This window comes from Chiloscyllium punctatum, chromosome 10 (genome assembly GCF_047496795.1).
Source record: "Chiloscyllium punctatum isolate Juve2018m chromosome 10, sChiPun1.3, whole genome shotgun sequence".
NCBI classification, from domain to species: Eukaryota; Metazoa; Chordata; class Chondrichthyes; order Orectolobiformes; family Hemiscylliidae; genus Chiloscyllium; species Chiloscyllium punctatum.
Window position 1 is genome coordinate 83,471,215 of NC_092748.1, and position 288,358 is coordinate 83,759,572.

Consider the following 288,358-nt stretch of genomic DNA (forward strand, 5'->3'; position numbering starts at 1 on the left):
TCAAGTAAAACATTCATGGCATGTTAACCCTCAAACACACAGGTACACACAGGAAAGTTAAGCTGAATGTGGCAACATTCGAGTTTCATCGAGTGCTTTTCTCCTCAAGGCCTATTGGGTTTTCTTCCCATGTCTTACCAAACAATTGTGCGTGGACTATTGCAGTTAATGCAGTTACAAAATCTGATTCCCATCCTATTCCATGGCTGGAAGATTGTATTGAGAAATGGGACAAACAACTTATATTTCAAAGCTTGATTTATACAAAGGGTACTGTACCTTTATCCAAAAGAGTGAGGCTATTTCAGCTTTCATGACACGAAAGGACTGTACCAGTTTAAAGTTATGCCATTTGCTATGAAAAATGCACCAGCTACATTTCAAGGACTAACCAATAAAGTCATTTCGCGATTACCCAATTGCATGGTGTACATTGACGATCTGATGATTTTAGTGACATATGGAAGGAATATTTTCAGCATCCACTGCAATCATTCAATTGACTTCAGGAGACAGGCTAAGTGGCTAATAAACTTGGCTAAGAGTGAGTTCACAAAAGCACAAGTCACGTTATTGGGTCATTTTATTGGACATGGACAAATAGCCCCACAGAATGTGAAAACAAAGGTGTTATGACACAGAAGTGAACCCCTGTGTTAATTAAACCAAACACCCAGAAAAGCTCACCTTGCCTCATTAGCTGTTAAAATATGGGTGACAGATAACTCACAATTCCACTATTTAAAGAAAATAACATCAATTTATCTTTTCTAGCTCTAAATGTGAACATTAAACAACTATTCACAATTCTAAGCCTCCTTTTCACTTGACTGCTTATTACCTGCATCCAACTTCATAACAGGTATGTTGTTCAATAAGACACTTATTAAAATTGCATCATTAATTTAAAAACCACACAGCTGCTGTCGTCTTCTTTGTTTTCCTTTTTCCATCTGAAGATCTCCCTGGGTCATCTTCTTTTTACTGCGAATATGTTTCAGATGAAAAGGTGCTTTTGATAGAGAGTGTTTCCTAATTTGTTGGAGACCAAGTTGTTAGCTCTCCATGCATTTCTGTCTTGATGGCAGTTGGTGTCAGACCAATGTTCAAAAGGTCTGCATTTTATATCCCCCCAACATCAGATCGTCTCATTGGTTTAATGTTGGCAAAACGATAAATTCAAACTTGATTGTGTTTCGTATCCTCAGGCATAATTTAAACTGATTGGTTAAATTCAAATTGTTGTCAAAACAGCAATCAAAACTCACATATCCATTTCACAGCCAAATGTTGCATGTTTTCAATTTTCCTGTGCACTCTGGGACTGCTATCTACTCATATACGCAGCTTGTAATGTCTCAGTTCAGAACATCATTCACTCTCTTTTACACACCTTCACCTTTTAATAAAGGTAATTGAGGAGTTTTCCATACCATCAACAAAGAGGGAAGCACTATCATTCTTGATACTGAGTAGTTTTTATTGTAAGTTCATGCCAAATTTTAGCAGTGTGATTGCTCCACTGACTCACTTGTTGAAAAAGTGCAGAAAATTTCAGCGAGTGGAGGAATGTCAGAAGGCATTCGACAGTCTGAAAGCTGTGTTAATCACTGTGCTAGTCACACCTAATTACACTTTCTTTATTACTGTTTCAACTTGCCTGGGCACCTTCAGAGGATTATGCACTTGAACCCCAAGGTCCCTTTGCTCCTGTACACCCCTTAAAGCTGTGCCATTGAGCCTTTGTCTCTCCGCATTTCTTCTACCAATATGCATTACCTCACATTTCTCTGAAGTTTGAAACTTACCTGTCAAGTCTCTGCCCATTATGCCAACTTGTCAATGTCTGTCTGAAACTGATCAGCATCATCCTCACAATCCATTGCAGCTTAGTATCATCTGCAAATTTAGAGATTATGCCTTCAACACCCATTTTCAAATCATTTATATAAATCAGGAAAAGTAAATGTCCCAATGCTCATTCCCAGGGAACACAATTTTCAACTCATCTCCAGTCTGAGAAATGTCCATCTCCACCTACCCTCTGTTTCCTCTCTTTTAGTCAACTTCTAATCCATGCTGCCTCATTCATCTCTCTTTAGAATTCATCATCCATTGCTTATTTCCACCAAACATGTTTCCAGTCAATCTGCTCCAGTTCAACTTTTAGACCAGGTCACTGCTTCCTCCCTGTTTCTCACCTCCAACCATATAGATTCCAATTTGGCAACTACATTCAAGGACAACGATGCCATCTTTGACCAAGACTGCTACACCTACCCTGTTTCTACTAAAACCTTGATCATCCACAACACTATGTATCCAGTCCTGTTCTGGCTGGAGCTACATTTCTGTATATGCTACTATGCCATATCCCCCAGAGCAATTTTTGATTCCAGATCCCCAATTTTGCTCCCAATACTCCGTGCATTTACGTATGTACAATTTAATTCCGGCCATACCTCTTCTTTGTCCATTGGAAGGCGACCATTTTTTTGTTCACTGTCAACATTTACACCTTCTCCCATTTCCTTTTCCCTGTTCTCCATCTTCTCCCTTTTGCCCTCACTGGGACTACCAAACCAAGGCCCCTTGGTCAACCCAACCCCTGCTTTACGAGTTTAAATCTATTTCCACTACACTATTTAGTTTCTCAGACATGAGATTAATTCTATTTCTGCTCAGGTGAAGCCCATCTCTTCTGAACAGCTTTCTCCTTTCCCAAAATGGATCCTAATTTCCCAAGTCTACACTTGTCACTTCTACACCATGTATTTACCACCCTGACCTGTCTTTGCTTAAATAATGAAGCTAGTGGCACAGATAGTATTTCTGAGATTACTAGCCTGGAGGTCTTGCATTTCAGTCTACTCCCTAACTCCTGAAATTGATCCTATGAGACCACTAAACTGTTCCTCTCAATGTCTTTGGTTCTCACATGAACAATAACAACCAGTTGTTCACTCTCCTTTTCTAGAAATTAATCCAACCACCACATTATGTCCTGAACTCTTACATCTGGGAGGCAACAGACCATGTTGACCCACAATCTTGTCTGCAAATTAGAAAGTCTATTCCTCAAACAATTGAGTCACCAATTATCACCACCTTGCTAATCTGTGTACCAGCCTCCCTCTTTTCCCAGTTTAGTCTCCGGCACCATGGTACTATGGTTTTCCCTCGAGTCATCCACCCCAACTCCATTGTGTTGCTCACTAAATAGGCATCCAAAATTTCATACCTGTTAGACAGTTCCAAGCAGTCCTGGTGTTCTCTGGATCAGTTTTTTTGTTCTTCTATTGACAAATGATCACGCTTCTGCCCTATCTAGACTTATGTTTGCCTACCTATCACAATGAGGAACTATCTTCTTGGGGATAACTGTTCCAGAAACCTCTCTCCTTGTATGGTGCACAGTGAAGAGAATCATTGTTCCAAATCAGCCATATGTTGTACAAGGACTGCTACCTTCTGCCACTTCATGCGGATGACACTGTTCGGGATGTCTTCTGGATCCAAAACCTCTCATGTTTTGCATGCCACAAACAAGCTTTCCCAGATTCCCTATCATCTTTACTGATTAAAACACAACACTTCTGAGGCTCTGCTGTTTCTACGCCAGAAACAACTTTTCGAACAGACCCATTATTTTTTGGGAAGGCAACACTATAGTAATGCAATGCTTGGGGCTTCACTGTTCTTTGACACTGTGTCCCTCAAGATTCCCATCTCAAATGTAGCCAACAAGCCAAATGTTTCCAGAATCCTCCTCACTCACTTCTCATTATCACCCTGTGTTCCTCCGGTTCTGGGAGGAAAGGATCCACAACAGAAGGGATCATTAATTAACCTTATGATTAACTGAAGGGGGAGGCTAAATACAGAACAGGAGCCAATTCATCCCACCTCACCCAACAGCTTAACCATTTGGAATATCCTGTACAGAACCACTATAAATTGGAGAACCTTGTTGAGATTGTGTGCCTGACACTGGCCATATTGGATGGCTGGTGACCCCTGAATTTGTGTTTATAATGCAACTTAGAGGGAACATTGCTACCAGATGAATAATCTACTTCCATTATAAGTTCCTCTTGCACATCCTATTTGTTTTGACCTTAATTTGTTTTATGACACATGTTCAATTTCTGTGCAAAACTGTTCAATTCTACCATAGATTAAAATGTATGTGGTGCTGGCTGCATGCTGTGTACTGTAAAAATTAACAGAGAAAATATGAGCAATCTATAATGTGGCCTCTCTTTCAGGTTGGATCTGATATTAATAACCGCGGATTCAATATTATGTATAAACTTAAGCAATACCCGTACCTCACTTTGAAGTGGTTTAAATTACAAAGTATCCAATTGTACAAGGGAATATTATTCCCACATGATATGAACTTGATATGTATCCCTTCCAGCTCTGCTCAGTCAATGACAGAACAAATAGCTGAGATAAGGCTCACTGAATTGATAAACCCTTATGTTTCAGAGATGAACACAACACAATTTTGAGATCATTTTCCAACAATCTTAAGTTCTAGTTCTTTATTTCAAATAATAAAATGTTTTAATGCACTTGCACAATAAACTAGCAAGGGCAAATCAGCATTTCATTTCAAACTTAATAGATATTCAAATGGAGTTTTACATCGTTTCGTTCACAGATTGAAAGGGAAGAACTTGAACGTAGGAATTGGCATGTCATGTTGCGGCTGTACAAGACATTGGCAAGGCCACTTTTAGGATACTGCATTCAATTCTGGTCTCTCAGCTATAGGAAAGATGTTGTTAAACTTGAAAGGGTTCAGAAAAGATTTACAAGGATGTTGTCAGGATTGGAGGATTTGAGCTATAGGGTCAGGCTGAATAGGCTGGGACTGTTTTCCCTGGAGTGTTGGAAGCTGAGGGGTGACCTAATAGAGGTTTATAAGATCATGAGGGGCATGGGTCGGGGAGTCCGGAACTAGAGGGCATAGGTTTAGGGTGAGAGGGGAAAGATATAAGAGGCCTAAGGGGCAACTTTTTAATGCAGAGAGTGGTACTTGCATGGAACGAGCTGCCAGAGGGAGTGGTGGATGCTGGTACAATTGCAACATTTAAGAGGCATTTGAATGGGTATATGAATAGACAGGGTTTGGAGGGATATAGGCCAGGTGCTGGCAGATGGGACTAGATTGGGTTGGAATATCTGGTCAGCATGGACCGAAGGGTCTGTTTCCGTGCTGTACATCTCTATGACTCTATCCCACGATGGCAATGCTTTTCTACAACCTCTACCATTGGGGAGAAGGTACAGGAGCCTGAACATACACACCAGTCGGTTTTGTAACAGTTTCTACCCTACTGCTGTAAGAATACTTCGCCTGCACCTATGTTTTTGTTTTTACCGCTGTTTACCTATTATTTACTTATCTATTATACTTATCTCTGTTATCTGCCTGTATTGCTCACAAGACAAAGCTTTTCACGGTGCCTCGGTACACGTGACAATAAACTCAATTCAATTCTGACCCAAGCAGAACTTGTTTCAGGCACCAGAAAGGGGAAAGTAAAACTGGACCCGTCATAACACGTACTGTCGCTACAAAAGCAGGTAAAAGGTTTGGAAGTCTACATTAAATAAACTACCTTATGACTCTGTGAAGCCCCTCCACCATTTATAAGGCAGAAGGTGTCTGTTATGATCAAGTTTGCATCAGAGGACGATGCTCTGCCCATTCTTCCTCTCATTTATTCCTCTTAGTGTTTTTTCCTCCTCCTCACACAGCTTCCAATCATTCCCAGCCTCTGATGACTGGCAAACCTCCAATGTGGTGCAGTAATCTCCCAACGTCGTGGCTTTCCCACATGATGTGACAGACCTACTGGCTTAGCATTGTGGCCTCCCCACCTATTGTAGCAGCTTCCTGCCATGGCAATCCCAGCCTCATGATCCTAAAAAGGAAGCCTGGTGTGAAGAGTAGGTGCACTTCAGACTTCTGAATTTACTCCCCATTTAGAAAATAGTCAATGTTTCTATTCTTCTTATCAAAGTTCATGACCTCACACTTAACCACATTGTTAGCCATCTGCCACTTCTTTGCCCACGTGTCCAAATCCTTCTGCAGCCTCCCCACTCCCTCAACGTCACCTGTCCATCGACCTATCTTCATATCATCTGCCCTCAGTTCCATCATCTTAATTGTTAATGTAAACAGTGAAACGTGGTGGTCCTAACACTGACCCTGAGAACACCATGGTCACCAGCTGCCATCCTGAGAAATAACCATTTATCCTCACTTTGCTTTCTGCCAAAAGCCAATCTTCCATTCATGCTAGCACCTTGCTTCTAACACCTTATTCAGCAGCCTCCTGTGCAGCACCTTGTCAAAGGCCTTCTTGAAGTCTGGGTAGACAACATCCATTGCTCTCCTTGGTCTGTTAGTTCCTTCCCTAAAGAATTCTAGCAGATTTGTCAGACATGACCTCCCCTTGATGAAACCATGCTGACATAGCCCTATTTTTCCACATACTCAATGAATATAATTAGCCTTCCAATATCCAAATTGTGATACAATACTCCCAATTGCTGAGAATCCAGTTCCAAAGTTCATTACCCAGCAAAGCATACTCCTTGTTTAGCACTTCTATCATCATATCCCGGTATCACCAATGTAGATTAGCAGCATTTGCTCCATGTACAAGTTTCATTGCAGCTGCTTGTCAAACCCTTAGCAACCCCACCCAAACCAGAGCCATTGCCTATCTAGAATGTACCATATATTAGAACACCATTAGCTACATGTTCTCCACATTCCTCATTATCCTGATTTTGAATTATATTGCTGTTCCTTCACCATTTGTGCAACCATTCAATGTGGGTGTGATGCTTGGTCCTGTGTTCATTACCCATCCCTGGTTACCTGTGAAGTGGTGGCAAATTGTCTTCTTGAACCGCATTCATTTGCTGTGTATACTCTCACTAGTCCCAGGATTTTAATCCAACAGAGGGAACAGCAATATATTGCTAAGTCTGGATGGTGAGTGACTTGAAAGGAGACTGATCTTTCCACGTATCTGCATTTGTCCTTCTAGATGGTAGCGATCATAGGCTTTGAAAGTTTTGTGAATCAACAGTATTATATTTTTAGCATGTTTGAGAATCTTTAGATGTGTGCTAAGTAGTTTGGTTTATCCTATTTGACCTTCACTTATCTTGCTGAATAAACAATTTTATTGTTAAAACCAAGTTTGTGATTTTGTATGCTTGTATTTCAGTGAGACCACCTTGTTAAAACATCGAAAAAAAACCCATCAAGATTTCAGGCCAGGATCTGATATAATCAGTAATTACTTCAAGTTGGGATGACAACAATGAACCATAAACTTGAACCTCATCAGTAATACTCAAAATAAAGTTAAAAATGCCATAGACTAAACTGAATTGAAGGGAAATACTAAAAGACTCAAGTGATTTAACTGGCTTTTATTCTCCTGGCTAAATGTTCCATTTTGTCCTGCCTACCAATTCTTGTTTGGAACAACCTCAGATGTTTTCTCCCAAAATATCTTTTCCTCTTTTCAGAAATCTGCAGAAAACTAAAACTCTTCAATCAGGTTTTTCACTTTTTTCCCTCCAATCCTTCCTTCCTTATGTCCATGTGTGAAATCCTTGCTCATTAGTATGCTTGTTGTTGAAATATTATTCATCAAGTACAGCATTTAACAAAAGCACAACACACACTCCACAAATAACAATTTGATGTATAATGACTGCATGCTAAATTCCATTCTTGTACCTTAACTTGCAGTGGAAATTATATAGTAAATTGCAGAGAACAACTAGATACAAACACTTCCTCTCAACTTCAAACCATTGCCCTGGAGCACCTTTGGAGAAAAGGAAGTTGTTAAAAAAGAACCTGATTTTTACAATCTGTTATGTGAAATTTCACAAGAGCTTATCATCCCATACAAGTCAAATAGTTTGTAATGTGCCTGTGCCTGGTACTAATCTAATTAACCTAGATTCATCTGGAGATAGATCCCATTCTGATGTTATGGTAGGTGTCCAATTGAACATATTTTCTTTTACAACTTTCAAAAACATTGTAACTCATATTTATGCCCTCACTTAATGTAGTTGAGCTAATAATTAATATCTGTACAAGGATTCAATTGATTAAACACCATTTCACTCTCCAGCAATAGTATGTGTGTTAGGATCGAACATACACAGTGACAGCTGAAACAGAAACATATATAGACAGAAATCCAAAGTTAGTATGACGACACTGGGAAAACATAATTTCCTTATATTTTAATGAAGCCATTACAACAGTTTCAGGGTAATAATCTACATGAAATATATTTACAACATTGCCTCAGACACATAGCTATCTTCAAGTTAGTCTCATGGTCAACAGATTTTGCTCAGTCTTGCAAATACCTCCAAAATAAATTCCCATAAAATCTTTAACTCAAGCTGGGATTAAATTACAACTTTCTCCAGCTGTAGCATTTTAAAAAGAACATAATGCAACCATTGTAATCTAGTTGTAATGCATGCAAATTATCCACCCATATCCAAAATACCTTTGTTTCTTATTAATTTTGAATCATAAATTGTAACTGGTAACATGTAGAAAGACATGGTTAGGAAACACCTGTGCATTTTAAACTATTTAAAAAAACTTTAAAGTACATATTATAATTTCCTTACATCATTCAAGCCAAAATACCTTTGGACTTAAAAACAAACAAAAAAGGTCCTTAACATATTTTTCAAAAGTTTCAGGTACCATTGCTTTATCCTTGATTAGCACGTCAGTAACCTGTTCAGAGCTAAAACCTAAAACAATTCCATTCTGGAAGAGAGTTAAATGATATCAAAACTCTTTCCATGCTTGTATTTTAGAGAGTTGCCTATTTTAGCAATATTTTTATAAGTAACAGACTCCACATTGATCTAGCGTAGATTGCGACACTCAATCTTCCAAAGCATAATTGGGATTAACAACCAAGTAGGGATCCTGCTCCAAAACTTCATCACCTTCTCCTTTTCGGCTTTTCAGACCAATCTGTTTCAGTTCAATCAAGATATGGTCCTATCAAGAAATTACAATATAAAGTTACCTCAAAAGAGCATTGTGCAGTATTTACTCGAAATAATTAATTCTTCATTGTTGCTATATTTATGGATTGTACTGTTTCCATGATTTTCAGCAGCATTTGCAAAACCATGCCTGGTAAACAAATATATCACCTCACTTGGAATAAAATGAATCTGGCCTGCCTCTGTTGACTTGGTTTCCCATGACCAGCATTTTGCAGAGGTTTATTGCTGATACTTAATTGACAGATACTTAACTAGCAATTTTTACTTCAACAGAAAGAATATTTCAATAGACGTTCAAGTCAAGACAGCAAACAAACAAGAAAGAATGGTAACCCAGAAACATAAGAAATAAACTAAATGAGTAATACCTGGCAAGAAGTTCAATTACAAGTTTGTAACCATTTTCAAGCAGTAGTTATCACTCACAGAATGGGTTTAATAAACACATTAAGTTATTTGAACATATGCAGTTGAGAGGTCATGTTGCGGCTGTACAGGACATTGGTTAGGCCACATTTTGGAATATTGCATGCAATTCTGGTTTCCTTCCTATTGGAAAGAGGTTGTGAAATGTGAAAGGGTTCAGAAAGACTTATAAGGATGTTGCCAGGGTTGCAGGATTTGAGCTATAGAGAGATGTTGAATAGGCTGGAGCTGTTTTCCCTGGAGTGTTGGAGGCTGAGGGGTGACTTTATTAGGTTAGATTAGATTCCCTACAGTGTGGAAACAGGCCCTTCGGCCCAGACCTTCTGAAGAGCAACCTATCCCCCCTCTGACTAATGCACCTAACACTATGGGCAATTTAACATGGTCAATTCACCTGGCCTACACATCTTTAGATTGTGGGAGGAATAAAGGTTTATAAAATCATGAGGGGCATGGATAGGATAAATAGACAAAAGTCTCTAACCTGGCATGGGGGTATCCAGAACTAGAGGGCATAGGTTTAGGGTGAGAGGGGAAAGACATAAAAGAGGCCTAAGTCGCAACATTTTCATGCAGAAAGTGGTACAAGTATGGAATGGGCTGCCAGAGGAAGTGGTGGAGACTAGTACAATTGCAACATTTAAAAGGCATCTGAATGGGTATAAGAATAGGAAAGGTTTGGAGGGATTTGGGGCAGGTGGGACTAGATTGGGTTGGATATCTGGTCGGCATGAACAAGTTGGACCGAAGGGTCTGTTTCCATGCTGTTCATCTCTGACTCTATATCAGAATGGAGACATAGTTTCTACTTACGTAATGAATAAGCCTGTAAATAACTTTCTCAATTAATTTCTTTTTGTTAATTAGTTCTTCTTCCGATTCAATTTCAGACTCAATTTCTTTTAAATACCAGTTAACGAGTTCACTCTTCTTTGGGGAAGCATCTTCATCTTCTGCAGGTAAGAACAGACAAACCAAGTTCATGATTTACAAACAGAATTTACTTAAAATGTTTTATTTTTCTGGAGTTAATTCCCCACTCATTTGTCATCCAAGGTGAACTGAAGTCAAAACATTTAATAGCACAGATAATATGCAAATGCTAGAAAGTGAGGTATTTCAGCCCATTTGACTCAATCTTTCCAATGAACCCAATAAATCTATCGTGTAAAACTTGCTTTTGAATGATTTTCTATCCTCACTATAATATCTAGAAGATCATATTCCAATCTTTGTAAATTTCAGTCTTGGAGCTATTATTTATTTGAACTATATTACACTTACCTGCTGTGCTTATTCAAATATCTGAAATATTGCACTCATTTGTACTAAATCACATATATCATAGTATTGTTCACTTAAATATTATCTGGCTTTAGCAAGTTATCTGCTTTGCGCTACGTTTTATTAGTTATGCTGAGGAGACTCCTCTAATCTAGGGAACATCCAGATTAGGTCTGTAACAACTGAGGAGGAATGAACAAATTCCTTGACTAGTTCCACTTCTCCACTAGTTATGACATATTTGTTTAACCAGAGTATATGGCCAATTATATAGGACTCAGACTGCATTAGAAACAAATCAGGCAGGTTGCTTTCGCCAAACATAAAACTTACTCAAAGATGCAAAAAGAATGACAGGTTGGACTATTCATATATCCACATTTCCAACAAAAAAACTGACACACATATAAGCAACTGCAGACAGGTTCTCAGACAGAATCACAATAGTGCAGGGGGCCACATGGCCCTTTGTGTTGACACCACCTCTGAACATCTGACTCAATGCCAAATCCCTAACTCCTGCTGCATAGTCCGGCATGGTATTTCTATTTTTAGAAATCTAATGCCCTCCTGAATCCCTCAAGTGAATTTGCCTCTACAATACCTCCAGACTATGCATATCAAATCCAGATCACTGACTGCTTGAAAGTGTTGTTCTCACTTACTTCTTCTGCAAAACCACACCCTCTGGTTCTCAACCCTTTCATACGAAGGGCCAGTTTCTGCCATCTACTGGCCCGATGTCTCATGATTATGAAAACTATTAAATCACCCTTGGCTTTCTGCCCTCTGATAGTTTTTAAGCTCACACTTTTCTGAAGGGGTTACAAAGACAGAGGGAGCAAAATGTGATGGATGTGGATCAAAGTTTTACTTGCACATCCACTAATATCATTTATTGTATCCGTTGCTCCCGATGTGGTCTCCTCTACATTGGGGAGACTGGGCGCCTCCTCCTAGCAGAGCGCTTTAGGGAACATCTCCGGGACACCCGCACCAATCAACGACACTGCCCCATGGCCCAACATTTCAACTCCCCCTCCCACTCTGCTGAGGACATGGAGGTCCTGGGCCTCCTTCACCGCCACTCCCTCACCACCAGACGCCTGGAGGAAGAATGCCTCATCTTCCGCCTCGGAACACTTCAACCCCAGGGCATCAACGTGGACTTCAACAGTTTCTTCATTTCCCCTTCCCCCACCTCACCCTAGTTCTAAACTTCCAGCTCAGCACTGTCCCCATGACTTGTCCGGACTTGTCCTACCTGCCTATCTCCTTTTCCACCTATCCACTACACCCTCTCCTCCCTGACCTATCACCTTCATCCCCTCCCCCACTCACCCAATTGACTCCATGCTACTTTCTCCCCACCCCCACCCTCCTCTAGCTTATCTCTCCACGCTTCAGGCTCACTGCCTTGATTCCTGATGAAGGGCTTTTGCCCAAAACATCGATTTCGAAGCTCCTTGGATGCTGCCTGAACTGCTGTGCTCTTCCAGCACCACTAATCCAGAATCTGGTTTCCAGCATCTGTAGTCATTGTTTTTACCTTATTTGCACAAATGCTCAGGGTTTCATGCATTTGTAAAGTTTTGTGGTTTCTCAGGCGACATTAGACTTTTGTTAGCTGCTCTTAAAACAATGATAGCTAATTTCTCAAAGATTTGTCCTTTTGTTTAAAGAACCCTTCCTTAATTAGTTAAGAGGAACTCTTACCTCAGTGCCTATAAGCTAACTCAAATGGATTGAAACTAATGGACTCATTGGGTGACAAGAGAAATTTCAGCTCCTTGCCTCAGTTATTGGCAATATTCTTTCTAAACTGTGTGGCTTGATTCCAGAAGCTGCAGTCGTGCATGGACCTCAGAGACCCGCACAGCCAGAAGTAAAATTAAGAGAGTACGATAGTTGCAGGAATACTCATTGCAGCAGAACTTGGTCATCTCGACAACATGATGGTACAGTTCTTTAAAATCCCATTGAGATTCCACATGGCAAGCAGAGGACTTTGGTTGTTATTATATCCAGACTACTCAACTTCGTGATAAATATTTGATCCATAGGTATGGGAACTTAGTAGGCTACCTTCAATTTCTTCCAGTGATAATTAAGTGGTACAATATCTGATAAATCACTGTCCACTCTTTATCTACAGGTCTGTGAAGACAGTCCCATTTTCTCACGGAGGGTTCATTTTTAAATACACAAGCGTTGTAAAACTACTTCTGCTTCAGCTTGTACAGTTTGTGGTGATGAATAAAACTCAGGTTTACCATGTTTAGACTCATTATTTGTTTTAGACCAACTAATCATTAAAAGTCAAATGGTAGAGTCATCAGTCTGTGTTGCGAACTCAAGCTCTGCCAAAGGGACTGGTTTGGCTATTGACTACACAGTAAGGACAAGACCAGGGTACTTTGCAGTAACCTCTTGGACCTTAAGTCATTGTCTTCACCCCATCAAATAATTTCCAAGGAGAAGGTTAATCCTGCACAACGGTAAACAATGGCTGTCCCAACCACTACCTTTCTAAAATTAGGTCGCAATCCAGATGCACTAGATATAAAGGAGAAAGTAAATATCCTCTGCTGATAGCACACTAAAACCTTGGCATTCATTGCACTCTCCTGGACAGATGTTACAGTTAACAGAAGCTTAGAATTGGCTTACATTTCTGACTCTTTTCAACTATAAACATAAAAAGGAGAAAAATGTTGTTTGAACCTTCAGCTGGTTCTTTTATACTCGCGCAAGATTGACAACATTGGCACCTCAAAGTAACTATGATACCTTAGATATTGGAGATTCTGAGTGGCAGGTAGCATACATCGCAAACTTTTACCTATTCTAAATTGTATTAGACAATGAAACAATTGAACAACTTGCATTGTTACCTTCCTCTAGCTTCCGGAGATGGATGACAATAAGATTGGAAATCTTGCGATATTCCACAAAAGACAGCCTCATTGCATGTTTTGGTACTTCTTCCTTGATACTGTCTTCAGAATGGCCATTGACACCATTAATGCCATTTGGTATATCAGACGTCCCTGGCAGAAAGACCATTTATTAGAACAATGGGATCTAATATGATGTGTACTAAGTAAGCATTCAGCAATGATAAAACAGAACAAAGTCAGGAATAAATGGCAGACATGATCATTACTCATTCAAATAATTAAAAGGTTAATTATTTAAAGGCCCATGCAGCAATTCATCAAATCTTACACCAAAGACGAGGAAAAGGACTTCACAGTTTGTGCCTGTTATGACTATCTCAAAATTAAAAATCACACAACACCAGGTTATAGTCCAACAGGTTTAATTGGAAGCACACTAGCTTTCGGAGCAACGCTCCTTCATCAGGTGATACTGCAGGGTTCGATCGTAACACAGCATTTATAGCAAAAATTTACAGTGTGATGTAACTGAAATTATACATTGAAAAATTGATTGTCTGTTAAGCCTTTCATCTTTAGAATATAGTGATAGTTTCACTTCTTTCATATATAAATCACAAAACCTTTTTTTAAATATTGCATTCTCGGGTTAGCTGTTAACAATGGCGATAGCTAGACAATATGTTGAAGGTGTTGGCCCCGTGTTCTCTGTCTATGCCATGATGTTTAGATTGATTCTAATCTAAAAAGTGAGATAACAGAGTTTTACATAAATTCATGCAGTTTTTGAGCAAAGTACAATGTAACTCTGCAAGTACAAATTCACCCCACAAAATATGTGTGCATGTGGGTCTTTGTCTGTGTGTGTGTCTGTCTGGGGTGGGGGGTTGAGAGTGTGAAAAAGTGTGCGCGTAGTGAGTGCAGAGTGTCTTAAGTCTGAGAGGGGGTGCATGTGTGAGTGTCTGTGTGCACATCTGTGTGTACCTGTGCCCGTGTGTATTGAGAGAGTGTGTGTGTAGGAATATGTGTGTGTGTGTGTGTAGTGCAATGGTGATCACCTGTAATGTGACATGAACCCAAGGTCCCGGTTGAGGCCCTCCCTATCGTTACCGAACTTAGGTATCAGCCTCTGCTCAGCCACTTTTCTCTGCTGCCTGTCCTGGACCACTGAAGTGTTCCCCAACTGGAAGGGAACCCTCCTGTCTATTGATTGTTGTGCAGTGCCCATTCATCCGTTGTTGTAGCCTTTGTTTGGTTTCCCAACTTGATGAATTTGATTAGTGGTGCTGCAGAGCCACTCATGATGATGCAAACTGAAACCCCCCCACCCAGATTTAATTCTTGCCGATCCCACCTTCAGTACTTTCTCCAAGTGTTGTTCAATCAAGGGGGAATAATATGTGACAATCAGCAGGATGTTTCCCTGTCAATCTTTGACATGGTACTACAAGACCTCATGGTGTCCAGTGTGAATGTTGAGGACTCCCAGGGCAACTCCCCGAGGCCCACATACCAGTGCACAGCCAGCTCTTCTGGGCCTGTCTGCCAGTGGGACAGTCAATGTGTAGGTCAGAGAAGGTTTGGATTGCAGTTTCCTTCCCTAAAAGAATACAAGTGAACCACATTGGCTTCAAAATCATTATCAGACTCTTAGTCCCATTTTTATTGAATTCAAATTGCACCATTTGTGATGGCAGGATTCAAACCCAGGTCACCAAAACATTACCTGATTAATAACTCAGTGCTAACACCACTTGTTCATCGTATGTGTATGAAAAGACAAACTTCAAAAGGAAAATAATATCAATATTGTATTTAACTTAGTTGAAAATTAGGGACAGCATTTGAATAGGTCACTTACCACACCAACATAATAGAAGGCAGAAGCCCAAATCGATTCTTACAGACCAAAGTAGATGCTAGAATATCAACATGTACAGTCTACTTAAACACGTGAAATTAAAGTCATTTTACCATCAATTCCTTCATGAACTTCCTGCTCCATCTCTTCCCTTCCTTCATCATCTTGGTCAAAATTTACATCTGGAGTTTCCACTCTAATGATTGATTTGTTCAGTAACCGGAAAGCTTCCTTTACATGCTTAGGTTGCACCTATAAAGCCACAAGTAAAAATTTGGCACGCGTTCCTTTTTTGGTAGCAGTTTCCGTTAATGTTGCTTAAAGAATACCTTCAACAATCTTTAAACATAATCAAAAATAATCATTTAAAAAAATGTTCACGTATTTTGATATAATGCAGCAAATTATTACATTGGACAATTTTATAAATCATTCACCTATAGCAGCAGATAACTGCCAAAAGAAGCATTAAGAGATTTCCCCACGTTTCAAGTGGACTATTAGACAGGAAGCACAAGTAGCGCAGTTCTCAAAAAAAAACTGGTAGTTGAAAAAATGTAGGCAAGTACATCATTTGAACATCAATTTTGTAGTTAACTATTATTATTTTGGCCGCATAATTGATCAGAGAAAGGTATCTGCTTAGCTCTGTAGAAGACTTGAACTGGTAGTCTGCGTTATTTAAAAAGGTAGTCAGGCTGTATGACCATGATAGCTCACGATAATAGTGCTGGCCACAATTACTTACAATATATTGTAATCACTTGGATGAGGAAAGTGAATGCGCTATAGCTAAGATTGCAGATGACCAAAATAGATGGGAGGGCAAGTAGTGAGGATTACACAGAATATACAGAGGGATATAGTCAGGTAAATTGAGGATGCAATTTACAAAGGAACATAAAAATAAGGAAGTCTTGTTAAAGCCGTAAACTGCACGAGGCAGTTCACAGATGGAAAGACTGTCCAATTTTGTAGTTCTTATCGAAGGAAAGAAATTCAAGCTTTGGAGGCAGTTCAGGGGAAGTTCACTAGGCTGATTCTGGGCTCAGAGGGACTGTCTTATGAGGAGAGGTTCAGTAGATTGTGCCTGTACTGACTGGAATATACAAGAATGAGAGGCAACCTTATGAAACATACAAGATTATTAGGGGACTTGACAGGATGGATGCAAAAAAGTTGCTTCCCCTTGTGGGAGAGAGCGTAGGACCGGGGGTATAATCTCAAACTAAAGGGTCGCACATTGAAGACACAGATAAGGAATTTTTTCACTGAAGAAGTAGTGAATCCATGGATTTTTTTTTATTGCAGAAGGCAGAGTTAAGTATGTTTAAAGATAAACTGATTTTTAAACAGTAAGAGAAGAATCGAAGATTACAGGGAAAAGGGAGTTGAAGATTATCAATGAATGATGGAATAGGATCAGTTGGCTGAATGGCCTTCTCCTAAGACGTATGGTCCTACAGCAGGAAGTTTTAGTCTGATGAATAGTAACTAGAGAACAGAAATTTAAGGATATGGACAAGAATGATATATATACCTCTCCGATACGATCAAATAATGGTCACTTGAGACTTGGAAAGTAGGGAGGTTAGAATTAGCACCAATGCACAGTCCAAAGCAAAAGGACAAATCTCTTAATAGTTACCTCGTCACAGCAATGCATTCTGGCCATAGATTCAGAGAGTCGAATCATACTCTCCAGCTGACGCACTGTAATTCTCCATGCTGACTTCGTCACCCCAGAGCCATCCCTTTGGCGAAGTCGTCTGTACTGTTCCACTATGAAGTCTTCAGATTCATTTGAAATCTAGAAAATTAAATCCTCAGAAAGTTATGTTGATAATTACAATTTATACAATCGACAGTCCAATAAACTTCACATCGCATCAACTGACTGACCTTTGGTTTGAACTGCCTTGCAAATAACAGGTACCTCCTGATATCATCCAAAGAGTAGATTCGGTCAACAGATTCTTGGATTCGAGAATGCAAGTCTACAATGCGCCTAGCAATGGCATAATCTGTTACCTAGTTTACAAAAATTACATAACATTAATTTCCTTCAATTGATTAAGAATCAAAATAAAAATTAACACATGAAAATGTGATATTCCCACCTCATTGCACTCATCAACCAGAATGAAAAACAAATCGAATCGAGACATAATTGGTGCTGAGAGATTTACATTCTGTTTGAGAGACTTTGAACGATCATACCGTCCAGCAACTGGGTTTGCTGCAGCCAAGATAGAAGTCCTGGCATTTAAAGTAGCCTAAAAATAATAAAACAAAGATTTTGTTTTACACTTTAACCCACAGAATTTAGTTTTTAATCCATTTAAAAGGTAATGCACAACCAACACAATTAAACACTTAACACACTTCACTAATTTCATCTGCTAAATTATTCACTATAAACGACCCCAAAAGAAATTAATTTCTATTTACTAATAACCGAGAGAAAGAATAAAGATCTTCCCCAGCAAGACATGAAGTATCTCATCACGTGCATTTAAAGTTTTATTATCTGTCTTGTACCTAGATGTCCCATTCACCACCTTTGATAAATTTTCATTGTACATAAAACAAAATGTTAAATATAGTTAACTATGTCGTAACTAGCTTTACTAACTAAACAACCGTTGGATGGTCTCTATCAACCTATCCAAATATTGTAGCATAACACTGCAGAATGAAAATGAAAATTAGAGTAGGATGGCAGTGTTGTTGGCAGGGGAAATAACTGGTTATGATTCAATGAGATCAGATCTTAGACATCGTGTCAAGTAAAGTTTATTAATGTGCTGAATAAATATTTAACACGCACACCAGTATCAAGTATGTGGATGTGTGCTAGCAGCAGATACAAGCTAGACAAAAGGGAAAAAAATAGAAAATATTGAAAGGAAGATCAGCAGTTATCCTCCATTTAGAAGACAAGGAAAAGAATGCCAAGCAATGACTAAAGCAAAGATTCCAGGAAGTTGTCATTAGCAGATCAGAGCAGCATGGTGGCTAGCATTTTAGCCACACAGCACCAGGAACCTGGGCTCAATTCCACCCTTGGGCAACTGTCTGTGTGGAGTTTACATATTCTCCCCATGTCCATGTGGGTTTCCTCTAGGTACTCCTACTTTATCCCATAGTCCAAAGATGAGCAGGTTAGGTGGCTTGGCCGTACTACGTTGCCCATAATGTCCAGGGGTGTGCAAGCTAAGCCATGGTAAATGCAGGGTGATAGGGTAGGGGTTGACTCTGGTGGGATGCTCCTTGGAAGGTCAGTTTGTACTCGATGGGCCGAATGGCCGGCTTCCACACTGATGGGATTCTATGATCTGTCAGAGAATATTTAAAAATTATAAAAATGTTTGCTCATGCTTAAAATTTCACAAAGTTTCACTCTGCGTTTTAACTTTTACTTCCCAAAGAAGCCAACTATAATTCATTCTCTTCAGAATAAGTCCACAGTAAGTAACCAAAAAGACTTTGAAATAATTTAAACAAGTTACTTTGACTCCAGCTTTTGTGATGGAAATGGTTTGTTGTTCCATTGCTTCATGTATAGCGACTTGATCTCTTGAATCCATTTTATCAAATTCATCGATACAGCAAACACCCTATAAGAAAGGAGGAATACTTAAAGACATTGTGGATATTTTGTCAGCATAGAAACCCACAATAATTTGCATCCATGAAGTCATAGTAATAACAAGAAAATTCCACAAGTCCAAAGCTTAGGATACATAAATATGTATCAGGAAAACGTTGAGTTTAGTTAATTATATCACAACTGGCTTTATCAATTGGACAACTTTGGGATGGTCTCGAGTGGCTTATCCAAATACTGCAGCATGACACTGCAGAATGCATGCCACAGGACTCCCAATTCAGAGGTTATCACATACACCATGACTGAAATGCTTTCAAAAATCTGTAATCATAAACTTTTACATTCAGCCACAAACTTTAAAATTAGCAATTTCAAATTCAATATACTTGGGAACACGAGTGGGCCCTTTGAGCCCTTAAACTTGCACTGCCCATTAAATAGATGAAGTGCAACACCACTCATAATATCCAGCTTTACGGCAATAATAGGAAAATTGAGACACCATAATATAGGTTGATGTAAATAGAGTAAAACAAGTTAATACTGGACAGTCAATATAGCTTCGTCAAAGACAGGTCACGTCTGACAAATCTAAATGGAGTTCTTTAATGAAATGACACAGGCAGTGAATGAGGGCAGTGCTGTGGAAATTGTAATTTTGCACTTTCAGAAAATATGTGACATAGTGTCACATGGCAGACTGGCTAGCAAATTAGAAATATTTGAGATTGACGGGTCCTCAGCAACATGGATTAGAAGTTCACTAAAAGATAGGAAACAGGGGGTTTCTAGATGAGCATTTCTCAATTGGTGTTCTCCAATGATTGGCACTGGGACCCTTGCCTTTTCTGATTTACCAAAATGATTTGAAGCTATACGTTGATGGCACAATCTTGAAATCTGCAGACAATACTGAGCTGGGGAGAACAGTAAATTGTGAGGATGATGCTGAGTGACTTCAGAGGGACACTGCTCATTTGGCCAAATGAGCAGATACCTAGCAGATGAAATTCGATGCAGAGAAACAAGGTCATGCATTTTGCTAGAAGAAACACAGAGTCAATGCAGTTTCTTGTTACAACATTTGAGTGTACAGCAGAGGGACCTTGGGATGCATGCAAATAACGCTCTGAAGGTGGCCAGGCTAGTTGAAACAATTGTTAAGATTGTTTATAGGATTATAAATAGAGGCAATAAAGCAAGGAAGTTATGCTACACCTTTTCAAATCACTGGTCAGACTACATCTGGAGAACAGTGTAAAGTTCCGGACACCTTATTTAAGGAAGGAGGTTAATGCCCTGGAGAAACAATGCAAAAGGGGATTCACTAGAATGATAATCAGGAATGAGGGATTTAGATGCAAGGAATGATTAGCAAAATTGGGAAATTCCCCTTGGAAGAGAAGATTAAGAAATTACCTTACTAAGGTGCTCAAAATTATAAACACTTGTGGCACTACAAAGAAGCATATTATGTTTCCAATAGTTAGTATGTCAGTAATGAGGGTCACAATTTCAAGACTGTCAGCAAGAAAACTGGGAGTGATAATAAGGAGAAACATCTTTACTGGAGTTGTTAGGGTTTGGAAGATGCTGCCTGGGAGAGTGGGCACAGGTAAATTGCATAGGTGGTTTCAAAGGAGGGCTGGATATATACTTTAAAGTGATGAAATTAGAGGGCTATGGAAATAGAGCTGATGAATGGCACGAACTGGTTAGCTTTTTCAGGAGCTGGTACAGACAGGATAGGTTGAGTGACCTCCTCCTGTACCGTAAAATTCTATGATTCTATCTTTTCCCAATATCTCTCCACAAAAATCAACTTAGTTGGTGCAGTATCGACTTAGAGTAGGCGTGTTCCTAACTTCACTTCTTATAAATCTGGCTTTTTTTTACTACTCCCTGTTCTAGATTCCCCAACCAGCCAAGAGAGCTTTTCCTCAATATTTTGAAAGCTCTAACTAAATCGCCTCTTAACTGTCAAAATGCAATGCAACCCTATGATCAAGAATAAATTGTGCAGAATGCCCTTACGTTATCAGCAAGCATCAATGCTCCGGCTTCGATGACAAATTCATGTGATTCTTCATCCCTCACAACTGCAGCTGTGAGACCTGCAGCAGTACTAGCTTTGCCACTTGTGTACACTGCTCGAGGACTGAATTCCTCCACATGCCTGTTTTATATTTAAAAAAATCTTTAATTTGTAAATATTAAACTGAACAAAGCTATACAACCTTTGCATATTGAACACAAAAATGTTCTTTTACTTTACTTATCCATATGGTCATGCTGTGCTTAGCTCAGAGGCTAGATAACTGACCTGCATCAAGGACTAGGTTTATATCCACTGGAGAATTAAGTCAATATAACCTATGGTGAATTCTCTGATATGGCAAAGGATTTCAGCTCCAAGATATACATGTAATTATTACTGTTGGATAAAGAATTAAAGCAATGCAACACTATCCAACTGTGCAGCACTGAACATTCACACCCACGGCATTTTTCATTACAAAGGAACCTCGATTATCCGAATACCAATTATTCGAAAATCGAAGGAGATGTCAAGGTCCTGATAGAAACATTACAAAGACATGTTTCCAACAGTGATTACGTCTTTTGTTTATAGTGATTAAACAGGCACAGTCTCCAAATGACTGCCCTCCCACATTTCCCCCTGCACCCTCCCTGCCACCTCCCCCCACCACCCCCCCCCCAGACTTTCCCTGGAGTTCTACAAACCCCCCTCCCCACGCTTTCCCAGATAATCTCTCCAAAATTGTCCTGTACCGCTTTGAGCTGCTGCAGTCTCCTGAACAGAGAGCAGACTTTAAAAATTCCCATCCCCAGAGGAAAGGCATTTAATCAATTAAACAAAATACTGCCCGCACAACTTGTTCGGATAATCGAGGTTCCCCTGTAAACTTTACTAAGTTTAAAACCCATTGGATTGCTTCTCTCTCCGTTTCCCTTTCCCAGGTATATAATTATGAAAACAATTATTTAATCATAGCAGTTTGAATATGTAAAACATGAATTATGATAAACAATTAAACATTTTGATAAGTATTAGCAGATCTAATTATAATAGTATGACTGAAATAATTGGACCACAACTGGTTTTTAAAAAAATACTGATTTTAAAGAGTATTTGTGATGTCAAAGATTAATAGCGCAGTTTGGAATGACTTACTTAAGGAATTGGCTTTTGGCTGTGCTTGGGTCGCCAACAATACAAACATTAATATCACCACGTAAAGAGGTACCCTCCAAGGTAGCTTTAGGAACTCCTCCAAACAGCATCAGTAAAACTCCACGTTTTACTTCATCATTACCTGTAAAAGAGAAAATTTTACGATTTCCAAGTATGGCACCACAAAAATAATGGAGCAATTGTTTTTTTCTTGAAGAAAATACCTCCAATTAAGCATCTTAAAAATAGACAGCAACAATATTTAAAGATGCTTATTAAATATCAATAAATATTATTGCGCTTTTTATGCAACAATTAATTTTGGCATTTTAAAAATTAACTTAGAATCATCGTTCAGGATGAAAGAAATTTCAATACCAGTTAATCAGAATTACGTTCACATCAAAAGAAAATGCTTTAAAAAAAAACAAAATACATTCACAAAATGTTACTTCTTACCATGAATGGTAGGGAAAAGACTTGTACAGAGATTATGATACAGATTCTTATCCTGACTCATTTCAAACACTTTCTCCCATTCCTGAACGGTCATCTGATTTTTTATACTTTCTGCAGTCTGTTCTTCTTCTCTCATTTCTTTACCACCAAACTATATATTTTTAGAAACAGAAAGCAAACAGTTTTAATGCAACAAGCTAGACAAAATCTCCAAAGATGTACAGATAAACTCAGTGCTATTTGAAACATTATAAATAAGATTCAGAATTTCTAAATACAGGAATAAATTTGATGAATACTAATCAACAAAGGGAAAATCAATTATATCTGCAGTGATCTTAACTGCAAACCTAGAACTTGCAACAGTATGAGATAACTCTTAAAATATTCTCGATTTGTCTTTGTTCATTCTGCATGCCACAAGAGACAGGAGCAGCAGAGGCAACATGCAAATGAGTTTAGTCAACAATCATAAATTAGCCAAGTTACAAATCTGAACATCTTGTTATATATGCATACAGACAAGTTCAGAATCATTTCCCAATGTTGTGATCTTGAAATATTGACAACAAACAAAAAGACTGACAGATTTTCAATATGCAAAAAGTAGAACAATTGGGAAATAATATAATTAATTGATATTGAAACCAAATTGTACCTTAGATAAAAGGAAAAAAACATTTTTCAGGTTATTAAATTCTCATGCTCTCCAATTCAACATTTCATACAATAAAATACATACCCGTGGATTTGTCTGTGCCACATGGCATGCCAAAAAGGCTAGTTTGTAGGACAGATCACGCACACCTAAAGCACGAAGACCCCTTACTCCTTCAGTTTCATACCCTTCAGCACCACTGACACGAGCTCCAGTTTCAGCACGGATGCCTGAAGAAAACACAAAAAACTTTTAATCGATAATGGTTCTTCAATCAAAAAAATCACATTCCTTTATACTACATAAAGTTTCTAACAGTGGTAATAAATAACTTTTGTTGTTACCAGTTTGATGCTAGAAAGTAATTAGTGCACTGTTACCCAATATGGTGAGAGAGAGCAGACAGAGTAAAACAGAACACGAGAGTGTGCGCAAGAGACTGGAGAGAGGATGATATTGCAAGGACAAAATGTAGTCACAAAACCTGCCAAAGACAAAACTTCAGTATTTAGTTATCAATTGCTGACTGATCATTAGTGATAGATTACAGGCTTTTTTTTAAGGTAAACGTTTCAATTCTAGAATAACATACCATTGAAAATACAGCAATACTACAATATGCTTCTAAAAATAATACAACAAAGCATTAAGGCCCAAAATACTGGAGTCCACGGAGATTAGATATGCAAGTTAGGTGATGTCAATTTGAGTGTTTCTCTAAAAGAAAATGTAACATCCAAATAGATTAAACAACAATTTTTGGAAGATTATTGACTATTTGGCTAGTTGATACAACCTCTTTACAGAATTTTCTTTATCAGTATGACATTTATAACATAAGAAATATTTCCAATCAAATTACACTGATCCTCATTTGTTAATAAATCTTACCTGCATACATTAAAAATAGCAAACTTAGTTTAAAGTGACTAATTTATAGCATACCCGGTGTAGTCAGTTGAGATACATCAGGAACCACAATAAGCATTCCTGTGAAGTCACATTTATCACCAGCTTGTGCTGATTCTACAGCTTCTGCACGCAAAATAACTTCCACGCTGCGGGGAATGCTACCTCTTGGTAACTCAGCTTGAGTTTCCTGAATACGAACCTGAAAAGATAAGCCAATACAAATTAATCAAATGACAGGGGATATGAAAGACAGTCATTAAGAACTGAAATGTTTATGGTTTGCTCCTTTGAACTCATAATTCAGAAACAATTCCCATGAAATTTGTATTTAAAATGGTTTTGAATGTTGCACCTAAATATTAAGAGAATATCCAAAAAGCAGAAGACAAAGTAAACATTTTATTATTCAAAATCACATTATAAATTTTATTTTATTGATTTATCTTCACTATTCTGCACACTTTTATTTTAGAATAACATAAATTTTCCCAAAATTAAAACTACAGCTAAGAGGTCAGCAGCTTGCATTATGAGCAGGTAAAATATTGAATGCAAGCAAAGACTCAGATTATAAGTATACATTATTTAATCCTTTCACCATTGTGTTTGAGAATAAACAAGGTAGAAATGTGTACTATTTAGTCTATCCAATGGAACAACAGCATTTTAATATTGCTAACTTTGAGAATATTCTCTAATCACAGGATTTTGAAATAAAATTGATCCAATTATTTCTGTATCACTAGTAATGGAGTATTATTTCAGATGTGTAGTTGTGCAGTCAACAAGAAAAAGGCAATTTGCTCCCCTATCTTTGACTTAACCGTGATTAAACCACAAAAAGTAAAAATAATCATTCCACTGTTTTATGCCTCTCGCCCTATTTTGGGGATGACGTTGGTGAAAGAGAAAGTCAATGAAGAAAAAAAAAATCATGTCCTGCCACCCTTGGAGTTTTGGTTACCATTTTGACATGTACAAGATCTTCATTGTGCAAGTCAGTTTAATAATGGCAGATTCAAAACACGAATTGAAATTGTAAGTATAAGTTTTGCTTTGGACCCTAGATACTGAAATTTGATGCACAAACTCAAACACCACCAAATAAAATTTCATTTTTAAAAAAAGTATGTATTTCCATATAAATTTGAACATATTCTTCCCGAAAAAAACCCCAAAATGTTCTCAGAGTACAAGAACATGGTAAACTTTCAATCGCAGTTGTACACTCACCTTCTGAAAGTCAACAAATCGTGATTTATTAGTGTCCAGCATAAATCGTCTCCTGTTGGCACACACTGGATTTCTGCAGATATTTGGCTGGGTGTATTTGAACTGTTGCTCTACGTCCTTGACCACCGTCTGACAATCGAGACACATAAATGTTCCACTGACCAATTCTGGGTGAACAGGATGGGTTCGAACAACTTGCCCGCTGATGCGTAGCAGGGTTCCAATTCGTGCTGCTGTCAGTTCTCGGATTCTGGTTTAAAACAAAAAGGCATTGGTCTTCGATCATTTTTTGTGGTTGGTTAAGAATGATTAAACATAAACAGATTTAAACCTTCAATTATATATTGCTTTCTTCCCATAAATGTACTTGATAACTTTGCAAACTTAATTAAACCTGCTAGACGAGACTGTAAAAAGATCAAGACAAATATTTAAATTTTACAACTTTGATGAATTTGTATTCTCAAATAGAAGCAGAGAGCAGATTTATAAACAAGAAATCATGATTTGATACATGACAGTTTGAAGATTAGTGCAGTTTAACTTCAAATTTGTAGCTGAATGGTCAAACATGAATGAACTCCTCTTCCGCATTTCAGTGCAAATTGAAGACAGTTAAATCCAGTCCTCTAGTCCAACATTGGTAAAGAAAACTTATGAGAAATGAATGGGAATAAATTGAATTTACAGGTTTCAAAAAAGTCTACAGAGCTGGATTATGGTGATATTGCTCTCTTGACCTCGATACAACAGACACCTGAAAAGAATCTTGAACTCATTCTTCACTCAATTAGAATTTCATTTGACGGACAATGCAAAACAGAGAAAAAAAATCAAATTTTCTCTTACTTGTGTCTGGCTGGTAAGTCCTGAATTGCAACATAAAACTCCTTATTTGGTGGAATAGTCCCATGGTCTCTGGCAAAATTCCGAACAGCACGGCAGAGATATGGGTACACTCTGAAAAAGATTCAACAAGCAACTGTAGCAGATCAGATTGTTAATTGCTCGTCTTAATATTTGATGTATGTTTGTTTCAATAGTTCGAAAATTAAGTGCATCTTCTCCATGACTAATTAAAAGATTTCTCCCTTGGACTACAACCAGTTAGACCAACTGATGCTTCCTCCCCAATTATTGTTTCTTCCTAAAATCTTAAGTTTGTATATGCTGTTTTAAGACTAAGTTCCCACTACTTAATTTGCCTATTGACACGCTATATGGCACCCTGTAGCCAAAAACATGTAATTCAAGTTTCAATGTGGATTAGCAGCATTCATTTCACCTGTAAAATTCCTCTTGAATAGTGGTTGCCAGTTGCTGATTATACTGTTCCAGATCCACAAAGCTTACAGCAAGAGTGTTCCTTTCAGGACGGATTAGCTCTTCAGCATCATGCAAATATTTAACTTCACCATCACTGTTCTGGAATCTGTTAAACAAAAGATCTTATTATAAAATCCAAAAGATGTTTTTTATACTCTGGTCTGCGATAGAAAGGAATGACATTTCTGTTATAAGAGTGAGTGGAGTTTTAAAATGCCACTTGCATCATCACTACAGATATTACCAAACCAAAATGTAATCACAACAGGTTTTGAATATATTTGAGATTATCTGACAACGTAACTTATTGATGGACCAACTGCCCACAAGTAAATTAGGACTAATCTAACATGATCTTGCACACCATAATATCACCAAACTAAAACAGGTGACAAATAGTATAAAGCCTCCATCAAACAATCTATGGCAGCCTGGTGCATGGATAGCTAAGAACATTGGAAATAAGAGTGTGAGTAGGCAATTCAAACTTTCAAGCCCACTCTGCCATTTAACACTATCATGGCTGATCATATCCTGGTCTCCACTCCACTTTCCTGCCTGCTCCCCTTAGCCCTTTATCCTGTTTTTCATCAGAAACATATCTATTTCTCTCTTGAATCTGTTGATTAATTCCGCCTTCACTGCACTCTGTGACAGTGAGCTGCACAAATTCATAACACTCCAAGAGACGTAGTTTCCAATCTTAGTTTAGAACCTACCTCCTCTCATTCGATATCTATGCAGTCTTGTTCGAGGCTGTCCCAAAAAGGGGGAAACATCTGTTCAATGTACTTTAGCATTTTATATACCTCAAAGCAGATCCCACCTCATTCTCCCGAACGCCAGCGAGTGCAAACCCAAGCTATTCAACTGCTCCTCGTACAATAGGCCTTTCATCCCTGGAATCAATCTTGCAAACCTCCTGTGAACTGCCTCTAGTGTCATCACATCCTTCCTCAAGTCAGGACAGCAAAACAGGACAATATTCCAGATCTGGTCTCACTAACGTCTTCTTACAATTGTAACAATATTTCTTTACATTTCTAACCCAGTCCTTTTGTAATAAATGTCAGGATTCCATTTGTCATCCTTATTATATGCGGCACCTGCACATCCATGTCTGCAATTCGTGCACAGACACCCAGATCCCTCTGCCCTAATGTACTTTGAACATACAGTACATGTACACTAAATGAGATTAATATTTTTGCTTGGATAGTCTGAATGGGGTACACAATGTTAGATTATGAGACAGAGAAGCAGAAGTAGGCCAGTCCAATGGTTCTGTTCCACCAATCAATGGGATCCATGGCTAATATGACAAACTACTTTCCCACAAAGAGAAACAACCTCTCCACATCTACCCTATCAAGCTCCTTATGAATTTCGTTTTTCAGATGCCTCTCATTCTTCTAAATTCCAATAAAAGAAACACAAATTACTCAACCCTTTCTTCTAAGAAAATCCTTCCAAATTTAGGATCAACTTGGTGAACCATCTCTGGAATGCCTTCAATGCCAGTATATCTTTCCTTAATTAATGGGACCAAAACTATTCAAGGTATTTAAGATGATGCAGTCAAACTAGAATCTTGTATACTTTTAGCAGACTTTCAAATTTTATAAAAATACTGTGGATGCTAGAAATCTGAAACAAACGGAAGTGCTGGAGAAGCTCCATTCTGGTAGCATCTGCAAACAGAGAAAGTTAACATTTTGAGTCTGGTTTGACTCATTAAAACAGTTTAGTACCAGGTCATGCCTGACATTCTGAACAGTCATATCAGACTTGAAATGTTAACTGTTTCTCTCTTCGTCGATGTATACAGGCTTGCTGAGTTTCTCCAGAATTTTGTGTTTGTTCCCTATTTGTCCATTTCAATGAAAAGTATTATACTTTTCAATGACTTTTATCGAAGGCCAACACACCATTTACCTAAGTATGGAAGATAGCTCACTGAGCTTAAAGGTTTGTTTTCAGACATTTCGTCACCATACTAGGTATCATCATCAATGAGAGTCTCTGGTGAAGCGCTGGTGCTATGTCCCGCTTCTCTACTTATAGGTCTAGTGATAATGGATTGTGTCTTTTGGTGGCCAACTGATGTTCATGTATTCGGGTGGCAAGATTCATGGTAGTTTGTCCAATGCAGTGTTTTGTTTTCCAGTTTTGCAAACGGAGCTGCATCAAAATATTACTTCAACAAGCTACATCACACTGCAGCATCCAAAAACTAAAGAAAAAGCAGAACAGAAATACCTTTCCAACATTTTCAGGAAAAATGGGTACTCAAACACAATCCGCTGAAATAAACCCAAACAAGCAGACACAACGCAACCAAAAACAACAGCCACATTACCTTACATCAAAGACATATCAGAAATGACTCCCAGACTACTCAGACCCATTGGCACCATGGTAGCTCACAAACCTACTACCACACTTAAAGAGCATCTAAATGAACCTAAAGGATCCATTAATTTACAAGATACCTTGCAAGAACTGTAAAAAAAACCCCACTACATCAGACAAACTATGAGGGAATTTGCCACCAGGATATATAAACACTAACTAGCCACCAAAAGACACAATCCAATATCACTAGTTTCTATACACAGACAAAGAAGGACACCACTGACTGGGACAACACATATATCCTCAGACAGGCGAAACAAAGACATGCATGAGAATTCTTACAGGCATGGCATTCTAACCGGAACTCCATCAATAAACACATCTATTTAGACCCTATCTTCCTTCCCTTGAAAAAAAGAACTGGAAATGACATCACCCACCAGAAGAAACCAAGACCTATAATAAGAGAAACGGGATATAGCACCAGCACTTCACGAGAAACTCACTGATGATGTTACTTATTATGGTGATGAAACGTCTGAAAACAAATCTTCAAGCTCAGTTAGCTAACTTATATAGTTATCATCAACCGGAGCTACAAAGCTTCTCAAAAATTGTTAACACCATTTACCTGCCTCATTACTCTAAACTATGTGCAAAAATCACAAAAAAAAACAAAGTCTCCCAAATCCTTTTGCTGCAGTAGCATTCTGCAGACTTAATTCTAGTTAAATAGCATACAATTCTATGCTTCCTGCCTCAATGCATCTCATATTGTCCCACATTATATTTCAGCAGCCAAGATTTTTGCCCATTCACTTAACCTGCCCAAATCTTACTGCAGACTGTTTGCCACCTTCACCACCTATTTTCTGACATTTGCAAAATGCAGCTTTAATACTCTTGTTGTGTCCGAGAACTGTTGAATCTGAAGTTTGTGCAACGAGGCACGTAAGAGGCCACCAGGAAAAGTCATTTTTAAACCTAATTGGTCAAACACTGAATATTGTACCTACAGTCAGTCAATTTCTACTGCTTCCAACTGTCTGCACTGCCCCAACTTGGCCAGGGCTTGTATTCTCCCAATTCTATACTCACTCTTAGTACCTTTACTCTCCTCCAATCACCTAACTCAAACACTGGAGTGACTGCCATCTTGATTAGATTACTTACAGATTAGATTAGGTTACTTACAGTGTGGAAACAGGCCCTTCGACCCAACAAGTCCACATTGACCCGCCGAAGCGTAACCCACCCAGACCCATTCCCTTAAATTTACCCCTTCATCTAACACCATGGGCAATCTAGCATGGCCAATTCACCTAACTTGCACATTTTTGGGCTGTGGGAGGAAACCCACGCAGACACGGGGAGAATGTGCAAACTCCACACAGAGAGTCGCCTGAGGCAGGAAGTGAAGCCAGGTCTCTGGCGCTGTGAGGCAGCAGTGCTAAACACTGTGTCACCGTGCCGCCCATCTTAGTGGTCAGCTCCTGTTCTTTCTAGAATCTTGCATCTGTTATGAGGATAGGGAAACGGGACAACAATATCAGTCAAAGCAAGTGCTCAGAGACAGTATAGTTTTACCTCCTTCATCTTTATTCTGGTCCCTGGAAGGAGAGAGCGTGATCGCACATGTGCTGTCCCACTCTGACTTCAGTCGAAGCAAAATACCGAGAGACACAGTATAGATTTATCTCCTTCATCTTTATTCCGGGCCCTGGAGGGAGAGAGAACGATCGCCCACGTACACAGAGACATGAGTTCTCGGTCTTCTCTCTCGAATAGCAGTTTCTTCATGAATTATACAATAATTTTACAGGGAGAAGCATCCAGATAAAGCAATATATATATTTATTGGGTGACCATTACAATCAGCGAGTGTCAATAGTAAAGATTAAGCCATCTGCTGTTCCACAATGAATATTCTTAACCTTGTAAACTGGCTTCACAAAATGAATACATTTCACCTCGTTAACTGACTTCACACACTGAATGCTTCTTTATCTTGTTAAATGGCTCTACATAATGAATGACTTTTAAACTCATTACCTTTACCTCCAGCAAGTTCTTATCTGATGTGAGTCATACTCAGCTGAACCTCTTGTTTCACAAAACCCCTAAAAACCTAACTTTCTCTATCTACCCATACCTTAAACACTTTTTCATGTTGGTTTTCTACACGTGCACAGTCTTTTACTCCCTCGTAGCATCCCCCCCATTACTCAACAAACACCCTCCATTTTCCAATCAAGTAATATGTACAACATAAATTCTGCTGCAGATATTTTGTCTTAAACCTAGCTGTTTTAAACATAATCAAGCTTCCTCCCAGACATTCTCTCATCTAAGTCATCCACATTTATTGTTAATAATTATGATGGATCCAAGTTACAGGACGGCAGTGTGAATATTCCTCTTTATCCCAACAATGCCATCTATTAGGTGCACAATTTCCCCTTAATGAAACCATCCTGACTTTGCTTGATTATTTCATACATTTCTAAATGCTCTACTCTTATATATCCTTTAGAACTGATTCTACATTTTCTAGCTCAGAGACAGATAGCTGCCAGTGGAAGCAACGCATTGAACAGTGTCAATGAGAACATATCATATTACACTCTACGAAACTGCAAAGAACAGTGTCTTTCATCACTTCAGAGCATCCCAAAGCCTTTCAATAATCAATATATGTGAAGCGATAGGGCCCAGTTCTAGATATTTTGTCTTCCTTCTCTTTTTGAATATGGCAGTTTTCCAATTCTCTTGGAGCTGAGGCTAGTTCTTTCAATACCTGTCCCATCGATTGGTTTTTAGTCTCAATATTTTCCTTTGCTTGTACTTTTCTCTAATGATAATTACTGTATGTATTTCTTCTCCCTCCCTTTGCCATTTGATTAATGACATTTCATAATTAAATAATGTCTTCTACCATGAACAGTGGTGCAAAGTAATTATTCAATCTGCCATTTCCTCTTTTCCCTTTTTTAAATGTCAAAATCCCAATCTCAAAAAGTATCTCACTTTACAAAAAGATCAAAAGATCAATTTCGTGGGTAAACTCCCTCAGACAGAGAACATGGAGTGGAGGTAGCCACAGAGCTGCAGTTTTTTTTAAAAAAATGGACAGCAGTTGATTTTTAACACTCTTCTGATCTTTCTGCTGCTGTTCAGTTAGTTGATATTTCTCTTTCTCAGTATGAAAGATCTTGCCTTCCTGCGCTCTTGGCCTATGCAACATCTCCTCGAAATGGAATTAGTCAGCTTTTGGGAATTTTTACAGCTGACAGGTCAATCCTTGCAATGATAAACTTCTGGTGGACTCCATGTAGTTGAGAGCCAGAGGACCATCTATCCTCTTCGTAGGATATGCGGAACAGTCCATCTTCCGCAGCTACACTGGCACCACCCCCCCACCTTTTCCTCCGCTACATCGATGACTGTATCGGCACTGCCTCGTGCTCCCACGAGGAGGTTGAACAGTTCATCCACTTTACCAACACCTTCCACCCCGACCTCAAATTCACCTGGACCGTCTCAGACTCCTCCCTCCCCTTCCTAGACCTTTCCATTTCTATCTCAGGCGACCGAATCAACACCGACATTTACTATAAACCGACCGACTTCTATAGCTACCCAGACTACACCTCCTCCCCCACTGGTCCTCACCTATCACCCCACCAACCTTCATGTACAGCGTATCAGCCGCCGTCATTTCCGCCACGGACTCCAAACGGACCCCACCACCAGGGATATATTTCCCTTCCGTCCCCTATCAGCATTCCGAAAAGACCACGCCCTCTGTGACTCCCTCATCAGGTCCACACCCCCCACCAACCCAACCTCCACTCCCGGCACTTTCCCCTGCAACCACAAGAAATGCAAAACTTGCGTCCACACCTCTCCCCTTACTTTCCTCCAAGGCCCCAAGAGATCTTTCCATATCCGCCACAAATTCACCTGCACCTCCACACCACATCATCTATTGCATCCGCTGCACCCGATGTGGCCTCCTCTATATTGGGGAGACAGGCCGCCTACTTGCGGAACATTTCAGAGAACACCTCTGGGACACCCAGACCAACCAACCCAACCACCCCATAGCTCAACACTTCAACTCCCCCTCCCACTCCACCAAGGACATGCAGGTCCTTGGATTCCTCCATTGCCAGACCATAGCAACACGACGGTTGGAGGAAGAGCGCCTCATCTTCTGCCTAGGAACCCTCCAACCACAAGGGATGAACTCAGATTTCTCCAGTTTCCTCATTTCCCCTCATCCCACCTTGTCTCAGTCAAATTCCTAGAACTCAGCACTGCCTTCCTAACCTGCAATCTTCTTCCTGACATCTCCGCCCCCACCCCACTCCGGCCTATCACCCTCACCTTGACCTCCTTCCACCTATTGCATTTCCAACGCCTCTCCCCCCTACCTTTTATCTTAGCCTGCTAGACACACTTTCCTCATTCCTGAAGAAGGGCTTATGCCCGAAATGTCGATTCTCCTGTTCCTTGGATGCTGCCTGACCTGCTGCGCTTTTCCAGCAACACATTTTCAGCTCTGATCTCCAGCATCTGCAGTCCTCACTTTCTCCTCAATCTTCAGTGGGGCAATATTGCAGCTTTCTGTAGATTTTGATGATATGGGTAAAAGTTTTGAGTCCATAGAGTCATGGAGATGTACAGCATGGAAACAGACCCTTCAGTCCAACCCGTCCATGCCGACCAGATATCCCAACCCAATCTAGTCCCACCAGCCAGCACGCAGTCCATACCACTCCAAACTATTCCTGTTCACATACCCATCCAAATGCCTTTTAAATGTTGCAATTGTACCAGCCTCCACCACTTTCTCTGGCAGCTCATTCCATACACGTACCACTCTCTGCGTGAAAAAGTTGCCCCATAGGTCTCTTTTATATCTTTCTCCTCTCACCCTAAACCTATGCTCTCTAGTTCTGGACTCCCCGACCCCAGGGAAAAGACTTGGCCTATTTATCCTATCCAGGCCCCTCAATTTTGTAAACCTCTATAAAGGTCACCCCTCAGCCTCTGATGCTCCAGGGAAAGCAGACCCAGCCTTTTCAGCCTCTCCCTGTAGCTCAGATCCTCCAACCCTGGCAACATCCTTGTAAATCTTTTCTGAACCCTTTCAAGTTTTACAACATCTTTCCGATAGGAAGGAGACCAGAATTGCATGCAATATTCCAACAGTGGCCTAACCAATGTCCTGTACAGCCGCATCATGACCTCCCAACTCCTGTACTCAATACTCTGACCAATAAAGGAAAGCATACCAAACACCTTCTTCATTATCCTGTCTACCTGCGACTCCACTTTCAAGGAGCTATGAACCTGCACTCCAAGGTCTCTTTGTTTGACAACACTCCCTAGGACCTTAACAGTTAGTGTATAAGTCCTGCTAAGATTTGCTTTCCCAAAATGCAGCACCTCACATTTATCTGAATTAAACACCATCTGCCACTTCTCAGCCCATTGGCCCATCTGGTCAAGACCCTGTTGTAATCTGAGGTAAGCCTCTTCGCTGTCCACTACACCTCCAATTTTGGTGTCATCTGCAAACTTACTAATTGTACCTCTTATGCTCGCATCCAAATCATTTATGTGAATGACAAAAAGTAGAGGGCCCAGCACTGATCCTTGTGGCACTCCCACTGGTCACAGGCCTCCAGTCTGAAAAACAACCCTCCACCACCACCCTCTGTCTTCTACCTTTGAGCCAGTTCTTTCTGTACCCAAATGGCTAGTTTTCCCTGTATTCCAGGAGATCTAACCTTGCTAATCAGCCTCCCAAGGGAAACCTTGTTGAATGCTTTACTGAAGTCCATATAGATCACATCCACTGCTCCGCCCTCAATCGTCTGTGTTACTTTTTCAAAAAACTCAATCAAGTTTGAGAGACATGATTTCCCACGCACAAAGCCATGTTGACTATCCCGAATCAATCCTTGCCTTTCCAAATACATGTACATCCTGTCCCTCAGGATTCCCTCCAACAACTCGCCCACCACCGAGGTCAGGCTAACTGGTCTATAGTTCCCTGGCTTGTCTTTACCACCCTTCTTAAACAGTGGCACCACATTTGGCAACCTCCAGTCTTCCGGCACCTCACCTGTGACTATCGATGATACAAATATCTCAGCAAGAGGCCCAGCAATCACTTCTCTAGTTTCCCACAGAGTTCTCAGGTACACCTGATCAGGTCCTGGGGATTTATCCACCTTTTCAAGACATCCAGCACTTCCTCCTCTGTAGTCTGGACATTTTGCAAGCTGTCACCATCTATTTCCCTACAGTCTATATCTTCCATATCCTTTTACACAGTAAATACTGATGCAAAATATTCATTTAGTATCCCCCCCATTTTCTGTGGCTCCGTACAAAGGCCGCCTTGCTGATCTTTGAGGGGCCCTATTCTCTCCCTAGTTACCCTTTTGTCCTTAGTATATTTGTAAAAACCCTTTGGATTCTCCTTAATTCTATTTGCCAAAGCTATCTCATGTCCCTGTTTTGCCCTCCTGATTTCCTTCTAAAGTACACTCCTACTTTCTTTATACTCTTCTAAGGATTCACTCGATCTATCCTGCTGATACCTGACATATGCTTCCTTTTTTTCCTCAACCAAACCCTCAATTTCTTTAGTCATCCAGCATTCCCTATACCTACCAGCCTTCCCTTTCACCCTGACAGGAATACACTTTCTCTGAATTCTAGTTATCTCATTTCAGAAGGCTTCCCATTTTCCAGCCGTCCCTTTACCTGTGAACAATCAACTTTTGAAAGTTCTTGCCTAATACCGTCAAAATTTTTTCCTTCAACAACAACCTCTCATTCTTCATCTCAGGAGCTCCATTCTCTAAAGGCCAAAGTTCACTTTGGCTTCTGTCTTCCTTGTTACATACATCTTACTAAAAAGTGTGTTTAAACCCTAATATCAACTTGAACTGATGCATTCTGGCCACTGAACAAAGCTACAATGTAGCCTAGGAATAATCTTAATAACCTTAAGTTTTAAGAAACAAACAATGAATATGTTGAATTTTCAAATATGAGCATCAAGGGAAAGAGATAGTGATTTGCAGGGCTTTATTTGAGAGACTGGAGATACGTTTGTTTACATGCATTCTAATGAAGTTTTACAATCTTGACTTGGAGTCTAACGGTATAATTTTTATTAAACATTGACCTGAATTTACTAACAGGGATCCAATGAGAGGGAAAGTCAAAACAAACCAGAAATTGTATGCACATGCCAAAAAGGATTCCCAAGAAGCTTACTTCAACACTATTACAACAAAATTTAAATTGAATGATTATTCGTAACTCGAAAATGGCCACTGTGCATATGCAGTCTGCGATGCAGCTAACCACGAATCTGTAGCAAGTATGTGTATGCACCAAAACATAAAAGTAAAATACTGCCGATACTGGAAATCTGAAAAAAAGCAATACTGAAGCAACTGAGCAGGATTGACAGCACACATGAATAGAAAAACATACGTTTCGAGTCCAGTATCTTCAGAACTGAATTTTTGTTTACATTTTTGTGCAGCTTTCTGTATTTGAAACAGTAACACTTCATCTCTGCATAGATGCTGCCAGAGCTGCTGAGTTGCTTCTGCATTCTCTGAAACAAAAACAGAAATTGCTGGAGGAACTCAGTAGATTTGGCGGCACCAGTGGGCAAACAGAGTTAACATTAGAGCCCGGTGACTCCTTATCAGAAATGTTGATCAGAAGTTTTCATGAAGAGCCACCAGACTCAAAACATTAACTCTACTTTCCCGCAGAAGCTGCAGAGTTTCTCCAGTAATTTCTGTTTTTATTTCAGATCTCAATTTCAGTAATCTGTGCTTGTTTCATAACCTGTTGATGCACATCTGACACCAAGTAGGAGCTTGCTCTATTTTCTACTGGTTGATCACAAGAAGAAAACATGGCATTTTACTATCCTGTGGGTACCTACAGGGCAGTGCTCCAACCGCATTGTAACCCGGTGCCCAAAAATAGTTGCTATGTACCTGGAACTGGTCAAGGTGAGTCACTGGGTGACATAAACAGGTGCAGCAGCACCCTTAGGCACAGCCTCCTGGCTCCCTGGGCAATGTAATGGCAGAAGACAGATAGGCGGCAATAGAGTCCAACATTGCACAGAACTTCTGGTTAGTGTATATTTGATATGAGGTAAAAACAATGACTGCAGATGCTGGAAACCAGATTCTGGATTAGTGGTGCTGGAAGAGCACAGCAGTTCAGGCAGCATCCAAGTAGCTTCGAAATCGACGTTTCGGGCAAAAGCCCTTCATCAGGAAAGTATATTTGATATGAGGTAAAAACAATGACTGCAGATGCTGGAAAGCAAATACTGGATTAGTGTTGCTGGAAGAGCACAGCAGTTCAGACAGCATCCTGATATGTTCTAAACAGACATTATAGTACACCTGAGATGTAAGGTAAAAACAATGACTGCAGATGCTGAAAATCAAATACTGGATTAGTGGTGCTGGAAGAGCACAGCAGTTCAGGCAGCATCCAACGAGCAGCGAAATCAACGTTTCGGGCAAAAGCCCTTCATCAGGAATACAGGCAGTGAGCCTGCAGCATGGAGAGATAAGCTAGAGGAGGGTGGGGGTGGGGAGAGAGTAGCATAGAGTACAATGGGTGAGTGGGGGAGGAGATGAAGGTGATAGGTCAAAGAGAAGAGGGTGGAGTGGGTAGGTGGAAAAGAAGATAGGCAGGTCGGACAAGTCAAGGAGACAGTAAGTGAGCTGGAAGTTTGAAACTAGGATGAGGTGGGGGAAGGGGAAATGAGGAAGCTGTTGAAGTCCACATTGATGCCCTGGGGTTGAAGTGTTCCGAGGCGGAAGATGAGGCGTTCTTCCTCCAGGCGTCTGGTGGTGAGGGAGCGGCGGTGAAGGAGGCCCAGGACCTCCATGTCCTCGGCAGAGTGGGAGGGGGAGTTGAAATGTTGGGCCACGGGGCGGTTTGGTTGATTGGTGCGGGTGTCTCGGAGATGTTGCCTAAAGCGCTCTGCTAGGAGGCGCCCAGTCTCCCCAATGTAGAGGAGACCACATCGGGAGCAACGGATACAATAAATGATATTGGTGGATGTGCAGGTGAAACTTTGATGGATGTGGAAGGCTCCTTTAGGGCCTTGGATAGAGGTGAGGGAGGAGGTGTGGGCACAGGTTTTACAGAAGTTTTCCTCCTCTCTCTACAAGAATCTCAGGGAGTCCCTCTCCCACTGCAACTCCCAGGTCATTTCCTCTGCTCTGAAGCTCTTCAACCATGTTGTGAAACAAACTCGGTACCACAGCCACATTTGCTTCCTCAGTGCCTGCCTCCGTAACCAACTCATCCCACACGGACTCCAGACCACCTTTAAACCAACAGAGTTCGGACCCGAACAGGACAAACAGTACAGACTACAGATTCAAAAACACCAGCAACAGTTCTCCTTCAAGATCCTCCGCTCCACGCTTGCAGCAATGCGCCGGCACCTAACCTCTCTACAGTCAGCCCTGCCTCAGCTGAGGGCCACACTCTCTCAGAATTGCAAAGGACCCACTCTGTCCTACATCCTCAGGAGAATTCATACTCTCAACAAACAGTATTTCAATTCCATCTCAAACATCAAAAACTGTAAGTACAACAAACTTTTATCCACCCACCTCCATAACCAGCGCTCCTCAAACATTCCAGAAGATTCCCCTGGCCTCGGAAACGCCATTAGCCATGCGGCTGACGCAGCTACCACTCCCACAGCCACTTCCGGCCCTCACATCATCGCTGATGCCACACGCTCAGTGACTCCCGCCACCCCTACTGCCATGATCACCACCACTTCCGCCTCCACCAGCGCCACTCACCTGCATTCTGCTGACACGCCCCCCACAGACCCCACTGTCACTATCCCCACACCCCAGAACCCCGAGGGCAACATCACCCCAGCTCATGCCTCCACCCCCATTCCCCCCACCATCACACCCACTCCAGGTACTGGCTCCGATCCCACTCCCAGCTCCACACCCACACCAGATCCCAGCTCCCGGCCCTGCCGAGTTTTCACCATCCCTCCCACTCACTGAGGACGAACGATCAGTCCTCAGCAAAGGACTCACCTTCATCCCCCTCCGTCCACGCATCAATGAATTTAATACACGACGTGACATTGAACAATTCTTCCGTCGCCTCCGCCTCCAAGCTTACTTTCACAATCAGGACTCCCGCCCACCTTCCGAGGACCCCTTCGCCCACCTCCAACACACTGCATCCACCTGGACACCCCGCGCTGGCCTATTACCTGCCCTCGACCTCTTCATTTCCAACTGCTGCCGGGACATTAACCGCCTCAACCTGTCGTCCCCCCTCCCCCACTCCAACCTCTCACCCTCACAACGCGCAGCCCTCCAATCCCTACCTCACCATCAAGCCAGCGGATAAAGGGGGCGCAGTGGTAGTCTGGCGCACTGGCCTCTACACCGCTGAAGCCAAACGCCAACTCGAGGACACCTCTTCCTACTGCTCCCTCGACCATGACCCCACCCCCCATCACCAAACCATCATCTCCCAGACCATACAGAACCTCATCACCTCAGGAGATCTCCCACCCACAGCTTCCAACCTCATAGTCCGGGAACCCCGCACTGCCCGGTTCTACCTCCTTCCCAAAATCCACAAGCCTGACCACCCTGGCCGACCCATTGTCTCAGCATGCTCCTGCCCCACTGAACTCATCTCTACCTACCTCGACACTGTCCTATCCCCCCTAGTCCAGGAACTCCCCACATACGTTCGAGACACCACCCACGCCCTCCACCTCCTCCAAGACTTCCGTTTCCCCGGCCCCCAACGCCTTATCTTCACCATGGATATCCAATCCCTCTACACCTCCATCCACCATGACCAGGGCCTCCAAGCCCTCCGTTTTTTCCTCTCCAAACGTCCCCAACAGTACCCTTCCACTGACACTCTCATTCGTTTGGCCGAACTGGTCCTCACACTTAACAATTTCTCCTTTGAATCCTCCCACTTCCTCCAGACCAAAGGCGTAGCCATGGGCACACGTATGGGCCCCAGCTATGCCTGTCTCTTTGTTGGCTATGTAGAACAGTTGATCTTCCGTAATTACACCAGCACCACTCCCCACCTCTTCCTCCGCTACATTGATGACTGCATTGGCGCCACTTCGTGCTCCCGCGAGGAGGTTGAGCAATTCATCAACTTCACCAACACATTCCACCCTGACCTTAAATTTACCTGGACCATCTCTGACACCTCGCTCCCCTTCCTGGACCTCTCCATCTCCATTAGTGACGACCGACTTGACACTGACATTTTTTACAAACCCACTGACTCCCATAGCTACCTGGATTACATCTCTTCCCACCCTATCTCTTGCAAAAATGCCATCCCGTATTCCCAATTTCTCCGCCTCCGCCGTATCTGCTCCCAGGAGGACCAGTTCCACCATAGGACACACCAGATGGCCTCCTTCTTTAGAGACCGCAATTTCCCTTCCCATGTGGTTAAAGATGCCCTCCAACGCATCTCGTCCACATCCCGCACCTCCGCCCTCAGACCCCACCCCTCCAACCGTAACAAGGACAGAACGCCCCTGGTGCTCACCTTCCACCCTACAAACCTTCGCATCAACCAAATCATCCACCGATATTTCCGCCACCTCCAAAAAGACCCCACCACCAGGGATATATTTCCCTCCCCACCCCTTTCCGCCTTCCGCAAAGACCGTTCCCTCCGTGACTACCTGGTCAGGTCCACACACCCCTACGACCCACCCTCCCATTCTGGCACTTTCCCCTGCCACCGCAGGAACTGTAAAACCTGTGCCCACACCTCCTCCCTCACCTCTATCCAAGGCCCTAAAGGAGCCTTCCACATCCATCAAAGTTTCACCTGCACATCCACCAATATCATTTATTGTATCCGTTGCTCCCGATGTGGTCTCCTCTACATTGGGGAGACTGGGCGCCTCCTAGCAGAGCGCTTTAGGCAACATCTCCGAGACACCCGCACCAATCAACCAAACCGCCCCGTGGCCCAACATTTCAACTCCCCCTCCCACTCTGCCGAGGACATGGAGGTCCTGGGCCTCCTTCACCGCCGCTCCCTCACCACCAGACGCCTGGAGGAAGAACGCCTCATCTTCCGCCTCGGAACACTTCAACCCCAGGGCATCAATGTGGACTTCAACAGCTTCCTCATTTCCCCTTCCCCCACCTCATCCTAGTTTCAAACTTCCAGCTCACTTACTGTCTCCTTGACTTGTCCGACCTGCCTATCTTCTTTTCCACCTATCCACTCCACCCTCTTCTCTTTGACCTATCACCTTCATCTCCTCCCCCACTCACCCATTGTACTCTATGCTACTCTCTCCCCACCCTCCTCTAGCTTATCTCTCCATGCTGCAGGCTCACTGCCTTTATTCCTGATGAAGGGCTTTTGCCCGAAACGTTGATTTCGCTGCTCGTTGGATGCTGCCTGAACTGCTGTGCTCTTCCAGCACCACTAATCCACCACCTGAGATGTAAGCGAGTGACAGGGGCTGTTTTGAGTACTCGCGCATGCGCGCTCTTTGCGCCCTCTACAGGTTGTACATGCAACCGAATGAGAGAGATCTAGGAGACTTCTGAAAACTTCAGTAAAGATCAACGAGGCGGGAAAGGTTGATATAGCTGTATCGGATTTTTGTCGGGGGCAAAGAACAAGAAAAAGATACAATGGGCTGTATAACTCAGTGCTGTTGAGGGGGGATAATCAGGTGCAGCTGGAGCGAGCAGTTTTTTGCTCACTGTGCCGCTGCGGACTGTACCGTTGCCGTCTACCGCGGGCCCGGGCTGACTAAAACAAAAATCACGTCGCGGAGTGAGTGCTGCTCGAGGTTCAGACACCAACCCACCCCAAGGCCGGGGCGACATGCCCGGACTGAAGACAGTCTACGGCCACTGACAGACAAAGTTCGGGATTGATCTCCCCACCCCCCGATACTTAGAAGTTACCGCTAACTCCACTTACTCCTCTAAGAAATCCTGGAACAGTTTCTGGCATTTCTCCGCCAGCTCATCCTTCACCTGCTGCCCGGCAGCTCCTAACGCGGTCTCCGCCAGATCCATTTCGGAAGAAAGGAATGGCCCTCACAATCAAACGGGAGAATTAACAACCGTCTCCGCGCGCGGTGAGGTCCTCGCGGCCGCAATTTCGCGCCACTCCAGATCACGTGGCCGGGAAGGGCCAATCAGCCAGCCTCTTCTCCGACCACATGGCCTGCCCGTCTGTGAGGTCGCCTGCCCCTCGGAGGAGGGGCCATGGGTATTCGTTCAATGCTCAGCGTGTCCGTGTTTGGGCTGAGCAAAATAAGCAGTGCATCAGGTATTTCCGCGGTATTTGCCCACTTTCACCGACTCCAGTTGGGTACCTCTTAGTGATTCGCATCATGGTTGATTTTATTTCCAAACGTCTTGTTATACACCGAGCATGGACGTTTGGAGACAAACTCAGTTTAATTCAGGTGCTTGTTGCATTTAAAGAGCTTCCAGAATTAAAAATCACACACTAGGTTATAGTTCAACAGGTTTATTTGGAAGTACAAGCTTTCGGAGCTTGTCACTTGAAAGATGTTCTGGGATTTGCATATTAAATAGTCGAAACCTGCAATCCATTCTAAAAGACTTAACAGTAATCTAGGATTTTTAAAATAAATTGCATCAGTTATATATGTTCTATGATCCTGCTCCACTAGCAGCACTCTGAAAGTTTGTACTTCCAAAGAAATTTGTTGGACCATAACCTGGTGTGTGATTTTTAACTTCCCACCTCAGTCCAACATTAGAGTCATGGAGATGCACAGCATGGAGACAACCCTTCGGTCCAACCCGTCCATGCCAACCAGATATCCCAACTCAATCTAGTCCCACATTTCAGTACCCGGCCCATATCCCTCCAAACCCTTGCTATTCATATATCTATCCAAATGCCTTTTAAATGTTGCAATTGTACCAGCCTCCACCACTTCCTCTGGCAGCTCATTCCACATATGTACCACCCTCTGCAGGAAAAAGTTGCCCCTTAAGTCTCTTTTATATCTTTCCTCTCTCACCCTAAACCTATGTCCTCTAGTTCTGGACTCCCTAACCCCAAGGAAACATATTTGTCTATTTATCCTATCCATGCCCCTCATGATTTTGTAAACCTCTATAAAGTCACCCCTCAGCCTCCAACGCTTCAGATTCCTGAAGAAGGGCTTATGCCCAAAACATCGATTCTCCTGCTCCTTGGATGCTGCCTGACCTGTTGCGCTTTTCCAGCAACACATTTTTCAGCTCTGATCTCCAGCATCTGCAGTCCTCACTTTCTCTTATCCCTAATCAGTTCTTGACTTTCCAAATGCATGTACATCCTGTCCCTCCAACAATTTGCCCACCACTGACGTCAGGCTAACTGGTCTACAGTTCCTGGCTTGTCCTGACCACCCTTCTTAAACAGTGGCACCACGTTAGCCAACCTTCAGTTTTTTTGCACTTCACCTGTGACTATCGATGATATCTCAGCAAGAGGCCCAGCAATCACTTCTCTAGATCTATCCTGTCTATACCTTACATATGCTTCCTTCTTTTTCTTAACCAAACCCTCAATTTCTTTAGTCATCCAGCATTCCCTATACCTACCAGCCTTTCCTTTCACCCTAACAGGAATATACTTTCTCTGGATTCTTGTTATGTCATTCCTGAGGGCTTCCCATTTTCCAGCCATCCCTTGACCTGCGAACAATCAATGCCCCCAATCAGCTTTTGAAAGTTCTTGCCTAATGCTGTCAAAATTGGCCTTTCTCCAATTTAGAACTTCAACTTTTAGATCTGGTTTGTCCTTTTCCATCACTAATCTAATAGAATTATGGTTGCTGGCCCCAAAGTGCTCCCCCACTGACACTTCAGTCACCTGCCCTGCCTTGTTTCCCAAGAGTAGGTCTAGTTTTGCACCTTCTCTAGTAGGTACATCCACATACTGAATCAGAAAGTTTTCTTGTACGCACTTAACAAATTCCTCTCCATCTAAACTCTTAACACTATGGCAGACCCAGTCTATGTTTGGAAAGTTAAAATCCCCTACCATAACCACCCTGTTATTCTTACAGATAGCTGAGATCTCGTTACAAGTTTGTTTCTCAATTTTCCTCTGACTATTAGGGGGCTTATAATACAATCCCAATAAGGTGATCATCCCTTTCTTATTTCTCTGAGTTCATCTGTCTTCCCGTTAGGCCCCTTGCATTGAAATAAATGCAGTTTAATTTATTAGTCCTACCTTGTCCCTGCCTGTCCTGACTGTTTGACTCTCTTCTGTTCTCAACTGTACCAGTCTCAGATTGATCTCTTTCCTCACTATCTTCCTGGATCCCACCCCCACATTATAGCATAAATCCAGTCATTTTTGCTGACTACTTTCATAGTACTTTGTTTAATTTTATAGTTGCTCTTCTGACAAGTGCAACATTAAATGAAACGATGTTAAGCAGATCAGATTTTCATATTACATCAAGTAAATGTATAGTTAGAACAGGTCCTATGAATCTATTAAAAAAATTAAGATTTAAAAATATTCTTAAATTCCCATATTTGCAATTTGAAATGAATGTTTTAAGTTCAGAAATATGCCTTTTCTTCTCTACTACTCTTCACTTACTGCTTCCTTCTTCCTAATCCTTGAGATGAGACAGGTGGCATGAGGGAAGCGATCATGAAGAGTTGACAGTAGGAAGGTCAGTTAACGAAGTGTGAGCCAGAGGATCAGAGATCTGTAGGAGCAAATTATTGCAGATGCTGAAATCTGTACTGAAAACAACAAATGCTGGAGATCACAGTGGGTCAGACAGCATCCATGAAGAGGGAGAGGAAGCAACTGACCATATCAAGTGTACATAATCAAGTGTGGAGGGGGCAACATTTCTTCTATAGTTGGGGAGGGGGGAGGGATGTAAGAGTGCTGGTGAATGAAAGATGTTGATAATTCAGGTTGATGTTTGGAATGTGCGAAAGGCAGAACAAAGTCATGTGCTCATTCCCCACACTGACTACCAGAGATCCTAGATGCAGTCAGAGAGGTCACAAGGTTTCCAAGAGTTCCTAGACGCAGTTGGAGAGGTCACAAGATTTCCAGGGAGTAGCAGAGCTTGTCAGGATGTGTTCGTATACGGTTTAAATTTCTTTTAGTTCTGGTTTTACTTCAGCTCCTGGTCACAGTTGGAGAGGTCATGAAGTCTCCAGGGAGCAGGGGAGCCTGTTGGGATACATGAGTATACATTTAAAATTTTCTTTTAGTTCCAGTTTTATTTCAGTTCCTGAATGCAGTTGGAGAGGTCATGAGGTCACATATTTAGGTGGTTGCTTTACCCGAAACACTACTTGGATAGTCCACTCATCCTCCTCCTCTCACCAAAAACAATTTCAGTGCGTCGGTTGGTAAGGTGGCAAGTGTTTTCTTTTGTGTTTTTTTCTCAGCAGTCTGTTTGGAAATTTAGAATAGCAGGAATGGAGGTTAGGGCAGTTGAATGTTCCTTCTGCAGTATGTGGAAGGTAGGGGTCCACCCAACTCCAGCTCTTTGAGAACCATGTTACGGAACAGGAGCTGGAGCTGGATGAACTTCGGATCATTCAGGAGGCAGAGGGGGTTATTGAGAGAAGTTACATTGAGGTAGTTACTTCATAGCCAAATAAGAAGGTCGGTGGGTTACCGTCAGGGCTAGGAAAGGGAACTGGCAGGCAGTGCAGGGGTCTCCTATGGTGGTTCCCCTCAACAACAAGTATGCTGTTTTGGATACTGTTGGGGGGTACAACTGAGGGGTAAGCAATGGGGCACAGGTCTCTGGCGCAGAGTCTGTCCCTGTGGTTCAGACGGGAAGGAGGAAGAGGACCGAACTTGAATCTTGGGGACTCCGTAGTTAGGGAGACAGATAGGAGGTTTTGTGGGAACAAGAGAGACTCAGAATTGGTGTGTTGCCTCCCAGGTGCCAGGGTTCGTGATGTCTCTGATTGTGTTTTCAGGATCCTTGAAGTGGAGGGGGAGCAGCCCTAAGTCATGGTCCACATAGGCACCAACGACACAGGTAGGAAGAAAGGTGGGGATCTAAGGCGGAAATTCAGGGAGCTAGGGTGGAAGCTTAGAGCTAGAACCATCAGAGTTGTTATTTCTAGTTTGTTGCCCATACCACGTGCTAGTGAAGTGAGGAGAGAGTGGAGAGCAGAGCTGAACACGTGGCTGTAGGGCTGATGCAGGAGGGAGTGTTTTGGATTCTTGGATAATTGGAGCTGTTTATGGGAATGTAGTTCCATTTTACAGAAGGATGAGGGTACTGAGGTCAGGGAGAGGTTTACAAGGACGTGAGAGGGCACCGGCAATCAGGATGTTGGTTTGAAATGTGTGTACTTCAATGAAAGGAGCATCTGGAATAAGGTGGATGAACTTGCAGCATGAGTTGGTTCCTGGGATTTGAATGTTTTGGCCATTTCAGAGACATGGCGAAAGGAGGGACAGAAATGGTTATTGCAGATTCTGGGATTTAGATGTTTTAGCAAGAACAGAGAAGATGGTAAAAGGTAAAAACAATGACTGCAGATGCTGGAGACCAGATTCTGGATTAGAGTGGTGCTGGAAAAGCATAGCAGTTCAGACAGCATCCAAGGAGCAGGAAAATTTTCCTGCTTCTTGGATGCTGTCTGAACTGCTGTGCTTTTCCAGCACCACTCTAATCCAGAAGATGGTAAAAGGGGCAGGGGTGTGGCATTGTTAATCAAGGGTAGTACTACAGCAGCTGAAATAACATTGAGGATTCATCCACTGAGGTAGTTTGGGATGAAGTTAGAAACAGGAAAGGAGAGGTCACCCTGTTGGGAATTTTCTATGAGCCTCTGAATTGTTCCAGAGATGTAGAAGAAAGGGTGGCAAAGATGATTCTCGATAGGAGCGAGAGTAACAGGGTCGTTGTTATGGGGGCTTTAAATTCCCCAATATTGACTGGGAATACAGTAGTTCAAGTACTTTAGGTTGGTCCGTGTTTGTTCAGGATGGTTTTCTGACACAGTATGTACACAGGCCAACAAGGGGCAATGCCATATTGGATTTGGTACTGGGGAATGAACCCTGCCATATTGGATTTGGTGGAAAGTGAGCACTTTGGCGATATTAACCATAATTTGGTTATATTTACAATAGCAATGGGCAGGGATAGGTTCTTGTTGTCTAGAGGAATTAAGGGCTACGGGGAGAACGCTGGCAAGTGGAGCTGAAATGCGCATCAGCCATGATTGAATGGCGGAGTGGACTCGATGGGCCGAATGGCCTTACTTCCACTCCTATGTCTTATGGTCTTATACCACAGGGAAAGAGGTAGAACTGGGGGAAAGGCAATTATGATGTGATTAGGCAAGATTTAGGATGCATAGGATGGGAAGGAAACTGCAGGGGATGGATACTCTTGAAATGAGGTTATTCAAGGAACAGCTACTGCAGGTCCCTGATAAATATATACCTATCAGGCAGGGAGGTAGTTGTCGAGAGTAGGGAGCCATGGTTTACTAAAGAAGTTGAAGCTCTTGTCAAGAGGAACAGGAAGGCTGATGTGAGGATGAGGCGTGAAGGCTCAGTTAAGGGGCTTGAGAGTTATAAGTTAGCCAGAAAAGATCTCAAGAGAGGGCTAAGAAGAGCCAGGAAGGGACATGAGAAATTGTTGGTGAATAGGATCAAGGAAAACCCTAAGGCCTTCTAAAGGTATATCAGGAATAAAAGAATGACTAGAGTAAGATTAGGGCCAATCAAAGGTAGTGGAAGGTTGTGTGTGGAATCTGAGGACATAGGAGAAGCGATTATAATGAATACTTTTCATCAGTATTCATGGGAAAAGGGCAATGTTAGTGAGAATACGGAGATACAGACTACAAGATTAGATGGTTTTGAGGTTGCCAAAGAGGAGATTTTAGCAATTTTGGAAGATCTGAAAATAGATAAGACCCGGGGCTGGATGAGATTTATCCACGGATTCTCTGGGAAGTCAGGGAGGAGATTGCAGAGCCTTTGGCTTCGATCTTTATGTCATCATTGTTGACAGGAATAGTGCCAGAAGACTGGAGGATAGCAAATATTGTTCCCTTGTTTAAGAAGGGGAGTCGGGACAACCCTGGTAATTATAGGCCAGTGAGTCTTACTTCGGTTGTGGGAAAGGTGTTGAAAAAGGTTATAAAAGATAATCATCTGGAAAGGAATAATTTGATTAGGGATAGTCAACACTGTTTTGTGAAGGGTAGGTTGAACCTCACTAACTTTATTGAGTTATTCGAGAAGGTGACAAAACAGGTGGTCACCTTTAATCGAGACATATCAGATAATCAGAAGGTTAGATGGGGTGGACAGTGAGAGCCTTTTTCCTTGGATAATGAAGGCTAACACGAGGGGACATAGCTTTAAGTTGAGTGGTGATAGATTTAGGACAGATTTCAGAGGTAGTTTTTTTATTCAGAGTGGTAGGGACGTGGAATGGCCTGCCTGCAATAATAGTAGACTCGCCAATATTAGGGGCATTGGACAAATGGATAATAATGGAATGGTGTAGGTTAGATGGGCATCAGGTTAACTTCACAGGTTGGCACATCAGGGCCGAAGGATCTGTACTGGACTGTAACGTTCTATGTTTAAGATTAACTACAGAATGGAAATAGGCCCTTTGGCCCAACAAGTCCATACCAACTCTCCGAAGAGTAACCCACCCAGACCCATTCCCCACATATACCCCTGACTAATGCACCTAACACTGGGCAATTTAGCATGGCCAATTCACCTAACCTGCACATCTTTGGATTGTGGGAGGAAACCAGAGCACCCAGAGGAAACCCACACAGAAAAGGGGAGAATGTGCAAACTCCACACAGACAGTTGCCTGAGGCTGGCACTGTGAGGCAGCAGTGCTAACCACTGAGCCACCGTGCCACACTTGTTGCATTTGAGCACAGACTGCTTCAGTATCTGAGGAGTCGCAAATGGCGCTGGACACTGTGCAATCAAAGGCAAACATCCCCACTTTTAACCCTTATGACGGAGGGAAAGTCATTGATGAAGCAGCTGAAAATTGTTGGTCCTAAGACACTATCCTGAGGGACTCCTACAGAGATGTCCTGGAGCTGAGATGACTGACCCTCCACAACCATTTTCCTTTGTGCCAGATATGACTCTAACCAGAAGAGTGTTTGCCCCCGATTCCCATTTACTCCATTTTTGCTTGGGCTCCTTGATGCCATACTCGGTCAAATGTAATTGCATCAGCCTCTACCATCTCCTTTAGCAGTTCATTCCATACACACATAAACCTCTATGAAAATGTTGCCCCTTAGATCCCTTTCAAATCTTTTCCCTCTCACCTTTATTATGGACCAAGCCAGACCCTCTCAAAACATTTCAGGAAAGTAGTCTGGACCCCAATGTTGCTAGTGGAGAGTGGATATTCCTAGAACATAGAACATAGAACATAGAACATAGAACAATACAGCACAGAACAGGCCCTTCGGCCCACGATGTTGTGCCGAACTTCTATCCTAGATTAAGCACCCATCCATGTATCTATCCAAATGCCGCTTAAAGGTCACCAATGAATCTGACTCTACCACTCCCACGGGCAGCGCATTCCATGCCCCCACCACTCTCTGGGTAAAGAACCCACCCCTGACATCTCCCCTTTACCTTCCACCCTTCACCTTAAATTTATGTCCCCTTGTAACACTCTGTTGTACCCGGGGAAAAAGTTTCTGATTGTCTACTCTATCTATTCCACTGATCATCTTATAAACCTCTATCAAGTCACCCCTCATCCTTCGCCATTCCAACGAGAAAAGGCCGAGAACTCTCAACCTATCCTCGTACGACCTACTCTCCATTCCAGGCAACATCCTGGTAAATCTTCTCTGCACCCTCTCCAAAGCTTCCACATCTTTCCTAAAGTGAGGCGACCAGAACTGCACACAGTACTCCAAATGTGGCCTAACCAAAGTCCTGTACAGCTGCAACATCACTTCACGACTCTTGAATTCAATCCCTCTGCTAATGAACGATAATACTCCATAGGCCTTCTTACAAACTCTATCCACCTGAGTGGCAACCTTCAAAGATCTATGTACATAGACCCCAAGATCCCTCTGTTCCTCCACCTGACCAAGAACCCTACCATTAACCCTGTATTCCGCATTCTTATTTGTTCTTCCAAAATGGACAACCTCACACTTGGCAGGGTTGAACTCCATCTGCCACTCCTCAGCCCAGCTCTGCATCATATCTAAGTCCTTCTGCAGCCGACAACAGCCCTCCTCACTGTCCACAACTCCACCTATCTTTGTATCATCTGCAAATTTACTGACCCACCCTTCGACTCCCTCATCTAAGTCATTAATAAAAATTACAAACAGCAGAGGACCCAGAACTGATCCCTGCGGAACTCCACTTGTAACTGGACTCCATGCTGAATATTTACCATCTACCACCACTCTCTGACTTCGACCGGTTAGCCAGTTTTCTATCCAATTGGCCAAATTTCCCTCTATCCCATGCCTCCTGACTTTCCGCATAAGCCTACCATGGGGAACCTTATCAAATGCCTTACTAAAATCCATGTACACTACATCCACTGCTCTACCCTCATCCACATGCTTGGTCACCTCCTCGAAGAATTCAATAAGACTTGTAAGGCAAGACCTACCCTTCACAAATCCGTGCTGGCTGTCCCTAATCAAGCAGTGTCTTTCCAGATACTCGTAAATCCTATCCCTCAGTACCCTTTCCATTACTTTGCCTACCACCGAAGTAAGACTAACTGGCCTGTAATTCCCGGGGTTATCCCTATTCCCTTTTTTGAACAGGGGCACAACATTCGCTACTCTCCAGTCCCCTGGTACCACCCCAGTTGCCAGTGAAGACGAGAAGATCATTGCCAACGGTACTGCAATTTCCTCTCTTGCTTCCCACATAATCCTAGGATATATCCCGTCAGGCCCGGGGGACTTGTCTATCCTCAAGTTGTTCAAAATGTCCAACACATCTTCCTTCCTAACAGGTATCTCTTCTAGCTTATCAGTCCGTTTCACACTCTCCTCTTCAACAATACGGTCCCTCTCGTTCGTAAATACTGAAGAGAAGTACTTGTTCAAGACCTCTCCTATCTCTTCCGACTCAATACACAGTCTCCCACCACTGTCCTTGATCGGACCTACCCTCGTTCTCGTCATTCTCAGGTTTCTCACATACGCATAAAAGGCCTTGGGGTTATCCTTGATCCTATCCGCCAGGGATTTTTCATGCCCTCTCTTAGCTCTCCTAATCCCTTTCTTCAGGTCCCTTCTGGCTATCCTGTATCCCTCCACTGCTCTGTCTGAACCTTGTTTCCTCAACCTTATGTAAGCCTCCTTCTTCCTCTTTACTAGACATTCAACCTCCCTCGTCAACCAAGGCTCCCTCACACGACCATTTCTTTCCTGCCTGATCGGTACATACATATCAAGGACACGTCGTATCTGCTCCTTGAAAAAGTTCCACATTTCCACCACATCCTTCCCTGACAGCCTATGCTCCCAACGTATGCTCCTCAAATCCTGTCTTACAGCATCGTAATTTCCCTTCCCCCAATTGTAAAAACTTCCTTGTTGTGCGCACCTATCTCTCTCCATAACCAAGGTGAAAGTCACAGAATTGTGGTCGCCATCACCAAAATGTTCACCCACTAATAAGCCCACCACTTGTCCCGGTTCATTACCGAGTACCAAATCCAATATGGCCTCCTCTCTGGTTGGACAATCTACATACTGCGTTAGAAAAGCTTCCTGGACACACTGCACAAACACCGTCCCATCCAATCTACTTGATCTAAAGAGCTTCCAATCAATATTTGGGAAGTTGAAGTCGCCCATGACTACGACCCTGTGGCTTCTGCACCTTTCCAAAATCTGTTTCCCAATCTGTTTCTCCACATCTCTGCTGCTATTGGGGGGCCTATAATAAACACCCAACAAGGTGACTGCACCTTTCCTATTTCTGACTTCAGCCCATACTACCTCCAGAGGCAGATCCCCCTCAAACTTCCTTTCTGCAGCCGTTATACCATTTCTAATTAGCAATGCCACCCCCCCTCCTTTTTTACCACCCTCCCTAATCTTACTGAAACATCTGTAACCAGGAACCTCCAACAGCCATTCCTGTCCCTCATCTATCCATGTTTCCGTGATGGCCACAACATCGTAGTCCCAGGTACCGATCCACGCCTTAAGTTCACCCACCTTATTTCTGATACTCCTTGCATTGAAGTATACGCACTTGAGCCCATCTCTGTGTCCGCAAGTAGTCCCTGTCAGTGCTACCTTCTCCACAGCCTCCCTACAGTCTTGGACATCCTGACACACAGCTAGCTTACTTGCTGGACTACAAGTCCGGATCCCATCCCCCTGCCAAATTAGTTTAAACCCCCCCGAAGAGTGCTAGCAAACCTACCCCCCAGGATATTGGTGCCCTTCTGGTTCAGGTGCAACCCGTCCTGTTTATACAGGTCCCACCTTCCCCAGAATGCAGTCCAATTGTCCAAATATCTGAAGCCCTCCCTCCTACACCATCCTTGCAGCCATGTGTTCAACTGCACTCTCTCCCTATTCTTTGCCTCTCTGTCACGTGGCACCGGCAACAGTGATGCAGCTCACCCAATGACTTAGTTTTAAACAAAACAGAATTTATTTGCAAGATTATCGAATGAAATACAAACTAAAGAGAACAGAATATAGAATAACTATTTAAAAATCCTGACTCTATTGCAACTTAATGATGCCATTTCAAATTTTTGCAACATCCCCATAAACACTCCCTTTGCATAAAAAAGATAAAATCAAACACAGTGTCTTCCAGGAGAGAGATGCAGCATGGAACAACTTCTTCCATGTGTTTTCATCAGCAGCTCGAAACAGCCAGACTGCTAAAACCAAAACAAATCAGAGAAAAGCTGAGCTGAGATAACTGGCCACTCCCCTTTCAATGTACAAGTTTTATTTTAACTTGAAAGCCTTTTTCCTGAGGCAGTATTTGTTAGCTCAAATCAAATTGGCCCTAAAACCCATCCAGACCAGATATATCAGAGGTTTTGTACATTTACAACCCTGAGGGAAAAAAATATCAAGGATAGAATAACCTTGTCAACGGAGCAGGGTCGTCACACCTTACACCTATGCTCTCTAGTTTGGACTCACCTATCCTGTGACTATTCACTCTATCCATGCTGCTGATTTTCTAAACCTCTATAAGGTCACCCCTCAGCCTCTGACACTCCAGAGAAAACAGTCGCAGCCTATTCAGCCTCTCCCTATAGCTCAGACCCTCTAACCCTGGCAACATCCTTGTAAATCTTTTCTGAATCCTTTCAGCTTCACACAGCTTTCCTATGGCAGGAAGACCAGAATTAAATGCAGTATTCCAAAAGTGGCCTAACCAATGTCCTGTACACACGCAACATGACCTCCCAACTTCTGTATGAGAAAGTAAGGATTGCAGATACTGGAGATCAGTCGAAGAGTGTGGTGCTGGAAAAGCACAGCTGGTCATACAGCATCCGAGAAGCACGAGAGTCGACATTTCAAGCATAAGCTCTTCATCAATGCACTACAATGTCTACTACACCACCAATTTTGGTATCATCAGCATCATAGTCAGAGTTCAGGATTGTGTCTTTGTGTGATGGAGACAGTTTAGACTGAGATTAACTCTGCATCTCTGCTTGGCTTATGTCTATCCTTCAAGTATATGACTGCAACATCATTGAGAGAGCACCCTATGCTGGCACTATCCTGGGAGTTTTTGATACATTACATTTATAACTATATTTATTATATAGATATATTGGTTTAAATTAAATGATGGAGCAAGCTTGAAGGGCTGAATTGCCTACACTTACTCCTCTTTCAATACTTAAGTAATCACTTATTGTAAAGCATTCTGGTCTAATCACACTCTGTTCAAGAACAACCCTAAAAGGTCCTCTTGTGGTGGAGTGGCACTGGCACTGTCCCTGGTCTGGGAGGCCTGAGTTCAAGTCCCAACTGCTGCAATGGTTTGTAATAACATCTCTGAGCAAGTTGATTAGAAAAATAATAGGTTAAATAAAAACCCTTTCTCTTTGGTTCTTATTTGGTCTCCGTCCACTTTGTTTTCATTAACTTACCCCTGAAAAGTTTTCCACTTTACCAATGGTAAAATCTCCAGGTTTTAGTCATCCTTTGTCACTTACCACATTGGGAATGGAAGTGGGCATAGACTCAACCTCTCCCTCTCCATCTCCCAGCTCATAGCATCCTACAATTGGTCTCCTCTTTGTGTGGGGTTCATTTGTAGAAAGATAGATAGTTGATGTCACAAATTTGAAAGTCTTGGAAACAGGTTCCAACTGCTCAGGTTGCAAGATTAAATTCAAGAGATCAATAAAATTTGTATCATTCTATCTATTCATATAGGAAAATCTAAAGTACATTTATATACAATAAATATGTTGTGGAGGTGACGGTGTTGGACTGGGGTAGACGATGTTAAAAATCATACAACACCAGGTTATATTCCTGAAGAAGGGCTTATGCCTGAAACATCGATTCACCTGCTCCTTTGATGCTGCCTGACCTGCTGCACTTTTCCAGCAACACATTTTTCAACACCAGGCTATAGTCCAACAGGTTTATTTAAAACCACAAGCTTTCAGAGTCCCTGCTCCTTAGGCAGCTAGGGAGAGAGAATGCATTGGACACAGAATTTATGAGTAAAAAATCAAAGAGTAATACTACTTATGCAAATGTATTGAATCAACCTAGATTGCTATTAAGTTTTTAATCAGTTAGAATGGAGGTGGAAGTTTTGATTGATATAACTAGATAAGAATTTGAACACAAAAGAAATTCTTTGACTCTCAAATCAATTGTTTCTGAATGACTACTGAAATTATATACCTCAAATACCAGCAAGTTTACTGTATTTTTCTATCCAATTATTATAGTTTTTTAATTTATCTATCTCAATGTAAATATACTTATTCAGTCAAATGGCCCCATAAAATATTTACAATTGATTGAACTTCGAGTTAATTTCTCCTCAAGTACCATAATCCACTGTTCTGTTGAGGGTGCGAGTGAGAAGACTCTCTACTGGTAAGTTTTATTTAAGGTTAAATTGTATTATTAATGAAGGGATTTATGTTGTAAATCAAGTGTAACACTGACAGGTATACCCCTTACATTAAATTTCTATTAGTGTATGTTTTTATATTGATTATATTGATCTCTTGATCAAGCGGAATATTTGTTTAAATATAGGTGCTGGTTAATACAAAGTTTGATGTATTTAAATTTTGCAGTTGGTTAACATGGTGGTTATTCACTGAAACATATTCACAAGATGGCAGCTGTTCTTAATCAAGAGAATATAAGTTTGTTACACAAAAGAAAAAAAATAAACCTAGTGATATAGATGTCTAGAAGAAATAAAAACTTAAAATAAACATTAAAAGGAAGTCTTAACCAGTTTCTTCATCAGAGCTGGAGTTCCTGGATTTGAAATGCTGCCAGATCTGTTGAGTTTCTTCAGCAATTTGTTTTTGTTTCAGATCTCCAGCATCCACAGTTCTTTGTTTTGTATTAGTAAAAGAAAGTTAACGTTCTCATATTTTTACTGGATCATACAGCTGCATGATGTTTCCATTACTTAGTGTGTGTTTTTACATTGTAAACCTCTTGACTATATGGAATATTTGATCAACGGCATACATCTGGCCTCGTAAGTGCCAGTTAATAAAACATTTGGTGTATTATATTCTAATACCTCTCTAAATATTTGCATGTATTGTTGGATTCGTTACAATTGTTGGGTGGATCTTCAAATGAGTTGATAAGCAGTGCAAATATATTCAGACTATTGGGTCTAAATCTGTTAGGATACAGGGTAGGCCATTCAGGATTCGAATGAGGAGAACTTACTTTCACCCAGAGTGGTAAGTCTTTAGAATTCTCTACCACAGAGCTGTTCAGGCCAGGACATTGAATGTTTTCAAGACCTTATGTACAGTTCTTTGGGCTAAAGGATCAGGATACTGAGTTGGGTGATCATATTGAATGGTGGAGCAGGCTTGAAGGGCCAACTCAAAAATCCATGAAAATACTAACCTGTTCACACATTTCATGTCAAATTGCTTGTTTTACTATTAGCTTTGTCACGCTATTAGTACTCCAGGATTCTACTGTCCTAGCCTTGCATCATACTATTTTAGGATATATCTGGGACCACAATGTCTTGGGTGCAAGATGACCAGCGATGTTGAACTCAAGTGAATATCGAGTGCAGATCCAAAATCTGTGTCAGGATAAGTAAAATGCAGCAAGCTAAAGGTTGAATCCATCCCGTCGAAGTAAATATTCAGTTGAAGTAGATATAATGTTCTATAACGTTCTATAGCAGAGACAATGGTAAGAATAGTAAGGGGGTTGGAGGAGAATCATTGACATTTGTTCGATAATGCTGGAAATGTATCAACTGCAAATTAGTAAAGTAATACACAAGACTAAGAGAAGTTCCCTCATTTTTAAGCAATTAATCCATTTATTAGAATTTGGTGAGTCGAGAATTAATTTAAAATTGGAAACCTTCTACCACAAAGTTATTACTTCACCACCTATACCTTGTAATTTTCTTTGATCTACCATATCAAGTTAAGGCTTTTAATGCAAAACAACTTGCAGCTCTCACAAGCGAACAGTCGCAGAATGTACAATGTACACAGTTCTCTGAATTACAGTAAATTTCCTTTGTTCTTCAAACATTATCTTGAAAATAATTACATTAGAAATGTTCATCTGATGCTGTTTTATTATGTTTACATAATTTCAGTGCTCAAAAGTTTAAGCAGTTTGAAACCTTTAAAAATTCTTATCAAATGTGAATTTAGCAGTCAGTGCAGTGGTAGAGCTGTTGTTTTGGCACTTTTATGTTTATTACTGATCATTTTTTGCAAAAACATACACCAGGTTGTAATGGTAGATAGAGTCTTTCTAGATCTTAGACACATTCATGGAGTTAGCCGCTTGGGGTCACGAGGGAACATGGATGTTTGACGTATATTGTGCAAACCCAGGTACAGCATTGTGACCCGTTCCAGACCTAAATGGTGACAGAATGAGAAAAGGATAAATACAATTACATTTTAAAAATCTACTTGCAATCTTGTATTACTTGCCAGGAGCAGAAACAAAACATTACCTATGCCACCACCTGCATGTGGAGGAGCACCAAAGCGGAAGGAGTCAATGTAGGATTTTATCTTTTCCACATCTGTATAAACCAGAATTATTTCTCAATTACAAAACAGCAAAAGAGATTATTTTCATTCTATTTAAATGTTTTACAGGTAATCAAATCTATACTGTCAACATGTTCAGAAAGGAAAGCAGTTCCTATATCCTGGATCAACTAGATTCGTTTGTTTTCTGTTCTTGGGAATATCAGTTGAAGCCTACGATAGCTGAATTTGTTGCCCTCACAATTTGCATGTTGGACACTGTATCTGAGGCAACAACTGATGCATACAGTTCGCCACTATTTCAAAATAAAGAGGCAGGATTGAAGGAATTAGTAGTGATCTCATCAAACACAATTCTACTTCTAAGTCATTGTGTATGTTTACATTTTTGATCCAGACAATACCAAAATCTGAAATCTTGAAGATGTTTAAATTTAAAATAAGATGTATACACTACCTATCCCAAGTTGGAGGGCTCGGTCAGTTATAAGTTGAGGGTCATGGATTCTCTGGGCACCAGATAAAATCTCCTCTCCTCTCATAAACATGTCATATGAGTTGGAGTATTTCTGTATTGTTTCAAAACATGTCAGTACAGTATTAAAATAATTGTATTTGTTTGAGTTATGTTTTATTACATAATTTCAAAAATACACAATTTACTTACAGGATCATGTGGATCTGGCATTGTATAGAAAGGTCTCACAGCAAGGGGATACTTGTCAAGGATATAGAAGTCTGTATCATACTGTGACAAAAAAGCAGTAAAGTTGATTAGATCTTATGTACAGTATCAACTCAGATTTTTGTGTGCACAAGTGGTTGTTTTTGAAACAATTATTTGAATTGAAGTCATATTGCCTAATCTTGAAGAGTTAGCATGGATTTCTTCAGGGAAAATAGTATGTCATGAACTTGATGGAATTTTTTAAAAAGGTAACAGAAAGTGTTCATGTCAATTTTGCTTTGAAGTGGTGTATGTGGACTTTCAAAAGGTATTTGCTACAGTGCCACTTGAAAGAGTGCAACTGACTTGAAAGAGGTTATTGCTCATGGAATAAACAACACAGTAGCAATATGAATACAAGATTAGCTGAAAGATAGGAAACAAAGTAATAAGCCATTTTTCGGGCTGGTGGAAGGTTTGTGGAAGGGTTCCCCAGAAATCAGCTTTGGGACCTTGTTTCTCCTGATGTATTTTATTGATTTAGATGATACAAAACTTGGGAAGCATTGTAAATTGAGAGAGGGGGCAGTATAAAACTACGAAAGGATATTAACAAGTTGATGGAGCAGGCAGATGATGTTCAATGTGGAGAACTGAGAGATGATACATTCTAGTAGGAAGAACACGGAGATACAGGAGAAAATAGTGTTTACGGGAGCAGAGACAGCTATAGAATAAGCAGTTACAAAGCATACAGCATTCTAGGTTTTATTAATAGCAGTATAAAGTACCTGTACAGGAGCAAGGTAGTTATGCTGAACTTGCACAAGACACTAATTAGACCTCATGTGAAATACTGTGTCCAGTTCTGGCTGTCACACTTAAGGAAGGATATGAATGTATTGAAGGTTTACTTGAATGGTTCCAGGTATGAGGTAGTTATAAAGATGAGATTGGAGAAGTTGGGACAGTTCTCCTTAAAGGGAAGGCTGAAAGGAGATTTGATGTAAATCTTCAAATCATGAACAGGCGGGACAGAGTAGATAAAGAGAAGCAGTACCCTCTCAAAGAGTTCATGAATGAGAGGGTACAGTATAAGATAACTGGAAAAGAAGCGCTGATGTATTCAACAGAGCATAAAATGATTATTTAAATAGAAACAATATTCAGTGTTATGGGGAAAAGGTAGGAAGAGAAGATTGGGATATTGTTCATTGAGAGATCCAGTGCAGATATAAGGGGTTGAACAACCTCCTTCTACACCATAATATTTTTGATCAATTAAAGTGTTGAATATAGCTCGAGAGCTAAACAACTTTTTAAAATATTCTATAATCTTAACATTTTAAACAAATACATTAACAGTGCCCTAAAACTTGCATAAAACCAGTCAGTTTTCATGAACAAAATCATTCTTAGTTCAAAAGTAAAAAGGCGAATCACTAAATAACTTCTGCAGTATATCTGGGGCACAACGGTTAATTACTGATCTAACAGTTTGGCACAGATTTATAGGAAATGCTGGCTGCACAACAAAAGTCTTTTCCCTGGGGTCGGGGAGTCCAGAACTAGAGGGCATAGGTTTAGGATGAGAGGGGAAAGATATAAGAGTCCTAATGGGCAACTTTTTCACGCAGAGGGTGGTACATGTATGGAATGAGCTGCCAGAGGAAGTGGTGGAGGCTGGTATAATTGCAACATTTAAAAGGCATTTGGATGGGTATATGAATAGGAAGTGTTTGGAGAGATATGGGCTGGGTACTAGCAGGTGGGACTAGATTGGGTTGGGATATCTGGTCGGCATGGACAGGTTGGACCTAAGGGTCTGTTTCCATGCTGTACATCTCTATGACTCTATAAATGTGCTGTGTTCCTAACGAGTCATACTTTATTTGAAACGTTAAGTCTGTTCCTCGCTCCATAGATGTTCACAGGCCTGCCGAATGTCTCTCGAACTTTGTTTTATTTCCAATTTCCAGCATCCACAGTTTTATGTGTGTGTCTAATTCGCTGCCACTTCTAGGTATACTCACTTTAAAGTTCTTATTTTTCCTACACTAGGATACTGTTTTAGAGTCATAGAGATGTATAGCATGGAAACAGACCCTTTGGTCCAACCCGTCCATGCCGACCAGATATCCCAACCCAATCTAGTCCCACTTGCCAGCACCCAGCCCAAATCCCTCCAAACCCTTCCTATTCATATACCCATCCAAATGCCTCTGAACTGTTGCAATTGTACCAGCCTCCACCACATCCTCTGGCAGCTCATTGCATACACGTACCACCCTCGGCGTGAAAAAGTTGCCCCTTAGGTCTCTTTTATATCTTTCCCCTCTCACCCTAAACCTATGCCCTCTAGTTCTAGACTCCCCAACCCTAGGGAAAAGACTTTGTGTATTTATCCTACCCATGCCCCTCATAATTTTGTAAACCTCTATAAGGTCACCCCTCAGCCTCCAACTCTCCAGGGAAAGCAGACCCAGCCTGTTCAGCATCTCCCTGTAGCTCAAATCCTCCAACCCTGGCAACATCCTTGTAAATCTTTTCTGAACCCTTGCAAGTTTCACAACATCTTTTCGATAGGAAGGAGACCAGAATTGCACGCAATATTCTAACAGTGGCCTAACCAATGTCCTGTACTCAATACTCTGACCAATAAAGGAAAGCATACCAAACGCCTTCTTCACTATCCTATCTACCTGCGACTCCACTTTCAAGGAGCTATGAACCTGCACTCCAAGGTCTCTTTGTTCAGCAACACTCCCTAGGACCTTACCATTAGGTGTATAAGTCCTGCTAAGATTTGCTTTCCCAAAATGGAACATCTCGCACTTATCTGAATTAAACTCCATCTGCCACTTCTTAGCCCATTGTCCCAACTGGTCCAGATCCTGTTGTAATCTGAGGTAACCCTCTTCGCTGTCCACACCTCCAATTTTGGTGTCATCTGCAAACTTACTAACTGTACCTCTTATGCTCGCATCCAAATCATTTATGTAAATGACAAAAAGTAGAGGGCTCAGCACCGATCCTTGTGGCACTCCACTGGTCTTGTACAAATATAGAAAGTAGAAGTATGCCATTTGGCCCTTTGAGCCTACTCTGCCATTCAATGTGATCACGACTGATCATCCAACTCAGTATTCCATTCCTGCTTTTTCCCCAGACTGTATGATCTCTTTAGACCTAAGAACTACCTCTAAATCCTTCCTGAGAATATTTAATGTTATGGAAGCAACCACTTTCTATGGCAGAGAATTCTGGGTGAAAAGAATTTATCTTAGTACTAAATTGACTATCCTTACATTGTAAGCCCTCATTATGGACTCCCTAGTCATTGGGAACATCCATCCTGCATTCATCCTAGTACTGTGGGAATTTTATATGTTTCTAGGAGATCTCTACCTTCATTCTTCTGAACTCCAGTGAATGTATTTCCTGCCATTCCTAGGAATGAATGTCTTAGACCTTTTTTGAGCTCCCTCCATAGCCAGAACATCCTCTAGTAAGGAGACCAAAACTGCCTATAATATTCCAGATGCGGTACCAAGGCCCTATACATTTGCAGTAAGACATCTGTTGTACTCCAATCCTTTTGCTATGAAGGCCCACATACCAATTGCTGCCTTCACCGTCTGCTGCACCTGTATACTTATTTATTCCCTCCTAGTGTTTGCCAAAACTTGTTTTCACAACAAAATTCCTTCTTCAGTGACTGACTCTGTCTTAACCCAGAGATGCAAACTAAAGTTCCATCTTTGTTTTGAATCCACATTAAAATTACAGCATCTCCACAGACATAGTGTTCCTCAGACAACTGCTCCTGTTATATCCTGAGGTCTATATTGTAATATGCATCACCACATGCATATTCCCAACCTCTCTGCATTACCATTGCCTCATACTATCTCAAAGCTGTCCCTGTAATCATTTCCATTTCATTCTTTGCTTCATTCGACAGTGTCTAGAAACATTTTCTCGTCCTTTTAGGTGTTAAGGAATGCAGGGTCTAAAAAATCAGGTACTGATACCCCTCTAGTTTCTTCCACCATTTCCCTTTTCTGATTCTCTCTCTCTACTCCAACAACTTACAGTGTGGGGTGAAGAGTTCTGATGAGGAGTCATAAATGTTTCAATGTTAACCTTATTTCTCTGTCCACTGATAATGCACGATCTGTTAAGTTTCTTCAACACTTTGGTTTTTAACCATAAATGCTGGCATCACTAGATAACCCACAGTTCAGCGTTTTCTGGTAGAGACTGGCTTCATTCTGCCTTAAGTTATGATATATTTCTCTTTCATAACGATTCATATAAAATTCTAATAAGGCAAAGTATGGTAAATTTGCCCAATTTCTGTAAACAGCTTTCTGATAGAAAAGTACACTTATACAACCTATCTCTCACAGTTGCTTTTCAGTGAATACCTTAAACTGAATCCATGCCTGCTCCTACGTTTTATGGCACTTTTTCATTCAAACCAAATGTCTTGACATACATGTGCCTCAGTTAACATCTGATTATTATTGCATGGCTATTCACAGTGTGGGAGTGAGCTCCTGACATTGCCTTTACATGCTTTGCAAGGTCACAAAAAGTGATCTAAATGCAAGTCTGTTTTTCTTGGACACGATTAATGTCTTAAGTTACTCTATGCTTCCAGTAAAGATGATGGCAGAGTAAGATGCTCCACCCGAAGCTCCTCTGCTTGCCTCTGTCTGCAGTTTCACCCCTCTCCCCCTCAACAACCTTTAACTTCTTAAAGTATCCTGCTCGGAGGGAAAGAAGAATGGAGTCAGAGACCAGCCTAATGCGGAAGACGAGTTGTGGCGAGAGCGGAAGCGGAACGATTGTGGGCCGAGTCACAGCTGGACCTCAAAGTGGCAGCAGAGCATGTGTGGGTTGGGTCGTGAAACAGAGCAAGTGCAGACTGAGCTGGGAGCCAAGTCGCAGCTGGAATACAGCGAGCCCAGGCAGCCAGGGGGGGCAAGTCCTGGAGGCGAGACTGGGATGGAAGTTAGCATATGAAGGCAGCGAGGCATGTTCTGAAGCACAGCGGCACAGACTCAGTGAAAAAAGGACGATAACTTGAGTACCCTGAATCTAAGATGGCACCGAGAGGCGACATTAAACTTTTCACTGCACTCATTCAAGTGAACATGATAATAAAGGTTATTCTCTCCTGAAAGTTGGAACAGAAATTTTTTCAATAATAGTATAAATAATTTTTGTTTTTTTAAAAGAAATTAACTACAGAATCAGAGAGTCATGCAGCACAAAAACGAACCCTTTGGTCTAACTCATCCAACGTCTCAATCTGAACTCGTCCCAATTGTCAGTATTTGACCCTATAAACCTTTCCTATTGACATACCCATCCAGATGCCTTCTAAATGCTGTGATTATACCAGCCTCTACCACTTCTTCTGGCAGCTGGTTTCATATATATATATATATCACTCTCCATGTTACCCCTCAGGTCATTTTTAAAACCTTTCCCTTCTCAACTTAAACTTATGTCATCTAGTTTTGGACTGCCCTAACCTGTGAAAAAGATCTTGGCTATTTGCCCTATCCATGCCCCCTAATGATTTTATAAATAAACCTCTATAAGGTCACCTGAGACAGTTGGGCAAAAACACCCCAGCCTATTCAATCTCTCCCTATAGTTAAAATCCTTCAACCCTGGAAACATCCTTATAAATTTTTTCTGCATCCTCTCAAGTTTAGCAACATGCTTTCTATAGAAGGGTAACCAGATCTGTAAGCAGTATTCCAAAAGTGGCCTTACAGTTGCTTCACGACATCCCAACTCCTTTACTCAAAGCACTGACTACTAAAGGCAAGCATGCCAAATGCCTTCTTCACCACCTTGTCTACCTATGACTCCACCTTCAAGGAACTATGTACCTGCACTCCTAGGTCTCCTTGTTTGGCAGAGCCCCACCATTATCTGTATAAATCCTGCCCTGGTTTGCCTTACAAAAATGCACCACCTCTCATTTATCTAAATCAAACTCCATCTACCACTCCTCAGCATACTGGCCCATCTGACCAAGGTCCCATTGTACTCTGAGATAACCTACTTCACTGTCCACTCCCCCAACTATTGAACTGTTATTTGCAAACTTACTAACCACACCTTCTATACTCACATCCAAATCATTTATATATAATGATGAAAAGCAGTGGACCCAGCACTGATGCTTGTAGTACACCACTGGGCACTGGCGTCTGAAAACCAACCCTCCACTACCACCTTCTGTCTTCTAACTTCAAGTCAATTTTGTAACCAATGTGATCTAACTTTTCTAATCAGTCTACCGTGAGGAATCTTGTTGAATGCTTTACCGAAGTCCATACAGACAACATCTACTGCTCTACCTTCATGAATCTTCTTTGTCAGCTCTTCAAAAAACTCAAGTTAGTGAGAAACAATTTCCAACCACAAAGCCATGCTGACTAACCCGAAATAGTCCTTGCCTTTCCAAATGCATATAAATACTGTCCTTCAGAATCCCCTCCAACAATTGGCTCACCGGTCTATTGTTCCCTGGCTTTTCCTTGCAGTCTTTCTTCAATAATGGCACCACATTAGCCAACCTCCAGACTTCAAGCACCTCAGCTGTTGCTATCGATGATACAAATATCTCAGCAAGGGTCCAGCAATCTCTTTCCTAGTTCCCACAAAGTTCTGGGAAACATATGAACAACTCCCAGGACTTTATCTACCTTCATGCATTTTAAGATCTCTAGCATCTCCATTTCTTTAATTCTTTTCAATACTTCAGTATTTATTTTCCAGAGTTCCCTAGCTTCCATGTCCTCCTTCTGCAGTAAATACTAATGCAAAATATTCATTTAGTATGTCATCCACTGAAACCTAAACATAAATGGCCACTATGATCTTTAAGTATTCTCTCTAGAGTTTCTTTTTTGCCCTTAATGTTTTTACAGAATCTCTTTGGTTTCTTAACTGTATTCGCCAAAGCAATCTCAGGTCTTATTTTTTCCCTCCTGATTTCCCTCTTAAGTATACTCTTCTAGGGATTCATTCATTCCCAGCTGCCTCTCCCTGATATATGTCTCCTTTTTCTCAACCAGAGCCTCAATTTCTCTAGTCATCCAGCATTCCCCACACCTATGTGCCATGCCCTTCACTCTAACAGGAATATAGTCTCTGAACTCTCATTATCTCGTTCCTATCTCATAAGGCTTCCGGCTTTTCAATCGTCCCTTTGCCTACAAATAGTTTTCCTTAATCATCTTTTGAAATTTCCTGTCCATTATGGTCAAAATTGGCTTTACTCCAATTTAGAGCTTTAACTTTTTGATCAGTTCTGTCTTCTTCCATAACTATTTTAAAACTAATAGCATTATGATCACTTGCCCCAAAGTGCTCTCCCACTGACATCTCAGTCATCTGCCCTGTCTTCTTCCCAACAGTGGTGGGCTAGTTGTTGGAGGGAATCCTGAGGGACAGGATTTACATGTATTTGGAAAGGCAAGGACTGATTAGAGATAGTCAATATGGCTTTGTGTGTGGGAAATCATGTCTCACTAATTTTATTGAGTTTTTTGATGAAGTAACAAAGAGAACGGATGAGGCCAGAGTGGATGTGAACTATATGAACTTAGTAAGGCATCCAACAAGGTTCCTCATGGCTAGCAAGATTAGATCATATGGAATACAGGGAGAACTCGCCATGTGGATACAGAACTGGCTTCAAAGTAGAAGACAGAGGGTGGTGGTGAAGGGTTGCCTTTCAGACTGGAAGCCTGTGACCAGCAGTGTGCCACAAGGATTAGTGCTGAGTCCACTGCTTTTCATCATTTAGAGAAATGATTTGGATGTGAACATAGGAGGTATAGTTAGTAAGTTTGTAGATGACACCAAAATTGGAGGTGTAGGGGACAGCGAAGGAGGTTACCAGACAGTACAATGGGATCTTGATCAGATGGGTCAATGGGCTGAGGATTGGCAGATGGAGTTTAATTTAGATAAATGTGAGGTGCATTTTGGAAAGGTAAATCAGGCAGGACTTATAACCTTAAATAATAAGGTCCTGGTGAGTGTTCCTGAACAAAGAGACCTTGGCGTGCAGGTTCATAGTTCTTTGAAACTGGAGTTGCAGGTAGATAGGATATTGAAGAAGGCATTTGATATGCTTTCCTTTATTGGTCAGTGCATGGAGTACAGGAGTTGGGAGGTCACTTTGAGGCTGTACAGTACATTGTTTAGGCCACGAGTGGAATACTGCATGCAATTCTAGTCTCCCTGCTATAGGAAGGATGTTATGAAACTTGAAAGGGTTCAAAAAAGATTTACAAGGATGTTGACATGGTTGGAGGGTTTGAGCTATAGGGAGAGGCTAAATAAGCTGGGGTTGTTTTCCCTAGAGCATTGGAGGCTGAGAGGTGATCTGATAGAGATTTATAAAATTATGAGGGGCGTGGATAGGGTAAACAGACAAGGTCTTTTGCTTGGGGTGTGGGGAGTCCAGAATTAAAAGGTGAGAAGGTTTAGGGTGAGAAGGGAAAAATTCACAAGGGACCCAACAGGCAACCTCTGCATGCTGCGGGTCGTTCGTGTATGGAATGAACTGCCAGAGGAGGTGATAGACGTTGGTATAATTACAACATTTAAAAGGCACCTGGATGGATATATGAATAGGAAGGGTTTAGAGCAAGAGGGCCAGTTGTTGGCAAATGAGACTAGATTAATTTAGAATACCTGGTCAGCAAGGACAAGTGGGACTGAAGGTTCTGTTTCTGTGCTGTAGATCTCTATGACAAGGTTGAATTTTGCTCCTTCTCTAATGGGTACATCCACAAAAGGGTAGATTTTACAATTAACAACAAAATGAAATAGCAGAAGTATGAATCAAGGACAGCCTTAGTGCTACAATTTTATTTCTGTTTGCCTCATTGGTTACTGGGTTCATCAAAACAGTTTAAAATACTCTGACTTAGCAAAGTTAAAAATCACACAACACCAGGTTATAGTCCAACAGGTTTAATTGGAAGCACTAGCTTTCGGAGCGCTGCTACTTCATCAGGATGAAGGAACGGCACTCCGAAAGCTATTGCTTCCAATTAAACCTGTTGGACTATAACCTGGTGTTGTGTGATTTTTAACCTTGTGTACCCCAGTCCAACACCGGCATCTCCAAATCTTGATTTAGCAGAATCTTTAATATTATTTGAATATATTGTAGTTTTCTTCTTAAAGAATAAAGTGATAATTATATCTGTTACCTTTTCCTTCACCAGGCGACCCAAAAGCTTTTCATTTGGAGTGCTAAAAAGTAAATAAAGTAAAACGACGTATGAATATTCAGCATAAAATGCTTGCATTTATGAATGCAATCCCACGTCGGGTATTAATTTAAGATCCAAATTACTTCCTGCGGAAGTAGAAGATGTGGGTATAGTTACAACATTTAAAAGACATTTGGATAAGTACATGAATAGGAACGGTTTAGAAGGATATGAGCCAGGAGCAGGTCGGTGGGACTAGTTTAATTTGGGATTGTGTTCAGCATGGACTGGTTGGACCAAAGGATCTGCTTCCATGTTGTATGCTTCTAGACAAACACTTTCTCCTAATTGTGAGCAGCTATTTTATGTTGTCTTGCATTGTGAGCTGATTTGTGTACAAATTAACTCACGAGTGAACTCAGAACAGAATGCATTCATAATCCAGCGAGTAATATCTTATAATATCTTGTACCATTTCAAATACTGGCTACCTTTAAGACTGCATTAATTTTGGAATAAAACTGAAAAATTGAACTCGTGACTAAAATCACTAATATCTTGTTTCCCTAATAATTTCTTAGTAGATGCAATTAGTTTATTTATGAACTGATTAATTAACTTGGTAGTTTGTTGAAAAGACCGATGATCAGGCTAAGAATTGCCCATTGACAAATATGCAAAAAAAAAGTTTTATTTTATTTTCTGAGGTTAGGATGCGAAAAGTGGTAGGTGCAGGCACAGTTACAATATTTAAAAAATATTTGGATAGGTATATGAATAGGAAAGGTTGAGGGGGATATGAGCCAAATGCAGGCATGTGGGGCCAGTTTAATTTGGGAAACTTGGTTGCATGGGCGAATTGGACTGACGGGTCTGATTCTTTGCTGTATGACTCTGACAGTAGCTATAGTGCCATGACGACAAGAAATCACGTTAACTTTTTATTGTGAACCAACCTAAGTGGAAGAAAGAGTTTTTAATCAATACCTCAAATCTTCTTCATCGCCCATCTCCACACCAGCTTCCTTAAGCATGGCCACAGCTTCAGGAAATTCCAGCCTCAAGGTTGGTTCCAAGAACTTAAAAGGTTCACAGGGATATTGTTTACATATTGTTTGAATTTCAGTCTGATATCTGTAACAATAATGCAATGAATATTTGGATGAGTGTTGTCATACCTCACTGGTGTCAGATGTTAGAAATCAAGTTCCAATATTCCCAGACTGTCTTGACTCTTGGACAGGGTTTTTGTGCTTTACAAGAATCACTATTTAATACGGATAAGTGCAGTCTGTCTACATATAAACAATTATGTACTACTGACAAACAACTCTATGCCTCTCATTAAAATGTTCCCAACACTGGTATTATGGACAGAAAATCTAGAAAGGACTTCAATGACCACTACTCAGAATGCCTGCTGAGATTATCTTTTTTGGTTGCCACAATTTGCTATCTTCAACCTCTCATCTCCAGGTACTTTCACTTCCTTGTAGGAGACACAGACTGACAGTTCTCAAGTTATGAAGTCTCTGATGTTATTGGTTAAAAACCACACTTTACAGCAAATGATGAGGGAAATTAACTGGTCTTCTTTGGGTATTTTTTTAAAACTGGAGAGAAAGAAAGAGCCACCATCTCCTCTTTTGGAGGACCGAAGGCTGCTGGCCATTTTGTTCACCTCCACAAGTTGTTTAGCTATTTAGAAGCCAAACAGAGTTGTTGGCAGACAGAAGGCCTCTGTTATTGACAGCTAATCACCAATATGCAGACAAGTAGCTACTTTTTGCCAGCTGACTTCACCTAGGCATGAGCAGCAGATACAAGGGAACACCTACATGTTCCCCTCCAAGCCATTCATACCATCCTGTCTTGAAAATATATCCCTGTTCCTTCAGTGTTGGTGGCCAAGTGGAGTTCAGATCAGGTAAAATCTTCTTTAATGGCGGACCAGAATGGTGGACCTATCTGGTCCATATCAACCTCTTATTCTGGGGTTCTTAAGGGATTAAATGCAAGTTATTATTGGTTGAAACAAACATTAACCAACAAACTTGGAAAATTATCTCAGTTTTTCAAATAGTAACATGCTAAACAGGCAGAAGACATCTTGATTTAACGTCTCATCTTGTACAACAATATTTCAACACTGAAGGATTCCCTCGACACTGGATAGAAATTTTAGCATAAATTATATGCACAGATGCTTGACTTCACCAATGGTTCACTAATGTCCTTCAGTGAAGGAAATCTGCCATCCTTACCTTGCCTGGCCTACATGTGATTCCAGACCCACAGCAATCTTGTTGACTCTGTGCAATTAGGAATAAGCCTAACCAGTGATGCCCTCATTCCATAACTGAATTTTAAAAAAAACTTGGGACTTGAAGCTATTGACTCAGATGCAAATGCTGCCATAAGAATTTGTTAAGTTGGAACTTAACATTATATTCAAGTATACTGCACCACATAAGTGTGGTAAACATGCTAATTATCACATTTTCCATGCTCCACCTCCCACACAACCTCAAAGGAAGGGGGAAAATAACCATAAGAAATAAGAACATAAACAAAAATTATGTTACCTATCTCTCAAACCCTTGAAAATCTGAACCAGAGTGTCAGCAATTTCTGTCACCACCTCATGATAGTGGTAATTGAATGCCATCTCTATATCTAGCCCAACAAACTCAGTAAGGTGACGATGTGTGTTAGAATCCTCAGCTCGGAACACTATGAAAATAAAGACAAGCTTAGTTACTTCATTTTCTAAAATTCAATATCAATTATGGTACATTATCCTACAGCAGTAGTTAGTATTACAACATGAACATTATAGTTTTGTATTAAAAATAAGAATTTAAATGAATACAAAGTGGTAACATTAAAAATGGTCAGGATGACAAAGATGACAATACAGTCCAACAGCATCCATTTAACAATTGGGAATGATTGCATCAGCGCACTTCTAAATTCAAATTAAGCTCGGTTTCAAGGTACTGGGCTAATTCAATAATTTTCATAAAAATCTGTCATGAAACATCTACTAATTATATATTGTAAAATGAATAAGATCCTAGTTTCAAAATGGATATCCTTCCTAATAGATATTCAACTGAAAATGCTGCATCAATGGCTAATATTCAAAGATGGAAGCCATTTTCTGACAGCAGAGCAGAATGGTTTTTAAACTATTTTAAAGCAATCTGGCTTGATTGTAGCACAGAATGACCTTAACAGGGCAGATTCAATCTCAATACTGGATGTGGTAGTTCATAAAGGCTTGCAATGCTTCATGCCCTCAAGGTATACAGTGAGTTCTGACATAACACAATAGGTCTGGTCTTGTGTGATCTCACATTGTAAGAAAATTATGTAACAGCCATGCCATTTAAGCTAATGGGGCTGGAGTTACATTATAGCCAATACTGGTAAGGAAAGTTCGCGTTCCACAAATAAGACCATAAGACATAGGAGTGGAAGTAAGGCCATTCGGCCCATCGAGTCCACTCCGCCATTCATTCATGGCTGATGGGCATTTCAACTCTACTTACCCGCATTCTCCCCGTAGTCCTTAATTCCTTGTGACATCAAGAATTTATCAATTTCTGCCTTGAAGACATTTTGCGTCCCGGCCTCCACTGCACTCTGCAGCAATGAATTCCACAGGCCCACCACTCTCTGGCTGAAGAAATGTCTCCGCATTTCTGTTCTGAATTTACCACCTCTAATTCTAAGGCTGTGTCCACGGGTCCTAGTCTCCTCGCCTAACGGAAACAATTTCCTAGCGTCCATCCTTTCCAAGCCATGTATTATCTTGTAAGTTTCTATTAGATCTCCCCTTAATCTTCTAAACTCCAATGAAATAACTGTCTAAGTTCTTCAATTGTGTTAAAGCCAATTCGCATTGAAGAAACAGGTATTATAGCAGAAATCAATGCTTAACTAATTACCTGTCTAATTGAAGAAAGATATCCATGGTCCTTCATAGATTACAGTTGCTTACCCTTATTACTTTCAATGCCATTTACAAAGGTGCAGGATCAGTGAAAAAACTACCAAAATCAAATCCTCCATTGTAGCATTTAAATTACAGAAAATACAAAACAATGAAAACTTACCAGGTCCAATGCAAAAGACTTTGTCAAAATCAGCGCAAATACACATTTGCTTGTAGAGCTGTGGTGATTGAGCCAGGTAAGCACTGGTTTTAAAATAGGACACAGTAAATACATTGGCTCCTCCTTCACTTGCAGCTGCAAGAAAATCAGAACTTTTTAAGTTCCCACAATTGATCATTTACATTTCTAAAAACGTGATATCAATATTTTTAGTCCTAAAAATCTCCTTAGGAATTCACTCTACATTTTGTTTGAAAGTACTTGTCATCTAACATTGACAGAGCTACCTGTAGATGTCGTGGTACCTTTGGAATTCAGAAATCACCTATTGTTCCTTTAAAATTAGAGATTTTTATATATAAACAGGAAGATATTTAAATAGCTCACACACCACAAATGTAAATATATTTAACCATATTAAAATAATGAAACACTTCATAGTTGCTCAGGTTAGACAAAAACACCTAAGAGATGATTTTTCTGGTGGTAAACAAACATCACTAGCATGTTGAAGGAGTGGGACTGGCATAATCAAGTTGCAAAAGAACACTTCAAGTCTACTTGTGTTGCCCTAGTCATGTTCTTGTTTCTCCTATTATATTAAATTTTCAAAAGATTTAAAATATTGTAAATGTGACACACCTTACCTTTCTTGCAAATTCTTGTGATGATACTATGGCTTTAAGAGGTATATTTTGACCTCATTTCTTTTAATGGAGAAAGGTTGTGACAGTGTTGCCAGGCAGTCTGCTCCAAAGTCAATAAGTAAATAGTTGGGAGGCCTTATTTTTTTAAACTTGGAGCAATAGAAGCAGCCTAAATGGGCTGTAATTAAGCTCCCAGAGAACGAGGACTTATGATTTTATTTTTTCAACAGCGACTGCCGGACTCTCGAGGCTGGGTTTGGAAGCTGCAGTACATCTCTCCTTGCTACTCTCTCTTTGTCAGAGTTTTCTCTTGATGTTTTTCCTCCTGGACTTGTGAATTGAATGTTAGACAATCTATTTTTACTGAGTTTGCCTTTGCCAAGTGTGTGTTTATGGGATGTCACTGTATTGGAACAGTTACTGTTGAGTAGTAATATAATCCGTTATTCTGTTACGTTTTCCAACAGAGATGTTATTCCAAGTTCTTCTTTCTTTTGTTGTATTTTAACTATGTTCGAATAAAGTGTGTTTTGCTTCAAGAGTGGTAGTTTGACAAATTAAATTGTCAACATCTGGAATGCAACAGCTGGCAGTTGCCTTTAAGATGTGAAAAAGTTATGGTCTAGGCTATTTTCTTAATATATTTCATCTTCTTAATATATTTTGAGGGGGGTTGGTCTGGTCCATACCATTCTAAAATACAGACATATGAAGTGCACGGGAGTTGATGACCTCATGATATTGTCAATGGACAAGTCATCCAGAAAACCAGGTTATTAATCTAAGGACATGAATATAGCATGTGGTGGAAGCAACTGGTGGAATTTAAATGCAATTAATATCTGGAGCCAAACAGTAGTCTCAGTAATGATCATCAAGACAACGCGCTTCACAAACGTCCTTTAGGGGAAAAAATCTGCCTGTTTTACCTGCTATCTGACTCCAGACCAATGACAATATAGTTGATTCTTACTAGCCCCTCTGATATGTCCTTGCAAAACATTCAGTTCAAGGGCAATTCCCATGAAAGAATTAAAACAAAAATCACTGGTTGTGAAGAGATAGCAAAGGTACATGTTTATTCTGATACTTTTGAAAATTTGTTCAAATTGTGTTCAACAGATTTGAAGGTGTGAGCAGTTACTAATTTTTAATTGGTTTTGTTTAATTTTCTTCCCTTTTAACCTTTTTCGAAGCAGTTTTGATCTTTAGTTCTACGTTCCGATTTCCTTAAAATTATTGACATTTTACAAATTTCAACACTTGAGGAATTATTCGAAGAGACCATACTGACGAAGAGGACACTTCTCTTCCACTCAAGGAGTCTGAAGAGGGATGCAAAGACATGAATAAATGTGTAGTCTGCAGTCATTGTTTTTACCATGAATAAATGTGTATCAGGGTGTTCTGCACTGACCTAATCTTTTGGATAGGACATGAAACTTTGGCCTTTTCTGTTTTACAGATGTAAAGTTCCAATGGCACTATTTTGCAGATAATGATTCAGGAAGTTATACCTGGTTCCCCAACCCAAATTTATTCCTCAATGAAAAGTTTAAGAACAGATTATCTAGTTGTTATCATATTACTGTTCTGGAAACCTTGCAATGCAGAAACTGGCTGCTAAGTGGCCTCTGTTATAATAGAGACCAAGTTTCAAAGACTGCTTCACTGAGTGTAAATTGCTTTGAGACATCTTGTGGTCATTAAAGATGCTACATAAATGCAAGACTTTTTTTTAATAAAAAGGAGATGGATCATTGGAGTCCATAATACACAGTTAGTTAGGATAACCGAGGAACTCTGCTTCCTCTTCATTCGCAAGCCTTATGATCTTTAAGCTTTATCTACAACTGGAACTGCCAATGGTGGCTGGCACTGCCAGCAACTTCAACACTATTGCTTACTTTCAAGGCACCTCAATAATTATTAATTTATCTGCAATAAATTGTTGCATACACTGGATAATTGATGCCCTTTTTGATAAACCAATGGACGTTTCCAAAGAAAAGCAACATAAAATAGAAATCCTGAGCATAATGCATAATCTCTGGAATGGGATGAGACAACAGAGGGCAGTGTTGTATAAGCCAAAATAAACATTTGGCAGAACATAAGTGCAAAACTAAATGTAAGCAACAGGTAACTGAATGTTTTGCCAAAGATTTTATGATTCATTCTGGATGAAAAATTAGTAATATCATAATATAATGTTATTAAACACTGTTAATGGCTGTGATCACTATAAATTTGGTACATCAATTAAATGGCTCGGTGGAAATTAAAAATTCATTTACGCTCAGTCAGATACCAAGCCATTGATTCAGTCATATGGTCATCTAGGCCTGCTCCAATTGTAGGACTTTTGATTTTCAATACGCAATTTCTTACAGATTGAGGAAAGTTTAGTTAACTTAACCAAAGTTAGTACTAAATTGAATATTTGGTAAATTATAAACAATTTTTCAGTACTAATAATGGTACAAGTTTGTAAAATTAAATATAACAATGACAGTTACTTTTAATCCTGCAGAATTCAAGGTTTTGACGTGAATACCATTTTTGTCAATACATTTTTAAATTTGCTATTTTTCAACTGAAACGTAAATTATTATATTGCATACATTTTCATTTTCTGTTAATAGATAATCATAATGAACACATTAAACAGAACCCAATAGCCTTGCCAGAAAGAACCACAACCCATGAACAAATTTTAAAAAGTAAATATTCAATGTGCATGATATCATAATGGCAATGCAAGTGGATTAGTAAATCAGATGCTCAAACTAATGGTGGATTTAAATTCAATTGATCAAGCTGAAATTGAGATCTAGTATCAGTAATGCTAACCATGAAACAACTGTTAATTGTTTTTAAAAAAAAACCATCTGGTTGGCAAATGTCCTTTGAAAAGGAAATCTGTCATTTTCATCTGGTCTGGACCACAGCAATGTGAAACTCTTAAATCCCCTAACAAGCCACTCAGGTCAAAGGTTGTTAGGAATGGGCAACATGCGGCCAAGCCCACATCTCTTGAAAGAATAAATAAAAACTATCTCAAACTATTTATTGTCAAGAGGGCAAGTAAGCAACTCAATTCATCTCAGTGTCAACCATGAACTTGGTGAAAATTTGTGCTATGCTTTGTTCCTTAAATGTGTTGGCATAACAAAACATCCTAAAAAAATGATAAATATTTGAATATTACTTTCGTGAAGTAGTTTGTAATTCCTTGCTTTCTCAATGTAAGGCCACCAATTTATACAATTTAAAAAGTAATTTGAAATGGCAGTTTCAATTTTGCAAATTTATTTACAATATTTTTTTTCAAAAATATCAGTGGGTGCTATCCAGGATTAAATATATTGTAAAAGTTGTATTGATATTTAGACAAATTGAGAATCTAGCTAATATGATTCATGGCTCCTGATAATACTTTAGGCAATTCACAAAAACTGGTGAAAATTACAAGTCAACCGCAGCTAATGATTAGAGCTATGTGCAACATTGCTTGGTATTTAAATTTTCTAACAATGTTCTATCAACACAATTTTAAAGTTATATCAGGGCTTGCATACATAGGAAATGCATGCCCAGCAAACTGGTGTGATGTCTCTTGGTGTGGATGAAGAGAGTTGGCATGCCTTCCATTTTTGGGTGCTAGTATACTTCTCATTTTAGCTCAAACTGCTGGCTATCAGCAATGTGAAACAGGTAGCCAGTGTGGAAATTTCTTCTTGTCAGTTCACTGGCTTTTTGTAGACAAGTCTTCAGGTGTATCCCCTTGTGGAACACATGGATCTGGATCCCTCATGGTCCCAGGCTAAAAAGCTGCAGATGCACTCAGAGCAGATTTAGCTGCCAGATACACCCACTAGCATTCGGATATGCCCTTGTACTCATGTGCCAAACTTGCCTTGTTAGTGAAGCAGTTCTGTAGTGCAAGATACCCAAGAGTTTAACAGGTTCTGCATAAATTGAGAGGCAGATGGCAAGAAGGTGCTCTGTTTTCTTCATTCAGGGAATGTGGGTATTTCTGGCTGGACCCCAACCCTACTTGTCCTCAAAAAGGAGAGCTGTCTTCTTGAACTGTGTAGTCATTTGATCCAATTTTTACAAGACTTTGACCCAAAGACAGTGAAGGAACAGATAAGCATTTCTAAGTCAGGATTTTCAGTATCTTGGAAGGGAACATGGGTTTGAAAGGTGCTGGCCAAGGAGCCTTGGTAAATTTCTGCAATGCACCATGTCGATGGCTTACACCATGTTACTTTATTTTGGTGGTGGGAGAGAGTGAACCATTGAGAACATAGAGCTGCTTTTTATTTTGGATGATATCTTGTGTATTGTTGGAACTGGTCCCATTCAGGCAGGTGAGGCATATTCCATCACATTCCTGACTCGTGTTTGGTAGATGGTGGGCGTGCTTCGGAGAATTAGAAAGTGAGTTACTTGATACAGGATTTCTAACCTCTGACCTTCTCTTATAGCCACAGCATTTATTTGGTTAGTCCAGTTTACTTTCTGGTCAATGGCAACTGTCTGGATGTTGGTAGTAGGAGGTTCAGTGATAATAATACTAAGGGGTGATGGTTAGATTTGCACTTTGTCTAGCACTTACATGGCATGAATTATACTTATTAGCAATGTTCCCACCAAGTTGCATGGCTATGCACTTCACAGCCTCTCCCAAGTATGCGCGCATGGTGACTGGTGTCAAGGATACTCCCTTGAGGAACTCTTGTGACGATGTTTAGCAGTTCAGAGGTCTGACATCCAAAAAAAATGAAGAAGTAGGCCATTCAGCCCATTGAGTCTCTTTCATCTTTCAGTGAGATCATGGCTGATCTGATATTCATTAAATCCACATTTCTGCTTTTCCCCCATAACCCTTATTTTTCTTACAGATTAAACATCTATCTCAGCTTTGATTATACTTAATGACTCAACTTCAACAGCTCTCTATAGAGAATTTCACAGATTCAGTACTCTCAGAGAAGAAATTCTTCCTCATCTCTGACTGACCAACAACTACAACCATCATGCTAGGTGTGACATCAACCAAAAGAGTTATCCCTGATTCCCATTAATTTCATTTTGCTAGGGCGTCTTGCTGCCAAGTCCAGTGAAGTGTGGATTGATACCAAAGATGGTCACTATAGAGTGCAGCTCTTTAGTCCATGCTTGTAATGTAATGTGGTCAGAAGCTGAGTAGCCCCGTCAGAACCCAAACTGAGTGTCAGTGAGCAGGTTTTTACTAAGCAAGTGCTGCTTGATAGCACTGTTTATATTCCCTTCCATCAACTTACTGGTAGTTGGGTGAGTTGAATTTGGTATACTTCTTGTGTGCAGGACATATGTAGGCAATTTTCCACATTGTCCAGATACCAGTGTTGTAAATGTACTGGAATAGTTTGGTAAGAGCTGCAACAGATTGAAACAGCTGTAGGATTCCATTCCAGTGAGGAGGAAGCAGTCTAGGAAGTTGACAAGCCAACCATAGTTAACCAGGAAAGTTAAGCATTGTATCAGATTTAACAATACACAATGTAGCAAAGATTGGTGGTAAGCCAGAGGATTGGGAAAGATCTAAAAGCCAACAAAAGAGAACAAAGAAATATAAAGAGGAAAGAATAAACTTTGAGGGTTAACTTGCAAGTAATTTCAAGACAGACAGCAAGAGTTTCTTTAAATGTATGAAAAGGAAGAGAGCAGAAAGTGATCATTGGCCCCTTGAGAATGAAGCTGGGGACATAATAACAGGGAATCCAGGAAACTGCAGAGAAGTTGAATAAATACTTTGCATCAGTCTCCAAGCACAAAACAATAACAGCATTCCAAAATTACTAAACATTCAAGCGGCAAAAGGAGCAGAGGAAATAAATAGAATAGCTATCACAAGAGAAATTAATAGGGTTAAAGACTCAAGTCCCCTCAACCTGATTAGAAGCAAGCTAGAATATTAAAGAAAGTCGCTACTGAGACATGGATGCTCTGGTAGAAATCTTCTAGGAATTCTTGGAGGTCCTGGAGGATTGGAAAAATGCCAACATACTTATTTAAAAGGAAGATGACAAAAGGTGAATTTAGGCCATCTAAGTTTACCTTCATCTAGTTTTTGGGAAAATATTGCAGTCTATTATAAAGGATGTAATAGCAGAGCATTTAGAAATCTGTAATATCACCAATCAGAGTAAGCATGGTTTCATGAAGAGAAAATCATGCATAACTCTTTGAGGAGGTAACAAACAGAATAGATAAAGGGGAAAGAGTGGGGAGAATGTATTTGGATTTTCAGAAGGCATTTGATAAGGTACCATACATTACATCTAATCTTAATAGAGCCCATGGTATTGAAGATTGCATAAAATCTGTTCTTTTAGAACGCGATGGCTGGGTTCTTCTGCAACCTCATGTTGTAGAAAAATCATGCTTTAGAAACAGTGCTTAAAGTGTTGGCACTGAAACCGTGTTACAGCCATCATACATTTTACAAGTTTGCACTGTAGAAAGTGTCCCCAATTCGACAATCATGTTACAACAAATTCACATTGATGAGACGTGCATTATGACAGAATGACCTGTGTTAGCATTGATAAAGATTCAGCTAATTAATAGAAGACAGAATGTAAGTTTGCTCGCTGAGCTGGAAGGTTCATTTCCAGACGTTTCATAGATAACATCTTCACTGGGCCTCAGACGAAGCACTGCTGATAATTCCTGCTTTCTATTTATATGTTTGGGTTTCTTTGGGTTGGTGGTGTCATCTCCTATGGTGATGTGGGACACTAAAACAGCAGCTAATGAACTTGAAAGACCCAATACAGACAACAAGCAAAACGAATGTCATTTACAAAATACCGTGCAAGCGCTGTAACAAACACTACATTGGACAAACAGGCAGAAAACTAGCCACCAGGATATATGAACACCAACTAGCTGCAAAAAGACATGACCCTCTCTCACTAGTATCCTTACAAATGGATGAGGAAGGACACCACTTTGACTGGGACAACACATCCATCCTAGGACAAGCCAACCAAAGACACGCATGAGGATTCCTAGAAACATGGCATTCTAACCGGAACTCTATCAACAAAGACATCGAGTTAGACTCCATCTACCACCCCTTGAAAAAAATAACAGGAAGTGCCTTCACCACAGGAAATGACATCACCAACCCAAAGAAACCCAAACATATAAATAGAAAGCAGAAATTATCAGCAGTGCTTCGCCTGAGGCCCACTGAAGATGTTACCTAGTAGGGTGACAAAACATCTGGAAATTAACTTTCCAGCTCAGTGAGCAAACCTACATCCAGAACCTCAACCTGAGCTACAAATCTTCTCAAAACTTGCTAATACAAGACAGAGTTGGGAGTAGGGGGCACTTTCAAGAAGTAACTAGTAGAATGCCACAACATTTTATGAAGGGATGCAGACAGGTTAAGCATGTGGGCAAAAACTTGGCACATAGAATATAATGGGGGAAAATGTGAGGTTATACACTTTGGCAGGAAGCATAGAGGAGTTGAATATTTTTTAAATGGAGAGAGAGTGCCAAAAGCTGCCTAACAGAAGGATTTTGGAGTCTTTGTTCATGAATCACAAAAAGCTGCAACCAAGTCAGTGGGTAATAGGGAAGGCAAATGGAAAGTTTGTCTTCATTTCAAAGTGAATGGAACATAAACATAGGGAGGTTTTATTGAAACTATATAAGGCGCTAGTCAGACTACAGCTGGAAAACTGTGAACAGTTTTGTGCTCTTTATCTAAGACATTGGAGGCAGTTCAGAGAGGGTTCACTTTTGGAGAGACTGCCTTATGAGGAGAGATTGAGTAGATTGGGCCCGTACTCACTGGAATGTAGCAGAATGAAAGGCAACTTTCTTGAAACATAGAAGATTTTTTAGGGGACATGACATGGTAGGTATGGAAAGGGCCTATCCGCGTGGAGGAGATAGTCTGAGACCAGACAGCATAATCTCAGACTAAGGGGTAAAACATTTAAAAAAAGAGATGCAGAGGAATTTCCTCTTGCAGAGGGTAGTGAATCTTTGAATCGAGGCTGGGTCACTAAGTACATTCAAGACTGAATAGGCAGATTTTTAATCAATTTAGGGAAATAAAGTATAGGAAAAAGTTAGTAAAGTGGATCAGCAAGATTTCATTGAATGGCACAGCATATTTAATGGCATCTGTTCTTATTTGTTATGGTACAACAATAAAGGTAACTGTAGCAACTGCATCACCTATCATTGCACTTCCCTGTTAAGCATTGTGGAAAAATTATTTAACCATGTTGCCCTTGCCAGACTGTAGAATTGAACAATCTTATTCTGAATCTCAGTGTGGTTTTAGAACTGGAGACTCTGCTACTGATATGATTTTTTTTCAGTGTCACACTTTTGGCAAGCCTGATCTCTCGTAAATATGCTATGTTGATTTTTGGCCTATCAAGGACCATGTGGATGGCAGCTTCCTTCTTTGCACGTCACTGGGGAAGCTCTAGACACCACAGAAAGCCTGCCTGTCATGACAGACTTGAACATGGAACTCTCAGTATAGGAGCTTAGCAAAACTATTGACTTGCTTGCCATGGGCAAAACTCCAATTGTTGATGCAATGTCACCTCAATTTGCCAACCACCTTGCCAATACAAGAACCCCAATTCAGAGGATCTGGACATGCTAATTCCATTAGTATCCAACTACTATTTAGCCAATGATATCTGAACTGGCCAATATCTGGATGGATGACAGCTATATACTCAAAGATGACAGGACTGATGTATGAGGAAGGATTGACTGGGTTAGGATTGTTTTTGCTGGAGTTGAGATGAATAACGGGGGAATTCTCATAGAGACTTATAAAATTCTAACAGGTCTAGACAGGGTAGATGCAGGGAGGATGTTCCTATTGGTAGGTACACCCAGAATCAGGGATCACAGTCTGAGGATTCATGGTGGACCATTTAGGACAGAGATAAAGAGACATTTCTTCACCCAAAGAGTGGTAAGCCCGTGGAATTCATTATCACAGGATGTAGTTGATGCTAAAATATTGAATATATTCAAGAGGTGGCTAGATATAGCACTTGTGGCAAATGGGATCAAAGCTTACGTAGAGAAAGCAGGATTAGGCTATTAAGTTGCATGGTAAAAACAAGGATTGCAGATGCTGGAAACCAGAGTCTAGATTAGAGTGGTGCTGGAAAAGCACAGCAGGTCATTGGATGATTAGCCAAGATCATGATGAAAGCAGGCTTAAAGGGCTGAATGGCCACCTCCTGCTTCTATCCCCTATATTTCTATGACCTTCTGCATGGTGAATTAGCCATGACATCACGAACTGTGTGTCCTCATTTCTTCTACAAGGACACCTTCAATTGAATACGAAGGTGGTGAATATTAACACTGACAATGGGAGACAATCGCTGACAGGTATAACAAAAACAAAAACAGTGACCTTTCTTCAGAAAAGGGTGATGATTCTCTAACTTTGGACGACTGACTGTTTGGAAGTCATTGGAAGAGGGGAGTAGAAATGTTCAGCTGTCCAAGAAAAGGTCCAAAGAGAGACCAACAAACCATGTCAGTCTCTGTCCACTGTCTGCCTCTGTAACAAATCTGGTAGCACCTGTAAAGTTGAGAGACAGGCTTCTAAGCCATACCAGGTGATGCAACCACCAGAAAGCATTCCGCTATCTTAGGAGACTGAGACTGCCACAGATTAATGCATGCATAAGGGGAGCTAAGCATATTAAATATGGTAACGTATGGGCTCAGGAAGTCTGACATTGTTATAGAACTCAAGGATATTTACTTGTATCTTGGGATTATGCTCCAAACTTCCTGAAGAAGGGCTTATGCCCGAAACGTCGATTCTCCTGCTCCTTTGATGCTGCCTGACCTGCTGCGCTTTTCCAGCAACACATTTTTCAGCTCGATTATGCTCCAAACCTGTCAATCCTTCCATAAAAAGCACTTACTTTATCTATACATTATGACAATGTATGGATATGATATCTGCAATTACTATTTATTTGATATAGCAAATTTTACATTTTGCACTATATAGCACATGCTGCTGAGACATTTCTGACCAGATCAAAAAGAAATGAAATGTCCACGTACCTGAGATAATTTTGGGAGTCTGGACTTCAACAAATTCCTTTTTGATTAGTGTTTCCCGGAACAATTGGCATACACCAGCTTGCAATCGAAAGATAGATTGACTTGTCATCGTCTGCAATACAGTCAATAAATTAACTAAATTTGCTGTATGGCTACTGAATTTAATAGTTGCTGCAGATTTTAAAAGTAAATCCTATGATTAGTAATATAAACATTTATTTTCATATACAAGTTAATTTTCCATTGGCCCTCACATAACCACAAAAATATTTTATCGGAAGTTTTACAACGTTAATGAGTGTAATAACTTGTCTATAAGATTACCATCTGATGGGATCTTCAAAATTGGGTGGAGTATATTTTTGAAAACAAAAGTAGCTAATCTAACAGTTTCTGTCCATGTAGGAAATGCAGAATCCATTAAACTACATTAAAAAAATTAAAACCCTTAGCTCCAACTGCAATTGTAATATGAACAAATTAATGTCAATAGAGTTATGCAAACTTGATGATTTAATTTGTTTGAACATTTTTATGTCTTCCATCACATTCAGATGCAAAAACGATCCCCAACCAAGGAGTTAGATTAAGGTTATCAAATGTATTGTATACGGGTGAGAATCTTGTCCACAATGACATTAATACAGCCTGTGGACTCTCTGCTGAAAGTACAGTTAGGTGGAAGCTACAGATCTGCAAGGAGCTGCTCTTCCAATGACAGACCTTTTTTCTCCCACCTCTTAGCAACAATTGAGGGATAGAACAAATTTGTGACTGAAGGAGCAGCGAGAATTGTGAAGGTGGCTGGCTTTCCGAAAAGTTTCATTCTTTCTCTGCACTTAGAATGCTTTAGCCTGTTTTTGCAGGGGATGACACTCTATAATAGGATGGGGGTATCAAAATGACAGAGCCGGGAAGGCACAGAGTCACTGAGTCAGAGATGTATTGCACGGAAACAGACCCTTCGGTCAAACTCGTCCATGCCGACCAGATATCCCAACCCAATCTAGTCCCACTTGCCAGCATCTGACCCATATCCCTCCAAATCCTTTCTATTCTTATACCCATCCAAATGCCTTTTAAATGTTGCAATTGGACTAGCCTCCATCACTTCCTCTGGCAGCCCATTCCACTCACTCTTTGTGCGGAAGAAGTTGCCCCTTAGGTCTCTTTTATATCTTTCCCCTCTCATCCTCAACTTATGCCCTCTAGTTCTGGACTCCCCCACCCCAGGGGAAAGACCTTGTCTATTTACCCTATCCATGCCCCTCATGATTTTATAAACCTCTATGAGGCCCCCCCTCAGCCTCCAATGCTCCAGGGAAAACATACACGCACCCCTTTCCCTACTCATCTTTCTTCTACAAATGTCTAGTCACTCAGTGGGTCAGGATAAGAAGAAATCCCAGACTGAAAGACAACCTGCTTCTGACCCCCATGTTTGTATGAATCCAGTTGAAGTCGGCCTGGGATGCACATTGCAAGAGTTTGGTTACACCATAGTTTGGCCCTGATCCCCCTGCTCCTGCCTTGTTAATCAGGGGTTGGAGCCTAGTTTGTTTCTCTCTCCAGCTCTGTTTCTTGAGAGAATAGACAAGGAAGATCTTATTGGTAGGTTTTGCTGCTCGGCACTTGTAAATGGTGTTGTGTATTATTTACTCATTTTTAAAAATGATCAGCTTGTTACTTTGATATTTAGATTCATGTTCAATGTTGTGTTGTATCTCATCTGTCCAAAATTGGCAAAAGTTAGAAAAAAAACTGAAACGGGCCCCTTGTGCAAGAAGGTTAAACATCACTGCATTAGCTAGATAATTTTATTTTTCTCTCAGTGCCTAGTAGTTCAGTTTGTGACAGCAAAACAGTTTGAGTCAGTCATAGTTTCTTTTCCTATATTCAGACAGAACAAACTTGGCTGCACTCAGTGCCTTCGCAACGTGCCAAAATATTTGACCGGTTTTGTCTTACAGTTACATGATTTAGTGAAAGGTGTCTAAATAAAAAGTATAAATGGCATAAAACATAATATAGTTATATAGTGGTATAAATATGAAAGACTCACATGTCTAATCATTGATAAATAGGGTTAATATGCAGTACTTCCATTTGTAACCACACTAACCCCAATTGTCATTAAGTTAATGAAAACCTATAATTTTACTGTTCAGCACTTCAGCATAACAAATAAACAAAATGAATGCCTTACTGCACACAACATATTTTGGATTATTCCATCCATAACGTCACAGTGTGATCCCATACTTAATCTTAGCTATTTCATTTACAGAATTAACTCTTGATTTTCTTTTTCCAATTCATTTATTTCTGGTAAATAGTAAACTTCAGCTAGACAGGGAGAGATTTGTCCCAAATTAACTGTGTAGAGAAGTCAGCAAACAATACTGGAATCTTCAAATTGGAGATGGATACAGCCAAAATGGATATATTCATTATAAATGAGAAAACACTATTTAAATTAGAGTTCGATAAAAGAGTTAAATTCAAAACGTAAAAAAAGGGAATCATCTTTTAAAACCAGGGTTATCAACACTAAAGAAAACTGTAAATAGTAATATTGTAGTTTGCTGATGACAATGGTCAAAAGCAATTATAAAATAGAATAAGGACATTTTTGGATATTTAAAAGTTAATGAATTACTAAACAGTAGCAGAACTACTCAGTGAGGAGACAGGCAGTATATTTGTGGAGGATGAATTATATTAGAACATATTTATAAGTTGTAATGTAGGTCCACTAGAGAAATATACAGAACAGTGTTAATGATATCATTTCTAAGGAACTGGTTCTCAAAATAAAGTATAACAGGTTGTCGAAATAGCAGCCATGTGCATGTGCTTGGCTGGTGAAGAAAGTTGGAGAGGTTGTGTAAAAATACTCACCACAATGTTACAAAGCTCTTGAAACATGCAAATTATAACCAGAAAATTAATGCTAGCCATCATAATGCCTTTCAAAAAGGAAGAGAAGGATAATCAAGGTGACCATGGACTGTGACAGTGATATATAATGCAAGTTGTGGGCAAATTATTAGATTCATGAATTTGAGATAAAGTTATTCAATAGACTTATGCAGAACACCATGAGAGATTTATTAAGTGCCCCAGATATAGGTGGCAAATTTAATAGAACTATTCTGGAGGAGAGCTTCATTGGATAGATAAAAGGACTGTAGACCATATGGATTTTTGATAAGGTTTTTCACAGAAAGCTCGATATAAAAAATTCCATTACATGATGCAAGAAAAATACAGGCAGAAAGTTGGATAGTAGACCAGAGGTAATAGATGTTGTAAGTGGTATAATTCAACTGCTCTTTCCACTCAAAACCTTCCAACCTCATCCTTAACGAGTGCAAAGAATTAATTTAATTTATTGATAAGACAGAACCTTCTTCACCATCTTGCCACCCATTAAGGTAAACTCAACTCTCTCTCTCTAGACTCAAAACCCCCAATCCTATTTAGTTTCTCAATAATTTCCCTCTGACTTTTCCAAGTTTACCTTGTCCATACATCCTAATTCCTGCATTCCTAATAAACAAATAATCAACCAATGTCATTATTTGTCTTCTATACTAATTAAATAAACTCAATGGTCTGAATGGCTTACTTCTACTCCTATTTTTTAATATTACAAATGGTTTCTTCTCTTCAGGTACTTTCTACTTCCCTTTCAAAATCATTTCAATCTCCTACTACTTCAAAAAATCCAACCCCAACCTCTCTGTCCTTGCTAGCCATGGACCCCAGCTCCAAAGTCCCTTTTTCTCCCTTTTATCCCATGTTGCAATTTACCTCCTGGAATATTCCAATCAGGCTGCTACCCTTCCAACAGCACAAAAGCAGTTTGAACCAAAGTCATGAAAAACTGTCTTAATGATAATGACTATGATCCATTATGCCTTCTCATCTTCTCTACTGCTTTCAGCATGACTAACATATCATCCTTATTTATCCCTCTCATCCACTTTCAATCTACATGTCACAGTCATTTTTTGCTCTCATTCTAATCCAATGCTCATAAGGGCATCATTGCCAGCAATGGATAATCAATCCAGAATTGTCCAAGACTGACCTCCCCGTCATATCATCGACATGCTGTCTTTGGCAGTTAATGGATAAACTTCACAATTTCAGCCATATCTGATAAGCACCTTGATAGCTCCATTGATTCTGTGCAACATTACAGATCCGGCATCTGCAGTCCTCACTTTCTCCAACATTACAGATCATCTGGATCCTATAATTTCCTTCAGGTGAATACTGGGAACACTAAAATTAACTTCTTTGGTTCTGTTACAAATTACATTCCCTTACTACTGATTCTATTGCCTGAACAGATTCAAGATGAATTACACATAAATCTCAGTTGCCATCAAACCTAAATTGACTGTCGACTGAATTGTCACAAAAAATCCTTCTTCCACCTCCACAAGATTACTGCTTGCCTTCCCCTCCACCTCAGTCAACTGTGACGATGCTGCCCCTTTAACAAGAGGTGTTGTAAAGGCAGAGAAACCAATATGTCTGTGGCTACTTTCAATCATGGCAGGGGAGTGGCCAGTTCTTGTTTTTTCTAGTTTGGTTTAGTTTTAGCAGGCAGTTATGAAACTTCTGGTAACAGAGAAGCAGCTATAGTGAAAACAGGCTCCATTCTTCAACAGATGTTTCTTGCCCAATTTCTCTCTGAAATCTCTCCTGCCTATAAGAACCAGAGTTTAAATTTGCCTTTTGCTAAGGGGTGTGTTTATGGGATGTTGAAACTGGAACAGCTTTGTGAATTTCTGGTAGAGTCAGTTGGGTTTTCAAATAAGTTATTCTAAATTCTGTTTTCTTTTGTTTGTGTTTCATCCATAGTGATTAAGTAAATTGTTTTGTTTAAAGCTGAGTGGAATATCACTTTTCATCGGCCTTAAAATAAAGTTAGGGTCTGAGCTACCTTCTTAAAGCATTTTGAGGGGGTCTGCTCTGGTCCATAACACAACATTTTGAAACCCTCAGATTTTGTTCTCATCATCAACATCAATTCCGCTGATCAATCCCCACCTATTGCAATATTCACCTCAATCAACACTCTACTGCACATATTTTACAATGCACCTATTTCCAATGGCCCATCATCCTTCTCCCCCCAATCCACTGAGTCATCAAAGAGGCAGAAGGCATAATTTAAAATGTTTATACTTGCCATTAAACCACCCGGGCCTTTCCCTGTGAGATCACCTAGCTCACCTTCTGAAATTCCCCTTCTAAAATCACTGTTGCTCCAACCCCGCCTTTAAAAGTCTCCTTATGATGTACCAATTCAACAAGTTCTTACCATAATATCCAATCCTATCTTCCTTGACTTAGTATTGATTTTTATTGACACCATTAATAAAATACCCTAATGCATTTCACTATGTTAAAGTAATTTTAAAATAAGAGTCAGTGTTATGATAAATCCTAGTTAATTGAGAGAAATTTTTTCCATTGTGCAGAAAAGGCCAACATGATTTGCTAGAATGTTTACAATTACAGAAGATTTGAGGAGAATTGTGATAGGTTTATTTTCTTTGACTCGAAACTAAACTGGTTATCAATTTAAAATTTGAGTCTTGAGATAAATTTCTGTTTTCAGAATGTTGGAGTTCAGACCACTTTGCAATGATAATTTGCTGTTGTAGAGATCATTACTTTTTTGAAATGATGTGCTGTTAAACATGTAGAACTAAATAAAAAGAGGGCTGAGGGGAAACAAAGCAATAGAATTGTATTTTGGGCTAGTTTAGCAAAGAATTGTCAAAGCACGATAGGCCAAATTATCTCAATAAGTACTTTAACCATGGCTATATTAACTATGCTTCACATTTGGGGAAGCACCTGGTTTCTTCTCCTGCTTATAAACAGCCATTCAGGTGAAGCCAAGTATACCAAGTGATTTCAGCTCATTTACTGTTATGATTTTCTTCACTGATAAAAGGGTGTCATGATTCTAATATTTAGAACAGTGGCAGGTTGTACTGGGAAAAGTTGCTGTTGTGGGGCCAGAGTGCGTCGGAGAATCTAGGCAAATTACAGGAACTAATATCCTTCACAGTCCTACTTAGAAACTCCTTCTTCCCATTAAACAACACATGTCAGATCATAACATTACAAATGTTATTTGATTTGCTTCATAAATGTAGAGTAGGACCCTCGTAGATGAAAAGACTTCTTTATGATTTTACGCTAGCATTGCATGAAAAGTTGCAAGAATCCCAGAGGTCAGGCATGAGCAATTGAAGAAGGACAACAGAGAGTACTGAGGGGAGGGGAAAACCATGACGCTGTTTGAAGAAAATCAGATCTTCGCTCCACCAGTGATCGTGCCAGTATTTATATCCTCAATTTGCATCTCTAAAACAGATAATCCGGTCATTATCTCATTGTCGTGCATCGGATCTTGTCTGCAAATTTATTGCTATGTTTTCCTACACGGCAACACTTCAATGAAAATTAATCAGCTGTAAGATGCTTTGTGACATCCATAACTTGTGAAAGTTATTATATAAATGCACGTTTTTTTCTTGCTTTCCATCTTTCCCATGGGGGCCCTATTTCACACCTGCCTCAATGGGTTCACGTCAAATCACTGTCCATACCCACAATTTCAGAATTCTTGATTCCAGGCACCATAAACCTATTTGGGAATTTTTTGCCTTCAGTAATAGCTGTGAAAACATTCATTCCCAGAGACACAGCTGCTGCTGTGCATGCTGGATACAGAACACTCCGTTACAGCTGCTTTTCTGAACTGCTGCTGCCTTGCACTAATAGAGTCATTGAGATGTACAACACGAAACAGACCCTTCGGTCCAACACATCCATGAGACATCCTAAATTAATCTATTCCCATTTGCCAGCACTTGGCCCATATCCCTCTAAACTCCTCCTAATCATATACCCATCCAGATGCCTTTTAAATGTTGTAATTATACCAGCCTCCACCATTCCTCTAGCAGCTTATCCCATACACGCACTACCCTTTTTGTGACCTTAAACCTATGCCCTCTAGTTTAGTTTTATGTCTAACACTTTTAAGTCATTAACAGACTGTGAGAACTGGCTGTTTGTTTGCTCATAACTTTAAAATGTCATGGGTTTATCGGACCATTTGTATCTGTGCTGACCTAGGATTTTTGGGACTTAGAGAAGATCCAATTTTTGGGAAAGTCCATTTACAAATAATTCACTGCATAGTAAATGTCACAATATTATTCATGTAAAATACTGCTCAACAGAAAATGAATATCAGAAAATTTCAGAATACCGCAATCCAAATTGATAAAATTAAACAAATAATTTTGTCAGTAACCAAACATGTTTGTGCTTCAAGCCAAAAGTATTGTTTTTCGCATTCACTTTAGATGGTAAAATGAGAAATACTGAATATGTCACCTAAAAGTAAAACCATTTTTTTTAAGATTAGATTCCCAGTGTTTTTAAGTAAGAACAAGTAGAGAACACTGATATGAACTTTCTAAACTATCTTAAACTTCCTCACACAATTAATTACTTGTTGGACTGAAGCAGTTGCTCAGCAAGCAAATTCTATGCACCTATTACATCCCACATACAATGGAGTGAAGAAATGCTCAATGTGTTTTCATTTTAGAAGCGTTGGTTTAATTTTGATGTTGGCCAGAAAAATTAGGAAAAAAGTTCCTATGTCACGCCAACTGATCTTTAGCATCCACTTGAACAGAAAGTAGGGATCTTTGTTTAACCCAGCCCAGACAATCACAAAGGCCAATCCCCCGTCTATACAATCCATCTACCAGGCTTGCTGTCAAGGAAAGGCTGCCAGCATTCTCAAAAATCCATCACATCCTGGCAATGTTTTTCTATAACCTCGACCACTGGGGAGAAGGTACAGAAGCCTGAACACAGGCATCAGCCAGTTTCGAAATAGTTTCTACCCTACTATTGTTAGAATACTGAATGGACTCATAAACGCTTAACATTCATCTGTACCTGTGTTTTTGTTTATGCCACTGTTTATCTATTACTTACTTATCTATGCTACTTAACTCTGTGATCTGCCTGTATCGCTCAGAAGTCAAAGCTTTTCACTGTGCCTTGGTACATGTGACAATAAATTCAATTCAAATTCAAATTAACACCTTATATGAAGATAATGCTGAAGCCCTACATATCTACACTGAAGTAGATTCAAATGTACTCTCAAGTCCTTTTAATAGGATACTTAGGCTCAATTTCCTATAGGGAAACTCACTGACAGGAAATGAAACATATTTCTTACTGGCTTTCAATGACTGTTCCAGCCAAATGTTCAAATGTAATGAGGGTGCCTACACTGAGAATCAATTCTAGATAATGGTTAAATCTGTTTGATTTGGATTACTTTTTAAAGGAGCAATTTTGATTGAATAATTTCAAGTTATGGACCTAGAGATGTCTCTGTATTCAATCTCATTACTGTATAGTAAACATTCAAGATTCAAGTGGGCGGCGCGGTGGCACAATGGTTAGCACTGCTGCCTCACAGCGTCAGAGACCCGGGTTCAATTCCTGCCTCAGGCGACTCTCTGTGTGGAGTTTGCACATTCTCCCCGTGTCTGCGTGGGTTTCCTCCGGGTGCTCTGGTTTCCTCCCACATTCCAAAGATGTGCAGGTCAGATGAATTGGCCATGCTAAATTGCCCGTAGTGTTAGGTAAAGGGGTAGATGTATGGGTATGGGTGGGTTGCGCTTCGGCGGGGCGGTGTGGACTTGTTGGGCCGAAGGGCCTGTTTCCACACTGTAAGTAATCTAATCTAATCTAATCTAAATTTATATGAATTGTATACATATAATGTCTGGGAAGAACATAACTGAATCAACAAGCTTGTTCATGCTTTGATTCCATGGATCCTATATTGAATTACAGGAAAAATAAATGAACAGAAATTAAATTCCAGACAGTAAACATTTGAAATCTATACAATATAGTTGCCATTAAATACACAAATTTAAACCATTTAAGGTACAAGGTCTAATAACAAGTTATTTTTCCATGACACTAGTCAACTAATTTGGGAATATTTATATATAAGCATACTATTGAGGTAAGTATCTGCTAAAATTCATTAATGATACCAGTAATAGGACACTAGTTACCAGTTAAGCACACTAGATGGTTTCAGAACTGTCTAGGTAAAATAGGCATGAAGTGAGTCACTTCAGTCAACCCAAATCAACCAAATACACATGCATGAAAAACTGAAGTTATCAACATAACCATCATGGGTGAAGATTGTTAACTTGTGCCATTTTGTGATAGAAGTGAGAAAAGCTCAATTCGGTCATGAACATTTTGTTGCAGAATGAAATTCAAGCTGATGATAAAGAAAAAGCCTAAACAATCAACATTGGTAAATTACACAATTCAACATTAAATATATTAGTGAAGAATATCTACAATTACTGCTGCTGGGTACCACAAAGGATATTAAATCATATACAATTTAGACAAAAGTAAGAGTGTAGATGTTGGAAATCTGAAGAAAGAAAAGAAAATGACAGATGTAATTAGGAGATCTGGAGGGGAAATGACTTAACACTTCAGATCAACCAACAATACATTGTCAGAATGCCATACATTATTTATCTTACCCTTAGGTCAATTATTCGATTATCAAGTCTTGTATCTTGGTTGACAGTAGCCCTTCCTTCCTAAGTAGGAAACAAATATTAAGAATATGAATGAGGGGTTAAATAACGATAGTCATTGCACCTTGACTGCAAATATTTGTACTTGTTACTTATTGATCTATTAAACACATTCTGACCTGACTGCAGAGATTAAGGATTGCAAAGTATTTCTTCATTTTCCTACCCTCCCCAATCCTAGTGCTTGTTCTAACTCAACAAACTAACTAATTAAAAATAAAATGTGAAAAACTGGCTTGTGATAATTTGTCAAATTACATTGGAAGACGCTGACCTAATGGAACCCTTTTAATGGGAACCTTATTCATTAAAATAAATAAGTTATCAGCCTGTTACAATCAGTAAACTCAAATGGTTGTCTGAAGGTGCGTTAAAACATTAACGATTACAGATGAGGAACCACAAGTGGAGGAAGCAGTTACCACTATAAAAACACAATACACTGATAGGTTTTTAAAAATGTACAACTCCAACATAAAGTGCAACTATATACTATTTTTAGCTACTTCTAATGTTGACCTCACAAGACTGTAACCATCTGCTAACAGTTTGATCAAGTTTCCCCCTTTAACCACCTGCATCGTTAGACATGTTGTCCCAAAGGATTTTATTTTTGACTTTTGTAAATCATCATGTCACTTAGCCATCACAGATAGTAGAATTAAGTCTTAACGTCTACCACAGTTTATTTGTTTATGCACAGTATTATTGCTTATTTTTATTACCTAACACAGAAATGTTCTATACTATGTAACAGTCAAAAATAATGATCAAAAATAATTCAAAAAATTACAAATAAAAACAAATCAATTTTTAATTATTGTATTTTGATTAGCAACAATTGATTCCTTCATCAATTCATAATTTTTGGACTTTTTAAATTGCATTTTGATTAGCAGTACTTAATTCATTATTTATTAATTTGCAATTTAAGCATTGCTTGTCAAAATATTTTTACATTAATATGTAACAGTTGACTCTTCAATTGATTTTCATCTATTAAGTTCGCAATGTGAAGCATCATCACATTGAAGTATTCCTGCAATTGTCACTTTAACATCAACAGAAATTTCACAAAATAAAAGCCAACATTTCATTAGATAAGGAATAATGGTCACAAACTATTATGACTTTGCTCACAGCAAATTTAGTGGTGAAATTTATGTTGTTCCAAATGGCCAGTTGTGGATTCCACATATTTTAATTTGGTTCACAAGCATCTACTATTAGAAAACCACAGTTAATAAAATAACTGTTAATCTAGATAAGAACAGGCAGTTAAATCACCAGAGTGCAACCTTCAAATGTGATTATTGCGTTACATAATTTATTGGATGTGGATGGCAAATTTAGATTAAACCATTCATAACTATTGGCTGACATACAATTTTTAGAAATGCTTCTAAAAGAGCGAGTTTGTGGGTTTCCGACAATTCCCCTAAGCCTCACACATAGTTACTTTCATAGATTCATGCGCAATAACAGTTTTTGCTTAAACAATCAACATTTCAATGACTACACAAACGATAGAAAAAGACAACTGCTATAATGTCCATTCAAGCTGATATCCTTACATATATTATTCTAAAATAAAAATTATATTACAGACAAAAGTACATGGTTGAGTGAAATATATTGTGGGAAGTACTTTCTTCTATTGTAATTTATTTGCAAATTATCAAGGATCTCTGATCCATTTAGGAGGAATTATAGTTCACATTTTCACAGGCTGCAACAAGAAGATTTTACATTTTAGGTAGAGTTGGAATCTGATACACATTCAGCTGATTTGATCCATGGGCTCAGGTTGAGATTTCGTGCTACAAAAGGTTGAGGGATACGGAGAAAATCAAAATCATTCCATCACAAGATATCCAATTAAGTTCCTAATTTAGTTGCACTTCTGTATTGCTAATATACTAGGTTCAGAATATATATGTACTTCCACTATTCCACTGGTCTACTAGCGGACCCCAACCAATCCCATCTCAGGATCTGTACTAGATGTGACATGTTGTATTCCTGCAAATGGGTAAAAAAAAAACAGAATGGAATGCTTCTCCTTTCAGGTCATTTGGAACAAGATCAAACTTTACTTGAAGTAAACACTGCCAATACTGGGGATGGTTCTTAGACTGACTATTATTAGAAATGCAACCATTGTTTCTATAAGGGTACAAAACACATCAAGTCTTTCATATATGTAGAAATAACTACATGATACTTTAAATACAATGGAATTATAAAATAAAACCTAGGCTGTCTCTCTAAATGTTTAGAGAAGGATTATCCACATAAAAGCAGTTTGCTGCTCATGTAAGGTTTCATCAAGAGACATTTCTGTAATTTCTAACATTCTTAATTCAAACACAAATTATGGCCAAATTTTTTTCTGTCCATTCAGCACTATATCTGAAACAGTAATGCTGCAGATACCAAAACATAATGCAAATAAATTTTACTGCACTTATTTAGATTATCTATAATGAATTTATCAATTGTTAGTCTACTAAGCAAAAGTATATGCTTTCGAGATTTGAACTTATAAAACTAAAACTGCAATATGATGTTGAGCCAATACGTCAGCACAATTTCAGATTTTCCAGACAATACAACAGAATCAGTTCCAATTAGGGAAAGGCTCAGTGGAAGTCAAATCTGAGCCTAAGTTTATTCATAGGAAAAACCAGACTCATGATTAAGAGTGCCACAAAACTCTTGTGGCATTAATGACCAATCGACTGATCATGGATATGAATGGAATTAAATAGAAAAACACCTGAAAATTAAGTCAGTAAACAGTCATCTGTCAAGAGAAAGCAATGGCAACATGTCCATCCATAATCTGACATCAGTAACACTTTTACATCTATTTATTAGAGATTCATTTGTATAGGTGTTTACTTCATTTAGGCGAAAGTGGGTACTGCAGATACTGGCGATTAGAGTCAAGATTAGAGTAGAACAGGTGAGGCAGCATTCGAGGAGCAGGAAAATTGACGTTTGGGGCAAAAACCCTTCATCAGCCCTTCATTTGTTTAATCAAATATGCCCTCTGTACAGGTTAATTGAGATCAAATATATTTGGAAGTGATAATCGACTGCTTATAGAAATCATGAGGGGGGGGGGGTGGTTTAACCTGATAGCATCCAAATAAGGAAAGAAATAAAAATAATTAAGCTTGGACAATTACACAAAAGTCAGGGTGTGCAAAAGTAGTAAAATATAGCACTGAAATGCTCAATGAAATTTGGATTATGTTATTTACCTCATCACCTGCTTCAGGACGCATTGCATCCTCGAGCTGCAAAGGCAGCCGTGGTTCAGCTGCACTGATAACATAGATCTGAAAACAAATGACAGCATAAATAGTAAGATAGTAACAACATAACAACAGAAAGTACAGAAATATCTTTAAGGACACGGTTTACATCTAAAAAAGTTTCCTCACATACTGAAACTGATTTTGCATAATAAATATGTATATTAGCCTCTAACTGAATATTGCTGAATGCAAATTACTTAGTGCTGAACAATGCTAAGGTTTAAAAGAAAGCACAGAAAATAAAACTGAGAACGTTGGCTTTATGTGAAGCATGCTAGCCAGAAGTTGAGTTAAAATCTCATATGTATAAAACATAAGAGGCAGAGAAATATAATGTAGTAATTCAGGGTTTCATGGCAACCAACTTGCAAAAGGTCCTGTTTATGCACAGCTAAAAGTCAAAGTTGAAATGGTACGCTCCAAAAATGCGAATTTATTTTACTCCTTTAGGGATATGTAGCTGAATGGAATTGTTAGATTTTATTCTACTTTCAGCGCATATTTTCCAACTTAAACACACAGACTTACTCTTTCGATGTGGAGTTCAACATCTTGTTGGGAACAGCTCTCTATCTTTTGCTCCACCTTCCTCACTATACCTTCCACGTCCACTATACTCTCTTTACTGATGCTACGTAAAAAAAAAGTTAGCATTTATGATCCATTATTCCACACCATGTATCTAAGTATAACCTTACTGTGCAATAGCAAAACATTTAAGTTAATTTCGATGAGGCACAACACATGCCACAAGAAATCTAACAATATGGTTCAAATCTTTCTGTCATTTATGGTGTGCTCAACCTGTGGAAAGGCACTGATTGAACTGCTCCACTTGTACCAGCTCTTACAAAACTGGATCTTATTTCCTGGGCTTTCTGAAAATGTTGGAGCTTATTACGTTGTTTACAAATACTAATGGCATAATACATGCACACAGAAGAGTTAGTTATGTTTCCAAATAAAAAGCTTTTCTTTTGTATTATCAAAATGCTGACTTCCACTTTCTCAGGTTTGTTTTGTTTAGATTTCAATAGTTTTTACCTTGCTGATATAATTTCAGATGTGTCTTGTTCAACTATGCATTTCTGAATCGGAATTACAAGATCACATTTGCACTGCACCTGAAACGTTAAGTTCAAAATCTGAACTCCTTTGGGCTTTATTGTCTGTTGTGATCCAATGAGATTACTGGATTTACTCTGAATTTATTTATCAGTGTCACAGTGCAGTGAAATAGATACATCGAGTGCATCCTTAGAATGGTCAAGGCAAAAATGCAAATTCCATCATGGCAATTGAAATAATCTAAAACAATCAACAACATTCTAAACGTAGTCAATTTGTCCCATCTCCCAAGGTTAACAGATTCCTAAAGAAAATATATCCAAATATTAATCAGTTTTAGCTTGGATCATATCCCATTGTGCACCGAATTCCAATGAAACTTTTGAGATATACTGCTTAGTCATAGAGTCATAGAGATGTACAGCATGGAAATAGACCCTTCGGTCCAACCCGTCCACGCTGATCAGATATCCCAACCCAATCTAGTCCCACCTGACAGCACCCGCCCCATATCCCTGCAAACCTTTCCTATTCATATACCCATCCAAATGCCTTTTAAATGTTGTAATTTTACTAGCCTCCACCACTTTCTCTGGCAGCTCGAGTTGCCCCTTAGGTCTCTTTTATATCTTTCCCCTCTCACCCTAAACCTATGCCCTCTAGTTTTGGATAAGAAGGAGACCAGAACTGCACACAATACTTCAAAAGTGGCCTAACCAACGTCCTGTACATTCGCATCATGACCTCCCAACTCCTATACTCAATGCTCTGACCAATGAAGGAAAGCATTCTAAACACCTTCTTTACTATCCTATCTATCTACCTGTGACTTCACTTTCAAGGAGTTATGAACCTGCACTCCAAGATCTCTTTGTTCAGCAACACACCCTAGGATCTTACCAGTAAGTGTATAAAGTCTGCTAAGATTTGCTGTCCCAAAATGCATTTATCTGAATTAAACTCCATCTGCCACTTCTCAGCCCATTGGCCCATCTGAACAATATCCTGCTGTAATCTGAGATAACCTTCTTTACTGATCCACTACACCTCCAATTTTGGTGTCATCTGCAAACTTACTAACTGTACCTCTTATGCTCACATCCAAATCATTTATATAAATGACAAAAAGTTGTGGACCCAGCACCGATCCTGGTGGCACTCCACTGGTCACAGGCCTCCAGTCTGAAAATCAACCCTCCACCACCACCCTCTGTCTTCTACCTTTGAGCCAGTTCTGTATCCAAATGGCTAGTTCTTCCTGTATTCCATGAGATCTAACCTTGCTCACCAGTCTCCCACGGGGAACCTTGTCGAACGCCTTACTGAAATAATATGGATTATGTCCACCACTTTGCCCTCATCAATCCTCTTTGTTACTTTTTTCAAAAAACTCAATCAAGTGAGACATAATTTCCCACGCGGAAAGCCAATGTTGTTGACTATCCCTAATCAGTCCTAGCCTTTCCAAATACGTGCAAAACGTGTCCCTCTAAAAACTTGCCCACCACCAACATCAGGCTCACCGGTCTATAGTTTTCTGGCTTGTCCTTACTACCTTTCTTGAATAATGGTACCACGTTAGTCAAACTCCAGTCTTCTGGCACCTCACCTGTGACTATTGATGATACAAATATCTCAGCTAGAGGCCCAGCATTCACCTCCCCAGCTTCCCACAGAATTCTAGGTTACACATGATCTGGTCCTGGGGATTTATCCACCTTTATGCATTTCAAGACATCCAGCACTTCCTATTCTGTAATAAAGATATTTTTCAAGATGTCACCATCTATTTCCCCACACTCTATATTTTCCACATCCTTATCCACAGTAAACACTGATGCAAAATACTCAATTAGTATTATCCCCATTTCCTGCGGCTCTATGCAAAGGCTGCCTAGTTACCCTTTTGTCTTTAATGTATTTGTAAAAACCCTTTGGATTCTCTTTAACCATATTTGCAAAAGCTATCTCATGTCCTCTTTTGCCCTCCTGATTTCCCCCTTAAGTATACTTTTCCTGCCTCACTGAATAAATTTAACTACATTTGAGAAAAAAAATACCATGTGCTAATAACCATCTTTCGGGACAAGAAGGAATTTCTTTTCTCATACAGTAGTGAATCAAGAATACGGAAGTCTTGCCCACATGTGCTATTCAGGTTGGGTTGTTAAGTATATTCAAGGCTGAGATAGAGAGATTTTTAATCAATAACAGAATCAAGGATTGTGATGGTAAGGGTGGAAAGTGGAATTCAAGATTATCAGTTCAGTCATGAATAGTGGAATAGATTTGATGGACTGAATGATCTATTTCTGTGCCCATGCCTTATGGTATCCTCAAGAAAACATTTCTGTCCATCTGTCTTAAAAGTCATGTTCGCTATTTTTATTCCAAACAAAAACATAACCATATCTGTTACAATAAGATCACCTTTCATTCTTCTTGGGTACTCTCTTGATTATAATATCATCAGGTTCCATTTAAAAAGACAAAAAAACCAAGAACTTTATGTTGAATTTGGAACAGTTTAACATCATTTGCCACACTTTTCTGCCTTTGGCTATTTACCCTAAGGTAAATAAATATTACTATTAAGCAAAATATTGTGGTCTGACCTATTTGCTGACATTTAAATTGGACAGGAAACAGTGAGCTACTCAAATGAATGTATAATAGTATTAAGGCAAAAGGAAAATTTCAAGTTCTATAGGATGTGACTTCTTTCACGTTGTGCATAATGTAACAAATTTCAGGTCATGGAGACGTTGGCACACTAACGGACTGTCTTTTTAATTACGAAGTTGAAGTTATTGGGAGGAGACACAAATTATAACAATCTGAATTATCACATAGAAACTGTGCACTTTGCAGATGGTGCCCAGTAAAACTAAATTAAACTTAAAACCAGGCACCATTAATTGCCAGGTGTTTGATTTCTACCTTATTGAAAATGGCTTCTAAGCACACAGAACATTGTGACTAAAATCTGTGCATGCTTCAATTACTATTCAGAAATCACACACATTTAGAAAATAAACTAACAAAATTTTAAACTTGATGTTGCCCCAGCTCTGTGATTACACTCTGTCTTCCCATTCTTTTTATGACCACTGAGGAGAACAATTATTACTGATGTGCTATTTTCCTTCGAGAGAAACATGCTAAAATGATTCCTAGGAACAGATAAAGTTTTTACAATTAGAAAACACTGATTTTCTTTACATCTGACATACACACTAAATTGGAAAATAGGGGAAGCAAGGAAAAGCTTACAAACCGAGAACACAAGCTGGCTACATTCATGGCTGAGATATGGATTTATAATTAAAATTTGCTTCATTTACTGACAGGAACCAATTAAATTACAGTATTACAAATGTTCTATTGCTTTAACAGTGCCACTGGTGCAAGTACACTCATGTAGCTGCAAAACAGAGTAGTTTTAAGTAAAACATAACTGATCCTATTTCAGTTGATTTCGCAGTAAAGGCTGAAGGTAGCAACCTTCATTTGTGCTTGCCTATTAAAAAAAATATAGCTTTTGATTATCCACGGACAATGAATAGATCAAATACGAGCTTTGTCCATGTACAATTTTGTTTCTTATAAAAAAAATCAAAGAGTTTCACCAATTCACAATATGTTTTAGCAGAATACATGCTTATAAGAAAATGAAACTAGCCATTAAATGATATGATCACAGGTGATGACAATACTGGATCCAAAAATAAAACCTGACTTGATAGCCCATACACAGCAAACTTGGTTTAACAGGCACCTGATGAACCAGCACTCTTGATAAACTGGGAAAAATTAAATACCTGAAATCCCCAATGTTTAGTATATTATTGCGATCGCCGAGTAGCCAGTTGATGATGCCAGTGAGAGAAGGCTCTCTGCTGATTCGTTTTATTTAAGGCAAAGTTACATTGTTATTTTGGTGATTTCTGCTGTAAATAAGGATGTTGCCATGTTTGGAGGATTTGAGCTACAGGGAGAGGTTGAATAGGCTGGGGCAGTTTTCCTGGAGCGTCGGAGGCTGAGGGGTTACCTTACAGAGGTTTATAAAATCATGAGGGGCATGGATAGGACAAATAGACAAAATCTTTTCCCTGGGGTGGGGGAGTCCAGAACTAGATGGCATAGGTTTAGGGTGAGAAGGGAAGATATAGAAGAGACCTAAGGGGCAATTTTTTCACACAGAGGGTGGTACGTGTATGGAATGAGCTGCCAGAGTAAGCGGTGGAGGCTAGTACAATTGCAATATTTAAAAGGCATTTGGATGAGTATATGAATAAGAAGGGTTTGGAGGGATATGGGCCAGATGCTAGTAGGTAGGACTAGATTGGGTTGAGATATCTGGTCGGCATGGTCGAGTTGGATCAAAGGGTCTGTTCTCGTGCTGTACAACTCTTTGACTCTAAAGTAGAACAGCAGTGTGTATATCCCTGCATTATGTTTCTATTAATTATTGTGTGTTCTTATAGTGGTAATGTGGACCTCTTGAAAAACCAGAATACTTGATTAACTGCCACACTCCTGGTCCCATAGGGGTCAGTCAATAATAACTTTGCTGTATTTAATTTTTAAATGGGTAACGTGGTGGTCATTCACTGAAACATATTTAAGAGATGGCAACTGATTTTAAACAAAAAAACACAACTTTGTTACACAAAAGAAAAACAAGTCAGATGATATAGATGTAGAAGATGGTCTAGAAATAAAAACTTAACATAAACACTAAAACAACATTTCAACCTGTTAAGTCACAGCACCCAATTCAAAAACTCAATCCCACCAGAAAGTAAATTCTGCCCATCTAAACTCTGAGGTTCTAGAAACATAGAAGACAGAAATAGGAGGCCATTCAGCCTGATGAGCCTGCTCTGCCATTCATCTTGACCACGATTAATCGTCTAACTCAATAGCCTAATTATGCTTTCCCCCCATAACCTTTTAACCCATTCGTCCCAAGTGCTATATCTCGCCACCTCTTGAAAACATTCAATGTTTTGGCATCAACTACCTCCTGTGGTAATGAATTCCACAGGCTCACCACTCTTTGGGTGAAGAAATGTCTCCTTATATCTGTCTTGAATGGTCCAGTCCGAATGCTCAGACTGGTTCTGGACGCACCTACTATTGGGAACATCCTCCCTGCATCTATCCTGTCTAGTCCTGTTAGAATTTTGCAAGTCTCTATGGGATCCCCCCTGACTCCTCTGAACTCCAGCGAAAACAATCCGTCTCTAGTCAATCTCTCCTCATTCGTCAAACTAGCAACCCCTGAAATCAGTCTGGTAAACGTTCACTGCACACTCTCAAGAGCAAGAGCATTCCTCCTCAGAAAGGAAGACCAAGACTGCACACAAGCTTCTAGGTGCAGCCTCACTAACACCCTATATTACTGCAGCAACACATCCCTACTCCTGCACTTGAAACCTCTCACGAGAACAGAACCCTGTGGCACTCCATTAGTTACTACCTGCCAATTTGAAAAGGACCCATTAATTCCTCCTATTTCTTTCCTCTCTGCCAACCAGTTTTTTGTCTATCTCAATATACACCCCTCAATCCCATGATCTTGAATCTTACACAATAATCTCTTATGCGGGACTTTGTCAAACACTTTCTGAAAGTCCAAAAATACCACATTGATTGGCTTCCCTTCGTCAATTCTACTAGTTATACCTTCATAAGATTCCAATAGATTTGTCAAGCATGATTTCCCCTCCATAAATCCATTCTGACTTTGTCTGATCCTGCCACTGCTTTCTAAATGCTCTCTAAATGCTCCGCTTTAAAGTCTTTGATAATGGATTCAAGAATTTTGCCAGTACAGATGTTAGGCTTATTGGTCTATAATTTTCTATAATGGACATGATAGACATCTAGAAGGACAGTCCTTCCTTAGATGGTGTGGGAATTGAACCCATGCTGCTCTTCATTACAAATCAGCCGTCCAGCCAACTGGGCTAACCAACCCTATAGTATAAACATCCTATCCATTAACACTACACAGACCAGGTAGGAGTCTGCTCTGCCATTCAATGAGATTCTGGCTGATCTGATCACCCTGAACTCCACTTTCCTGCCTTTTCCCTGAAACACTTGATTTCCTTACTGATTAGAAAATCAGTCTATCCCAGCTTTGAATATACTTAATGAGCCAGCCTGAGCAGCCCTCTGTGGTAAAGATTCAGGTGGCTCAAGTCACAAGCTTTCATAAGCAAATTATGGATCTGGGTCACTGTTCCAGAATGACATTCTGATATTTGAAGAAACCCTCACAGATCTGATTAAAATCTCTCTGTCTCCATTTGAAAATTCAACTTCCAAAAATAACAAGTATATATAACTTTCATCACACCTCCCCACCAAAGAAAGAAAAGGTATGAAGAAATGTATCTATTTTCTATCAAATAGTTCTTTTAGCACGACTTTTATGTTAACAGTAGCAATATACTAAACACAATAATTTTCACAAAAAACCAGATACACAAGTACATTTTGATCACAGCATTTGGTATCTTTCAGATTTGCTTTTGACAACATCCACTATTACATTGTTCTTGCCTGTCACACAAATGATTTTTAAACGGTGTGGCTGCAATATTAAACATTAACAAAACATTCCAAGTTCTTGTCCCAAAATGTCTCCAAAAAAATTAACAAACTTCAGAGATCTCTTCCGAGTTATTGGATTTGTAAATTATGAATTGATGTAAAGCTAACTAAAGGCTCAACTGGTCTTTCTCCAGTAATGAGTATTCCTGTTGACAAGAATGCAGTTTAAGCAACTCCATAATATCCAATCTGGTTACTGGAAGATCAACTCTTCAATTTCTAATTCATATTTGTTCTCCATTTGTACTGATATTTTTATTTTACTTCTGATTTATTTTGTTTTACTAAGCACGTTTTTCCTATCATAATTGCCATATCTCTTAAACATGACACCGCCACCGCCACCCCCCCCCCCCCCTCTCATTTTCCACCGGCCTGGAGTACTTGCTACATAATTTAGTCACTGAGTTTCATTTTGATTTAACAATGTCCAATGAACCTTGATGATAATGGTTCGCAATTATCACCAATAACAACAAAATTTTAAGCTTTGGCCTTTCTCCTGCTCCAGTTTAATTGTTTGTTAAGCTTAGTTGAAACATGTTTTAGCCAACTCTCACAATTTCTGAAACATCAGCTGTAAATGTGATCACTGAGCTTTGGTTCTTAAATTTATCCTTAGTTTATTTAACGTGCTTCCTCACCTCATGTCCATATATCAGTTCAAGAGGACTGAATCTGGTGGACCCATTAAGAAAATCACTAATAATAAACATCAATGAGAGTACTTCTTTATGCCAATCTTTAGTCTGCTCCTGACAATAAGCTCTAATCATGGCCTTTAAACTCTGATTCAATGTTTCCCTTGGTCCTTGAGGACAAAAGTGAGTTTAATGAAGAAAATAACATGATAGATGCTAACACAGCACTTTTGCATCATACTTATTATAAACATTGTCAAAAACTTAAGTATTGGAAATGATGCACATCCATTCCTCCATATTACAGTTTATTAAGTCTTGCCTATCATGCATTTCTCCTCATCACTGCAGTTATAGAGTTGCTTGGCATTAGAGAATCTGTCCGTTTCTGAAAAGACAGATGTTGCTGAAGCTTTTCATCTTGCAGTCAACAAGACAAGCATTTGAATGCCAAATTTCAAAATATTACAAGAATAATTTATTGGCAAGGCCCCAGGTCATTGAGTCATTAAGATGTACAGCATGCCAACACATCCTTCGGTAAAACTCGTTCATGATGACCAGATATCTCAACTCAATCTAGTGCCACCTGCCAGCACCTGGCTCATATCCTTGCAATCCTTTTCAATTCATATACCAACCCTTTTAAATGTTGCAACTGTACCAGCCTCCACCATTTCCTCTGGCAGCTCATTCCATACATGTACCACCATCTGCATGAAAAAGTTGCCTCTTAGGTCCCTTTCATATCTTTCCCCTCTCACCCTAAACCTATGCCCTCTAGTTCTGGACTCCCCAGGGAAAAGACTTTGTCTGTTTATCCTATCCATACCCCTCATGATTTTATAAACCTCTATAAGGTCACCCCTCAGCCTCTGATGCTCCAGGGAAAACAACCCCAGCCTATTCAACCTCTCCCTGTAGCTCAAACCCTCCAATCCTGGCAACATCCTTGTAAATCTTTTCTGAACCCTTTCAAGTTTCATAACATCTTTCTGATCAGAAAGAGACCAGAATTGCACGCAATATTCCAACAGTGGCCTAACCAATGTCCTGTACAGTCGCAGCATGACCTCCCAACTCCTGTATTCAATACTCTGACCAATAAAAGAAAGCATACTAAACGCCTTCTTCACTATCCTATCTAACTGTGATTCCACTTTCAAGGAGCTATGAACCTGCACTCCAAGGTCTCTGTGATCAGCAACACTCCCTCGGACCTTACCATTAAGTGTATAAGTCCTGCTAAGATTTGCAACCCCAAAATGCAGCACCTTGCATTTATCTAAATTAAACTCCACCTGCCATTTCTTAGTCCATTGGCCCATCTGATCAAGATCCTGTTGTAATCTGAGGTAACCTTCTTTACTGCCCACTACACCTCCAATTTTGGTGTCATCTGCAAACTTACTAACTATAACTCTTATGCTTGCATCCAAATCATTTATATAAATGACAAAAAGTAGTGGACCTAGCACCGATCCTTGTGGCATTCCACTGGTTACAGGCCTCCAGTCTGAAAAACAACCCTCTACCACCACCCTCTGTCTTCTACCTTTGAGGCAGTTCTGTATCCAAACAGCTAGTTGTCCCTGTATTCCATAATGCCATGTTGACTATCCCTAATCAGTCCTTGCCTTTCCAAATACATGTACATCCTGTCCCTCAGGATTCCCTCCAACGACTTGCTCACCACCAACATCAGGCTCACTCGTCTATAGTTCTCTTGTTTGTCCTTACCACCCTTCTTAAACAGTGGCACCATGTTAACCAACCTCCAGTCTTCCGGTACCTCACCTGCGACTATCGATAATACAAATATCTCAGTAAGAGGCTAGGCAGTCACTTCTCTAGCTTCCCACAGAGTTATAGGGTTCACCTGATCAGGTCCTGAGGATTTATCCACTGTTATGTGTTTCAAGACATCCAGCACTTCTTCCTCTGTAATATGTCTCCTCTTCAAGATGTCTCCATCTGTTTCCCCACATTCTACATCTTCCATGTCCTTTTCCACAGTAAATACTGATTCAAAATACTCATTCTAATATCTTCCCCATCTCCTGCCGCTTCTCACAAAGGCTGCCTTGCTGATCTTTGAGTGACCCTATTCTCTCTCTGGTTACCCTTTTGTCCTTAATGTATTTGTCAAAACCCTTTGGATTCTCTTTAACTCTGTTTGCCAAAGCCATCTCATGTCCCTTTTTTGCCCTCCTGATTTCTCTCTTAAGTATACCCGTACTGCCTTTATACTCTTCTTATGATTCACTCGATCTATCCTGTCTATACCTGACATATGCTTCCTTCTTTTTCTTAACCAAACCCTCAATTTCTTTAGTCATCTAGCATTCCCTATACCTACCAGCCTTTCCTTTCACCCTAACAGGAATATAGTTTCTCTGGACTCTTGTTCTCTCATTCCTGAAGGCGTTCCATTTGCAGCTGTCCCTTTACCTGTGAACATCTGTGTCCAATCAGCTTTTGAAAGTCCTTGCCTAATACCATCAAAATTGGCCTTCCACCAATTTACAACTTCAATTTTTAGATCTGGTCTATCCTTTTCCATCACTGTTTTAAAACTAATAGAATTATGGTTGCTGGCCCCAAAGTGCTTCCCCACTGAATCCTCAGTCACCTGCCCTCTTTATTTCCCAAGAGTTGGTCAAGTTTTGTATATTCTCTATTAGGTACATCCACAAACTGAATCAGAAAATTTTCTTGTACACACTTAACAAATTCCTCTCCATCTAAACCCTTAACATGATGGCAGTCCCAGTCTATGTTTGGAAAGTAAACATCCCCTACCAGAACCACCGTATTATTCTTACAGATAGCTGAGGTCTCCTTACAAATTTGTTTCTCAATTTCCCAATAAGGTCATCATCCTTTTCTTATTTCTCAGTTCTACCCAAATAACTCCCTTGGATGTATTTCCGGGAATATCCTCCCTCAGTACAGCTGTAATGCTATCGCTTATCAAAAACGCCACTCCCCACCCTCTCTTGCCTCCCTTTCTGTCCTTCCTGTAGCATCTGTATCCTGGAACATTAAGCTGCCAGTCCTGCCCATCCCTGAACCATGTTTCTGTAATTACTATGATATCCCGGTCCCATGTTCCTAATCATGCCCTGAGTTCATCTGCCTTCCCTCTTAGGCCTCTTGCATTGAAATAAATGCAGTTTAATTTATCAGTCCTACCTTATTCTCTGCTTTGTCCCTGCCCGTTTGACTTGCCTTTGTTCTCAACTGTACTTGTCTCAGATTGAAATATTTCCTCACTATCTCCATGGGTCCCACCCCCCCACCTTACTTGTTTAAATCCTCCCGAGCAACTCTAGCAAATCCCTCTGCCAGTATATTAGTCTCCTTCCAATTTACATGCAATCCACCCTTCTTGTGCAGGTCACTTCTACCCTAAAACAGCTTCCAATGATCTAAATATGTGAATCCTTCTCCCATACACCAGCTCTTCAGCCATGCATTCATCTGCTCTATCCTCCTATTCCTGCCCTCACTAGCTCATAGCACCGGGAGTAATCCAGATATTACTACTCTCGAAGACTTCCTTTTTAAATTCCTGCCCAACTCTCTGTAATCTCCCTTCAGAATTTTCCCTTCCTATATTGTTGGTTCCAACGTGTACAATGACCTCCTGCTGGCCCCTCTCCCCCTTCGGAACATTCTGCGCCCTCTCCGAGACATCATTGATCCTGGCACCAGGAAAGCAACACGCCATTCTGATTTTTCGCTGCTGGCCACAGAAACTTCTGTAAGTACCTTAGACTAGAGAATCCCTGAACACAATCGATCTCTTAGAACCCGACATACCTCTCATTAATTAGAGCCAGTCTCAATACCATAAACTTGGCTGTTTGTGCTACGTTCCCCTGAGAATCCATCACCCCCTACATTTTCCAAAACAGCATACTTGTTTGAAATGGGGATAGCCACAGAAGAATCCTGCACTACCTACCTACCTCTCTTACCTTTCCTGGAATTAACCCATCTATGTGACTATATCTGAGACTTTCCTCCCCTTCCTGTAACTGCCATTCATCTCATTCCCTTGTCTTGTAAATTCCTCATTGCCTCTAACTGCCTCTCCAACTGCTCCATTCGATCTGTTCGGATTCGCAACCAATGGCATTTATTGCAGATGTAATCCTCAGTAACCCGTACTCTCCCTAAACTCCCACATCCAACAAGAGGAGCATATCACTCTACTAAGGGCCATTTTTGCTTCTTTCAATCTCTAACTTCTCACTATTTAAGAAATATTCTATATACCTGTTCTTCCTATCAAAGTGGATAACTTCACATTTTTTCTCATAACACTATCTTTCATATTCTTACCAAATCACTAAGCCTGTTCAAATCCTGAAAACGTTTTTAATCTTCCTTATAAATTACAACGTCCATGCTCAGCTTTGTGTCATCTCCAAATGTAGAAATATTATGTTTGTTCTATACCTCCAAACCACTGATATGTAATGTGAAAAGCTGAGGCTCAAGTACTGATCCTTGCACTCTCTCACTAGACACCAGTCACCTAAGAGTCTGCAATGCAAAAATGACCCATTTATTCTTACTCTGTTTTCTGTCTGTTAACAAATCCATAATCTATACTAGTACATTTATTAAATTATAGAACGTACGGAATATTGGAAGATGATTACCACTGCACTAAACACAGTAACAAGGGTCATAATTTTAAAGTAAAAGATAGGAAGTCTAGAGTGAATTTGAGGAAAAACCATTTCACCACAGAGAGTGATGGGCAGCTGGAATGTGCTACCTGGGAGGGTAGTTGAGACAGGAAACCTCAGCAGCAGTAGATTATTGACAGTACAGACTTAATGGGCCAAAGAGTCTCTCCTATACTGTATGATTCTAAAATTCTATGTGATCTCCACAGCCAACGCTTTCAACATTCTGAGATATCAGGTTCAATGGTTTTATCAACTTTCATCCCCTTAATTTCTGCAGTACAACTTTCTTACCACTACTAATTATTTTCAATTCCTTATTCTCCCTTATGAGTTGGACCTCTCAATCTGGGAGATTTCTCATTCAAAATAGACAGAAAGTAATCATTTAGTTTCTCTGCCATTTCTCTTCTTCATTATAATTCTCCTGACTCTGCATTTAATAGACCCATATTCATCTTAGTCAAACCTTTCCTTTTAAGGTACTTAAAAAAGACTTTACACTCAATTCTTATGTTTTTTGCTAGATTGTAGCCATATTTTATTCTTTCTTTCCTCATCAGTTCTTTGCTCCTCCTTTGTTTTATTCTTAAAACATTGCCAATCCTCAAATTTATTATGATTACTCAAAACATTAATATTGTTTATCTGTCCACAGATGCTGCCAGACCTGCAACGCTTCTGACGACTTTCTGCTTTTGTTTCAGAAATCCAGCATCTTGCACATAATCCCTGGTATGGCTTATATTAGGAAAGCAAATCTTAGCAGGACTTATACACTTAATGGTAAGGTCCTAGAGAGTGTTGCTGAACAAACAGACCTTGGAGTGCAGGTTCATAACTCCTTGAAAGTGGAGTCGTAGGTAGATAGGATAGTGAAGGCGACGTTCGGTATGTTTTCTTTTATTGGTCAGAATATTGAGTACAGGAGTTGGGAGGTCATGTTTCAGCTGTACAGGACATTGGTTAGGCCACTGTTGGAATATTGCATGCAATTTTGGTCTCCTTCCTATCGGAAAGATGTTGTGAAAGTTGAAGGGTTCAGAAAAGATTTACAAGGATGTTGCCAGGGTTGGAGGATTTGAGCTACGGGGAGAGGCTGAACAGGCTGGGGCTGTTTTCCCTGGAGGTCGGAGGCTGAGGGGTGACCTTATAGAGGTTTACAAAATTATGAGGGGCATGGATAGGATAAACAGACAAAGTCTTTTCCCTGGGATGGGGAAGATCAGAACTAGAGGGCATAGGTTTAGGGTGAGAGGGGAAAGATATAAAAGGGACCTAAGGGGCAACTTTTTCACGCAGATGGTGGTATATGTATGGAATAAGCTGCCAGAGGAAGTGGTGGAGGCTGGTACAATTGCAACATTTAAGAGGCATTTGGATGGGCATATGAATAGGAAGGGTTTGGAGGGATATGGGCTGGGTACTGGCAGGTGGGACTAGATTGGATATCTGGTCAGCATAGACGGGTTGGACCAAAGGGTCTGTTTCCATGCTGTACATCTCTATGACTCTAAGTATCCTATGAGATAGATTAAAGAGACTGGACCTATATTCTCTTGAGTTTAGAAGGAACAGGAGTGATCTTGTTGAAGCACATATTCTTCATTCAGGGCTCAACAGGATAAAGGTGGGAAGGATGTTCGTGCTGGCAGGGGGTGGTGTGGGGTGGGTGGGCATTGGGGAACTACTAGAATTTTTAGTTGCTAAATATCACAGGATTGGTGTTGTTGAAGAAAAATGCTGTTTGAGTTGAATGGCAAAGCAGGCTTGAGGAACCAAATGCCCTGCTCCTGTTTCTATTTCCTGTATGTATTAATAGACACAACATGCATATTTGTCCAATGGCACCTTCCATTTGAAACTGTAATCAGACACCCATACATTAAACATATATTGTAGACTAGCAGGGAACGCTATGAACTGAAACAGGTGCAAATGAATTTCCTGTCTCAGTCTGTTAAGCCAGACTTATCAGCTTAACAAAACAAACTGAGCCATCTGTGAAAAAGCCACACGAGAATTACAGTGAAATAATCACACATACAAGAAGTTCACAATACCCTTTAATGATCAGTGACCTATAGTCACCCTTACAAAAACATCCAACAGGATATCTAATTAAAACTCTATAACTATGCAATTGCACAATAGCTGTACATTTTTTACAGAAATCTCTAAAATCTATCTAGGAAAAGTATAAACCCACAAATAAAATTCATTAAGCTTTGAATACTTTATTTACAAGTTATTTTGAAAATTATTTTTGATTTTAACACAATATTTTTAAAAAGTCGAGAATGTTTCATTATTTGATTAATCAAATTTTCTCCACAAGTCACCTAATCTAATACCGTTATCCCAAAACTTTCCACATTCGATTTATGAAGAAATAAATTTCCTTTTAAAATGTTATTTATTTATTCACAGGATGAGGGTGTTGCCACCAGGCCCAGCATTTATTGCCTATCTCTAATTATTCAGAGGGCAGTTAAGAGTCAACTACATCACTGTGGATCTGGAGTCACATGTAGGCCAGACCTGGTAATGATGGCAATTTTCTTCCCTAAAGGAACTTAGTGAACCAGCTGGTTTTTTCCAACACTCCACAATGGATTCACAGTCATCATTAGACTCTTAATTCCAGATTTTACTGATTGCAGATTACACCATCTGCCGTGGCAGGATTCGAACCAAGGTTCCCAGAACATGACCTGGATCTCCGGATTAATAGTCTAGTGATACTACCACTCGGCCATTGCCTCCCGAGTATACCTAAAGAATCATGAACTCACACCGCACAGAAGGGGGCGATTAAGACTATCATGCCTGAGCCAATTCTTTGACAGTATTGTTTAATTTTGACCCACATGATAACTTATTCAAATAAATTTCTTTATGAAGCTTCTGACTGAATCTGATTTCATGACCCTTTACACAAGTGTGTTATGGATTTTGCTTCTGTGGAAGAAATTTCTCCTTATAATAGGCGTAAAATTGATGTGGTTAGTGGTAAGGTCTCACATGCTGGGTGAAACAACAAGGAGGGGCATTCTGGAGTTAGATTTTCATAAATCCTTGAAGGTGGCAGGGCAAGTTGCTAAGGAACTTAAAGTGAATGGGATGCTTAGATTTGTAAATAAGGAGACTGAATGCAAAAACAAGGAAGTCAAGTTAAACCTTCATAAATCACTTGTTAGATCTCAGCTAGAGCTCCATACATAATTCTCAGTGCCACTCTTCAGGAAGGATATTAATGTTTCGTAGAATAGGTTTACCAAGATAATGTCAAGAATGAGGGACTTCACATTATATGGAGAGATTTTGGGAATTTGTAATTTTCTCTTTAGGGAAAAAAAAGGTAAAGAGATGGAGAACTAAAGTTTTGATAGTCGCTCCCTTCTTCTTCTGTTTCATTTGATTGCTATAAATTACTTGGCAGAACTTTTCAAAGTTACAAAGAGTCTAATACTTCTTTCCCATTTTTCCCAAGAATCCTGGAGTACAAACTGTGATGATGTTTCTACATTAAATCAAATGATATCCTTTCTTTTGAGTACTGACCTCTAATATCAGTTCTACTGTTTCTGAAATCCTCAAACTCACTTCAGATTTGCAATACCAACAACGTACTTCTTGACTTTCTTTCTTGTTCTCTCACTCTGCACCACAAACTTTCTCTCCCACTAAGCAGCTCCAACCTCAAATTAAGTTGCTTCTAATTATATATACTGAAACAAAGGGTTTTTCAGTGCCCCTTAAGTTTCTTGTTTTCACAATTAGCCTTTCCAAACATGTTTTTTTGTCAACTCTTAATATTTCCTGAATCTCCTCTTTGTTAATTGAAGTATAAATAATAAATGTGCTTCTGAGTCTTTTCTCACTGTTTCAAAACCACAGGTTGCTTATTTAAAACTGTGATTAAGCTAAAACAATTTCTCTTTGGGTCATGAGTCTTTGCATGTCACTTCCTGAAAAGGTGGTGGAAACAGAGTCTTTGAATACTTTTAATGCTAAATGCTAATCTCATAAATAGATTCATGTTAAGAAAAAGGTTGAAAAAGTTGTCAAAGGTAGGCAGAAATGTGGATTTGAGATTGCAATCAGATCAGATATGATATTATTGAATGGCAGAGCAGGATCAAGAGGCTCAGTGGCCTACAGCTGAATTCTAGAATTCCCATGGTGCAGAAAGAGACTATTCAGCCCATCGAATCTTCACCAGTCCTCTGAAGAGAATCGCACACATCCCCATAACCCTGCATTTACCATGGCTAATCAACCTAATTTACACATCTTTGGAGTATGGGAGGAAACCAGAGTACCTGGCAGAAACTCATGCAGACCTGGGGAAAACATGCAAATACCACACAGACAATCAACTATGGCTGGAATCGAACCCAGATTCTTGGCACTGTGAGGCAGCAGTCTAACCACTTCATTTGATCATATATTTGAAATTTCATATTTTCTTCGCATTTATTTATGCATGCTTTATAGATATGATTTTACTAATTGAGATAGAACAGGAGTTGTTTACACCAAAACACAAAGTTTCCATATTTACTCTGCTTACATATCAAAACATTACAAGATTTAAGCAAAGGATGCTAACAATGGTACTTATGTGAACTATGGAATGTAAAGGGACCTAATGGAAAACATCTCATTTCTCATAATTGTACTTCAGACAAAAGGAAGTAATTCCAAACTTACTTCGCAGCAAATTTGACCATCTGTTTGCTAACATGGTCTCCTACAGCCACAAGTCCTTGGACATTAAACTGTTGCTGACGTAGGACTAAAAAACACTGCTTCCCTGTTGAGATAAAAATAGTCCACATTGAGTGCTATATACGTCAGATCCCCTGATACACTGTTTTGCTTCTTACAACTTAGTCACACTTTTTGCTACTCATACATTTTTTCTTTAAAGATGAAGGAAGCTTGTATAAATTGGAAAAGTACATTAATCCAGAGGTTAAAGAGGAATATTAACCCACAAAATTTTACAGCATGAAACAACCATTTAAATTAATTTTCAACAATTCTGTATCTTGTTATTCCTTGAAAGGTTATTTCTTGCTTTTCGGTCGCTAAAATATTTTCACTGCTAAATGAATTCACCATTTGCTGAATACACTCTCCTAAAACCACATTAAGATAAGCATTTATTAAATATGTTTACTTGAAACAATAACTCTCACTATCTGTAATTTGCTATTCAAACTATGGCTAACCAATGAAATGATGTGGAGCAGCTGATATTGGACTGAGTGGACAAAGTTAAAAATCACACAACACCAGGTTATAGTCCAACAGGTTATTTGGAACCACTAGCTTTCAGAGCGCTCCAAACGCTAGTGCTTCAAAATAAACTTGTCGGACCATAACCTGGTGTTGTGTGATTTTTAACTTTATCCAATGAAAATGATCATAAGTGAAACTAATTAATTTTTCAGCACTGAGAATTAAAGGAAATGGAAATATGACAGGAAACTAGGGTTGATGCAGGAATCCAGCCATGATCTTGCTCTATGATGGCTAAAGGGCTCTACACTGTTGCTATTTCTTAAGGACTTAATTGCGACTTACAGGAAATACACAATATAAAATGACTGATAATCTTCAGATTTACAATCATGCTTAGAACCTTTATATTTGACGAGCATCACTGTACACGAAACACTAGATTTACTGCCATTCTCCAAATGGAGCCAATGGACTTGAGTTTAAACTCTTCTCTAAAAGTCAGCAGCTTTAACAATACAGCATAACCAATGCAATGAAGTATCACCCGAATTCTTAATGGACTTTCATTATATCTGGATTAAATCACTTACTTCAGTTCTCTTATATAAAATATTTCTTAAGTAGTTAATGCTGCACCACCTTTCATCTCTGCTATAAAACATACAGCAGCTTTAGTGCCTATTTTGCAAAATGATTGCACTTCAAAGGTTAAAAGAAATTGTTCTTTTTCAAAAAAAAATTGGGAGCAGATAGATTTAAGAACTGTATTCCTTTTCTCTATTGTGTAGCTAGCACCTAAATAAGCCATATTCTTAATGAAAAAAATATTTAGTGGAAACATTTACAATGGGAAACTTCTGCTTCCTGTTGACCAAGTATAAAGTGAAAGATGACCACATGCTGTAGACCATTGCTCTTACCTTTGGCTCTACTGGTGTGGACTCGGGAACGGAGCCAGACCACCTGGTCAGCTTTTTCTTCTGTCAGATTTTTCACATGAACCAACACACGGTCTTTACATAAAGAATATTCTTCTGTTTAGGGTTAGCTCAGAAAATTCAACATCACTACAATAATCAAAACATGTGCAATTTAAAACATCAACTAAAATACCCAATCTAGTTATGCTACTGATTTCAGTTTTCAAGATCAATAGATTTTCAATGCAGTAATTTAAGGGTGAACCTCCTCATTCCAACAAAATGAGCCAAACCTCTACCAATTAGATCAACGAATTAGGCCATGAATTGTTTCTTATTTTCTTCTTTCCTGAACTAGGCACATGCTGAATCTAATACAATTTTCTTTCACACACCACCTAATTTCAGTGCCATAGATATATAACCAACCTAGGGCATTTTTGCTCTGTATGGCTCAGTACATTACAAAGTGTGATTATTTGTTCCTTTTTTGTCAATTTTGGTAATAAATTGGATCTATTTGCTTGAAGAGAGCATTGGAATGTAAACTCTGTTTGGAAAATATTTAATCAAACTTTTCTCACATATAGAAGTAGGGAAAACTTGCTAATGCGGCGCAGGGCTTTTAAGTGAGGTGGCATCTGGAGGACAGTTCGTCTTCCTACTTAAGAACAAATATCATTGCATGGGAAGCAGCACAGGCTGATTAATCATATGAAATGCTTATCTCTTGAGTCAAAGTTGAACAGATGGCCTATAGCACCTGGAGTTTAGAGGTGACCTTATGAACTCAACAGATCCTGAGGGGACTTGACAGGTTGGATGCTAAGAAGATGTTTTCCTTTGTGGGAGAGGCTAGAATTGGATGATAGTTTGAAAATTCGAGGAGACTTTCTTTTCTGGAGGTTCATGTTGCTAGAAGTGGATGAAACTTCATACTCTAGCACCATAAAAATCACATGAAGTGTATGGGATAATAACGGTGATTACAATTCCTCTGGAATTCTCTTCCCTGAAGAGCAGTGGAGGTTGGGTCTTCAAATATATTCAGGACTCAGCCTCTTCATCACCAAGAGTCAAGTGTTATGGGCACAAGCAGGAGAGTGGGGTAAAGGCTATAATCAGGTCAGCCATGATTTTATTGAATGGTGGAGTAGGTTTGAGGAGGCAGAGCACACTCTTGTTCCCAATTCTTAATGTTCTTTTGTGCAGATCCTCAGGGCTTCGAGTTTGTTTTTACATATGTCATATTGACATTCTGACTTGCTGTCTCTTCTAATGAAATCATGTCAACATTTGCAAGAACAAAATCGTAATTAACAAAAATTATATTTTTCTCCCGAAACATTGTTCACAAAGCAAAACGTAGGTATTGCAATTGGTCAACAGACCATCACTTTTCAAGGGTTTTGGAGGAAAGGAAATGTTAATCATAACTAAACTCACCCAGTTTTTCCTGTGACTGAATCAATGGAAGAATTCCATATCTGTCTTTCGCAACGTCCTAAAAGGGAAACCACACTTTGTTCACTGGAGACTTATATGTGATTAATACATTTTATTACAAGATTGCAATTTAATGCCAAAACTTCATATTTTACCACCATAAAAATCACATGAAGTGTATGAGATAATAATGGTGATTATAATTCCAAAATAATTCACAGTAAGACATGTTATAGAGTCAGAGTTATACAGCGCGGAAACAGACCCTCCGGTCCAACTCACCTATGCCGACCAGAAATCCTAAACTGATATAGTCCCATTTTCCAGTTTTAAAAGGGGCTTGAGGGGAAACTTTTTCACATAGAGGATGTTGCGTGTGTGGAACATGCTGCCAGAGGATGCGGTGGAAGCAAGCTCAATTACAAAATTTAAAAGGAATTTGAATGGGTACATGAATAGGAAGGGTTTCCAGAGGTATAGGTCAAATGCTGGCAAATGGGTCTAAATCAGTTTAGGATTTCTGGTCAGCAAGTACAAGTTGGACCTAAAGGTTTGTTTCTACACTGTATAACTCTCTGACTTTAAATCTTTACCCTCTCATCTCAAAACCTATACACTCTAGTTCCGGACTCCCCTATCCTGGGTAAAAGATCTTGGCTATTCCCTCTATCCATGTCCCTCATGATTTTATAAACCTCTATAAGGTCACCCCTCAGTCTCTGACACTCCACAGAAAATAGTCCCAGCCTATTCAGTCTTTCCCTCTCGGTCAAACTCTCCAATTCTGGCATCATGCTTGTAAATTTTTTCTGAACTTTCCAAGTGGACCAACATCTTTCCTGTAGCATGGAGACCAGAATTGAACACAGTATTCTAAATGTGGCCTAACCAATGTCCTGTACAGCCGCAACATGACCTCCCAACTCCTATACTAAATGCACTGACCAATGATGGCAAGCATACCAAATGCCTTCTTCATTACTTTGTCTAGTCATGATTCCACATTCAAGGAGTTATGTATCTGTACCCCTAGGTCTCCTTGTTCTGCAACTCTTCCCAGGACCCTACCAATAACTGAATAAGTCCTGCCTTGATTTGCCTTACCAAAATGCAACACCTCACATTTATCTAAATTAAACTCCATCTGCCACTCCTCAGCCCACTGGCCCATCTGATCAAGGTTCCGTTTTACTCTGATATAACCTTCTTCACTGTCCACTATGCCAGCACTTTTGGTGTTACCTGCAAACTTACTAACCAAACCTCCTATATTCTAAATGCTTTTGTGATAAACTTTACAAGTGCAAATACTATTTCCTGAACAGAATTTTCTGTAGAGTAACAAGTTTGTACATTCAAGAGAACAAATCTCTTGTTTGAAAATTAAATACTGGATCGACCTTTAATCACTACTATAGACATTAACTAGCAAGTTATTATCGACAACAGAATCATAAACATTGCAAATCTCCTGACTAAGTGAAACACTAAGGTTGCAACTGGTTCACATTTATTGGTCGTAATATTGCACTCAAACACATTCTCATGCCTGTTCCGTCACCATAATATCATGAGCTTTAAGTATCAAGACAGTAATTCATCTAACACAGCTTAAAATTAGATCATAACCTATTAATAGTTTTAACCCCACAACAGATGTGTTAGCTTAAAATAAAACATTTAAATCTTCGCCCCTGATCAGCACCACTAAAATAATTTAGGTTTCTTTCTGATGGCATTCTGGCAGAGCTTGCAGTAGTAACAACCTGAAAGATACTTGGGATATGCTTGAATACATTTCTAAGTCCCTTCCCTTCTCATGAAAAGCAGGCCTACTTATAAAGTGTGTCCCTGTTTTCTAGATTAGCAAATCAAAATAGATAAGAATTAGAGTTTCTTGTCTTTCTCTAATGATGTTAATTACGTTGATTTCATAACATTTATTATCCCTGAGGTAATCTTATATTATACTATAAACCACTTGCACCAGAGTTTTTAGACCCCTACTGAATTTTGGCATTTGAATGCTGCATATCAAGGTCGCTCAGGACTGGTTCTCTAGACATGCACAGCAACATATATATAAATCAAACATTATTTGAAGTTACACTGAGACTAACTGTAACAAATAATCACTCTTTGTAGAGAGATATTAGTTTGGAAATCAGTGTTTTTTTCATCTCTACAGAGGCTTGGAGAGGTGTTTTATAAATCAGAAGAGACACCAAATGGAAACGTAAACAGAAAAAGGTCATGAAAGGAGTGAACTTTTTTTTTAAAAGTGAGAAATTATGGAATTATAGACCAGTTAATCTTATATCTGTTGTCAGGAGATTTAAGTGTCTATAATTAAATAAATGAATGATGACTGATCATCTTGAAAATGTGCAGCTGGTTAGAGAAATTCACCATGGGTAGATCAATGATGAAAACAAAAATTACAAAACGATAATAGATTAGCAAGCTTTGAGAAGTTTTATAACTCAGATTGAGGTTCTGGATGCAAGCTTGCTCGCTAAGCTGGAAGGTTCGTTTTCATGTGCTCGCTGAGCTAGAAGGTTTGTTTACACGAACGTTTCATGAAAACAAACCTTCCAGCTCAGCGAGCAAACTTACATCCATAATAATAGATGAATAATAGTCAAAACTGTGGCAAATAGATTTCAGATTTCAATGTAAGCAATAGTTCACTTGATTCACTTGGACATAAAAAAGATAGGTCAGAATAGATTTGATATGGTAAAAATCTAGAAACGAGAATCCAAAGAGATGATAAAATAGCACACACAAATTTAAACAGTTGTGATACAAATTAGAGATAAATGTTTTAGATCTAATTACCACTACAGAATCATGGTTACAAGGTAACAAAAACTGGGAAATAAATAATCTATGGTACACAGCATTTAAAAAGACAGACAGAATGGAAAAGATAAGGGCTAATTCAGATAATAAAGAATGACAGTAGTGAGAAAACATTTGGCTCAGTCAATCAAGAATTGGTGGAGATTCAGTAGGGGTCTAAAAACTCTGGTGCAAGTGGTTTATAGTATATATATATATATTATATATAGATATATGTAATATAAGATTACCTCAGGGATAATTAAAGTTATGAAATCAACGTAATTAACATCATTAGAGAAAGACAAGAAACTCATACAGTTCAAAAAGAGACAGTTGCAAAGATACGGATGCACTGGCTACAATTTTTTCAAAATTCTCTAGATTCTGAAATCCCAGTAGAAGGGAAGTTAGTAAATGCAAAGTTGCTATTCAAAAAAGTGGGGGTGGGGGTGGTGGGGAAGGGGAAAGAGTGGGGATCAGGGCAGTTGAGAGAAAAAGCAAGAGAGAATGAGAAAAAGGTGGCCAATTAGCCTGACAGCCGCAATTGGGATAACAATGGAATCTATTAAGGCAGTTTTAATAATAAACTGACATAATACTTTGATTAGAACAAGTCGACATGGATGTAAAACAGGGAACTCTTGTATGCCAAATCTCTAGTATTTTTAAGGATATAACTATAAGGATAGACAAAGGAAACCAGTACATTTGGTATACTTGGATTTCCAAAAGGCACTTGATTAGGTGCCATACAAAAGGTTAATACAGAAGAGGAGGGCTGTGGAGGTGAGGGTGATATATTAGCATAGTTGCAGGATTGGTTAATGAACAGAAAGCAAGAAAGGTGGGGGCATTTTCAAATTTTTGGGCTGTTGCTAATGGAGTGCTGTGGATATTGAAGTATTGCTTCCCTGGTTGGCGAGTCAAGGGGCAAGGTTTCAGAATAATGACTGAGATGTAGAGAAATCGTTTTACTCAAAGGATTGCAAATCTTTCAAATTCTCTATCTGAAAGAACCGTGGATGCTTCAGTGTCCACTATATTTAAATTTTGAATTTCAGGGAATCGAAATGTATGGGCAACGGGTGGGAAAATAAGTTCATGCCCCAGATCAATTATGGTCACAGTGAATGCCAAAATAGGCTCAATTAAAAGGCTGATGGAATACCAGCAGTACTACATTCAATTCTGAGCACCAAACCTTCAGAAAGATATATTAACAGAATAATTTCAGGTTGGGAAACTTTAGTTATGCAGATAATTTGGGAAGTTGGGACTACTTTCTTTGGACAGGAGAACTTTTCAAAATTATGAAGGTGCTGGATAGCTTGGTTGGGAGAAACTGCTCTCTCTGACAAAAGGGATTGAGAATGAGGGGGCATGGTCAAGTTAATTTGCAGAATGTAACATAAAGATGTCACCTTTTTACACAGACAGTAGTTAGGGTCTAGAAAAAAACAAATTGCTGTGAAAACTCAGTAGGGCTTGCAGCATCTGTGGACATGTTCTGAAGAAAGATCATATATTCGAAACATTAACTCTGCTTTCTCTCCAGATACTGCAAGCCCTGCTGAGTTTTTCCAGCAATTTCTGTTTTTGTTTCTGGTTTCCAGCATCCGCACTGCTTTGGTTTTCTTTTTGTTCAGGGTATGGAGCACGTTGCTGAGGCTGTATAATGCTTTGGTCAGACATTTGGAGTATTAAGAGCAGTGTACCTAAACGACGATGTGCTGGGCACTGTATGTGGTCCAGAGGAGGTTTACACGAATGATCCCAGGATGAAGAATCTGTGATATGAGGAGCGATTGAAGACTTTGGGTCTGCACTCAATGGAGTTTAGAAAGATGAGGGGGGGATTGCATTGAACCTTACAAAATACAGAGAGGCCTGGAATTGAGTGGATGTGGAGAAGATGTTTCCATTTGTATGATAGATTAAGACATGAGGGCACACCCTCAGAGTGATCGCACGATCCTTTAGAACTGAGATGAGGAAGAAGTTCTTTAGCCAGAGGGTGGTTATCCATGGAACTCCTTGGTGCAGAAAGCTGTGGTGGCCAAGTCAAGGGGTGCTTTCAAGACAGATATAGCTAGGTCGTGATTAGGAAGGGGATTAAAGTTATGAGGAGAAGATAGAAGAATAGGCTTAAGAAATAGATCAGCCATTATCAAGTGACAAAGCAGACTCGATAGTTTGAACAGTCTAATTCTGCTCCTATATCAGTTGTCTTATGGCCTGGTCATGTGGTGGAGGCAGATTCAATTGAGACATTCAGAAGGATGTGAGATAATTATTTAAATAGAAAATTATTCAGGGTTATGGGGAAAAGGCAGGAGAATGGCACTAAATCACAATAGAGAACTGATGCAGATAACATGGATGAATTTACCAGAATGACTCTAAAGGTTAAATTGAGTAGAAAGATTAGATACCAGAATTGCAATCTTTGGAACTTGGATTAAAGGGTTATGAATCAAAGTTTGCAAGATAGTAAGAGAAACCAAAAGAATGAATAGAGAAATCCAAATCCACTGTTGGGTTGCAGACTCTAGTAGAGTCATAGAGATGACTACTAAGGATGTAGTGTAACATTTAGAGTCAGGCTTCCCAGAGTGATTTATGAGTATAAGAAACTTCTATTTAAAGCCAAATTGCAGTTGCTAAATCAATTTAGAAAAACATCTACACTTAAAGGAAGAGTTCAAGCTTCAAACTGTCTTCTAAAAGCTTCAGCTAATGGTGGATCAATTGTTAACTTTAACTCAACAGAAGAGTTTTAAGCAGTAGAATTATTAGGTGACAATGTAACAAAGGAAGATCTCTTGGTGCTAGGTCAGAGATCAGTCAAAATCTGATATGTAATCTGTTTAACTAAAAATATGCAGTAAAATGGATTAAGAAATGGTCACAGAATTCCTACATGGTCCATTAATAAAACAAATCTTGCAACAATTGTACATTTAAATTTAACTGCCTCCAGACAGGAGTCAACCAGGCAAACATACGTTCACTGCATTTATGCCAGTTTCTGAATCCCCGAGAAATCTGTCGATCATTACTTAAACATTACATGAAAATGCTGCACGAATACAAATGCAATAACACAGAATCATAGAATTGCGGCATAGAAAGCGGGCAAATAGCTCTTCATGGACATGGCAGCTCTTTGGAAGAGAAACCGCTGCTTTGCTGAATGCACCAGCATTACTGCCCATCCCTAGTTGCCCTTGAGAAATGGTGGTGAGCTGCCTTCTTGAACTCCCGAGGTCCATTTGCTATTTGTAAACCCACTATACTGCTAGGGAGAGAGTTCTAGGTTTTTGACCCAATGACACTTAAGGAATGGTGACTCAGTCGACTTTTCAAGTCAGGATGGTGAGCAGTTTGGAAGGGAATTTGCATGTACCTACATCCCGTGTCCTTCTAGGTGCAAGAGGTCATGGGTTTGGAAGAAGCCTTGATAAATTTTTGTATTACATGTGGTAGATACTACACAATGCTGCTCCTGAGCATAAATATTGGAGGATATGGGTGTTTTTGGATGTCATGCCAATCAAACTGGCTGCCTTGTCCTGGATGGTTCAGTTTCATTGGAACTTGACTCATCCAGACAAGTGGGGAGTATTCCATCACACTTTGCCTTGTAGATGGTTTACAGGCTTTGGAGAGTCAGGTGGTGAGTTGCTTGCTCTAGGGTGCGTTGTATCCGATATGCTCTTATAAACAGAGTAATTTATATGGTTGGCCCAGTTCAGTCTGTGGTCAATAATAACTCTGAGGATGTTTATAGTGGGGTGATTCAGTGTTGGTAATGTCAACAGGTGATGGTTAAATTCTCTTTTGTTGGTGATTGTCAGTGCCTGGAATGTTCCTTACCACTCGAATGCTTTGGTATTTGAGTGTATCCTGCACACATTGATTTTCTGCACTCTTTGAATCAAAATTTATTTTCACATTTCTCTACATTAAATTTCACTTGCCATGCTTTTGCACATTCCACGAGCCTCTTTATGTCCTCTCAATGTCTATCAATATCTACCTCCTAGTTTCCAAGTACTTTGAAAATCCAAGTTGACGCCATTTATACAGATCAAGAAAAGTAGCAGTTTTTGTACTGGCCCTTGGGGAAACTATTGTATACCTTTTGCTAGTTGGAAAACACTAAATGTAAAATGAGTTCTCCAAATCTTGAAACTCTAACTGAAAAATCAAACGCTGTAATATTCAAAGCAGATTTCCAAAGATTTGAATGATTAATTGCCAAATGTAGAAAATAGACAAAGCAATCCTTAGCATTAAATACTACAGATGCTGAAAATCTCAAATAAAAACAAAAAAGTTCTGGAAATATTTATTAAATTTAGCAATATCCTTGGAATATGTTCTAATAAAAGGCATTGATTTGAAATGATAACCTTGCTCATCTCTGCCAGGCCTGAATATTTCCAACATGTTGGACATTTTTTGAGAAATTGAAGAAATGCCGATCCAGGAATCAACACAGATGAGCGAATATAGTGGTGCTGAATAAGCATACTTGGTGCACGTTAAGACCAAGTATCATATATTTCTAATGGCAACCAAGATGTGGAGGTGCCAGTGTTGAACTGAGGTTGACAAGGCACCAGGTTATTGTCTAACAGTTTCATTTCAATTCACAAGCTTTCGAAGCGCTGTTCCTTCGTCAGGTGAAGTGAAGTGAAGTGGAGCACACAGGCACAAAATTACAGGCAGACAGATCAAATATTGTACAAATGGTACCTATAAATTCTGTGCTGTGTGGTTCTTTTCACATCACCTGACAAAACAGCAGTGCTCTGAAAGCTTGTGATTTCAAATAAACTTGTCAGGCTATAAAATGATCTTGTGGGACTTCTGATCATATACTTTTAAGTAGCAAACGGTGTTTCAAAATGGATAGGCAGCTGCATTTGGAAAACATCTGACTCCACCTTTGTGCTATTACAGGGAGTAAGAAGAAAAAGGTTTTATATGGTATGGACAACTTACATATGGGGAGTTCAGTTTTTTAGAAAGCATTTCTGACTACACAGAGCAGTCTTAAGAAATCCTGACAAAACTAGTGTAAATCTTAATTAGAATTTGAAGACATTTTTTACAAGTGACTCATTTAAGCTACCATAAAGATTAGTTATATTCAAGTTTGTTTTAAAAATTAAAAACTTTCAATTTGATAACCACATACCTCTTCAGTTGCTGCTTGATTTTCTGCTGCCTGTAATACATAACATTAATTCAAGAGAAAAGTTAACAACCTTTGAGCTATAACAACCAAATTCATATCAACTGGAAATGTTGGAACAATATGTTCCCAAACATCTGGATCAAAGGCAGATGTACTGTGTGTCGTGATTGTCAAATAGTAAGAAAAATCACAGTTTTCACGTAGCCAGTATCTCTGTTACTTTGCAAATTTGAAGCAATTCTGTCAAAACAGAGTTTGAATAGCTTGTCTGATGATTTAGTTGGCATATGCTGAACAAATCAGGCTAACCAGTCCCAATTAAATCCAAGATCTCTAATTTGTTAGTTGATCTCAAGTACAATAATCGAGAACTATAGGTTTCTTGGTTTAAGACAGGACGAGAAGTGCAAGGTATGATGGATAAAGCAGATAGCCAAACAAAAATCGTCTCATTGTTATCCAGTGACATACTGTAAAATATCCATCTCTGAGAGTATGACATTAAGTTGGGTTGAAGTACTCCCCATGGTCAAACAATCAGCAAGCACTCAGTAACAAGAAATTTTGTTTATTAAACAGGACACCAAAGGGCGCTGACATCCATCAGCATGAGTATGCAGCATTAACCAAATCTGGAAAGGAGTGGAAAGAACTGGCAAAGAACAAAAGAAAACATACTTCGTATAAATTAACTTACAAATATGTTTCCTGCCCTTACTGATAAAGCTGATAAATCGACAGTGTTAACTTCCCACCTCTCAAGTGAGCAGAAGATTGCAGTTTATAGCAAAGGCTCATGTTCCAGTAACATCTTTAAAATTAAATCTGCAAAGCTTTTGCTTTTCATTTTGCAAATTAAATGTATTTAAAACTGCACAAACTCTACCTACAAATTTGAATTTTCTTGTCATCCATCAATCAAATTTGAATTGAACCATAAACATTCAAGAATATTTCAAACTGACCAATTTGGCCTGTTTTTCTGCCTTCTTTGCAGCCTTTTCTGCTTCTTTTTGCAGCTTCTTTGCTGCCTTCTTTGACTGTGCTGGCTCCTCTGGGACACTGTAGAGAAAAAAAAATGAACAAAATATGGTCACTGCAATGTCTGTTTTGTAGGAACAATTTTTATCATCAGTTTTGTTGCCATCTGTTGTATATTTCATACACGTTTGCGAAGACGTTAAAGAATTCTTAGAAAGGATACTTTCAATTCGACTCAATGTAAAAATGGTTTAATAATTCTGAGATGAATTGTTTTTGTTTGCACTTCAGAAGCTGCATATTTTATCATATTGAGAATTGCTGATGCTTTATTTTACAACCTCCTCAATCAAACAAGTATAATAGACAACAGTAGGCAAATGTGATTACATTCAATTTTCAGGAAACAAACCTAAGAAAATGTTGCTCATGGGATACCAGCTGCAAGGAAAAGAGACAAAAGGAGCAGGTGGTTTAAGTTCAAAATTGCTTTGTTCTTGTTAGTTACCTTGTCATTTCCACCTAATGAATAAGCTGAAATTAGAATGCCCAAGCAGGGGATAACGAAATACAATGTATTGGACCCAGTAGGAGTTGGCACAAAATCTCATTGGACAGGAATAAAGATGACTATTTATTGCCAAGTGACTTTGACACACAAAAACTTGTTTTACAATACCATAAATGCAACTCATTTCTAAAGAACACTTATGTCGTGCAAAGATATCAACAGACCTAATTTCATAGCTCAACTCCCACTCTCATTGTATAAACATTTTTCATATTAAAATTTGCTAACATCCATTCAATATCATGCTAACAATTGACAGAATTCCAGGACCATGTCTCCACACACACGCTATTTGTTCCATTTCCTGTCCTGTTTCAAAAATTATAATTCTAACTTCTTTCAATCAGTCGTATCAAGATAGTAGCAACAAGTTATTTTTTATGGGCACTGGTTACCATTTTGTTTTTGCTGGCCAGACCAAGAAGCATCCTCTTACTCTTCCCCAAATTCTGTAAAACCCAATATATTTTCCACTTTCAATGATGCATCAGCAAGAAATCAAAGCATAAAACATTTCCAGACAACTGCATATGCACAATTCATTACTTATTCTATAATGCTATGGATACTGTTCCAAAATAAAAAAAAATGCTGCTTTTCACAGTACAACCAAACAAAGCTACTAAGGACAACATCTATCTTGTATCCCCTCAAATGACCCAGCACATACTACCTTCCTCAATGAAAATAAACATTTCCAAGCACAGAGCATATTGACTTAAAACCAAGTATTTTCTTAACTTAAGCATATTTCATTACAGGTCATAGTAATTTTTAAAAAAATAATGCTTCCAATTCTGTGTGCTTACCCAGTATCATCCTATGGTATTTTCGCCACCTCCAGCAAGATGCCACCACCAACACATGTTCCCCTCCCCTCCACCGGCAGCATTTCATAGGGACCATTTCGTCCATGACACCGTAATGCACTCCTTCATCACTCCTAACACTTCCTCACTCTATGAAACTTCATCATAGGAGGTATAAGCTTTGCCCATTTACCTCCTTCCTCCTCACTGCCCAAGGCCCCAAACACGTTTCAGGTGACGCAACATTTTACGTGTATTTCTTTCAACCTAGGAGAAAGTGAGGACTGTAGATGCTGGAGATCAGAGTCGAAGACTGTCGTGCTGGAAAAGCACAGGCAGCATCTGAGGAGCAGGAAAATCGACATTTCAGGCATAAGCCCTTCATCAGGAATGAGGCTTGTGGGCCAAGAGGACTGAGAGATAAATGGGAGGGAAGTGGGTTTGGTGAGAAGGTAACTGGGAACATGATAGATAGGTGAAAGTGATAAGTCAGAGAAGAGGGTGGAGCAGATAGGTGGGAATGAAGATGGGCAAGTAGGACCGTTCAAGAGGGTGGTGCCAAGTTGGAAGGTTGGTACTAGGATAAGGTGGGGGGAGGGGAAATGAGGAAACTGGTGACATTCACATTGATCTCGCATGGTTGGAGGGTCCCAAGGTGGAAGATGAGGCATTCTTCCTCCAGGCATTGAGTGGTTAGGGTTTGGCAATTGAAGAGGCCCATGACCTGTATGTCTTTGGGGAGTAGGAAGGGAGTTAAAGTGTTCAGCCACAGGGTAGAGGGGTTGGTCAGAACGGGTGTCCCACAGATGTTCTCTGAAACAATCCGCAAGTTGGCGGAGATTTCTTTCAATCTAGTGTCCTGCGATCACTGCTCATAATGTGGATTCCTTTACACTGGCAAGATTAAACACAGACTGGGTGACTACATTGCAGAACACCACCCTGTCTGTAGGAATGACTCTGACTTTCGAGTTGTTTGCCCTTTGAATAAACATCTTGCTTTCATGGTAAAATTTCTGTCCTGGACTTGCTGCAATTTTCCAATGAAGCACACTCCAAGATCATGGAATAATACCTAATTTTTTTGCTTAGGCACTTTACAGTCTTGAGGTCCCAATACTGAATTCAATAACTGCAGAAACTAACATTATGTCTGTTCACCATTCGTCTTATGCTTTCTCCCTCCCTTCAACAGCCTCATGCTGTCTGGATCTTTATTTGGCTCTCAGTAATCAGGACCCTTTCCCTCCCTTTCACACTTTAACTTATATCCATTTTATATCTCATTTTCTCTATCACCACAATCAACTATCCCTTTGTCTTTTGCACTAATCATTTGTTCACTTTGTTCTTCCTCCACCTGTGAAAAGTATTAAAAAGATCATACCCTTTTCAGGGAGGAAGAGAAGTCACACTGGACTCAAAGTTTTAACTCAATTTCTCTGCACAAATGTCAGACCTGTTGCGCTTATTCAGCTTTGCTCGCTTCTGATTTCCAGCATCGACATTTATGCTTTTAACATCGAAAATTGTTTATTGAACTCATTGCACCAAATTAGTCTAATGACCGACCAGACCAGATATCCTAACCTAATCTAGTCCCACTTGTCAGCACTTGGCCCATATCCCTTGAAACCCTTTTATTCATCTATCCATTCAGATACCTTTTAAATGTTGCAATTGTACCAGCCTCCACTAGTACAATTGTACAAGCTTCCTCTGGCAGCTCATTCCGTACACATACCACCCTCTGTGAGAATAAGTTGCCCCTTAGGTTCCTTTTAAATCTTTCTTCTCCCACCCAAAACTTATGCCCTCTAGTTATGGACTCCCCCGCCCTATCCATGCCCCTCATTATTTTATAAACCTCTGTAAGATCACCCCTCAGCCTCTGACAATCCAATCTATTCAGCATCTCCCTATATATCAAGTTCTCCAATCCTGGCAATGTTCTTGTAAATCTTTTCTGAACCATTTTAAGTTTTACAAAATCCTTCCTAAATGAGGGAAACCAGAATTGCATGTAGTATTCCACAAATGGCCTAACCAATGTCCTATACAGCCACAAAATGACCTCACAACTCCACTACTCAATGCACTGACCAATAAAGGAAATCATACCAAACTCCTCCTTCACGATCTTTTCAGCAGACTTGATTTTAACAAAATAAACTTTGTTCAAGCATTGTATTGCTTGTAGGTTTTCAGAACAGATTGAGAATAAGATTAGAGAAAATTAATTGAATTGCCAGAATGTCAGCATACATTCCAAAAAACAGGACCTAAACTGAAGACAAGTTGGACAATGAGAAACATAGATGATAGAAGCAGGAGGAGACCATTTGGCCCTTCGAGTCTGCTCTGCCATTCATCACAATCATGGCTGATTGTCCAACTCAACAGCCTAATCGTGCTTTCTTCCCATAACCTTTGATCCCATTTGCCCCAAGTGCTACACCTAGCCGCATTCAATGTTTTGCCACTAGCTCCTTCCTGTGGTAATGAATTCCACGGGCTTACCACTCTTTGGGTGAAGAAGTGTCTCCTCATTTCCATTCTAAATGGTCTACCCCGAATCCTCAGACTGTGACCCCTAGTTCTGGACACATCTACCAGCTGGAACATCCCCTCTGCATCTATCCTGTCTGGTCTTGTTAGACTTTTAGAAGTCTCTATGAGATTCCCCCCCGACCATTCATTGAACTCCAGCGAAAATAATCTTAACCTTGTCAATCTCTCCTCATACATCAATACTGGCATCCCCAGAATTAGAGTTGAGTGTGTGGTGCTGGAAAAGCACAGAGTCAGGCAGCTTCCGAAGTGCAGGAGAATCGACATTTCAGGCTTCAGCCCTGAAGTGTTTCCTGATGAAGGGTTTATGCCAAAACATCGATTCCCCTGGTCCTCTGACGCTGCCTGACCTGCTGTGCTTTTACAGCACCATACTCCTGACTCTAATCTCCAGCATCTGCAGTCCTCACTTTCTCCCATCTCCAGTATCAGCCTCGTAAATCTTTGCTGCACTCCCTCGAGAATGAGAGCATCCTTCTTCAGAAAAGAACACCAAACCTGCACACAATCTTCTAGGTGTGGCCTCACCAAGGCCCTGTATAACTGCAACAACACATCCCTGCTCCTGTACTCGAAATCTCTGACAATGAAAGCCAAAAAACCATTTGCCTTCTTTACCACCTGTTGCACTTGCTTGCCTACCTTCAGCCACTGCTGCACACTCCTCTCTCCCAATTCACAGTCATTCAGGTAGTCATCTGCCTTCTTGTTTTTGCTTCCAAAGTGAATAACCTCACATTTATCCAAATTATACTGCATCTGCCATTGATTTGCCCTCTCACCCAACCTGTCCAGGTCATGCTGAAAGGACCTCGGCATCCTCGTCACAGTTCACCCTCCCACCCAACTTGATATCATTTGCAAACTTTGAGATGCTACATTTTGTTCCTTTATCCAAATCATTATTATACATTGTGAATAGCTGGGGTCCCAGCACTGATCCCTGTGGCACCCACTAGTTACTGCCTGCCAGCTTGAAAAGGAACCATTAATTCCTCCTCTTTGTTTCCAGTTTTCTACCCATCTCAATATATTTTCCCCAATCCCATGATCTTTAATCACAAAATAATCTCTTATGCAGGACTTTGTCAAACGCTTTCTGATAGTCCGAATGTACAACATCGCCTGGCTCATCCTTGTCAACTCTACTAGTTACGTCTTCATAGAATTCCAACAGATTTGTCGAGCATGATTTCCCCTTCATAAATCCATTCTGACTGTCTGATCCTGCCACTGCTTTCTAAATGCTCTGTTATGAAGTTCGTGGTAATGGATTCAAGAATTTTCCCCACTACCGAAGTTCGGCTTACTGGTCTATAGTTCCCTGTTTTCATGAAAGAGTGATGAGGATTCACAAAACCAGACAAATGAAGGAAAACCATTTGATGGTGGTTGGTGTTGGATGTGATTATGCAATACGGATACTGAGGCTTTGAAGACATCTAACTATAATTTTAAAACACAGGTGCTGAGGAACCCAAAGCTATATTATGTGTGCAAAGATAACAAGTAATTGGTGAACAGGATTCAATACAGGATTGAATAACAGCAACAGAGCTTTCAGATGAGCAAAAATCTATGGAGAGTGGAGGATTGGAGGCCAGCCAAGAGGTTAGATTAGATTCCCTACCATGTGGAAACAGGCCCTTCAGTCCAACAAGTTCACACCGACCCTCCGAAGAGTAACCCACCCAGGCCCATTTCCCTCTGATTAATGCACCTAACACTATAGGCAATTTAGCCTGGCCAATTCACCTGGCCTGCACATCTTTGAACTGTGGGAGGATACCAAAGCACCCGGAGGAAACCCACGCAGACACGGGGAGAATGTGCAAACTCCACACAGACAACTGCCCGAGGCTGGAATCGAACCTGGGACCCTGTGCTAACCACTGAGCCACCATGCCACCCCAAAGAGGGCATTAAAAGAGCTGAATATTGTAGAAACAAAGGTATGAACTGAATGTTTCAGTTGTGGATGGGTTGAGGTATGGGAGTTGGATAATATTATGGACAGCATGAATCCATGCTACAGTGAAGATATGTGGACTGAAGTTCAGCTCTGGATCTAGTTACATGCTGAGATCGCTTGCAATCTGATCAGAGAGGGAGATGAAATTTATGCCAACGTCAAATGCCCAGCTCATTTGACAAGGCTGAAGAGAATGAATGGCTTAAGTTTTCAATGGCTAATTCAAAGAAACTGTGTATCATTGATGAACCAATACCAGACAAGGTGTATGACAACAGAAGCAATGGAGAGATCAAGATTAATGGCAGAGAGGTGGAGCTGGATCTGAATGTCCACCCCCATCCCAAATGATATTCTAAGGACATCAAGCAGGTAAGTAATAGCAATGAGTCAAAGATAAATCATCAGAGATACAAAAGCTGACAGTATTCGACAGAAGAGAAGCTGTTCATGGAGATGCTGGCTATAAGTTGATTGGGAACAGCTTAACTAATGAAGGCAGTTCCACAAAGTGTAACATGAGGTGAGTAACTGGTAGGAAGATGATGTGAATGTTAAAGTTGGCAAATTTGAGGAGCAAATGCAAAATGCACATTCCCTCTTTTGTACAAAATGCAGCTTTTTCTTGTACGTCAAATTGCTTTTCTAAATTAGGGATAAACATAATCTTTATGAATTTGTTAACAGCTTAAATAACAGAGTTAAAAATCACACAATGCCAGGTTATAGTCCAACAGGTTTATTCCTGTTGGACTAAAACCTAGTGTTGAGAGATTTTTAATTTTGCCCACGCCAGTCCAACATCACCACCTCCAAATTTTAAATAACAGGAATAGATTATTGAAATCCTGGAATCTTTTTCACTGTCACTCCTTGACATTGTTGAATTATAGCATATAATTGAAGATGTAATTGTATGTACTCACTTTTATCTCATATCTCTTTACCACAATCGTGCAGCTGAAACATGACCTTCTACCCCCCCCTTGTTGTCACGTATAAAAGCCTTTACATTTGCCTTTAGGATTATTTTCCATCTTTGGTCCCAACAGATTTCAATTATCTTAAACATTACTGGCTTCATAAATGAACCACAAAATATTCTAACATTCTTTATTTTGAAAATAAACCACTATAATATGAGAGGACATTTACCTTTATTTCATTCAGTTATTAGACCTCAGTATCTGACCATGCTGCATATATTAGCTTTGATACAATCTTGTCAAATTTATGACTAGGCATAACAATTAAATTGTTTTCTTTAAAATCCAGCTGCTCAAAGTTGTGAATTGCTACACCTGCAAGTTTTATGAATGGTGAGACCATAACAGAAATTTCATGTTCAAGCTTCCTCCGATAAACAGGAAAATCCTAGCAGTGATTTCCTTCACGTAACACTTACAGAAATGCCTGAAAAAAATCTTGCTAGCAATAAAATCCAGTATTAGAATCTGGCAAAATGCCAATCAGGACTCCACTCCAAAATTAATATGACAATGTTCAGTTCTGCTGTTTATAACAGTGACCCTTCACACTCTTTTAAAGAAACACAAATATAAAAACACAATCACCCAGATGGGTCACTGAGAGATCACACCAAATGGAGAGAGACCAGATTGAGCATGCAGATTTTACTCAATTTATCTGATTCAATTATTCTATCTATTTTGTTATTCCATCAATTAATCTAGGTAACTTGAACACCCTCAGTCAAACAAGTTAGATGAGCAAGAGGTCCAATGACCCAAATGCAAAAACTACAGTTCTGAATTCAGTGTTATCTAATTTAAATTACTAAACCCCATTTGTCTTATTTTAAATCACATCATCTATCTTTTGGAAAATGTACTTAACGTACAGTCATTCGGAATTTGCTATAAACTGATGTGGTTTCTTTCTTATAGATAAATGTTTTATGATGAAGCACCTTAGGTTGGGCAAATGAGACGAGATAAATCCAGAATACTTCTCCAGAATCCCAGATATTAGGAACAGAAGAGATGCATTTAAATTAATGAAAAGTCAGTACATCATAAAGATTTTCTTTATGTAATAAGTGATTTTAAAATGTCGGGATTACCTGCTGGGTGAGTAAGAAGCAAAACAAAAGATACTTTAAATGGAGGTGGACATGTTAATGTGAAAGTGTACCAGGCCAGTAACTTTTACTTGTCTCTGTCGTGGCCTGTGCGATTCAATCATACAAGTAGTTATTTAGAGACTGCTAAATTTTTATCTTAGCAAAACAGAACAGTTCGATTTTGTAGATTCTTCTTCTGGTAGAAAAGACAGCACCTTTCTAATATTTTCCTCTAACCTAATTCCGTGGGAAATCAGTTCTACACTCAATTCATAATGCAACTCAGAATAATAACCACTCAAGGTATTATATCCATTAGAAAAGCTCAGATTAGACAAAATAATTATCATGACAAGTGTTTAAAATGGACTAATTCTATCCAAACAGGAACCGAAGATTTTTTGTGTGTACTGTATCGGAGATCAAGCATTTACCAATATGTGCCAAGAATTTACCAAAATAAACAGAAAATCATTTTGAAATATGAACTGCATAGAAAAATGCTCCTCCTGTTCCTGCTTCCATCAATCATTTGACAACAGACTTGGAGTTTGCCTCACAATGGTTGAAACGATAAAATAGACTTTATAGCATTTTGTTGTCTTTTATAAGATTTGTTAGGTTGGATTCACTCTAATACTTAACACTTCTATAAAAATGTTGCTGAGAGGTGCTGGAAGACTGGAGGTGGGCAAACATGGTGCCACTATTTAGGAACAGTGGTAAGGAAAAGCCAGGGAACTACAGACTGGTGAGCCTGACATCGGTGATGGGCAAGTTGTTGGAGGGAATCCTGAGGTAAAGCATTTAATGCATTTGGAAAGGCAAGGACTGATTAGGGATAGTCATCATGGCTTTGTGCGTGGGAAATTGTGTCTCACAAACTTGATTGAGTTTTTTGAAGAAGTAATAAGATTGATGAAGGCAGAGTAGTGGATGTGACCTTTCTGGATTTCAGGAAGGCATTCAACAAGGTTTCACATGGTAGACTGGTTAGCAAGGTGAGATCTCATGGAATACAGGGAGAACTAGCCATTTGGATATAGAAATAGCTCAAAGGTAGAAGATAGAAGATAGAAGCTGATGGTGGAGGGTTGCCTTTCAGACTGGAGGCCTGGGACCAGTGGTGTGCCACAAGCATCGGTGCACCACAAGGATTGGTGCTGGGTCCACTGCTGTTTGTCATTTATATAAATGATTCGGATGTGACATAGCAGGTATAGTTAGTAACTTTGCAGATGACATCAAAATTGGAGGTGCAGTGAATGGTGAAGAAGGTTACCTCAGAGTACAACGGGATCTTGATCAAATGGGCTAATGGGCCAATAGGCAAAGGAGTGGCAGATGTAGTTTCATTTAGATAAATGTGAGGAGCTGCATTTTGGAAAGGCAAATCAGAGCAGGATTAGAGGGTCAGAATTAGAGGGCATAAGTTTAGAGTAAGAAAGGAAAGATTTAAAAGGGACCTAAGGGGCAACCTTCTCGTGCGCAGTGTGATGCATTTATGAAATGAGCTGCCAGAGGAAGTGGTGGAGGCTGGTACAATTACAGCATTTAAAAGGCTTCTGGAGGGGCATATGAAGATGGAGGATTTAGAGGGATATGGATCAAATGCTGGCAAATGGGACTAGATTAGGTTAGGACATCGGGTCGAAGTGGACGGGTTGGACTGAAAGGCCTGTTTCCATGCTCTACCTCTCTATGAGTCCATGCTTTAAATGTTTGGGTTATTGTTTTCTGTTCTAAAATTCAAGTTTCTTAAGACATTGATTACTGGTGGGTAATTGTTCCCCTCATGGAACTAATCTTAATTTCTGAAGATGCACACAGCTGCTCTGCGCAGGGTGATCAACATCAGCACACCAGCTGTGGCATTGACTTCCAGTTCAGGGAGTCATTGCCATGCACTGACTTTGGAGGCCCCTGAAGCTGGGAAGGAATTTAGAGGAAATACTGCCTACCAACTTGAAAAAGACTAATTTACATCTATTCTCTGATTTCTGTTTGCTAATCAATCCTTCATCCACGTTAATACGTTATCTCTTATGACATAAGCTTTTAATTTCTGTAATTAACCCTTGATATTCCACCTCATCAAATCCTTTTAAAAATTCAACTGATCATACATCCATTGGTTCCCTTTTGTCCACAGTACTTGTTATGTTCTACATTCATTCAGAGAGAGCCTTTAGCGTTATTCTTTTATTCTCTTTGTAAATCTTAATCTTACCTGTTAGATGACTCTTAGAAATGGGAGGACATGATAAATACTTTCTATTCCTGTCATAGTCTGTTTATTATTTCCCATAGTAATACCTTTCTCTTTGAACCTGAGCTTATTTTTTGATTTACTGCATTATTCCAAATTTGAAGCCTTGTTTCAGTTTAAAATCTTCTCTATTTCACCTGCTACGCAATTGGCAAAGACACAGGCCCCAGCACAATTCAGGTGGAGGCAATCCCATCAGTGCAGATTCCACTTTCTTTAATAATGGTGCACATACTGGAACTCATTTCTGCCAGAACATTCTTTTAGCCACAAACTAATTTCTCTGATCTGATTTGTCAATGCGAATTCACACGTAGCTCAAATAATAATGCAAAGATTATGACCTTTAGGTTCTCTTTATTAATTTGTTATCTAGCTCCTCATTCTGATAACGCACAACTACCTTCTTTGTCCTGCCTACATTGTTAGTATCTACACAGCCAACAACCACTGGATCCTCTCCCTCACATTGCAAGTTCCTTTCCAGCTGTTAGCAGATGCCCTGAGCCCTAGCACCAGGTGGGCAACAGACACTTTTGGACTCATGCACTTTGCTGCAAAGAACAGTGTCATTCTCCCTCGCCATATGTCTTCTTAATCACCTCTTGAGTGGTTTAATGTAACATGGTCAGCTAGTTTATCCTGCTGTCACTCCCACTCTCACCCAGCTAAGTTGACGGATTGCACATCTACAAAGTATAAGATCTGTCATCTGGGTCACCTTCCCTCCCTCACTCAGTGTCACACTGTCCTGTCCCTGAACACTGATTATCAGAATAATCCAACCCAAAAATTCTGACTGTCATCAAATATAACTAGTCTGGTAATTCTCCCACTCTTTACTTGTACATATATTCCCCTAGGTCTGTCTGTTCCCAGAGCTCTATCTGAATTGTACCCTTTAGATCTTTGTTTGTAAACCAAATGCTTTCTACCTGTGTTAAATTTTTATCATGCGTCCACCATTCCACCAGCTCTTTCACAATTCATAATACTTCCAAGATTTGTCCTCTACATAGCTTGATTGTGCCCTGTACACCCAAGTCTAAACCATAAATAAGGATCAGGAAGAGCAACGTGCTAATACTGTGCGATGGGGAATTCCACTGTATATGGTCTAGTCCAAACAAAGACATTCATTATTTTCTGTTTCTTGTTCACTAATCATTGTTGCATTCATACGCTTTTTATTTCACCAGTTTCAATTTTGCTGATGGGTTTACTGTATAGCATTTTATCAAACGCCCTTTGGAAATCGAACCCCCTATCTTCCTTTAAAACCTACCCAAAAAAGTACTGCTTTGGTAAAGCTTTTGACGATATTCCATAATGCATAGCGGAGCGTCAAATATTGTTCGATAACACATTTGGGAAATGCTTTCAGGCATTTTACTATACTAATAACCCTATATAAATGCATGTCAAAAGACTTAAGACACAGCAGTGGTGTTCCTACAAATAAGCCAGGTGAGTTGGACCGAAGGGTCTGTTTCCATGCTGTACATCTCTATGACTCTATATCGCCTCTACCAGTGGTGTATTGTAACATATTTTTAAAAAGTTGATTTAAAATAATTACAAATACAAGTTATTGGTGCTCATAGGGGTCAGTGAGTAGGAGGGGATTCCCATGGAATCATAATAATTTGGGTGGGGACCAGGGGAATTCCCCAGGATCCTAGTGTGTTTTGGTGCTCAGCTTGGGGGAAATTCCAATAACTCTTGGAGAAACAGTGAGAAGTTTGTTCATGTGGTGGGGTAGTTGAGGGTGAGGAGGAATGCGGGATATGGGGTGGGGGAGAATGTGGCAAGGGAAGTGGGTTGTGATATGGGATGTGGGGGAGGGAGTGGTGTGGTGTGGGGATGATGTGTTGTTGGCGGAATGTGGTGGAGGGGGTGAGGGGGGCAATGTGGTGGAGGGGGTGAGGGGGGCAATGTGGTGGAGGGGGTGAGGGGGGCAATGTGGTGGAGGGGGTGAGGGGGGCAATGTGGTGGAGGGGGTGAGGGGGGCAATGTGGTGGAGGGGGTGAGGGGGGCAATGTGGTGGAGGGGGTGAGGGGGGCAATGTGGTGGAGGGGGTGAGGGGGGCAATGTGGTGGAGGGGGTGAGGGGGGCAATGTGGTGGAGGGGGTGAGGGGGGCAATGTGGTGGAGGGGGTGAGGGGGGCAATGTGGTGGAGGGGGTGAGGGGGGCAATGTGGTGGAGGGGGTGAGGGGGGCAATGTGGTGGAGGGGGTGAGGGGGGCAATGTGGTGGAGGGGGTGAGGGGGGCAATGTGGTGGAGGGGGTGAGGGGGGCAATGTGGTGTGGTGTGACGGGGAATGTGATGTGGGTGGATGTGGTGTGGGATGGGGGGATGTGGAGTGGGTGGATGTGGTGTGGGACATGGGGAACGTGGTGTGGGATGGGGGGAAATGTGAAGTTGGGGGGGGATGTGGAGTGGGATGAGGGAACATGGAGTGGGTGGATGTGGTGTGGGGGGGGGAAATGTGGAGTTGGAGGATGTGGAATGGGATGGGGCGGATGTGGAATGTGATGGGGGGGATGTGGAATGGGATGGGGAGGGATGTGGAATGGGATGGGGAGGGATATGGAATGGGATGGGGGGGAATATGGAATGGGATGGGGGGGGATATGGAGTTGGGGGATGTGGTGTGGGACATGGGGAATGTGGAGTGGGGGGGGGATGTCGTGTGGGATGGGGGGGCACTGTGAAGTGGGGGGGACATGGAGTGGGATGAGGGAACATGGAGTAGGTGGATGTGGTGTGGAGGGGAAATGTGGAGTTGGAGGTTGTGGAATGAGATGGGGGAATGTGGAGTTGGGGGATGTGGTGCAGTGTGGGTGGGTATTGTGGTGCAAGGTGGGTGGGGGAAAGTGTTGCAGGGTGGGGGGGGGGTTGTGCTGTGGGGTGGGGGAATTTGGTGCAGTGTGGGGGGATGTGGTGGGGGGAAAATAGTGCGGGATGGGGGGGATGTGGCGCGGGATGGGGGGGATGTGGCGCGGGATGGGGGGGATGTGGCGCGGGATGGGGGAATTGGGGGGATGTGGTGCGGGTTGAGGGAGGTGGTGCGGGGATGGTGTGCGGAGATGTGGTGCGGGTGCGGGGTGGGGGGGAATATTGTGGGGGGTGGGGGGAATGTGGTGCAGGGAGGGGGGGTGTGGTGCAGGGTGGGGGGGGAAGTGGTGCGGGGTGGGGGGGGGAAGTGGTGCGGGGTGGGGGGGGATGTGGTGCAGGGTGGGGGGGGATGTGGTGCAGGGTGGGGGGGGATGTGGTGTGGGGATGTAGTGCGGATGGGGGGGGAATGTAGAGTGGGGTGGGGGGAATGTAGAGTGGGGTGGGGGGATGTGGTGCGGGGTTGGGGGGGATGTGGTGCGGGGATGTAGTGCGGATGGGGGGATGTGGTGGGCAGTGGGAGGGGGGATGTGGTGGGGGGTGGGGGGGGATGGGGATGGGGTGTGGGGATGGGGTGGGGTGTGGGGATGGGGTGTGGGGATGGGAGTGGGATGGGGTGTGGGGTGGGGTGGGATGGGGTGTGGGGTGGGGTGGGATGGGGTGTGGGGATGGGGTGGGGGGTGGATGTGGTGCGGGGTGGGGAGATGTGGTGCGGGAAGATGTGGTGCGGGAAGATGTGGTGCGGGATGGGGGGGATGTGGTGCGGGGTGGGGGGGGGGATGTGGTGCGGGGTGGGGGGGGGGATGTGGTGCGGGGTGGGGGGGGGGATGTGGTGCGGGGTGGGGGTGGGATGGGGTGCGGGGTGGGGGGGTGGGATGGGGTGCGGGGTGGGGGGGTGGGATGGGGTGCGGGGTGGGGGGGTGGGATGGGGTGCGGGGTGGGGGGGTGGGATGGGGTGCGGGGTGGGGGGGTGGGATGGGGTGCGGGGTGGGGGGGTGGGATGGGGTGCGGGGTGGGGGGGTGGGATGGGGTGCGGGGTGGGGGGGTGGGATGGGGTGTGGGGATGGGGGGTGGGGTGGGAATGGGTGGGGTGGATGGGGTGGGAATGGGTGGGGTGGATGGGGTGGGAATGGGTGGGGTGGATGTGGTGCGGGGTGGGGAGATGTGGTGCGGGATGGGGGGTATGTGGTGCGGGGTTGGGGGGGGTATGTGGTGCGGGGTTGGGGGGGGTATGTGGTGCGGGGTTGGGGGGGGTATGTGGTGCGGGGTTGGGGGGGGTATGTGGTGCGGGGTAGGGGGGGGTATGTGGTGCGGGGTAGGGGGGGGGGGTATGTGGTGCAGGGTGGGGGGGGGGGGATGTGGTGCAGGGTGGGGGGGGGGGATGTGGTGCAGGGTAGGGGGGGGATGTGGTGCAGGGTGGGGGGGGGGATGTGGTGCGGGGTGGGGGGGGGGAATGTGGTGCGGGGGGGATGTGGTGCGGGGTGGGGGGGGGGGATGTGGTGCGGGGTGGGGGGGGGATGTGGTGCGGGGTGGGGGGGGGATGTGGTGCGGGGTGGGGGGGGATGTGGTGCGGGGTGGGGGGGGATGTGGTGCGGGGTGGGGGGGGGGGATGTGGTGCGGGGTGGGGGGTGGGGATGGGGTGCGGGGTGGGGGGGGGATGGGGGGAGATGGGGTGCGGGGTGGGGGGGAGATGGGGTGCGGGGTGGGGGGGAGATGGGTTGCGGGGTGGGGGGGAGATGGGTTGCGGGGTGGGGGGGAGATGGGGTGCGGGGTGGGGGGGAGATGGGGTGCGGGGTGGGGGGGAGATGGGGTGCGGGGTGGGGGGGAGATGGGGTGCGGGGGAGATGGGGTGCGGGGTGGGGGGGAGATGGGGTGCGGGGTGGGGGGGAGATGGGGTGCGGGGTGGGGGGGAGATGGGGTGCGGGGTGGGGGGGAGATGGGGTGCGGGGTGGGGGGGAGATGGGGTGCGGGGTGGGGGGGGGATGGGGTGCGGGGTGGGGGGGGGATGGGGTGCGGGGTGGGGGGGGGATGGGGTGCGGGGTGGGGGGGGGATGGGGTGCGGGGTGGGGGGGGGATGGGGTGCGGGGTGGGGGGGGGATGGGGTGCGGGGTGGGGGGAGATGTGGTGCGGGATGGGGGGAGATGTGGTGCGGGGTGGGGGGGGGGGGGGGATGTGGTGCAGGGTGGGGGGGGATGGGGTGCGGGGGGGATGGGGTGCGGGGTGGGGGGAGATGTGGTGCGGGATGGGGGGAGATGTGGTGCGGGGTGGGGGGAGATGTGGTGCGGGGTGGGGGGGGGGGGGATGTGGTGCAGGGTGGGGGGGGATGGGGTGCGGGGGGGATGGGGTGCGGGGTGGGGGGAGATGTGGTGCGGGATGGGGGGAGATGTGGTGCGGGGTGGGGGGAGATGTGGTGCGGGGTGGGGGGAGATGTGGTGCGGGGTGGGGGGGGGATGGGGTGCGGGGTGGGGGGGGGATGGGGTGCGGGGTGGGGGGGGGATGGGGTGCGGGGTGGGGGGGGGATGGGGTGCGGGGTGGGGGGGGATGGGGTGCGGGGTGGGAGGGGATGGGGTGCGGGGTGGGGGGGGGATGGGGTGCGGGGTGGGGGGGGGATGGGGTGCGGGGTGGGGGGGGATGGGGTGCGGGGTGGGGGGGGATGGGGTGCGGGGTGGGGGGGGATGGGGTGCGGGGTGGGAGGGGATGGGGTGCGGGGTGGGGATGGGGTGCGGGGTGGGAGGGGATGGGGTGCGGGGTGGGGATGGGGTGCGGGGTGGGGGGGGATGGGGTGCGGGGTGGGGGGAGATGGGGTGCGGGGGGGGAGGGGATGGGGTGCGGGGTGGGGGGAGATGGGGTGCGGGGGGGGAGGGGATGGGGTGCGGGGGGGGATGGGGTGCGGGATGGGGTGCGGGGTGGGGGGGGGGGATGGGGTGCGGGGGGGGATGGGTTGCGGGGTGGGCAGGGGATGTGGTGCGGGGTGGGATGGGGGGAGATGGGGTGCGGGATGGGGGGGGGGGATGTGCAATGCGGTGGCTCAATGGGAATCCCCGGGGGTGGCTGATGCAATGTCGCTCTGATTCGTGCCGATCGCCTCCCTTCTTTCTGACCACGATTCCATGTGCCCCAGCGCTTACCCTCCGGTCTCTCCTTTTGTCATCGTCTCGATTTCGTGTATTTTTGTTTTGGGAGAAGGAGTAAGTCAAACAACAGTGTTAAGGACAAATCTGTGCAATGTATTCGCCGCGGTTCACCAGCCTCCCCTTCCGGTCTGCACTAACCGGAAGTGAGCGAGGGCCACACCAACTGCCGCTCCGGGTGCAACGGACGCTTCCAAGGATCGATCCGGCGGCGGGACAGAGTCTCCCAGTCACTCGGCGCGGGGGGGGAACGGACTCAGAAACGTTTCAATGTTTGAGCCTGAACTCATGGAAGCAAGAAAAAAATGTATGGTTTCGAAGAGGATTCTCTAGTGCCGGTGACTGTGCAAAAAAAACTCGCCCGGCTCAGAACAAACTTTCATCCTCTAACCATAGACCTAAGCCTGGGGAAAAGATTGTGACTATTCCACTCTGTCCGTGCCTCTCATGGATATATTTCTTCCAGGTGGTTCCTTAGCCTTGATGCTCTCGTGCAATCAACCTATCCTTAATATTAAAACACTCCAATCTCGGCAATATCCTAGTGAACTTCGTTTGCACCCTTTTTAAATCCTCCAAAACCTTCATATAGTGCCGGACCAGAATTGCACACCGTACTCCAAATGTGGCCCTATACAGTCTTAAGTCTTATACCGTTGCAATATGACTTGCCAACTTTTATAATCAATGATGAAGGCAAGCATGCTGTACGCCTTCTTTACCAATTTGTCCTGCCATTTTCAGGGAGTTATAGACTTACACACAAGATCCTTCAGTATATCAATGTTTTTAAGGATCCTATTTACCAAATACGTGCCTCTTGCATTTGACCTCCCAAAGTGCATCACCTCACAGTTGTCCAGATTAAACTCCACTCAAATTTCCAACTGATCTATACCCTTTCACAGTTTTCCTCACTAACCACAACTCCACCAATTTTTGCAAGCCTATAAACGTACAAATCAGTCCACCTGCATTTTCATCCAAATCATTTATATATATTACATTGATTCAACATTGCAGCATTGATTCATGAAGAGCACCATTGGTCCAAGACTTCCAGTCAGAAAAATAACCTTCTACAATTATCCTTCTATGACCTAGGCAATTTTGTCTTCAAGTTACCAACTCACAATGGATTGCTTATGACTTAATCTTCTGGATCAGCTTACCATGAGAGATCTTATCAATTAGTAAAGTCGATGTAGACAACATCTACTGATTAACATTTCGGGCAAAAGCCCTTCATCATGAATGGGCTTTTGCCCGAAACGTCAATTTTTCTGCTCTTTGGATGCTGCCTGACCTGCTGTGCTTTTCTAGCACCACTCTAATCTAGACTCTGATCTCCAACATTTGCAGTCCTCACTTTCGCCTAACATCTACTGATCTTCTCCCATAGCTCTTTGTGGTAAGGAGTTCCAAAGACTTTCAAACCTCTGAGAGAAGAAATTCCTTCTCATCTCAATCTTAAATTGGTACCCCTTTATTCTCAGACCATGACTTCTGGTTCTAGACTGTCCGTGAGGTTCTAGTTCTAGACATCCTCTCAGCATTTACCCTGTCAAACCCCTTAAGAATCCTATATGTTTCAATGAGATCACCTCTTGTTCAAGGATATACATCCCTTCGAAAAGATAGGCAGGTGGGCAGTGGGGACAACTTATATAGAATCTGTGTGGGTAGAATTGAGCAACTGCAAAGGTAAAAAAAAATGGTTGGAGGTAAATATAGGCTTCCAAATAATAGTCATGATCTGGAGCGCAAAATACACCAGTAGATAGAAAAGATGTGTAGGAAAAGCAGAGTTACGGTGATCATGGGGAATTTCACTGAGACTGGGAAAATCAGATTGGTACTGGATTGCAAGAAAATGAATTTGTGCAATGTCTACGAGATGGCTTTTTGGATCAGCATGTGGTGGAGCCCACAAGGGAACAGGCAATAATGAACTTAGTGTTGTGCAATGAGGTGGACTTGATAAGGAAGCTTAAGGTGAGGGAATCCTTAGGAGGCAATGATCATAATATGATTGAATTTACTCTGCAATTTGGGAGGGAAAAGATAGAATCAGAAGTAACAGCTGAATAAAGGCAACAACAAAGGCATGAGGGAAGAACTGGAAAGAATTGACTGGGCGAGAAGCCTCGTTGGAAAGACAGTAGAAGAGCAATAGCAGGAGTTTCTGGGAGTAATTCAAGAGATATAGCAGAGATTCATCCGGAAGGAAAATAAACATGGTACAGGGAGGGTGAGGCAACCATGCCTGACTAGGGAAGTCAGGGATAGCATAAAAGCAAAAGAGAAAGCATATAATGTAGCGAAGGGCAGTGTAAAACCAAAGGATTGGGAAGCTTATAAAGACCAACAGAGGGCAACAAAAAAAAGGAGGGAGAAGATTAACTATGAGGTGAGCTAGCCAGTAATATAAAGGAAGATGGTAAGAGTTTCTTAAAATATATAAAAGGCAAAAGTGGCCACTGAGCCGTTGGAAAATGACACTGGAGAGATAATATTGGGGAGCAAGGAAATGGCTGAGGAACTGAATAATTACTTTGTGTCAGTCTTCACAGAAATTCAAGAGAGTGAGGGGGCAGAGATGTGTATGGTGGCCATCACCAAGGAGAAGGTGCTAGAAGAACTGAATGGCCTGAAGGTGGATAAGTCACCTGGACCAGGTGGATTACATTCCAGAGTTCTAAGGGAGATAGCTGAAGAGATAGCAGAGGTGTTAGTGGTGACCTCTTAGGAATTGCTAGAATCAGGGAGGGTCCCAGAGGACTGGAAAATCACTAACATGACACCCCTGTTTAAAAAGGGAGTAAGGTAAAAGACAGAAAATTACAGACTGAGTAACCTAACCTTGGTTGTGGGTAAGATCCTGGAATCCTTTGTGAAGGATGAGATTTCTTAATACTTGAAAGTGTATGGTAAAATAGGGTAAAGTCAGTATGGTTTCATCAAAAGAGGTCATGCCTGACAAATCTTCCAGAATTCTTTGAGGAAATAACAAGCAGTTTAGACTAAGGAGATCACAGCAGGTCAGGCAGCATGCATGCAGAGAGAGCAAACTAACATTTCAAGTCGAAATGACACTTCATCAGAGCTGATGTGAAGTGTGGAGGGGACAGCATTTATGTTGTAGTTGAGGGTGGTAGTGGAGCATAGAGTGCTGAGAGAGAAAGGACATTGATAGTTCAGATTAAGTAATTGGAAGTTTGTGAATGGCAGAACAATGATGTGTCTAAGTGCCAGATTTGAAAGAATAGACAGTCCCACTGGGATGTGGGGAGGGGACAGAGAATGTAATAAGGAAAGCTAAAAGAAAAGGAAGCAATGGGAGTTGGTTCATCATTTGAAGATGTTGAACTCTTGTGTAAAGTCCCTAGTCTGAATATGAGATGCTGTTCCTCCAGTTTGCGTTGTGATTCACTGGAGGGCATGCAATCAGGACACTGTGTTAAAATGACCAGCTAAGGGAAGTGTTGAGGACCATTTCCAGCCTCTGCTCAGCAACCTCCCATTCACTTCTTCTGTTCTACACAAAGGCCGTTGTCAATTATGCAGCAAATTGAAATGAAATCCTCTTCAGCAGCAAGCTTCTTGGAGCAGTCAAAAGACGCCAGCTAGTCATAGGTCGCTTATAACTGAAACTGAAGGCCTGGTGTAATTCAGAGACACCAATTCCAATACAAGGTCAATTTCCCGCATCGAGTTTGTGGTCCCTCAATTCTTAGTATATCATTTGGAGCCTGTTTCCAATTTGGTCTTGTTATTGGGCAAGTTCACACTTGACATGCAGAGTTGTTTATAGACCTGCTGATCAGAGTTCAGGACTACCATGTTCCAGTATGGAGGAAGGACAAGGATAGCAAGGTAAGGGATTTTTAGATAACGAGGGAGGTTGTGAACTTAGTCAAAAGTAAAAAGATGTATGATGCAATAGCTGATTGAACAAATATTTCATATGACTATTGTGGCATTGTCTTTTTAGTTGCATTTCCTCACTTAATATTTGCCTCATACATAATATTTCATTTACTTTGTCAAAATAAAAATCTCTTAACTCTCCCAAAGTGTTGCTCACAGTATCTGAGCCATGTTATTTTGCATTCTTTGCATATAAGCTCTGTTGATCTGATGTCTGCTGTTTTGGTTTCTCAGTGAATTCTATTTATTAGAGTTTTATTTATATATTCATAGGAGAGTATGGAGACTTCCTGTGTTCAACACTGAGCATTAGGCCTAGAAAAGAGCCTATTGTACTCTATGCTACTTCCCCCACCCTCCTCTCACTTATCTCTCCACTCTGCAGGCACCCTGCCTCTATTCCTGATGAAGGGCTTTTGCCCGAAATGTCGATTTTTCTGCTCCTTGGATGCTGCCTGACCTGCTGTGCTTTTCCAGCACCACTCAAATCTAGACTCTGGTTTCCAGCATCTGCAGTCCTTGTTTTTACCTATTAGGCCTAGAAGTCATACCTCAATCTTGGAGGTATTGGTATGCAAAATCATGTCGATAGTTGTATAGCCTTTCAGGAAGCAATGACTGTGGACCCCTATATCTGTGCTATTTTCTAATCTTTGGTTTTTGTATATTGTTTTGTTACTCCCTTACTATGTCTATTATAGTTGATATTTCTCTTAAATCACTACTTTATGTTACTTGTTTTCTGTGCTCTGATTCTCTCCTTGTGTGTTTGCCTCATGTTCTTTCAGTGTTGTGTCAGCTGCATTTTTGTGGTTGTTGGTGCTTTCTCTAAGTTCTGTAAATTTCTGCCATGGTAGTCATAGTGTTGTTAAATTATCCCCCAAAATGTCACATAGGCCAACGTTTAACTCTTTCACCCAAGGCACCATCTATAGCATATGGTTTGATGCTATTTTCAGTGCCTTCACCAAAAATTGACGCATTATTCTTGAAAACACAGCAACACTAGTTGTTTCTGTTCATTTGTTACTATTAGACATCATGCAATCACTTGCACTCTGAAGTACTCTCAGAATCCCTGGAATGGATCTCTCTGAAGGAGTTAAAAAGATAGAATCTGTAAAAGTACATCTACCTGATTTTGCCAGATTCTAAAGACCCTGTGCTTTCTCACTGCAGCACCATACAGAAGAGGAAAACAAACAGATTAGAATGTTCCATCAAGAGAGAAGCTCGCACGTCACCTTTTGTCGAAAGATTGATATTGAGGGATTCGGAAATGGCTAATGGAAATTGAATGCAAGATACATTTGAAAGAGAAGGAACTAAAGCAGAGTTCTATAATAAATACTGGTGAGTTGCCAGTCAGCTGGCTAATGTTGTGCCTTTATTTAAAGGCTATAAGGAGAAGCCGAGAAACTTTAGGCCGGTGAGGATTCTGAGGTAGAATTTATATGCGTTGAGCATAAAACATAAAACAGTACAGCACAGTACAAGTCCTTCAGCCCTCAATGTTGTGTCAACCTTTGATCCTACTCTAAAATCAAACTAACCTACATACCCTTCATTTTACTATCATCCATGGGCATATCCAAGAGTTGCTTAAATGTCCCTAAGGTATCTGACTCTACTACATTCCACTCACCCACCACTCTTCGTATGTAAAGAACCTACCTTTGACCTCTCCCTAAAGCCTCCTCCAATTATCCTTTCGTGATAACCGTTTCCACCCTGGGAAAAAGTCTCTGGCTATGCACTCTATGTTTCTCATCATCTTGTATACTTCTATCAAGTCACTTCTCATCCTTCTTCGCTTCAATGAGAAAAACTCTAGCTCTCTTAACCTTACTTCATAAGACTTACCCTCCAGTCCAGGCACCCTCTCTAAAGCTTCCACATCTTTCTTATAATGAGGCGACCAGAACTGAATACAGTATTCCAAGTGTGGGCTTTATAGAGCTGAAGCATAGACTCGCAGCTCTTAAACTCAATCCGTCTGCTAATGAAAGCCAACACAGTATATGCCTTCTTAACAACCCTATCAACTTGGGTGGTGACTTTGAGGGATCTATGGACATGGACCCCAAGATCCCTCTGTTTTTCCACACTGTTAAGAATCCTGACTTTAACCCTGTAATCTGCATTCAAATTTGATCATCTAAAATGAATCACTTCACATTTTTCCAGGTTGAACTCCATCTGTCACTTCTCAGTCCAGCTCTGCATCCAGGAGGAGAAAGTGAGAACTGCATTCCTGATTCCTGATGAAGGACTTACATCTGAAATGTTGATTCTCCTCCTCCTCGGATGCTGCCTGACCTGCTGTGCTTTTCCAGCACCACACTCTCAGCTCTGCATCCAGTCAATGTCCCGTTGCAATCTACAACAGCCCTCCACACTATCCACAACTCCACCAACCTTCATGTCATCAATAAACCTACTATCCCACCTTTCCACTTTCTCATCCAAGTCATTTATAAAACTCATAAAGAGCAGAGGTCCCAGAACAGATCCCTGCGGAACACCACTGGTCATCAAACTCCAAGCCAAATACTTTCCATCTACCACCAGCCTCTGTCATCTATGGGCCAGCCAATTCTGTATCCAGACAGCCAAATTTCCCTGTAACCCCTGCCTCCTGGCTTTCTGAATGAGCCAACTTGGGGAACCTTACCAAACACCTTGCTAAAATCCACATACACCACATCCACTACTCACCTTCACCAATGTGTTTTGTCACATACTCAAAACCATGCTGACTATCTCTAATCAAGCTATGCTTTTCCAAATAATCATAAATCCTGTCTGTCAGAATCCTCTCCAATAATTTGCCCACCACCGATGTAAGACTGACTGGTCTGTAATTCCCAGGGTTATCCCTATTCCTTTTCTTGAACAAGGGAATAACATTTACCACTTCCAATCATCTGGTACTACTCCAATGCACAGTGAGGATGCAAAGATCATCACTAAAGGCGCAACAATCTCTTCCCTCGCTTCCTGTAGTAACCTTGAGTATATCCGTCTGGCCCAGGGAACATATCTATTCTCATGTTTTTCAAAATTTCCATCACCTCCTCCTTCTTAACATCAAACTGTTTGAGCATATCAGCCTGCTTCATGCTGTCCTCACAAACGACAAGATCCCTCTCTCGAGTGAATACTGAAGCAAAGTATTCATTAAGGACCTCCCTTACCTCCTCTAACTCGAGGCACAAGTTCCCTCCACTATCCTTGATTAGCCCTTGATCACTCTGGTCAACCTGTTGTTCTTCACATAAGTGCAGAAAGTCTTGGGGTTTTCCTTAATCCTACCCACCAAGGCATGTTCATGCCCTTTCTAGCTCTCCTAAATCCATTCTTCAGTTCCTCCCTGGCTGCCTTGCAACCCTCTAGAGCCTTGTCTGATCCTTGCTTCCTCAACTTTAAATAAACGTCCTATTGACTAGATGTTCCTTCACTTTACCATCCCTTCCTTGCCTCAGTGGGACAAACCTGTCCAGCACTTGCAGCAATGCTCCCTAAACAACCTCCACATTTCTGTCATCCATTTCCCTAATAATATCTGCTCCCAATTTATGCTCCAATGTTCTTGTCTAATAGCATTGTAATTTCCCCTCCCCCAGTTAAATACTTTCCCAAACCTCTGCTCCTGTCCCTCTCCATGACTATAGTAAAGGTCAGGAAGTTGTGATTCCTGTCACCAAAATGATGTCCCACTGAGAGATCTTTGATCTGACCTGGTTCTTTGCCAAGCACCAAAACCAACAATGCCTCCCCTCTAGTCGGCCTATCTACATATTGAGTCAGGAATCCTTCCTGGACACTCCTGACAAAATCTGCTCCATCCGAACTATTTGCACTAAGGAGGCTATGGACATTGAAATCACCCATGGGAACAACCCTGTTACTTCTGCACCTCTCCAAAATCTGTCTCCCAATTTGCTCCTTTCATATCTCTGTTGCGATGGGGTGGGTGGTGGTGGGGGGGGGGGAGGGGGGGTCTATAGAAGCGATTCCCAATGAAGCAATTGCTCCTTTCCTGTTTCTGACTTCCAACCATAATGATTCTGTAGACAAAACCTCCTCGACGACCTCCCTTTCTGCAGCTGTGATACTATCCCTGGGTGGCAATGCTATTCTCCCACCTCTTTTTATCTCCATTTCTATTCCTTTTGAAACATCTTAACTCTGGAACATCCAACAGCCATTCCTACCCCTGTAGTTTCTAAATCTCCATAATGGTCACAACATCGTAACTCCAAGTACTGATCCATGCTGTAAGTTCATCAGCCTTATTCCTGACATTTATTGTGTTAAAATACATACACTTCAACCCATTGTACTGACTACAACTTTGTCCTATCAATTGTCTATCCTTCTTCACAGACTCTCTGCATGTTCTGCTTGTTCACCAGCTACCCCATCCTCTGACCCGTAGTTCCGGTTCCCACCCCCTGCCAAATTAGTTTAAACTCTCCTGAAGAGCTATGGCAAACCTGCTGCCCAGGATTTTGGTACCCCTCCAGTCCAGGTAAACCAGTCCTCCTTCTGCAGGTCCTACTTTCCCAATGACCCACATATCTGAAGACCCCCTCCTACACCATCTTTGCGGCCACATGTTCAGATGTTGTCTATGTGGATGTTAGTAAAGCCTTTGACTATGTTTCCCATGATGGACTAATTAGGAAAATTAGATCACATGGTATTCAGAGAGAGCTTGCCAATTGGATACAAAGAAAATAAAAGATGGTGGTGGAGGGTTGATCTTTGGATTAGAAGCCTATGACCAACAGTGTTCCATGTGGATCCACTTTCATTTGTCATTTATCCAAATTGTTGGGATGAGAATTTAGGAGATATGGTTAGTACGTTGGCAGATGACTCCAAAATTGATGATGTAGTTGACAGTGAAGAAGGTTATCTAAGATTACAAATGAATCTTGACCAATGGGGCTAATGGTCTGAGGAGTGGCAGATGGAGTTTCATTTGGATAAATATGAGGTATTGCAGTTTCATAAAACAAACAATGGCAGGACTTATACAGTTAATGATAGAGCCCTGAGCAGTGTTGTTGGACAGAGACAATTAGGGGCTCAGGTACATAGCTTTTTGAAAGTTGCATCGCATGTAAACAAGGTGGTTAAGAAAGTTTACGTCCGCTTGCCTTCATGTGTCAGAGCATGAGTACAGGAGTTGGGACGTCATGTTGAGGTTGTACAGGACGTTGTTGAGGCCATCTTTAGAGTACTGTGTACAATTCAGGTTGCCCTGCTGTAGGAAGGATCCTATTAAGTTGTAGAGCGTTCAGAAAACATTTACCAGGATGTTGCTGAGACTAGAGGGTTTGAGTTATAAGGTTAGGCTGGGATTTTTTTTCACTGGAGCATAGGAGGTTTGAAGAAATCATGAGGGTCGTAGAAAAGATGACTAGCAAAGGACTTTTCCCTGGGGTTGGCGAGTTCGAAACTAGGGGGCATATTCTTAAACTGAGAAGTGAAATATTCAAAAGGGACCTAAGGGGTGACTTTTTCACACAGAGGGTGGTGCATTTGTGGAATGAACTGCCCGAGGAATTGGTAGATACAGGTACAGTTGCAACATTTAAAAGACATCTAGTTAGATAAATGAATAGGAAAGGTTTAGAGGAATATAGGTCAAATACAGGCCAGTGGGACTAGTTTAGTTTGGGAAACATTTTTGGCATCAATGATTTGGACTGAAGAATCTGTTTCCATGCTGTATGACTCTATGACCTGCAACTGGCACAGTTCCTCCATGGAAAAATGTTGTGCCAAATATATACATAGACCTCATCTGGCAGTATTTTTTCTCTCATAGTATCATCTTCAAAATCTCACCAATAATGAAAGTTAATTCTCACTTATTGGTTTTTTTCAATTGGAAAACAGCCCATATTGCAGGAGGTAAAGTTTCCCGAAGCTTAAAACTCTGAAACTCAGTTAGGAGGAATTTTACAAATCTTGTCATTTTTAGATTTTAAAATGAAACTAGAAAATCAATTTTAAACATCAGAAACTAGTATGTTGCTCTCTGGTCAGACCTTAGAAATCTGCAGCAAAATACTTCTTGTTTGTCCCCAACACTTCTCAACAGGAACTCTTCGAATGTGAGGTGTTTATCACAGTGAGACTTTGCAATTAACTGTAAAACTTGCACGTCTTTTCTATTTTCTGGGTCTGTAGATTGTGAAGGAGCAAAACTGGCGTTTAGTAGGTGATATGTGCTTCTTATCAGATGGGTGAGTTTAAAGACAGTTTAAGGGTTACTGCGGATTATATCTGCAATAAATGCTGTTGGTTGCTAATCTTATCAGATCGAATGGATCGGTTGGAGAGACAGTTAGGAGGAATGAGGAATTTGCAACAGCAACAGTATGTGATGGATGGCAGTTATAGGAAGGGGAGAAAGTCACATAGATGGGTTCACTCCAGGAAAGGTAAGAGAGGTAGGCAGCTAGTTCAGGAGTCTTCTGTAGCTATCCCCATTTCAAACAAGTATGCTGTTTTGGAAAATGTAGGGGGTGATGGATTCTCAAGGGAACGTAGCACGAACAGCCAAGTTTCTGGTATTGAGACTGGCTCTAACGCAACGAGGGGTATGTCGGGTTCCAAGAGATCAGTTGTGTTAGCGGATTCTCTAGTCCAAGGTACAGACAGACATTTCTGTCGCCAGCAGAGAAAAGGCAGAATGGTGTGTTGCTTCCCTGGTGCCAGGACCAAGGATGTCTCAGAGAGGGTGCAGAATGTTCTCAAGGGGGAGAGGCGCTAGCAAGAGGTCATTGTCCATATTAGAACCAACAACATAGGAAGGGAAAAGGTTGAGATTCTGAAGGGAGATTACAGAGAGTTAGGCAGGAATTTAAAAAGGAGGTCCTTGAGAGTAGTAATATCTGGATTACTCCCGGTGCTATGAGCTAGTGATGGCAGGAATAGGAGGATAGAGCAGATGAATGCATGGCTGAGGAGCTGGTGTATAGGAGAAGGATTCACATTTTTGGATCATTGGAATCTTTTTTGGGGTAGAAGTAACCGCTACAAGAAGGCGGATTGCACCTAAATTGGAAGGGGACTAATATACTAGCAGGGAAATTTGCTAGAGCTGCTCGGGAGGATTTAAACTCGTAAGGTGGGAGGGTGGGACCCAGGGAGATAGTGAGGAAAGAGACCCAGGGAGATAGTGAGGAAAGAGATCAATTTGAGACTGGTACAGTTGACAGCAGAAGAGAGTCAAACAGTCAGTGCAGGCAGGGACAAGGTAGGACTAATAAATTAAACTGCATTTATTTCAATGGAAGGGACCTAATGGAGAAGACAGATGAACTCAGGGCATGGTTAGGAACATGGGACTGGGATATCATAGCAATTACAGAAACATGGCTCAGGGATGGGCAGGACTGGCAGCTTAATGTTGCAGGATACAAATGCTACAGGAAGGATAGAAAAGGAGGCAAGAGAGGAGAAGCAGTGGCGTTTTTGATAAGGGATAGCATTAGAGCTGTGCTGAGGGAGGATATTCCTGGAAATACATCCAGGGATGTTATTTGGGTGGAACTGAGAAATAAGAAAGGGATGATCACCTTATTGGGATTGTATTATAGATCCCCCAATAGTCAGAGGGAAATTGAGAAACAAACTTGTAAGGAGATCTCAGCTATCTGTAAGAATAATAGAGTGGTTATGGCAGGGGATTTTAACTTTCTAAACGTAGGCAGGGACTGCCATTGTGTTCAGGGTTTAGATGGAGTGGAATTTGTTAAGTGCGCACAAGAAAATTTTCTGATTCAGTACCTGGATGCATCTACTAGAGAAGATGCAAAACTTGACCTACTCTTGGGAAATAAAGCAGGGCAGGTGACTGAGGTGTCAGTGGGGGAGCACTTTGGGGCCAGCGACCATACTTCTATTAGATTGAAAATAGTGATGGAAAAGGATAGACCAGATCTAAAAGTTGAAGTTCTAAATTGGAGAAAAGTCAATTTTGATGGTATTAGGCAAGAACTTTCAAAAGCTGATTGGGGGCAGATGTTCGCAGGTAAAGGGACGGCTAGAAAATGGGAAGCCTTCAGGAATGAGATAACGAGATTCCAGAGAAAGTATATTCCTGTTAGGTTGCAAGGAAAGGCTGGTAGGTATAGGGAATGCTGGATCACTAAAGAAATTGAGGTATTGGTTAAGAAAAAGAAGGAAGCATATATAAGGTATAGACAGGATAGATCGAGTGAATCCTTAGAAGAGTATAAAGACAGTAGGAGTATACTTAGAGAAATCAGGAGGGCAAAAAGGGGACATGAGATATCTTTGGCAAATAGAATCAAGGAGAATCCAAAGGGTATTGACAAATACATTAAGGACAAATGGGTAACTACGGAGAGAATAGGGCCTGTCAAAGATCAACAAGCCGGCCTTTGTGTGGAGCCGCAGAAAATGGGGGAGACATGAAATGAATATTTTGCATCAGTATTTACTGTGGAAAAGGATAAGGAAGGTATAGAATGTAGGGAAATAGATGGTGACACCTTGCAAAATTGCAAAGTGCTGGATGTCTTGGAACACCTAAAAGTGGATAAATCCACAGGACCTGATCAGGTGTACCCTAGTACTCTGTGGGAGGCTAGAGAAGTGATTGCTGGGCCTCTTGCTGAGATACTTGTATCATCGATAGTCAGTTGAGGTGCCGGAAACTGGAGATTGGCTAACGTGGTGCCACTGTTTAAGAAGGGAGTTAAGGACAAGCCAGGGAACTATAGACCAGTGAGCCTGACGTCTGTGGTGGGCAAGTTGTTGGAGGGTATCTGGAGGGTCAGGATGTACATGTATTTGGAAAATCAAGGACTGATTAGGGATAGTCAACATGGCTTTGTGCATGGGAAATCATGTCTCACAAACTTGATTGAGTTTTTTGAAGAAGTAACAAAGAAGATTGATGAGGGCAAAGCAGTAGATGTGATCTATATGGACTTCAGTAAGGCGTTCATCAAGGTTCTCCATGGGAGACTGATTAGCAAAGTTAGATTCCACCGAACACAGGGAGAACTAGCCATTTGGATACAGAACTGGCTCAAAGGTAGAAGACAGAGGATGGTGGTGGAGGGTTGTTTTTCAGTCTGGAGGCCTGTGACAAGTGGAGTGACCAGTGGAGTGCCACAAGTGCTAGGTCCTCTACTTTTTGTCATTTACATAAATGATTTGGATGTGAGCCTAAGAGGTGTTGTTAGTAAGTTTGTAGATGACACCAAAATTGGAGGTGTAGTGGACAGCGAAGAGGGTTACCTCAGATTACAACAGGATCTTGACCAGATGGGCCAATGGGCTGAGATATGGCAAATGGAGTTTAATTCAGATAAATGTGAGGTGCTGCATTTTGGGAAAGCAAATCTTAGCAGGACTTATATACGCTTAATGGTAAGGTCCTCGGGAGTGTTGCTGAACAAAGAAACCTTGGAGTGCAGGTTCGTAGCTCCTTGAAAGTGGAGTTGTAGTTAGGTAGGATAGTGAAGAAGGCGTTTGGTATGCTTTCTTTTATTGGTCAGGGTATTGAGTACAGGAGTTGGAAGGTCATGTTGCGGCTGTTTCAGACTTTGGTTAGGCCACTGTTGGAATATTGCGTGCAATTCTGGTCTCCTTCCTATCGGAAAGATGTTGTGAAACTTGAAAGGGTTCAGAAAAGATTTACATGGATGTTGCCAAGTTGGAGAATCTGAACTATAGGGAGAGGCTGAACAGGCTGGGTTGTTTTCCCTGGAGCGTCGGAGGCTGAGGGGTGACCTTATAGAGGTTTACAAAATCATGAGGGGCATGGATAGGATAAATAGACAAAGTCTTTTTCCTAGAGTGGGGGAGTCCAGAACTAGAGGGCATAGGTTTAGGGTGAGAGGGGAAAGATATGAAAGGGCAACGTTTTCACACAGATGGTTGTACGTGTATGGAATGAGCTTCCAGAGGAAGTGGTGGAGGCTGGTACAATTGCAACATTTAAGAGGCATTTGAGTAAGGGTTTGGAGGGATATGGGCTGGGTGCTGACATGTGGGACTAGATTGAGTTGGGATATCTGGTTGGCATGGACGGGTTGGACCGAAGGGTCTGTTTCCATGCTATACATCTCTATGACTCTATGACCATGAATGCTGCTTTTTTATTTCTCAGATAACCTGAAATGAAAGATTTTCTAATTCACAGTAGTTTGTTTCCTATTCATTTGCGGGATGAGGGCAGTTAAGAGTCAACCACATTGCAGTGGGTCTGGAGTCACACGTAAGCCAGACTGCGCAGTTTCTGTCTGTAAAGGACATTAGTCACCCAGATGGGTATTTCCCAACTTTTAATTCCAGATTTTTATTGAAGTCAAATTCCACCATCTGCTTTGGCAGGATTTGAACCCAGGTTCCCAGAACGTTACCTGTGTCCGAGATTAACAGTTCAGTGATAATATTACAAGGCTATTGCCTCCCCCGTTGGAAATGTACATGTGAGATGTTACATCATTTATGTCGTCTGAGGGAATCTGTGTCTTTAAAATTAAGTTGTATATTTTTAGGAAGAGTTTAACTCAAACAGCATTACTAAAGGAAACAAAAAGGGAACTGGGGGAGTCATTGACATCATAGAAATGACGCTGGACTAATCATTAACCCAAGACTGATGTCCTGAGGACATGGGTTCAAATCGGGCCATAATGAAATTTGAATTCAATGAAAAAAAAAGACTGAATGAAAAGCTGTCCTCACAGCAAACACTGTAACCACTGTTGACTGTCAGTTCACTAATATCGTCCTTATCTGGTTCAGTTTATATGTAACTCCAGACCCACACTCGTGTGGCTGATTCATTACTGCATTGTGAACAATTAGAATCATAGAATCCCTACAGCGCGTAAGCAGACTATTTGGTCTGTTAGGTATGCATTGACCTTCCAAAGAGTATACCACCCAGACCGAGCCCCCTCTACCCTATCCCCTTAACCCTGCATTAATCCACCTTGCCCACACATCCCTGGATATTATGGGGTAATTTACCATGGCCAATCCACCTAATCTGCACATCTCCCTTTGGATTGTGGGAGGAAACTGGAGCACCAGGAGGAAACAAAAGCAGACATGGGGGAAAACACAAACGCAACATAGATATTTGCCAGAGGATGGAATTGAATCTGGGTTCCTGGCGCTGTGAGGCAGCAGTGCTAACCGCTGAGTAACTGTGCCGCTCCAAATTAGGGATGGGTAATTAATACTGGTCTGGCCAGTGATGCCCACATTCCATGAATGGCTTTTAAAAAAAAACAGGGCAATATTAAAAAAAGTTAACCTTCCAGGTGACAAAACCAAATTGACATCTGGAAACCAAAACCTCCAACATACTGAAATTGGCTGAAAGATGTATAAAGACACACATCAGTCCAATATGGACAGTGTAAATAGATGAGTCCACTGGTGTGGTACAATCAATTGATGATGACTGGAGAAGGCAGTAACCTGATCAAGCAGCTAAGAATGAGGTGCTGCAGCTGTTCCTGTTACTGAAAGATAACATTGCTGGTTCTATGTTATCCAGACAGAGTTGAGAAGGTTATGCAGATTTGTGTCAGATGTGGTGAAAACCATGGCTGTAGATCTTGGTGGACAGTGCTATTGGCTAGGCATGAGGTTGGCACCTAGAAGGAAGAAGCTGAAATTCTTTTGGAATGAAGACTGATTTAGAGATACTTTGTGACTGAGAGTGATCACATTTGGAATGGACTGAATCTGAATCGGTTCATAAGATCTGTTTATGTTTGCACTTGTCATTTAATGTGTAACTTATACCTTCTGTTCTACCACATTTTTTTGTAAATTCACTCGTGGGATATGGATGCCTTTGGCTGGCCAGAATTTATTGGCTATCCTCAGTTGCCCTTGAGAAGGTGGTAGTGTGCTGTCTTCTTGACCTGCTAGTGTCCGTGAGCTGTAGGTAGACTCACAATGTCCTTGGGAAGGGAATTCTAAGAATTTGACCCAGCGACAGTGAAGGAACAGTGATATTTTTCCAAGTCAGGATGGTAAGTGGCTTGGAGAGGAACTTACCGATGCTCCCATGCATGTATTGCTCTTGTCCTTCTAGATGGAAGTTGTTGTGGATTTGGAACCTGGTGTCTAAGGAGCTCTGGCAAATTTCTTCACTGTACCTTGGAGACAGTACACACTGCTACTACTGACCACTGGTGGTGAAGGGAGTCGATGGTTGTGTTGTTGGTGCCTGTCAAGTGGGCTGCATTGTTCTGGATAGTGTCAAACTTCTTGAGTGTTGCTGAAGCTGCATCCATCCAGGCAGGTGGGAGTACTCCATCATGCGCTTTGTAGATGGTGGACAGGCTTTTGGGAACCAGAGGTGAGTTCATTGCTGCAGAATTCCTGGCCTCTGACCTATTCTTGCAGCCACTGTATTTCCAGTATTTCACGTCCAGATGAGTTTCTGGCCAATGGTAACCCCCCCCCCAGCATATTGGTAGTTGGGAGTCAGTGATGATAACACTATTGAGTGTCAAGTTGTGGTAGTTAGATTGTCTCTTACTGGAGATGGTCATTGCCTGGCATTTGTGTGGTACAAATGTTATATCCCACTTGTGAGCCCAACCCTAGATATTGTCCAGATTTTGTTATACTTGAACATGAATTGGTTCAATATCTGAGGAATTGCAAATGATGCTGAACATCATGCAATCAGCAAACATACCCACTTCTGACCTTATGATAGAGGGAAGGTAATTGATGAAGCTGCTAAAGATGGTTGGGCCTGGGACATGACCCTGAGGAACCCTTGCAGAGAGGATCTGAAGCTGAGATGGCTCAACTTCAACTGTCACAGTCATCTTTCCATGTGCCAGGTAAGACCAGCAGAGAGTTTGCCAATCTGTGAATTAATTCTGCCTAACTCATGTCAATTCTGAATGTTAAGAGTATAGGATAGATAATATTTTGTGTGATGCAGTCGGGAGCAATGTGAGGCCCTTCAGGTTGCAGTCATCTTAATCATTTCGTTTTACACGTCGCATGCAATGTCCAACTGTGCAGGGTTCAAATGGTCATTGCAGGTTGAAGAAAGTCATCTCCATGAAGTCAAATAAATTACAGGAAACCTTAAAAAGTGACATCTGCAAGTCACTAAACACAAAAATACTGTAACGTCTCATAGGCTGCACAGAGCATGGAACTGCTTCCCTCTCACGTTAAACTATGGGAATTCCCCATCATGCTCTTATATGTAATGTGACCTATTTCGTGTGATATAGGGCTGGGGGAACCTGATCTCTGTACTCATTCAGAATTTACAATCTCTCAGTGTCCCTTTGTGAAAGGACTGGAACTGCATTCATCAGAATGACATCCTTTATTAAAGTTCCATGTAGAAACTTTTCACAGATCTATTCCAAGTGTTGGAGTGAGACTTATGACATGAAGGAGTTGGTGGTGATTCTTGTCCAGTGGCAGTCAAAGTGACAACTGCATAGAGACTTTATGGAACTGACTCCTTCTAAGGATTCACTGGAATCTATCAGTCCTCAACTCACATATGTATTAATGGTGTTACCGATGTAATTTATGCCAGATCATGCTGATTCATCTCGTTTCCCAATGCTGCAGCTCAGGCAGTAGGTATTGGCAACATCGCTGGCTTCCCTAACGTGCAAGATGTGGTTAAATGTACGCACATTTATTGAAAGGTCCATATTATAATGCAGCTGTGCTCATTAATAGAAAAGAGTTCCATTCCATCAACGTACGAGATAGCTGTGAACATTAGAACTGTAAAGGCCGCGTCTTCTAAAAAATGTTCCTGTATTTTGCATTGTGGACGAAAATGTGAAAAGGACTGTTTTTAAAATCAAGGAATGTGGAAAAGATTACTGCACTTCTTAAAAGCAAGTTACCTGAAACTCATTGTAAGCATTGACTTATTGTAGTACGATGGGAAATGGCTAAGGATGGGTAAGCTGTGTGGCTTGGTGCTTGAACAGTTATGGTTGCAGAAAATGTGCACATGCTTGTGTGATGAAATGTCAGGCATGCCAACAATGTACCCTGAGCAGCATTGGTCTGTGATTGCTGCCCCACTCGGTGCACAGCGAAGATCAATTCTGGACTCCCAACAATTGACTGGCTGCAAATCTGGCTTCAAAGATGGCTGTGGCACCAGGGATCCTGGAATATTTTGGCAGAGGTGAGAACATCTGCCTGAAATGAGTTGGAGAATAGAATGAATAGAGCACCATAGGGCTGTGATGTAGAGTTAGTGAGATAAATTTGGATTGATTGCAGAATAAAACTCACTAATCCTCCTAGAGAGAAACCTTCCATGGAACTCACCAAAGCATAACATTTTTTCCAGTAAGATTCAGCTCTATGTGTCTTAAAATCCCCTCATCATGATGTTCTTGACAAATGGTACATATCCAAAAGACCAAACAACATTGCAGACTCTGAATCAGTCCTCACTAATATAATAATCTTCAAATAAAGGAAGCAAACATACATAAATTAAGAATGAGAGAATTGTTTAATGATGGAACTCCATTGAGTAACAGCATATAAACTCCAGTTTGTCCAAATTAAATGACAGAAGTACAATATCAAATAACACTTATTGACGTTGATTTTAACAGTTTAAAGTCCAGTGAGAATGAAGTGTGGGGAGGTTAAGATAAAGGACAGTCCAATCATCTAGCCTGATGCTACATTTCTCCCACTCAACATCTTATCCAACCAACTTTGAAGTCAGAATAGGCTCTTCCTCTCGGTAAATGAGGGCCTAATTTGAATTTAAAAACATTTATTATTAATCTCTTTGATGCTGCAACATGATTTTCGAGGCAACTTATGATGAAATCCAGGCACATGGTGGGACAAACCTGAAAGGAAGTGTCAAGAAAGGTGGGGGTCGAGGATGTGGTGCTGGAAAAGTGCAGCAGGTCAGGCAGCACCCGAGAAGCAGGAGAATTGACGTTTCTGGCATAAGTCCTTCATCAGGACACTCCAAAATATGTTTAAAAAATAAAGTTTTCTATTAATTACTTGTGACAAGGTGAGTAGAGATACACTGCTGGAATCCCTCAAGGATTCTTCATCCACATCTCTAACAGTTTTTTCTTTACCTCCAGGAAATGGTATCAGTTGTTAAAGCGTTTTCTCAGTGCAAATGTTATGGTGATGCTCTCCATTTAGTCCCGAAACTTCCGACTTGATGTCTGTTCCCACCTGCTATTACTAATGTCAGTCCTGTCAGAATCAGAGAGAGGTTATCCTGGATTCTTTTAAAAAGACGCAAGTTAAATTTTTCCTGTTGCTTGTTCCCGTCCTGTTCAAAATGCATCTTGCAGAAAACAATAGCCATTGGAGGGGATTTGAACTACCCAAAAGAAGCATGCCTTGGATTGTTTGGAATTAAAAACATTAGAATTTTGTCCTATTGGATTAATTAAAATTAGATTTCCATTATTGGAGCATGTGGAAAAGGATTATCTTCAAAACTTTTCTTTTATAACCAGTAAATGGCAGAAATTTCTACCAATCGTACTTTAGCAACATTATTATTGAGTCAATTTCATTGTTAGCAAATTAATTTCCTCTGCTTGAAGTGTTGCTATTTAGAGTGAGTGTTCTTTGACATTTGGAGAGAGAGTAAACATGTAAAGAAATCCAGCAAATAAAGTTTTAACTTCCTTGCAAATGAATCTGGTTTACTGGCAACAGCAACAATAATGACTTCTATTTATGTAGCAGCTTTAACATAAGATAACCTTCCATGGCATTTAACAGGAATATTTTGAAGATTCCTGCAGAATTTACTTCTACTGCTCTTTCAGGTTGTATTTGCCAGATCATAACAAGCCGTAAGTGGAAAAAAAATTCTTGCTAGTTCTTTTACCAATCACTTTAAATTTGCAATCTCTGCTTAACAAACCCACTTGCTACAGGAAACATTTGCACCGTTCAAGCATTCCTAATTTTGAAATATTGTATTAGATTTCTGCTTAAATTCCTCTACTATCAGATGAAAAATCCTAGAATTTGGGAGTAATCAGCTGTGGCCCTACCATATCATCCTTCTCAGCAATCTCGGATGCAGTCGATAACACACTACCATCACCATCTGATGTCTCCATGGACACCTCTAGATCTGCCATCATTTAATTCCCTCCTGATAGTTTAAACATAAACATTCAGTTTCACTTATCTCCACATCTGATCCACAACTGGTTATTGTGAGGGTGGAAGACCAAGTACAGTAGTTGGCTAGCCAACAAGCTTTTCCAAATACTCCAGGCCAGCTTTGCTGAAAGTAAGAACTGAAAATGTGAAAAACAAACTTGTTGCAGATCTTGTTGTGTTGTCTTGTGACAAATTTTAAAACTATAGGAGACAGCTTGCAAGGTGTACTCAGTGGGAGTATTTAGGTGGGTAGAAAAGTGTTTTCAGATAATATTCATTTCAAAATGGGAACCACCTCCAAACCAATTGCATTTTATGACACCTTATAAAATTAGTAATCAAGATCTCATGACCTTAACTTTCAGTTCAATCACTAGCATTTTAAGTTTAACAGTGTAACCTTTTGACCCACTGCATCATCTCTGACATTGTTCCACAGTATCTGACAATTACTATTCGCACTCACTACCTCTGCCACTTCCTTTGTGGCTAAGGAGACTGTTTTGCTGGATGGTTTCGATTTTCCATCTTTTAGGATGACATGGTAATGCTTGCGCATATTTCAGTGGGCTACACTCAGAGTCGTTAGAGCATTCAATACTTAAAAGTATTTTAGCAAATATTTAAATAATTGTAACACTTTGAAATGGGGGAAAAGTTTAAATTACTTACCTTAAAGCAAGCTGCTGTCTGACCTAATAGGCATTCCCAGCTCTTCAAGTATCATAGGGACCACAAACCCACATCACTAGGCTGCACAAGAGGGTCGCCTGGCTTGCTGCACTGGAGGCAAGTAGGGGATGTTTGAGCAAAGTGAGAAGATCAGTGGCTATTTTTCTTTCCTGACATTGACCTGAAGGTATGTATTTGGACACTACGTTTAACGTAATGAAGCATCCCAAGCATTTCACAAGAGTATTATAAATCAAATTTTTGCTAGACTTAATATTGGACCAAGCATTATAAAGAGAAGTGAGTCGGTGAGCAAAAGTTTGGTCAAAGAGATAAAATATATGGAGCATCTTAAAGGAGGAAAGTGAGATGATAACTCACTCAGAGGATAACTTTATGGAGGGAATTCCAAAGCTGCATGCCCAGGCAGTTGCAAGTTTGCCTTTCAGTGTGCAGGTGATCAAAATTAGAAGAGGCCAGAGTTTGAGGAACTTAGCTATCTTGGAGGATTGTGGGACTGCAAGATATTGCAAAGGTAGCAAGGGATGCAACCATACAAAAATTTGAACACAGCAATGAGAGTATTAAAATTCAGGCATTGTTAAAGCTAATGTTGTAGTCAGGTACGTTAGTGATGGGTAGAAGGCAATGACCTATTACCTTTCATCAGTGCCTTAGCTGTGGCCTCCATCTGTGTCCTGTGGCCATCACTACTCAGTTTGCCAATCTGAAAATGTCCTACTGATTCTGACTCTCAGACCTCTACCCATGCTTATATTTTGCTTCCAACACATAAGCACTTATCTTCTGTCGTCACCTTTTACATGGCACCTTTTCAAATGTCCTTTGGAAATTTACATGCATTACATCTGCCACTTTCACTTTGTACACCCAGTTTACTACATCCTCAAAGACCTCTTAAGAAATTTATCAATACTGATTACACTTACACACAACTATGATGATGTTACTTGATTGTATTATGATTTTCTAAATGTCCTGCTCCTATCAATTTAATAATCAGTACTCTTTAGATAACCATTATTTTGTTTCGTGCACACACCGAGTATTTGAGTATGAGACAAATTGGTTGAGGAGAAGGCAAGGTCAAGAAATGTCTTCAGGCTTAGACTTCTTTAGAATGCTGTTTAGATCAGAATGGTGCTGAAAAAGCACAGCAGGTCAGGCAGCATCCGAGGAGCAGGAATATCGACGTTTCGGGCAAAAGCCCTTCTATTCCTGATGAAGGGCTTTTGCCTGGAATGTCGATTTTCCTGCTCTCGGATGCTGCCTGACCTGCTGTGTTTTTCCAGCACCACTCTGATCTAAACTCTGGTTTTCATCACCTGCAGTCCTCACTTTTGCCTTCTTTAGAATGCTGTTTATTGCTTAGTATTACTAAAAGGAACTAAACATGACCATCTGAGATATACAGGGCTCTTTTCTTGCTGTCGCATTGTTAAGACTTTATTTCTTGACTTCTATAGTTCTTTCATCATTATTGAACCATATTTATGTCCTGGAGACAACTCAATTCCATCATCATAAAGTTGCTGCAGGCTCCTAAACACAACAAATGATTCCGAAAATGGCATGCTTCCTGTGCCTTATCAAAGCAATTGTGAATTTTGCTTATGCTGATTATTGCTGTTAGGATGTATATAATCAGATATGCGGGAAGACGTGTTTCGCATATCTCCTTATATCTTACAGGAAATTGTAACCTTACACAACGTGGTACTGCCATTTTAAATTATTTGTAACCCCTTTGTTACCCAAAGAAAATCTAAAAGAGAAAGAAGAAATGGAATTGTATTTGTATAGTACCTTTCACGAGCTAAGGCCATCCCAAAGTACGTTAAATACTTTTAGCCACAGGGCAATCGCCGTATCCGCGGGTCATGTTACCACAGTTTCAGTTACTGATGGTTTTCCTCGGCCCAAACGTGTTACAGAGAACATTCTAGAACCAGGGACCAGTGGGCTGCTTGCAAGGCAAATTTCCCATTTAAATGAATGGGTTTGCTACTGTCCGTGGTTTCAGGCTTGGGCGGTAGGTCTTGGAATATTTTCACCACTGCCCTGGGGGGACTACTGTGCTTTTTTAGTCTTGTTGTCATTGTTGCAAATAGGAAATATAGGCATTGACAAGCTTCCACAAACGGTAATGTGTTAATTAAATCACCATTTTTTCACCATATTGTTTGAGTGATTAGTATCGATCAAGATACCAAGGATAACTCCCAACTTCCTCTTCAAAATTATATTAAAATTATCTTAATTCTGCACTGGAGTGTCAGTTTAGAATTCTGTACTCAGGAGGGAGACTTAAACCCCTAATCTTCTAAATTAACAAGAGTTACCCATAAGGTGACATGCAACTTTTAAGATATAATGTACATGTCAGACAAGAAGTATTACTTTAACCCGAAGATCAAATAACATCCCGAATCTTTCAACTTGTTTGCAGCTTTTTTAGAAACATGTTCTCTTTTATTTTCTTTCCATTTCTTTATGGTGTTCTCTCTGTACTTTTTGCATTGTTTACAGATGACATCTGACAGGAAGTACATCATGTTCTTAATGGATCATGAATTTCAAAAAAAAGTTTATCTTGTAATAAATTCATCATTGCACAGTGCTCAGTGGTTAGCACTGCTGCCACATAGCACCAGGGACTCAGGTTTGGTTCCACTCTTGGGTGACTGTGTGTGAAGTATACACGTTCTCCCTGTGGCTGCGTGGGTTTCCTCTGGGTGCTTCAGTTTCCTCCCACAGTACAAAGATGTGCAGATTAGGTGGATTTGCCATGCTAAATTGCCCATGGTGTTCAGGGATGTGTAGGCTAGGTAGATTAACTATGGAAAATGCAGGGTAACAGGGATAGTGTGAGTGGATCTAGCCGGGATACTCTTTGGAGGGTTGGTGTGGACTTAATGGGCCAAATGGCCTGCTTTCACACTGTAGGAATGCTATGAAATTAAGTCTCTTGTGCTAACTAAATATGCTAACTGAAATCTAGATGTAGGGTGTAGGTTGGAGTGCTTTAAAATCTGAACAAAAGTAAATGTAGTTGAAAGGGTATATTGTTTTAGAAAGTGGGAATACTGTAGATTTAGTGTATTTTTGCTGTACAGACTTGATGGGTCAAAGAGCTTCTTCTTTACTGTATGATTCTACATTCTTCACAATTAAGCTGATTGCAAATTGTTATCCACAACAGGTTTCAAAAACACAGATAGGGCCGTCTGACAAAATGCTCACACAGTCAACAGCTTTTCAAGGTATAGCAAAGCTGTGTGACATTTTGTGTGGAAGTCCTGCTGAAGCCCCATGTACTTGCTCCTTTCCCTCAGCCTCTGTTTAAACAAAATAGCCTGCCTTTGGGTTAAGTCTGGGTATTTCCTTAACCTGGATCCCTTGTAGGAAACAACATTTGCCTCTATGGTGCCAAATATGATCAGACCTTGACCTAAAGCTTGCTTGAAATAGAGCACCTTCAATTCTGCAGCAGGTGCAGTACAGTCTCAGTTCTGCAGAACAAGTGTCAGTCTAGAATTATGTACCCTGGACTGAGGTTTAAACACACAATCTTTAAGCATAACAGCAAGTGTGTCACCCACAGAGCCCATTGGTGACATATGACATTTAAGGTATAATATAAGTGGCAGACAAGAAATATCAATTTAACCCCAAGACCAAATAACACCCTAATCTTGCTACTTATTTATAGCTTCTTTAAAACAACATTTCTTTCAATTCTTTATGGTGTTTTCTCCATATTTTTGCATTGTTTACAGATGATCCATTTTCAACTGAACACCAACAGACCACAGTACTTTTGAGATGGTATGCAGTTAAATACAATAACTATCCAAAGAGAATTGAAGATTCAGGTGCATGGATATTTAAAATGCCACAAACAGGTGCAGAAAATAATCAAGAAGGCTAACAGAATGCTAGCTTTTATATCTTTCGGTTCAAGGGGCTGAATGGTCTATGTCCGTGTTCCTATACATCACAGATTGCAACTTCCTCCAATATTATGTCATATAAGATAAGTAGGAAGAATAGGCGACAACAGCTCCACAGCTCTTCCACAATAATCTTCAACACTGGTGCCCAGCAAGGCTGCAGACTCAGCCCTTTACTGTACTCTTCTTACACTCATAACTATGTGGCCATGTTCAGCTCTAACTCCATTTATAAATTTGCCGATGATGTAGATGGTCAGATCATAAACAACAAAGAGTCAGAGTACAGGAAAGAGATAACGAGCTTAGTAGCATGGTGTAAATACTTTTCCTGGTGCAATCTTTCCCTCAATGTCAGCAAAATGAAGGAGCTGGTCATTGACTTCAAGAAGTGGAGTAGAGGACATAGCGCTGTCTGTTTCAATGATGCTGAGGTGGAGGTGGTTGAAAACTCCAAGTTTGTAGGAGTAGATTTCATCAACAGTCTGTCTGGTCCATTCACATTGACAGTACAAACAAGAAAGCACACCAATGCCCCTACTTCTTCAGAAGGCTAAGGAAAATCAGCATGTTTACAATGACTGATTGTTATAGATGAACCATAGAAAGTATTCTCTCTGGATGGTATGGCATGGCACTGCTCTGCCCAAGACAGCCAGAAATTACTGAGGGTTGTGAACGCAACTCACTCTATCACAAAAACCAGCCTTCCTTCCATTGATTTCGTCTATACTTCTTGCTGCCTCGAGGAAGCAGCCAATATAATCAAAGAATCCTCCCATCATGGTTATACTCTATTATACTGTCTTTCATTGGGCAGGAAAATTAGGAAAGCTTGAAAACAAGTATTAACAGATTCACAAACAGCTTCTTCCCCACTATTATCAGACTTATGAACTGACCTCTCGTATATTAGAGTTGATCTTTCTCTGGACTTTTACACTATATTCTACATTCTGTTCCATTACACTGATGTACTTGTATCAGGTATGACTTGTTTGGGTAGCACGCAAAACAATACTTTTCACTATCTCATTTTGTGTGATTATAATAAATCAAATCAAAACATATAAGTTTTTCTGCAGCTATACAAATCCTGATTGGACCCTCCTTGGAGTTCTGTGAGCATATCTGGGCACCTCACCTTAGGATGTATTCACCTGGGAGGGAGTAAAATGTAGGTTTGCAAGACTGATATATGGACTGCTTGAGTAATGAGGAGAGATTAAACAAATTAGGTCTTTTTTTTTACAATTTAGAAGGTTAAGGTGTGATCTAATCAAAGTCTTCAAGATCTTAAAGACATAGTGTATTTCCACTGGTTAAGGACTCGAAACTTAGGGAGCATAGACCGAGAATTAAGGCCAGACCATCCATGGGAAGCACTTCTTCACAAAAAGTGGGAGAGGCTTCGAACTTTTTCACAAATGGCAGTAGATGCAGGATCAGTTGTTAATTTTAAATCTGAAAAAAAAAGATTTTTTGTTAAGCAAAGATATTAAAGGATATGGGCCCAATAAAGGTATATGGAGTTAAGCTACAGATCAGCCGTGATCTTGTTACATGGCAGAACAGGTTCAAGGGGCTGAATAGTCTACGTCCGTGTTCCTATACATCACAAATTGCAACTTCCTCGAATATTATGTTAGGCAAATAGGAACTCACCGTGTAGAAAAAAAATGGCCCTGCTCCCTGTGGCATAGTTGACTTGGTAACATTGCCACTTGATGCCACATAACATTCTCAATTTGTCTTCAAATTATTGGATAATAGGAAATATTGAAAAATTTATAAATGTCAGAACAAATAATCCTAATTATTATAAAATATAGAACCGCGGGTATTAGAAATCTGAAAAACAGAACTTGCTAGAGAAACTCAGCAGGTCTGGCAACATCTATGGGAAGAAATCAGAGTTACTGTTTCTAGTCCAGTGACTCTTTGTAAGAGAGATAAGTCTTCATAGAGTCAAAGAGCCCTACAGCACAGGGACTGGCTTTTCAGCCGAAACTGGTCCAAACCGACTAAAATGTCCCACCCATGCTAACCCCATTTCCTTGCACTTGGCCCATAATCCTTCTAAACCTTTTCCATCCATTTACTTGTCCAAATGCCTTCTAAATGTTGTTAATGTATCGGCTTCAGCCACTTCTGCTAGCAGCTCAGTCCATATGCATTTCACCCTCTGTGTAATCAAGTTGCCCCTCAGATTCCCATTTATTCTTTCCCCTCTTCCCTTGAACTGATGCCCTCTCATCCTCAATTCCCCAACCGTGGAAAAAGCCATTCATCCTATCAATGCCTCTCATGATCTTCTATGAAATACCCCCTCAGTCTCCTACGCTTGATAGAAAAAAGTCCTAGCTTGTCCAACGTCTCCCTATAACTCTTTCCTGTGAGTCCTAGCAATATCCTTGTAAGTTTCTTCTGCACTCCTTCCACTTTAATAATATCCTTCCTATAGCAAGGTGACCAAAATACTCCAAGTGCAGCCTCTCCAATATCCTGGACTGCTGCAACATAACATCACAACATCTATACACAATGCTCTGACTGATGAATGCCAGTGTGAAAAAGCCTTTTTCACTGCTATGTCTATCTGTGACTCCACGTTCAGAGAACCATGCACCTGAACTCCAAGATCCCTCTGTTCCACTACACTCCTTAAGGCCTGACCATTCACCATGAAACTCCCACCTTGATCTGACTTTCTCACACCTCACACTTATCTATATTAAACTCCATTTGCCATTTCTTGCCCTAATTGGCCAGCTGATCAAAATTCTGCTACAGTTTCTGATAACCTTCTTCATTGTCCACAATACTGCTTATTTTAATGAGTTAAAAATCACACAACACCAGGTTATAGTCCAACAGGTCTAATTGGAAGCACTAGTTTTGGAGCACTGCACCTTCATCAGATGATTGTGTAGTACACAATTGTAAGACACAGAATTTATAGCAAATGTTTACAGTGGATAAATCCTGTGTTTTATAATTGTGTACTCCATAACCACCTGTTGAAGGAGCAGCGCTCTGAAGGCTAGTGCTTCCAATTAAATCTGTTGGACTATAACCTGATGTTGTGTGATTTTTAACTTTGTACACCGGCATCTCCAAATCATGACTATTTTAGTGAGCTCTGCAAACTTAGTAATCATGCCTTGTACATTCTCATCCAAATCATTGATATTGATAAGAAATAGTAATAGACCCAATTCTGACCCCTGAGGCATACTACTAGTCACAGGTCTCCAGTCCAACAAGCATCATTCCACTATTACCATCTCTTCTTGCCATCAAGCCAATTGTGTATCCAACTTGCCGGCTCTCCCTGGTTTCCATGTGATCTAATCTTCCAGAACAGCCTACTATGTACCTATCAAAGGCCTTACAGAAATTCATATGGACCATATCTGCCACCCTGCCCATGTCAACCTTCTTAGTCCCTTCATCAAACAACCCTAACAAATTTGTGAGGCATGATCTTCCACACACGACTATTCCTAATCAAACCTTGTCTTTCCAAATGTGTGTATATCTTATTCCTTAGAATCTTCTCAAGTAACTTACCTACCACAGATGTTAAGCTTATTGTTCCAAGGTTTTTCTTTGCAGCCCTTTTTGAAATAGGGCACAATGTTTGCTACCCTCCTGTCTTCCGGGACTTCACGTGGCTAACAATGATGCCAATATATCAGTCAGGGCCCTTGCAATTTCGTCTCTAGCCTCTTGTCGTGTTCTTGGATATATCTGGTCAGGATGAGGAGATTTATCCACCTTCATACATTCTATTACATCCAACAACTCCTCAACCATGATATGGACTGTCCCCAAGATAATGCCACTAAATTCCTAAGTCCCCAAGTCTTCATGTCTTTCTTTATGGTAAACACAAAGGAGAAATATTAATTGAGGAGCTCACCCATCTCCTGTGGTTTCACACATGCACTACCTCTTTGGTCCTTGAGGTGTCCTATTCTGTCTCGAGTTATTCTTTTAATATAACTAAAGAATCTATTTGGATCTGCTATAATCTTCACAGCCAAAGCTGTCTCATGCCCCCTTTGTTGCCCTCCTGATTTCCTTCTTTAGTAAACACATCTATCGCCTATATAACTCCAGGGATTCCCTTGATCACAACTGCATGTTCTTGAGCTATGCCTCCTCTTTCCTGGTTAAAGCCTCAATATCTCTCATCATACATGGTTCCCTATTCCTATCCTTTACCCATTCACAGGAACATATAGACCTTGAATTCTAGCTATCACACTTTTAAAGGCCTCCCACCTGCCAGAGGTCCCTTTGCCTGCAAACAAACTACTCCAATCAACTCCTGCAAGCAGCTGCCTAATTCCATCAAAATTCACCTTGTCCCAATTTTGAACTTGAATCTGTAATCTCTGATTACTGCTGTCATACTCCCCTTAATCAAAAATGCAACCCTCCCTCCCCTCTTTACTCCATCTCTGTCCCACATAAAGTACCCTGGCATGCTAAGTTGCCAGTGCTGTCCGTTCCTTAGCCATGATTCTGTAATGGCTATAATATTCCAGTCCTATGTACTTATCCACACCCTGGGTTCATCAGCCTAACTTGACAGCCCTCTCGCACTGAAGTATTGCAATTTAATCCAACAGGCATTCCTTGTTCTCTGTCGTGTTCCACCCTGACCTTTATCTAAACTCGCTATTTCTGATTACTATATCTCCTTCCAGCTTGCACTTGCCTCTCTGCTGTTGAGGATCCAGCAATTTCTGTTTTTGTCACTTTTGTCACTTAAATAAAATGATCGAAATAACAATTTTGGATATTTCTCAGATAATTTATGGATTTCCAATATAAATAAATGCTACTTCCTGTGTTATGCCTTTTAAGTAATTTATTTTATGATTATTTATGTTATTAACAATTTTGTCACTTTTCCAATGTTATACTGTATATTGCCATTTGACTAATACACTTGTGTTGCATTCAATCTTAGCCATGTTAGCTGTGCCATTTTTTTTTAACACATTTGCCTCTGACTCATAAAGGTTATATTCAAATCCCATTCAGGGCTTGAGCACAAATATCAAGGCTAACACTGCAGTGTAATACAGAAGGAGTGTTCGTGAGTCAAGGTGATCCCTTTTGGTCAAGATATTAAGTCAAAGCTATGCATATCATTTGGATGGATGTAAAAGACTACTTCAAAGAAGTGCAGAAGAGTTTCTGCATTGAACTAAAAACAAAAACAGTGAATGCTAGACATCTGAAATAAAAACAGAAACTTTGAGAAAATTTCAGCCGGTCTGGCAACATATGTGAAGAGAGAAACAGTTAATACTTTAAGTCAGATATAAAGAAAAGTCATTTTGGTCTCAAAATGTATCTCTTTCCACAAATGTTTCCAAATCTGTTGAGTTTCTCCAACATTTTGTTTTCATTACGAGCAATCCCCACGGTCTCTGCCAATATTTATCCCTCAATCAACATCCCAAAAGTAGATTATTTGGTCATTATCATATTGCTGTTTGTGAATGTATAATACATGTAACATTGCTATATTTCTCAGTTTACGGCACTAACTACAATTTTAAGGAGACATTTTGTTGTGTGTAGAGTACTTTAATGTGTCCAGAGATTGTGAAATAAATGCTTTAAAAATACACACACTTCTCTAAGATGACCGGAAGTTCTGTCTGAAACTTGTTGGTCTTCCAGAATGTTGTAGACTGGCATATACCAAGTCCAAGAATGCGTGCTGAGTGACACTCTAAAGCATGGGACAGCTGTGGCAAAGTGCAGAGCGGAAAGCCCACTATCTAACAGTCAGTTAAATGGGGGTCTGTTTGTTTATTGGATTCTCCCGATGCCTCAAATATATGTAAGTGAAATCTTGTACAAGTAAGAAATCCCCTTGGTTTGTTTCTTGGATAGAGTCCAACTATCTTTTTTCACATTTCTTCAGATGCTACTGAACAGAACCAAACTGCTTTAGTGACTATGTACATAAAATATTTTTATGAGTAAAGTATATCTTTGAAATATAAAAAAAAAGAAATTATGTGGTACAGTTGTCATACCCAGATTTGACTGTCATTTTCTTTTTAAATTTTATTTTCAGGTTTTCAGCTCTCCTCTGACCTTTTTTTTTGAGTTTCGTTATATGGTGGCAAGGTTTCACTCCTAACCTGCTAGATTCTACTTTCAGGCCATGACCTCAGCGCTGCCCGCCTGCGTAAATTCTTTTTTCAGTATACTCATATTACCTCACTTGCAGCTATTTGATTGTTATTTCAAACTTGTTTCACAGCCACCCAATTGTGTGTTGCCAGTAAAGATTTTGTCTTGTGCCTTATGCATCTCTTGACTCTTGAACCTCTGATGATACATCCCCTTGGCCAAAGATTGCTTGATTCCTTGACCAACTTGAAATTGCAAGGTACCTTCATCCTTCTTTAGCCATTGTCCTTGATTAACTGTCCCTTTTGCTTGCTGCAATTCTAATGCTGAAAATTCTAATACTCTTTATAAGTTCTTAAAATACTCACAATGTACTAGTATTTTAGATGGAAGCTTTAAATGCCTTTACAAATTAAAAGCCCAACTCTCATCATGCTAATTTGTTCAACAAATGCTCTGCAGGCTGCTTTGTTCGTGGATAATGCAAAGAGCTAAAAACTGACTCATCTTGAGAGTCAATCACCAAAATCAGCAATAAGTTACAACAGAACAGCTGGTCAAGCTGCGAACGCAATAGCAGAATTCTGGACTCAGCAGACAATAATCAACAACAATCAGCTAAAAAGAAAAAGGAACAAATTAAGAACATAATAAACATAAGAAATAGGAGCAGAAATAGGCCATCGGATCCTTTGATGCTGCTCCACCATTCAATCAAATCAAGAGATTTTCTGACGGGTAGCATAGCTTGGTGTCTGCGAAGTATCCCTGTGTGATTTTAGACAGTAAAAACAGCGAGAGGGAGAGGTTGAGTAGGCTGGGGCCGTCTTCCCTGGAGCATCAGAGGCTGAGGGGTGACCTTTTGGAGGTTAATAAAATCATGAGGGGCATGGATAGGGTAAATAGACAAGGCCTTTTCCCAGGGTGGGGGAGTCCAGAACTCGACAGTATAGGTTTAAGGTGAAAGAGGAAATATTTACACGGGAATGGATCGTTTGGAGAGACAGTTAGAAGCAATAGGAATTTGCAACAGCAACTGTATGTGATGGATGGCAGGTATCGGAAGGGGAGAAAGTCTCAGATACAGTCACATAGATTAACTCCAGGAAAGGTAAGAGAGGTAGGCAGCTTGTGCAGGAGTCTTTTGTGGATATTCCCATTTCAAACAGGTATGCTGTTTTGGAAAATGTAGGGGGCGATGGATTCTCAGGGGAACGTAGCATGAATAGCCAAGTTTCTGGTATTGAGACTGGCTGTAATGTAACGAGGGGTACGTCGGTTTCCAAGTGATCAATTGTGTTAGGGTATTCTGTAGTCCGAGGAACAGGCAGACATTTCTGTGTCCAGCAGAGAAAAAGCAGAATGGTGTGTTGTTTCCCTGGTGCCAGGATCCAGGATGTGTCAGAGAGAGTGCAGAATGTTCTCACGGGGGAGAGGGGCCAGCAGGAGGTCATTGTCCACATTGGAACCAACGATATAGGAAGGGAAAGGTTGAGATTCTGAAGGGAGATTACAGAGAGTTAGGCAGAAATTTAAAAAGGATGTCCTCAAGGGTAGTAATATCTGGATTACTCCCAGTGCTACAAGCTAGTGAGGGCAGGAATAGGAGGATGGAGCAGATGATGCATGGCTGAGGAGCTGGTGCATGGGAGAAGGATTCACATTTTTGAATCATTGGAATCTCTTTTGGGGTAGAAGTGACCTGTATAAGAAGGACGGATTGCACCTAAATTGGAATGGGACTAATATACTGGCAGGGAAATTTGCTGGAACTGCTCGGGTGGGGGTGGGGGGCGTTTGTGGGGGGGTGGGACCCAGGGAGATAGTGAGGAAAGAGATCAATCTGAGACTGGTACAGTTGAGAACAGAAATGAGTCAAACAGGGCAGGCAGGGACAAGGTAGGACTAATAAATTAAACTGCATTTATTTCAATGGAAGGGACCAAATGGAGAAGACAGATGAACTCAGGGCATGGTTAGGAACATGGGACTGGGATATCATAGCAATTACAGAAACATGGCTCAGGGATGGGCAGGACTGGCAGCTTAATGTTGCAGGATTTAAATGCTACAGGAAGGATAGAAAGGGAGGCAAAAGAGGAAGGGGAGCCGCATTTTTGATAAGGGATAGCATTAGAGCTGTGCTGAGGGAGGATATTCCTGGAAATACATCCAGGGAAGTTATTTGGGTGGAACTGAGAAATAAGAAAGGGATGATCACCTTATTGGGATTGTATTATAGATCCCCCAATAGTCAGAGGGAAATTGAGAAACAAACTTGTAAGGAGATCTCAGCTATCTGTAAGAACAATCAGGTAGTTATGGTAGGGGATTTTAACTTTCCAAACATAGACTGCCATAGTGTTAAAAGTTTGGATGGAGAGGAATTTCTTAAGTGCGTACAAGACAATTTTCTGATTCAGTATGTGGATGTACCAACTAGAGAAGGTGCAAAACTTGACCTACTCTTGGGAAATAAGGCAGGGCAGGTGACTGAGGTGTCAGTGGGGGAGCACTTTGGGGCCAGCGACCATAATTCTATTAGATTTTAAATCGTGATGTAAAAGGATAGACCAGATCTAAAAGTTAAAGTTCTAAATTGGAGAAAGGTATTAGGCAAGAATTTTGAAAGCTGATAGGGTGAAAGGAAAGGCTGGTAGGGAAAGGGAATGCTGGATGACTAAAGAAATTGAGGGTTTGGTTAAGGAAAAGAAGGAAGCATATGTCAAGTATAGACAGGATGAATCGAGTGAATCCTTAGAAGAGTATAAAGGAAGTCGGAGTATACTTAAGAGGGAAGTCAGGAGGGCAAAATGGGGGCATGAGCTAGCTTTGGCAAACAGAATTAAGGAGAATCCAAAGGGTTTTTACAGATACATTAAGGACAAAAGGGCAACTAGGGAGAGAACAGGGCCCCGCAAAGATCAGCAAGGCAGCCTTTGTGTGGAGCCACAGAAAATGGGGGAGATACTAAATGAATATTTTGCATCAGTATTTACTGTGGAAAAGGATATGGAAGATATAGACTGTAGGGAAATAGATGGTGACAGCTTGCAAAATGTCCAGATTACAAAAGAGGAGGTGCTGGATGTCTTGAAAAGGGTAAAGGTGGATAAATCCCCAGGACCTGATCAGGTGTACCCTAGAACTCTGTGGGAAGCCAGAGAAGTAATTGCTGGGCCTCTTGCTGAGATATTTGTATCATCGATAGTCACAGGTGAGGTGCCAGAAGACTGGAGATTGGTAAACATGGTGCCACTGTTTAAGAAGGGCAGTAAAGAGAAGCCAGGGAACTATAGACCGGCGAGCCAGACCTCGGCGGTGGGCAAATTGTTGGAGGGAATCCTGAGGGACAGGATGTACATGTATTTGGAAAGTCAACATGGCTTTGTGCGTGGGAAATCATGTCTAACAAACTTGATTGAGTTTTTTGAAGAAGTAACAAAGAGGATTGATGAGGGCAAAGCAGTAGATGTGATCTATATGGACTTCAGTAAAGCGCTCAGCAAGGTTCCCCATGGAAGACTGATTAGCAAGGTTAGATCTCCTGGCATACAGTGAGAACTAGCCATTTGGATACAGACCTGGCTCAAAGGTAGAAGACAGAGGGTGGTGGTGGAGGGTTGTTTTTCAGACTGGAGACCTGTGACCAGTGGAGTGCCTCAAGGATCGGTGCTGGGTCCTCTATTTTTGTCATTCACATAAATGATTTGGATGTGAGCATAAGAGATACAGTTAGTAAGTTTGCAGATGACACAAAAATTGGAGGTGTAGTGGACAGAGAAGAGGCTTACCTCAGATTACAACAGGGTCTTGACCAGATGGGCCAATGGGCTGAGAAGTGGCAGATGGAGTTTAATTCAGATAAATGTGAGGTGCTGCATTTTGGGAAAGCAAATCTTAGCAGGACTTATACACTTAATGTAAGGTCCTAGGGAGTATTGCTGAACAAAGAGACCTTGGAGTGCAGGTTCATAGCTCCTTGAAAGTGGAGTCACAGGTAGACAGGATAATGAAGAAGGCATTTGGTATGCTTTCCTTTATTGGTCAGAGTATTGAGTACAGGAGTTGGGAGGTCATGTTGCGGCTGTACAGGACATTGGTTAGGCCATTGTTGGAATATTGCATGCAATTCTGGTGTCCTTCCTATCGGAAAGATATTGTGAAACTTGAAAGGATTGAGAAAAGATTTACAAGGATGTTGTCTCGGTTGGAGGATTTGAGCTATAGGGAGAGGCTGAACAGGCTGGGGCTGTTTTCCCTGGAGCGTCGGATGCTGAGGAGTGACCTTATGGAGGCTTACAAAATTATGTGGGGTATGGGTAGGATAAATATGCAAAGTCTTTTCCCTGGGGTCGGAGAGTCCGGAATTAGAGGGCATAGGTTTAGGGTGAGAGGGGAAAGACATAAAAGAGACCTATGGGGCAACATTTTCACGCAGAGGGTGGTACATGTATGGAATGAGTTGCCAGAGGAAGTGGTGGAGGCTGGTACAATTGCAACATTTAAGAGGCATTGGATGGGTATATGAATAGGAAGGGTTTGGGAGGGATATGGGCCGGGTGCTGGCAGATGGGACTAGATTGGGTTGGGATATCTGGTTGGCATGGACAAGTTGGACTGAAGGGTCTGTTTCCATGCTGTACATCTCTATGACTCTATGACTTTGACCTAATGGGCAACGTTTTCACACAGAGTGTGGTGCCTGAATGGAATGAGCTGCCAGAAGAAATGGAAGAACCAGATACAATTACAACGTTTAAAAGGCACCTGGATGAGTATATGAATAAAAAAGAGTTTAGAGGGATATGGGCCAAGTGCTGGCAAATGAGACCAGATTAGTTTAGGATATGTGGTTGGCATGGACGAGTTGGACCAAAGGGTCTGTTTCCATGTTGGACATCTCTATGACTCTAATAAGATCTTTTCATGGATTCAGCCCCATTTAGCTGCCCACTCACCAAAACCCTTAATTCCTTTACTATTCAGAATGTATCTAACTTTGCTTTAAAAGGTAGCCTCAACTGCTTCACTGGGCAGAGAATTCTACAGATTCACAACCCCCTGGGTGAAGAACTTCCCCTCAATTCAGTTCTGAATCTGCTCCCCCTTATTTTGAGGCTATGCCCCTCGTTCTAGTTTCATTTACCAGTGGAAACAACTTCCCGCTTCTATCTTATTTATTCCCTTCATAATTTAAGATGTTTCTGTAAGATCCTTGAGTATAGTACCAGTCTACTCAATTTTTCCACATAAGCCAACACTTTCAATCTCTGGAATCTATCTCCTTTGCACAGCCTCCGATACACCCTTTCTCAAGTAAGAAGACCAAAACTGTATACAATGCTCTATGTGTGACCTCATCATTCCTCTAGCAATGAATGATAATATTCCATTTGCCTTCTTAATTACCTGCTGCACCTGCAAACCAACATTTTGTGATTTATGCATTAGGGCACCGAGGTCCTTCTGCACAGCAGCTTGCTGCTATTTTTCACCATTTAATTAATAGTTCATTTTGCTGTTATTTCTACAGGAATCGATGACTTCACATTTACCAACATTGTACTTCATCTGCCAGATCTTTGCCCACTCACTTAACCTATCTAATCCCTATGCAGACTTTCAGTGTCTCTACACTCTTTGCTATATCACTCATCTTAGAGTCATTTGTAAACTTTGACGCACTACACTTGGTCCACAACTCCAAATCATCTATGTAATTTATAAAGAATTGCTGTGTCAGCACTGACTCCTGAGGCATCCCACTAGCCACTGATCACGAACTAGAAAAACATGTATTTATCCCCAATCTTCACTTTCTGTTAGTTAATCAATCTTCTATCCATGCTAATACATTACCCGTGAGCCTTTATCTTATGTAGCAGCCTTTTGTGTGGTACCTTGTCAAATGTCTTCTGAAAATCCAGATATAGCACTTCCACCGGATCCCCATTGTCCACTGCACTCATAAAGTCCTCAAAGAATTCAAGTAAATTAATTAAATGTGACCTGCCCTTCATGAACCCATGCTGCATCTGCCCAATGAGATAATTTCTATCTTTTTTGTGGATAGGGCACTGGACCATTTTCCCCATTGTCAGGCAGGTGTCAGTGCTGTAGCCGTACTGAAACAACTTGGTTTGGGACATGGTTAGTTCTAGATCAGTAATCTTCAGTACTACTGCTGGAATTCGGATCCCATAGCCTTTCAGTCCCCAATGCCTTCAGCTGTTTCTTTGTCTCACATTGACACAAATGTATAAACAATTATGTTTTTATTTTATTGTGAACCTGCCCTCACAGAATAAATAACTTCTATGTTTTGTTTTGTGACTTATTCTTATGGTTAATAACGAAACCCCATGAGAAACTTTCTGAATAATACATTGCTATTTATTGATGTGGATCATTAATGTATAAACTTCTTTGTTTTTTTGACATATTTGAAGTTTATATTTTGATGTGCTCCAACTTTAGAACTTTATATATGTTAAACTGCAAGGCTTTATGATATTTTTGTTTGTGAATAAATATTAATGTTTAACTGTACAAACACACTGAATTGTATTAAAGCAGGAACTTGTTAACCCCAGCCCTTTTTTGTCCATTCATTTTGTGAAGCAGGAAGTGTTTTAACACAGGAACATAAAAACAGGAACTGGCTGACAATGACTGAAGTGGTGCAGGAGTTTCTAAGGACGCAAAATTGGAAAGAAAATCTGGAGAAATTCCTCTTCTTTGCCTTTATGTGATGATTGAAGATGGTCTGGGGGCCACTCTAGTTCTGAATACTGTCATATGATACCTCTTGTGAGATGATCTGCACCAGAATGTATTCAGTAAATCAAATTAATTTGATGGACTGACAATGTGTTGCACAGGGTTAATGTTTTCTAAGCAGAAAACCACTTTCTGACATCTGACTACTTCTGGTCTAAAATAGTCTTAAATGGAGATCCCTATTCCTCCTTAAGTTTCTTAGTTCTAACAATACGTCTGGAGAAATACGGTTTAATTACTTTACATAAATCTTGATAAAATCACCCTAAGTAATTACCTGTCTAAAGTGCAGGATCCAGCACTTTTATCCCATTTTGGTAACAAAGCTGTTTTCAACTGGACATAAATCTCGTGACTCTCCTTTACACACTTTCAGTAACATGCAGCCTATGAAGAGAGCAAAACTATGCACAATGTTCTGACTAACCTTAACCAAGACAATGTACAAAGACAAAATAGTATGCTTTGTTTTGTAATGTGTTGCCTTTCCACAAGGTTGGTTAGCTTAGTTGGCTAGATGGTTGGTTTACACTGTAATGTGACCGTGTTGGTTCACTTCTCACATCAGTTGAGGTTACCATGATAGCCTTGCCCCTTGCGTGAGGTGTGGTCAATCTCAGGTTAAACCACCATCATTTGTCCATCTCTAATGCCAGAGAACCTCTATGGTCTGGTAAAATTTCACCTTTACTTGTTTTAAATACACCTTCACACATTTTTGTGAAGGAAGCTTTAGTCTTTATTGCTTTATTTCTCCCTCAGCTTTATTTTCTTTGAAGTGTGTGTATAGATCCATATACAACATTTGCCCTTCCCATGTACACAAAGACACACTTAAACATAAATCAGAGTCATGACACTAATACCACAGTACAATTAGATCTACCTGTGGTAGTCAAATATTGTATATAGTCCTGGTGAAATAAAGATGTAATTGTTTTAAGATTTTATTAATTAGTAATATTAATGAACATCACTGATAATCAAATAAATGGATCCTCACACATCATGATCTTGGACTGTCATAAGCATATCAAAGTGAAAGCATTATTAATAACTGACAATCTAAATAATATGTATGTGTATTTATTTGAAATGTAGAGGTTTTAAACATATGATCAGTTTGATTTGTTTTATTCACTCATGGGACATTGACGTCACCAGCTAGTTAGAATTTATTGCCCATCCCTAGTTGTCTTTGAGCAGTTGGTAGTGAGCTGCCTTCTTATACCATTGAAGTCCACATGCTGTAGTTTGACCCAGAGTGCCCTTGTGCAGGGAATTCTGGATTTTGTCCCAGTGACAGTGAAGGAACTGTGATATATTTCTAAGTCATGATGGTGAGTGGCTTGGAGGAGATCTTGCAGGTAGTGGTGTTCCCAATATATCTGCTTCCCTTGTCCTTCTAGATGGAAGTGATGTGGGTTTGGAAGTTAATCATTTACATATTTTGTTCTCTAATTGTTTCTTGAAATCAGTGTTACAGCACTGAGCTTTATGTTACAGGAGCATATATTTGAAGTTTGGCTGAACATGCCAGCAGTATGATGGAAACACCAGCAGTTTATTTTGCTTCAATGGAAATAAAAATTAGGAGGAATATGAAATTTCTGTTTCCTGTTTAATACAGTTCAATAAAATCAAGACTACTACACTGTTCCTGGAATTTAATTGTCTAGAACATGAGAGAATGGCTATAAAATTAAGTGTTGATGCCTTAGGACAAAGAATAGCAGAATTTGTTTAAATGAAGGAATGTGAGTCCATGGAATGCAATAGAAAGAATAGCTTTTGTATAGAAAATGTGACAACCAAAACTCAAAATATTTTACAGCTACCTCAGAAAAGTTGATGTGTAGTCACGTCCATTGTTGGAAAGTATGAAAACAACATATTGCAAGTTCTTGCTGTTATTATTGCAGGGCTGTTAACCTAGAGACACCGCTAATATTCTGGGAACCTGCATTTGAATCCTGCCACAGCACATAGTGGAATTTGAATTCAATAAAAAAAAAGGAATTAAGAGTCTAATGATGACCATGAATCCATTGCTAATTGTCAAAAAATTGCATCTAATTCACTAATGCCCTTTAGGGAAGGTAATTGCCATCCTTTCCTGGATTGGCCTACAAGTGATTCCAGACCCACTGGTTGACTATTAACTGCCCTTTTCACAATTAATGATAGCTAATAAATGCTGGCCTAACTAGCAATGTCCTCATTCCGTAAATGAAAAAAAGCAATTTGTACTGAATGAAATGTGCAGAGGAAGCAGACCAAAGTAGTGCTAGCAGGAAAGATTGGTCAAGATTGGTCACCGTTTTCCATGGTTATTTTTAATCTCTATCATAATTTCAACAGAAATCACTATCATTTGCTGAAGAGTGAAATTTACCTCTATGTTCAAAAGAAAAATGTGATTCAAGCGCACTGCCAAAAAGGTGGAGCGGATAGGTGGGAAGGAAGGTTAACAAGTGGGGCAGGTCATGAGGACGGTGCTGAGCTGGAAGTTTGGAACTGGGGTAGGGTGGGGGGAGGGGAAATGAGGAAACTGGTGAAGTCCACATTGATGCCCTGGGGTTGGAGTGTCCTGAGGCAGAAGATAAGGCGTTTTTCCTCCAGGCATCAGGTGGTGAGGGAGTGGCGATGGAGGAGGCCCAGGAGCTGCATGTCCTCAGCAAAGTGGGCGAGGGAGTTGAAATGTTTGGCGATGGGGTGGTGGGGTTGATTGGTGAGGGTGTCCCAAAGATGTTTTCTGAAGCGATCTGCGAGAAGGCGTCCGGTCTCCCCAATGTAGAGGAGACCGCATCGGGAACAACAGATACAATAAATGACATGTGTGGAAGTTTCTCTGTAGATAGTTAAGGTCTGGTAAGCAGCACAGACACATTTAGGATCAAGATGGTCAAAGTGTAGGAACAGCAATGTAGACAACAAAAATGATAGTAAACAAAATTAAATGGCTTTGTGCTAAAAATGGTGGATTGTATTTTTTCAACTGGAACTGTATATCTTATATATCATATCTTGAAATTTAACAGCTTGCATAATATGCCAGATATTAGAGAGAAGAAAAAAACTAGTTTTATAGTTAAGTGAAGAAATGTTGACCTTATATTGACACAAACTCAGGTATGCAATTGTTTGAAGAGCATTTAGTTTTGACATTACCACATAATATACCTGTGCGCTGCTTTCCTTTGCACTTGCTGAAATGTTTTCAAGTGGTCCTTTTAACTGCTTGAGATATTTGATATCTATTTTAAAACTTTTAATTATGTATGGAGAGCCAACTATTTTTAGAGATCCTTAACACTAGCATTCAATCAACAATTAGAGTCCAGTGACTAAGACTTAATTTTGTCATTCCAGAACTTGGCATAAAATGACAGAACAATTTGAATTGAGCAGCCCCCTATATAGCTGCAGCATTGCCATTTACCTCACCCTGATTTTTGCTGCCTGTTTGACATTTAAACATGCTATGCTCTAATTATTATATTACTTGTAATTTGTATATCTTTTTGCAAGTTCTACTGGTTAATAATTAGATTAGATTAGATTACTTACAGTGTGGAAACAGGCCCTTCGGCCCAACAAGTCCACACCACCCCGCCGAAGCGCAACCCACCCATACCCCTACATCTACCCCTTACCTAACACTACGGGCAATTTAGCATGGCCAATTCACCTGACCTGCACATCTTTGGAGTGTGGGAGGAAACCGGAGCACCCGGAGGAAACCCACGCAGACACGGGGAGAATGTGCAAACTCCACACAGAGAGTCGCCTGAGGCGGGAATTGAACCCGGGTCTCTGGCACTGTGAGGCAGCAGTGCTAACCACTGTGCCGCCATGCCGTATCCTAATATATAGGATAAATAATACCAGAAATATTTTAATGCAAATACCTCACTTAAAAACCTCCTTCTGAAGAATGTTGTCCTTTATTGACTATTTACATTTGGGAATCAGCTTTGACTCTGTGTTGAATGAAATTAAGAGAAAGAAAATAAAGGTTTACATTTTGGCCTTTCATGACCTCAGGACTTCCAAAGCACAGCACGGTGGCTCAGTGGTTAGCATGGCTGCCTCACACCGCCAGGGACCCGGGTTCAATTCCTGCCTTGGGCAACTGTCTGTGTAGAGTTTGCACACTCTCCTCGTGTCTGCATGGGTTTCCTCACGGTGCTCTGGTTTCCTCCCACAATCCAAAGATGTGCAGGTTAGGTGAATTGGCCATGCTAAATTGCCCATAGTGTGAGGTACGTTAGTCAGGAGTAAATGTAGGGGAATGTGTCTGGGTGCATTGCTCTTTGGGGGGTTGGTGTGGACTTGTTGGGTCGAAAGGCCTGTTTCCATGCTGTAGGTAATCTAATCTAATCACTTTACAACTAATGAGCTACTTTTTTTTAGATGGAAAACCCATTGCCAAATTGAAGTAATATAACAATGACCAGACCAAACATGGTGGCTCAGTGGTTAGCACTGCTGCCTCACAGCGCCAGGGTCCCAGGTTTGATTCCAGCCTTGGGCTACTGTCTGTGTGGAGTTTGCACATTCTCCCCGTGTTTGTGTGGGTTCCTTCCCACAGTCACAAAGATGTGCAGGTCAGGTGAGTTGGCCATGCTAAACTGCCCATAGTGTTAGGTGCATTAGTCAGAGAGAAATGGGTCTGGGTGGGTTACTCTTCGGAGAGTCAGTGTGAACTGGTTGGGCTGAAGGGCCTGCTTCCACACTGTAGGTAACCTAAACTGTTGTTTTCATGATGCTGTTTGAGGAGTAAACATTAACTAGAACCCTGGAGAATTCCCCGTTGTTTTTCTTTCAAAGGCTATCATGACATTCCTTGCACCCTTGTGAGAGTCGCACTTTAAACATCGAAGAACGAACAAATCTAAGTACACAGATATGGAATTGGCAATACTTTCATGCTTTCTGGACCAGCCTATCAATACTTACCTGTACCAGATGATGGTCAATGAAGCATTTCCCTCCATATTAGAACCTCGAATAACCACAAATGAAAGGCTGCATCTCCCTTCAGTCCTTTGTGGGTCTTGTTACAGTAACCTAAAAGTAGATATTATGATATTGGTGTGTGTGTATAGACATAACCATATGACATGGTGGAAATAAAAACGCTATAACATTTCATATGAGAAATAATGCATTTATTTACATAATCTATAGCAAGACAAGTTCGTAAATTCGTTTCTAGGAAACTGATACAAGCAAAAGCCAGTTATAATGACACACTTATGCGAAGTAAATATTATTTATTCTTCAAACACATACTTTATTTACATCATTGCAAATGACAAAGGAAAGTCCTCTCAAAAACTAAATGAAGCCCAGTTACATGCATTTCCCTGCCACTATTTTCTCTGAGTTTTACAACCATTTACAAAACCGAATACACAATAGTATTTATAAGGTGACAAAGATTTGGAGACATAAATAACTCATTATATAAATAGCAAACGCAACATTAAACAACACTTAGAATTGGACGCAGTAGTGAAAACATTGATAGGTATTAATGCAGATTTTATACAAAAGTGGAGTGGGGAATAAGTTAGCAAGTTGACTGAAGACTGGAAGACTCAGACTCGGTAGAAACTGACGGATGGGCTCCTCGCCTGTCTTTGCTTTTGAGTTTCTTAAGAGAGGAGCATCTGGTGTCAGAGTGGCTGAAAACTCTTCGAGTGTAAGTTTTGAAGTTAACCCCAACAAAAGCGTACAGAATGGGATTGAGGCAACAGTGGAAGAAGGCAATGGCTTCAGTGATGCCCATCGAGGTGATCACAATCTGCTCGAGGTCGCAGGAATAGGCGCTGCCTTTCATGAGCATCACCGTGTCAATGGAGATGACGATGTAATAGGGCAGCCAGCAGCAGAAGAAGGTGAAGATCAGGATGATGGTGATTTTCAGGGCTTTGCGCTTTTGCAAGCCGGTGGAACGGGACAGCCGGGAGATGATGATACAGTAACAGATGAGGATGACCAGAGCGGGCAGGACAAAGCCCACCGCGATGCCTTGGATTCGGAAAGTCACCATCCAGAACTGGTACGTGTCTTCGGGGTAAATGCGCTCACACACCACCCGCTCGGCGAGATTTCTGGTTTTAGCAAACACCATGTCGGGCACAGTGAGCAGCATGGCAGGTAACCAGACTCCCACATACACTAACCGATCAGCCAGCAGTTTCCGCGGTCCCGTGCTGTTGGTTGCGTGCACGACCGCATAGTAGCGGTCCAAGCTGATGAAGGCGAGAATCAACACGCTGCTGTACAAATTGACGGTGTAGATGATGTGCACGATTTTGCACATCGCGTCTCCAAAGTACCAGTTGTGACTCGCATCGATAGACCAGAATGGGAGGGTCAAGACAAAGAGCAAATCCGCCACCGACAAGTGCAGCCTGTATTTGTCCGTCATGGTGCGCACTCTTCCATGGTAGCCCATGATGACCACCACCAGGCCATTGCCCACCACCCCCAGAACAAATACCAGCGAATAAACACACGGTAAGAAGATACTTTTAAAGTAGGCACTTTCTCCATCGCATAAGGCACCCTCTGGGTATGTGTAATTGTACACGTCAGTGTCATTGGGATAACTGGCATCATAAGCCAGGCGATAATACTGTAAAATAAACAAGAAGCTTTATTAACAAACACCAAAACCGTTAGTTTAATCGATGCATTTCAAGCCCCGGCTCTCCATTCCCACCCAGAGCCATGCGGTTACCACCCACACCCTAAAGCTCCAACACGAAACAGACTTTTGGGTTGTTTGGGTTAGAATTTGTAACAATCACAACTGTTGAACTTGTTAACGGTTAAGGTTATTGTTGCAGGAATGAGTTACGACTGTTAAAAGTAAACTCTGAATTGCTGGAGAAACGCAGCAGGTCTGGCAGCATCCGGACAGAGAGACAAGAGTTAACGTTCCCAGTCCCATTCTGCCAGATCCGCGGAGTTTCTTCACGGTGCAGATTTCCAGCACCACTCTCGGCAATCCGCGTGTGAGGAGAGAGACCGGTCCCCGAACTGAAGCAAGCGTCTTTCGCTTCTTAATGAAGCAGCGGGGATTTTTTTTTAAATAAGGGAAGTCGCAGTGAAGATCACTGTTCACAACGCGGGACTGAGAGGCTCACTCTCATGTGGGACTCGTCCTTGTAGTAATTCCATACAACCAGTGTTTAGCACGATGCCATTCTGCTCCTTGCTACTTTACACTGCAACTTCACTGCTTAGAAAGCACTTGAGCGTTTTTGTTTGATTCAGATAGCTCACTGGCATTTCATCCCCCCCCCCCCCCCGCCATAAAGTTTCACTGAGTCATAAGTAAAGTCCAGCAGGAGTTTGGGGAAATTTGATTGTCATTGCTGGGTTAACTGTCCCCCATGCATGACAGTTGGAGCGTTCGTGACCTCTTTCAACACTAGCGGCATGTACATAACCTAGCTGTCCCGGGTTAACTATACCTGCGGGACCAGGTATCCACCTGCAGCTTCCTCTGTGTGGAAGAGATGAATGCAAACCTATCTATTCATTGGCATCGATGAAACTTGCCTTTATAACTTTGAAAAAATGTGGTTGAACGCTATTATTTTAAACTTTCTACCTCATGTGATTTCTTAGCTCGAAAGCTAAAGAGGCTTAACCGCGCTGGTTTCAAATAGCAAATCGGAACACAAGGCGCGGTAAAATAAAAAAAACCCCTAACCAGACACATGAAATCAAAGAATCAGATCAACAACGTAAAATGCCTTTTCAAACCTCTTTCGCCTGCAATCGGTTTCACTAAATAATCTGGAGAGGTTAATTTCGAATTGGAAGCATTAAAAAAACATAAAACGCCTACTGACATTTCAGTAACATCTTCAATATCTGACGTGCTAAAATAACTGATCATCCCTACTTTGCATAGAACTGCTGTAGTTAAATTTTTACCTTGGACAGTTTATTAATATAACCTCATTTACAAACTATACATAAATGCATTTGCAACATTGAAAATTATGTTTTACAAATAAAACATTATATTTTTAAGGGCATATTATTTTAAATATTGTTTTCATAATGTACAGTTATTTACAGATATAAAAATATTTAAAATGACACTTAAACCTTCTCTTACCAGTTCATCGTACTCTGAATCTTCACCCATTCTGTACGATTCCCAAAAGCCCTGACCGTTAGATTGGCGGAAGTTCAGTTCTTGCAGAGTTCTCGAAGTATGAAGATATTGTCTGAAATGTTCAAACTTAAGTCAAATTCCCACTTCGGACCGCGCATGCGCACAGCGAGAACGTAATTTCTCAGCTCCACCGAAGTAAACAAGTTTGAATAATAAATTCAAAAACAAACCCAATGAACAAGGGGGCATTTATAACCGTTGCTTAACTGCTGCGGGAGCATTGGAAGCAACTGTCATTGTATAGCATTGGTTATAGAAAATATACATTCGGTGATAGTACTCATTGAATTTAATGAACATTTGCATTTGTTAAATTGACAATTAGACAATAAGACCATCAGGAACAGGAACAGGAGTACATTGTTCAGTCCCTGGTGCCTGCTCCTCCATTTAATTGCATCGTGGTTAACCCCAAATATCTCACCTCCCCCCTCCCCCCAGTAATCCTTGATTTCCCGACTGATCAACAATCAATCTACCTTAGCCTTAAGTGCACAAAGGCTTCTGACCCCACTTCTCGCTGTGGCAAGGAATTCCCCACTGATCAAGAATCTATCTCAGTCTTAAATATACACAAGGATTCTGCCTCCACATTTCTCTGTGGCAAGGAGTTCCCCACTAATCAAGAATCTATCTCAGTATTAAATAAATGTACACAAGGACTCTACTGCCACACCTCTCTCTGTGTCAAGGAATCCTAAACACCCCCAAACCTTTTGAAATGAGAAATTCCTCCTCATCTTAGTCTTAAATTGCACTTCCCTTTTATTCTGGGACAGTGCCCTCTGGTATTGACTTTTCCATGAGGGGAAACATCCTCTAAGCATTTGCCCCATCACACCCCTTAAGAATCCATAGGCTTCAATACAATTATCTCTCATTGTTCTAAACTCCAGTGAGTAGAGCCACAACCTGTTTAATCTTTGCTTATTAGACAATCTCTCCAAACCATCGATCATTCTCGTGAACTTTCTCTGAACAATTGATTGTATATCTGGCTCAACTCATGCTCTTCATGGGGCAGCTGTCTGACCCACTGAACATCGTCTCTGGAAAGAGAAAATGGGGAAATCTTGTCTGCATGAACCATTTGTCCATCACTTAATCCTTCTTATACTTTGCTTTTGCATTTTTGTTTTGTAATTTTATCTTTCGTTTTTCTGTTGGCTAATGTGGTTTTCTTTATCTTCCCCCCCCCCCCCCATCTCCATCATTTCTTCATTAGTTTTGGCTTTAAGATACTTGAGGTACATCAGTAACCTCAAGATGGCCCCAACATGTTCTCAACATAACTAAGAATGGGCCATAAATGTGGCCACGCTGGCAGCACTTACATAGAACATAGAAGAGTACAGCATAGGAACAAGCCCTTCAAACCATCATGCCTGTGTCAACCATGATGCCATTCTACATCCCAAGAGCCAACAAAATCCAGCCAAATTTTGCTGCAGTCAGGTGGTCTAACTATGCCAGTTGACTTTGCCTCTCATGTTGAAATTTCCACATTTCTTTTCAGGGCTGCACTAAGTTGCTAAAATTGCAATGTAATTGCAGCACAAGAGGAACCACATTTTGTGTCCTGTCCAGTCAGGTTGTGGGATTGTGAAATCACAAATGCAAGCATTGCAAGGAAGCGTAGAGTTGTGAGTTCAACACAAACCAGGTACAAAAAGAGGAATAAAGAGGGGGGAAAGTGATTGGACCAGTAAAGAGGTTAATTGAGAGAGAAAATCAAAACAAAACATTAAAAAAGTTTCCTTTTGAAGTTTGATGTTTTAAACACATCCAACAGCAATTAAAACCTGAATAAAAAGAGACAACATGGATATAATAGTTAATTTTGCCAAAGTGTTTGATTGAGTAATTAACACATCATATTATTTAACCTTTGACAGGAATATCCAGCTCATAATGTTTTAATTTCTCCAGTTAGGCTTTGTATTCCTTCAAGATATTAAGTTGAACATTGCTCTGGTTAGTTATTGCAAGTACTTTTAGCATTTTTAATGCCTTTATTATAGAAAACAATTCAATTGAAATGAGTGTGTGCTTCCAATGCATAGCTTATTCATTGAAAATTGCTTCAAGGTACTGTTGGGAAATAAGTTGGTCAGTGAGATGGATCTTTGCTCTGTTTCTACTTCAGAAGGTCACCATGTTACTATACAACACAAAAGGATCTTCTGACAGTGCATTCATTCCAAGTAATTAGCTATAGTGCATTTGCTGTCTCTGGCCTCTTCCATAAATTCTTGTAAACAATTTTAGAGTTTTCCAGTGTTTTCTTGGTGTACTGTGAACTTAGATCAGAGTGGTGCTGGAAAAGCACAGCAGGTCAGGCAGCATCTGATTTTTTTCCCGAAACACGATTTTCCAGCCCCTCGGATGCTGCCAGACTGCTGTGCTTTTCCAGCACCACTCTGATCTAAACTCTGGTTTCCAGCATCTGCAGTCCTCACTTTTGCCCTGTACTCTGAATTTAATTCACTGGTACTGCTTTCAATTTCTTTGGCTGTATCTTTTCAACTTTGATACTTATCATTGGTATTGTTTATTTATAGATATATTTTTAAAATCTTTTAGAATAAATTTTAATGAACGTTACTTCTATTGCTTTGCATTCTTAAAGCATAATTTATGACAACACATTAATAATTCTTGGAACTTTGAACTTTGTTGAATACTAAGAAGCCACTAATCCTATTCAATGGTATAATTCTTGCTCTGTTCTTTCAATGCTGCTGCCTATGGTCTTTTGTTGTCATCTATGAATTATATTCATCAATTCTTCCAACTGTGTAGTCATATGTTATGTTGATAATTTCCTGTATAATATGATTAGGTCTCCTGTGATATCACTGACTTATTTGACCAGCTTCAATTATTTGTGGTTATGTCTGTTTAGAAGCCAAGCAGATGTTTTGATCCTAAAATGGCAAGCACATTTAGTCTGTTACTCCAACTAACCTGTAGGGGGAGAAACTAGTCCTTAAGTAAAAGCTGTCTGAAATGGATTGTAAAGAGTTTTGAATTCATATCATGTATATATGTTGTAATGATTCAAAATGATGATTGTGATGAATCAAACATTTATGTTGAAATTTTAAAGGTAGTGTTGCATTAATTATTTTAACATGTTTCAATTATAAAAAAAACTTTACAGAAGACAGAACAGCAATATGGAGAATTAAAAAAAATTGTTGAACCCTGTTAGAAATTAACGTAAATTTACATTTTCCTGCCTTTACACTTAAAGGTGTTGCTTTATTCAATAGAAGGTGCAGGCCTCAGCCAATGCTGTACAACAACAATGGCTTGCATTTATGAAGTTCCTCTAAAGTATTAAAACACCCAAGGTTAATACAGTTTTGAAAAAAGTTAAAAAGAAAGAAATCAATGATGTTGCAGGACATCTGACTCTGAAAGATTGAAAAAGAGTCTTTCCAGAACATCTCTAACCTTAAAACATGACTCATGACATGACATGAGAAGCTTTCTTTCCTCTTTCAGATGCGATATTCTGGTTTGCCCTTTACAGGATCACAACACTGGGGCCTTTTTACATTATGTCATTATCAAACTCAGGGACATAATATCACATTCAGAAACAACACAATCAAAATGTGAAGTTAGAAAATATATTTTACACAGAAGATTATTTGAAATCTAGATCATTAAAAAATGCATAATTACTGAGGTAGAGGTTTTAACATAATGAATGCAATAAGCATTTGAATATGAAAAAAAGTTTTATATAAGAAATAGGATTGCAATTGCAGTCCCAATTGAAGATATATTATTGATGCAGCTAAATTTCTACAGCCTTATAGATGCTGTACACATCAAACCCAAAATTCCTAGGGCTGGAGACAGCACACTACCGGCTAAGGGAATATGGCCCAGAATATTTTCAGGATCCCAGATCTGCCAATTAAGGAGAATCCAAAGAGTTTTTACAAATACATTAAGGACAAAAGAGTAACTAGGGAGAGAATAGGGCCCCTCCAAGATCAGCAAGGCAGCCTTTGTGTGGAGCCGCAGAAGGTGGGGAGATAGTATTTTGCATCAGTATTTACTGTGGAAAAGGATATGGAAGATATAGACTGTAGGGAAATAGATGGTGACAGCTTGCAAAATGTCCAGACTACAGAGGAGGAAGTGCTGGATGTCTTGAAAAGGTGGATAAATCCCCAGGACCTGATCAGGTGTACCTGAGAACTCTGTGGGAAACTAGAGAAGTGATTGCTGGGCCTCTTGCTGAGATATTTGTATCATCGATAGTCACAGGTGAGGTGCCGGAAGACTGGAGGTTGCCAAATGTGGTGCCACTGTTTAAGAAGGGTGGTAAAGACAAGCCAGGGAACTATAGACCAGTTAGCCTGACCTCGGTGGTGGCCAAGTTGTTGGAGGGAATCCTGAGGGACAGGATGTACATGTATTTGGAAAGGCAAGGTCTGATTAGGTACAGTCAACATGGTTTGGTGGGTGGGAAATCACAAACTTGATTGAGTTTTTTGAAGAAGTAACAAAGAGGATCAATGAGGGCAGAGTGGTAGATGTGCTAAATATGGACTTCAGTAAGGCGTTCGACAAGGTTCCCCATGGGAGACTGATTAGCAAAGTTAGCACAGAATACGGGGAGAACTAGCCATTTGGATACAGAACTGGCTCAAAGGTAGAAGACAGAAGGTGGTGGTGGCGGGTTGTTTTTCAGACTGGAGGCCTGTGACCAGTGGGAGTGCCACAAGGATCTGTGCTGGGTCCTCTACTTTTTGTCATTTACATAAATGATTTGTGGATGCAAGCATAAGAAGTACGGTTTGTAAGTTTGCAGATGACACCAAAATTCGAGGTGTAGTGGACAGCGAAGAGGGTTACCTCAGATTACAACACGGTCTGGACCAGATGGGCCAATGGGCTGAGAAGTGGCAGATGGAGTTTAATTCAGTTAAATGCGAGGTGCTGCATTTTGGGAAAGCATATCTTAGCAGGATTTATACACTTAATGGTAAGGTCCTAGGGAGTGTTGCTGAACAAAGAGACCTTGGAGTGCAGGTTTGTAGCTCCTTGAAAGTGGAGTCGCAGGTAGATAGGATAGTGAAGAAGGCATTTGGTATGCTTTCCTTTATTGGTCAGAATACTGAGTACAGGAGTTGGGAGGTCATGTTGCGGCTGTACAGGACATTGGTTAGGCCACTATTGGAATATTGCGTGCAATTCTGGTGTCCTTCCTATTGGAAAGATGTTGTGAAACTTGAAAGGGTTGAGAAAAGATTTACAAGGATTTTGCCTGGGTTGGAGGATTTGAGCTATAGAGAGAGGCGGAATAGACTAGGGCTGCTTTCCCTGGAGTGAGGGAGGCTGAGGGGTGACCTTATAGAGGTCTAAAAAATTATGAGGGGCATGGATAGAGTAAATTGGCAAAGTCTTTTCCCTGGAGTTGGGGAGTCCAGAACTAGAGGGCATGGGTTTAGGGTGTGGGGGGAAAGACATAAAAGAGACCTATGGAGCAACATTTTCACACAGATGGTGGTACCTGTATGGAATGAGCTGCCAGAGGAAGTGGTGGAGGCTGATACAATTGCAACATTTGAAAGGCACTTGGATGAGTATATGATAGGAAGGGTTTGGAGGGACATGGGCTGGGTGCTGGCAGGTGGGACTAGATTGGGCGGATATCTGGTCGGCATGGATGGATTGGACCGAAGGGTCTGTTTCCATGCTGTACATCTCTATAACTCTATGACTCTATAAGCAATTTGGGCCACATTAAATGTGTTTAGATTAACTGAAAATATAGCCAAAATTGCCTTGTAATATAAGTTGCAAATTTTATTTTGTGATGCCAGGTATAGCAGGTGCGCTTTTTCAGGCTGCAGAAGAATGTCTAGGACAAAGTCAAACTGGTTTCCTTCTCTGTGACCAAACATCATGGGCCAGAAGATCATAAGAGGTAGGAGCAGGAAGAAACAATTTTACAAGATTGTGTTGGTCTGATTGTGGCTTAATTCAACTTTTCTGCCTGTCTCCCATAATGCTTAACCACTACCTGTTAAACAAAAATCTGACTAACTCAGCTTTGAACATACTCAGTAACATAGTCCACGTTGCTCTATGCTGCAGAGAATTCAAAAGGCTGATCACTCTCAGAGAAGGAATTCATCTCCCTCTCCATTTAAATGGAAACCTTTGCTTATACTGTAACTCTGAGTACCAGATTCTCAAAGAAAATGAAACATTTCATTATTATGTAGGAAGTCAAGCCGCTTAAGAATCCTTTATATTGTAATAATCATTTCTCATTCTTCTAAATTGCAATGACTTTAAGCCCAACCTGTTTGATGCTCCCTCATAAAACAACACTTACATCCAGGAATTGACTCAGTGAACTGAACTGGCTCTGTTGCAAATACTCTGCTCCTTAACAAAATCAAAAATACGCTCAGTACTCCAGGTGCAGTCTCACTAATGTGCTGTGCAGCTGTAGCAAGACTCCCCTTCTTCTAAATGTCAATCCATGCAAGATGGATAAAGTCATACATCCAAATTTGCTGAGGACACAAAGGTAGGCAGCATTGTAAACAGTATAGATTAAATTACAAAGGGATACTGATAGACTAAGTGAATGGACAAAGCTTTGGCAAATGGAAATCAATGTAAGCAAGTGTGAGGTCAACCATTTTGGACCAATAAGGGAAAAATCAGGGTATTTTCTAGATGGCATGAATTTAAATATAGTGAATGCCCCAATAGACTTGTGGTTCAGATTCGTAGATCTTTAAAATGTCACGCACAGATGCGAATGATATTCAAGAAAGGTAATGGAATGCTGGCCTTTATATCTAAAGGACTGGAATACAAAGACACAAAATTTATACTGCACTTGTGCCAAACATAGGTTAGACTGCACCTGAAGCACTATGAGGACATTCAAGTACCACACCTTAGGAAGGATATATTGGCCTTGGAGGGAGTACAATGTGGTTTTACAAGAATGATACCTGGATTTAAGGAGTTAAGTTATGAGGAGAGATTACACAAGAAAGAGATTACAGAAGGGACTGACACCAGAAGTGAGAGCTGGAGGGCTGAGAGTGGCAGGAAATAGGAGAGAAAAGAGCAGCATGGTGGCTTGGTGGTTAGCACTGCTGCCTTACAACACCAGGGATCTGGGTTTGATTCCACCCTTGGGTGGCTAACTGTATGGAGTTTGCATGTTCTCCCTGTGTCTGTGTGGGTTTCCTCCCACAGTACAAAGATGAGCAGGTTAGGTGGACTGACCATGCTAAATTGTCCATGGTATCCAGGGATGTGCAGGCTAAGTGGATTAGCCAGGGTTAAAGGGGATAGAGTATGGTGGTGGATATGGCTCAGCTGTTCTTCACTGGGCTGATATGGACTTGATAGGTCACATGGCCTACTACACACTGTAGGAATTCTATGAAACCAGGCCTGTTTTTCTCAAAGTTAGAAGGTTATGGGATAATCTGATCAAAAGCTTTAAGGTGTTAACACAAAAAGACAGGGCAGGTAAACTATTTCCACTGTTTGGGATTCTAGAACTAGGGGCATAGCATAAGAATTAAGGCCAGACCGTTCAGGACAGATGTTAGGAAGCACTTCCACACACAAAGGGTGATAGATGTTTGCAAGACTCTTCCACAAATGGCAGTGGATACAGGATCAGTTGTTAATTTTAAATATGAGATACACAAATCATTTGTTAAACAAAGGTATTCAAGAGTAAGTCACCATAGCCTTACCAAACCGTACAGCTGCTTTCTCATTAGAAGAAGATGACTGGTGGTGATTTAACCTGAGGCTCACTATTGCTTGGGAGAAGAGAGAGTTGGGAAGGAGAATCCATCATGGTAGCATCAGTCAGCGGAGGTCGGTTTAGCTCAGTTGGTGGATGAATGGTTTGCAAGTCAGAGTGACACCAACAATGTAGGTTCCAACATGGGAGTGCAGTGGAGGTTCTGCAGACTAATTACTAAGATGGTGGGATAGTCCTCTGAGGGGCATGATAGAGATAATTTCTAATCAACCTGTTCAGACATTCTATACCTCTAGTATAGGTAGTATTTAATTTAGGATATCTGGTCAGCAAGGATGAGCTGGATGCTGTGCTGTATGACTCTATAACTCCACTGGAACCTGGGCCATCTAGCTATGAGGCAGGGACACTATCAATGCACCACAACAGCAGGATAGAATGCTAGGCTATGAAGGCCACTCTCCACTGACTTAATTGGAGACTAACAACAGACAGGTAATAACAGGAACACTGCACCCAATCACATCAGTTGGCTAATGGGCATTTCAGGTTAAAACTGTCATCCCAGAGCGCTGGTTGTATGGCCTTTTCTTAAAGGGAAATAAGTACACATTTGTTTAGCAATGATTTTGTTGCAATCCAAAAATGCTCAGTAGCATAATAGGTCACTAACATCATTTTCATTTGTATTTATTTATACAAGGACAAAGCAATATACTTGGAAATATACACAATAATGTGCACCTACGCATGTGCAAACACCTTTCGTCTCTCCAACAACTCATAATATTAAAGCCTTAATAGATGACATACATTTGCACGCCAAGCAGTGCCACAAACAGAAGTTTACAGAGAAAGGAACAGATGTTATAGCAGGCAACGCCCTTTTTAAAAAAGAAATTTCCTGTCAAAACAAGGCGACAGTTAGTTGTGTTGAGAACAGTATGATGCCATGCCCCTTTTGACGTCTTCTGCGGTTGATAAGATTTTGAACCACAGAAATCTCACTGGTGGGGCAAGAGACCTGACAACCACAGTGACATGCAAAGTAGACTGGCGTCTCAATTCACCAATAAACTCTCAAGTTAAGGAACATCAGATATATTGGGGGCCCACCACTGTCTGAGGACATGCTCCAGACGTCTGAAAACAAGTGCAAGTTATATTTTGTAATGCGGTTTAATAGATTAACAGTTTGCCAATCGAGACATTATGTTCATCAAGGAGAGGAACAACAGAGTTATGATGAATTCAGGGCTTTGAAATTAAATGAACTTATTTGATTGGATTTATTAAAACCCATTGACCCTCAATATAATGTGCTCTGCTCTAAAGGTTCGAAACATTCCTGTAAACTGACAGCATGCAGAAATCCTGCTGTGTAGAGCTGTTGATTCAAAGTTAAAAATCACACGGCACCAGGTTATAGTCCAACAGGTTTAATTGGAAGCACTAGCTTTCGGAGCGCTACTCCTTCATCACCTGATGAAGGAGCAGCGCTCCGAAAGCTAGTGCTTCCAATTAAACCTGCTGGATTATAACCAGGTATTGTGTGATTTTTAACTTTGTATATACACTAGCATCTCTAAATCATGATTCAGACAAATTCCCTGTTAAAAATTACTGCCACGGATATTTTGAACAATGCTTGACATTAAAATTGTGAACTTTTCCTATCATGAATCCTTCAGAAATCTGTAATATCAAAATGCCAGTTCTATTGAATATTGGAATTTATATAATGCATTTTGCAGCATGAAAACATCCAAAGTGTTTCACATGTACTTGTTGAAATGCGGCCACTCCAGTTATGTGGGAAAAGCAGCAACGACTTTACATCCAAACTTCCAGAACCACCGATGTGATAATGATCAGGTATTGCTTTAGTGCAATAAAACAAAAAAACTGCTGAAGATATGAAACAAAAAAAAAGAAATTCTTGAAGAAACTTAGAACTGTTCTGAAAAACGGGTCAGTGGAGTCAGAAAGTTAACTCTGCTTTCTATCCACAGATGTTGCCACACATGAAGATTTTCTCGAGAAATTTCTGATTTTGTTTTATTTGCTTCTAGTGATATATATTGAGAGATAAACATTGTCCAGATCACCAAAGATCTTTTCTTCAATATAACATCATGGGATCTTTTACAATAACTCGCCTGTGACAGCAGGTGGAGCCTTGGTTTAACATCTTGTCCAAAAACAGCAGCACCAGCAGTGCAACACTGCCTCAGCATTGTACTGAAGTGCACTCAGTCTATGAAGCAGATTTTGAACTTTGTGACTTGGAGGTAATAGTGTTACAAACTGTGCAATGACTAACAGCTCTAAACTATTTAGATAGTTTATGTGCTTCCATTGAATAGCAACTGGACACAAACAGTTTGTACATTAAATCCTATGAGGAGTTTGTTCCCAAGATAACCTTTACCAAATCTTCATAACTTAATGCTTATTATTACAGGTCTTAGATTCATAATAATTAAGGAATGGATAAGAGAGGTGACAGAAACTGCTGAGTTTAGGTCTTGAGACATTCACCAAATGAACGGTTATACAACGGTTATCAATTATCGAGTGACACAGGTAGAAAATGCTTATAATTTCTAAACCAAAAATAAAAATTGCTGAAAAAGCTCAACAAGTCTGGCAGCATCCATGGACAGAAAGCAGAGTTAACATTTCAGGTCCAGCGAATCTTCCTCAGAACTAGTAATAGCTTGGTGAAGGTGGTACATATGCTGAAGTGGTTGGGTGTGGTGTGGGGGTGTGGGGTGTTGGATAAGGCAGTGAGAGAATAAATGGAAACAGAGCCTAGAGGGAGAAAAGACAGGCAGACAAAGGGTGATTGATAGTAAGCCAGGAAGGAGCAAAGCTGTTAATGGAGATCATTAATAGGTGAAAATGAGTTGGCTGTGTTGAAAACAGCTCATGTGATGACAAGATCTGGGGTATGGGGTTGTGTAAAGGACATGGACGGCCCTAAAATTTTGAACTCAATATTGAGTCCTGAAGGCTGCAGAGTGCCCAAGTGGGAAATGAGATGCTGTGTTTCCAGCTTGCTCTGAGCTTTGCAGAGCATTATAGGAAGCCTGAGACAGTGATGTTAGTCAGGGAACACAGTGATATGTTGAAGTTGCATGCAACAGGAAACTCAGAGTTATTCTTGCAGACAAATTGTAAGTATTCTGCAAAGCAGTCCTCTAGTCTGTCTTTTGTCTTCCCAGTGCAGAAGAGACCACATTGTGAGCAGTGAATACAGTAGACTAGATTGAGTGAACAAACTGGGAATAGGTGTTCAGGGGCTGCTCCAGTGTTGAACTGCTACAAGCCTGTAAAATCATTAAAGCCGTAACCAGTTACCCATCTCAAGCCTCTAACCTCACCACCACTGGGATGAAGCTTAAACCTTTTCATTGGATTCAAGATGAGTTTGCTAGAAATTGCAATTGCTAGAAATATAGAGTCTTGCAACATTTAAGAATAGATTAATATTTTGGCTATTTCAGTACCGGAGTCTCAGAATGACGTTCATAAACATGCCAATATTGATAGGAATTCAGAGCTGTTTTCTTATCTGTCTGGTAGTGAGTAATTTAAGCATAGTTTCTGGAACATTTGATAAACATTGTTTTATTTTGGAACAGATGATAATTCACTAAAAGTATTTGAAAATTAATTTGTCTCTAGAAACAGAGCAGCACCCTCATTTTCATAGAAGCCCACTGATTTCAGGCAGGCATGTCACATGGTTTAGTTCTTGAGACGTGTGTCTCGCTGGTTGGGCCAGTATTTATTGCCTGTCCCTAGTTCCCTTGAGGAGGTAGTGGTGATCTGCCTTCTTGAACCACTGCAGTGCATATGTGCTATGGGTAGAGTGCAAAATATGTTTGTGTATTGAAAATACAGTAGCAGAGATGAGGGAAACAATGTAAGGCACTGCTTGAGATGCGGCAGTGTTGTAAATATTTCTATATTCTAAGGTTATTTCACGTTACAATTATTGGTAAATGGGGGCTAAATTTTTAAAAATTCTCTCATGTGGTGTGAGTGTCACTGGCTGGACCTGACAATTTAATTTGAGGCTCTGGGTATAAGAGCTCTGAAACTTTTGTTGTAGTCTCATTCATCCATTCCACTTTGAGGTATGGCTGACACTGTTTTGTATTAGTTGAGTGACATGCCTGCCTGAAATGAGGGTATTGCTCTGTTTCAAGAGACAAATTAAATTTAAAATACTTTTAGTGAATTATCATCTGTTCCAAAATCGTTCAACAAACCATAGGCAAGAACAGGTCAGAAATTCATCATTTTATTCATTATTTAATGGGTTCCAGCGTCTGTCAGACAATTCAACTGACAGTGTTCTGCTGCATTTGCTGCTGTCACTGATACTAATCTTTGCAAAATGATGTCTGGCTGAGTTTACATTGGTGTTTCAGCAAACCTCTGATGGATTTAGTGATAGGATTATTACTGTGACCGAAAGAGATTGTGAAGGAGGAAAGTAGGCAAGAATCCATAGATTTGAAGTGGCAGCGAGAAGAAGCAGGCTTTCAAGAGGCCTGATTGCTTTTGAGTGTACGGACCTTCAGTTCAGTGATGCACTTTGTATGAGAGGTCCCTATTATATCAGATAGTTCATCACCAGGTCACACTCAGCCTTACCTTTGGCTCTGAAAGAGACTGTAGCTCCGAGTGTCTGTGCCTTGGTTTCATTCCAGGTTGCAGTAGGTGACAGCAGCAATGTGAATCAATTAGTTTTGTGTTCCTCCATTGAATAGCGAACAGATGTGCTTCCAGTCAGAGTGATTTCATCTCCTTCCTTATGGAGCCTATGAAAGAGGAAGTCAGAGAGATCAGAGGCCTGTTTATCTCTTGCCAGCTGCAAAAAGTCTTTGATAACAATTAATCTCAGTCGGTTCCTGCTGATCATCCCAAATTCACTGTCACCAAAATCCCCATCAGCACCATTCATAGGACCCAACTATCGATCTGATTGCACTTCTCCTGTTACAATTTCTGTCAAATTGCATCATCAAGTCAATGCATGTTTACCAAGCAATCTCAACACATCACCAATTTCATGAAGAAAACGTTGATATTGAACAAAATATAATCTAGAAACTAAGGGCCATTTTGTTGCAAGTTTGTGCTTTTCATGATCCCCTACATATTTTGGTTCTTCTACACAATGCACTCCAGTAAACTCACCATGGGAGGTGGAAGCTGTTTTGATCCTCCTTTAAGATATTTTAGGTAAACTTGAGAGGCAGCCTGACTGCATACTGTGCCATCTTGGATACTGATATGACAGCCCCTAACTGTCACTAGAGTAGTTAATTAGGGAATGTTAAAGGGGTTCAAAGCCTCTGGGTTAACGATATAACTGATGCTCCAGCCAAACACACTGACCCTGCCTAATATTTGAACTATTTCCTCCACACACCCAATATCCCATCCAACACCCAACTGCCCAACATCTGAACGCCATCCCCCTGAACACCTGACATCCTAATTTTGGCCCTACAAATTCCATTTACTTACTGGAATATAGCAGTTATTGCTGTAAAAAGAGGAAGGGGATGGGGTGTTGGTTGCTACAGAAATTCAGTCTGATGCTGCCTGTATGGTTTGCTACGTCGCATCTGTTGGAACATAGAAGATGGAACAGTACAGACCCTTCAGCCCTTTATATTGTGCCGGCTTTTATCCCACTATAAGATCAGACTAACCTACATACCCTTTATTGTACCATCTTCCATATGCCAATTGAAGAGTCACTTAAATGTCCATAATGTATCTGACTCGACTACCACTGCTGGCAGTGCATTCCGTGCACCCACCACTCTGTTGGGATGGATATTGCATCAGAAATCAGACTCATAAAATCATGCAAAGTGAGGAAGATAACTTTTCATTTGATCTGGGTTGGAAATAGAAATTCTGATACACATGGGAATGTTTAGAACAATTTGTCCTTGTCATGACATTACTTTCACTTGCATAGTGACTCTAATAATCTGCAGTGCAGCAGACTGCAAGAGGATAGTACTGAATTGCTTATCCATATTTTCATGTAAATTTTGAAACATGAGTTTGTGAAGACCATCACCTGATTGGCATTAGTCTGAGGTTCATTCAAAGCTGTCAGAAACTTTCACCACAGGCACTTACACTTCAAAGCAGGACAAGGACAACAATGCCTGTGACCACGAATGTGATATGAACTTTTGTGATTTTGCCCTCTTTCTAGGCTGGAGCTGAATATGTTTGCACATCGTACAATTAGCTATGCAATGTTGCCTAAGGGCCTCTGAAGTTCTTTATTCAAAGGGGCTAACTCCATTTCATGCTCTCTTATCAAAAGGAAGCAGGCAGAACAAACAAGATTGCCAGCTTTCCCATGGTGCAACATGCCATTGGCTGCATGTGCTTTGGATTGTGGGAACCATATGACAACAGTTCCTGTGCAGCAATTGAAAAGGATTCTAGTCTGTCAACATCCAGCCGGAGTGTGATTCACTGGAAATGAATCATGCAGATCAATGCTGTGTATCCTGGCAGCACTCATGATGTTTTCACTATGCAGCTATCTTATGCAGCACTGTACCAGCTGCATTTTTGACAACATAACAAATCAAAAGATGGCTATTGAGGTCAAGAGCTATCTGCTGACTACTGAGCTGATAGTTTCACTCTGTAACACATAAAACATGTATAGCATGCATACTGAAAGCTATTTTGCTACATTTGATGTAATAGAGTGGGCCATTAGTGTTCAGAAATAGCACTTTTGCCACTTAGACTGCTCTAGAGGAGGCTTTCAGTACCTGACGGTGTGGTATCAAGATTTGTGTTGATTTATTGCATGTTGCACAATCTAACCATCATGATGGTACAGCACATGGTAGCAACTAAGTGGGGAGTAGCTTAACAGTAGATGTTTGAGGAGGAGGAGGAGAACAATGAGGCTAAGGAAAGGAGAGGCAAATTAAAAATTCCATCTAAGGTGAACTGGACATGAAGAATTAATGACAGTATTCACAACTCTTGACAACAAGGCCTTATTCAACTGCATATGGCATCACGAAGCCCTAGATAAACTTGAGTCAATGGAAATCGGGGGAAATCTCTCCACTGAGAGAAGCTATACTTGGAGCTTAGGAAGATGATTGTGTTTTTTTGGAGGTCAGTCATCTCAGCTCTAGGACATCTCTGCAGGAGTTCCTCAGGATAGTATCCTAGGCCCAACCATCTTCAGCTGCTTCACCAATGACCTTCCCTCTGCCATATGTTCAAAATGGAGATGTTTACCAGTGGTTGATTGCACAATGTTCAGTACCATTTGTGACTCCTCAGATATTGAAGCAGTTCAGGTTCACATGCAACAAGATCTGGACAATATCCAGGCTTGGGCAGACAAGTAGGAATTATAATTTGTGCCACTTCCTCAAGCTCTGAGATTCAGTAGCAGCAATGTGTACCGTCTATAAGATGCACTACAGAAATTCATGAAAAATCCTTAATCAGCACCTTCCAAACCCATGACCACTACCATTCTTGAAGAACATTAGTGCCACTAAACAGTGCTAAGTTGTGGCTCCAGAATATTTGGTGGAAGCTTGTTGACTTTAATTGAAGGACATTGCAGATGGTCTTTCAGGATGACCTGAAGCATTTTGTTATTTGGCCCATGTCATAGTCATGGTTGAGTCATTGGTAGTATGTGAACCAGTTAAGTATGGCTATGAGGCTGGTAGCAGTGCTAAGCCTATACATTTGAGGTGTAGTATCTGAGATGAATGATACAAAGCGTGTTTAGTATAGATCGTTTACAGGTGATCAGAGGAGATACTATGAGGAGATACAGTGGCTGAACCTTTTGATACAGTTGGTAGGATATGGCATTTGAAAATGCACTCACTGGCCTAAATCACTTGGGAGTTATTGTATTTAATTGCACTAGTTAATGGGAGCTATCCGATTTAACCCTCTCACTTGGACAAATTTGCATATCGACCCTCATGGCCCAGAAGGTCATGATTTCCTGTCCAACCCTTTATTGTCAGTGATCTCCTTCTCCCCCATCTCCATTCACTGGGAGAGATCCCGTCAGGTGTCCAACCACACCTGCTCGGTCTGAAGGACCCCACCCTGAAACACGTCTACTTCCGGTGCCAGGTGTTCATTTGCTTGGCCTGGGAGAACGTGATAGAGAGTTCCTTCACCGTGAACCATGAGAGAGAGGCCTACTGTGTTTTTTTGGATGGTGTGTGGCATGTGGTGCCACCTCTGTTGTGAGGTGGGCATATTAGGAAGAACTGCCCATCCTTGATGGCTGCCAATTTCCAACAACACCCTGTTCCCCCTTCCCCCAAGGCAACCCCAGGAGTCCAACAAGCTGAACCTGAGCCAGGGGTCACCATCCCTGGGGTCTCTGGCAAGGAGGAGGGAGGACATCCAGCTGGAAAGAAGCTGGTGGCTACCCCCATGGCCGCTTCCCCTTGTCCCCCTCCTGACTCGGTTTTCCCCTCACCCTTCCCAGATTTGAGACCACGGCACGCCCAAATTCAGCATGAAGATGCCTCTGTGGTTGTGCCAGTGTCCTGGCGTTGGAATCCCAGCCCCTGACCCCCTGACTTGTGCCTGATCCCCTCACTCTGACCTGCTGGCTCATGATAGTCCTGAGCCCGACCCTGCCCTGCGACACCATGACACTGGGCCCAATCCTCACCCTGTGTTGCCTAAAGAAAAAAAATGAAAAAGAAGTTTAACTCTCTCCCTCCAAAAGCAGGTAGATCTTTCTTTACACATGCAAAAATCAGTATCTGCATATTTGATTTGCATGTGTCCATGCGTACGCACACATTTTTTTTTGACAGTGTTGAACTGCTTCTTTGACAGATAATTGTACAATCCAGCACAATTATTTCCTCCACAATATTGGGAACCATTGTAAAAGCAGCAGTAGCCAACTGCTGTAAACTTAACACTGATTACACTTCAGTGATAAGTACAGATGACTTCCCAAGCAAGAATGGGAAATAAGACAGATTTGTTTATTAGGCCCACTTCCATTTTTTGTTTGAGTCATATTTTGTCGGAAGTGATGAAGGATAAGTCTCTTTTGTTTATTCGTTGATGGATAATGACTACAAAGGTTTCAAAACAACACTAGGTGCGACATAGATTTATTTCAATGGATGGTTTACAGTCTTTTTAAAATGTAAAGAACCCAAAAAAGTTACCTAAATAATCGAGGCTATCAATTCTATTTTCCTAAGTACCTTAAAAACAACGGTCCAGCTAATCTGATGGCCAGAGAGTTGTTGGAGTACTGCGGACTGGAACTTGGTGTGGAATCTCCAATGCACCTGACTCTGTGGGGATTACCCTGGGAAACTGACATATTCTGTGGGCAGTTCCTCTGCGATTGGAACCTTATCACTGGGCTGTATCTTAGTTAAGCTAAATAGTTACCCTGGAAAAGTTAGAGAATTGAAAAGCAACTCTCACTCCTGGGTAATTATTGAATTGACTGCCCCCAGTCACACTCACCATTGACAACTCCAACCTGATTTGATTTCTCCCCAGCCCTGACTTGATTCTGCTGGATCTAACAACCACTTTTGATGCAACATATCACCAACTGCACTGCCACATGCCCTCCCTCCACCCCCACCAAACTGGCCTGACCCCTTCCCAGAAATGACAACCCCTTGTATTCACTGGATCCAATAATCTCCTTCCTAACGAGACTCTGGCAAGACTTGACATTCTATTCCAAGCGATCATTGCCAGAGCCGACAACCCTCCAGCCTGTACTAACATTCACGCCCATATATCACACCCCCACCACCGCCGACCTGATCTCACCCTCATCTGACACAACAAAACCATTGCTGGACCCAACACACCCCAACATTCAATCTACCCTGAAACATTGATTCTCCTACTCCTCAGATGCTGTCTGACACTTCTCTTGTCCCCTAGCTACCTGATCCCCAACCCACCTCATTCACCTGGCATCCTATCTACACAGCACCTCCTTACCTTGTACACTATCAACCTAAAACTCAACTAACTTTGCCCACTTGACATTCCACCACTTAACACCTACTAATCTCACTCACTGTCTGAAGAGTAACCCACCTAGACCCATTCCCCTAAATTTATGCCTGACTAATGCACCTATCATTATGGGCAATTTAACATAGCCATTTCAACTAAACTGCACATCATTTTTTGGACTGCTGGAGGAAACCACAGGTCCCAGAGGAAGCCCATGCATACACTGGGAGAATGTGCAAACTCCACACAGACAGTCGCTCGAGGTGGGAATTGAACCCGGCCCCCTGGCGTTGTGAGGCAGCAGTGCAAATACTGAGCCACTGTGCCTCCTGGGAGTTGCCAGAATGGTCGTTTGTGCTCCTAGACATTTAAGTTATAGAACATGGCTGTGGGAAAAAAGGCATGGCTTCAGCAAGCATTTTCCTCATGGCTGGATTCATGGATTCCCTGTCAGATTTGTGACAAGAAGCCCCCGTTCAGGAATTGGCAAGTCAGAGGTCATCTAAAGAAAGGTAAGTGGATAATTTTGAATCCGATCAGAGTTTGAAATAGGGTCTGACCCTAATCAGAATACTGAGGCCAATCTGTTTTTCAACCACTGGCACAAAGGATATCAATCATTGCAATGGGTCTGGTGTATCTGTAATTGTCTCTGCTTCCCTTCACTGGTGGGATCACTCTAAGATGCTGGGAAATTCATCAAAATTATTCAAAAGCTGTTAATCTCAGAAAATTGGCCAGAGTCAATGGTACATCTTTGGGGAAGTCCTTCTCCGTCATAGAACAGAAGATCAAGATGTTTTGGCGATAATTGGAAGCTATCCAACCTGATCCAGATACATATAGCAGCAATCTATTCTTATACATGGGGAGAAAAATACTGCAAGGACTGCAGAAAACACTACATCGGACAAACAGGAAGACAGTTAACGATCCATATACACGAACACCAACTAGCCACGAAACGACACGACCAGCTATCCTTAGTAGCCACACACACAGACGACAAGCAACATGAATTCGACTGGGACAACACTACCATTATAGGGCAAGCCAAACAGAGAACAGCCAGGGAATTCCTAGAGGCATGGCACTCATCCACAGACTCTATCAACAAACACATCGACCTGGACCCAATATACCGGCCACTACAGTGGACAGCTCGAACTGACAACTGGAAGCGGCAGAGACAGGCCACTATAAATGCCAGAGGAAACAGCACAGAAGCGCTTCACAGGAGGCTCCCAAGCACTGAGGATGTCACCTAGACAAGGGACGAAACGTTTGCAAGACAAATTCCCAGCTCGGCGAACAGAACCACAACAACGGAGAAAAATACTGTCAAAACCTCAACAATTGATAACCTTAATTGTTAAAGGTATTTTCAGTAAGAAGTAATTTTGTTTGTTTTCTTTCAGTATGATGAAGCAGCCTTTTGATGCCGTTAGAAACCTCGTTATCTTGTAAAAACAAATCTACACCATCAACTATTGACACATCATACTGCTACAGTGAGGAAAGCTGAGTCACACAAAACCTTAGCTTCCGTGTGGGTTTAGTGCAGTTTATATATTTACTGCATACAGAAACCAGCATTACTAAGTAGCAGAATTCGACCGTTGGATTGCAAGCTGATAAAATTTGTTTTGATTCTTTGAATCGTCCTTATTCCAGAATGTGTTCCACTCTCTTTATACTGAGAACCCAGGGCATTATCAAGGCTACAGCTTAAATTCATGATGTGAAATGAATAGAATTATCCTTTTCACACAGCTGGCTCCCATCAGATTAAGTCCACAGTTAAAATATTTCTACATGTTCTTAGTTATTTATGATCAGGTTACAGTTCAAGTTGCTGATCCCAAAATTGTATCTGTTAGCTGTTGGGCAGCATTGTGCCTCAGTATTAGGGATCCAGGTTCAATTCCAGCCTTCAGTGACTGTGTGAGTTTCTTCTGGATGTTCTGGTTTCCTCCGACAATCCAAAGACATGCGGGTTAGGTGGATTGGCTGTGCTAAATTGCCCATAGTGTTCAGGGATGTGTAGATTAGGTGAATTAGTCTTAGGAAATACAGGGATTGGGTAGCGAGATGGGTCTGGGTGGGATGCTCTTCAGAGGGTTGGTGTGGCCTTGATGAGCTGAATGGTCTGCCCCTGTACTGTAGGGGTTGTATGGTTCTGTTATACTATAAACATTATGGGAGGCACGGTGGCTCAGTGGTTAGCACTGCAGTCTTGCAGCACCAGGGGCCTGGGTTCGAATCCAGCCTCAGGTGACTGTCTGCGTGGAGTTTGCACATTCTCCCTGTGTCTGCACAGGTTTCCTCTGGGTGGGTGCTCTGGTTTCCTCCCACAGTTGAAAGATGTGCAGGTTAGGTGAATTGGCCATGCTATATTCCCCATAGTGATGGGTCTGGGTGGGGTTACTCTTCGGATGGTTGGTGTGGACTTGTTCTGCTGAAGGGCCTGTTTCCGCACTGTAGGGAATCTAATCTAATCTAATCTAAACTGATGTTTGTCAAGAATGTGATGCTGGAAAAGCACAGCAGGTCAGACAGTATCTGAGGAGTTGGAGAATCGATGTTTCATCATGAATGAGGTTTGTGGGCTGGGGGGCTGAGAGATGAGTGGGTGAGTGGGTGAGTGAGTGGGTGAGTGGGTGAGTGGGTGAGTGGGTGGGAGGGAGGGAGGGAGGGAGGTGGGGCTGGAGAGAAGGTAGCTGGGAATATGATAGGTAAGTGAAGGTGGGGGAGAAGGTAATAGATCGGAAAGGAGGGTGGAGCAGATAGATGGGGGAGATGGGGTGCAGATTTTGCATTTCTTGCGTTGGCAGGGGAAGATGCCAGAATGGGGTGTGGGCTGGTGTGGGGCGTGGATCTGACAAAGGAATCATGGAGGGAATGGTCTCTCTGAATGTGGGGAGGGAAATATATCCTGTGGTGGGGTGTATTTGCAGGTGGCAGAAGTGGCGGAGGATGATGTGATTTAGGTTGGTGGGGTGGAAGGTGAGAATCGGGGGGGTGGGTTGGGGGGGAGGATCTGTCCTTGTTGCGACTGGAGGGGTGGGGTACAAGGGCAGAGGTGCAGGAAGTGGAGGAGATGCGCTGGAGGGCATCGTCGATTATGTGGGCGGGGTAATTGGTCTTTGAAGAAGGAGGCTGGGATGTTAAATGATGGAATTGGTCATCCTTGGAGCAGATGCAGCAGAGGCAGAGGAATTGGGAATAAGGGATAGCATTTCTACAGGAGGAGTTGTAGGCCAGGTAGCTGTGGGAGTCAGTGTGTTTGTAGTAGATGTCCATGGTTAATCGGTCGCTGGAGATGGAGATGTCGGGAAGGGGAGGGAGGTGTTCGAGATGGTCCAGGTGAATTTGAGGTCGGGGTAGAAGATGTTGGTGAAGTTGATGAACTGTTCAACATCCTCATGGGAGCACGAGGTAGCACCAATGCAGTCATCAATGTAGCAGAAGAAAAGGTTGGTATTAGTGCTGGTGTAGCTGTGGAAGATGGACTGTTTCACATATCCGACAAAGACGCAAGCATAGCTGAGGCCCATGTGGGTTCCCATGCCGACCCCTTTGGTTTGGAGGAAGTGGGAGGATTGGAAGGAGAAATTGTTGAGGGTGAGGACCAGTTTAGCCAGGCAGATGAGAGTGGAAGTGGAAGGGTACTGGTTGGGTCAGTGTGAGAGGAAGAAACAAAAGGCTTGGAGGCTCCTCCAGACCTGCAAACTTTGCTGTTTTACATCCTCAGAAGAATTCACACACTCATAAACGCGTCTTCTCCACCATATCGGACATAAAAAAATGTAGGTTAAACAACTTTCCTGTACTTACCTCAATACTTGGGTTTCGTCGACCATTCCAGACCCTTCTCCTGGCCTCTGGAACTGCTCGGACAGCACTTGCCATAAAGCCGCTCCACAGACCACGGCCATGGCCGAGTATGCTGCCTCTGTGATCACTGTCTAGACATACACCTCCACGATTGCCAGGAATATGATTGCCTCTGCGACCACCGCAGGATCCACTACTGCTGCTACTGCCACTGACGCAATATCTACCCTGCATGTCACTTCCACCCCTACAGTTGCCACTGCCGCGGCCACTTCTGCCCCCAGAAACATCACTCACTGAACTTCAGCTGGCAACGTGGCAGGCGCCACGTATTAGGTCACTTCTGCCCTGTGGGTACCACTGTAGGGCCTACTTCCACACTCATGGTGAGTGTAACTTTCATTGGTGATGTTACTCTCGACCCTATAATCATGCCCACTCTGATGGCAGTCTCTGCTCCCAATTGCAACTCCAACCCCACACCAGGTCCTAGCTCCCCTCCCTGCAGTGCTTTTCCATTCCCCCAGACCTATCCCTTACTGAGGATGAACGATCAGCAAAGGCCTCAACTTTATCCCACTACATTCTCAGATTAATGATTTTGACCGGCTTTACGACCTTGCACATTTCTTCCTTTGCCTCCGCCTCCTCTCGTCTCCACATACCCCATATGTCTGGACACCTTGTGCTGGTCTGTTATCTGCTCTTGATCTCTTCAATTCCAACTGCCACCATGACATAGACAGCCTCAACCTTTCCACCCTCCCCACCCATTCTAACCTTTCACCTTCATAATGCACAGCCCTCCACACCCTCCGCTCCAACCCCAACCTCACCATCAAACCTGCAGACAATGGTGGGGGGGTTGCAGAGGTAGTTTGGCACACCGATCTCTACACTGCTGAAGCCAGGCGCCAACTCATAGACACTTCCTCCTACTGCCCCCTTGACTACAACCTCACCTCCCATCACCAAACCAACATCTCCCAGACCATCCTCAACCTCATCACCTCTGGGGATCTCCCATCCACAACCTCCAACTTTATCATCCGAGAATCCTGCACCGCCCATTTCTACCTTTTATGAAAGATTCACAAACCTGACATCCCCAGTTGATCCATTGTCTCAGGGCAAGAGTGAGGACTGCAGATACTGGAGATCAGAGTTAAGATTAGAGTGGTACTGGAAAAGCACAGCAGGTCAGGCAGCGTCCGAGGAGCAGGAAAATCAATGTTTTGGGCAAAAGCCCTTCATCGGGAATGAGACATCGATTTTCCTGCTCCTCGGATGCTGCCTCACCTGCTGACTCATTGTCTTAATCTGCACCTGTCCAACTGAACTCATCTCTGCATACCTTGACACTGTCCTGTTCCCTTAGTCCAGGAACTCCCCATCTAAGTTCAGGACACCGGCCACATTCTTCACCTCTTTCAAAAGTGCTGTTTCCCTGGCTACCTATGCCTTATCTTCACCATGGACATCCAGTCCCTGTACACATCTATCAGCCACTACACAGGCCTCCCGGCCCTCTGTTTCTTCCTTTCCCGCTGACCCAACCAGTATCCTTCCACTGACACTCTCAAATCGTCCGGCTGAACTGGTCCTCACCCTCAAAATTTCTCCTTCGAATCCTCCCACTTCCCCCAAACCAAAGGGGTACCCATGGAAACCTGCATGGGCCCCAGCTATGCCTGCCACTTTGTTAGGTACATAGAACAGGCCATCTTCCACAACTACACCAGCACCATTCCCATCTTCTCCTCCGCCACATTGATGACATGTATAGGCGTTACCGCGTACTTCCACAAGGAGGTTGACGTTCATCAACTTCACAAGCACCATTCACCTTATTCTCAAATTCAGCTGGACCATCTCAGACACCTCCCTCCCCTTCCTGGACCTCTCCATTTCCATCTCCGGCAACCAAATAACCACAGACATCTACTACAAACACACTGACTCTCTCAGCTACCTAGATGACACCTTTTCCCACCCTACCTCCTGTAAAAATGCTATCCCTTATTCACAATTCTTCCTCCTCTGCCGCATCTGCTCCCAGGATGACCAATCCCATCATAGAACATTCCAGATGGCCTCCTTCTTCAAAGACCACAATTTCCCCTCCCACGTGGTTGACAATGCCCTCCAGCGCATCTCCTCCACTTCTTGCACCTCTGCCCTTGAGCACCATCCCTCCAATTGCAACAAGGACAGAACACCCCCTAACCCAACCCCTGGTCCATACTTTCACCCCACCAATCTCTGAATACATTGCACCATTCTCTGCCACTTTCGCCATCTACAAACAGACACCACCACGAGGGGTATATTTCCCTCCTGACCTCTATCTGTGTTTCAGAGAGACCATTCCATCCACGACTCCCTTGTCAGATAAATGCCACACACACACACACACACCACTCCTGTCACCTTCCCCTGCCAAAGCAAGAAGTGCAAAGCCTGCACCCACACCTGTCCTCCTAACCTCCACCCAAGGGCCCAAAGGATCCTTCCACATCCAACAAAAATTTACCTGTACTTCTACACACATCATCTACTGTATCCATTACACCTAATGTGGTCTCCTCTACATCGGAAAGACAGGACGCCAACATGCGGTTATTTCAGAGAACATCTCTGGGACACCCACACCATCCAGCGCCACCGCCATGTGACTGAACACTTCACCCCCCTCCCCCACTCAGCCAAGGACATGCAGGTCCTAGGCCTCCTCTATCGCCAAACCCTAGCCAACCACAACCTGGAGGAGGACACCTCAACTTCCACCTTGGAACCCTGCAACCACACGGGATCAATGTGGATTTCACTAGTTTCCTCATTTCCCCTCCCTCTACCTTATCCAATTCCCAAGCCTCTGACTCAGCACTGTCCTCTTGACCTGTTCATCTTCCTTCCCACCTATCCACTCCACTCTCCTTTTTGACCTATCACCTTCCACCACCCCCCCACCTTTATTTACCTAGCACATTCCCAGCTACCTTCCCAGTTCCACCCCCTCCCATTTATCTCTCAACCCTCGGCCCACATGCCTCATTCTTGATGAAGGGCTTATGCCTGAAATATCCTTGCTCCTTGGATGCTGTCTGACCTGCTGTGCTTCCCAGTGCCACACTCTCGATTCTGATCTCCAGCATCTGCAGTCCTCACTTTCTCCTGATGTTTATCTGACTAGTACGAAGGTTTAACAGCTCACTATTTGAGTTTATTTGGGTGTATCTTGGATTTCCTCTTGTTAAAATATTTATTAAAGTATTCTATAATAAGCTTTAACATTTCTGAGACAGTCCATTTTTAAAATTAAATATTTTATGATGTGAGTATGATATGAGCATGTGGTGTGCTTCTTGGATTGAGATTACCATTTACGTACGTAATTGAGTGCAGTTGAATGAAGATCAGGATATGATACTGGTGTTGAACCAGCAATTCTCATGTTCATCATTACCCAAAACTATCTTAGGCAGACCCTGAGCCAGAATGTTGTGTGCAATCATGAGAAATTGGGAAGAATCATGTGAGAAGTAGAGCAAGACCTTTCTTCACCTTGGGAGGAAGTAGTTTTAATTCTCCAGCAACATTCTGGACTTTGATTCAAGATTCTCGCTGGGAGCTGCAAGATGACCATTAACCAGGATTGTTGACTATTATCATCCTAATTAAGAGCAAATCTCACCTTTTTAAGACTCAACCTCCTACCCAGTTGAGGAAATGCCAGGAGGTTTTGTGATGAATATATTCAAGAGGGAGATGGATGTTGCCTTTGCGGTTAAAGGGATCAAAGGGCATGGAGAGAAAGTGGGAATGCGATACTGAGATTGTATGTTCAGCAATGATCATATTAAATGGTGGTGTAGGCTCGAAGGGCTGATTAGCCTACTTCTGCACCTATTTTCAACATTTCTATGTTTAAGACACACAAGTATGCTAAAGGTCAGTAGGACCATATATGCACCACCCTCTGTGTGAAAAATAATTGCCCTTCAAATCTTTTTTAAATCTTTCCCCTCTCACCTTAACTCTCTGTTTCCTGGTTCTGGACTCCCCCTACCCTTAGGGAAAAGAGCTTTGCTATTCACCTTACCTACACCCCTTATGATTTTATAAACCTCTATAAGGTCACTCCTCAACCTCCATGCTCCAGGGAAAAAAGGCCCCAGCCTATTTTTATAACTCAAATGCTCCATTGCCGGAAACATCCTGGTAAATCTCTTCTGAACCCTCTCCAATTTAATAATATGCTTCCTGTAGCAGGGTGACGAGAACTCTACACAGTACTCTAAAAGTAGCCTCACTCATGTCCTGTACAACCTCAACGTAATGTCCAACTCAATGGTCTGAGCAATGAAGGCAACTCTGTTAAATGCCTAACCACCAGGTCTAATTGTGATGCAACTTTCAAAGAACCTGAGACCCTCGGTCTCTTTGTTTGACAACACTACCCAGGGCCCTACCTTTAACTGTGTAAGTCCTGTCCTTGTTTGTTTTACCAAAGTGTAATACTTTCTCATTACATGGCTGTAGGTATCCAATCTCCCCTTCAGCACAGACACATTCCTCCTGTCAACTCTGTGGCCTGCTTCTGGAATAGGGTGAGCAACCTTGTGTCAAACACATCCCCCCTATCAGTGAATGCCAATGTCTATAGTACACATTCTTCTCCTGCTGAAGGAGAGTAGTATTAAGAGACATTAGCATGCATGCACCAATAGGTGCAAGTAGAGAGGTCACTCCCTAGAGTTGTGGTTGTTGGTGTACTTAACATCATTGATGGAAATCAAAGAAGCTTCATATGATCTGTCTGCTGATATTTCTGGGAGGTGTTTATCCCAAGACAACTTCTGCGGTGAGTGACTTTAACTCATACAAGCCTTTGGTGGAAAACCATCAAGTGTGCATGCTCTCCTGGGAGTATTGAGGAAAAAGATTCAGTCAGCCGGTCATGCTGCTGAATGATGAAGCTATGTTTGGGTTTTGTCAGATGCATGAGAGACAGTATGACTGGTGCAAGCAACGCAACATTGGTATCTGCAATGAAGTGACAGATACTGAGTGCACATGGTGTCTGATGCAGAATCTTCTGTGGGACAGTCCTTTGGAGTGGCAACCTTATAATGCTAATTCACACTCATTGAGTATGAAGCATTGAGTGTGGACAGGTATGCATCTTGATGGGGTGCAGCAGATCATTCATCCTGCTGTGTACCCAGTCTCTCCCGACATCCCATGGTCCTGTCCTCCACAACCACCTTGGTCCATACTGCCTCAGTTGCTCAGATGGCCTGTTGTTGCCTCAGTCACTCAGATGGCTTAATTCTCTGGAAAATAGGATATCCCTTTTTTCCTGGACAGCCTGCAGGCTAATCTCTAGGGAGGCATCACTGAAAGGTTTTCAGACATCTCTGGGGATTGGCTATATTGATGAGCAAAGATTGAGTCATGCTGTTAGTGAATTGCTGTCCAATTGTCTTTTAAATATGGCAACTAGACATTGGATAACACATTCTGGTAGGCACTAGAATCATAACATTTGATATATTACTTGTGCATGAATATGAGAAGAACATAATCACATTGGGAAATCTTTCCTGCCCCTGGGCAGAAGTTACAAAGTCCCCACACTTAGGATGGAGTTTTCTTTTTGTGTGGCTAAGTGTCAGTGACAGAATGAAAGAGGCCTCACAGGCACAAACAGTCCCCAATTGTTAAAAAAAAGAATTGTTTATCAATAACATAATTGTTTACTTTATTCAAAAAGAGACCAAAATAGGTAACTATAGCTGTCAGTGTAACATTTGGCTTTGCAAAAACATTAGAGTCCAGTACATAGAATGTAATAACAGAACATTCATAAATATTTAATACAATCAAACAGCATCAACATGGTTTCATGAAGGGAAATCGTGCCTGATAAATATTAGAATTCTTTGAGTAGGTAACGAGCAGGACAGGTAAAGGAGAAATAGTAGGTGTAACATATTTGGACTTCTAAAAGGCATTTGATAAGGTACCATAAGTTAAGCTACATAACAAGATCAGAGCCTGTGGTGTTGAGGTAAAAAGGAATGACTATTTAATACAGGATAAAGATTTGGTATGGGAGAACATTTTCAAGAAAGAGTCATAGAGTAAGACAGCATGGAAACAGGCCTTTTGGCCCAAACTGGTCCATGCTGACCATGGTGCCCACTCAGCTAGTTCCAATTGCCTGCATTTGGTCCATATCCCTTTAAACCCACCCCATCCATGAACCTATTCAAATGTTTTTAAATCACAGAATACAGGGAGAACTAGCCAGTTGGATACAGAACTGGCTCAAAGGTAGAAGACAGAGGGTGGTGGTGGAGGGTTGTTTTTCAGACTGGAGGCCTGTGACCAGTGGAGTGCCACAAGGATCGGTGCTGGGTCCTCTACTTTTTGTCATTTACATGAATGATTTGGATGCGAGCATAAGAGATGTAGTTAATAAGTTTGCAGTTGACATCAAAATTGGAGGTGTTGTGGACAGCGAAGAGGGTTGCCTCAGATTACAACAGGATCTTGACCAGATGGGCCAATGGGCTGAGAAATGGCAGATGGAGTTTAATTCAGACAAATGCAAGGTGCTGCATTTTGGGAAAGCAAATCTTAGCAGGACTTATGCACTTAATGGTAAGGTCCTAGGGAGTGTTGCTGAACAAAGAGACCTTGGAGTGCAGGTTCATAGCTCCTTGAAAGTGGAGTCACAGGTAGATAGGATAGTGAAGAAGGTGTTTGGTATACTTTCCTTTATTGGTCAGAGTATTGAGTACAGGAGTTGGGAGGTCATGTTGCGGCTGTACAGGACATTGGTTAGGCCACTTTTGGAATATTGCATGCAATTCTGGTCTCCTTCCTATCAGAAAGATATTATGAAACTTGAAAGGGTTGAGAAAAGATTTACAAGGATGTTGCCAGGGTTGGAGGATTTGAGCTATAGGGAGGGGCTGAACAGGCTGGGGCTGTTTTCCCGGGAGTATCGGAGGCTGAGGGATGACCTTATAGTGGTCTAAAAAATTATGAGGGGCATGGATAGGGTAAATTGGCAAAGTCTTTTCCCTGGAGTTGGGGAGTCCGGAACTAGAGGGCATAGGTTTAGGGTGAGAGGCAAAAGATATGAAAGAGACCTAAGGGGCAACGTTTTCACACAGAGGGTGGTATGTGTATGGAATAAGCTGCCAGAGGAAGTAGCATTTGTATCCTGCAACATTAAGCTGCCAGTCCTGCCCATCCCTGAGGTATGTTTCCGTAATTGCTATGATATCCCAGTCCCATGTTCCTAACCATGCCCTGAGTTCATCTGTCTTCCCTGTTAGGCCCCTTGCATTGAAATAAATGCAGTTTAATTTCTTAGTCCTACCTTGTCCCTGCCTGCCCTGACTGTTTGACTCACTTCTGTTCTCAGCTGTACCCGTTTCAGATCGATCTCTTTCCTCACTATCTCCCTGGGTTCCCCCCCCCCACCACCACCTTACTAGGTTAAATCCTCCCAAGCAGTTCTAGCAAATTTCCCTGTCAGTATATTAGTCCCTTTCCAATTTAGGTGCAATCCGTCCTTCTCGTACAGGTCACTTCTACCCCAAAAGCGATTCCAATGAACCAAAAATGTGAATCCTATTGCGAGCATCTCTATGACTCTATGACTTTAAATGATGCTATTGTACGTGACTCAACCACTTTTTCTGGTAGCCCATTCCATATATGTACCAGTGGCATGAAGGAATTGTCCCTCAGGTCCTTCTTAAATCCTTCCCCCTCATTTTAAACCTGTTTTCAATTCCTCACCCTGGGAGAAAGATTATATGCATTCATCATATCTCTTTCTCCAATGATTTTATGCACCTCAATAAGGTCATCCGTCTTTCTCCTATGTTCCAAGGAATAAAGTCCCAGGCTATCTAACCTCTCCTGAAACACAAACCTTCCATTGCTGGCAACATACTGGTAAATCTCTTTTGAACCCTCTCCAGTTTCAAAATATACTTCCTATTACAATTTGTTATAGAATCATAGAGATGTACAGCACGGAAACAGACCCTTTGATCCAACTCGTCCATGCTGACCAGATATCCCAACCAAATCTAGCCCCATTTGTCAGCACCCAGCCCATATCCCTCCAAACCCTTCCTTTTCATATACCCATCCAAATGCCTTTTAAATGTTGCAATTGTACCAGCATCCACCACTCCCTCTGGCAGCTCATTCCATACACGTACCACCCTCTGCGTGAAAAAGTTGCCCCTTAGGTCTCTCTTATATCTTTCCCCTCTCACCCTAAACCTATGCCCTCTAATTCTGGACTCCCCCACCCCAGGGAAAAGACTTTATCTATTTATTCTATGCATGCTCCTCATGATTTTGTAAACCTCTATAAGGTTACCCCACAGCCTCCGATGCTCCAGGGAAAAGAGCCCCAGCCTATTCAACCTCTTCCTAAAGCTCAAACCCTCCAAACCTGGCAACATCCTTGTAAACCTTTTCTGAGCCGTTTCAAGTTTCAGAACATCTTTCCGATAAGAGGGAGACCAGAATTGCACGCAATATTCCAAAAGTGGCCTAATCAATGTCCTGTACAGTCGCAACACAACCTCTCAACTCCTGTACTCAATACTCTGACCAATAAAGGAAGGCATACCAAACACCTTCTTCACTATCCTATCTATCTGCGACTCCACTTTCAAGGAGCTATGAACATGCACTCCAAGGTCTTTTTGTTCAGCAACACTCCTTCGGATCTAACCATAAAGTGTATAAGTCTTTCTTGAAATATATTGTTGACAAGCATGGAATAATGCTAGATCTAGAGAAAACTAAAACTTTAGAGGAGTTTCCCACTCCAAATATCAGTTCATGGCCTCCAAAATTGAAATGCATCGATTTCCTGTCCCACTAGAATCCATCCTTTCCAACTAATATCGCTGTACGTGCTTGACCTCCAGGCATAGGAACCATACTGTTTCAGGACCAACTAAATGGCTGTCAGAAAATGGTGCATTATGTCTCTGGGGCATTGTCAGATATGGAGACATGTTGCACAGTTTCAGAGAAGGAAGCTTTTGGTCACTTGTGTGAGTGAGATATTTTATCCTGAAGGTGTTCATAGAGACAGACATTAAACAATTGGTCTCTGCTGGATAAAAAGGAGTGGGTAAGGAAGCCTCCATGTATACAGAGGTTCCACCTCTGCCTCCTGTATGTGATGAAGTATGTGCAGCAGAAGTTGTAGACATGAATCAATAAACTCTTTGGAGAAACAGTAGATAGCCTCCTAATAAACAATGAGCAATTTGTTTGTAGAGTTAAGTTGTATACACGAGCCAAAACAGGTCAATCAAACATGACAGAAACAAAAGAAAAACAGCATGTGTTGCTATTTATCGTATTGTGACAACTTTTGCCAGCCAACCTATTTCGAGCATTGAAAACAATTTATGATTGTGGACATCTCACTCATATCTGACAAAAGACTGATTATTCCAGCTTCCCTGCAAAAAGCATCCTTGACAAAATATGCCAGGGACATTGGGGCCTCACCAAGTTCAGAGCCAAGGTTCAACAGGGATTGGAAAGGAGATTGAAGACCCTGTAGCTGACTAAGGTGAAACACGTGCTATTCATAGGTCTGAGTAATGAGAACAATGATACCCATGACTTTCCCCAACAAATTGTGACCTGTTTGGTGGATGGATGATCTTACTTTGCTGATAACTATTTTTCATATTGGATAAGGATGAAAAGGTACCACCACAAATGCACTTGTTAGGGCCTTTGTGAAATATTTTCCACAAATAGCAGTCTTGATGTGTCAGACAATAAACCACAATTTGGTACAGAGTCTTTCAGCCAATTTATAGCCATGTCTGGATTTGAAAAAGTAACCAGCTTGCTGAGTTATTTGCAATTGAATGACAAAGCTGAATATCCAGACTGTTAAATTCTTTCTGATGAACAAAGCTGACTTTTGTACAACATTGTTACATTACCAGTCCACCAGACTGTGGTGTAATTGACCAAACACCCATCATTAAAAACTGAGAGAATTAGTTAGATCTAGAATTAAATGATCTCAGAGTTTGAATTAAGGCTTCCTTTCATTTACAGCACAGATTAATATCTGAAAATGTGCACAGTTAAATTAATTTGCTACTGTGTTAGGTATTCCTTTAATAGGGTGACTGAAAAGAAAGGTATTTTTATATACATCATAGCCTTGAGCAAATGCTGTTTGCAATTATGATAGGCCAACTTAATAACATAATAGAACTTCCCCTGAATATAAATATGCATGTTGTTTGGGGTTTTTCCATATACGACACTCAAACTGTTAATACATTTTTAAAGATGTGGCATAGTGGCTCAGTGGTTAGCACTGCTGCCTCACAGGGATTCCTGCCTTGGGTAACTGTCTGTGTGGAGTTTGCACGTTTTCCCTATGCCTGTGTAGGTTTCCTCCCACAATCCAAAGATGTGCAGGTTAGGTGAATTGGCCATGATATATTGCCCATAGTCAGGGGTAAATATTGGGTAGGGGAGTGCGGCTGGATGGGTTACTCTTCGGAGGGTCAGTGTGGACTTGTTGGGCCAAAGGGCCTGTTTCCGTACTATAGGGAATCTAATCAAGATGAAGAACTGACTCTGATAAAAGGAAATGCTTTCCTTGTTCTGCACCAAGGCACAGTGGGTCACCTGGGCAGTGAAATATTTGGTAGATCTGAGGGCAAGCTGCTGGATTTTCAATCTGAAGTTTTTATCTTGTGCTAGACCACGAATCACCCACAATTATTGAATTCAATCTCCACATTTACTAGATTAGGTGCTGGATAACTTCTATGTTAGTAACAAAGTACCTTAGACACAAGGCTACCATGTCCATTGATGAACTTCTGTTAGCATTTCATGTTTGTGATCATCGAAATGGCAATCAGAAGATAATTTCACATTAACATGGAAAATGGGTAATTATAATACCAGATTGGCTCAGTAATAGTACGCGTCTCTAAATCTGCAGGAAGATGACAACAGATTCATCAGGTAGGCAGAAAAATGGCAAATGGAGTTCAATCCAGAAAGTTAAGAGGTAATGCATTTGTGAAATGCAACAAAGGCAAGGACTACACAATGAGGGTAAGATTTTGAGAGTTTGTTAGAGGAACAGAGGAACTTTGGAGTTGAATGTTCAGTGATGTCTAAAAGTAGCAATATTGGTTGCTAACATGCAGGAAATTGTAAATGGATCATTTTCATTTTATCAGTTGAAGTGCAGAATACAAAAGAAGGCTGGGGGGTGGGGTGAATGGTAGAATGGTCTCAAATACCAGTTAGATTGCAGCTAAAGTAAGTTTATATTTCCAGGCCTATCCTTTATAGGAAGGATATGAATGCACCTGAAATTGAGAGTAAAAGGATATTTTCCAGAACATTACTAGGAATTTTGAGGATTTTTAGTTATGATGAAAAATTGGATATGTTAGAGTTATGATCTTTAATTTTGTGAAGCACTTTGTAATATTCTGAATAAATTTATAAATGGAAGTCTTTGTTTTGAATAGAATGTATACATGAAGGAATTGTGTAATGCCTTGAGAACAGATCAAAGGTGTTGGAAGGCATTGTCCTGTATAACGTTAATCTTACCCTTTAACTTACCAGGACTTATCAAAATATTAAAAAGATCTCTTCTGCAACTTGAAATACTAAAACAAACCTGCCTATTTGTTAAGTAGTTGGCTCACCACCAAAATCTGAAATAATGCAAGTAACAAATTTTATAATTTTAATTAATTGTGGTATGAATACTACAGAAAATGACTGCTAATGATTAAAATGTTGAAATATATTAATTTTTAGTAGCTTGTTTGGTTATTAAGCAGCTTTGGCCAGGATGTTAGGTTTTACTTTGATGACTCTGCAATATAATCTATTTGGGAAAAGGAAAATCAAATTATCTCAATAGGAACATGCCTTACCCACCCCTATATCCACAGCATCCCACCCCACCCCTCCCACTGATGCACTAGAGAAGATTGAGCACAGTTTGGAACAATAAATGTTATCACGAGAAATACTGTCTTTTATCTGGTTGCAAAACCATTATGTGGAAATGCAACTGTGAAGCACATCAGGAGTTATGCAAGTCAATTACAACACTTATCGATTTGCCCATTCATCAAAAATATCTCATTTTACATTCTGTCTGATCAGTCCTTAAGCAGTAATGTTGGTCAAGTAAATGGCTATCCAGCAGATATGTGAATATCTTTGAACACTACTAGCACAAAGGGAAGATATAAATTTTGTTTAGTGGCAGTAACATCTATTATTACAACAGGTCGTAATGAGCCCATGATGCAGTCTTTGCACAGTGATGCTGGGGCTGCTGTTCCTGAGTGTTGTGCATGCCTATAATACCAAGTGTTACGACACGGGGTAAACCCCTCTGTTAATTTAAACAAACCACAAAGAAAATGTTCACCTCATGCCGTAATCTGTTAAAATCTGTTAGGAGGCGGCATGTTGGCTCAGTGATTAGCACTGTTGCCTCACAGCACCAGGTACCTGGGTTCGATTCCAGCCTTGGGCAACTGTCTGTGTGGAGTTTGCACATTGTCCTTATGTCTGCGTGGGTTTTCTTCAGCTTCCTTCCACAATTCAAAGATGTGCAGGTCAGGTGAATTAGCCATGCTAACTTGCCCATAGTGTTAGGTACATTAGTCAGAGGGAAATGGGTCTGGGTGGGTTACTCTTCGGAGGGGTTGTGTGGACTTGTTGGGCTGAAGGGCCTGTTTCCACACTGTAGGGAATCTAAAATTCGATAGGCAAAGAACTACCCTGGAGGTCCCTATTTAAAGTAAAAATTAACAATTTTATTCTTTAAGTCCAACAGAGAACATTAAAACTAACAACTATTTACAATTCCTTTCTCTTAAACCTATATTTTACCACCCACTCTACAATACTAGTCTGATAAAAATCCCAATTAAGATTTACAAAAAAAAATCACATTTCAAAAAAACCAGTCAGCTTTGTCATCACTTCTTTGTAGATTTTCCTCTGTAGATTTTCTCAAGGTTGGTTTCTATGTTCTGCTGTGTAAACGTCTTATAGGCAGGCACCTTTCAGAGAGCTCTTCAGCTAACAGTCTATATGTGTGGATGTCCTTGGTAGTTCTCCTTCTAATAGTTAAAATGCCCAGTTTTATACCCCAAAACATCAAATCATGTTATTGGTTTTCATGTTGTCAAAATGCTAAATTCAAATTTGATTGAATTTTGGTATCTTGGGGCATATGATTGGCTGAATTTGAATTTGTTTTTATTTCATGGCAACTCAGTTGCAGCTATTTGTTTTCCAGGTATTATATTCTTACTTTGTTCCGGATTCTCTACGCTTTGTCAGTCCTTGTTAGCTTTTCAAGGTATAGTATATCTCTACACCTTCGTAAAACAAATACAACTTTACGTTATATGTTATAGAAACAGTTACATAATTTGCACAACGTTGAATTATGAGCACATCAGTGTTAAAGATTCAGTATTTAATGGAGTTGAATTAAAAAAAAGTCGCTCCCTGAGCATTGCAGAATTTAGTCAACTATTAAGATTCTAGCTGGTGCTATTATTGGAATGTCAGACCCATACTCAAATCTGGTTTGATGGATTTTCTTTGGTTTTAATGGGTAGCTTTCTTTGAAATACAAAAATTGCAATGCTTCAGATTTAGTTTTAATAATAAAAAATAAATTTATTATGTAAAAGTAATTAAGATAAAATAGAACAAATCAAACTATTTACATATAACATAAATTTAATGATTCTGCAAGATGGAAAATTACAATCTCATTCATTTCAAAACATTCCTTTACAGTACTCACATCAGAGGGAAGTTTCCATTCTTTCTCATCCATAAGTATTAATTAACTTACAAAAATGATGCATGGCCAGATCAGAAAGTCATTGTGCACTTCTGACATCTATTCCCTAACCAGCTTCTGAGTGAGAAAAGTGCAGAGACGAATGGGCAGTGATGTTTTACTGACCTAAATCTGTCATGTGTTAGAATTTGCCTTCTGACTTATGTTATGCAATCGATTCCTGATCTAACCAATCCTTCTATCTCCTTCATCCTCTGCTGATTGCTGGTTGAATTTTCCTATCTAGCTCATTGTAAGACTATTCCTTAGCACAGTGCTAGACAGGATACAGCAGACAACAAAACTTTGGATACTTAGGTCTGCATTTATGCAGCACTTTATCAATCCAGTGATCTGAACTCTTGATTTAGGAAATGATGGTCTCCTCCAACAATATCTCATATCCCATTGTTCTTGGTTGTCTGAGTACAGCAGAGTAAACAGTATGAATCTATTGGATAGCCTAGATTTTCTAACAGATGTGCATTCACTCTCCTGGATTCTTGAATTAGTGGCAACACTCATGTAAAACTGAAGGAATAAACTGAATATGACTTTTCAACTACATTCACAGACTGAGTACATGATTGTGGAGTGAAAACATTTTATGAAGTGGACTTTCCTGGACCAGGCCAGACCCCCTCAAAACATTTCAGGAAAGTAGCCTGGACCCTAATGTTGCTAGTTGTTTTAAGCAGGTTTAAAATGGATATTCTAGGAGTGATACAGCAAGCCCAATCACTTAGTTTTCAACAAAACAGAATTTATTTGCAAGATTACTGAATGAAACACAAACAAAAGAGACCCAAATATAGAATAACTTAACCTATCCAAAAACCAACAGATTATCCCAACTTAATGATGCGGTTCCAAATACTTGCAGCAATCCCCATCAACACCGGTTTGCAAAAAAAGGAAAAATCCAACACGGGGGAGATGTCAGACAGAGGGAAGATCAGCATGGACCTGCTTCTTTGAGTCCAGCACTTTCACAACTGACTGCTTGTTAAAACCAAACCACACCAGGGAAAAGCTGAGCTGGGAGAACTAGCCACTACCCTTTCATTGTACAGGTGTTGTTTTTTGTTTAAACTTAAAAGCTTCTTCAAGTAAATCAACCCCAGACATTTCAGAACCTATGTCTTTATCACCTCCTCAATAAAAATCCAAGGACAACACAACCTGATTAAAGGTGCAGTATCATCACAGGGGCAGGATCTGGCATAGTGGGCTGATGTGGCCAATGGCTTGTCTGTAATAATTTCTTGCATTTTGGAGAATGTAAACAAATGGTGGAAGTGGATTTTAGGTTGGGCAATTCAGCAGATATCTGCAGTTGTTGCTTGGAAAAACTCAGTAACAGAGAGATTCAGACGTAGTGATGTTGATAGCTACTGACAGAGCTGTCCCTGTCTTGGAAGTGATTGCTGGGTCTGGCAGCACAAGTGTGCAAATTTCTGGCTCAGCCTCCACAGGGAATTGTGTCTTCATTTACAGTTTCCTTCCTTATCAAGATACATTAAGAGAGGTGTTTCAGGATTGTTTCCAGTGTGTCTCTGTCTGTCAGCCCTTCAAGGAGCTGGAATTTCTTCCTCCAGAATTGCATACAGAGAGGAAGTTTCTGATTAGGTCGCACACACAACAGTTCTCAAGAAAAATACATTCCTGGAAAACAGATAGAATGCAGCTTTTAGAAATTTTCAATAAGATTAGTTCTGATTAAATGAGAAAAAAGCTAGAAACAAATACAGCAGGTACTGATGAGATGAGATGCCCCAAACAAAATCAACATTAAGAAGAAAGAAGTAACACAAAGGATGAGGTCTCCCAAGTGCTCTGCCTATTAAGTGTAATTCATGAACTCAGACTATGTCATTGTGTTCAGCCTGAATCTAGACATATTTGGGATCTTAATATGTTAAGTCATTCCAAGCATATTTGCTAAACAAAGCTGAAAGCTCTGTGGATGCTGTAAGTCAGAAACAGTTTCTGAGGAAGGATCACTGGACCCAAAACGTTAACTCTGATTTCCATCTACAGATGCTGCCAGACCTACTGAACTTTTCCTGCAATTTCTGTTTTTGTCGCCATGTGTGGTGGGCTCTTGGCACCCAATGGTACTTATGGGCTACGCTATTGAATTCTATTTTGCCCAGTAATAATCAGTTACATAATGTGAGTTGCCAACATTGATTACACAACTATATCACTGGCACTTAGCATCACTTCACTGAACTGTAACTTTGTCCCATTAAAGTGACTGAGTTTGTTGCATTCTTCTCTGAGACAGAAGGATATGGGTGAACTTGTATTCCAAGCATAAGAACAAAACAAAAAATCTTCCTCCAGTGCAGTAATGAGAAAGTGTTGCAATGGTGGAGGTGCTGTCTTTTGGATCAGATTTTACACTGAGGTCCTGTTTACTTTCTTTGATTAGATTACATTCCCTACAGTGTGGAAACAGGCCCTTCGGTCCAACAAGTCCACACCAACCCTCCGAAGAGTAACCCACCCAGACCCATTTCCTTCTGACTAACACACCTAATATTATGGGCAATTTCCCATGGCCAATTCACCTGACCTGCACGTCTTTGGACTGTGGGAGGAAACCGGAGCACCTGGAGGAAACCCACACAGACACCGTGAGAATGTGCAAACTCCACACAGACAGTTGCCCAAGGCTGGAATCGAAGCTGGGACCCTGGTTCTATGAGGCAGCAGTACTAACCAATGAGCCACTGTGCCATCCAATTAGGAAGCATAATTTTAAAACAGAGTAGAGGACTTATACTTACAGCCAATGAAGGTCTTTTGAACTGTAATGACAGTTATGATGTAGGAAATGCAGCAACCAATGAGGCAAAGTGATGATAACCAGGTAATTTGCCTCATTGGTTGCTGCATTTCCTACATCATAACTGTCATTACAGTTCAAAAGACCTTCATTGGCTGTAAATTGCTTTTGGAGGTGGTGCTGAAAGGGAAATATAAGACCATATCTCACATTGTATTTTGACAAAATAGATATGAAGTGCTTGAATGATTAAATAATATTATAGAGTAAGGAATCTTTTGGGAAGTCAGTTACAGGGTTTATGGAAACTCATTGTGAAATCTGTTCATAACTAATAAGTCATAACTAATCAGTTCATAACTAATGTTCTTGTAACTTTTCGCAGCGTTATGTTCCAAAGAACAAATAAAATTTAAATTAAATTCTCCTGCTACAGTGCATTTCAACTCAGTTACAATGAAAATAGTTTTGATATGGTTAGTATCTCCTACCCACTTTTCACCAATTAGATAATTTTAAATGCAAAATGTATAGGATAAAAAATTCACTAAAATTGGTACTATTCCTGAACATTTCAATTTTAGCTTGTGCTTTTGTGATCAGCCACTAGGTGGCACTTGTTTACTGCTGTTCTTCAGTCAGTGCCTTCTGATTACAGTTTCTTGTACAAAATAGATTCACACTAATTTAACTATGATTTGGAGATGCCGATGTTGGACTGGGGTGTACAAAGTTAAAAATCACACAACACCCGGTTATAGTCCAACAGGTGTGATTGGAAGCACACTAGCTTTCAGAGCGACTCTCCTTCATTAGGTGGTAGTGGAGGGCTCAATCCTAACACATAGAATTTATAGCAAAAATTTACAGTGTGATGTAACTGAAATTATACATTGAAAAATTGATTGTCTGTTAAGCCTTTCATCTGTTCGAATACAGTGATAGTTTCACTTCTTTCATGTGCAAATCACAAAACCTTTTTCTTAAAAAGTTGCATTCTTGGGTTAGCTGTTAACAATGGTGATAGCTCGACAATATGTTGAAGGTGATAGCCCACACCTTCAACATATTGTCGAGCTATCACCATTGTTAACACCAAACCCAAGAATGCAACTTTTTTAAAAAAAGGTTTTGTGATTTGCACATGAAAGAAGTGAAACTATCACTGTATTCGAACAGATGAAAGGCTTAACAGACAATCAATTTTTCAATGTATAATTTCAGTTACATCACACTGTAAATTTTTGCTATAAATTCTGTGTGTTAGGATTGAGCCCTCCACTACCACCTGATGAAGGAGCGACGTTCCGAAAGCTAGTGTGCTTCCAATCACACCTGTTGGACTATAACCTGGTGTTTTGTGATTTTTAATTTAAGTATAGTTATGTAATAATTTCACTTCATGTTTTTATTTTATACACATATATATTTAAAATTTTAAACCATTTAGTAGAAAGTTCTTGAAAACCAAGATCTGCAAAAAGCATCAAGTTTTATTGAAATTTCATCTTTAGCATAATTTTCATTTGAGAGTATGTATAATGTTTCACTTTCACATTCTGTTTACTCAAACTGGGTTTCAAAATGTTTAAAATAATTTTGTAACAGGAAACAGAACAATGGCTAATGGTAATTTTTTGGGCTGCAGGAAGTTTTGTGGGGGCATTCTCCAGGGATCAGTGTTGGGTTCCTTGCTTTTCCTGACATATAACAATGTTATAGACCTTTGCATCCAGGGCATGTTTCCAAAGTTTGTAGATTAGATAAAATTTGTAAGTATTGTGAAACAGGAGAAGGATACTGTAGAACTTCAAAAGGATGTTGACAAACAAGTGAAAGATGATGTTGAATGCAGAAAAACTTGAAGTGATTAACTTCGGTAGGAAGAATGTGGATAGACAATATAAAACAAAGGGTACAGTTCTAAAGGGGTGCAGGAGTAGAGGGGCCTGGATCTATAGCTCTATAAGTTATTTAATAAGTTGAGGTAGCAGTTAAAGCATACAGTACGTAAAGGTTTATTAATAGGGACTCAAGCAGGTTATGTTGAACTTGTACAAGACACTAGTTTGGCTTCAACTGGTGTTCTGGATGCCTCATTTTATGAAGGTTGTGAGGGTATTTGGAAGGAATGCAGAAGAAGTTTAGGAGAATGATTCCAAGGTTGAAAAGCTTCAGGCCTGAATATACATCAAGAATGCTATGTCTTTTTCCTAGAAAACAGAGGAGATTTAATAGAGCTTCTCAAAATCACTAGCCGGAAGGTTTTCAGGTTCACTGGGTTAAAATGATAAAGAGATAAGACAAATTAATTATAACTAAAGACTGAGCTAGTTTTGAGAGAACCAATTTAAAAGTTGACAAGTCCAAATTAGTTATAAAATCATTCTGGGTACATGCATGTTTTTACAAATTTTACAGAATTTATTGACTTTGTCACAACAAGTACAAAAACTGATATTTAATAAATTCAGTTGATGCACAGTGAAAAACCAGTCACCCTCTGGCTGACTGGGCACATGTCTCTTGCTGTGCTCTGTTGATTGAAGTTGTTCCTCTGCCTTCAGTCTCCTTGCTGCACATTGGTCTGCTAAGAGTTATGTCTTATTAACCCTGCCTAGCCACACCAGTTGTTCACTATCAGAGGCATCCTGAGCTCTAATTGGTTTGCCGATGCATGAATAGTATAAGATCAATCTCAGATTGATTAGGTAGTGTGTGCCCAATTCTTTGATTTGTCTCTTTACAAGTGATTGTTAGCCTACTGATATCTGTTCCTAATATCTTCTGACTTGTTTCCCGAAGTGTCAGTTGCTCGAGGAATTATCCCTTTCATTACCCTAAGATATCGGAACAGAATTAAAGTATTTGGCCCTTTGAGTCCACTCTACCATTTAATCATGGCTGATATGATTCTCAACTCCATTCTCCTGCCTTTTCTCTGTAACCGGTGACCCCCTTACTAATCAAGAATCTATGTATCTCTATCTTAAATACACTCAATGACTTGTCCTCCACAGCCCTCTGCGGTAATGAGTTCTACAGATTAACCACCCTCTGACTGAAGAAATTCCTCCTCATCTCACTTTTAATGTACCTTCATTCTGAGATTGTCCCCTTGGGTCTTAGTCTCTTCTACTAATGGAAACATCCTCTGCATGTTCACTCTATCCAGTCCTTTTCATATTAAGTAAGTTTTAATCAGATCCTTCTCCAATCTTCTAAACTCCATTCAGTGCAGATCCAGAGTCCTTAAACTGCTCCTCAGTTGATAAACCATTCATCTGCAGGATCATTCTAATAAACCTCCCTTGATACCTCTTGTACCAATGCATCCATCCTTAGATAGGGGGCCAAAACTGCTCACAATGTTCAAAATGCAGCCTGATCAGAGCCTGATACAGTCTCAGCAGTAATCCTTACTCTTGCATTCTGGCCCTCTTGAAATGAACACAAGCACTTCATTTCCCTTCCTTACTGCCAACTGAGCCTGCATGTTAAGCTTAAAAGACTCCTAAACTATAGCACCTGGTCAAAGGCCTTCTGGAAACCCACGAAGATATTGCCACTGGTTCTTCTTTGTCTGACTTGCTCATTGACTTCTCAAATAATTTTTGTAGATTTGTCAGGCGTGATCTCTCCTTGATGAAACTGTGCTGATTCAGTCTTATTGACAATGCACTTCTAAGAATTCCCCAATCTCATCCTTAGTAGTGGACTCAAAAATCTTACCAATGCCTGAGGTCATGTTAACCAGTTAGTTTTCTGTCTTCTGTCTCCCTCCCTTTTTAATTAGGGGTGATACATTAGCCATTTTCCAGTCCTGTGGGGGCCTCGCTAACTTGAAAGATTCCTGAAAGGCCACCAATATTTCCAGAATCTCTTTAGCTATGTCCTTTAGAACTCTGACATGTTCTCCTTGGTGATGGATAGGTAAAAACAATGACTGGAGATGCTGGAAACCAGATTCTGGATTAGTGGTGCTGGAAAAGCATAGCAGTTCAGGCAGCATCCGAGGAGCAGCAAAATCGACGTTTCAGGCAAAAGCCCTGGGAACTGCTGTGCTTTTCCAGCACCACTAATCCAGATCCTTGGTATTAGCGACTACCCCTGACTCACTTGAAATTCTGTTATGCTGCTGGTGGCTTCCATGTTAAAACTGATGCTGAGTACTTATTCAATTCCTCTACCATTTCCTTGTGCCCCATTACTACTTCTCCATTTGCATTTTCTAGTGGGCCAATGTCCACTGCTGCCTCTCCCTGAGCTTTTAGATATTTTAAAAAAACTTTCAATCTTTTAAATGACTCACTAGCTTACTCTCATACTTCATCTTCTCCCCATCCATGTATTGTTTTCCTAGTTATTCACTGCTGGGTTTTAAGGGTTTCCCAATTCCTGATGGATGACAGTATTCAAAGGCCAGCAATAAATGCTGAGCAGGAGTTCCTAAAGCAACCACCATTTGCTACAGATGTGGTCACTACGAACCACAATGTGGTCCACCAGCTCCCATATTATGTAGTTATAACATATCTCCTGACCCAGCCTGTATATTTTAATTGCTTAGCTCTCAGAGACATGGAGTCATAGAGTTGTGCAGCACAGAAACAGACCCTTCAGCCCAACTTGCGCATGCCGATCAGATATCCCAAATTAATCTAGACCAATTTGCCAGCATTTGGCCCATAGTCCTCTAAACCCTTTCTATTTATGTACTCACCCAGATGTTGTAATTGTATCAGCCTTGGAGAAAGTGAGGACTGCAGATGCTGGGGATCAGAGCTTAAAAATGTGTTGCTGGAAAAGCGCAGCAGGTCAGGCAGCATCAAAGGAGAAGGAGAATCGATGTTTCAGGCATAGGCCCTTCTTCAGGAATGAGGAGGGTGTGCCAAGCAGGCTAAGATGAAAGGTAGGGAGGAGGGACTTGGGAGAGGGGTGTTGGGAATGTGATAGGTGGAAGGAGGTTAAGGTGAGGGTGATAGGCCGGAGAGGGGGTGGGGGCGGAGAGGTTGGGAAGAAGATTGCAGGAGGAGAAAGTGAGGACTGCAAATGCTGGAGATCAGAGCTGAAAATGTGTTGCTGGAAAAGCGCAGCAGGTCAGGCAGCATCCAAGGAACAGGAGAATCGACGTTTCGGGCATCAGCCCTTCTTCAGGAAGATTGCAGGTCAAGAAGGTGGTGCTGAGTCTGAGGGTTGGGACTGAGAAAAAGTGGGGGGAGGGGAAATGAGGAAGCTGGAGAAATCTGCATTCATCCCTTGTGGTTGGAGGGTTCCTAGGCGGAAGATGAGTTGCTCTTCCTCCAGGCGTCGTGTTGCCATGGTCTGGCGTTGGAGGAGGCCAAGGACCTGCACGTCCTTGGTGGAGTGGGAGGGGGAGTTAAAGTGTTCAGCCACGGGATGGTTGGTGCGGATGTCCCAGAGGTGTTCTCAGTCCCAACCCTCAGACTCAGCACCGCCTTCTTGACCTGCAATCTTCTGAGATCATCACATATTCAGGCAGATGAGAAATGGGCAGAAGTTCATCAAATCGTAATACCAGTGAGTTATAGAATGGAGGCGTTACAGGTAGCATATAAACTCCCAATAGGAGGTGATTTAGGATAAGAAAAACTTAAGCTAAAATACAAAAACATTTTTACTGGCCTGGACTGCACAAGGTTGTTGCTGAATTTTGGAAAACGTAGACAGAACTACCCATTTTCTTATCCTAAGTGACCTCCTATTGGGAGTTCATATGCTACCTGCAACACCTCCATCCTATAACTCACTGGTATTATGACTTGATGAACTTCTGTCCATTTCTCATCTGCCAGAATATATGATGGTCTTCATTTCCTCATTAAGACATCATTTTTAAGGTAGTAGCACTCAGGGATACACTCAGATTCTTCTTCCATGTAGGCATTTGAGAACCTTTTTACAAAATTCTTAATTGATTATGTAGGACACCTATCTAAAACAAAAATTGGGAATCAGTATTTGTTAATAATAATGGATGTGTCCTCTAGATTTCCAGAGGCCATTCTGTAACTCATTATCATAGCTAAAACAGTTGTACAAGGGTTACTCAAAATTTTCCATGAGATATAGACTACCCACAGAGATATAATCAGATCAAGGGTCAAAATTATTCAAGGAATTTATGGACAGTTTAGTAATAAAACAATTCAAATCCACTATGTACCATCCGGAATTGCAGGGAGGACTAGAAAGGTGGTATCACACATTAAAGACCATGTTAACGGCTTATAGTTAGGACTGTCCACATGATTGGGATAATGGAATTCCATTTGTACTTTTTGCAATTAGAGATGCACCAAATGAATCAACCAAATTCAATCAATTTGAATTAGTTTTTGGGCCTGAAGTGAGAGGATCACTAAATTAGATTAAGGGGAAAATGGTGAGTCAGAATTCAGGCACCCCATACTTTGGATTATGTGTCAAATTTTCAGGAACAATTAAATAGAGCGGGGGTTGTCTAGACAGCATTTAAAAGTATCACAGCATACGATGAAACAGGAAGCAAATCAAAAACTTGCAATTTTGCTAACAGAGGTGAATTGTTAGTGTCATTTCCAGTGATAGATGAACCTTTAAAGGCAAGGTTTAGTGGACCTCATCAAGTCGAAAGGAGATTGAGTGGGGTAAACTATTTGATAAGGACTCCAGACAAAAAGAAATTTCACAGAGTCTGTCGTGTCATGTGCTCAAATTTAATTGGGAAGGAAAGCAAATGGAGAATGTGTTACTACTTACAACAGGGTGAAGAACCAAGTTCAGAGGATTCTGAATTGGACATTCCTCAAATTAAATTGGAGGATGAGGGAATTGTCAGAAATTGGGAGAAGTTAATTATCATCCAGAGGAAAATCGACATGACCTGAAAGAGTTATTACTTTTGCATGGGGAGGTATGTGGAAATAAACTTGGAAATACTAATCTAATTTTGCATGATGTAAATTTTTCAGACGTTCGCTTTACACAATTTCACTTTTACGAAGGACTTATATTAGTACCTGTTTTCACGAATCCGAACAGGATTTTCGCTTTTACGAAACACGGAGATACTTTTTCCCATTTAAATAATGCACCTTCACTTTACATCATTTCCAGCTTACAAAAGGTTTCCTGGGAACACTCTGGTTTCGGCTAGCGGGGGCTACCTGCAGGAAATGTTGTTCCCATTGAGCAACATGCACACAGACATAAACCTCTAAAGTTGGCATGGGTTCAAAAAGCGTGCATGCTCCAAGCTGACTTAATCCAAGGTAGTTGCTATGACTAGAGCTCCCCTCCAGTAATGGTGCCAAAACAGTTATGTGTGGACAATTGCAAAGTCAATGCAGTTACAAAGTCTGATTCATATCTGATTCCGTGTTTGGGAGATTGTATTGAAAAGGTTGCTCAAAAAACTTTTAATTCCAAGTTGGATTTTCTCAGGAGATACTGGTAGGTACTTTCAGCCAAAGTGCCAATAACTTAAAAAAATGATGTCTTAACAAGGAAATGGAGATCATCCACATATTCAGGCAGATGAGAAATGGGCAGAAATTCATCAAGTCGTAATACCAGTGAGTTATAGAATGGAGGCGTTACAGGTAGCACATAAACTCCCAATAGGAGGTCATTTAGGATAAGAAAAACTCAAGCTAAAATTCAAAATGTTTTTACTGGCCTGGATTGCACAAGGTTGTAATTGAACTTTGCAAAGACAAGTTTGATTTTCGTAACGCCAAATGGACTGTATCAATTTAAAGTTATACCATTTGGTATGAAAAATGTGCCAGCCACTAATCAATAAAGTCATTTTCCAGATTAACATGATGGTTTACATCATGGTGATTTTTAGTCACACATGGAAGGAAGATTTACAGTATTTATCAGAATTATTCGATTAATTTTGGGAGGCAGGCTTGGTGATTAACCTGGCAAAGCGTGAACTTGCGAAAGCCTAAATCACCTTCCTAGACCATGTTTTGGACATGGACAAATGGCACCATGGAATATAAAAACACAGGTTATTGAGGGGCTACTATCAATGAAGGGAGCAACACTACGATTTCTGTGATTGAATGGATTTTATTGGAAATTATTATCAAATTTTAGCAGTGTGGCTGCTCCACTCACTGAATTATTAAAGAAAGGCAAGAAGTTTCAGTGGACAGCAGACTGTCAGATCGCATTTGACAGCTTGAAAGCTGTGTTAACCACTTACCCAGTATTAGCCACATCTAATTACACTAAGTCACCCAAGGTAGCAACCAATGAGAATTATATGGGTGTCGGTGTTGTACTCTTTACAAGAAGGTGACGAGAAGACTAGAAAGACCTATCAGATATTCTTCCACGAAATTGAACATTCATCGACAATTCGACAATTGGGAGTAAAACTTTGAGCTTAGTGTTGGCGTCACAACATTTCAACAGTTATGTTAGCAGAAATGTGTCTGAGACAATCATTTTCACTGATCATAACCCATTAAAATATTTGGAGAAATTTAAGGACAAAAATTCCAGACTGTTTAGATGGAGCTCAGTATTATAGCCATTCAATTTGAAAATTGTACATGTAGCAGGGTGAGAAAACGTGATTGCAGATGCATTGTCGAGACTTGAATGAGAAAAGGGGGCATTTGGTGGCAGGAGTGAACAGACTGAAATAGAATATCTTAGTGCATGTTTGTGTGATTATAATCAATGTAATGTATATGTATTGTAGTCTACTAATAGTGTAAGACTAAGGGGCTTTGAAATGAAACCATCTTTGCATATTGGTGGTACATTTTCTTTAAGGGGGGAGGTGTGATGATGCTGTTTACTCAACAATATTATGTTGTACTTGGTTTCTTCAAGAAGGATAGTAATGTCAGTGTTGCCAAAATGGCTAACAGACACCGCCTAAGTCAACAATCAGAGGAGGTCTTTAGGTGTGTTCTTTTAACACAGTTATACAATGAAAGGGGAGTGGCTAGTTCTCCCAGTTCAGTTTTTTATTAGTTTGGTTTGTTTTAGCAAGCAGTTAGAAGCTACTAGTAACAGAGAAGCAGCTACAGTGAAAAGAGGTTCCTGCTTTAGCAGAAGTCTTGCCCGAACTTTCTCTCTGAAATCCCTCCTGCCTGTAAGAACCTGTGCTTCAATTTACCAGTCAGTTGGGTTTTCAAATAAGTTAAGTTATTCTAAATTCTGTTTTCTTTTGTTTGTGTTTCATCTGTAGTATTTAAATAAATTTTGTTTTGTTTAAAGCTGAGTGGCTTGACCAGCTGCATCACTCCTGGAATATCCACATTACATCTCATAGAGTCATAGAGTCACAGAGTCATAGAGTCATAGAGTCATAGAGATGTACAGCACGGAAACAGACTCTTCGGTCCAACCCTTCATGCCAACCAGATATCCCAACACAATCTGGTCCCACCTGCCAGCATCTGGCCCATATCCCTCCAAACCTTTCCAATTCATATACCCATCCAGATGCCTTTTAAATGTTGCAATTGTGTCAGCCTCCACCACTTTCTCTGGCAGCTCATTCCATGCACGTACCACCCTCTGCATGAAAAAATTGCTCCTTAGGTCTCTTTTATATCTTTCCCCTCTCACCCTTAACTTATGCCTTCTAGTTCCAGACTCCCCCACTCCAGGGAAAAGACTTTGTCTATTTACCCTATCCATGCCCCTCATGATTTTGTAAACCTTTAAGTCACCCTTCAGCCTCTGATGCTCCAGGGAAAACAGCCCTAACCTATACAACCTCTCCCTATAGCTCAAATCCTCCAACCCTGGCAACATCCTTGTAAATCTTTTCTGAACCCTTTCAAGTTTCACAACATTTTTCCGATAGGAAGGAGACCAGAATTGCTCGCAATATTCCAACAGTGGCCTAACCAATGTCCTGTACAGCCACAACATGACCTCCCAACTCCTGTACTCAATACTCTGACCAATAAAGGAAAGCATACCAAATGCCTTCTTCACTATCCTATCAACCTGTGACTCCACTTTCAAGGAGCTATGAACCTGCACTCCAAGGTCTCTTTGTTCAGCAACACTCCCTAGGACCTTACCATTAAGTGTATAAGTCATGCTAAGATTTGCTTTCCCAAAATGCAGCACCTTGCATTTATCTAAATTAAATTCCATTTGTCACTTCTCAGCCCATTGGCCCATCTGATCAAGATCCCATTGTAATCTGAGGTAACGTTCTTCACTGTCCACTACACCTCCCATTTTGGTGTCATCAGCAAACTTACTAACTCTACCTCTTATGCTCACATCCAAGTCATTTATATAAATGATGAAAAGTAGTGCACCCAGCACCGATCCTTATGGCACTCCACTGCTCACAGGCCTCCAGTCTGAAAAACAACTCTCCAACACCATCCTCTCTCTTCTACCTTTGAGCCAGTTCTTTATCCAAATGGCTAGTTCCCCCTTTATTCTATGAGATCTAACCTTGCTAACCAGTCTCCCATGGGGAACCATGAAATAGTTGATGAAGGAAATAACTGGATGCTGGAAATCAGGCACACAAACATAAACTGCTGGAAATGCTCAGTAGGTTTGGCAGCATTCGTGGAGAGAAAGCAGAGTTAATGTTTCAGGCCCAGGGACCCTTCTTAAGATAATTGACAAGTTGGTAGTAATTTTCCAAAATTCCTTAAGTTCAGGGAAAGTTCTACTAGAATGGGAAATTATATATGTAATTTATTCAGCAAGTGTGGAGGCAAAAAGCAGATAACTATGTGCCTGTTATCTTAATATCTCTCATAAGGAAATTTGTTAGAAAGTTTTACTAAAGATGTTATAGCAGGGCACTTAGAAACAATCAAGACATTTAGGCAGAGTCAACATTGTTTTGTAAAAGAAAAACACGTTTAACCTATTTATTGAAGATGAGGAAGTGCTGGTGTTGGATTGGGGTGGACGAAGTTAAAAATCATACAAAGTCAGTTTATAGTCCAACAGGTTTATTTGGAATATTAGCTTTTGGAGCGCTGCTCCTTCATAAGTAGCTAGTGGGGCAGGACCATAGGAGACAGAATGTATAGCAAAAGATATTCGATATAATGAGCAAACCTAGATTTCTGTTATTTATTGAAATTCTTTGAAGAAGTTATATGTGTCATGGTTAAAGCAAATCTGATGAATGCACTATATTTAGATTTCCAGAAGACATTTAATAAAATGTCACATCCAAATAAAAGAAAACTCATGGTGAAAGGGATAACATTTGGCCTGGATAGATGATTGGCAAGCTGACTGGAAACAGTAGGCATAAACAGGTCTTTTTCTGATTGGCAAGGGATCAGTGTTGGAGCTTTAACTTTTACAATTTACATAAATTATTTGGATGAAGGCATGGTTGCGAAAATTGCTATTGATATCAAGAGAGAAAAGACAGCTGTGAAGTGAATGTAAAAGATTATAAAGGGATATAGTTAGCTTCAGTCAGTGGGCAAATATTTGGCAAACTGAATATATTGCATGATCATTGGGACTTGTTAATGGGGTGATAAATGATCACTTCTGGGGCTTACTTCCTGAGTATGCAGATCCGTGGGTGGTGGATTTGTATATAATGAGGACTAAGAATATTATCTAAATGATGAGAGATTGAAGAGCTCTAAAATTGAGAGGAATCTGGGTGTCTTTGTACGTGAATCACCAAAGATTAGTATGCAGGTACAGCAAGGTATTAAGAAAGCTAATAGTGATATTGTTTCAAGGAGATTGAATATAAAAGTAAGTAGGTTATGCTTTGGTTGTACAGGATACCAGTAAGACCACATCGAAAGTATTATATTAGTCACCTTACTTCAGTAATGATGTAAATATGTTGGAAGCAGCTTCTGCTCCTGATTTCCTCACACCCAGAGCATGCTTTTTACAAACTTGAAAAGTAGGGCATGAGAACAAAAGCCAGCAACATTTGAAAATGAATAGAATCTGTGCAAGATACTTGGGAACTGCCGCATTGCTTGCGTACCCAAACAACCCACCATCTCTTGCAATTCAACTCTGTGAAGAATATTGGTGCTTCCTCTGCAGACCTGGCTGATGATAGCCTGTGAAATCCCATAATGCCCAGGCACCTTAGGCCTGGTTGAAATTGAGGCAGAAGAAATGATCAATGAAAATGATCAAACTTACGTCTAGGTCTGGGGGAATCTTCTGCATTGTTCCCAGATACGTATTACACTTTTTCAATGTCTGTTATGTGATGTCCAACATTATATTGTAGAAAGGTTTGCATTTGGAAAGAAGAGAGATTAGTTGCAATCAATCAAAGAGGAATCCTTTTTTCTTGCATAGATGAACTGTGAAATTATTTAGCCTATTTTGATACCAATAACATTATAAAACTGAAAATTCATCTATTGCTATAATTGGGGACTCGATAGTTCGGGGCACAGATAGGCGGTTTTGTGGGAACGACAGAGACTCACGTTTGGTATGTTGCCTCCCAGGTGCAAGGGTACGTGATGTCTCTGATCGTGTTTTCCGGGTCCTTAAGGGGGAGGGGGAGCAGCCTGAAGTCGTGGTCCATATTGGCACCAATGACATAGGTAGGAGGAGTGCAGAGGATGTTAGACAGGCTTTTAGGGAGCTAGGTTGGAAGCTCAGAGTTAGAACGAACAGAGTTGTTGTCTCTGGTTTGTTACCCGTGCCACGTGATAGAGAGTCGAGGAATAGGGAGAGAGAAGAGTTAAATGCGTGGCTACAGGGATGGTGCAGGAGGGAGGGATTTCGGTACTTGGATAACTGGGGTTCTTTCTGGGGAAGGTGGGACCTCTATAAACAGGATGGTCTGCACCTGAACCTGAGGGGCACCAGTATCCTTGGGGGGAGGTTTGCTAGTGCTCTTGGGGGGGGTTTAAACTAACTCTGCAGGGGCATGGGAACCCAGACTGTAGCTTTAGGGTGCAGGACCTGGAGTGTAGGGAGGTTAGGAATATGGCATCAATCTTAAAGGAGGGTGCCTGTAAACAGAAGAGTGGCTTGAAGTGTGTATACTTTAATGCCAGAAGTATACGAAATAAGGTAGGTGAACTCGCAGCGTAGGTTGGTACCTGGGACTTCGATGTTGTGGCTATTACGGAGACATGGCTAGATCAGGGACAGGATTGGCTGTTGCAGGTTCCAGGGTTTAAATGTTTTAGTAGGGTCAGAGGTGGGGGCAAAAGAGGGGGGGGTGTGGCTTTGCTTGTCAAAGATAGTATTACAGCGGTGGAAAGGAAGATGGACGAAGATTTGCCATCTGAGGTAGTTTGGGTTGAGGTTAGGAATAGGAGAGGTGAGGTCACCCTGTTAGGAGTCTTTTACAGGCCTCCTAATAGTCCTAGAATCGTTGAAGAAAGGATTGCGAAGATGATTCAGGAGAAGAGTGACAGTAATAGGGTGATTGTTATGGGAGACTTTAACTTTCCTGATATTGATTGGGAAAGCTATAGCTCAAGTTCGTTAGATGGGTCAGTGTTTGTGCAATGTGTGCAGGAGAGTTTCCTGACACAATATGTAGATAAGCCAACAAGAGGTGAGGCCATACTGGATTTGGTTCTGGGTAACGAACCAGGCCAGGTATTAGAACTAGAGGTAGGTGAGCACTTTGGGGACAGTGACCACAATTCGGTGATTTTTACTCTAGTGATGGAGAGGGATAAGTGTGTACTACAGGGCAAGAGTTATAGCTGGGGGCAGGGAAATTATGATGCGTTGAGGCATGACTTAGGATGTGTGGATTGGAAAAGTAGATTCCAAGGCAAGAGCGTAATTGATATGTGGAACTTGTTCAAGGAGCAACTATTGAGTGTCCTTGATAAGTACGTACCTATCAGGCAGGGAGGAAAGGGTCGTGTGAGGGAGCCGTGGTTTAATAAGGAGTTGGAATCCCTTGTTAAATGGAAGAGGGCGGCCTTTGTAAAGATGAGGCGTGAAGGTTCAATAGGGGCAATTGAGAGTTATAAGGTAGCCCGGAAGTACCTGAAGAGAGAGCTAAGAGCAGCAAGGAGGGGACATGAAAGGTCCTTAGTTGGTAGGATTAGGGAAAACCCTAAGGCTTTCTATAGGTATGTTAGGAATAAAAGAATGACTAGGGAAGGAATAGGTCCAATCAAGGATAGTAATGGGAAGTTGCGTGTGGAGGCTGAAGAGATTGGGGAGGCGCTGAATGAATACTTTTCGTCAGTATTCACTCAGGAACAGGACATTGTTGTCGATATGAATACTGAGGCACGAATAAGTAGAATGGATGGCTTTGAGATATGTAGAGAAGAGGTGTTGGAAATTCTGGCAAGGGTGAAAATAGATAAGTCCCCTGGGCCTGATGGCATTTATCCTAGGATTCTCTGGGAAGCAAGGGAGGAGATTGCAGAGCCATTGGCCTTGATTTTTGTGTCCTCTTTGTCGACAGGAATAGTGCCAGAGGACTGGAGGCTAGCAAACGTGGTTCCTTTGTTCAAGAAGGGGAGTAGGGATAATCCTAGTAACTATAGGCCAGTGAGTCTCACTTCTGTTGTGGGCAAAGTCTTAGAGAGAATTGTAAGGGATAGGATTTATGCACATCTGGATAAGAATGATGTGATCAAGGATAGTCAGCATGGTTTTGTGAAGGGCAGGTCGTGCCTCACAAACCTTATTGAATTCTTTGAGAAGGTGACTAAGGAGGTAGATGAGGGGAAAGCGGTAGATGTGGTATATATGGATTTTAGTAAGGCGTTTGATAAGGTCCCCCATGGTAGGCTACTGCAGAAAATACAGAGATATGGCATTGAGGGTGAGTTGGAGGTTTGGATTAGGAATTGGCTCTCTGGAAGAAGACAGAGGGTAGTAGTTGATGGCAAAGGTTCATCTTGGAGTGCCGTCACTAGCGGTGTTCCGCAAGGATCTGTTTTGGGACCATTGCTGTTTGTCATTTTTATAAATGACATGGAGGAAGGGTTAGAAGGTTGGGTGAGCAAGTTTGCGGATGATACGAAAGTCGGAGGAGTTGTAGACAGTGAGGAAGGATATGGCAGGTTACAGCGGGATATAGAGAAGCTGCAGAGCTGGGCAGAAAGGTGGCAAATGGAGTTCAATGTAGCTAAGTGTGAAGTGATTCACTTTGGTAAGAGTAATAAAAAGATGGATTACTGGGCTAATGGTAGACTGCTTGGTAGTGTGGAAGAGCAGAGGGATCTTGGTGTCCATGTACACAGATCTCTGAAAGTTGCCACCCAGGTAAATAGTGCAGTGAAGAAGGCATATGGCGTACCGGCTTTTATTGGTAGAGGAATTGAGTTCCGGAGTCCTGAGGTCATGCTGCAGTTGTATAAGACTCTGGTGCGGCCGCATCTAGAATATTGTGTGCAGTTTTGGTCGCCATTCTATAGGAAGGATGTGGAGGCACTGGAACGGGTGCAGAGGAAGCTTACCAGGATGTTGCCTGGTATGGTAGGAAAATCCTATGAGGAAAGGCTGAGGCACTTGGGGTTGTTTTCATTGGAGAAAAGAAGGTTTAGGGGTGATTTGATAGAGGTGTACAAGATGATTAGGGGGTTAGATAGGGTTGACAGTGAGAACCTTTTTCCACGTATGGAGTCAGCTATTACAAGGGGGCATAGCTTTAAATTAAGGGGGGGTAGATATAGGACTGATGTTAGGGGTAGGTTCTTCACTCAGCGAGTCGTAAGTTCATGGAATGCCCTGCCAGTAGCAGTAGTGGACTCTCCCTCTTTATGGGTATTTAAGCGGGCATTGGATAGGTATATGGGGGATAGTGGGTTAGTGTAGGTTAGGTGGGCTTTGATCGGCGCAACATCGAGGGCTGAAGGGCCTGTACTGCGCTGTATTCTTCTATGATTCTATGATTCTATAACACTGTTGGACAAAATACCAAATGTGACCACAATTATTATTTTAACGTTAACCATAATAAATACTTACATTTCTCAGACTATAGTCCTTTCCCAACTTTATGGGTACAACGTAGTAAGTAGCAATTCTCACAATTTTTTACTATGAGGTCTAGGGATGGTCCACAGAATGTCGATGCCCAGTTCAACTTGGGATAACACAAAATGTCATGTTGTAAAAAAACGTAGCTCAACTGAAGATTAAGGTGGGGGGAAAATCACATTTGTGGTAAGATTGAAGTTTGTGGCTGTAAAATGAGGAGCCTTAGAAAATTGGGATGGGATGTCATGAAAGTAGCATAACTGTGATGCTATGCAGCAACAAACAATGACAGAGTCCTCTGTGGCAACATATTGTTATTCAAGTTCAGTCTCTGCTACATAATAGAGCTCTGTACTATCTCAAAACAAAATAATCTTCAGAGTTAGACATGCCACTTTCCAGCTGTCATAAAATAGCAAGAAAGGGAGTCTGAAGTATCTATCTATTTATTGGTTCTCATCTACTGGGTAATGGGATGTGAGTGAATAATCACAAAACCAATAAAGAAAGTCACAGCCACCTTGACTCTGGAAGCCTCTTCCCTCCTGCAAGATCTTAATGAAGCCACCACCTTGAAGCTGTCCCGTGGTTGCCTATGGCATATCTGCTTCTGAGTGACAGATGACAGCTTGTCACTCCCATCTGCTTGTCACTAGCTACTTTCTCTTCACCTCAGGTGAGCAGTTGAATCATAGCATCCAGATGAAGCTATGGAGTTCCCTTGGGTTTCAAATATCAAGCACAGTTTACACTGGCTGCCTACCCATTCAAAATTTGTTGAATGTCAAGTAGAACTCTAGATCATTACATTGATAACTGAAACCAAATAATAGCACACCTTAATTACATCGATTAACTCCATAATCAAAACAATTAAATATGTTTTCTCCAAATTATTTAAGTTTACTTGTAGAAACTGTTTAAATTTTACAGCTTTTGCTGTGTATTTATATTAGCATTTAATTTTTTAAAGCGTTCACATCATGTCACAAATTTAAGGAAGGAGAATCTGAAATAATTGACTCAATAGTAGGGAATGCTAAAATGCAGCATAATTTCCCACAGAACACTGGATAGCTGCAATCACACTATATTCCTGTTAACAGTGATTGGCACTAACAGTTTCAGAAAGATGTTCTTCTTGTTATTTTTGAGTTTCAGAGTAAGATTTTATGAACTGGCCCTTACATTATATATTACTTCTTGTTACATATAGCCCATCATGATGTGATTGGTTAAAAAAAAACAACAGCATCAGTGCTGGGAAGACAGCCTGAGTAGTCAAATATGTCGGAAAAGATAATAAATCTGCACACTGTAAGTAAATAGTGTCTGGTAAAAAAGAAATAATGATACAGGGTTGGTATCGTCCAGAAGAGATCTGTAGCAGGAGGCTAGTAAACTGAGACATCACAGCTGTGAGATGAACATTTGACAGCCTGCTGGTGTACAGCTGTGGTGGCAATTTTTAACTGTTCTCATTTCATTACTTTTCCCTCAATTTTCCTCCTATGAACAATTAATTCTAAATCAAAAGCAAGCATGTACAAAACAGTGCACAAAGGTTGGAAAGACGGGCAAGAATTAAATCACAATGATTCAGTTCAAATATTTCCCTCTCCAATATTCTCAAAATTTCTCAATTTAGTGAAATGCATAGGAAAAAAGGCACAAATTAGTAAGGCATTTTTTTTTTGTCTTATTAAAGGGAAAAGTTTTTGCTTTACATGAAAGTGAAAATGATCTCCATCTTTTAGATTATTTTCATATTTGCCACTAACAATATTATGCATTATTTTACCAATTGATAAAAAATTAAACATTGTGCATATACAGAGTGTCATAGAGGTCGGCATTTATTGTTCATTCCCAATTGCCCTTGAAAAGATGGAAATGAAACACCTTCCTGAACTGTTGCAGTCCATGTGGTGTAAGTCACATGTGTAAGGCAAGTAGTTGCAGGATTTTAACTCAATAACAGTGAACAAACGGTGACATAACTCCGAGTCAGGATGCTGTTGGAAATGGAGGGAACTTTCAGATAGTATAATTCCCATGCTTCTGTCACCATTATTTATCCAGGTGACAGATGTTATGGATTTGGAAGTTGCTTTCAAAGAATCCTTTGAAAAGTGCTACAGTTCATTTTGTAGATGACACACACTGTGTGCTCTGTATGGAATTACTGTTTAAGGTGGGATGACAATCAAATGACTTGGTTTGCTGTTTACCATTGAGTAGTTCTGTAGCTGCACTCCTCTAGACAAGTGGGGAGTAATCCATCACATTCCTGACTTGCGCCTTAGAGATGGTAATGGGGAAAGGTGCCACGTGAGTAAGGACCTGGTAAAATGTTAAGTGAATGAAGAGTTGGGAAGGTAGGATATTTGTGGGATTCTGAAGGTAGTGCTTAGGATCTCGAGTGCACTGCTTCAGAGAGGTATGGCCTAAACCATAGTTTAACAAAGGAAAAATGAAAGGAAACAGAAGGTTAAAAATTTACTATGTTATGTGGAAAGGGTGGGGTGTATGCCACTAGCTGAACTGCTCTGGCAGAGCACCACTGTGGACTGGACAGGTTAAATGGCCTCAATCTATGCTGTAAACATTTCTATTATTCTCTAAATTAAATAAAGTTTTCAATTTAAAAAAACAGCTTTTTAAAAAAAAAGTTGCTTTATTAACCAAAGGGCTGGTATATCACATAACACATAAATAATACAATATTCTTGATTTGTTTAAGCATACTTGTGAAAGATAGTAAAGGAAGATTTTAACAGCTGTTTCGATTATTGCAATTTCATCCATTTACAGATACTGACTGAATGGCTGAGCAGATGCATTAATATGATAAAGCACTGCTGAATCAAAGATAAGTTTTCATTTTCTTCAGTCCTTTGAATACAATTTTTTGGAAAATCTATATTTTATTATCATTACACTGCTCACAAATATTTGGCATTATACTTTCACATAATATAATTTTGAACATTTTATAGGACCAAATGTATTTACATTTTAGAAACAGTGGGCCAATATTAACCAAGCCTGTGTTGTGGGAATGAAACAGAAGAAGGGTTAAATTGTGTCTGGAGTTTCACTGCACTGTTGCAGTCGCGTAATATTTTAGCTCCACAACATTTAGCTACATGTCAGGTACATGTCCTTGGTAAATGGGGTGATGATTAACACGTCAAATGTGTGCTCAGATGGCATTATAGCTACCCCCTTGATTGTAACCCAGAACCATAAGTAATTTAATGCACATGAACCCACCCTCCCAGCATAGTGATGAAACTCTTGGGCATGCCTTCTAACATATTCTATAGCTGTTTATACAAGGATAACAATTTTCATGTGACTGGTTCCCTGAAGCCCCTCAGCATTTTCCTCCTTCCCAAAGTTGGGGAAACACTGTACCTTGCAGTGAAGTCTCTTCTGCTCTGTCCTTCCTACCAGCATCTGATGCTGGCCACATGCTGGGTCTATCCCACCTTAAACAGGCATTTCAGCTCACGGATCTAGCTCATCCTGAGAGTCATTACTTCAACTCCTACTTTGAAGTAGCAATGGTGCATGCTTAAGGGGGATTGCCCTCGTACATGAAAACACTTGGTTTTCAGGAGGCTTTAGAAGAAAGAGAAAATAAAGAATAGTTAGGATTGAAGAGGAGGAGAAACCCCTGCAGTGGCAGTGTTTGTTCTGGGGCTGGTTTATTTGCTGCCTTGGCTGATATTATGCTGAAAGCCTCAGGGAGGTCTCCCTAAACAGTTTGTGGCCACTCTGCCACAAGCAAAGTGCTCACTATCTCAGAAAATTGACATTACTTCAGTGTTTAATATTTAAATAACCAATTCAAATTCAAATCAATGAGCCTCAGCAGGTCATGTGACAGGAAACCGGCTCTGAGACTGACTCGGGAAGATGTTTAATCTTGCAATACCTTCTTATTTTAAAATTTCGTCCAGTGATGCAATGTGGCTACCAAAGAATCTGTTAGTTATGCTGAAATGTTAGAAATGCATTCAAAAATCACATGAACCCTTGGTGAATTAGAAGGTGAATGAACAGAAGTAGTCATATATGGAAATAATGTAAGGAAACACAACTGTGCTGTTTAGTTGCAGAAATGGTTTAGATAAAACAAGTGTTCTATCCCTATTTTAAAGATCTTTTTCAAATGGCTTTTTCTCATCTCCCTCAACTGATGAAGATATTGGTTAATTCATAAAATCCTGACAGTGCAGAAAGAAGCCGTTCGGACTATCAAGTCCATACACTGACCCCTCCAAAGAACATCCTACCCAGATCCAGCACCCCACTCTATCCATGTAACCCCATATTTACCATAGCCGATCCACCTAATCTGTACGTTTGACCTGCAGAAGAAAACTTGAGCATTCAGAGGAAACTCAGATGCAAACTCCACACAGATAGTCACCCCAGGCTGGAATCAAACCTGGTTTCCTGGTACTTTGAGGCAGAACAACTGTGTCACCCTTTGGTTTATAATTGGTTTATTATAATCCTATGTTGTCAATTATCCTCCATTATTCATGTGTGAAACTTAACTTGAATAACAACCACTTAGACAGGCTACCTGATCACAATAAGAAGAGAACATATTGCAGTTAAGACTAAACCTGACAAAACCCAATATTCACATGTAGTTACTTGTAGAGGACATAATCAAGTGATAATTAGGAAGAGGAGCTCCAGACTATTATTCCTTCCCTGATTTGACAGTAACTGAGATAAGTATAGAAAACCCTGCTAACTCAGCACTTGAGGGAATTGAACATTAGATTTTTCTGTTCTAGTGACTGAGTTGCTTCCTGAATAACCTTGTTAAGGTAACAGTGAGTGGTTTTAGTTTTGGATAATTCTCTAGTGGTCTTTTTTGGACTTGCTTTTGGTCATAGTTCATTCCAAATTTTGTTTAAGAGAAATAAAAGGTGCACTATTAAACCTGTCCCATCTTATTTCAGGTTTTTCAATGTTATGTATTATCTATATTCTAGTTTGCCAATATTGAGTTACTTAGGAAGTATTTAGATGTCTACTTATGATGCCAAGGCATACAATGCTATTGGCCAAGTTCTGGAAAATGGGATTAGAATAGTAGAATAGATGTTTGTTTTGACTTGATGGGCTGAAGAGTTCTTTTCTAAGTTGTGCATTTTTATGATGCTATGACTCTAATCATAATATTTGAGACCCATAAACCATTGATATCATAAACCATTGTTTAGTACATTTGATATTCAATTTGGTTTAAAGCATAATCAAAAGTAAGGCTTAGGAAGTAACTAAATACTATGAGATCATAAAAAATGTTTCCAGATTGATAGAAATGGAAATTTTTTTTAGAAATTATATTAAAGAAAATTGAATGTTCATCAATGGGCTAAACAAATGAAATGTGTTGTTCTTATGTCCATTCATAGATTGAAAACATATTATTTTTCCAAAACCTATTTGAAGAAGAGCAGAAGAGGTGTCCTGGCTTGTATTTATCCCTGAGTTAACATCACAAAACAACTGTAGTTTCTATAACAGTGAGGGGTGGCACTACATATTAAATTCATTGGCTGGGGATCTTGGGTCATGAGATGTGTTCATTAAGTATGCAGTTATTTTAATCAACCTGTTCAGATATGTTATGACACAACTTCAGGGCAAATTAAACTTGAACCCTGACTCTGCAATTATAGGTAGATATTTCCTAATCAACCTTTTCAGACATGTCATTACTTTGGAAAAGAGACTGCAATGCTGCTATCCCTTGGAATGCTCCCTAGTTGCATTGTGGGTTCACCCTCATGCCAAATGGACTGCAGTGATGCAAGAAGGCAGTTCACCACTATTTTCTCAAAGGCACCTAAAGATGGGCAATATACACAGTCTATTATGACTAATCTCCAATACAAACCATACGAGGACTCAGGATGCTGGTTACAAGATTAATTCATGCCTGCTAAAATGAGCCCTACAGTACTGGCTCACCTTACTCCTGTTGTAACCCCCTTTGTGAAATCCTATTGATTTCCCACTACACTGAGTGATTGATTGATTGATTTATTGTCACGTGGACTGAAGTACAGTGAAAAGTATACTGGCCCATCTAACTACAATCACATCTCATGTGTGATTTTTAAAAATTAACGCTGCCCTGAGATTCACCACTTGGCCTTGCGGTCTTTGCTTCTGCTTTTCGTTCCAAAGCTGGATCTATCTAGCTTTGTGCAGTGCAGCCTTTTGAGTTGTACAGAGTGACCACCATATCCATGGAATTGGCTTCTGCAGTTTCAGTTATCCACGGTATGCCGCAACACGAAAATATTACATGGTACATTCCAGAACCAGGAATCAGGGAGCTGCCGGGCAGGTAAGTTTTCCATTTAAATGAAAGGACTTACTACTATCCACAGTTTTGGGCATCCGCAGTAGGTCTTGGAACGTATTCCCTGCGGATATGGGGGTGGGAGGGGGAGGAGCTACTGTATTTCCTCTCCTAATTTTTCTTACCGAAATGAACCATTTTATATTTTGCTACATCAAATTTCATCTGCCATGCATCTTCATTAGTATCATGATGCAGAAGTTATATTGCAGCTGTACAAAACCCTGGCTAGACCACATTTAGAGTACTGTGAGCAGATCTGGTCACCACACCTTAGGAAAGTTGTACTGACCTTGGAGGAAGCATAACATTGGTTTACAAGAATGATACCTGGACTTAAGGGGTTAGGTTATGATGAAAGATCATGAAAATTAGGCCTATTTTCTCTCGAACTTAAAAGGTTAAGGACTGATCTGATTAAAATCTTCAAGACATTGATAGACAATAAAAAGACAGAGTAGATAAAGATTAACTATTTCCACAGTTTGGGGATTCTAGAACTAGACAACAGTCTAAATTTTAAGGCGAGAACATTCAAGAGAGATGTTCGGAAGCACTTTTACACACAAAGGCTGTTAGTGATTTACAACTCTTCTACAAACAGCACTGGATGCAGGATCAGTTGTTAATTTTAAATCTGAGCTAGATAATGACTTGTTAAACAAAGGTATGAAGGAATATGGGCCAAAGGCAAATATATAGACTTCAGTCAGAGCTCAGCCATGACCTTATTGAATGGCTGAACAGGCTTAAGGGATTGTATGGTTAACTCCTGTTCCCATGTTCCTATATGCTAATCTTGAAGGTTTTTGCTATCTGTTGTATCAGGTAATAGTTCTGAAGGGATTAATCTTCACATTACATTGGCTCCACCCATTCTACTGATGTCTTACACAGTCTCTGGGTGGTGACAGGTGTTGTTCTAACTTTCAGAGAGGTCCAGCACTCTAAAATCGTAGTAATTATGCCAAATCAAACGTACTTTTGTTATCTCAGAACAATTGCCTTTTCTATAGATGTTCTGCAGTGGTTGATTTCTTACCAGAAATTACTATGTAGACCCAAAACAAGGGAGACTTGGTAACATCAAACTATCTTAAATAACCTTTACCACATACTGGTGGAGGTGGCAAATACCTCAAGCTGTCAGCAATGTTAATTTATCAAATTACCAGATTGTTCTCCTCATTATTTACAACATTTAACTTTTGAGTCAACTTTAAAATATTTTCTGTAAAACCAAGAACAGGCCATCAATGAATATCATAAATAACCACAGATCCAAAACCATTACATAGAGGACACCACTGCACGTGATCCTCTTGTCTGAAAACAACTGTTTAACACTACTGTTTTCTGTCCCTCAGTGAAGTTCATATCTTTACAGAACAAAGAACAAAGAAAATTTACAGCCCAGGAGAGGGCCTTCAGCCCTCCATGCCAGAGCCGATCCAAATCCACTGTCTAAACCTATCGCCCAATTCCTAAGCATCTGTTTCCCTCTGCTCCCCACCTATTCATGCATCTGTCTAGATGCACTTAAGTGAATCTACCGTGCCTGCCTCTATTATCTCTGCTGGCAACGCATTCTAGACACATACCACCCTCTGTATAAAGTACTTGCCGCATATATTCCCCTTAAACTTTTCACCTCTCACCTTGAACGCGTGACCTCTCATTATTGAATCTGTCACCCTGGGAAAAAGCTTATCTCTGTCTGCCATGTCTATACCTTTCATGATTTTGTAGCCTCAATCAGGCCCCCCCTCAATCTCCTTTTTTCTAATGAAAACAATCCGAACCTCTCTTCATAGCTAGCACCTTCCGTCCCAGGCAGCATCCTCGTAAACCTTCTCTGCACCCTCTCCAAAGCGTTCACATCCTTTTGGTAATGTGGCAACCAGAACTGTACACAGTATTCTAAATGCATCCGAACCAAAGTCTTATAAAATTTTAACATAACCTGCCATATCTTATACTCAATGCTGTCCCTTTAATATTTTGATCTTCAATTTTGCTAATAAAGTTATAATCCAGTGCTTTATTAAACACCATTTGCTAATCAATGTACAAAACATGAAGTGCAATGGCCTCATCCAACCTTTCCATTACTACATCAAAGATCCATGTTTTGGAGTTGCAGGTGTTGGACTGGGGTGGACAAAGTTAAAAATCCCACAACACCAGGTTATAGCCCAACGGGTTTATTTGGAAGCATTAGCTTTTGGAATACTTGATGAAGGAACAGCGCTTCAAAAGCTAGTGCTTCCAAATAAATCTGTTGGACTGTAATCTGGTGTTGTGTGATTTTTAACTTTATCAAAGAGGTGTAATTGCACATCTTCAGTTTTAAGCTTCACACAGGTTACTTTTTTCAGTATTACGTGAACAACATTTTAACACTTGTTTTACATCTTTAAATCAATATATGATAATACACTCAGTTTGCTTCCAGGAAGATGCTAATGAAGGAAGATAGTAATATAATTTGGTTTTGAAATATTGCGCTCAGTCAGGACATTATTGAAACTACAGATATTTCAAACCTTGTACTTCTGATCAATTTTGTATGTGACAGCAAGTAACTGGAAACTTTACTGTGGTAACCAACTGTTTAGCAGTTTCCTTCTCTCCAAATCAATACAGACTGGTTTAATGATACATGAAGATTGGAGTGTGAAACTCCTGGTCCTGTTTGTTCTGTAATACTGGAGATAAATTAGTCGTCAAGCTTTGTGATTTCTACTTTATTTTGTGGTACATAGCATTTGGTAACCTCTGTGGCAGTCTATTTATCAAAAAGTTGTTGTGGCATTCCAGATCACTATGCGCTTTACAAATCACAAAAAAAAAACCTGGTGTACTCTCACACTACTCATATATCATTTCAGTGCGGTAGGAGAAAAAGAATTAATGGAGGCATGTGTAATTTCCTCATGTTCCTCTGAATAAATTATATCTTCAACAGTTGAGTGAGCGTCTTGTTTGTTTACCTTCTTCCCATGGCCTGAATTTTATAAAGGAGCCATTTTCTCAGGTGTGTATAAACTCCATTTCTCAGTAACCAAAAGCTGTGTGGTCAGAATATGTCAGTGCTTGTTCATTGAACATTCTCCCTAATGATTGTCATTGCAGAACTACAAGCTACGCAATCATTTTGTTAGATCACTGACAGTACACACAGAGATCTGCACATTCAACTGTTGTTTTTCTTAAAATATAACTGGGTGTTTGTAACAACTGGCCTGATGTTTTTCTGAGTTTCATCATATTAGCTGTTGTTATTATCCATTTTATTAGTTGGAAATTTCATGTTGTGCTTTTCTTTACTGTCAACATCATTATCACATTTAAGTTTTGAAATATTTTGTATTGCATGGTTTGCTCAGTAACCAAATTGTCTTCTGTTTCATGTACCTAGAAGTATTTTTTTAATCCAAAGCTGCCACAATAGTAATGCAAATGGGAATTAGCAAATGTTGAAACTGTTATGGTGCTATTTGTTTTATCATTAACTTAAAAATATAAATGTCTGCATTGATATAAAGAATATCCAACTTCCAGGGCATTATTGTTTCCCAGTAAATTGTGAAACCTTTAGTAAATGGGGAACTAAATTGAAACATGCAGTGCTTTATAAGATGTATCACCAATAGCAATTTCTATTTACAACCTTGTGGTACAAGACTAAATTGTTGAGTATGACTGATAGGCAATTGGAGAAAGAATCAAAAGTACAAAATGCATGATATTGAAGAGTACAATTTTTCCTACATAGTGTCTAATTGCAAAATATTTTCAGGAGAAAACTACAAGTGATACCTGAATTGGAAGCAGTGATACAGCAGAGAAGAGAAAGGAATTGCTGAGGCTGACAGTCTACTCTTTTATGTCCTTGGATGCTTTGGGAGTTTATTGCCGCAAAAGAGAAACTCTGGGTGCAAGAAAAATGTTTTAAATTGGACTTTAAATGATAAACTGATAAATTCAAAATTAATTTGGTATCACTCAAACAGCACGATGTATCTAGAAAGCAGAACAAGGGAAAGGATATTGAGTGGCGCTGGAGTCATGTATGACTTTATAAAACCATCTGGAATATATTAACTAGAGTATTTAGGACGAAACATAAATGTGTACATATTAAAAAAAATCATTCGCTCCAAGGTAGTGACAAAATTAATAAAACAAAGAAGGGCAGGATTAGTTGCCATTCTTTGGGCCACTGATTTTGAGTTGGAGATATAAACCGAGTGATCTTCATGAATGAATGCTTTTCATTGCCTCGTTCATAAGTTGGCTTAGTAACATGGAAAGTTGGAACTTCCATGTCTACCACAAATGAAACACTATCCAGGAAAGGTCAGAAAAGTACATTCACATTGCGTATTGTGGGCAGTTAGAACTTATGAGATAAAAGGGACAGCAGCAATATGGATATGGTATTTGGCTGAGTCACAGCAAACACCAATGATGAATGGTATTTTTTCAGATGTGAAGATGTTTTATCATAGAGCTCCCCAGGAACTGGTGCTAGAACCCTCATTCTCCACATATATTAATAATGTAGATTTTCGTGTACAGGGCACAATTTTAAAATTTTTGAATAACATAAAATTAGGAATTAATTTGAACCATGGGGAAGGTAGTGTTAAATTGGACGATATGGGCATCTAAGTGGCAGAAGAAGTTTAATGTGGAGAAGTGTGAAGTGATTCACTTTGGTAAAAAGAATGGGAGAGAATACAAAATAAAGTGTAGAATTTCAAAGGGGAAATGGGAGTAGAGGGATTGGTAGGGGGTTGCTGGGGAATAGATTCACAGATAATTAAAGATGGCAGTGCAGGTTGAGAAAGCATTTAATAATGCATTACACGATCCCAGGCTTTTGAGTTTAAAAGCAAGGAAGGTATGACAATTTTTTTGGGACAACTGAAGGTGGCTCAGCTTCACCTTCTTAAAGAGAGCTGGGTTGGAAATAAATAGAGCTTGATATAGCGCATGGAAATAGATCCTTCGGTCCAACTTGTCCATGCCGACCATGTTCCCAAGTTATGACAAACCTGTATGAAATACTTGTTCAGCTTCAGGTTGAGTATTGAATCCAGTTCCAGATACTGCACTTTGTGGAGGAATTGGTGCTATGGGAAGAAGTGGTAGAAATGTTCATAAGAATAGTTTCAGATTTGTGGAATTTCCAAATACATAGATTGGAGAGGCTGGAGCTGTTCTCCTTGAAGAAGAGAAGATACAGAGAAGATTTGATAGAGGAGTTGAAAATTATGAGAGTCTGGTCAGAGTAGATTGGGAGAAACTGATATCATCGATAGAAAGATTGAAAACCAGAGGACGTTAATTTGCAGTGATTTTTTTCTTTTGAAATGAGTGACTGAGGGAAAACATTTTTGATGTAGTGAGAAGTTGGTATCTGGGTGCACTGCCAGAAAGTGTGATTGCAGCAGATTCAATCACCGTTTTCAAATGAAAATTAATCATGACTTGAAGTGGAAACATTTACAGACATATGAGAAAAGGGTTTTGGGAGGCGCAGGGTGGCCTATGTGAGGCTGGCACTAGGTGGATTGCTGTTGTGACCAGCTGGTACAGACATGAGTTGATGAATGGCCTCTTTACCTGCTGGAACCATTCTTTGATTCTGTGATGCAATATTGAAAAATCACACAAGGTAACTTAACAAAGAAGGCTATTTGTTCAATTATAGCTGATCTGTTCAGAAATACAAAGCAAAAAGTTTGTGAGAAATTCATCTGTGTTCATATTCTGTCTCCTAATCAGTATATGGATATTATGAAGTTAAGAAATTGGTTCCCATGACTAATAACATTGGCTGCCAGCACTACTCATGCTGTTCATTGGTAATTTGCCAAATGAGGTGGGAGCTGGTGGTGATAGAAAGATGGAATCTTAGGTTTTCCTGAAGCTATAAAAAGGTAAGCGAAGAAGCACTTATATTTAAATAGTGGTTGTCACTGTTGTGGTGAAAAATTACCACTCCAAGTCTGTTTTCACAATTAAACCAGTCCCATATGCCTATGTTTGATCCATATCCCTCCATACCAATTCCATTCATGTACCTTCTTTAATGATAAAATTGTACTTGCTTCCATCATTACCTCTGGCAACCTGGTCCAGATGCTCAGCACCTTCTGTGTGAAAGATTTGCCCCTCTGGACCCTTCTGTATGTATCCCCTCTTACCTTAAACCTATGCCTTCTAGTTTTAGACTCCTGTACTATGGGGAAAAGCTGTTAGCTATCTATCTTATCTATGTCTATCCATGATTTCACTTTATAAGGTCACCTCCCAGTCCCCTATGCTCCAGAGAAAAATGTCCCAGCCTATTTAACCTTTCCTTGTAACTCCAATCTTCCAATCCACATGGCATCTTAGTAAATATTGTCTGCACTCTTTCTTGTTTAATAATATCCTTTCTATAGTAGGGTGATCGGAACTGCACACAGTATTCCAAACGTGGCCTCTCCAATGCCTTGTACAGCTGCAACTTCTATACTCAATGTTCTGACCGATGAAAACAAGCATGCTGGAAACCTTCTTCACCATCCTGTCTCTCTCTGACTCCCCTTTCATGGAGTCATAAACCTCTACCCCTAGATCCCTTTGTTCTATAACACTCGCCAGGGCCCTACCATTGACTGTGTAAGTCCTGCCCTTATTTGCCTTACCAAAATGCTAAAACTCACGCAACATCAGGTTATAGTCCAACAGGCTTATTTGGAAGTACTAGCTTTTGGCGCACTGGTCCTTCATCAGGTAACTACATCATGGTTACCAAAATGCAACACCTTGCATTTATCTAAATTAAACTTCATCTGCCATTCCTCAGCACACTGGCCCAGTTGAGCGAGATCTTGTTACATTCCCAAATAATATTCTTCACTGTCCACTCTACTACTGATCTTGACGTCATCCACCAATTTACTAACCATACATCCTAAATTCTCATTCTATTCATTCACATAAATGATGAATAACAGTGGAACCAGCACCGATTCCTGGGGCACACTGCTGGTTACAGGCCTCCAGTCTAAAAAGTAACCCTCTACACCATCTTCTGAGTTCTACTGTCAAGCTAATTTTGTATCCAATTGACTAGCTCTTCCTGGATCTCATGAGATTTAACCTTACTCAACAACCAATCATTGATTGGCACGACATCCATAAGCATCTGCTGCTTCCACTTCCAACGCTTAGTACCAGCAGTGTGTACTATCCATAACAAGCCCTGCAGAAATTTACCAAAGATTCTCAGACAGCATCTTCCAAACCCATGACTACTTCCATCTAGAAGGACAAGGGCAGCAAGTATATAGGAATACCACCATCTGTAAGTTCCCCTCCAACCCACACACTATCCTGACTTGGAAATATATTGCCGCTCCTTCACTGTTGCTGGGTCAAAATCCTGGAATTTCTTCCTTAATGGCATTGTGGGTCAACCCACAGCAGCTCGACTGCAGTGGTTCAAGAAGGCAGCTCACCACCACCTTCTCAAGGACAACTAGGGATGGCCAGCTAGCAAAGCCCACATCCCATGAAATAGAGTTAGGTACAGTCTTGGAATTATACAACATGGAAACAGACCCTTTGGTCTAACTCCTACACACCGATTAGATATCCTAAACTGGTCTAGTCCCATTTGCCAGCATTTGGCCCATATCCTTCTCAACCCAGTGAATATAATTCTAACTGATCAAATTTCTCTTCATACATCAGTTCTGCCATTCCAGGAATCACTCCGGTAATCCTTCATTTCACTTGCTCCATAGAGCAAATGAATAAATATTTTTAAAAATGCAGTCTCTTGTCAAACACTTTGCTAAACCCCATGTAGATAACATCTACCACACTGCCTTCAGCTTTTTTTTTGGTCACCTGTTCAGAAGATTCAATCAAATTCGTGACACACAAGAAACAGAGTTAATGGTTGAGTCCAATAGCTCCTCTTTGGGCTTGTTCTAGTGAAGAGCCATTAGACTCAAAACATTAACTCTCTTTCTCTCTTCACTTTCTTTTATTAGTGTGTCTGTGGGTTTGTGGGCTACCATGACACCAAGGGCTCTGAGTATTCTGGCGGTCATTTCCCCTTTGATGTCCAGGAGAGTGGCTAGGATTTTTGAATGTGTTTTGTTTGCTTGTTTGGGTTTGTTGCTCAGAAATCAGTGGACTGTGTTCATTGGGTACTGCCTCTTTTGGAATGGAGACACGCTCGAGAATTCCTAGAAGCATGGCATTCCAACTGGAACTCTATCAACAAACACTGACTTGGATCCCATTTGCCACCACCTGAGAAAAAGAACAGGAACTGACATCACCATAGAAAATGATGTCACCACAGGAAAAGACATCACCAACCCAAGGAAACTCAAACATATAAATAGAAAGTGGATGACACCACTAGTGCTTTCTTTGGAGGCTCACTGAAGATGTTACCTAGCATGGTGATGAAACGTCTGAAAATGAATCTTTCAGCTCAGCAAGCAAACCTGCATACAGTTTGCGCTCTTGCAGGGAACCTTGATTGCTCTACACTGTAACTAACTGTATCCTGGAAAAATATCATACCAGTTTCTGGAAGGGGTGGTGGGAGATTTAACTGGAATGTAAACAGCAACAACATAAGGGTTATGTTGCAGTGATTGACAGGATAGAGAAAGGAGTTGCTGGAATGAATGAAAGGATACAGGGATTGGATGAAAAGAAGTACTAGCATAGATTGGAATGCTCTTTTTGGAGAAGAGAATGCTGAGAAGTGATCTCCTTGCTTTTTTTTGGATTTTGAAAGGTCGAGATAATGAGAAGTTGTTTCATTTTCTCAAGAACAAAAAAAACAAGAAGACAGGACCTGAAGGAAGTTAAATCTAAGTCTAATCTGTGGAAATATTATTTCAGTGAGTTAGTAATTAATCAATAAAATGGACTGACTTGGGACCGTGGAGGCAGAAATTTGAAACACTAAGTTGAAATTAGGTAGACTTATTCCATAAGTTAATAGTTTGAGATATGGTATATTCATAATTTGAGACATGATGTGATAAGTGCAGTATGCCTGACAGAAAAATGTGATGTTGGGTAATGGTTTTCGAAGCTTTTCACCATTGGTAAGTATCTTACACCATAGAAGGACACATCGAAGAAAGACCTGGGCAACACAAGTATGCAAACACAACCACTTGCAAGATCGTCCCAACATCATACTGCACCCTGACCTGGAATTGCATTGCCTAGTCTCCACCATTGCTGGGTCAAAACTCCTTTAATTGCATACCTAACAGCATTATGGGTACATTATGGGTACATGGACTGAAACGGTTCAAGAAGGCAGCTCACCACATCTCAGTGTCAATGAGGACAACAACTTGACTACTGATGATATAATCACCTCCCATGAAAGAATAAAGTTAATCATGTCTTGGTCTGTTGCTGACTAAATGAAAGGATTAGCCAACTATTCTATCATTATTGCATCTCAGAAGGCAGAAGTGATCGAAATCTCTTTTCTCATTAAGCAACTTTTGTGTTTACATGTACTAAGTAAATGAGTTTGAATTTTCGAGGGGATAGGTCGACATGAGTATCAACAGTACTAAACACAGTTGACAATATTCTGCTATTGTGAGGTGGCACTCAACAAACCAAACAGAATGCAGAGCTGTATTGCTAAATCAGTCGAGTTCAATCTGAGGTCTTCTGGCTTAAGCTGTCGAATGTGCTGGTACACTTTCGTATGTGAATGCTAATAGACTTTATTAACAATAATCATGCACCAAGGATAGAACGCGAAGACATCCTCTGGAATCTGACAAACTCAGGCTCCAACTTCATGTAGTCCGATGTCGTTAAGGTAGATCCTTGCTCAGTAAGTATTCATAGAATAAAGGTATAATTACGTGTTCAGTCCACATTTTTGTGTTCCCTCCAAATTATTTTTTGTCATCTCTTCAGCCCATTAACACCGAACCACAAACAGAGAAACAGAGAAAATAAGGGCAGGAGTATGACATTCAGCCCTTTGAACCTGCTCCACCATTCATTATGATTACTGTTGATCATCCAATTCAGCCTGTTAGTGCTTTACCCCCTTTTCCTTTGATCCCTTTAGCCCCAAGTGCTATCTCCAACTCCTTCTTGAAATCATACAATGTTTTGGCCTCCACTGTTTTCTGTGATAGTGAATTTCACAGGCATAAAAAAAATTCTCTCCATCTCAGTCCTAAATGGTTTACTCCATATCTTTTGACTGTGACCCCCTGGTTCTTGACTCCCCTGTCATGGGGAGCATTATTCCGACACCTATCCTGCCGAGTTCTGTTAGAATTTTATAGGTTTCTATGAGATTCCACCCCCCCCCCCACCCCATTCTGCTGAACTCCAGTGATTACAATCCTAACCAACTTAATCTCATATCATACATCAGTCCTACCATCCCAGGAATTATTCTGGTAAACCTTCACTGTGCTGCCTCTATGGCAAGATCATCCTTCTTCTGATTAGGGGACCAAACCTGCACACAATATTTTAGTTGTGGCCTTACCAGTGCCCTGTACAATTGTAGCAAGACACCCTTTCTCCTGTACTCAAATATTCTCTTTATGAAGGCCAACATACTGTTGCCTTCTTTACTGTTGCACTTGGAAACTTACTTTCAGTGAATGGCGCATGAGAATACCCAGGTCTCGCTGAACATTCCCGTCTCACAATTTTAGCCTTTCAAATAATAAATTCCTTCACCCAAAGAGTGATGAGCCTGTGCACTTTGCTCCCACAGTAAGTGGTTGAGGCCAGAACATTGTGTTTTCAAGAAGGATATAGCTATAGCATTTGTGGCTAAAGAGAGCAAGGGATCTCGGGCTTAGGATATTAAGTTGGATGCTGGATTAGATGCTGGGGAGGTCAAGGAGGAGAGGGTGGAGTGGATAGGTGGAAAAGGAGATAGGCAGGTAGGACAAGTCCGGACAAGTCATGGGGACAGTTACTGAGCTGCAAGTTTAGAACTAGGGTGAGGTGGGGGAAGGAGAAATGAGGAAACTGTTGAAGTCCACGTTGATGCCCTGGGGTTGAAGTGTTCCGAGGCGAAAGATGAGGTGTTCTTCCTCCAGGTGTCTGGTGGTGAGGGAGCGGCGGTGAAGGAGGCCCAGGACCTCCATGTCCTCAGCAGAGTGGGAGGGGGAGTTGAAATGTTGGGCCACGGGGTGGTGTGGTTGATTGGTATGGGTGTCCCAGAGATGTTCCCTAAAGCGCTCTGCTAGGAGGCGCCCAGTCTCCCCAATGTAGAGGAGACCGCATCGGGAGCAACGGATACAATAAATGATATTAGTGGATATGCAAGTAAAACTTTGATGGATGTGGAAGGCTCCTTTAGGGCCTTGGATAGAGGTGAGGGAGGAGGTGTGGGCACAGGTTTTACAGTTCCTGCGGTGGCAGGGGAAAGTGCCAGGATTGGAGGTTCCCCCACCTCACCCTAGTTCTAAACTTCCAGCTCAGTAACTGTCCCCATGACTTGTCCGGACTTGTCCTACCTGCCTATCTCCTTTTCCACCTATCCACTCCACCCTCTCCTCCTTGACCTATCACCTTAATCCGCTCCCCCACATCCATTGTACTCAATGCTACTTTCTCCCCACCCTCACCCTCCTCTAGTTTATCTCTCCATGCTTCAGGCTCACTGCCTTTATTCCTGATGAAGGGCTTTTGCCCGAAACGATGATTTCGAAGCTACTTGGATGCTGCCTGAACTGCTGTGCTCTTCCACCACCACTAATCCAGAATCTGGTTTCCAGCATCTGCAGTCATTGTTTTTACCCTATTAAGTTGGATGATCAGCCATGTTCATATTGAATGGTGGAGCAGGCTTGAGGGGTTGAATGGCCCATTCCTGCTCCTGATTTCTATATTTCTATGATTCAATGTTCCAGGAAGTTAGTACTCTCTGTTTCTGATTTTATCTTATCTTTTCCCTAACTGTGGGGTTTTTGTGAGCTTTTTCTGCTTTCTCTCTACTGGATTCAGTTCTGGGAGACTGGTCGCCATCTGCTACTTGTAGTAATGGCAAGTCTATAATCCTATAAGTGAACATGAACAGACTTTATTAAACATAACAACTTACAAGCTTGGTAAGGTGACCTTTTCTGGAACCCTACAAACTCCAATTCTGAGTTCCCTGTGGTGTGGCCTCTGTAACATTATGCAAATGCCTCATAGCTGTCCTCAGAGGAAGGAGCCAAACTGAACACAGGCTAGATATTAAATATTGGATCCTGTCCAGGTTATTGAGGCACAGGGAAAGCATTCAGCCATGGAGGTGTTGCAAAGAGAGGCCACCATATTGAACAATAATGTCGGAGAACAAGAAAGTTTAGAATAATTGGATTCTTCAAATTCTTGTCTTTTTACAGAAGGTCCCAAATCTTATCTACCTATGGATTTGGCAAGCCCATGTGATTGAGCTTTATCAACAGTTCAGTCGGCTGAAAGGTGGAGCCTCTGTGGCACGGGGGCTTGTCATCCAAATAAAGAAAAATTTATATTCATTGCCTTGCTCCATTTAACTCATGTAGAATTCAATAATATACTAAGAAGTCACTCAAGATGCTATTTCCTGAATAGTGGGTATTAACTTATTTTAGACAGATATTTAGTAATAAATTTGCATACTTACCACTGTGATGATGATGCTGATATGTTTGCTCCATCAGGTTTTAACTTGCAGGTGATAAATTCAGACACATAATTTTAGGGATTTGTTGAGTTTGCTACATTTATCAAGAGCAGTAGTAATTTACCTTCGCAACTGATGTGAATTATTGTGTCATTAGCATTGAAGTGAAGAAAATGGTAGCTCAGGGTAAATACACCAGGCCGTCTTTCTTTAAAATGGAACTGTTTTACCAAGTATAAAAATATTTTGTGCAAACGTATCCATTACTGTGTATTATTGAGATGAAGTCAACATTTTTAACAGATTACAGCATTCAACATTCAGCTGTATTGATTACTGTGGAGTACAGCAATATAAAATAGTGCACTGTTTTGAAGTATGAATGTTTAGCTACGTAGGCTCTGTGTTATAGACCAGACTGAAGCATCTCAAAACATATTAAGAACATAGCCCAGACACTGACTTTTTCTTATATTAAAGACAAGTGCCAGGTGATGTATTCTAGATGCAATTTGATTGGTCAAACTACAAGTCATGAAGCAAAACACGTACAATATAGTTAAGAAATAATAAAAGAAAGAAGAAATTGGAAGAATTTAACTCTACTGGAAAGTTTAACAGAAAAATATATTATTTAGCAATTAACAGCAACTGTTCCAGTGTAGTAATATCTCATAAATATACCCTTGGCAAAGACAAATTCAGTAAAGTAGATTGCCTCACATGTAATTTGAGCAGCAGGAAGAGAACCACAGCTTTTGTCTGGAACAGAGAGAGGAAAAGCAGTTTCCACGTCAAGCTCCAAGATCCCATCAGCAACTGCTACTCAAAGATAAAACTAAAAAAGATGCCCTGGTTCTGTGGGAGCTTGACCCCACACATTTAGTCTGCTTCTATTGTTCTAACTTGAAGAAAAAACCCAAGGCTCACAAGCTGTTTACTTTATGGGTGTTGGAATAGACTGCTCCCTGCCTCTGTCTCAATCTTTCATCATAAAAAAAATCAGGACAAAATACAACACTTAAAACCATAATATCGTTACAACTGCATAAATTATTGGGCCAAATTTTCCGATGGCCAGATAATTGTTTCTGTTGCATAGGTTGGAGTTGCGCAGGGGAACCCTGTGGAATCCCTGACGTAGCACACTCCAAGGAAATTGCCTGGGAACTTCAAAATTCTGCTCCGTTGTTTTCTTTTGGTAATCGAGAATCCCTACAGAGGGATTTGTGTAGAATATAATCTCAAAATTTTCACAGAACTATTGCAGAGTAGTAGAAGCTATTCAGCCCGTTGTGTCTAATTTAATATCGAAGAATTGAAAACATAATAACATTTTTTTACCTGACTGGTCTTGTTTTAAAATTCAGAAGGTTCAAGTGTGTACAAGTTACTTTATATGCCAACTGTTATGAAAAATGCTTTAATTTTCCTGCCTTTTGCAAAGTAATAAAGGAAGGCATAACCAACATAGGTTTTAATTGCCAATCATTGAATTGTATTGTCAGACCATTTTCTTTTTGTTAAATGAGTTAATTAGGCACAGTGGCCTGGCTGTTCTTTATTTGCTTTTGCTTTATTTCTGTGAGAAGTAATAATTTAGCTGATAACTTCTGGCCATGATTCATTCTTTTGCAGTAAGTGCATATAAATGAAGTGCATATGAGCAAAGAGAAAGGGTATAATCTTCATAGTTGTCTCTTTTTCCCTCTGCGGCTAATGGACTAGCTTTGTTTATGATTTGTTTATGCAAATAAAATGGCTTAATAAAAATTGATCAAATTAGAAGAAAATAGGCTGTCAGATTCAGTAATAAAGGGGATAGATGTGTAATTTTGAGTTGTGTGGAGATAAAAAAGAGGCAAACACTAAAGAGGCAGAAATATATTTTTTATTATTCAAGTGAAATCCCCACTTTTGTGCAGTTCATTCCTCGGGCAAGAGTTTGAAATGGAATTATTTTGAAGCAGGAGTTCTATTGGCAAGACAATCACCATTTCACACAGACTCATTCAGGGACTAAATTTATTAGCTTGTGGTTTCACACTCAGAATGAAAGTGGAATTATGGCTGTGTAAAAGTGGATTTGTAATGACTTGGCCCAAAGGATGATACCTTAATAGTGATTTAGTTTCCCATATGGCTGTTCACACCATACATAATATGTGCAAGTTTTTACATCTCTGGTGTGATTTAGAGCCATCTGACATGAACTAAGCTGATGATATTTACCAAATGGACAGTAGCAGTAGACTGCCTGTAAAAGTTCCTGTGAAAGTCCTTGTAAACAGAAATAAGCCAATAGTTTGTACATATGCAATTTATCTTATGCATTTTAACATTGGCAAGCAACTGTTTTCAATAATATTCACATGATTTACCCAATGCAGTTTAAGTAGAAATACAGCAGTAAGTGTGTGATGATTTCTATTTAGAATCTGCAATACATTCTCATAACCTAACTGAAGCATTTGCAAATAATGACCTACAACTTCTAATCTGTACTTATAAATGCAGAACTTATTCATATTAATACCAGATATTTTGTTTTGAAAATTCATTGCTGGGTTGGATGGAGTACAAGGTTGGTAAGCTGAACATTCACCTGAAGTGTCTAATTTGGTTGCACGGACCTGTCTTAGGTGTGAAAAGGCTGCACTGAACAGGGATGACGTCAAAGAACTTAGCCCTCATGAGAATCTTCATCACGAGCCGACTCATTACAACCTCAGGCACCATCTTACACAGCAAGCTCCAATGGTTGTGAATGTCTGTGTGTCAACACAGGGTGAGGCATGGTGTTAATATCCCACTTGCACTGTAATGCCAAGGATAGGTGCATTGACATCTTGGCCATCTGCAGTCACAAAGAAGCAGCCTGCCTTCTCTTCTGCCTTGGGAGAGCACAATTCTGAGGAGGAGCAGTTGGTGCGATGTTGGCAATGCCTCATTTTAATTCAGTGACTTTTTAAATGTTTCTGTTCATTGATTAAATCTCAGTGTAATGTAATGGTGTTTGTTGGTGGCTTGGTCACACACTAACTTGTGATCCCAATGTCTTGAGAGTATTAAGGTAACAGGAAGTGAAACTGTGACTATAAAGTGGGAGGTCAGGGACACTGTGTGGCAGTACTAAAGCTTCTTCCAGGCCTTAAGAGGAATCAGGAGTTGGTTCTTTCACAGAAAGTGATGTGGATGTGGCTGTTCCTTGTGAGAAATGTGCAGTACTAGTCAAATGTGACCAGGATGTGCCATCCTCAGAAGACCCTCTATCATCAATATTCATTCCTCTAGATTTCACCATGCATTGAATAGTGCATGAAGCTAGTTGGCTGGACAGTTGCTGTGGATCAGCTAGGTTCTGGCTGCATGCGGTTCAACCCCTGTTCCAATTCCAGTGCATTGGCGACTTTCCTGATTCCCCTTCTCATCGTGAACATCGCAGTGTTGTGAGTCAGATGTAGATGGTTTAATGTAATCGAATCAACCTGCTGATCTAAGGTTCTGGAAATTCATCCAATGCTGGATTACCATAACATCCGGTTTCTCTGGTGAAGACATGTGCTGCTCCTCTACATTGCCTTCCTTGACAGAAATGTTGTGTAGAGTACAACAAACCACTACAGTGTGAGAAATCCTTGAGGGAGACTATTAGAGTCAAAGAGTCATAAAGATGTACGGCATGGAATTAGACCTTTCAGTCCAACTCATCCATGCTAACCCGAAATCCTAAATTAATCTAGCCCCATTTGCCAGCGTTTGGCCACATCTAGAGTCCTAGACTCCTAGAGATCTACAGCATGGAAACAGACCCTTCGGTCCAACCTGTCCATGCTGACCAGATATCCCAACCCAATCTAGTCCCACCAGCCAGCACCCGGCCCATATCCCTCCAAACCTTCCTATTCATATACCCATCCAAATGCCTATTAAATGTTTCAATTGTACCAGCTTCCGCCACTTCCTCTGGCAGCTCATTCCATACCCGCACCACCGTCTGTGTGAAAAAGCTGCCCCTAAGTTCTCTTTTATATCTTTCACCTCTCACCCTAAACCTATGCCCTCTCGTTCTGGACTCTGCAATCCCAGGGAAATATTTACCCTATCCATGCACCTTGTAGGCTGTTTTCTTAACCTTGACTTCAATGATTGAACTGTGTTTTACAACAGGCTATCAGACAATGGATGCAGCTGTCATTGCATGCTGAATGCCAGTCGACTTTAGGAAATACTCAATGTTCCCTGCTGGCAAGTGAATGCCCATTATCTGTGACCAACACGACAGACACCAGATGCTCACAATTTTTCAATAATAGTCTCCACATTTGAAAATACGCTTTATGCATCTCCAACAACTTTGAATGGGCGTGCACAATGATTAAAGTATCAATCTCTCAAATGGACTGGCACATTTGACATGTAACAGTCCAGGCCTACTAGGCCAGTCCCATGAATATTGTGCACTGCTCGCAACAATTTTTGTCCTTGTTAGCACTCTGGGTACTGACCCACCAACATGCTTATGTCGGCCTTCCATCCTGGCCACCACACATAACTTTTCATCCCCATCTTCATTTTGGAAATCATAGGATGACCCTCGTGGAATTCAACCAGAATCTGACAGTGACCTTTCCTTGGGCCAAACACACTGCTCCCCATATTAGTATGTTGTCTTCGATTGTCATCTGATCCTGATGGTCCTTTCATTTCCAACACCACCAGTTGTTTTTTTTTCCATCAGGAAGGGATTTTTTTGTCTATACAGTCTGATATTGTCAGAGATGACCAGAAAGTTTAAATCCAGAACAGACTCTTCCAGTGGTGGCACCTATCATGGCGTTTCCACCATTGGGAATTGGCATTAGGCATTCATTACTTGACTGCCCAGATGGTGTTCCAAACTTGTAATTGCATGCACTCAGAATAAGAGGTCACCATGCAATTTCACCTGAAGCTAAAAGTGGGATGGCGCTGTCCTCTTTGGGTAGTCCTAGCAGGGTTTTGTGGTTTATTACTATTTCATATTTATGTGCAGAAAGGCATTGATTGAACGTTCTCACACAAAAGATTACCGCCAATTGCTTGTTCCATATCTGGACATTTCTTCATTCAGCATCAGCTAAAGTCTGGCAAGCATATACTATTGGGCATTCCTCTTTGCCGAGCTGTCAGTGAGTGAACAGGAACTTGATACCATATGTGGAGGCTTTGCATGTCAGCACCACAGCTCACTGGGGATTATTCTGTGCCGAAACATTAAATGACGAGAGCTGCTTGTTCACTTCCCAAAAGGCTACTTCTTGGCAATGTGACTATTTGCAAAGCTGACCCATTCAGCATCAGCCAAACTCTGGGAAACACATACTATGGACAGGCAGTCCTCTCAGTCGGTCAGCCAGCAGTAACTGGATACGACATGGTGAGGCTTCTCATGTCAGCACTACATCTCACGAGAGATCATTCTGTGCCAAAACATTGAATGATAATAGCTGCTTTTTCAATTCCCATAAGGGTTCTTCCAGGCGAGGCGAGTATTTGCAAAGCTGGCCCTTTCTGAGCACCAAATCTCAGCTGCAAAAATAGAGGCTAAATGATTACACAATTTTCCGTAATTAGAATTAGATTAGATTACTTACAATGTGGAAACAGGCCCTTCGGCCTAACAAGTACACACCAACCTGCTGAAATACAAGCCACCCAGACGCATTTCCCCTACACCTAACGCTATGGGCAATTTAGCATGGCCAGTTCACCTAACCTGCACATTTTTGGATTGTGGGAGGAAACCGACGCAGACACAGGGAGAATGTGCAAATGCCTGAGGTGGGAATTGAATCAAGGTCTCTGGTGCTGTGAGGCAGCAGTGCTAACCACTGTGCCACCCACAATTTACCAACCCAAGGAAAAACTGAAACTCTGAGGCAGACGTGGGAGCCGATGAACCCTTGGTTGCCCTTGCTTTATTTTTCACTATAGAGTTTTGATCATTGCTTAGCTTTCCAGGCTTTTGATTTGTGTCTCTACTTTTGCACGTAAGGGAAATGGGACTGATAGTGAGGGTCTGTCGTGCCAAATGACCTACTTCCGCACTGTAGAGGTTCTGTAAACCCCTAGGAATCTTTGTCAACAACACTCAACAGGCCATTTCAAAAGTGGTCTTGCCTTGTTCCTCTTTCCAAAATGCAACATTTTGCAATGTATCAAAATTATACTCCACCTGCCACTCCTCACAAACCATGCACCCTATATTCTCATCCAAATCCTTTAAATAAATGACAAATGGAAATAAGCAATCAAAACTTGGCTTTCCCTGTACCTACCAACTACTCATGGCCGTGGGCCACAAGGCGCCAAAATAAAAATAAAGTCAACGTAGTCAAATAAAACAAACAACAATTGGAGAGCTCAGATGCGGGGTCATCTCGTCACAAAATCTTAGCTTGCTCTCTCTCATGGATTATGTCTGACCTGCTGTGATCTCCAGCATTTGGTCATATCAACGAAACATGTTTTAAAAATTGCCTCTGCTTTGTCGCTATTGAACACTCCTGAGAAAGGAATCTGGGAATGGTTAAAAATCCAGAGGAAGGATACCTGCTCATTTCAACTAAAAACAACTTACCACTCACACTAACCATCAAGGGTTTCTGGGATAACAACATTGCAGGACTTCAATACAAGCCCCCTTGGTCTAAAAGTGGGCAGCTTTTCTGCGGTGAGATCCTGCAGTGAGGTAGATTCAGAGCGGTTTGGTGGTGATGACATAGCCCCGCTCGACACCGGTTCAGAGGCAGAATGGGTCAGTGTTGAAGCCGTTTGTCTTTAAAATGATTTACACATCGTTCTGGACCAGGTGAGGGATGGTGACAAATTCCATGCTGCAACTAAAGCAGAGAAGAATGCTCCACATATGCTTCCTGTTTGATGGTGACAAAGGCCTTTCAGAGGTCTAAGAGCGCCCTATATAACAGTAAAAATCATGTCCTTTGTGCCCGTCTGGGGCTGAAATACACACAGACATTCCGGGATGGGTTCCTCAGGCACAGGCCTGATAGTTGACAAGGACCTTGGCGATATGTTTTCCAATGGTCAACATCAGGGAGATTTTGCTGTAGTTAGCACAGTCTGACACTTTCCTTCCTGTTAGTGTACCCATCCAGATGCTTTTTAAATGTTGTAATTATTCTAGCCTGCACCTATCTCATTTCATTCACCACCCTCTGCATGAAAATGTTGCCGCTTAGGTCCCTTATAAATTTTTTCCCACTTACCTTCAACCTATGCCCTCTAGCTTTGGACTGCCCCCCCTAAGGGAAAAGACTTTGGCTATTCACCCTATCCATTGGAGAGCAGCTCCTCCCACTGGAGGCACTGGAATGAGATGTTCAAGAGTCTGATGGCCTGTCCTATGGTGATCTCTTTGCAGAAGTGGCATTGGTTGTGGTAACTTTACCACTCAGACGAGTCAGACTTGCAGTTTTCTTTGTGATGTTCAGATAAATAGTGAAACAGCCACAGGATGGCAGGATACTCATTATATCAGCCAGCTAATGGATACAGAGGAATTGAAGCATTGATCTGGTCAGGGATATATCCCTCGAAAGGGAGAACAAAGTTAGAGCAACAACAATGCTATAATCAAATGGAGATGTTTAACTCTTTGTCATACCCCATTTCAAATGTTTGATGTTTACTGAGAGCTGTTCATGACTACTTTAAACAAAGAATGTAACAAAATGCAGGAAGCTGAGAAATGTTGAAATTCGTTGGCACAATCCAGTGGATAGAATACGCAATCAGATGATAAGTATAAACATGGGCATAGGAATTTATCAAGTGGTATTGGTACTGTTATGACCAGACCGTGGGTGAGGTTCCCCAAGTTGTTATGACTCCAGCTTAAGCTCCTGGGTGGTCAGGGATGAACTAGCTCCCCTTCATTATATATCCATTCCCTTGGTTGGTCATAACAAGGTTAATTTACAATCCAACCACTCCCTTGTCAAACCATTCACTAGGACTGATACATTTAGGTTTGAAAGGGAGCCAATTTAACCAATTGTAACATGTGATAAGAAATAATAATGCAATACACATACCTACAGATTAGAAACAAGATCAAACAAGAATTAGAGTTAAAAGATATATACAGTTCTGTCTCTGGATTATTTGTGAAGAGTAGATACTAGAACATTGATAATCAAGCAGTTGATTTGCCTTTGTTGACTTGCTGACCGGCTGGCTTCTAGCACATAGAACAGGAGAGCTCTTGAGTTGCAATGTAGTGGGGAGTAGTGGGTGGGTTCTTCAACTGGACCTTCATAATACGTTAGCTCTTAACCTCAGGCAAATATACATCTCAGCTCACTAGCACACCTTCTTCCATAAAGGTACACAGGCAAGTGTTGCACTGGCTGTTAACCCTTGTTCTTAGGTATTCTTGAAGGTGAAAACAAAAAACATTGTCTCCTGTCCAGCCTGCTGTCTTTCTCTGATCGTGTTCACTAGCTGAGATAACTTCCAGGAGGTTACTTTTCAATTTAGATTTCTCCCTTTTAGGTCCATCCTTTGAAGCTTCATTGACTCCTCATCTGGTATGGGATTCCAGTGTTTCTATTTGAAGCAGCCACTGAAATTATATCTATAGTTATTTGTCTGGCTGAAGCAGTCCTCTTTAAAAAAAACACATCTTGAAATTAAAAGTTTGATATATCTGTAGATGATCATGGTCATGACACTAAGAAGTACACAGAAATGAAAAATATTTACTCGATGTATAGATATAATTTGAATTGTTATAGAGTCATAGAGTCATAGTGATGTACAGCACAGAAACAGACTCTTCGGACCAACCCATCCATGCCGACCAGATATCCTAACCAAATCGAGCCCCACTTGCCAGTATCTGGCACATTTCCGTCCAAACCCCTCCTATTCAGATACCCATCTAGATGCTTTTTAAATGTTGCAATTATACTAGCCTCCACCACTTCCACTGGCAACTCATTCCATACACATACCACTCTCTGTGTGAAAACGTTGCCCCTTAGGTCTCTTTTATATCTTACCCCTCTCACCCTAAACCCATGCTTTCTAGTTCTGGACTCCACACCAGGGAAAAGACTTTGTCTATTTATTCTATCTGTGCCCCTCATGATTTTATAAACCTTCATAAGGTTACCCCTCAGTCTCCAACATTCCAGGGAAATCAGCCCCAGCCTCTTCAACCTCTCCCTATAGCTCAAATCCTCCAGCCCTGGCAACATCCTTGTAAATCTTTCCTGAATTTTTTCATGTTTCACAACACCTTTCCGATAGGAAGGAGACCATAATTGCACACAATATTTCAACAGTGGCCTAACCAATGTCCTGTACAGCCACAACATGACCTCCTAACTCCTGTACTCAATAATCTGACCAATAAAGGAAAACATACCAAAAGCCTTCTTCACCATCCTATCTACCTGCAACTCCACTTTCAAGGAGCTATGAAACTGCACTCCAACGTCTCTTTGTTCAGCAAAACTCCCTAAGACCTTAACATTAAGTGTATAAGTCCTGTTAAGATTTACTTTCCCAAAATGCAGCACGTCACATTTATCTAAATTAAACTCCATCTGCCACTTCTCAGCCCATTGCTCCATCTGATCAAGATCCCTCAGATTGTAATCTGAGGTAACCTTCTTCGCTGTCCACTACACCTCCAATTTTGGTGTCAATTGTGATAAAGCAACATTGTGTATGAAATGCATTGCTCAATGAATTATCATTCTCTTGGGAATTGGTGATCAGGACTGGTAAATGAATAAACAAACTAAAAATGAAAAAAAAATTGAATAATATCTGATAACTTTTAGATTTTTATAATCAAAATAATTTTAAGTCTCCCTGGACACTGTAAGTGCTCAAATTGTACTGCAAACCTTATTTTCAGTTTAGGCAGGTGCACTTTTGCCCATAGCTTCAAAATAATCATTGATGCTTTTTAAAGGTTATTTGTTATGATGGCAGGTATTTTATTCATGTCTGTAACCAGGCAAGATGTTGTCTGGAACTGGTGGCCATATAATTTGTGGTGACTAATGGGAGTGCCTGCCCTCAGTTTGACTCTAAAGGCAAGAAATAAATCAATTTATTTTTCATCTTCATATGAACTTGCAAAAGAAAATTTCCTGGTCTCTGAATCATAGAAAAAAAATCTGACTTTACCATTTGTGCTATTGAAAATCTCTTTTAGTACCCAATATATTATAGGAAGCAATGGCCAATTCAGATGGAAGGCATTAAAATTGTAAAGGCAGTATAACCAATGTGATAGAGTGCTTGGGGGAAGATATGATGTTTCTGAGTATTTTGAAAAGATTGGCTTTGTAGGGCTTTTCAATATACATTTATATATTGTTCCAACTCCCACAAAAGGGTTTCCAATTATTATAAGGTTGTGTTTTGGTGGTGACTGGCAAGCGCTCTGAATTCTTTATCATCAGTTAAAACACAAGATACGATGTGAAGGTCTCATGGCTCAGTGGATAGCATCTCTGCCTCTCAATTGGATGTTAGGGTTTGAGTCTCACTAAGGGCTTAATGCCTAAAGAATATATATTTGCAACATTCAATCTGCAGCTCTTTCCAACAAATGTCAACGACAGTAAGAGTGTGACAGATAGATGGTAAGACAAGTGATGGAATGAAGCTTGCAGACTCTGCCGTCACTATTAATAGCTCTGGACTACACCATGTATGGGAAGTGTATGTTGCCACAGCAACTCAGACTGTTTGCCTGGACAACTGCTGTGGGTCAGATTGATCCTGACATTATGGGGTTTCAATCCCTGTTCGTGTTGCACTGTGTTTGAGACCTACCTGATTAGCCTCCCCTTGTGGGGATGGCAGTCTGTTGGTTGGACTTGCCTTTGGGTAGACAACTCAGGAAGGTGCACAGTGAAGTGTCAGTGCATATAACTTGTGTCCCATGAATAGACCGACCTGACAAATAAAAAGTAAAAATAAATCGTGCAAATGCAAATACGCAGATTATAAAATGCTTAATTTACAAATTGTTATCCGATCTCAACTGTGGCATCATATAATATTTATTTTAAGAAATTTCAACTATTAATGTTGCACAATGAGCTTTATAATTCTGGCATATAGTTTATCGTCTCCTTTGAAATCTTTATGGTACCTAAGAATAATTTTAGAGGAATAAAGTAGAACAGAGGAGCTTGTAAAAATATTGCCCCAGATCTTCCAACATCCAGATTCTTTGGGACCCTTCGAAAGTTCTGATGCATTGACATTGGAAATTGCTCAAAATATTTGAATGTCCAACAGGCAATGCCCCAGCTTCATGTGAAACCCTTTTAAAAGGCTGGGACTCTGACAGTTCTGATTAACTTATCTGAATAGCTACTTAGGAAGTGTTAGATGGAATGTTAGAGTGTAAACATTGGGTAATTATTCAATTGATTTCCCCTTGATTCCCTCCTCACCACAAGAATACCCTATTCCTTTATCTGATAAGATTGACAAGGTCCTCCCATCAACTCCCACTGATCCTCAGACACCCCAGCCTCGCGTCCTGCAAAGATTTATCGAGACACGCAGCACCTGACTCAATTCCCATTCCTCTGACTCCTTCCCAACACCCCCTGAATAGAGTCATAGAGTCATACAGATGTACAGCATGGAAACAGACCCTTTGGTCCAACCTGTCCATGCCGACCAGATATCCCAACCCAATCTAGTCCCACCTGATAGCACCCGGCCCAAATCCCTCCAAACCCTTGCTATTCATATACCCATCCAAATGCTTCTTAAATGTTGCAATTGTACCAGTCTCCACCACATCCACTGGCAGCTCATTCCATACATGTACCACCCTCTGCGTGAAAAGGTGGCCCCTTAGGTCTTTTTTATATCTTTCCCCTCTCACTCTAAACATATGCCCTCTAATTCTGGACTCCATGACCACAGGCAAAAGACTTTGCCTATTTATCCTATCCATGCCCCTCATAATTTGGTAAACCTCTACAAGGTCACCCCTCAGCCTCCGACGCTCCAGGGAAAACAGCCCCAGCCTGTTCAGCCTCTCCCTGTAGCTCAGATCCTCCAACCCTGGCAATATCCTTGTAAATCTTTTCTGAACCCTTTCAAGTTTCACAACATCTTTCTGATAAGAAGGAGACCAGAATTGCACGCAATATTCCAACAGTGGCCTAACCAATGTACTGCACAGCTGCAACATGACCCCCCAACTCCTGTACTCAATTATCTGACCAATAAAGGAAAGCATACCAAACGCCTTCTTCACTATCCTATCTACCTGCGACTCCACTTTCAAGGAGCTACGAAGCTGCACTCCAAGGTCTCTTTGTTCAGCAACACTCCCTAGGACCTTACCATTAAGTGTATAAGTCCTGCTAAGATTTGCTTTCCCAAATTGCAGCACCTCATATTTATCTGAATTAAACTCCATCTGCCACTTCTCAGCCCATTGGCCCATCTGGTCCAGATCCTGTTGTAATCTGAGGTAACTCTCTTCACTGTCCACTACACCTCCAATTCTTGTGCCATCTGCAAACTTACTAACTATACCTCTTATGCTCGCATCCAAATCATTTATGTAAATGACAAAAAGTAGAGGACCCAGCACCGATCCTTGTGGCACTCCACTGGTCACAGGCCTCCAGTCTGAAAAACAACCCTCCACCACCACCCTCTGTCTTCTACCTTTGAGCCAGTTCTGTATCCAAATGGCTAGTTCTCCCTGTATTCCATGAAATCTAACCTTGCTAATCAGTCTCCCATGGGGAACCTTGTTGAACGCCTTACTGAAGTCCATATAGATCACATCTACTGCTCTGCCCTCATCAATCTTCTTTGATACTTCTTCAAAAAACTCAATCAAGTTTGTGAGACATGATTTCCCACGCACAAAGCCATGTTGACTATCCTAAATCAGTCCTTGCCTTTCCAAATACATGTACATCCTGTCTCTCAGGATTCCCTCCAACAACTTGCCCACCACCAAAGTCAGGCTCACTGGTCTATAGTTCCCTGGCTTGTCTTTACCACCCTTCTTAAACAGTGGCACCATGTTTGCCAACCTCCAGTCTTGGGGCACCTCACCTGTGACTATCGATGATACAAATATCTCAGCAAGAGGCCCAGCAATCACTTCTCTTGCTTCCCACAGAGTTCTCGGGTACACCTGATCAGGTCCTGGGGATTTATCCACTTTAAATGGTTTCAAGACATCCAGCGCTTCCTCCTCTGTAATCTGGACATTTTGCAAGATGTCACCATCTATTTTCCTACAGTCTTTATCTTCCATATCCTTTTCCACAGTAAATACTGATGCAAAATATTCATTTAGTATCTCCCCCATTTTCTGTGGCTCCACACAAAGGCCGCCTTGCTGATCTTTGAGGGATTCTATTCTCTCCCGAGTTATCCTTTTGTCCTTACTATATTTGTAAAACCCCTTTCGATTCTCCTTAATTCTATTTGCCAAAGCTATCTCATATCCCTGTTTTGCCCTCCTGATTTCCCTCGTAAGTATGCTCCTACTTTCTTTATACTCTTCCTAGGATTCACTCGATCTATCCTGTCTATACCTGACATATGCTTCCTTCTTTTTCTTAACCAAACCCTCAATTTCTTTAGTCATCTAGCATTCCCAAAACTTACCAGCCTTCCCTTTCACCCTGATAGGAATATACTTTCTCTGGATTCTTGTGATCTCATTTCTGAAGGCTTCCCATTTTCCAACTGTCCCTTTACCTTCAAACATCTGCCTCCAATCAGCTTTTGAAAGTTCTTGCCTAATACCGTCAAAATTGGCCTTTCTCAAATTTAGAACTTCAACTTTTAGCTCTGGTCTATCCTTTTCCATCACTATTTTAAAACAAATAGAATTATGGTCGCTGGCGCCAAAGTGCTCCCCCACTGACACCTCAGTCACCTGCCCTGCCTTATTTCCGAAGAGTAGGTCAAGTTTTGCACCTTCTCTGGTAGGTACAGAAAATTGTCTTGTACAGACTTAAGAAATTCCTTTCCATCTAAACCTTTAACACGATGGCAATCCCAGTCAATGTTTGGAAAGTTAAAATCCCCAACCATAACTACCCTATTATTCTTACAGATAGCTGAGATCTCCTTACAAGTTTGTTTCTCAATTTCCCTCTGACTATTGGGGGGGTCTATAATACAATCTCAGTAAGGTGATTATCCCTTTCTTATTTCTCAGTTCCACCCAAATAACTTCCCTGTATGTATTTCCGGGAATATCCTCCCTCAGCACAGCTCTAATGCTATCCCTTATCAAAAATGCCACTCCCCCTCCTCTCTTACCTCCCTTTCTCTCCTTCCTGTAGCATTTGTATCCTGGAACATTAAGCTGCCAGTCCTGCCCATCCTTGAGCCATGTTTCTGTAATTGCTATGATATCCCAGTTCCATGTTTCTAACCATGCCCTGAGTTCATTGACCTTCCCTGTTAGGCCCCATGCATTGAAATAAATGCAGCTTAATTTCTTAGTCCTACCTTGTCCCTGCCTGCCCTGACTGTTTGACTCACTTCTGTTCTCAGCTGTACCCGTTTCAGATCGATCTCTTTCCTCACTATCTCCCTGGGTCCCACCCCCCCACCTTACTAGTTTAAATCCTCCCAAGCAGTTCTAGCAAATTTCCCTGCCAGGATATTAGTCCCCTTCCAATTTAGGTGCAATCCATCCTTCTAGTACAGGTCATTTCTACCCCAAAAGAGATTCCAATGATTCAAAAATGTGAATCCTTCTCCCATACACCAGCTCCTCAGCCATGCATTCATCTGCTCGATCCTTGTATTCCTGCCCTCACTAGCTTGTAGCACTGGGAGTAACCCAGATATTACTACCCTTGAGGACCTCCTTTTTAAATTTCTGCCTTAATCCCTTCAGAATCTCAACCTTTTCCTTTCCTATATCATTGGTTCCAATGTGGACAATGACCTCCTGCTGGCCCCTCTCCCCCGTGAGAACATTCTGCACCCTCTCTGAGACATCCTTGCTCCTAGCACCAGGGAAACAACACACCATTCTGCTTTTTCTCTGTTGGCCACAGAAACGTCTGTCTGTACCTCTGACTACAGAATCCCCTAACACAATTGATCTCTTGGAAGCCAACGTACCCCTCATTGCATCAGAGCCAATCTCAATACCAGAAACTTGGCTGTTCATGCTACGTTCCCCTGAGAATCCATCACCCCCTACATTTTCCAAAACAGCATGCCTGTTTGAAATGGGTATATCCACAAAAGACTCCTGCCCTAGGTGCCGACCTCTCTCACCCTTCCTGGAGTTAACCCATCTATTTGACTGTATCTGAGACTTCCCCCCCTTCCTATAACTGCCATTCATCACATACTGTTGCTGTTGCAAATTCCTCATCGCTTCTATCTGTCTCCCCAACCGATCCACTCAATCTGATAAGATTCGCATCCAATAGCATTTATGGCAGATATAATCCGCAATAACGCTTAAACTTTCTTTCAACTCCCACATCTGACAAGAAGTACATATCATTGCAAAGGCCATTTTTGCTCCTTCACAATCTCTTCTCCCTTTTAAACTGCTGTTGCTTTGACTTTTTTTTTCAAAGTTCCAAAATAATACAACACCATATAAAACATTAATTGCTGTTCCTGGAATTCGAGGAAATCACCTCCAACATCTAAAATACCTCAAAAAAAGGAGCAGCTCTTACAGCCAGAAATTTTTCCCTTCCTCCATCTTGGATTACCCAGAATCCTCTCTTTAAAAGAAAGATTTATTCCAGTATCTTTCATTTAGACGGCTGTTTACAAGCCACAACACTGTGATAGCCAGGGATTGAACCCAGGTTAACTGCTTTGAAGGCAGCTATGCTCACCACTACACCACCATCACCCTGCATCAGCCCAACCAGCTCTCTGACACCTAATCCCTCACTGCTGACTCCCCCTGAACTGCCTGGACCCAAGCACCTGAACTATCCAGCTGTCACCCTGTCACCATACCCCCTTACCCATTTTCTTCGTCTACTCTACTCATCTACAGACCCATTCATTCTCCCATTCAATCATTCGCTTCCCCACATTCATTTCCGAGCACACTGGAAAGATATTTAAATGTTCTAAAGATGTTTAATACATTAGTGAAAGAAAACTTCCCACATTGCCGCAGCTAGTACTGTAAATTAGAAATGTGGCTGGTTTTCCTGATGATCAGACATTATGAGTAACAACTCCGATTTCAGATATGCTTCACGTTTCTGAAGAGGCTAGAATGAGAAATCAAGCGTAGATAGATGGAGCTGAGTCTTGGACACAGAAATATTAGTGAGGCAGCAATCTGACAGTGATTGTCACTCCTTGGAAAATTTGACCGATTCCAAACTTATTCTGTTATAGCTTCATTCAAAGTTGATTTGATTTATTATTGCCACATGTACCGAGGTACAGTGAAAACAGTTGTCTAATGTGTTTTACAGGCAGATTGTACTGTACAAGTGCATTGGGGTAACCGAACAGAGTACAGGATACAATGTTCCAGCTGCAGAGAAGGTGCAGACAGGCATCAACATTAACATTAAAGAGGCCCCTTCAGAAGTCTGGTAACAGCAGGGAAGAAGCTGTTCTTGAATGTATTTGTATGTGTTCACAAACTTTTCTATTTTCTGTTTGATGGAAGAGGGTGGAAGAGTGTGGAAGCAGACTTTGAGTGTGTAGGTTGTTTTTCTGATGCAACGGCAAGTATAGATGAAATCAATGGATGGAAGGCTGGTTTGTATGCACTGGGCTATGTTCACAACTCTCTGCAGTTTCTTTCAGTCTTGGGAAGAGCAGTTGCCATACCAAGACATGATGCATCTGTAAAAAATTGCACAAGTCTTTATGGACATGTCAAATTTCCTTAGCCTCCTGAGGAGGTACGGGTGTCCTGTGCTTTCTTGACTGTAATTTCAACATGGGTGGACCAGGACAGATTGTTGGTATTCTTATAAGTTGTCATGACGAGTGCAGACGAGAAGCTTTAACAAAATTTGACTTCTTTCATCTAGCTTTAAACCTTTGTAAGTCTGTGATTTCGAAGCTACTTGGATGCTGCCTGAACTGCTGTGCTCTTCCGGCACCACTAATCCAGCAATTTAGCACGGTCAATCCATCAAGCCTGTACATATTTGGACTGTTGGAGGAAAGCAGAGCGCTGGGAGGAAACCCACGCAAGCACAGGGAGAATGTGCAAACTCCACAGACAGTCACCCAAGGGTGAAATTGAACATGGGTCCCATGCCCCCTCAAGTGCTAATATGAAGTGCAAAGCATATTGGTTACTTGGCTGCTCTTCATTTTCAATCCTAAAACTGAAAGGGTCTGTTTGTTCTGTTTCTCATGGACAAGAGATATCCATTAAGAATAATGAGACAAACCAATATGTCACCTTCTTTGTCAGAAGGACATGGACCTCCAAAATGTTGGTGAGATGTGCGTCAAGGAAAACTCTGTGCCTTAGTACCAGTCCAACAAGGTAGGTATTTCATGCCATTATTGAACTTATATATGCCTGCATTATGAAGGATTTTACTTTAATTTATTCAAAGATATCACTATAAAATTAATTGAGCTTATGGAAGGATTTTCAGGGATATCGTGTGTTATTTCTAATTTAATATTCAAAGCCAGTAATCTTTGAACTAATGTGATTTAACTTAATGAGTTTCCCAATGTATGATGGGATCTCCATGAGATTCTTTCCTGTTGCATGCTAATTTTGGCTAGAAATTATGGGAAACTTTGCCAAGGTCAAACAACAAATGATTGCATTTTTACCTAAACATTATCATGGACTCCTTCATTTTCATTTGAAGTAGTTAGAAGACCAGTTGTGGGTAAATTAAACTAGTAAAAAGCATTGTAGCTACATATATTTTCAGACAAGAGGGAAATGAACCTTTGTCGTCAGAGACACAGGAGATCCAAACCTATTGTACAGACAGATACAGCCTGTAACAGAGGACGCTTGGCCACTTATTTCAAGATTAACCCACTCAAGAAGTGAATTTCTGCTGGGACATAATTTGTTGTTTAGATTTTATGTTTCAGGAAATTGATGCTTGTTTCTGTAGAAACTCTACTCAGTTCTTTCACGTCTTTTGTGTAAGATGAATCAGTTTGCTGGCTTATAACAATGCTATACTTTCCATAATGACAGGGGAATGAGTGTGACAGAACTGCTATGTGCTCAATATGCACAACAAGGGTTCCATGTTATAACCTCCAGCATAATATTATTGTATAATATGGTGACAGCAAAAATACTTCTTGTTTTATGCACCAGCAAACAGTAGGAAATTGCAGAAACAATGTGTTAAACAGAAAAGGTGGCGAGTAAAAAACGCACCAAGTGACCTTGCAAAGACTAAACATTCCTATAGCCTGACTATGTTTTCAGGAGAGCAGATCATCAGAGAGCCCATTGAGAATCTCCTATACCATTATTTAATGGCCAAGGAAAGATAAAACTGACAGGAGAGTGCAGCAATCAATTTCAAACATTCTCAGAGCTCTGTGTGAGGACTGTACAGTAATTGTGAACTGGGGTATGCTATTGGGTTATAATGGTGATGCAGTAGTAAAATGGATTTATTTTGAGTCAATGCTTGAGGGCAAAGAAGCATGGTATACCCATGAAATAAAAGACAGGCAAGTGCAAGGGAAAGTAACATCTTAAATTGCTAAGCAGCATGGTCATAGAAAAACTAAGCTTGAACAGTTCATTATTTATAAAATGATCAATTATCAAGAAAGCAGATGTAAAAGTAAAAAACATCTGAGCATAACTGAAACCAGCATTAGTCTATAAAACAGGACATTAGAAAAAAAAAGTACAATTGCAGTAGTAATAATAAGAGTTCTTTCAGTCATATTAGAAACCTGAAATAATCTAGGATGGTGGTGGGATTTATCAGGGGAAGTTTTGACTTAAGGTAAAGATATGACTGATATAGCAGATTCTTTATATCAGTTTTTATTTCTGAAAACAGTGTCACGGGGTTCCAGTATTCCCAGTGTTCCACACCGGATGTGTAGATAAACTTCTTTTTAGAAGCAAAACTAGAACTGCTATTAGCTAAGATGAATGCACGTCAAATTATTCATATTGCAGGCATTGATGCTGTTTAGACTGAGGAGCTAGGCAATTGGCAAGATTATATATAAGACAGTTCCTCATAAGCTAAATGGCACATTATGGGATTTTGTTCCTTTGGCTAGCAGTGGAACTCTTGTTAGCCTTTTGTTTTTAAAATGGGGAGAAATTAGACATAAGTGAAGAGATCCTCAATGCTTCAAGCTTAAAATTGTCATCCTCAAGTTCCCTGACTTTTCTTCATCTCTGTACCTTTCCCTGTCCTACAATTTTCTGTGAACATGACCTTCCTGTCCAATTTCTTGTGTATTTCTTCTTCCTCTCATTCCATCATGGGTGACTGTGCATTCAACCATCTGGCACCATAATCAGTAAACACTGTGCAAACCTGTCAATCTCAGGTTTTTAAGACATTCCCTAATATATACTTCTTTGATAACCTTCCTTTTTAAGCGCATCATTGGTTTCTGTCTGATGATACTTCTGTGGAGCGTGTGAGACTTTTTTTTCTTATTTAAAAACAACCTATATAAATGCAAGTGTTACTATTGATGCTAAATTTGATTTTGTTCGTGGAGAAACTATTAGAACACAGCAGGCAGGAAAGTTTAGTGATCAAAATGCTCCTGGCAAATATAAGCTGCATTGTACCGACATGACACATTTAGTCAAGGGAGTAACCAGAATTATACATTTATAAATTCACTTCTGAGAAGTCATGATGTGGGGGTGCTGGTGTTGGACTGTGGTGGACAAAGTCAGAAATCACACAATACCAGGTTGTAGTCCAACAGGTTTATTTGATATCACAAGCTTTCAGAGCACTACTCCTCTGTCAGTGAAGTCCTTCAAAAGCTTGTATTTACAAATAAACCTGTTGGACTACAACCTGGTGTCATATGACTTCTCACTTCTGAGAAACATTTACAGTATTTTACAGTGAAAGGTTTTCCACTTTAATTTTCTTGCTACATAAAGAGGGACTAAATATAGTTCAGTGGTTCTGATGAAGGGTCACTGGACTGAAACATTAACTTTGCTTTCTCTGCACAGATGCTGCCAGATCTGCTGAGATTTTCCAGCAATTTCTGCTTCTGTTCCAGATTTCCAATATTTGCAATTCTTTATTTTATTTTATAATTATTTATTTATGTTGACTGGGCTTCAAGTTTTGAACACTAAAAATCTTAAAGCTGTTGATTGGAACTGACTAGACTTGCTCATGATGCCCAAATAATGCTGCAATGGGAGACATCTGGTGAAAGAGAAGCACAGCCATTCAGCAAGACTAACTATTCTATAGGCTCAGTCAAATCCACCATCTTAGGTTGAATGTTAAAGAATCACCTCAAGCAAAACCTAGTCAATAGTTTATTTTCACTAATGTAATAATGTAAAGTCCCAAAGTGTGACTGTGGAATGGATAGCCAACTTCAGACAATGGTCAAAGATGCTTGTGATTGCATACAAAAAGTTGAACAGAACAGGCCCTTCGGCCCTCGATGTTGCGCCAACCTGTGAACTATTCGCAGCTCGTCCCCTTACACCATCCCATCATCATCCATGTGCTTATCCAAGGATTGCTTAAATCGCCATTGGCAGGTAGGGCATTCCACGCCTTTATCACTCTCTGAGTAAGGAGCCTGCCTCTGACATCTGTCTTAAATCTATCACCCCTCAATTTGTAGTAATGCCCCCTCATATAAGCTGACGTCATCATCCTAAGAAAAAGACTTTCACTGTCTACCCTATCTAATCCTCTGATCATCTTGTATGTCTCTGAAAAATCCCCTCTTAGCCTTCTTCTTTCCAATGAGAACAGACCCAAGTCTCTCAGCCTTTCCTCATAAGAGCTTCCCTCCAGACCAGGCAACATCCTGGTATATCTCCTCTGTACCTTTTCCAATGCTTCCACATCCTTCCCGAAATATGGTGACCAGAACTGTACACAATATTCCAATTGTGGCCGCACCAGTGTTTTGTATAGTTGCAGCATGGTATTGCGGCACCGGAACTCAGTTCCTCTACGCATGAAACCAAAGACACCGTATGCCTTCTTAACAGCGCTATCGACCTGGGTGACAACTTTCAGGGATCTACGTACGTGGATTCCAAGATCCCTCTGCACATCCACACTATCAAGAATCTTTCCATTGACCCAGTATTCTGCGTTCCTGTTATTCTTCCCAAAGTGAATCACCTCACATTTAGCTGCATTGAACTCCATTTGCTACCTCTCAGTCCAACACTGCAGTTTATCCAAGTTCCCCTGCAACCTGTAACATTCTTCCACACTGTCCACTACTCCACCGATGTGTCATCTGCAAATTTACTAATCTATCCACCTATGCCTGCGTCTAAGTCATTGATAACAAGGACAAACAGCAGTGGTCCCAAAACAGATCCTTGTGGTACACCACTAGTACTTCAGACTCCAGGCTGAATATTTTCCATCAACCACCAGTTTTTAATCCAAACTGCTAAATCACCCTCAATTCCATGCCTCTGCATTTTCTCCAACAGCTGAAAAATGTGTTGCTGGAAAAGCGCAACAGGTCAGGTAGCATCCAAGGAGCAGGAGAATCGACGTTTCGGGTATAACCCCTTCCAGCCTACCATGTGGAACCTTATCAAAAGCTTTACTGAAGTCCATGTATACCATGTCAACTGCCCTATCCTCATCTACATGCTTGGTCATCTTCTCAAAAAACTCAATGAGGTTTGTGAGACACGACCTGCCCTTGACGAAATCATGTTGACTAACTGAAATCAATTGTTGCTTGCTAGATGATTATAAATCTTATCTCTTATAATCCTTTCCAAAACCTTTCCTACAACAGAAGCAAGGCTCACTGGTCTATAATTACCTGGGTCATCTCTACTGCCCTTCTTGAACAAGGGCACAACGTTTGCAATCCTCCAGTCCTCTGGTACTAAACCTGTAGACAATGACGACTCAAATATCAAAGCCAAAGGCTTTGCTATCTCTTCCCTAGCTTCCCACAGAATCCTTGGATAAATCCCATCCGGCCCAGGGTACTTGTCTACTTTCACTCCTTCTAGAATTGATAACACCTGTTCGTAACTAACATCAATCCTTTCTAGTCTAATACCTCATTCTTCTCCTCTACAATATTCTCCTTTTTCTGAGTGAAAACCAATGAGAAATGTTCATTTAGCACCTCTCCGACTCCACAGGGTCCACACTCAACTTCCCACTTCTGTCTTTGACTGGCCCTATTCCTATCCTAGTCATCCTTTTATTCCTCACATACCTGTAGAAAGCTTTAGGGTTCTCCTTAATTCTATTTGCTAAAAACTACTCGTATCCTCTCTTTGCACTTCTTAGCTCTCTCTGTAAATCCTTCCTAGCTGATCTGTACTCTCCATCGCCTCATCTGAACCATCTTGCCTCATCAATACATAAGCCTCCTTCTTCTGCTTAACAAGATGTGCAATTTCTGTAGTAAACCACGGTTCCCTTACCTTATGACTTCCTCTCTACCTGATAGGGACATACTATCAAGGACACGCAATATCTGTTCCTTAAACCAGCTCCACATTTCCATTGTCTGCATCCCCTACATTTTGCTACCCTGTTCTATGCATCCTAATTCTTGCCTAATCACATTATAATTGCCCTTGCCCCATCGATAACTCTTGACCTGTGGCACGTACCTATCCCTTTCCATCTCTAAACTAAACATAACTGAATTATGGTCACTCTCTCCAAAGTGCTCACCAACAACTAAATCAAACACCTGGCCTGGTTCATTACCAAGCACCAGATCCAGTGTGCCTCCCCTCTTGTTGGCCCTTTGACATACTGTGTCAGGAAACCCTCCTGTACACATTGGACAAAAACTGATCCATCCGACGTACTAGAGTTACAGCATTTCCAGTCAATATTGGGGAAGTTAAAGTCCCCCCATAATGACCACCCATTCCTTTCACTCCTACCCAGAATAATTTTTCCAATCCTCTCTTCCACCTCCTTGGAACTCTGTGGAGGCCAATAAAAAAACTCCAAGCAGTGTGACCTCTCCTCTCCTGGATCTAACCTCAGCCCACACAACCTCCTCGACAAAAGTTCTTTCAGCTACCATTATACTATCCTTGACTAACAAGGTCACACCTCCCCTCTTTTGCAGCCTTGCCTATTCTTAATGAAAGACCTAAACCCTTTGTTCCTCACCCTGCTCTATCCATGTCTCCGAAATGGCCACAACATTGAAGTGCCAGGTACCTATCTATGCTGCAAGCTCACCTACCTTATTTTGGATACTTCTGGCATTGAAGAAGACACACTTCAAACCAGTTTGCTGTCTGCCAGCACATTCCTATGACCCTGAAATCCTGTCCCTGTCCTCCCTACTCTCATCCTCCTGTGCACTGCAACTACACCTCAGGTTCCCATCCCCCTGCTGAACTAGTTTAAACCCACCTAAATAACACCAGCAAATTTCCCACCCAGGATATTAATACCCTGAAACCGAACATTTCAGATAGTTTATCACATTGCCCAGTTAGTCTACCATCAGTGGTAAGAACACTACTGGAAAATACTCTGATGGAGTAACTTCAGGAAAAGATTAATTAAGGATATTCAGTATGGTTTTATGGGGGGGGATCATTTTTAACAAATTTGAATTTTTTGAGGACGTAACTAGATATGTAGATGAGAGTATTGCAGTTGTTGTAGTCTATGTGGACTTTGGTTAGGCTTGTGACAAGGTCTTGCTTGGGAGGTTGGTCAAGAAGCTAGAACATGTTGGGATCCAGGTCAATTTGACAAATTAGATCTCTCATTGGTTGAGTATCAGAATGCAGGTGATGAGGCTGAAAGTTGTTTTTGTGATAGAAAGCCAGAGGTGTACCATAGAGTTTGTTGCTAGGTTCCTTGAGGTTTTCTTGTGTACATTAATGATTGAGGCATGAATGTAGAAGATTTGATAGTAGGTCCACAGATAATACATAAATACTTAGTTAGGTAAATAATGTGCAAGAATTCTTTAGACTTCAGGACAATATAAGTGGGTTTATCAGATGGGCTGGCCACTGGTAAATGTAAATTAATTTTTAAAATGTGTGGTAATACAATTTGGGAGAACTAACAAGACAGGGGAGTACACAGTGAATGGTAGGACCCTGGAAGCACAAAGGACCTTGCCTTGCTGCTTGAAGGTACCAGGACAGGTAAATAAGGTGACAAAGAAGTTATATGCAAACTTGCCTTTATTATTTGAGGTAGGAAATAAAGAGCTGGGATGTTATGATAATGCTGTACAAGATTTTAGTTAGGCATAGTTGGAGTACTGTGTGTAGTTCTGGTCACCACACTATCAGAACAATGTGACTGCATGAGAGAGTGCAGAGGAGATTCAAGGGATATTGCCTGGGCTGGAGTGATAAGAGAGACTAGATAGACCAGGGTTGCTTTCCTTAAAATAGAGAAGGCCGAGGGGGGATCTGATTGAAATATACAGAATTATGAGGAGCTATTTAGGATAGATAGGAAGAAATCCCTGGTCAACAACCAGGAAGCATAGATTTAAGGTAAGGGGTAGGAAGTTTAGAACAGATTTAAGGCAGAATCTTTTCAGACATAGGGTTGTGTAACTCACTGCCTGAAAGAGTGATAGAGGCAGGAAACATCATAACATTTAAGTAGTATTTAAGTTAACACTCGAATCACCATAACATACAAGGCTATGGGCCAAGTGTTGGAAAATGAGATTAGAGTAGATTACCAGTGCAGACTTTTTCCATGCTGCAAAACTGTATGAAAGAAAGCTTGCTAGAAATATAAAAAACAGATAGTAAGTTTTGCTATAGATATTTTGAAAAAAAAAGTTAACAATTTACATGTTGATCCAAACAAGTTGAGGCTGAGGTATTAGTAATGAAATTATGAAGAGAGCAGAAAGATTGTACGGGGAAGATGTTAGAAGCTATTATTAAAGAGATTATAACTGTCACTTAAAAAAAATCATGGTAATCAAACAGAGTCAATGCAGTTTGTGAAATGGAATTTATGTTGATCCAATTTCGTGGAGCTCTTTGAGGAATTACTTTGTCCTCATAGGATATATTAGGGAAACCAGAGAAAATATTGTGCTTAGATTTCCAAAAGGCATCTGGTAAGATTCTATGTCAAGAGCTATTATGTAAAATGAAAGCTTAAGGTGTGGGTGTAATATACTGGCATGGATAGAAGATTAATTGGGAAATAGAGAGTAGACATAAATTTGTACTTTGCCTAGTTGGCAGGATGAACAAGTGGGGTGCCACAGGCAGTATTGTTAGAGTCTCACCTTTTTCCAACTGATACGACTTATTTGGGTGAAGGGACTGAAGATATGGTTACTAAATTTGCTGATGATAAAGATAGGAAGGAAAGTAAGCAGTGAAAACATAACAGGGTTACAAAGGAATGTAAATAAATGGGCAAAGATGTACCAAAGGTGTAAAATGTGGAAAATATAAAATTGTCTACTTTGGAATGAGGATTTAAAAGAGACATACTGCTGAAATGATGAGAGATTGCAGAGTCCCTTTCACTCAAAGAAATCTGGGTTTCATAGAGCATCAATTGCAACTGTTAGCAGGTAGTTAGGAAAGCTCATAAGATGTTATCACTTATTGTGGGGGGATATTGTGTGAGGGGGAAATTATATCGGCACACAAACAGACCCTTCGGTCCAATCAATCCATGCCGACCATAATCCCAAACTAAACTAGTCCCATTTGCCTGTACTTGGCCCATATCCCTCCAAATATTTCTTATTCATGTACTTATCCAAATCTGTTTAATATGTTGCCACTGTACCCGCATCCATCAATTCCTCCGGAAGTTCATTCCACACATAAACCATGCTTTATTTGAAAAAATTGTCCCTCATGTCTTTTTAAAATCTTTCTCCTCTTACCTTAAAAATATGCGCCCTAGTCTTGAAAGTCCCAATCCTAAGGAAAAGACCCTTGCTATTCACCTTATTTATACCCCCCATGATTCTATACACTTCTGTAAGATCACCTCTCAACCTCCTATGCTCCAGTGAAAAAAAAGTCCCAGTAGTTCAGAGAAGGTTTACCAGAGTGATCTCTGGGATGGGTGAAGAAAGTTTGAACAGGGCTGGGCTTGTTTCTGGTGGGGTTTTGAGGAGCAAGAGGTGAGTTTATTGAAACCTAAGTTGATGTGGTGGATGTAGACAAGATGCTTCCTCCTCAAAGAGAATTGAGAGCAAAGGGTTTAAGATAATAAAGAGAATTACTTTCTTGGAGAGGGTCATCAATCTTTGGAACTGTGTTTCTTAAAAAGTAGTGGAAGCAGCATCTTTGAATATTTTAAGGCAGAGGTGGAGTAGCCAGATTAGCCATGATCTTATTGGATAGAGGATGTTGGGGAACTGAGTGGCTTATTCCTATTTCTAATTGGTATATTTGTATTAAGAACCAGTACATTCTACAAAGTCAATGCTTCACAAAGCACAGCCATGGTGCTAGCATCTTGGCACCATCAGCTGCTCACAACATATATATTGACTCAATTTACCATGGGCCACAGGGGCTGATTGATAGACAGCAAAATCTTTACCTTTGTACCTACCCTCTTTCCACCTCAATCTCAAGATGCATCCATGAAATTTAGCCTTGTTGAGAACTCTCACCACTGTGCAATGTTTTAGAATAATAGCATGAGTGAGAGGGAGCAGTTCAGAAAATACTTTGTATTTTGGAGACCAATATGCCAGCTGGACAGGACCAGATGCTAGCTACTCTGTATTTGTGCAGCATATTCCCCTTCACCCCTCCCAAGACCATCCCCAATATCATGAGCTACAGAACATTGTTTGTGTACATAATCAGACGCATGTTCTGTGTGAATTTAATCAAAGCTGGAAGCCTTGTGTGCCAGTGTTTCTTCTATTTGTCATGCCAGAATGTCACAAAGAAGAACAAATGGTACAGAAGTACGAGGGGCTGCATGGTGCACCAGTGACTAATACCTCCAGACTTTGGTTGAGGAGGTTCAGAGATGCCATGACACATTGGCCAGTGGAACTCACCCACAGTAAGCAAAAGGACATGGCAGGAGATCACCGTCATTATGAGCCAAGAGAAGACCATAGCAGATCTCAGATTCAGTGCAGAAAGAAGTTCCAAACCCTGTGGCAAGGTAAGTTGTCAAGGAGATGATTCAGATTGGGCTTGAACCACG

At 40.9% G+C, this 288,358-nt stretch overlaps 3 protein-coding genes across 3 annotated transcripts; all 3 read right to left on the minus strand.

The window, feature by feature from the left end:
• Window positions 1–8,289: 8,289 nt before the first annotated feature.
• mcm6 (minichromosome maintenance complex component 6) lies at window positions 8,290–42,584 on the minus strand. Its single transcript, XM_072579694.1, has 17 exons — window positions 42,385–42,584; window positions 26,930–27,076; window positions 26,494–26,604; window positions 25,645–25,894; window positions 24,445–24,610; window positions 23,584–23,729; window positions 22,842–22,992; window positions 22,383–22,524; window positions 21,221–21,362; window positions 19,086–19,193; window positions 17,694–17,849; window positions 17,476–17,604; window positions 17,222–17,383; window positions 15,687–15,825; window positions 13,707–13,862; window positions 10,342–10,481; window positions 8,290–9,091 (listed from the first exon to the last, which is right to left on the minus strand). The coding sequence occupies exons 1-17, from the start codon at window positions 42,480–42,482 to the stop codon at window positions 8,972–8,974; spliced, it is 2,463 nt and encodes an 820-aa protein (XP_072435795.1). The 5' UTR covers window positions 42,483–42,584; the 3' UTR covers window positions 8,290–8,971.
• A 14,396-nt stretch (window positions 42,585–56,980) lies between these two features.
• Window positions 56,981–141,727, minus strand: dars1 (aspartyl-tRNA synthetase 1). The gene is made up of 18 exons (XM_072579695.1): window positions 141,565–141,727; window positions 125,251–125,347; window positions 124,286–124,315; window positions 116,233–116,290; window positions 114,787–114,879; window positions 113,330–113,432; window positions 96,103–96,205; window positions 95,518–95,595; window positions 92,192–92,251; window positions 82,536–82,647; window positions 71,752–71,886; window positions 70,216–70,363; window positions 68,618–68,764; window positions 67,628–67,670; window positions 58,368–58,448; window positions 58,158–58,269; window positions 57,661–57,732; window positions 56,981–57,561 (listed from the first exon to the last, which is right to left on the minus strand). The coding sequence occupies exons 1-18, from the start codon at window positions 141,585–141,587 to the stop codon at window positions 57,470–57,472; spliced, it is 1,587 nt and encodes a 528-aa protein (XP_072435796.1). The 5' UTR covers window positions 141,588–141,727; the 3' UTR covers window positions 56,981–57,469.
• A 42,746-nt stretch (window positions 141,728–184,473) lies between these two features.
• Window positions 184,474–187,570, minus strand: LOC140482356 (C-X-C chemokine receptor type 4-like). Its single transcript, XM_072579696.1, has 2 exons — window positions 187,447–187,570; window positions 184,474–185,946 (listed from the first exon to the last, which is right to left on the minus strand). The coding sequence occupies exons 1-2, from the start codon at window positions 187,474–187,476 to the stop codon at window positions 184,876–184,878; spliced, it is 1,101 nt and encodes a 366-aa protein (XP_072435797.1). The 5' UTR covers window positions 187,477–187,570; the 3' UTR covers window positions 184,474–184,875.
• Between the last annotated feature and the right edge of the window lie 100,788 nt (window positions 187,571–288,358).

Coding starts and splice junctions, on each gene's coding strand:
- mcm6 (XM_072579694.1), bottom strand. CDS start 42,482: ATGGATCTGGCGGAGACCGCGTTAGGAGCTGCCGGGCAGCAGGTGAAG. Junction 27,077..42,384: donor TTCCAGGATTTCTTAGAGGA/GTAAGTGGAGTT, acceptor TTTGTTTAACAG/ATTCCAGAACAGTGATGGTG. Junction 15,826..17,221: donor GAATGCATTGCTGTGACGAG/GTAACTATTAAG, acceptor GTGGCTTTATAG/GTGCAACCTAAGCATGTAAA.
- dars1 (XM_072579695.1), bottom strand. CDS start 141,587: ATGACAAAAGGAGAGACCGGAGG. Junction 96,206..113,329: donor ATGGTCAAATTTGCTGCGAA/GTAAGTTTGGAA, acceptor TTTTTTACGTAG/CATCAGTAAAGAGAGTATAG. Junction 71,887..82,535: donor GACTCCCAAAATTATCTCAG/GTACGTGGACAT, acceptor ATTTTCTTGCAG/CTGCAAGTGAAGGAGGAGCC.
- LOC140482356 (XM_072579696.1), bottom strand. CDS start 187,476: ATGGGTGAAGATTCAGAGTACGATGAACTG. Junction 185,947..187,446: donor ATTCAGAGTACGATGAACTG/GTAAGAGAAGGT, acceptor TTTATTTTACAG/TATTATCGCCTGGCTTATGA.